We start from the raw sequence: 274,566 nt of genomic DNA on the forward strand, positions 1-274,566 counted from the left end.
CAACTGTGACTGATCTTCTTCTGGCTTAATGAAAAGCTGAGTGCCAAACTAACGGAGAGTTGAACATTAATCTGTATAATGTTTCCAGCTATTACTTTTATTACTCTCACAAAGAATCGCCAAAATATCCAAACTCAACATTTGTAAGGAACACCAAACACAACATCTAATCTCTTACGTGAGCAATACATTATCCAACTTGTGCTCCTATTCTGAGTTGTATTCTTTAGATATTTCATTTCAATCGATGTTGTTGTAGCTGTTGTTGTTCTTGTTATCGATGGTGTTTTATATATTTCAATCAAGAAATGTAATAACCATAATACCACATGAACACTGTGCCATACTGATCAAGCTTGAGTGCACATAAAACAAATCCTGACTACCTACCTTTGACAACATAGGGAAGTGTCTATTTACTACTGGCTGAATGTAAAGTGGCCACAAAATCACTATTTTAGGATCCTTACATTTTATATTTACAGCTCATCTTTTTTTCATACTCTTCTTTTTTTCCATTCTGTGCGACAAGCAAAGAAACTGGTCCCGTTTACATGGACACTCATTTCTGATTATATTATACAAGCTATTAACCTGGACGCTCTTGTGGCGTGCTACGTTCATTGTCAAAGCAAATTAGTTGTTATAAGCCTCCAAATTAAACATCAACTAATGCAATATTCTGAAAACTGGCATGTAAATAGCATTTTCCTGGCGGTTGCATTATGGTCGTACATAATAAGCAATACAAGTCTACCACATCTGCTTGTCCGTGGTTGTTTTTAAACGTTAGTCTGTACATTATTTAGTAACTCCAGAATGTTTGGTCAAAAAAGGTGCCTCAACATTGTAAAGATGGCTCAAACCACTCTCTGTGTTTGTGAAATGTTTGCCTTCACAGCGGTGAATCAGGATTTTGCTGTCCATGTAAACGTAGCCACCGGGTTTGGCCAAAGTCAGAAGTTCAGATATTCCAGTTGCATTTATTATCATAGGAAAATACGCCAGTGTGTGTATTTTATTAGTTTGCCAGGGTATAAAGACATGTTGGTGATGTCCTGCTGGTACAAGTGCACTTTTGAAGTATAGAAGGAGCAACTTATGTGCAATCTCTCCGTTTTACATTGTGTATGAAATGTCGAAGGAAAACCAGTCATGCAAGAAAACTTTGTTTGAGTTTTTTCTGTAATCAATGTCCAAATGTCCATTGATTATTCTCAATCCTAGGTCCACATAACTGTGTTTTCACTTGAAAACTGCATGTTTAAGGAAGACAAAACCTTATTAAGCAGATAACTAAGCATCCCCAGCACAAGCAAATCATAATTAGTCAGCAAACAGATAACATTTCTGATGAAAGTAAGTAGACATTAAGAATGATAGAAACCAAGCTAGTCGTATGTGCTCATTTTTCAATATCTGGCCGTCATTACAAATAGGTGGTAGCAATATTTAAAGTCACATCTACATACACGTGCTGTTCCTGAAATATGAAATGACTCACTCTGATTAAAAAGAGCAGCATATAGGGATAAGATCTTAATTTAAAAATACAGTCCAAGTAGTGGACTAAACAAAATGTGTATTGAATGAACATCTTGAACAGAAAATATGTTCAAATAAACACTTAAGTTCAGTAAAGATCATCTTGTATAGCTTAAAACGAAGTTTACACATTTCTGAAAACCGATATCTGGACTAGTTTAATATAGCAATGACTGATTCCGAATCTTAGTTACTATAACTATTATTATCGAGAATTTCCTGAAGTAAAATGTGTTTAAACAGAACATAATTGAACTTCATCATATTTGGAAAAAGAAAATACCAAAACAAAAGTCATTTGAATTGCTCTATTAAGTTCTTCAAACACATTCAGTAACTATTTAATCCCAAAACAGGTTCTAAGAATTAAAATAAAAATTTTGAAGTGCGCTAGCGGCGTAAAAGTAATGGGTTACAGTATATTGCATGTCATGTAAAGTGATTTGGTAGGCCGGACTTGGGCCCCAAGCCTTGACTTTGACACCTAGGTGGAACTTTAGGGAAATGTTTTCTATGTACAGCTAACTTTGAAAATCACAACACGGTGTGATGCATGATATTCTAAATAAAATGAAAACATAGTTTTGTGGACATTTTATCTCACTAGAAATAAATATGTTTGCGTGGCTGAATTTAATATGTAAAAGTCAGTCAGTTCTTTATTATTTGCCTCAAACTGCATCTGAGCCATAATTTACTTCAACAGAAAAAGTATAAAAAACTGTTTATCTGTGTTTATTTGAAGAAAAAAATATATATCTATATCTATATCTATGAAATGAGAGTAAATATATTTGTGGGGGTGGCTAGCTTTATAGCATATTGTTGTTGTTTTTTATTCCAACGCCTTTAAAGATGATTGAAAGATTGTGTTCTAATCGCATTTGTTAGACAACAGGATTTGTTTTGCTTCTAGTGCAGATGGAGGATTGAATTACAACCTGTTCATAAAACCAGACGACGCAGAAAGAAGCGTTTTTCTCTCTCCTGTAAGTTCTCATCTTCAAGTGACTTATTGTGGTGTCGAAAAGGGATTTGGTTTGGTTAACTTTTGACACGGTGTAACACGCACACTAATGTTAAAAGACGTTTTTGTGTGCAGAGAAAAAGTGGCAAAGACTCTTTTATCAGAAGTTTGGTTTGGTATTTTCGTTGAGATCCACCTCCTTGTTTTGTCTATCAATGATGCAAGGTTTTCCTCAGAGTTTCTGTTTCATCCCTTTAACCACCACCCCTGCTGTCAAAGTAGCCTCGCATCTGCCTCAACAACAATCGGATTACAAACATAAAGTCTTTTGTGGGTTGACTCGAGCCCAGAGATCCAAGAAAGTATACCTAGAAACTTTCATCGCGACACAACTTTAGTTTGCGCTTGATGCTTTTGTTTTAATTAGGGCGGTGGGTGAGATCATTCAACAAACATTATCATTCAAGTCTTTACTATCCTGCCTTTGAAGGATTGGTTCAAACAGAAAATGTGTTAAACTTCTTGCGTTCGGATCAAAAGCCTGCCTCAGCACTTACTGAAAGATGTAGCATAGGTCACATTCCTCAGCCCAGATTTCATCCTGTAGTTCCATGTATCAACAGAGGTGGCGCCATGTCATGGCACACAGAAGATTTGTTTTTGTTTCAATGAAGTTGTGTGGACATGTTTGTATTGACTGCCAACAGTAGCTGGCGTTATATTTGTATACCAGAGTATTTAGAAGGTAGAAAAGAATCTTCATATTCCAGACCCGACTAGAGAGCCAGCAGCTATCGCTGTGATCATCTCATCTCTTTCCGTTTCAATCTCAATTATCCGCAAACTGTGAAGTTTCAAAACGTCTGAGAGAATCTGAAAAAAACAATACATTGCCAACGGTTGGAGAGGTAAAAAAAAATAAAAAAAGTATTGCTTGAATGTTTATTTTTCCGCTGTTTTAGCTAGCATTTGCTGATTTGTCGTCTCATTGCAGGAGTCTGCGTTGTAAAACAAAACTGAGCCACTGGTCTTTTCTCTGTTTTTCCTTTTGTGCTTGTGAATGTCTGCACTTGTGAAGCTTCTCTTTCTTTAAAGAGTATCTGTGTTGAACTATTTATTTACATTTTAAACAAATTCTTACGTGAATATAAATATGAAAGTATATTTCAAGATGGTACGATCAATGTGTACGTTTGTCTGCTTATATCTCGATGAATCTTTTCTTTTGGTCGCATCTGTCTCTCGTCTCTACCCTGCGCCCGACACTCAACCTCGCGGTGAAAACAGAGACCCATACGTAACTGTGTTTTTGCTCTTACGATCCGCCACCATTAGCTAGCTACTTTAGCTAAAGGGTTTTATTCAAGTGTCAACGTGGAGGGTGCGCGAGTGTCTTACGACCGTGTCACTGTAGCAGTTTTGGCGTGTGTTTGTCACCTGAAGGGGCCTTTTTTTTTTTTTTTAGTTTGGGTCACAAATAATTTTATTGTTTTGCATTCACTTTAGTTTAGCCCAGTCTGAGTAAAAAGTCTATACATTTATATAAATATAAATTATTGCATAGGGATGCACCAAAATGAAGTTCATAGCAACAGAAAATGTTGTATGTAAGGCTGAAAAAAACCCTGTAAAACTGGACATAGATGGTGCTATATATAAAAAATTATGATTATTATTGTTGTTATTATAATTATTTTGCACTCTTTGTTCCTTTGCCTGCACTTTTTTATCTCTAACTACAGCAAGTTCTCTGCATCCAACCATTATTCACACATGTTATTATTGATCTTTGCAATGCAGATCATACAGTCGCGATAACGTGCATGCATCGGACAACATGCATCGGAGATGCTGATCTCATTAGTTAGCAGATCAAAGAAGACAAAAATAACTTTTGTTCTATCAAGACCCACTGTTACATGAGAATTGAATATCATGCGGAGCTTGTGATTCGTACTGTTTGCAGCCACAACTCGCCTAATGTCAGCGAGGCTAGTCAGCATGTAAGGTGCTGTTCTACTCAGGTCTGCATGACACATTTTCAGATTGTTGTTCATGGATGTTTTAGGTGTATAACCGCAGACATGTGGACCGTTTGCAGGCGAGCCCGTGCTGGCTGCGGGTTTTTTGCTAACGTCATCACAACATCTTGTTTGCCCACAGCGTTTGGGCCAGAAAACAATGAATTCACTTTCAGCCATATTCAGACGAAATTTTCTAGTGGCCAAATGGTGCATCCCTATTACATAAGTCAGAGTATAATTGCCCAGTTACGCTCAAATGTAAAACATATTTATTTTGGTCCGGAGAAATTCTATTAACAAATGTATTTTGCCTTTAAAAAAAAATGTTTTCTTAGTAATTTGCGGACAGTCTGCTTCATCTACTCGTTTCACCAACTGGAAGTGAACTTTCACAATAAACCTCCATTTATAGTAAGAAAAAATAATCAAATAAAAATAATGCGAATGACCAAACATGACTTCTGAAGACCTGCTTCTTGTAGTGTTAAGTTAAATTGTGAAGTTAAAAATATTTTCTGACAAGAGTGAGAGAACCGGACAAAAACACAGCATTAAAGCATCACAATTGTCAGATGATTGTGACGACAGTATTTTATTTGTCGACAGGGAACTTACTAAGTTGCTTGTTTAGAGATTGTTGCTTTTGTTTTCCCTAATAATATATCCTATTTTTCTAATCAGAATAAAAGATACAGTTCTCTATTTTACAGCTACTAATAGCAATGTTTTTTAATGTTTTCAATTAGTCAAAATCATGGTCAAAGTCTTGCATTGAGTGAAGCCTTAAAGATCCTTATTTTGAATGTGACTTTTATGTTGGTTTTTTTATCTAAATAAATAAAATGCTAGTGGTAACTTTGAATGTAGTCTTTCGTCTTACAGAAGTAAAGGGATGTTCATTGTGAAAGTTCAATTGATCAGAATTTTAACTGTGGAAATTAACTAAAATAGTTAATTTAGTAGCTTAAAAAATAGTTTAAAAAAAGTTAATTTATAAAAAAAAAATGTCTCCAAACAATTCACAATACTTTAGAAACAGTTGAAACCATCTTCCCGAACGATGACCTTCTTCTCAACTCAGTTTCGGGTCCACTTTATAGTTTCTATTCGAGCGACCTCTTCAGAATCTCATGTAGCGAGTCCTCTCTTTAAGTTGATCTTTTTTCTTTTCTGTAGCTGAATCATGAAACAACCTGCGACCCTCCATCACTTCATTTGGTTGATGACTTTGATTTGACCCAAACGTGTTGTTTATGTTGCTGGGCTACAATTTTGAAAAAAAAAGAAAAAAAGTGACACCTTCAACAAACGTAATGTCTTAATTTCACATACCTGGTCAAGCTAATACGACATACACGTCAGGACGAGGGCTATCTCTGCTCGCTAATGCTGTGGTTTCCACGAAGGCCAAAACAGCGACAGCAGGCTCTTGTTTGTTTGTTTTTTTCCTTCAATATTTAATCTCCCAGCGAGAAAACAAACTGCAGGTGTCACCGGCTTGCATTTCCAAAGTCTCACAGCACCACTGAGCGATAGCTAGCTGGGACGTGACCCACACCTTTGTGTGGTCACGACAGAATCAGTCTGTGAGTAATGGCCCAGATTTTATCGGCCCAGAGTCCTAAAAGTCCAAGTTTTAGCCTCCAGTGGAAACAATCTCACAGTTTTCTGCCTGTACACCTCTGAACAAAGCCTTGTTTTCATACTGCTGTATTTATCGACTGTATGGGATGATGGAGAGCTGTGCTCCGCTTTATTGTCAGAAAACCACACACTAACAGACACACTGATACTGACACAAGAAGGGACGATGACAATACTGTGATGTGCAAGCAGGGCAGTGATATAATCATGATTTTAATAAAGAACTTAAACAAGCTTTTTTTCACTGTGTGAATGATTGAACTCGTGTTCTTTGACCAGCAACTCAGAATCAGAATCAGAATCAGAATCCTTTATTTGTCCCCGCGAGGGGAAATTCGGTTTAAACAGCAGAGCAATATACAAAAAATAAAAACACCCAGAATAAAAGAATAATATGAAAAAAATCTAAATAGAATAGAATAAAATAGAAATCTGTAGAATAAAATAGAAATCTGAATAAAATAGAAATCTGATTTACAAAAATAACAAGAAGAGGTGCTGTTAAATATTATCTGGCTGAGTTCTTGTTGTGGAGTCTGATGGCAGCAGGGAGGAAGGACCTGCGGTACCTCTCCCTCACACACCTGGGATGGAGCATCCTATCACTGATGGAGCTCCTCAATGCCCTCAGTGTGTGCTGGAGAGGGTGAGATAAGTTCTTCCTCATGGAGGCCAGCTTGCTCTGTATCCTCCTCCCAGACACTTCCTCCACAGGATCCAGGGGGCGCCCTAGGACGTAACTGTGATCATGTTTGTCAATGGAGGATTTAGGCCCAATCTTTGTAACACCAAGCAACTTTAACATGTGGTTAAAATATCAAGAGCCAGAGCCACTTGTGGCTCCTTCACAACCTAAGTGCGGCTCCTGAAGTTTAGAGTGGATGGATTGAGGGAGGGAAAGAATTATGTGAATTTAAATTAAATTGGTTTTACTCCAATGACATTTAAATGTTAACTATGTTTTGTTTGTTTCTGGAGATTAAAGAGTAAAACCCAGCCCTAACCCTAACCCAACATATAAGTAAGTAAGTCATTTATATCTATAGAGCGGTTTTCCAGACCAGGACCATCAAATCAAAACAATACCCAATAAAATATATAATCTAAAGGTCAAGATAATACTGAGAACAACACAGGAGTCTCAGAAAATCAAGGAAAAACCTGCAAGAATAAAAAAGACCAGTATAATATAGGCTTTACACAAAAAAAATGTATAATATCATTTATGGGAACATTAACTGTTTTAGCTTCAGATTATTAGGGAAACTGATTTTCTGTCTCCTAAATGTCTTATTACACTTAAAAAGGTTGCCGACCCTTGATCTAGACAATATAGTGATGGTCCATCTTAGTAGCAAAAAAAAAATAATTGTAAAATCAGAATTGGAATCTTTTTTTTTTTTGCTAGTGTTAAACACAACACTGGAATTTTCAGTCTGACTGTTTATTCTTGAGATTTAACGATAATTAATCTGTTAAAATAAAAGGACTAGTCTTCAGGACATAAACTCACTTTGCTACTCTGAGCTTTCTGCTTCTTTTTAAAACCTACGAGTTCACCTGTTGAATACTCATCATTGCTTTTATTGTTTTGGAATGAAAATCAATAGTTAAAAGAAGAATTTAATTATTGTAAAAATGATGAATTATAAGGAGACAGGGAGACAGAACTTTACTCCATATAAAGACACCTAACAAATAGCATACAAAATGATGGTTAAAAATATATTTTAGTAAATACTGATGTTGTTTTCTGAGAACCAAGGTAGGAACAAGAATCCAGAGAGAGATTTGATCCCCCACTGGGATGACTGACCTTTTGTTTTTTTGTAGTAATCCAAGAGTACCATGTGGTGAACCTTAATCCCTCATGGGAATATTGAGGCAATATTGAGGTAAGATACCTTCTTTTGGTATTTTATGGAAGAATATGTGTTTAGTCTTTTATTATATATCCTAGAAGTTGAAGTATATACTTGATGTCGATCGGAGTTTGACCTCAAAGATGGAAGTAACAGTTTTCATTGAAGACCAACTAATCAAGAGAATCAATATGTTAGTTTTCTATTAATGAATGTTTGCTTCAAAGACAAAAAACAGAAGATTAAAGCCTTTTTTTATATTCACATCGCAATGTCCAATCTGTGCTGACAACATCCAAGATGTAGCGAACCTCAAATGTCATATTCCTTCTCCTTCTATTCCGCTCACAGCAGGAATTGCAAACTAATTCTCCGTCTGAGTTTGATGTTCTATAATTAGATCACAGGTTCAGGAGTTCAGACACGTTGGCTTTTAATGAGCTTTTAGACATTTTTGATTTGGATTTTTACCCTGACACTCTATATACACTTTATATACGGGACTCGTTTCCTCTCCTCACATCAAACATGCAGTTTAACAGACAGGAGGTGACCTGGTCATGAAGCGCTGCCTTCTCCCAGGAGAACTCAGTGTCGTAATGATTCGATTAGATTAGAAATAGCTTTATTGATCCGTTGGGAGCTCAGACAGTAAACGTTGACATGTCATATTGTTGATGAATTCAGTTGCATTACTGATACAGCAATATCATTAACAACTAATCTCATTGGAGATCTTCAACAAAAGTGCTAAAATGTGTTGTTTTTCTCCGCCTTCTTGACCTTGAAAGTCTCTGGACGTGGAGGAAATGATTAATGGTTCAGGTTTTGTCAATCAATTGTCTTTTACCGAACATACAGTATCTATATTAGATTATTCTCGGTTTTCCAGACTTTTGATTCATGTATTTATTTTATTTTTGTTTGGTTTTATTGCGTTTCAATTGACTTCTAATAGCAATTTTAATTTATGTAATTATTTATACACCATGTCCTTTGCAGCTCTGACATGAACAATGTGTGTCTTGTTGTTCTGGTAACTGATGCACAGAATGCTATAGACGACAGCCAACGCCAAAACACAGACAGACTGTTCTCATTTTGTGCTGTTCAACAACAACAACAACAACTCTCTCTCCTTCTCCTTTATCCCGGACTCCAAAACACACTTCCTCAAATTCAGCCAATCAGAACGTCGCCCACGTTTAATCCTGAAATAAGTGAATCTTTGGTTCAGTTTATAGACGCAGAGATGCAGAACGATCAGAGGAGCTCTAATATATTTTTTTACGAGGTGAGTAATCATTTGTTTTTTCATATTGTTGAAATGGTGCACGTTTTTCAGAGTGTAAACTGAGCGAGAATGTGGGAAATGTTAATCATGGTTTGGAAAAACTGTATGAAGAAGGATTATTAGGCGTCAACATGTATTTGAAAAGTGAAAGTATCATTATGTAGCTGATACTTATTATTGAGTGGGAGTTTTCAGAACCTAACCTGAGCATTAAAACGAAGGACCACTGTTTTAAATCTCTTTCTTGTCCTTAAATGTCTTTATCATGTACATGTGGTTTATATAGCATTGTACACTTTAAAAAATACTCAATGTACAATCCTTAACTATTATCTCATTTTTAGATAAGATTGACAAGAAGTCAACAGAAGGTCTCTCATTATTTACGCCCTGTAACCCTTGTGTTGTCTCTGGGTCAAGGTGACGACCTCCACCACCGCGTATGTATTTATGGAAGTCAGGGAGGTCATTTTCAGTCCCATGGGTCACCTTGACCCAGATATAACAAGGGTTTATGGTACAAGTTCAGTTTTGTCCAGATGAAAACCTGACTAGACTAACTTGAAATGATGCGTGGCTCGCTAGTTCAACCCAAAACTGTTTTTTTTTGATGACATTTGTTAAGTATAATTCATCCAACTGTCATTAACTGAAGGAAACTACATTTGTAAAAGCACATTTCTTCATCATGCAACAGCCTGTTTAAAATTGTTCGATTAGCTCAGCTACGTAATAATTGAATTAACATTCACAGCTTTGTAAATAGTTCAACGACGTAGATTCAAACACAATGAAAGCATGTAAGTCAGGCTGAAGTTGATGTTTAACAATAGCTTGAAGCCTCGTTTGTTTTGCGCTCCAGTGAACAAACCTGAGCTGCCAGCGGAGCCTTCGCCTGATCCACAAGTTTTACATTAACTAAAGTAATGACTGGACCTAACATCCAACCTGTCTGATGTCGCTGATGCTCTTGTGGATCAAATCCCTCGAGCCGAGCTTGTGAACGCTCCTGAAAAAACCAACGGAGTGGAGTCAATTACAAGCAAACACCTGTGTCGTGGATCACACCACTTGTGAGTCCAATACCGTGACCCGAGTCACACATCTAATCGGAAGTGTTTTTTTTTTTTTTGCAGACCTTTGAACCCTTCTTTCTCTCTGTCTCCCGTCAAGACAGCTGTGATTTCTCCGTCAAGCCCACGGAGCCACAGCAGCAATGGCTGGAGTGGAGTCGCTTAAAGTGAATGATGGTCAAGTTTAAAAGAAGCGCTTGGATGAACGGCTTGGCACGCACACCTCAGTGAAATCCCTCTCTGGTTGCCAGACAGCAGCAGGTGTCCACGTCTAATTTGTGGTCGGAGGCTCTGAGTCATCAAGATTCACTGCCGCAGCACCAGGAGTTCGAGCTGAGCTCGGATGACGAATACACGCTTGTGCAAAACATTTCTCAATACAGGTCGTATGATCCAGCAGCCACTGTTGCTTTCTTCTTGTATCCTCGCTTCCTATAGGTGGTAGAGAAGGGGTCTCAGGTTCAACTGGCTGGGGGGGCAGAGTTCAATTCTTGAGGACTCTGTGCTGCAGGCTGGGGGTCATTTGAGTAGGTTTTTTCTCAACGTCTTTGACAAATTTAATTTATATTTTCTTGCTTCATGTTTTATGGATTTTTTTTGTGAATTTGGGGCCATTTTTTTCTAATGTCATTTGTTGTTTTATATTAAAAATCGGATCCATCTTAACCTAATGATCAAAGTTATATAAATTATAATATTTGATTTGTTTCTTTATTCTTTAAGGATCAACGAATGTGAAAACTCAACACTCCTGACTCACTCGCATCAAATATTAAAATCGTCCTCTCCAAGATGCAGTAAGACCCTTGGGTGATGTTTTTTCTTAAAGAGGAAGAACGAGCCATGTAAAGTGAGACATGGGAAAGAGTCTCTGTGACTTCTGTTGATTGAATGTTGTGGGAAAAGCTCAGATTGGTTGGCTCGCTGTCAGAGTAGTGACTTGGCCTTCTTCCTATCTGGTTTGCTGCATGCTCTCTGCAATTGGTTGGCAATTTAGATGCAAAACAAGAGCTGTAATAGTAACTAACAAGTGGCTCCATGCCAAGCTGGTCTGGACCATCTCCCGTGGAAAACTGAGAGGCAGGATAACCACAATGAACAAAAATTTTACGATGTTAAATAGATTGATGGACTTTTTTTTTTAAAGATAATTATAAGAAAGAAAAAGGTGATTATATGACAAATTGTGTCAAAATAAAATGACCTTGTCTGTATAGATCAGTCATCATAACTGAATTGGTGAATAGAATCTAAAATCGTCAAAAATAAGTAAAAAAAAAAGCAACTTGCATCGTTGCTTTGGTGAAACACTGTATTATCTTTGTTTACCTTGGCAATAGTTGACATTTCCTTAAAAATGTACTTGGAAGAAGCTATAAATACTTTACTAAATATATATATTGATGAACGTGTTCAGAAAGATGTTCATATAATTAGGCCAAAAAAACAGATTTTAGCAATTTGACCCAAGAAAGCTTTAAAAAATGGTACAGCAAAAAAAAAACATAGTCCAGTTACTTGGGGCCTCATTTACTAAGGGGTGTTACACACAAAAAACGTGCTTAGCCCCTCTCACTTCTGGGGTCCCCCAAGGTTCCATTCTGGGTCCCATACTCTTTTTATTATATTTACTACCTCTGGGGTCCATTTTTAAGAAACATGATACAGCTTTTTACTGCTTTGCAGACGACTCTCAGATGTACCTCCCCCCTACTGATCTGGAGAGGGTTATCAATGCTTTTATCACCTCACAGCTGGATTATTGTAACTCTCTACTCTGAAATCGACAAAACACTCATGTCCCGTCTGCAACTCGTGCAGAATAGTGTGGCACGCCTCCTGACTGGATAGCGCAAGCGTGAACACATCACCCCAATATTAGCCACACTCCACTGGCTACCAGTCAGTTTTAGGATAGATTTTTAAATTATTTTAATTGTTTTTAAAGCATTTAATCGCCTGGCAACTGAGTATCTAGCTGAACTGCTACACATTCATACTCAGCCAGATCTCTTAGATCAGCCAACCAGCTATTGCTTGATGCTTCTATGGCAAAACGTAAGACCAGGGAAGACAGAGCTTTTGCAGTGGCAGCTCCTCTGCTCTGGAGTGCCCTGCCTTGGCCCAGACCATTGAGCTTTTTAAATCATCTCTTTAAACACACTTTTATTCTGCAGCTTTTAATACATGTTGAGTTGGACCCCCGTTGCTTCTGTTTGTGTTTGTCTTGATGTGCCCTACATTGTGTGTCTTTTGTGTCATTGTATCTTATTTTTTTGCATCTTATGTTTTTGAGAACCTGTACAGCACTTTAGTCAACCTTGGTTGTTTTTAAACGTTGTTTTATAAATAAAATCTGACTTGACTTGACTTGACACAGTAGTTGTAGTTACACGACAGGATATAAAATTATTACAAACATAATATACATATTAAGACAACATCAACGATAATTTTCTAATTAATATTTGAATCCGCTATTTCACGCTATTCAGGAATAAATTAAAGGAATTATGAGTTGTTGTTTTTATAATATAGCAAAGAAAATGTTTTGCGTCTGATGCTCCAAGTCAACAAAAATCATGAAGATTTTTGTGTAACAACATTTGATCAAAGTGAGGCTGCAGAATGAAAGCAGCTGAAGCGTGTGATCACGTGATCGGAGTGATCTCTTTGAAAAACACACCTATATAAATACACTGTCACATGATTTGTTTATTTGTCATTTGTACACAAAACGTTTCTATTTTATAACTGTAATAAGGACTTGTGTGTGTGTTGCAGTTGTGTCACACATTTATATGAAACTCAGACGACCAGAAGTTACTGATTTACAGTTTTATTCTTGTTCAACTCACACCTGGGCCTCATGTACTAAGAAGTTCGTAGATCTTCTACTAAATATGTCTGGAAACTGAAATCCAGAAGATGAAGCAGCACAAAAATATTTCGGAAATATGAATCTGTGCGCGGCACAAATTTAGGGACTTTTCCTTCATACATCCCAATCAATGTAGAATTAATCGCAGACTTGTTCGTCCCTTTCCACGCCCTCATTTACATATTTAACTCATATTGAAATGAACCAGAGTCTGTGATTTTATAAAATGAAAATGTTTTGTGTACAAATGACAAATAAACAAATCATGTGACAGTGTATTTATATAGGTGTGTGTTTCAAAGAGATCTCTCCGATCACGTGATCACACGCTTCAGCTGCTTTCATTCTGCAGCTTCACTTTGATCAAACGTTGTTTCACAAAAATCTTCATGACTTTTGTTGACTTGAAGCATCAGACACGAATCATTTTCTTTGTTATATTATAAAAACAAGCTCATAATTCCTTTAATTTTTTTTCTGAATAGCGTAAAATAGCGGATTCAAATATTCATTATAAAGTGATCGATGTTGTCTTAATAATACAGATCATCAATTCACTCTTTTTGGTATTGATACATATGGACTTTGGCGTAAAAGGTGGCTTAGCACGTTTTTTGTGCGTAAAACCCCTTAGTAAATGAGGCACCTTAAGTTGAGTTGATAAAAAGACCATATTTTCCACAGGGTTAACAGAAGACATGAGAAAATCAGAGATGATCTAGAGCAGGGGTGTCAAACTGGTTTTCACCAGGGGCCACATCATCATAATGGCTCCCCTCAAAGGGCCAGATGTAACTTATAAATGTAACTAAATGTAAGCTAATGTAAAATAAATGTAACTACTCCTTAATGTTAAATGACTTTGAATTTATTACTTGAGAGGGGGCATAACTACTGTAAAACCAACAATTGTGAGCTGCTAAAAACATGTGTGATGTAGTATTTTACAATTAAATAAAAATGGCTGCACACAGCCTTGCATGTGGTGCACTAAATAAGATATATAAGGTAAGGCAGGCGGGCCACATAAAATCACATGGCGGGCCACATTTGGCCCGCGGGCCTTGAGTTTGACACATATGATCTAGAGTGAAAAGAATCAAATCGTTCATCATTATTTTACAGCCAGAACTGCACCTATTTTGGGCCTGAAATGGTCATAGCTATTTCAAGTGGTCGGAGCGAGAGGTGTCAGCGGGGTCATTGGCAGCAGAGGCTCAGGGATGGCTTCAGTTAAATGAGTGTGAAAACTGGACTGGGATGAGAGTTATCTTGGGTCATTCATGTGAGCAAATCCAGGAGCCACGAGGGAAGAGAAGCTTATGAGTGTTGAACCAAGGACAAAAAGATCGTTTTTTTACCTATAAAACTCACGGCCACATTCATAGCTTGTCTGGGTAGAGATTTAAAAGTCCACTTTCACAACGATTTAACTTCAAAGGACGAGTCCAACATTGATTAAATAATCTGTCTTATTACTCAATATTTTCACACTTTGAGATAAAATACATTTTCTTGCTTTTGTATCAAGCCTTTAAATTTGTTCATTTTAGCAAACAAAACTCAGGCATCCTAGTTTCACAACAGGTTTCGACGTTGTGACAAAAACATGTTCCGATCAAAGCCCAGCGGTGTCTCCTTTGACGATGTTGCCGGTAACTCCCTTTTCTTCCATCTCTTCGCTCCCAGAAAAACCCAGCAGACTCTTAATCGGAGCAATCACCAGAACAACACACACGCTCGTGGTCTGCAGGAGGAAAACTGCAAGTGTTGTATAGTCCCGTCGCCATGACGCCAGCTGGTCCAAAACGGCTTGTTTTATTGTGCCTGTTTGTCTCCGGGATGTCTGGCCTGACGACCAAACTGCTTTGTTTTTCAATTCTCTGGGAATTACTTTTCACAAAAACAATTAAAAAAATAACTTTGAAATGAAAGGCTAAAAAAAGAAAAACACTTTAGACATAATTCATACATGCATAAACATACGGCTCTGAAATGAACAACGGAAGCATAAAGGGAGGTCAGTACACATAGACGTGAGCGGGATACATGACAATATATGTATGAATGGAAGTACATCCAGAATGAGCGTGTTCACAGAAGCCTTCATCAGGCTTAATACAATATGTTCAGTTTACATTCATCCGGTATAAAAACGAGTTCATGAACTCTCGTTCAGGCACAACACTGCTATTTCCTGTTGAATGTTAAGCAACTAGAATAAAAAAGATATGTCATTGTGGGATTTCGACTAGGGCTGGAACTTAGTGCAGATGCGAATAAGCAAAAAATAGACAAAAACAAAATTGTTTAATGCCAATAGTTCATAAAAAAATAAAGTTCTTAAGTGTCCATATCTCTGTCCAAAACAAAACTTAAACACGAAGACTGGAAAAACAAAGTGAGCAGTGATTAGAAAATAACACACACGATGGATAAGGCGACAAAAAGTAGGCTCAGGTACAAAGAGGACAACAACACAAAAATTAGAAGGAACAGTAATCCAAGAGGAGAGTGTAGAGACATACTGTACATACCAGAGAGTGACCATTATAATCTGGCGCCTGTTGCTGCAGGAGAGGTTGTATTAAGATCTGCAGCTTATTGTGTTAGTTGTTAGAGCAACAGGCAGAAAAAGGAACACACAAAACAAGTTTCAAAATAAAATCTTGAGACATGAAATATTATAAATCATTTAGCATTTATGTATATAGCAAAAGCTAAGGGTCTCTTCATGATATTAGATATTAGATTGACTTTATTCATCACTTCTTTGATGGTGCAGACATTGTGACACAAAAATGTACCTTGGAATGTCTTCTTTGTGTTGATATTATTCAAGCCATTTGTCCTTAAATCTTTAACTTTGCGTCGTGCTGTCTCATATAATAAACCAGAGCTTACTGGAATATGCTGCATTTGACGAAAACCCACGAAAAGTGCCGCAGATCAGTGAAAACGTTACATTGAATAGCCACCGTCTAAACCAACTTATACTCTTGAATTTTGAGGCAGTTCAACGTAAATCCTAGCTCGGCAAGCGGGAGTGTTTTCATTGGGACGATGTTATCACTATGTTGCAGGACCTTATCAGCATCAGCACTGAAGCTCGTCCAAAATAAATGCTTCCATAAGTCACTTTACGAGCCACCGATCAATGAAAGTTCTGTCAGCCGAACGACACTCACAGGGCGAGCGTCCATGACAGACAAACATGTGTTTTGCTATTTAGAAAGTCTGCTATTTTTTCGCCAATGAGATTAAAATATTATTCCCTTCGTTTTGTTCCGCCTCAGTCGGAAAGTGCATTAATAAAAGGCAGCTGGAATTAAAGTGATAATCACGGGGCCACCGGCAATAGCAGGATATTGATAAGTCTATTAACGTTCACATTTTTCACTTCGGGCTGTACACACTGCTGTGTTGCTGAGTGCAGGATTTATTCTCTTAATGGATTTTAGGATTATAGTTTGCTCTTATAGGAGAAAGTGTGATTACCGTCCTCATTGATGCTCTCAGAGCTTCATTAAAAAACATTAAGCTGCTGACTCTTTTGTCAGGGACTTTGGTTCTGAGTGCTTTGTCCAAATATGTTAAAGTGGCCAACTCGCTTTTTTTTAAACTTAATTCCAGTTGAATAGTGAGATTTGTAAATGGAAATTTTTCAGATGTGTTGTATTGCAAGATTCATAGGCAAGTTTGTGTTTATTAATTAAAAGAAAGCAATATTTATTCAATAATCTATCCAATAATTGTAATAATATTCTAATGGTAGAAAAATAGACTCCTGGGCTGTGTCCCAAATTGTGCACTTCTCCGAGTGCACTGTTTTTTTGGGTTCTGGTTTTGGTTCAAAGTAAATTAGAAGGTACAGTTTCTTGAAATCCTTGACTCCCTTTCAGTAAGGACACAATCCTGCATTTCCCTGTGGAATCTGAGGGTGAAAAATAAAAGGTGCTCCCAGATGTGACGACTGCTTGTAGCCATGTCTCGGGAAAGAGCCTGGACTCGTCCGGGTCTGATTGCTTGGCAACCTCACTGTTGCCAAGCAATCAGGTCTCTGCAGCAAACGAAGGCATGTTTCAAACACTGGAACGATCTTTTATTTGTATTTATTTTATGCATGCTTGTCCAGGCTCTAACCCCTGCCACGTCTAGCGCAGGTCTTGGCAGTCTTTAACGGTATTTGTGCGACCCTCATGACTATGAAACTGTTTATACAGAAATGTCACACTAACGTGACAATTTGAAGTTAGAGACATTTAAATATAACTAATAGTAGGATAGTTAGAGTTCTTATTTGTTTGATTTCTCCTTTTAGTGAATATTTCTCATCTCTAAAACTAAATATATTTTTGGTTATTTATATTTAAATAAAATATATATAAATATACAAAATATAAAACAAATTCAATAACATTTTTCTAAAATATAATTACACTTTTTATTAAAGAAATGGCTGCCATTTTTAAGAATAAAACACAATAAATCTTTATTAAAAGTTTATTTTTCTTCATTATTAAAAGCTTGTTTCTCTTGTAATGACTTTAATTGCTTACTAATGATGATTAAAAAGAGTGTGTATACTTTACACAAACAATTTTTAGATCTACAAAATCTCTAAATTTAGTAAAATTATGTCACAATCTGGACCTTATAATCCATGCATTTGTGTTTTCTCGTTTGGACTCTTAGTTTGTTTTTGTGTTTAAACAAGAAGGAGCTGTTTGCCGTTTGCAGTTAATACAAAATTCTGCAGCAAGAATTCTTACCCACTCTAGTAGAAGAACTCACATTTCCACGATTCTTAAAACTCTTCACTGGCTCCCAGTTTCAGGATCATTTTAAAATTCTGGTTCTTACTTTCAGATCTATTCATGGTCAGACTCCTCCTTACATCAGTGATCTGATCCAGCCTTACACCCCAGCTCGGGCTCTGAGGTCTGTGGATCAGAATCTACTGATGGTTCCTGAACACACTTCAGGACCAGAGGAGAGAAATCATTCCAGACTGTTGCTCCTAAGCTTTGGAACGATCTTCCTCTCCCTCTACGTTCGATGGAGTCTAAAGACTCCTTCACGAAACATCTTAAGACATTTTTTTCGTGCAGGCTTTTCCCAGATTTTCTGGGACTTTGTCTTATGTGACCTTTTAAAGTATATATTTTAGCTGTTTATTGCTTTTGTTTGTGAAGGCGCTTTGTTTCCCTGGTCTAGAGAGGCACTCTAGAGATAACCTTTACTTATATAAATAATAAAAATATAATATATAATAAAATAATGTTAATAGTTTGGATGAGCTCATATATTAAGGCTTTAATGACGACAGCCCTAATTCAAGTTTATCTTTACCTTTTTTATTTTACATAATCAGAATATTTTGGCAATTTACTTCATTTTATTTTGTATTTTCTTCCTTGTGACCCTAAATAAAGTTTGATATCTCACCAGTGTTCTAGCTCGACAAATCTGACAATAATGTTTGAGGATAAGTAAGTTATTATTTCCTTGTCAGCGCACAATAAATATCATCAGGAGTCCTTGAAGGAAAATTAATTCAGGCCTTGAATCTGCTATGATTTGTTGCCTCACGCCAGAGATCTACCTGCAAATGTAGTTTTTTAACTTGTGTGTGGAAAACACCGTATGATCAAGCTCATCTAACTTGACCTGTTGATGTGACCTTTAACCATGAAAATGTTTAAGATTATATAACAGACACAGAACAGTACGAACTGAAAGACAAATATATAAGTTAAAATAGATTAAGCCTCAGAAAAAAAAGAGAAGAAAATATCACAATCAGATTCATACTTCTTGTTGCAGACAGTTGTGTAGATATTTGTTTTTGGACCTTGTGTGATTGAGTTTGAAACGACTGATCTGCAGTACCAGGGTCACGGCTGGAACATCATAGGACCCCAAAGCAAAAACATTATGAAAAACAAAAAAAGAGTATCCAAACATCTCCTACAAGGGAGAAAACAAAAACGCAATCCAAAATCCAGAGCACAGTAGGCAGGGGCTGGAATAGATCTGAGACGGGCAAACTAGAAAGAGGAAAATAACTTACTTAAACAGAAAACACTGACAACGTCAGGAACTGTGTCACGAGTATCCAAAGTTCTAGGACAGAATAAGTGGAGCCCTGCTAACTGCCTCCTGCCAACACTTAGAAGAAGAAACAGAAAAGGAAGCAAACCAAGACAATGAGACGATATACAAGGATCATGAAAACCAGAGTTGGAAACATAGACCAGGGTCAGTGTCTGGATTGTATTGCCCATATGTCGGATTATTTCTATATAGTTGGACGACTCCTCCGGTGGTCCAGAGGCAGAGAATGAAGGTTTTAAAATGTATAAAGACTTTCTCTTTAAAATGCTCAGAGACAGCTAACCTATTTGTTCAGTTCTGTGTCAGGCTTGTTCCGGCTCTGTTCAGAACTATTAATGGACCCGTGTGTTCTGAAGGTGCAACAAACAGGAAAGGAAAACACTTGACATCCAAGTACTGCTCAGACGAGGGAGACGCAGGTTCATCATGTCCATGATTACCTGCAGGCGCTTTTAATTCACTGTGCGCCGCGAACAAACAAGACACTGGAATGCATTTTGAGGACACTATTGGTGGATCAACAGCAGAAGGCATGAGAGCTGTTGTGACAGGTTTTCATTTCTGAGCCGTCTCCGAAAGTACAGCTGTTGTTGCTCCCCCTCGACCAGGCTCGTGTTGTTCGTTGTCAACGAGAGCCCCTGGGACCGGCTCGCCTCAGATTGTCAGGTTTGGATCCTCAACCTAACACTTCCTGTTTTGGATGTGAGTTGCGCGCGTGTTTTCAGCTTCCTCTTGAACTCATGAATAATTTTCTTTGTTGTCAATTGTTGTCTATTAAGCCAACGTTTCTGGTCACCCATTTTGGTAGACTTTGAAGCAACCATTTTTAAAAAACTCAAGGTCATGCTGACACACATTAAAACTAGAGTTTCATTAAGTTTAACTTATTTTGGTGACTGTTTGCTATGTTTTATCATTGTGTTTGAGTGTTTTCATCCTGCTTTTCATCATTCTTAGCACAGGTTCATTTTATTTTAGTTAAATACATATTGAGTTATTTTTGAAAAAATGGTCCTAAATTCATTCCTCAACCTCAGGATAGTCGGAAAATTGGAGAAGACTTTGTTTTACTGGCATTCATTTAAAGTATGTGTTGTTCATCAGAACACTTTACATTTTATTGCGACACTTTATTCCATTGCTTTTACTTTCTTAAGGTAGAAGGAGTTTAACACAAAGGTCAATTATTAGAAAAGGAGGTGACGGAGGAGGAACTGAGGGCTGTTGAGTCGTCCACACTTGACTTCTGCTCTTCACCGTCAGCCTGATCCATCCTTTCCTGAAACTGCAGATAGTTTTTCTCTCCCTGTCGCGCCTCTTTGCCGTCACTCGGCTCGACGACCTGCTCTTCTCTGAGGTTGATCTCGACCATTTCTTCACGTTCCTCCTCGTCCTTCTGAACCATCGCCTCCTCGCCCTCTGCTGGTGACTTTCTGGACTCTTCCTCCTGAGGTTGACTTTCATTCATCTCGCTGCCCTCTGCGTTCTTCTGTCGCTCCTGATTCTTCCCCCTCAGTTTGTCGAAACCGGAGAAAATCTTTTTCATAGAAAGTTTGTCAAATTCCGCCTTGATCTTCCAAACTCTTCTTCCAGGACCTACTAGTTTCTCATCTGCCTCATTCTCAAGCTCTTTGTCTCCTGGTGCTTGTGTGACCTTCACCTCATCCTGTTTGACCTCTTTGCCCGCTTTCCTAAGCTTGGACAAGATGACACTTTTCAGTAAGGGCTGCTTGAGCTTCTTCTCCCCGTTTGCTGCAGGATGCTTCCTATGGTTCTTCTGGTGAGACATCACGGTCAGGCTGTTCAGCAGCCTGCAAAAATCCTGATTGTCCGACTTCAGGTTCTCGATCTCAACCTCTTTCAGTCGAAGCTCCTTCTTCAGCTTCTTCATCTTCCTGTTAAGCTGTTGTTGGATGTTTTGCAGCTCCTGGTTCTTCTCCTCTGCAGCGAGAACCTTCTTAATCTGTTCCTCCAGCTTTTCCTTCTCCTTCACCTCCTCCCTCTGGATCTCTTGCTGTTGTTCCACAGTTTCTACGTCTATTTTATTGATTCCCTCCATTATAAGTTATAGGTCCCAGTCTTTGGTCTTCAGGACGGCCCTGCTTGTCTTTACGAGCTCCTGCTGCAATGTTTCTTTCTCAGTACTAAATTTGTCAGGTTCTGAGCAGGATGATTTCCTGCCTTGCTTCGTCCAAAAGAGTCTGGATTTGGACCAACCTATTGAGACGGTCCTTCACGCAGGTGATCCAGATCTAGAGTCTCTATTCCGCACTGACATCAACTCTCTAAAGGCTCTTGAGTTCTGGACACAACATTTGTCTGGACATCAATGTGGCGTTTGGCTCTGCGGCTGCCTACTTTTATCACTCTCCAGCTCTTTGATTCCTTTCCGTCGGCTTTGAATCAATATCCAATACTGCACGACGATTAAGGATTCAGATGATGTCATCAGAGCAAGTGCATTCTGGGCCTTGTGAGGTCGCATCAATTAAACACGTCATGATATCATCAGTGGACCAGAATATGTTAGTGATGATTTAACTTTGCTTCTCTTGAGAACAGATTTGAGTAAATCATCAATAACTCGCTGCCTACATAGTTTCCTTTCAATATTAATCTAAACTGGGTTCAAGGGACAAAAGCTTTGTTCGCAACATTAAATACAAATGTAACTGAAAAGTATCTTTTTCTTTGGTCTTTTTGCATTGACTGTTAGATTTTTTATACAGCATGTGAGAGTCTTTCACTTTCACCTATCGTGATCATCACAGTCAGTATATCTCCTTTGTCCTGATATAAATAAAGCTTATCTATCCATCTACATCCAAAATACCTCTTTCAAAAATTATCTTAACTTTACACATAAATCCCTCAAATGTACACACAATATATATCATGAGTTTATGACATTTACAGTGTCTTGGATTCACCATAATACGTTTGTAATTGTTGTTCTTAGGTTGTTGAAAGACTTTTTCTATTATTCAGTATTACCCTCAAGTCAGAAGATGTATTTTTAATAAATCATTGAATTATTATTATTTTATTGTTGTATTATTTGTATTATTATTATCGTGGAAGCTGGATGGAAGAAGAGGATAATGGCGGTTTAAATAAATCAAAAAAATATTCAAACTTGCAGTTGCTTTCTAGTCTTTGAAGCCAGTTTCCAACTTTACAGCTTTGCAATAAAAACGGTTATGATGGTCGATTTAAAAAAAACATATTGTTTTGTTTTATTTTTTATGCTCATCTTTACGACTGTGGTAAATGATTAACTAGAAGAGACCATGCACTTCAGTAGCACCTACACTAGAGGGCAGCAGCTACAGTCTTTTAGTGGGGAGACGCGAGAAACGTTTTTTTTAATCATTCATTCAGATAAATGACTTGAAATTATCAATCGTGTGGGTTGATAATGAAAAAAAATCGTCCTCGTATTATGACAATTGTAATTATTATTATTGTTGTTATTTTTAAGAAAATACATGATACCTTTTAATTTTATCAGAATTAAACTGTTAAATAAATGCTGTATTTTTGTCGAAGAATAAAATTAAATTCCCTCCCCCTTTCTAAATGTCTTCATTGTGTAGCTCAGTCTCTGCAGACTTTCCTGCGATAACAAAACCCCTCCTGGATTCCTGATCATCTGGCGTCTTGGCATCACAGATGCTCGCCATGATAACAGTAAGACAGAAGTCTTATCAACAGTCTGGTCATGTTCATATCTGATGACTTCTGCTATCATGCTCACATATGATCTGCAGTTTAAAAAAAAAAAAAAAACATGCACAGGAGGTCCAGCCTCCAGCATGGGTCACAGATGTGAACAGAGCAAAAACCAAAGGCTAAAAAAAAAAAACTCCCGTCACAGATGTTGATGTCCTCCAGCAGAGCCGAGGGTTGTGAAGTTCAACCTGGAGAGGCCGACCGTGAGGTTACATGATCCTGCGTCTGTGAGGATCAAGAGTTCAATGTTTAAACTTTGCTTCACTTATTTGATTCACTTGTGGTTTAAACATGTCTCACCTGAAAAACAAATAAAGATTCCTCTTCAACCTTTAAGAGTTTAATTTCTCTGTGAAGGTATTCCTGCTTCATTCGGGAGCTCCTGATCTTTCTGTCCTGTCCTTGCACGGTGGTCGCCACACACACCCTCACCAGCTCGCATCTGAATAGCGCTTGAAAAGAAAAGCGAATTTGACGTAGATATTGCAAAGAATAACTGAATGAGTCTCCTTGCAATTAGGAGAAAGATTTTCCGCTTCAGCTAATCCGAGACGAGGAAGACTCCGGAGGACTCAGGGCGAGCTTCACGTCTTATGTAACAGGGACCACGTCAACGTGTCTCATGCAGCCTGCAGTCTGACTGCTGCCATATTTCTCTCCCAATTGTTGCCAGCGTTATGTCTGCAGGAGCTACAGGGCGCCCCTGCTTTACCCCGACATTCGCTCACACAAAACCGAGCTCGCTTACAGTTCGGCGTCAAGACTTCTGCATAGAAACGCTGGTGTGACGACATGAGGGTTTACTGTTTCACATCCCGGAAGCTTCTTTCATGGGCAATGAAGTACAACCTACAACACCCATCAATCCATTTTTATCTTGTTTCTCTAGGTAGTTGTTGACGTCTTAATCGCTCTGGAATTACCAAGTCTCAGTTTTCTATGGGAATATGTTTTCATCTCAGTAGGAATACATTTAGAAGTCACCCTTCAAACAACACCTACCACCTGCAAACATTTGTTTCTCCCAGAAGAGTCTAATTTAAGTCTTTCAAGGTGGAAATAAATAGAACCACCGTCTCCCACCAGCAGCAGTAAAGAAGTTTGAAGGTCAATTTCCCAGAACATGGGCTAGAAATAAGTAAGTAAGTAATTAAGTAAGTAATATTTATTTATATAGCGCTTTTCCAGACCAGGGTCACAAAGCGCTTAAACAAACAAAACAATACTCAAAAAAAGTGTATACACTTTAAAGATCAAGATAATACTGAGAGTTCCAGAAAATCAAGGAAAAGCCTGAACAAATAGAAACGTCTTAAGATGTTTCTTGAAGGAGTCAGTAGATCCATCAAGCGCAAAGAGAGAGGAAGATCTTTCCAAAGCTTAGGAGCAACAGCCTGGAAGGATTTCTCTCCTCTGGTCCTGAACCGTGTGCGTGGAACCATCAGTAGATTCTGATCCACAGACCTCAGAGCCCGAGTAAAATGTTCGATACTAGTACTGTGGCCGATACCTTGACTCTGATACTGGTTCCGGAACTACGCTATTTCTATACCATTCACTCCAAGCAGTTTTCTTGGAGAAAAAATAAACAACAAATAATTTCCGGGGCCAAAGAACATTTGTTAATAGGTAACAAATGTATCTGATGTTTGCTTTCTTCATCGGTTTTTCTTCAGAGAAATCCACCAGTTTGGATCAAGTTTGGGTATCAAGGCAGGCAGGAAAAGAGACTGTGTAGCTACCATCGAAGCATTTAGGGCGGTGCCACAGAATAACCGAAGTTCCGATATCCAGCCCTACAGGTTGTCCAAATAAAGTTACCCTTGAAAGCAAAAGCTAGAAACATCCTGTGCAAGACTAAAGCAAGAGATGCTTGCTTTAACCTATTTGGTTTACCGTAATTTTCGGACAAAGAGGTGCAGACGGAAGACGTTTCATCTCTTAGTAATACTACTGAGCTTTACGGAGTAATACTACGAAGCCTGGCAAAGTAAAACTACGGAGCCTGGCAAAGTAATACTACAGAGCCTCACGAAGTAATGCTCCGGAGACTCTCAAAGTAATACTACGGAGCCTCAAAGAGTAATACTACGGAGCCTTATGAAGTAATACTACGGAGCCTCAAGGAGTAATACTACGGTGCCTCACTGAGTAATGCTACAGAACTTTGCAAAGTAATACTATGAAGCCTCACAGAGTAATACTACGAAGCCTTGCAAATTAATACTACGGAGCCTCACGGAGTGATACTACAAACCCTCGCAAAGATATACTACGGAGCCTCGCGGAGTAATACTACAAACCCTCGCAAAGATATACTACGGAGCCTCGCAGAGTAATACTACAAAGCCTCACAAAGTAATACTACAGAGCCTCATGAAGTAATGCTACCAAGCCTCATTTTTGCTGTATGACAAATGTCAGCAGAAAATGTTGAGTATGGGTACAAAGGTACAAAGTTTAAAAGAAATCGGTTTCTCTGGGTACATTTATTTAGATAGGATTCTTTTCATTCATTTTCATGGGATTCTTCATCAGTTTTTCCCACCACCATCTGACTGTGATATCTAAAGATGCCTCTAAAGACTGGGCATTATCGGTTCAAGATGGTCACGGCAACTACTATTTTCTATTACGGTCATTCTTAAACCAACTCTGCCCATCTTGTCGCTTCATGTCTCCTCACTCGGCTCTTAATGTCACTGCTGAGTTCTTTTGACAGAATGCATGCAAATCTCATGCTCCTGTGGATAATCTCATCTTGCCAGCTGATTGACCAGCGATCCTCTCCGTACTGTTCGGACCGAGAACATATTTTAAAGATCTGGAGATCAAATGCAAGATTATCTTACTTTACATCACAATAGTTTAAGTTATCTTAGATGATCCACTGCGGGCAATAAACGCTTTTCCCAACATAAAGCAGAGATTTTATACACAATTCTATACATGTTTTATTATTATTAATGTTGTATTGAGTGACAGGACAAACTGGTAAAAGCAACAACTGGTTTTCATCTGACTGTTAATAGCTGTGGTCAAGGACACAACATGAGAGGTTGTTATTTGAAATAGCAAGATTTATAACTTTAAATTCTATTGTCTTCATTTATCGCAAGAGTTACATTTAATTATTTACATATTTTAACCAGAACATTTATTTTGAGACATTTTTTAAAAATGTATTAGACCTAACAACTCATATTAAATATGAGGTGCCCTTTCTCTCAACAACCCTCTCAGTAACTGAGCTATGCTCTCATTGTGCTTTGCCGCCCAGCCAACAAATCAAAGATCCCTTTCGACATAGCAACATGAGAGTATAAATAAACACATTTAAATAAAGCATTGTAAAGATAATTAACTGTCACTAAAGAAAGCAGTGTACTTTTCCACAATAAATGTATACAACTTTGCCGTACCTAAGATGAAGAATCTGTTGTAGGTAAGTAAATAAATGTTATTTATAAAGCACCATTCTAGACCAGGGTCACAAAGCGATTTAACAATCAAAAACAACACACAGTTAAAATATATACTTTAAAAGGCCAATAGACATAAGACAAAGACTGGAGTCCCAGAAAATCAGTTGAGCCACTGAGGTGAAGGAACAGTAAGTGTGGCTAAATACAGGTTTTAAATAAAATCCGCAGGCTGCTCTTCACTGCTCTAATAACCTCTATAAGTTGAAGACACACAAAGGATTATTGACCGCACAGAACCAACAATACAAACGCTGATTCTTGAACCTTGAGTGCGGGAGATAAGATTAGATGACAACAATGTAACTAGCAGTTTCACTCGGGGTATGACCGTACGACCTTCCGAAATGTCGCTCGTTTTCTAAGCTTTTTCTAAGTCAAAGCACTAAAACAAAAGACCTGCTTATGTGTGCAAGAAGTGGAACTCCTGCAAGGTCAATGAACTGAACTCAGTTCCCACAATCATTTTGTTTTCTAATACCAGCTTCATCTGTCAGATGCAGATAATAAACTGGTGTTTTGCTTCTCACTTCAACCAAACTCATCATCGCTTTCACCACCTTTTCATTTCCATTCCCGTGTCCTTCCTGCACCGCTCGGCAATTTATCTTCCAGGCGGCCGACTGTTCTCTCTTATCTAAGTCCTCTTCCTTCAGGAAATACTTTCATGTCCCTTTTTTTTAATCCTTTACTCTATTTCATCTTTAAATCTTTCTGTCTAAACTTCCTCACCTTCTCCTTTGTCCTCCTCTCTAATCTCATCCCTCACTCTCCACATCTCTTTCTCTTCCTTTCCTCCTCTAATCACCTCGCCCTCTGTCGGAGCTGCCGCTAAAGTTGGAATATCATTTTTTGTCTTCCAGACTTCTCATACTAGTTTAAGAGAAAATACTAGGAAATCAATCTTAAAGAAATAAAGCAGTCTCTTAGAGTCGACCACAACATGATGTAGCAGGGTCTAGTCTGTGGCACTCCTGGCTAACACAGTGTGTTGGGGTCATCCATATATGTCTTTATGTATTGCCTGGGATTATAGGAACGCCAACCTCCCACATTGACTGGTTCAATTCCGAAAGGGAACCAATTTCCATCACTTTATAGATGGTTAAATTAACACAACTAGTATAATTGCCTTCTTGGCAGTGGCAATAATGGTATTGCATTATAACTTTTTAGGAATATCAATTCATGACTTCTGTGCAAGGAGTTCCTGGAAAGTAAAGTCCGTCGTGCCATTAGCCCTTGCTGTCAACAGAGAAATCCACAAGTTTGGATCAAGTGTGGGTATCAAGAAAAGAGACTGTGTAGCTACTACCGAAGCATTTAGGGCGGTGCCACAGAATATACGAAGTTCCAATACCCAGCCCTACAGGTTGTCCAAATAAAGTTACCCTTGAAAGCAAAAGCTAGCAACATCCTGTGCAAGACAAAAGCAAGAGATGCTTGCATTAATTTATTTGGGTTACCGTAATTTTCGGACTAAGAGGTGCAGACGGAAGACGTTTCATCTCTTAGTAATACTACGGAGCCTTACGGAGTAATACTACGAAGCCTCGCAAAGTAATACTACGAAGGGTAGCAAAGTAATACTACGGAGCCTCAAGGAGTAATACTACAAAGCCTAGCAAAGTAATACTACAGAGCCTCACAAATGAATGCTACGGGGCCTCGCAAAGTAATCCTACGGAGCCTCATGGAGTAATACTATGAAGCCTTGCAAAGTAATACTACGGAGCCTCGCAAAGTTGACTGGTACAATTCCGAAAGGGAACCAATTTCCATCACTTTATAGATGGTAAAATTACCACAACTAGTATATTTGCCTTCTTGGCAGTGGCAATAATGGTATTGCATTATAACTTTTTCAATTCATGACTTCTGTGCAAGGAGTTCCTGGAAAGGAAAGTCTGTCGTGCCATAAGCCCTAGCTGTCAGTGTCTGCAAAACTGTCAACTGAGATGCTGGAACGCGTTCAACCGTCAACTTGACACAAGAAGTAGATTGTCCCGGAGAGTCGTACAGATGTGTGGCAACAGCAACGACCGGACAGTTGTGTGTCGACTCTCTGAACCGCCAAGTAAACAGTTGTGCGAAGGGAAAGGCTGGATGTGTGTCATTGAGTTTGAACTCTTGAAAGAGACTGTCAACACTTTGTGTCCCTCTGGTGTTGACGATCCCCGTGGGAGCGAGATTCTGTCACACAGGCAGAGCTGTTGGTTGAGAGATTCTTAACCTTCACAGCATCCACGAGCGGCTAAATCTGTCTTCGTCCTCTCAACCCTTGGGGAGGGTCAGTAGTGGCCTTCTTGTACCTTCGTTTCACCCTCTGCTGTCTTCGTACTTGATGTCCATTTGCCAATATTTAACTGGCTCTGAAGTCTATTTTAGCAGACGGGATGAATATCAATGTTCAAACAAAGGCTGGTTTTCAGAAGAACCAACGCGCTGGCTCATGAATTGTCTTTGATCGATATGATTATGGATTTGGCTGTAAACAGAAAACGAAAAAAAAAGCCTCATTCTTGGCAGTGCAATTTGATGTGTAGCACCGGCACTACACAAATGAGATGATGATTTATTCATTCACACATGCAGGTACAATGTTCTTTTATTAATGAGCTCAAAAAAAGATGAACCGGCTTCGGAATGTCCACATTCATTTACTGGTGGCCCGGGTGTGTCCCTGCTCCACGTTAGCTTAGATAGACAACAATGGCAACCCAGCCTCTCAGACCACGAGTCAACCACTCTACCGTCTGAGCTATGACGCCCCATGACAACAACGTCACATGCTCTGTTTAAAACCAGGATTTTTCTAAGAAGGCCACATTTGATGAATGTGGACAGTGAAGCCACACCAACAGTTCTCTCTCTCATTCAAAATTTAAAAGTTTTACTTGTCCATTGTCCCAGTGTTGGGAATCTATCACTTCACAGCTGAAAAACTAAACTAGTTCATGTTTTCTTTTTCTATAACAGCTACTATTTCTCACCATAATGGCCACAATAATGTATCTGTTTAAAGTGAAAATATGCATCGGATTTCGTTTTCAGATCAGAATCTGGAAACATTTGTCAGCTTTTGTTAAAACAACGCAGGAATTTGCTGTGGTGTTGAATGAAGTAAATGTAAATCAGTGTTTTTCCACAAAATATTTAAGACCTCTTTACAGTGTGTTTTAGTTTGTAGAAACCTATTGATCAAAAATAAACGTGGTGAGTGTGACGTTCACAGACGCCAGAATGAACATGTTTAGTGAAAAATTCATCAGGAAAATTACACTACGTTCAGTTGGCGTTGGTGCAAAATATTAAGGGGTTCGTAAACTATCATTTAATTCAATTACAATTGAACACTTGAGATGATTAGCATTTACACTTAGCAGCTTCACTTTGTGGTGTATGTATGACTTGTGGTCTCTAAAACTTTTGTGACATTTCAAAAGTTTTATTTTTTACCATTTCAAGAATGTTAACATTCTCTAGTTGGATAATGCAGTTAAAAGGACCCAGGGCCACATGCTTAGGGGCGCAAATGGCCGGACAATTATTTTTACCATAAAACTGATACTGCTGAACGTGCAGTCTGTCCGCTCTGATGACGTCATTGAAAGTTCTTCGGTCAACTTCTGATGCTCACTTTCAGTCACTTTGACTTCACATACAGTGAGTGACAGCTTAATTAGCCTAGAAACCTTCATTGCTTCTTCTATAAGAATGGGATTTGACACCAATCCAGGAAGAGTGAGATTGTTATCCCAGTTCAACAAGATCCCTCAGGTCTTTTCACACGACCAGCTCCGGACAGGAAGCACCAAAGTCCACTTCAAACCCTCGCTTGACTCTTGTCTCTGTCCCATTTCCTCAGTACTCACCCCAACCAACTGGTGGCAGTGTGACCAGAATTGATTGTGATGCACTTATACTACAACAAAGAAGAAACCGTCTTCCTTTCTTTTGCCTACAAATGCAACGGTACATAGCTTTTGTTTTAAAACATCAGAATGGTATTTATTGCCATTGTCGGTGACTAATGTTATTTAAATAATAACAAATATTTAACTTAGACTAATGTTATTTAACTATTTTATAAAAACTAAAAGTTTCAACAGTTACAATAATCAAGCTCTGATGGCCGATAGAGAAAAACTGTTGGGAGTTCCTGGTCCCCATTGACCGTGGTATCCTGCCATAGGGCAGAGGTTCAAACGGTCCGGGGTGAGAAGGATCAGCTGGAAAGATGGCAGCCTGGAGCCAATCACCTTCTAAGCAGCGTGAAAAATGTGCTGCAGTCTGTTCCGGTCCCTGCTGGTGAAACTGATATACCACCACTGGCCAGCGAAGAGGAACCAGCGCTCCAGCCCGATTGCATCTCTTGCGGCTCCTTCCTCAATCGGTCAGAACGTTGATTGACTTAGAAGCACATTAACAAACTTAGAATATATCCATTGGAGCAGTAGACCTTATGTGAGGTAAGTAAAGGGTGTGAAAACATGCCATTAAAGGCAAGAAAACAGACGAAACAAACCACAATGATAATAACCAGAGTGACCTATCGTGGCGCCATCTTAATAGTGCAAATTCATTAGAGGGATTACGAAAACTGAGCCACGATTATGATATCTTTTCTGACAGGGATCACTCAGGATTGAGCGCCACTATCAAGCGATATGGATGCAGGTGTTTGTCAATCACCTTAACACTTCTTTTGTTTCTTATTTTTCTCCCAAATTTGGGTTAGTCCCCTTTTGCTTCACAGTTGATTTTGTCTGCAGGTTATGTAATTCCCAGCCTAATTCGCCGAATTGCCTCAGACAAAATATTTCTCCCCTGCTGCTCGTCCGGATTCAAATACACATCCCAGTGTCGACTCAACTCCGGGGTCAATACCCAATTTGTTTGTGTTTACATCCCAGATTATAGTGATATATATATATATTAGTAGTAGCAGCAACACTGCACTGACTTAATGGCACTCATAACCCTGCCCCATAGAAAGGCATAAGCTATCCACATTGAGAAATCTGCTGCTTTTAAATCACAACTCAGACAAACAAAATACCAAAAATGTATATTGAATTGACTGGGGACGACGTTATGTCACCATCATATCGTCATCCTACATTATCGTCAGTTTGGCCAACAGTAGTCATTGGATAGTTTCAATCTTCATCGACTGTGTGACCAAAGATTTTCTTCGTGGTTAGTTCCAGACATGTCTTCCCCACTCAGCTGTCACAAGTATGATGGTCATGTAAGGTTGCAAATATAAACAAATATGGAGTAATTGAAGGCTAAAGGAGGTGAAGCACAGGCATGGATGGTGTTGCTTAATGAGATAAATCCAATCTTTCAAGTTCCAACTCTTAGATAATATACTTGCTGAAAGCCAAGACAACATCTCATATAAGAGGAATTAAACTGGCAACTTCCTGCCCTTCTGGGGAAAAAAAGGGAACGTCTAATCGTATTGTCGCTGCTAATGATTTCTTATCTTATGAATTATTGAGCATCTCTCCTCTGACTCCAGAAACATTCAAGTGTAAACCTGCAGCAGCGAAGAAGATGAGGAACAGAATCCTCCTCTTATTCCTCTGGGGTCTCTCTCGCCCCCTCTCTTTTCTTGCACAGCAGTCTATTTTTAGCTTCCTGGCAGGGAAATCCAACACACGAGCTGCTCTATTTATAGCTCGCTGCACATTGATCCACACATTTGAGCAGAAACAAGGGATTTCTGCTTGAATAGAGTGCGGACACTGCTGGGATGTTAATGAGAGTTTATCGCCTCGTCTGCAGTTCCTGATACAGCAGAGCAAGCAGAGTCTTTATTCTCATGGATACTTTTACTACTGAACAACATCAGGCAGTCGAATAATACAATTTTATTCTATGAAGAACTTTGATCACAGATACAGAATAATGCATCTTTACTGTTAAACCATCTCATTTTATGCAGAAAAAAACAACAATTTATCTTTTCTCATTTAGACAATCAGTATGTTTGAGCTGGTGAGGAAGTTTGTTGTGTAGAATACATCAAATATGTACTCTTTTCATTTCATGTATCCAGCCTCCTTCTTACTTCTGGAAGAAATCCACAAATATAATAACCAGGAACAAACCATTTAAAGATTACATAATCACATGTTTACATGTCCAGTAGATCTCTTTTAAAACCCCTTTAAGTGTCATCCAATTCTTTTTTTCCACTATCATAAGAAAGCATGTACTTTTTTAAACATATTTTAAAGTGTCATGTTTGGGAGAAGGGACAAAATTGGGTTTATAAAGTAACACAAACTGCAGAAGTCGCAGTTCTTCAAGTGTCCACTTGAGGCTGTCTACAAATTTATTTATTTTTTTCTCACACACTGAGAAGATGGGGATTTATTTCCATAGTTTTGCTTTTGATTTTTATATTCTATTCATCACTTTTACTGAATGTTCATAATAACAGTAACTAGTTAAGACATAGCATTAGACACCATTGCCACTTTTAAGTAGGCACGGTGTCATCAGCCAATCATAGTTCAGCCGTCCCCAACTCCAACTCTTCATAGAACCAACCTGGTAGTCGTGTTTGTTCTAATCATAACATATCGACAATGTATAGGTCAACCAAACATCTCTATCTCTCAACATCTACCATGGCAGAATTGACCAAAACGCTCTCTGACTCTGGACCAGTTGGCCTGACTCCAGAATAGCTGGTTAAATGGGTCGCGTTGTCCCTTGTCACAACTATGTTTGTGATTATGAGTCACATTTTTATCCTAGAAAAGGAAGGATGTTCTGTTGACCTTCTGCTTTTCTGGGCCAGATTATGCCTTTGAATACTAGTTGACGTGACTTCCTGGTCGAACTTTTAATATTAATATTAAATACTTTTCCATTGACAGCATATTTAGGTGAAATCCGCAACTTTAGAGTTGTTTGGCATATACTACTGTACTACTGTACTACAAATGTACTTTTATGGTAACGCAATTCCTCGGAACAAATCTGCACCAGAAGGTTAGCATTTTGTGTTCAATCTTTTACTGAGTAAATTGAACTGGATTGATGGTAAAATGTATTTTCTGAATTAATAAATATCAATCAAAAATCATATGACATACAAACACATCTTTATCTGGACCTTCGATAGGATTTGAAGTTTAGACTCTAATTAAAGAGATTTCCAGCTGGGGAGCTTCCTAGTCTTCAAACAAAGACGGACAGGGAGTGATCGTTCAGATGTGGACGACCCACATACGGTCCAAACTCTTTTTATGTTTCTGAAGATGGATCTTATAAAAAAAAGTGTGCATGTAGGTCAGCAGCTGTGACCGTACAGAGGAGGAGAAGCCTTGTAAGAAACATGTTATCACCCTTGACATTTACCATCTGCACTGGATATTAGTATTTCAACTGAAGAGAAGCCATTGTACGACGAAGATGTTACTACATGCATTTTCTACACTATATATGTTTGATTATTGGTGAGCTGCAGGACCATTATTACAATACCCTCCCAAGAAAAAAATATTTTTGTGTTTTTGAAATTAATCCTTATAGGGAAACTAATGTGAAAACCCAACTCTTCTGATGAAGTCCCACATCATGACCATGTTTTGAAGTAATAACTTTATAAAGTTCTCCCCCGTCTGAAATCTGGGCAAAGAGGTTACGAGAGCGGAGTCCGTTATGATATAATAATGGCTTTACTCCCCCTTCCAGCCAGCAATATTCACGCCCTGCTTTGTTTATACAACGAGTCACCTCAAATATATAAACTCCCGCGACAAACCCTTTCCCATAATCCACTGGGTGAATACCCAACCCTCGCTGCCAGCAACAACATATAGGCTACAGAAAACAAAAAGGAAAATAAAGTGCAATAACAGATCGAACAACACATTGTTTGTAATGTGCAGGGTTGTTGTTTTTTTCACTTCAACTCCATTGTCAGGTCAGCAGTGGTCAGGGGTCAAGTTAGTTTTGTGACTGAGATTACTTGATATGAACACCAACAGTAATTACCCAAAAAATGAATTGACACTTCATTCATTAGATTTTCTGCTTGAATGAGAGGCAGTGGAGAGATTTTAGAATGAATGTCTACAGTTTTAAAATGATGGAATCTTTTACCCCATCTTTTTCTGAAGGGGGGGGGGGTGTTACCAAATGGTCCTGATGAGTTCACACACATTCTGAAGAGTCTGAAATCAGTCGTGCATCCAGCTCTGTGTGTGCAGGTGGAACAAAATCTCATGTTGCCTGCACATTAAGGCTTGCTACACTAATACATACACACACACAATGCATGAGTCACAGGGCCTCACAGCCCACTGTGGCAGTCTGTGGGTAGCCGGGGGCGGAGAGGGGTCACTCAAGCATGAAAGAGCGCACGGAGGCATAATAAGCACACACACACACACACACACACACCTCGTCGTCATCTTAAACTAATGTGAGACATCATCTCACAGCCAAAAACATTTTTTTAATGTCGGAGTGAAACAGCATTTAAACAAAGAACGTTACAGTGACGGCCATTTGTTCGTCGTCCTCAAGGGAACTGGTTCATCCTGGTTCTGTCCATATGAACCGTCCTGAGCAGCAACAGCCTGCTAATGTGCTGAAGAAACGTCAGCATGAAGGGTGTTAAACTGTCATGGCACACCTCGACACACGTGAACCTTGCAGGTCTGCTCACAACACTCTACAACACTGTAGCCTTTTTTAACCACGGATGGAAAAATACATATTTCCAGGTGATCAGGAAAACATTTTTTTTAAATCAGTTTCTGTACATAATGATTATAATTTATATTGTTTAATGTACGGTAAATATTGTAAATGATTGGAGAAGAAATAGCAGATGTGTGCAAAGAATTGAGAACAAAAACTAATCTGACAAAATATAATATAATGGTCATTTAATAAGATTCTTTTTAGGCTTGAAATCAATGAAAATGACGGACACCCGTCCAGAAGTCCCGTAGCACAAAGTACTGAGATGTTTAGAACTCTTTCATCTGGTCACACTCAAAACAACCTCCTGCTCTCAGCTCTGCTTAGTCTCGCCGCCGCCTCTGTCACAAAGAAACACTGATTATTACAAATCATCATTTGATGTGTGACTGACCACCATTTTTGTTTTATTGGTCTTCTGTGATTTTCAAATATAGGGAAACAAAGTTGATTTTCTTAAAATCACAATCACAATAAAATCCCCTTCAATACTAAAACTTGTCTGCCCACTGTTAATATATTTGTGACCCACTTTTGTGTCCCGACCCACCATTTGAGGAACCACCGGTTAAGTATTAATTAGCAGATCATGGGTTTCAAAGCTGTGCTGCGAGTGTGTGTTCATATGTGCGGCTGGCTTTAAAAAGATGATGATGTGGTCAGTACTTTTGTGGTATCCTGCAACATACCTTCACTCTACGGAGACGGCCTTACTGAAAGTGTTCAGTGAGAACATGGTGTCGGCTGACTCTGGTAAATACACTGTTCTGGTTCTCTTGGATCTGACCTCAGCCTTCGACACAGTTGATCACCAGATCCTGCTGAGAAGACTGAGGGATGAAGTGGGACTATCTGGGTCTGTGTTACAGTTTTCTTCGCAGTTTCAGTGTATCTGCCAATCAAATAAGGTCTAACTAGACGGATGTGTTGTGTGGAGTCCCTCAAGGTTCTGTTCTGGGTCCTTTATTGTTTTTGTTGTACTTGATTTCCCTGGGTAAAATCATTCAGAGATTTCCTGATGTTTCTTATCACATTTTTGCTGATGACATCCAGCTCTACTGCTCTTTTGATCCAACTGAGCCACAGAGGTTGAACAGATTAGTCAATTGTTTGCTAGAAATCAAACAGTGGCTGAGTGAAAACACACAACGCAGCTAAATGTGGACAAAACTGAAACTTTGGTTATTGGTCCTGATGATAAGGTTCCAGGGTTGAGTCAGTACTTGGGTGACTCAGGACAGTCTGAGCCTGAGAAACCTGGGTGTTGTATTTGATAAAGACATGTCTATTGTTCAACACTGCAGAAAACTGACCAGAAACTGTTTCCTTCAGCTGAGTAAAATTTCTAAACCTAGGAAAATGGATAATAGGAAAAGGTACGTGTCTAAACAAGAAGAGCTGCTTCGCCTGCAGTTAATACAAAACTCTGCAGCGAGAATTCTGATCTGCTCTAGTAGAAGAACTCACATTTCCCCGATCCTTAGAACTCTGCATTGGCTGCCAGTTTATTTCAGGATCCATTTTAAAAATCTGGTTCTTACTTTCAGATCTATTCATAGTCAGGCTCCTCCTTACATCAGTGATCTGATCCAGCCTTACACCCCAGCTCGGGCTCTGAGGTCTGTGGATCAGAATCTACTGATGGTTCCTGAACACGCTTCAAGACCAGAGGAGAGAAATCCTTCCAGACTGTTGCTCCTAAGCTTTGGAAGGATCTTCCTCTCTCTCTGTGTTTGATGATCTAGTGACTCCTTTAAGAAACATCTTAAGACCTTTTTATTTGTGCAGACTTTTTTCTAATTCTCTGGGGATCCTTTTGTCTTGGCCTTTTAGAGTTTTAAAATTTTAAGGAATTTCTAAATGTGTATTGGTTTAGATCGTTCAAGTGCTTTGTGACCCTAGAAAGGCAAATACAAATAACTATTACTTACTTACTTACTATCCAAGTTGTTGGAGAAACGATAGAGTCGTTTGCTGGTGAAAGCGTGAAACAACTTTTCATAGGTGGCAGAAAAAAACGCTCTTATCCATTGCAAGGTTTGTGAACGCTGCAGGAAATTGCCTGTCCTAGTAAAGCTGGTCACTGTACTGCAGTGTGAAACATATTTGGGTTTCAGATCAAGACAATCATTCGGGTATTCTTACGTGATCAATAAGCCGGCAAGCATAATCAAACCCCTTGCTCAAGGGCCTCTCCCCCACGGGACAGTGTTCAGCATCGTTGGGGTTTCAATGTGACGACAGCTTTATGAATGAGAAGCCAAACGAAGAGATTCTCCGCAGTGCTGGAAGAGTAAAGTCAAGAATCAGGAGAAAGAAGAAAAGGAGGGGAGGAGGAGGAGAAGGAGGAGGAGGAGGAGTGGGGAAGACACGGGGACAGAGAGAGAGAGAGAGAGAGAGGAGAGAGAGAGAGACTTGACAGAGTGAGAGATAAGGAGAGTAAGAGTGGGGGGGGCAGAACTGCAAATTTTGGAGCGGAGACTCGTCAGTGCGCACACTTCTGCTGTCAGCCGAGCATCTCCGCGCTGCAAGGTGAGTGAACCTGACGACGATGATGATGATGATGATGATGGTGATGATGGTGATCTCTGTTTAATCTTCATCATCTTGACGCAACCATCCTCGTGCGTGTAGCGGAGGACCTGCACGGCAGTGCGTGTGCGCGTCACTTCTGCCGTCAGTTTTGGAATCCAGCTGCCGTGCTTGTGTGTTGCGCATCTGAGGGTGCTGGAGGATGAGGGGCTGGGGGGGTGGGGGTGTGGGTGGGATAGGGATCCCGTTCTCACGCTATGTGTCAGGACAAGAGAGAGCTCCGGGTGAACATTAGTGAAGATGTGCGCACATTTTTCTACACTTGTTGTGCGCATGCGTGCGTCAGAAAGAAAAAAAAAAGGGAACTCTTGGCTGGTCTCGGGGATCCCATGTGTTCCAGCAGACTGCAGCACCACTCGCTGGGTCTCTAGTGTGTGTGTGTGTGTGCGTGTGCGTGTGCGTGATGCTGCTCTGCTCCAGACCATCATTGTGAGGTCTGTGAGATCATAGTTGGCTGCTCGTATGTGTACACTTCTATTTTTGACTCCACGCTCATATGTGCGTTCTACAGTAGCGAGGTTGGGACCATTTGATGGACCGACCGGTAGGCGAGTCTTCCTGGTAGATCTGGATCTGGACCATCAGCTCCTCTGTAGATGGAAATCAACTTGATCGATTGGACTTGGTGACTGTTTTTCAGGGTTGATCCAAATATGTCCCGCACTTCCTTTACAGAGCCCAAAACAGATCAATCATCCAGTAATGGAAAGTCTTCTTAAGTACATGCAATACTAGATAATTTAGAGAGTACTTAGTCTTGTGTACCCACAAGAGAATTAAAATAAAGAGTAAAATCAAGATGCGGTCCGGGGGCCGTTCAGGGCCCTCTGATTCCATCTAGGCGGCCTGCAGGTCAAAATTATACTATAAAACCGACCATTTGCTGACATTTTTGTTACTAGTTTATCTCCAGATATAACTTGTTGAATATCTTTGTTTAAAGACCTTTATTATTGTGTCTTTCATTTGAGTTTTCCTCTTTATAGGTATTGCTTTACATATTTGGTGTTGCTTTTATATCATGTTTTTTTTAATGAAATGTATATCAATTATATTATATATTACATATTTTTAATGATATATTATAGTAAGCAGAGATAACACATTTCAATCGCAAGACGTAAAACATTATTAAGTTGAATTGATATCACATCTGTTTTGGGTTTTTTTGGAGGGGGGCAATTACTGGTTAGTCAAAAATATTTGTTTGTTTTGGCCAATGACCTAAATGGTGGATAACAATTTTGTTTTGACTCCGTTGATGTATAAACTGTCATTACCAATATCGAGGTGCTCATTTTTGGCTTCACTTTAAATTCATATTTAATTCAGTTCTAAATCAATATTTAAAAAAAAATATATATATATATATATATATATATATATATATATATATATATATATATATATATATATATATGTATTTATGTTGCGGACCACATGAATAACTTTTGAGATTTGGTCCCCAGGCCTCGAATTTTGAACATTGGCTGATAAACATTAAACATGGAGGGCTGGAGGTGAAAGGGGAAAAAGAACCTCTGAGAGCAGAAAACAAAGAGAATTTAAAAAAGTCTGATATGAAAGAATGAATTATTGATTCACTGAAAGAGCAACACAACATGAAAAGCAAAACGCAACAGACTCCGAGATGAGACTCGTGTTCCCACCATCTGCTGAAAACGTTCTCTCGACTTCTGTTACCTGGTGGAGCTGAGAGTCTGAATATACTTTTCTTAATCTGTGTTTTATTCCCCGTCTGGACGTGCGACTCCTCCTGCCGACTCTTATTCCCACCGTTAAATAACCATCGCTCATGTCGCCTGTTGGCTGCGTCGTCTGCTGCCAACAGGCGACATATTGCCTCCTCATCAGAAAGCAAACATCCTCCCTCGACGACTCGAGACTTGAACGTACCATCTGTGGAACAAGCCCCGCCCATCACCAAGAGACCCTTTTCACAGTCAGCTTGGCACTGAATCCACCCAGTCAACTGGACCAAACACATCTCCCGCTAGAGTCCCAAAAATCAATCTTTGTGGAAGCCTGAGGGAGAAGAAAGAAGTGGAGAAGAGATGAGTTTCTTTTTTTGTTGAATTTTCTGTCAGAAATTAAGAACGAAAACTGCTAACTCTTAGTCTTGTTCTGTTCCGTTGAGTTCTTCAACACTTGCTGCATTCTTAAAATCATTCTCCAGTGAGGGCGGTGTGTTCATGGATGAGGATCAGCACCTCCAAATCAGATATCATGAATTGGTTCTTGTTTCCTAGCAAGGGGAGTAAGGACAATACTACTGAGGACTTTTTATTTTTTCACGTCGTTTTTTGAAATATAATTTTAAACTTAATTGGTGTCCAATCGTAACAAAGTTACCTCAAGACACTTAACATTTGAAGTAAGACTATATGGGAGACAAGAAATTCAGATCCCAACGAATCAGTGTGGCTAGAAAAAAACTTCCTTTCAGACGGCAGAAACCTCGAGCAGAACCAGACTCAGTGTCGTCAAGCTAAAGGAAAAAGATCCAAGTATTATAAAACCAATAAAACTATATTATTTTACTTTATTTTACAAATACGACTTTGCCATTAATCGTTTTAAGATGAAATAAATACTTGCAAAAATAAAAAACTACTACAGTTTTATCAAGAGAATATTAATAAATAAATCCAAATCCAAATTGTTAGTATTAAACTTATAAAACAGTCAAAGTGCAGATCAATGAGGTCAAAGGTCGAGCATTGATTCATGTCTCAGAGTAAAGAAAGAAATAGAATCAAGGAATTATGAATCTTGCAATTTGAAAAAAAGTGTAATCGTCCAATATAACTAGAATAGTTTCAATCCATTTCTTCTCTTTACTCCCATCTTCTGGCTGACTTTTAAAGTACATGATTTGAACCAGACTGGAATACTTTAGACAAACAAACTTGTTGAGCTCCTAAAAACACCAGCGTCATTAAACCCAGCAGCTGCGACAAACAATCGACAGCGACGACAGAGAACAATCTCGCTCTGATTGATGCTGGTATCGACAGAAACAAGGTGTCGGGAACGACACGCTGACAAAACAATTAGACTGGAGTGGGTTTCATTACGTTTCTATTTCTAGAAAATGTATTCACGAAGCGAAGCTCCTGATTATGAGGCAGATTACGGCTCCTGCGCCGACGATCCGGCTTTAATTAAAATTCAGACTCATTACAAGCCATTGAAGATGTGGAGAGAAACAGTCATTCATGAAAGTCACGTTCAGCATTTTGGTTCGTTAAAAAGAATCAAGTGCACCAGAGAATAATGAATTAAATGTATCATATAATCTTTATACTTTTAGCGACAATGTCCTTCTTAATAAGGATTCATACCTCGTTATTAATTCATATTTTTTATAATTGTTATTTGTTATTGTTAAAATGTATTTGTGAAACGTTATACTTTTATGGTTGTATGACTGTCGCTCTGATACAAAGACAGGAAGTTAAGTTAGAGGAGGCAGATTTGATAAAGCTCAGGTTATCATGGAGAGTGAAAGAACGACAAGAATGTTTTTACTTACTTTATAAAGTTCTACCCCGTTAAAATCTTAGCGAACAAGAGGTTACGAGAGGGGAGTCCATTATGACTTAATAATTGCTTCACTTTTCCTCCAGCCAGCTGTAACCACGCCCGCTTTGTTTATACACTGAGTCTCTTGGAGGTGGAGACTTCCGGGTTTGATGACGTGCTGTGACAAACCTTGATGTTTGGCCAATCACGGCAGAGGGGGGGGGGTTATTATAAACATGATTTCCAGGGGGGAAAAGTGTTTTCAGACTCCAAGAATCTTTCTGTCATTGTCCCTTGTAAAGTAAACCTCTTTTTATTCAGCTGTTGACCTCTCGAACCCCTAAAATTGTCTTTCTTTCTCTTTTTTTTTTGAAAAGCTCCACAAAAAAACGAGGCTTGGTTTCAGATGATGACGAAGGCCTGATGTTGTGTCATATTTAATAATTGAATTGAATGTGACACCAGTGTAGCGTGCGGCACTCAAGTCTCAATCAGGCTGGCTTGTCCTGTTCCATCTGAACAATCCTTTTAGGCTCCAAATACTTTATTTATCATCAAACACGCTTGTCGTTCATGAGATTTAAGCTCCTCATCCAAACACAGCAAATGGAAATCATTAAAATATGAATTGGCATTTGAATGTGTGTGTGTTATTGAGTGTGTTTGTGTGTGTGTGTTGATGCACCTCTCGCTTCTCAATGGCGTATCGAAAAGGGAGTACTTCTGCCACCTTGTGACAATAATCTGTACTGCACTGTACCTGGAAAATAACGGATCGATTGCAGCAAATGTTTTTTCAAAAATGCTTTCTTACAGATTCTTGTAGTTATTGAGTTTCATTGTGATGATCAACAACAAAGATGATAATGACGTAACGACACAGAATAATGAATGAAAATATCAGTTGAAAGCAGTTTTATCGAGTGTTTTATCGATTGGTTCCTTTATTTTTCTCATAAACATGTTTACCACCAAGTCTGTGGAGCTAGTTTTAACTCTTATTGATCCGATATTCTTTCAGTTGAGTCTGCAGGAAGATTCTTCTTCTTCATGCTGGACTGAATCATCCAGCAGTGGATAAAACAATTCATCATCTATCTTCAAACATACATGATTATTAAGAGACATTTTTTTTCAGAAGCTATTTTTAGGTTTTGTTAAGGTTAAATATACAAAATGCATTTGTAAGTATTTCCTCAAATGATTTAAAACCATGTAAAACGGATGTAAAATTCAAGGTTTAAACAACAAGACTGACAATCATTTTTCATATAATAATTTGATTATAGATTGTTTCAGAGACTTTTCCCGCTTTTTTTGTGTGATTGACATGGAAGTTATAATGCCATCAAATATCATTCTTAGTGTATAAAAACGAATAAATAATAATAATAAATCATTTATTTGGAGTTTCGACATTTCAGGGTCACAAACAGAGTTTCAACATAGATACTGTGTTTAAATGGTAATTAAAAACATTGACGTTGATTCATTCGAATTATTTTTTTTTTTTTGTTATTTTAGGGGTTTTTAACTGTTTAGTTATGTTTTAATTTGCTTTTTTATTTGTATTTCTTTCTTTTTTACTTATAAATAACCACATATTTTATACACTTTCAAAAACAAAATTGAATTAAATATGCCTTCATATGCTGGGTTTTTATTAATTCTCTTTTGTTTTGCTCCTAGTTATGAGCAAAGCCAGACAAGTAAATAACTTCAAAAACCTTACTAAAATCCAGTGAAACACCTAAAGAAATATAGTCACTTTTAATTTATCATTAACCAACTCTCAACTTCAACTTTTGATGCTGTGTACAATCTTGCAAAAATGTTGTTTTTATCTCCTCATTGTATCAATTCTCTTTAGAGAGTTAAGATGGTTAATCACAGACAGTTTTCTCATCATTCTCCATTAATATTTAGCATCTAAGCTCAATAAAGACACATTAAAATCTCAGATATCTCCTCTTATAAAATTCATGAATTCATATTGAATCCTCCTCAGTGTGATTAAACAGCAGTTTAAACTGAGAATTGATAATCCAGCTCATTTATTGACCGAAACAAACTTCTTCTTCTCCTCCTCAGATGAGCTCCTTCAGTACCCGAGCTCTAACGTTGCTGTCGTCCATTTTCGGGGCGTGCGGTTTGTTGCTGGTGGGCGTGGCCGTGTCGACGGACTACTGGCTGCTGATGGAGGAGGGCATCATCCTCCAGCAGAACCAGAGCATGGAGGTGAAGATGAGCCTGCACTCTGGCCTCTGGAGGGTCTGTTTTGTGGCAGGTAGGATTTTCAGACAATTATTCTCAAAATCAAGTGGACATTTTAAATAAAACATGTTGGCCTTTAAACCCACCCCTGACCTTATGAACCTGTGAATGTTGTCAAGGACAATTTGATGAAAAATGTTGGTGTCTAAATATCACGTTAATTGAGACAGAAACATGAAAAAATTGTCACCTCTTTTTTTTTTTAAAACAGAGGTGTGACCTGCTGAGACAGCAGCCCATTATTGTCTGAGTCATCTCTGTGTTCTGGGTCATGATCATGGCGCTCTCTGGTGGCAGCCATGTTTGTGTTTCCCTGTTGTCTGGTGCCCAGAACAAAAGGTCATCGGAGGGAAAAAAAAAAACCGCTGAGAGCGATTCAGAACCAGAGTGTGTGGAATGTTTTTCTCACAGATTTGTGTGTTTGTGCGAGCTGTGTGTTTTCAGTTTGACTTTAATTACAATGTTTTCATGCTCGCTCCTCTTCTGCTCCCAGATGGACTTTGTTTCACTCCGAGCGACCTCAATCTATTTCCAAATTACTCTCCTTCCACGTCTTTATCACAAGCTCACCAGCCTCCTCTTCCCTCCCTCTCTCCCAGGACCGGAGAAGGGCAGATGCGTGGCGTCCGAGTATTTCACCGAGCCAGAGATCGAGATCACGACTGAGAACACGGCCAACATTCTCAGTGAGTCACAACCAGTCATTCACTCCAAACTAACGCTGGTAAAGTGTGACCGAAGGATTTGTGACAGGGTTTTTTTTCACGGACTGAGGCTGGGAGGTGACCCAGATTCTGAAGGTTTAGAATGAGAGCACACCTTTTCCCGGTGACACATGGAGGGAGGAGAAGATGGATGTGTTCACTTGAGCTTAAACTCCAAATTTAGTTGCTGGGAGATGAGGAATAGTCCAGAATAACGAGGTGAAGGTCTTGAACAGGTACGTCAGTGTTAGCTTCATTGTGTTCAAAGGACCGTTCGGATCGGTCTTCAATTTGGGTTGAGATTAAAGGGAGATTTGGGAGTCATAGACAAAAAAAAAACATCAGTTCTCACTTTTCTTCATCCAAATATTCAGTTAAAAACATCCAAGTACTGCTTGTCTTTAATTTTCCTCTTGTATTGAAGCATCGACATGAGGATTTGTTCAGAGAAATTGATTCTAAAAAGTTTCTCAAGGTTTCTCAGTTCAGGGCTCGGCCAGTGTCAAGATTTACCCTGAGGCACTGGGAGCTTCCTCTTCAAACAAGCTTAAAACCTAGACTTTAAAAAAAATGTTTTAACAATTCCTCATGTGAGGCTTCAATAAAAGATGGTAGAGCAGGATGGAGGTATTTGGACGTCTTTTTGGATGAAGAAAAGTGAACCACACTCACTTTTGCGAGGAACTCTAAAAATACACAGTTTACTCTGAAAATAATCCCGAACCATGAGTCGACATGAGGGTGAGTAGAGAATGAGTGAAGATTGAATCAACCCTGTAAGTGCTCATAGATGTAAGAACACTTTCCTTCTGATCTCATGGTAAGAAACAACTTGATTTTTACTTTAAAAGATCTAACAGATCTCAAGGTTAAATAAAAGTATAAGGGTGTGTGTGTTCTCAGAAGATGTTGTTAAAATGCTGTCCGTCTCTGACGCTCAAAACCCTTGTGTTTTCTCAGGGTCAAGGTGACCCGGAGGGCCCGAAAAACCAATGTGTTTGTTGTATCCCTTGTGTTGTCTCAGGGTCATGGTGACCCAGAGGCCCGAAAACAAAATGTGTTTGTTTTATTCCTTATGTTGTCTCTGGGTAAAGTTGAATGAGTCGACCCTGAGGGAACACAAGGAATAATAAAGCTCAGAACCCTATTCGAGTTATACAGTCTAAAACGGGAAAAAAAAATCATGAAGCTTTTTTTGTTCAATATCTGTTTTTTTAGGACTCAAGCAGGATAATACAATAATAAGAGCTGTCCTTGGTCCTGACCGTGTTGTGCTGTTAGCCTAGTGTGCCTTACTGCAAGTAAAATACACCAAATACACTGTTTTACTTTTCTTTTTTTCAATATAGAAAAAGGTAACACAAAAATTTAAGTGAAAGAAATACAAATATGATGACTTTGACATAATTTAAATAGCTTGTCCCGGCTACCTTAATGTACCTTAGTGGTTGTTTGGTTTATACTAGTTATTTAGAAGCCAATCAGGTTCATATTCAACTGAAGCTCAAAACAAAACATATGAAGCACAATTATGATTAAAATGTAACAATCAGGAACTAAAATGACACGTTTAAAATACTCTCTGTCCTTCAGAAATGGTTCGGACCGCCACGCCCTTCCCCATGGTTTCTCTGCTCTTCGTCTTCACCGCCTTCATCATCAGCAACATCGGACACATCCGGCCGCAGAGAACCATCCTCGCCTTCGTGTCCGGAATATTCTTCATTCTGTCAGGTGGGAACCTTCGACCGAAGCCATTAAATCCACTCAATCATAAGAATCCATCGGTCGTCCAGATAGAACTAATCTCAGAGACGGTCTCAGTGTTATCGATGACTTTTTTAACCTGGTTTATTAATTGGATTTTAAACTTTGACTCGGACAGCGATTTGTGGTGAGAGTCCAAAGAAAGCGGTGGTGACATCAGAGAGACGGAATACATGTGAGTGAAAGAGAGGAGGGCAGTGAAGACATCAGTCAAACGACATAATGGAGATACCGGAGGCGAAGAAGAGAGTGCAGGCATGGTGGAGCGATCAATGACTGGACGGAAGGAACTGTCATGATTTATGGTTTAGGGACTGAATGTAGCAAAGTGGACATAAAGAAAGAAGTAAAAGGTGGATGATGGGAAGTGCCGACAGACAAAGAAGAAGCAGACGCTATAACTGATGCATCATGGGACTTGTAGTGAAGACAGGGCCTCTAATTACAGACATTTATCACAGTCGTCTAAAACAGACTTCACGTCAGGATGATTCAGGAAAGAAGTCGATCACAGACCTGCAGACATTTTCTCCCGCGAGAGAGTCAGGGTTATGAGGCTCTATTTGCATTTTCAATCTTTTTTCCCTCCCCATCCCGCAGGTTGAATATTAGCGCACACTGACATCTCGCTCTCTCTGTTCCCACTGCGGGAGCTGATGTGGATTCACTCCTGCTGAGGGTCAGGCTGACGTAGAGATGAAGATGATGATGATGTCATCTTTTTGTACTCATAAGCTAGAGCGGCAGCTGAGTGGACATGAATATTCATTGAGCAGGAGAGGATGTGTGAGAGTCAAAACAAATGTAACACGTTTTATTCCTTCAGTGCTGATGCATTTAAAGTACCTCGTTCATCAAGAGTGCAAAACCAGAGAGAGCAGCAGAATCTTTCCTCGCTATGTCTCCTCATGTTTTCATTCGAGCCGCCTCCTCTAGTGTTTTCTCTCACCTTCGGGTGGTGTCCTGCAGTGGACGTGCATGTTTCTGCATGTGACTGCGCACAAAACCACCGGGAGCTTGATTCTGTCAGCAGCTGTCATTCAGAACACTGACATCTAGTGGTGAAGGTTGCGAACAGCATACTCTTTTTTTTTTCTCTCTCTCTTCTTCTTTTGCTCAGGGTTTATTTTTCTTTATCTGCATAGTTATACACCATTCAAGCACCAGTTCAAGACAAGACATTTGTCCTTTTTTTTTTACTTTTCGGTCTGACTCGAAGATCCTGAACCGGTTCCTGAACCAGAGTGTATTGTCACCACCTCCTCAAACTGCATCATCATCAGCAGCTTGTTATGACTTGTATTGATTTACTTTATTGTTTTTTAATCTGTGTTTATACGTCCCACTAACATTTGAGTGTGTTTGTGTATTTGTTCAGGACTTAGTCTGGTTGTGGGTCTGGTGCTCTACATCTCCAGCATCAACGACGAGGTCATGAATCGACCTCGAGAGCCGGAGCAGTTTTTCCACTATCACTACGGATGGTCGTTTGCACTGGCGGCCTCTTCCTTCCTGCTGAAAGAGGTGCACACACACAAGTGCACACACACACGTGCACACGTACACAAAGACAAACATGCACACAGAACAAGCATCACACACATGCACACGCAAACGCATACACAAACATGCACATATAGACGCATGCACAGACGCACAAAGATGCTCACGTGCGCAAAGGTCCACACACAAGAACACAATCACGTTGTAACACAGACACAAAAACTTAAACACATGCTCGCAAAGATTCTCACACGCACACACACACAAGCATGCACAGACACAAAAAGTGAACGCACACAAACAGGTACATACACACAAACATGCCTACAAGTGAACACGCACAAACATGCACACTAACTGAAATACGTGTACACACACACAAACATGCATACACCTGTGCACACTCACACACAGAATCAGACACATAAACACACCAACACGCACAAACATGCTCAAATTTACACACCCAGACATGCACATATACGCTCAAACACACAAACATGTATGTACACACACACATTTAACATATTCACACACACACATGCACACAAGAACCCACATGCACATATGCAAACATTTACGCAGACACATGCACACACAAGAGTTTAGCATAATGTGTCTCAAAATGCTACTTGCGATGCCAATAAGCCGAACACACAAACGCACACAACTGTGCACATCAATATTCATAAATGTTGACGTCTGGAATACTTCAGGGCAACATGTCCTCTCCTCCTTCTATTTTTCCCTTCATCTCTTCTCCTCCCTTCAACATCTCATTCAATCTGTTTTTGTGTCTTTTTTCTTCCTTCTGTTATCTCACACTTCATTTTCCGCACCCTCCAATCAGAAACCACCATCCCTCTATCTTCTCTCCTTCATCTCATCCAAGCTCCTTCATCTCCTCTTATCTCTCCCCCTGTCTTCACCTCCGTCCTCTAACTGTCACGAATGTTTGTGGGCCTCAGGGTGCAGGTGTGATGTCCGTCTACCTCTTCATGAAGCGTTACGCAGAAGAAGAAGTCTACAGGCCTCACCCGGCTCTCTACCGCCCCCGCATGTCCGACTGCAGCGACTTCAGCGGGCAGTTCCTCCACCCGGACTCCTGGCCTCCTCCCCAGCGGGGCCGCAGCCCCTCCGACGTCTCCTCGGACATCTCCATCCAGCTCACCCAGACCCCGCCGCCTCAGCCTCCGTCCAAAGGCGGCGCCGCCGGGCGACAGACCCCGTCCTCCTCCTCCGGACCCTCGTCTTCCACCAGCTATCAGCTGCAGGCCGTCTCCTCCTCGTCCACCTCCTCCTCTTATCCTCACCCTCTCTATCCCAGCTCCACCCTGCAGAGGGCGCCCCACACGCACTCTCAACCAGGCGGGAAGCCACCCCATTCCCTGCCCATGGGGGCGCCCCCTGCTGCCGTGCCGCCGCCGCACTATCACGCGCACATGAGGATGAGCGCGTCGCCGTGCTAAACCCAGCGGAGAACATAAACTAAACTCGAGTTTTTAACTGTATCTTTTGAGGCGCAGCTGTAGTAGATCAGCAGGAGGCGTGATACACAAATGTGACGCACACACACACACACAGGAAGAACTTTGAAGAATACAAAAGTAATTAGAAATAGTTTTCATGACCAATGTAAATGGTTACAAATGTTGGGAACGAGCGGACAAACAAGTGGTCTTTACCTTGTATTTATGTGTTTGAAATCAGATTTAGCTCCAGATGATGAGCATTAGCTGGGTTTACAGTACTTTTTATTGCAGTTTTTACAGTTTTTCATGTGTCCATTAAAATGAGTGTCGCGAGATTACAATGCATGAAGATGGAGGCTCAAAACCACAAAACCAAGTATCATTATAGTTATTATTATAATTATTACTATTATTATTAGTAGCAGTAGTATTAGTGTAATTATTGCTTTTATTATTAATAGTATTAGTAATGTAGTTATTACTATTAGTAGTATAATAATTATTACTTTTATTATTAGTAGTAGTATAATTATTTTAATAATTATTGTTATTATTATTGTTAATATAATAATATGTTCAATGCAGATCTCTTGGTCTATTTCTCTGTCCACACCTGTCATTTTTATTGAAATGTCACTAAAGTCTGACCGTGAAAAAGTGTTTTCGTCTTTGGTACATGCTTCCAAATTAGGTGGTAAATAAGAAGCTTCAAGGAAGGTGACACTGCTCAGTGTAGGGTAATGACCGAAGCTTTCAAGGTGACATTGAAAAATGCTGATCCATCAATTATTTTGGAGGCAACAAAAACAACCTGTTGTAAAAAGACAGATAGGCTGTGAAGGGGATACACGCCCAGTGTTTTTAAAACTTTGTAATACTATATTGCACCATGAACCATTAAGTAATTCCAAACCAAGAGCGCCACCTACCGAACTTTGAAACGTCTTCTAGAAGCTTCACAAAGACACAATCATAAAAGTGTAACAATAATGTAAATACACACCTGAAATACTTTTCTAAGATCATACTTTAAATACAATTTTAGATTAAAAATAAGGTTTTGAGCTTCCATCTTCCCATAATGCACAAGTTAAGAACCTCCTGTCCCAGTTGACATTTAATGGAACATGATGAAAAACCTGGTAGTTTGTATTAAAACAATTTAAATGTTATTTTATTTAGCAACAAATCACTCATGGAAACCCAGCTTATGTCAAATGACAGTCCAGCATCCAGAGAAACATCGGACAAACTCTTGGAACTGTCTCTCAATCAAACGAGTGAGCATGAAGCTTCAGTCGTGGACGAAGAGAAGCATCATGAGATGTTCTGGAAGTTTTGAAATCCAGACACAGAGACCCTCTATGATGGTTAGTCGAGACCCTTTCTGGCTCTCATGGACACACGTTGAAGAGTGAGGATCTGAACTCGGGGGAATCTGATGGAATGTCAATGAATGGATCGAAGTAACATTTGAAGTGTGTTTCAGTGGCTTTAGGACTCATTGGACAAGATCAAGGATGCAATGAGGTGAAAATGGACTTTTGTATTTTCTCACATCACTTTCAAATCCAACTACGATGAACTCTGACTGGAATAACAAGTCGCTCCAGTCAACAGTGACTCGGACGATGGGCTGTGTCGTCAAACAAGAGACTTGTAGTAGCAGCAAGTTACGATGACGGGTTGATGAAGCTTCGTGAAACACTCGATGGTAACCTTTGCTCTTTAGCTTTTGGGCCATATTTAAACAAAACCTCACGTCAATTTTAAAAAACGACTGAAGCTTCACCAGCCCCTCACTAACAAATAGAAAGTCTTCCTTAACTTTTGGGAAAATCTATGCTTTGAAGCTGAAGGAAGTGTGTAAATAATTAGAAAACATAAGTGAAACAATTATTTTCTCATAATAATGGCAGCGTCGGGTGTAGCATGGTAGCCTAAGGGTAGTTAACAGGGTCAACGGTCAGCAGGGTCAAATGAGGCTTCCGTGGTGACCTATAGCACGAGAGCCGCTGTTAAAAGAGAGCGAGAAAAGCCAGAAAAACTGTGACGTACAGATTGAGTAGCATCCACTGGTGTTTGTGGACACGTGTAGAGAAGCACTGAGATGTTGGAAAGCTGTAGCAAAGAATCTTTATTTTACCATTTATTCTGTAGAAGTAAAGGAAGTCACTGGCAGCTGAGACTTTTATTATTTATGTTTATTTATTGACGACCATTTCTAAGTGGTTTCGATGCTTACCTGTGATTATGTTGTAAATACAAATTCTCTATATCTACTATACTTGTTTACAGGATTGTTAAATCCAATATCAACTATTTATTCATGATGTAATCGTTTATTGGGTTTTTTAAACTATGATTATTATTATTATAATTATTATTGCTGCTGTGGTTTATGTTTGGACTAATAAAGCTTCCCAGGCTCTGGCCTCTTAAGATATTTTCTTTATTTCAGAAGTTTTCAGGGATGCAGTTTTAAACCTCAACCAGCAGGAGGCAGCGTAGACAACCTTTAAGATTCATCAGACGATAATAATGATGATCATAATATCTGTTACGTGTTTACAATCACTTATCATATATAATCATCAATATCTAAAGAGGGGGGACCCAGAATCCAAAAGTGGGTCATCACGGTCATAAAGTATTTCCTTTTGATTGAAACATTATAATGTGATTTAAAATGTTGTTATTTCAATGGAGATATATAGAATCATACACACAAACAAAGATTCAAAGTTTTGAGGCTGTAATATTCACCTCAAATGACACTATTTTCGATGAGCAAAGCTAGAAAGTATATTATTGAGTATAGAATTCACCTTACCTTAAAGTAATTTGGAGGAAAAATAGCAATATTTTTACACGGTTCACTGATCAAACAAGTGTGAAGTGTACAGTAACTTTCCTGCCTGAGAACTTGGCTCCTGCAAGGGTTTGAGTGATGCTGTTTGCATTTTTATTATTACACATATATTATAATAGTAATATTTATAGTAATATTTTATAATGCAATGTAATAGTTAGAAAATGTAAGTGTTACAGGGCGGTATATAAAATGATGTGACAGGTATAAATAAGATGTTATACATTTATCTGTACGTACCTATATCACAAACGAAAACATACTTTTTGGTTAATTTATGGGCGTTTGAGTTTTGTCGATCATGCATTTCCAGGAGCTGTGTGATGTCAGGTCAGGTGACTGTAGCGGCCACTCATGGTGACGTTTCAAAAACGTCATTGGGGATTTGTGACATGATCAATTATTCTGCTTGAAATAAGCCATCGTGAGGTTTTTCCAATATATTTTTTATTGAGTTCTTAAGTGTATAGCTAAATGTTGAACTAAATTTCATATAATTAGTTGTTTTTTAACCAATAGTTCCACATTCACACCAGAACCTTCAAAGACGCTACATTAGCTTTTGGACAAAGCAAAGGTTTGCACCAGGGGTTTGAAACCTGCGTCTCACAGGCCATTTAAGGCCCATGAAATGATATTCTGCGGCTCTGTGGTGTAAAAGTTTCCGGGACAAGCAAGGAACTCCATCTTTTTACAACGCCAGATGGTTTTGTTTGTTTACTTAGATATCCCTTGTGTTATCTCAGGGTCAAGTTGACCCAAAGGCCCATAAACAAAATGTGTGGTATCTCTTGTGTTGTCTCTGGGTCAAAGTGACTGCTTATGTATTCATGAAAGCCAGGGAGGTCGTTCACCTTGACCCAGAGACAACACAAGGGATACCACAAACACATTTGTTTACGGGCCTTTGGGTCACTTTGACCCTGAGATAACACAAGGGATACCACAAACACATTTGTTTACGGGCCTTTGTTTCACCTTGACCCTGAAATAACACAAGGGATACTACAAACACATTTGTTTACGGTATTTGGGTCAACTTGAACCTGAGATAACACAAGGGATATCTATGTAAACAAACAAACAAAAACATCTGGCGTTGTAGAAAGATAGAGATATCACAGGAGTTAAGATGGATCAGATTTCTAATCATATATAAATACATAAAATTAGACTTAAATGTATCAAATTCACAGTGAAACCACACACAGAAATATAAAAAAAAAACAGCTACATTAAAATCAAAGACATGAGAAAAAAGAAAAAACATGCATCACCTCAGAGTTTTGGTGAGGGGTGCATCATAGGTCAGCAGGTCGTGACAGGTCACATGCAGACAAACACAGCTTAGTCACAGAATGACCTTCTGTTTCTTTGCAAAGGGAGGAAACCATAGTACCCGAAGATAACTCAGAATTCCTAACACAGAGCTGCCTCTAAGCTGGATTCAAACCTGCTCTTGCTGTGAGGCTGCGTCCATCACAACAGTGATTCATGTCTAAGGATATGAATGATTATATAACATAATGATTCCCCTGCACAGAGTGAACTTTCAGCACCTTTTGACCTGCTGAGTCACTTTCCTGCTCCACAGCTTGGTTTCGTCTCTGAACAGGATGTGAGGAACGACTCTCTTCAGTCGCCGCAGTCTCGCTCTTTCAGACGTGTAAAAGTTGTGCTTCCTGTGCTCTCGTGAGGGGGTGTAAGTGTGGCTCTGCAGGGACGGCTTGTTCGCTGATTCATTCTTTCAGCTCAACCTAATCTGCTGAATATTGATGACTAACTGCTCCGATGAGTCTGGGTTGAAGGGAGCAACTTTCACGCCCATGTGTATGTTTTTCAAGATGGTTTAACTTGAGGCTGGTTGTGTGTGTTTTTTTTGTGCACGTGTTTGTGTGCATGCTTGTCTGTGTGTGTAGGTGTGTGCATGTGTGTGTCTGTAGGTGTGGGTTTGTGTGTGTTTATAGGTGTGTGTGTAGGTGTGCATTCTTGTTTGTATGTATGTGTCTGTGCACGTATGTGTGTTTATAAGTGTGCATTTTTGTGTGAAGGGGTGAATTATTGTTTGTATATGTGTGCATATGTGTGGGTGTCTGTGTGTTTGTGTGTGTGCAGGTGTGAATGCTTGTGTGTGTAGGTGGGGATGCTGGTGTGTGTAGGTGGGCATGCTTGTGTGTGTAGGTGGGGATGCTGGTGTGTGTAGGTGGGCATGTGTGTTTTGTAGGTGTTCATGCTTGTATGTGCAGGTGTGCATGCTGGTGTGTGTAGGTGCGGTTGCTTGTATGTGTAGGTGGACATGTGTGTATGTGTAGGTGGACATGTGTGGACTGTGTGTGTGTGTGTGTGTGTGTGTGTGTGTGTGTGTGTGTGTGTGTGTGTGTGTGTGTGTGTGTGTGTGTGTGTGTGTGTGTGTGTGTGTGTGTGTGTGTGTGTGTGTGTGTGTGTGTGTGTGTGTGTGTGTGTGTGTGTGTGTGTGTGTGTGTGTGTGTGTGTGTGTGTGCGAGCGCCTATATCTCTGTGATTGCAGTGTGCATGTATTGATTTCCGTGCACTTGTGTAGGTGTGTAAGCAGAGTGTGTGTGTGTGTGTGTTAAACTCTCCTAGTGTTCACATGTTTGCTGGTTCGTCATATTCATTTAAGACAACAATTAATGGATTCCTTTTTGCTAATCTGAGAAAGACTGAGCTGATGTTGCATCCTCTACTCCCACAAAACACACACACACACACACACACACACACTTGCCATCATAGACTTTAGAATCCTCTGTTACCATGGTGACGGAATAGAGCACGCTGTTCTCTTCTGTTGCTTCGTCTCTCTCTCGTTCTCTCTCTCTCTCTCTCTCCCTCCCTCTCTCTCTATCTGTCTCTCTCTAGAGGCAAAGCAGCAGCAGGAAGCATTGAATTCATCTTCAGGTTCATACATCATTTTTTTTTACCTTCATCATCATCATCTTCGTCAGCCTCATCACCATTCTGAAGTCCCCTCTCACCCACACGTCTGTCTCCTCCTCAGGACCACTGCTGAGACGATTCACAGAGACGTGAGGAATCATCCTCTCGCTGAAGGACCGAAGACGAGGAAGATAAGAGACAGAGGGAGGAAGGCGAGGGAAAGTGAAGGAGAAGTGGTGGATGGAGGAAAGTCAGACGCTGCAGAGTGACCCTCGCTGACCACCGACACCAGCAGAGGAGATGGAGGCGAAGACCAGGAGTATGCCCTCAGGTAACACTCACAAAAAATCTGTCTGTGGATTGATGCGACACAAACAAGCTTGTATCCACCCAGACAAAACTCTCTCACACACACACACACACACAGGCGGACCGATGTGTCCAGAGGTCAGCCGCTATGGCAACAACTGAGCCTCGTCCTTGTCATCGACCAGACCAGATCCAAACTATCTGACTGGAAAACCATGTTTTTTTTTCCTGACGATTAAATACATTTTTAAACGGCCGCTGACAACAAATCCATTGCTCAGGGGCGTCTATGATTAAATCTTTTAGTTTTATTTCTTTGAGTTATAAACACTTTGTGGCAATATTTACCAGAAACCTGAAATACCTAAAATCTTCCAAAATCAATCGTTAGTTTTCATTGATAAAACAATTATTGATCCAACATTGTTAGTCTGAGCGTCTTTTTAATTTTAAATATGTTTTATTCCTAAATAAGATTGTGATTTGATTTTCTTTCAATGTTTGCTTTTTTCTTTTCTAACATTTCAATTTTTTTCAAGTTATTTATTTATTATTTATGTATTTATGTATTTATTTTATTACACATTTTCCCCTGTCAAAATACAAAATCGTCATTCTAAACTCAGATCAAACCTCTTCAAAACATTATCACAGAAAACAGCTACCTTAAGCAACTCCTGTGTAAACAGCACCAGCATACTGACATTATGTTAAATGCTTTATTTGTGAATTTTTCCAATGTTTCGTTGTCATGCCGTCAGTTCCTGGTAAATAGGAGACAGAAAATTGAAATCGTCATGATGAAAGACAGACGTGTGTTTTTGCCACAGAGACAGGAGGTTTTGTGAAGTGACTTCTATCATCAGAGCTGGACCACAAAGTTTATTCTCACATGTTTTGCTCTGGTTTAACGCGGAGCCAAGATAGTGTCAGAATCCAGACGACGATTGAGAAAAATTGCTTCACGCAACGTTCGTCTAGAAAGCTTCGCCTCCTGTTATTGTGTCAATGTAATAACCAACCGAGCAGACCTGAGAATCGGGATGCGTTCACACCTCCCCAACCAGACTTCTGATGTTCTCGCCACACATGACAAGATTCAGGAATGGTTGGATATAAAAGAAGGAGGAGATGTCTGGGTTTATCAGGTGAAGCATACGTGGGAGGTGAAGGGGAAAACGACTCACTCTCTCACAAAATTCTCAAAATATCAAAACAGCTCTACATCTCTTAATGAGTTCAAGAAGTATGTTCCAGAAGGAATATTTTGTCATTCATTACAGCACCAGTCAAATTTGTGTATTCAATTCAAATATCACCAGGTCATGCAAGCATGTTCACAGTAAGGAGCTCTGACACCAATCTCTTGGGTTCAAATACTTCACAGGATTATTTGTTTCTTCAAATTAAATACATCAATGACACATCAACATGTCTAGCTACAGGATACTGTATGTCAATGATGCCTTATTTTAAATCATGGGAAAACGGAACCAGTCTTGAACATTTTTCTTAATGTTAAAAAAATGCTAAACACAAACACATGTTCTTAAATAAATAGCTGCCTAATTTGTCGCAGTAACTGGGAAGTTTTTTGTTGTGATCATCCTCAAAAAGATGTCAAGGATAGTAGTCCTCACTTCTAAATAAAGTTCAAGAAGACTTCCACCTAACATTTACACCTTAATTTGGATTTCCACAATATTATTACCCTAGATATACCTTCATAATGCTACTAATGTTTGAGTATAAATATGTTTATTTATTCATTTTCTGCCATCTGACAGAATTGTTACGTAACTTGCTAGCACAACACACTCACTTGTATCACGGAAAATAATAAAAACCTACAGAACAACAACAACTATTGGATTCTCCACTTTTGTATTAATTCTTGAGCAAACAGATGACCTCCTTGGCAGTGGTAATAACAATACAAGTAGGACATTTTACCTGAAAGATGATGTCTTGCTAAGGGATGGAAAAGTCCTGAGCTTTAACTATATTATTATATTCACCAACCACTTATATTATTATAACTGTTGGTGCTTAGTATGTATGGAGTACAGATAACATCGGTCAGGTACGACCTTTAAAGGAGTAAACGGTGAGCAATAAAAAGTAATTTAAGTTTGTGTTTGGTAGAAACCCTCAGAGGAAGATAATTGACGGCTTGTGAATAAGTGCAATAAAAAATATAACAGCGAACAGCTCTGTGCTTCAGGAATAACTCAAAAGATTTGTTTTCTTCTTTAGACTCAAAACACACAAACCAGATCTGATCACTTCTCTGTTTAAGTCCAATCAACAGCTCAGATTCCTGGCAGTAGGCAAATATTCTTCAGACTTCCGGGTTTTATTAGTGAAAAAAGACCGTCAGAATATGATCCATCTGCTTGTAGCATGGGATGTGTTGCAGTTCTCCTTTAAAAGTGCGAAGCAGGAGTTCACAGGAGACACATTTTCTCCTGAGATGATTCCTCCGTGAATCAATTTGTTTCAATCAACACGGTCAGTGTCTCAACATACACAGTGAGTCCTTCACATCTTATGTTTCGCCCCTTTTACTGCTGGTCACACTTGTGGTGTTCGTCTTAGAAAATCAGCGACACACAACAATAAACACAGCCGGATGAGTTGAATATAACTGCTTCGTAATCACGGCAGCACAGCAGCGTTTGCAGAGTTCTGTACTGCCATCAGTCGTCACACAGATCTGCGTCACTGGACTAGCGAACAAACGGGATCCAACTTATGCATATTCTAGCAGAAAGGTTCAGGGTCAGAGTGGTCTTTTTTTTGGGGGTGGGGGGGTATTCGTGTTGCCATGGAAACACAGCAGATGTCCAGAGAACAATACAGCTTCTAACTCACTGTCTAAGATCAATTGACTGTAAATGATCGATTGTTGAAATCGATCCTCGCAGACTTCAAGTTAATATTCGTGGTTTTAATTGGTCTCCTGGAGCTTTTTCATCTTCATATCTCATCACTGTCTGCATTCCTGTCAACATCTGAGCGACCGAATTCTATTTCCTCCTCTTCGTCTTGATCGCCATGATTATATATTTTTTTATTTATTGATCTCCTCCTCAACATGATACGCTGTTCAACACCTCTTGTAATGGCTCTACTTTCTCCTGGGCAGAGATTAGTTTCCTTCCTCGACCGGCTCTGGTCTGGTGTGAGCGCGGCATCCAGGTGCTGCTGACCACCATGGGGGCGTTCGCAGCCTTCGCCCTGATGACCGTTGCGATCGGCACCGACTACTGGCTGTACGCCCGGGCCTTTATCTGCAACAGCACCGCCAACTCCACGCAGGAGGACAACAACAACAACAAGGACAAGAAAGATCCCGGGGCCCTCACCCACTCTGGACTGTGGAGGATCTGCTGTCTGGAAGGTAGCGCTGGTGGCTAGTGTGTGTCGGTGTGTATGCCTGTGTGTGTGTGTTGTTCATCAGGGTAATAAGATCAGACATAAGTAGGTGATTGCAACAAGAACATACAACATGTGTACACGTATAACACACCACAGCACACATGCATAAATATGGACGACCTGTACTGTATCCAACAGGCCCTGAAAATATTATGGGATGTATTTTAGAAAAAATCTTCTGTTGTAAAGATGCAAAACAAAAATGATTCACAAAATAAAATTGGTAGCAAAGCATGACTTGATTTTCTCACACAAGAACGTGAAACTTCTACACACACAAAGACTCCTCCTGATTGCTTCCGACAACATTGACATGTCACCAGATTTGAAAGCAGTGACAGATTTTTTTGAAGAGGAAAAACTTGTATTTCTCTTCCTAATTTCTGTTTCTGTCGTGACTCCATCTTATTTCATCCTCACTTTCTTTCTCCCAGGTTTGAAGCAAGGTGTTTGTTCCCAGATCAATCATTTCCCTGACGACGCCGACTATGATCAAGATGCTGCAGAGTATCTGCTGCGTAAGTTACACACACACACACACACACACACACACACACACACACACACACACACACACACACACACACACACACACACACACACACACATATATACACACACACACAGTGGAGAAATGAAGGACAGCAAAAGTCTCCTTGATTTTACATGTGCTCAGTGTACAAACACATCCATCCAAACACATTTCTTGCGCACACACTGAGGACAGAAGGGGGGAAGTGGGCGGACGTCAATGCTTGGATGTCAGATTTAAAGTGTTCTTGGAGTGTGTGTTTGTGTGGAGGAAAAAAAAAAAAAAAAAGGTCCAGGTGCATGAGGTGGTGAGTCTGGGGGTGTGCAGAAAGCTTTATTTTCCACTGAAGGATTGAAAGAACAACCTTCACTAATGGATTATTTTCAGCTGCAGGTTACACATCCTGCCTCCACTGAGATCTTTCTACCCAGAACCTTCTCACACTAGTTCCATCCATATCTTATATAAAGATATACATTTCTGTGGGGGAGAACAAGAGTTGTCTTCTTGAACTTCCATGTCTACCACTATTCAACATGGACGACTAAGAGCTTTTGTTTGTGTTCTCCACAGACACAATGCTTTTCTTATGCAGGGAATGTTGGAAAAAAAAACTTTTTAAACACTGGGCTGGAGTCTAAGCCAGTTTCTATTGGCGAGAGGCTGGTGACACCCTGGACAGGATGCAGATTCATTGAGTGCTGAACGAAGATTATAGCAGGCAGAGGCATTCTCTGACTTGACTGAGTGTCTTGAGGGCTACTTCGGGAAACTTTATGGAAAAATCCAGACAACAAGCTCTTTGACAAGCTTTTAAATCTCTGGGAACAAATACATTTTCAGTGGATCAGGGTTAAGCTTCTGGTCCCCCAGCAGAGCCAGAAAAGGGCCACTTCAAGGGATACAGGTTTGAGAGAGCTACTAGAAATGTTGCCTTTCCCAAAACTTCAGGAAAATCTACTTGCCACAGGGATCACACTTTTACACTCTACTGGTTCTATATTTCCGAATGCTAATTTATTTGGCTAAATAGCTCAGCACCCCGAGACAATGATGTTAAGAAATTGAACCTCGAACTTGGGGACAGTCCAACCGCTTGGTAAAAAAAACCGGCTATTTTAGATTTGCTACAAACACAAACTTTATTTTAATCTTTAAAATATAGAAATGTTGATCACAAGAGCGAAGATAAGGAGTCTCTGGAGTACAACATCAAAGACAACCAACCAATATTTAGTAGCTGTAATATATTTTAGGGAAGATGAAATCTGTGTATCTGTGACATTATCAACAAACATAATATATTTTTCTCAAATGAAGCAGCTCTGACTCAGGAATGTTATTTCAGGTGTGGTTCGAGCTTCCAGCATCTTCCCAATCCTCAGTGCAATCCTGCTCTTGCTTGGTGGGATTTGTGTTGCTTCAAGCGGCTTCTATAAGAGCAAACGAAACATCATTCTTGGTGGAGGGATTCTCTTCGTTGCTGCAGGTATGCATTACACATTCTTCAGGATTATACATAAAAAAAAGATGGATGTTCACACAAAATAAGAGTTTCTCTAATCCTTACATTGTGCTTTGTCAGGCCTTAGCAACATCATCGGAGTGATCGTGTACATCTCTGCAGCTCTGAGCGATATCTCGCCCAAAAAAGACGAGGATAAAAAATGGCACTACTCCTACGGCTGGTCTTTTTACTTTGGAGGTTTGTCTTTCATCTTGGCTGAGATGGTCGGCGTTCTTGCAGTCAACATCTACATCGAGAAGAACAAAGAGTTGCGTTGCCGGTCCCGCACCGACCTTTTCAAGAGCACTACTCACGCCATGCTGCGGCTCCCCAGCTACAGATTCAGGAGGCGCTCTCGTTCCAGCTCGCATTCCACCGACCCGCCTCATTCCCAAGAGACCTCACCGATCGGCGCCTCTAAGACCTTCAGCCTTCCGCCGTCCGCACCGCCTTTCTCCGTGGCCACCCTGCCCAACCCTCACCACACGAGTAGCGGAGGGAGTGGAGGTGCTGGAGACATCTCCATGTACACGCTGTCTAGGGACTCAAAGCTGGGCAGCCTCGGTGGTGGGGCCCCTCCTCTCTACGGAACCGTCGACCGCGCGACACTGTATCAGCTCCACAACTACTTCCCGAAAGATTCCAGCGGCAGCTCTGGAGGAGGCGCAGCAGGGATCGGGAGTGGTACCCTTCCTTCACACTCCAAGTCCAACCTGGCGGCAGCGGCGGCCGCCCAGAATGCCGCACCGTTGAATACATCATCAGCGGCCACAGCTCCGACCCAGCAAGCCCCGATATCCACAGCAACTATGGAGAGGGAGCGAGGAAATGTAGGAACCCTGGACCGGCTGACGGCAAAACGGGACAGGGATAGCAACTCGGATACCCTTAACAGGAAGACCACGCCGGTTTAGAACCTTACATATGGTAAAGGTATTGGACAAGGGGTCATATCTGTGTTTGATAGGAGGGCTGACATTTGAGTGGGAGATACATCAGCAGTATTCCTGACCCTAAGTCTGTCGTGACTAACTGCCATTATCGGAATCAGTCATTCCAACCTTGGAATCTTCTGCCTTTAGGTGTTAAAAGAGAATTCAAGCACGCTTTCGGTATTTAAAATTTTAGAGGAACATCTTTAATTAAACTTGAAAGATGGTGACAAAAACAACACAAATGGTGGAATTAGCTATGACCCTCGGACCTGAGCTTTTACCATTAATATTTTAAGACCGGCAAACAGACTATTCTCACTAAAATAAAGAATACACAAGACTTATCAAACTCAAAGCTTAGGGGGGGAAAAGTTGATACTTGATATACTTTGTGTCATAGTGTAGGTTTCTGGTTCATCCAGGTCATGGCTATCTGTGGTTCTCAAGTGAGTCATCTGGACTTTGTAGGAGGTGATCTCTAGAAACTGATGAAGCGCCTCAGGTGACATGTGTAACGTCTTCCTAGAACTCTAGACAGTTCAGTGACTTGCTTTTAAAACCACGGATGTCCTAGGAGTGTTTTCTTAAACAATGATGCTTCTTTTTGTTCGATTATTAGTTAAAACTCCCATATAATACTCACTGTAGTGGCTCTGATATTAAAGTTAGATCTCACCTGCCTCATTGTGATTGGGCAAAGGTCAAATGTTTAAGTCAAGTAGAACACATAAAGAATTTCATGATTGTAAGCAAGATGCGAATTCTTTTAAATATACATTTAAGTGACATTTTTCATAATGTCACTCTATGTGTTCCCTGATAGATCCTATTGTAACTCAAGGAAATCTAACCAGATGAACTGACGTTCATTATGTTGACGTACACATGAACGGGTTTATTCAATTTTTTACATTAATACCTACATGGGCAGATAAGACCCAAAAGAACAACCTAAATACCTGTCAAAATCTCTCAAAATACGTGAACATGAATCCAACTTGTTCAGTCTATACATCATGCAGGTTGACAGGTTGGCATGACTGATTATGACTTTATTAAGGCGACTTCAGGGCGGCTGCTGCTGGGACCTTCCACAAAGGGCTGCAAATATTGACAGGGTGGGGGTCCGTTTAGGTTACACTCAGGGGTTGGAGATCAAGATACGACCTGATCAATATCTTACCACAGTGGGGAAAAAAAACATTAGCCATCGTATCACACTAACCTCCTTACTTAAAAAAGCACATTGTGGATAGTGATTATTTATCTTGATAGTGTTTATAACAATCCAGTCGAGCGTGTTGTAGTTTTTGTTTTTTCCAACTGAATACGTTCCTGTTACGAATCTTAATATTAGATGTGAAGAACTTTAAAAAAGTGCTTACGTGTATTAAATGCTGTCTGATGGTGGCAAGTGAAAGGCAGTAGAACGAACAACTGCCGCATGTTTTTGGTTTATTTTTCCTCATTCAGCTCAACCTAGACAATGTTTTACAGACACCAGAACAACCTTTTTATCCAGCCCTGACACTCTATTCTAGACTTTACACAGTCATACTCATTAAAGGCTCAACCTTTTATTTTTTAAAGTGGTGTTTCCTAGTGTCTAGAGTTGTGTTACTGATATCTCGTAAATTCTTCTTTTAGTGTTTTCATTTTCTGCATGTAATTTTTTTGTGTAAAATGGAGTTATGTTTTTTCTTCTGGTCACTTTAAAAAGTCTCTCAGTACTTCATGTAAAAATAGTCTCTTACTATGAAGCAGTTTGCTGGTCACATGACACAGACTCTTCAGGTGAGTCAACGGACAAAGTAGTGTAGTGCACAACTCATTGTTAAAATGAGCCATTATAGACATCTACTACATGAGTCATGGTTGTTCAAAATTAAACAAATCATTACATGAAATGTGAAAAAAAAATAACAACCATGTCAAAATGTTAACTATTGTCACTTTAACTAAACTAATGTGTTCATTCCTTCTAAATAAACTGTTTTTACCCAGTTATCAGTTCAACACACAACACACTGATGCTCAGAGAAGTGTGTCCTGATGGAACTGTTATTGGTTAGAATGCGTTCCCTCTGAAAGTTATCCAAGCCACTTTTCTACCAGACTTGGAACAAGAGCGGCACAAAGCAGGGCCTTCCCAGTTTGCAAAAACTTCCCAAGAATTTTAAAACTTTCAAGAGAGCCGCTTGTTCTTGAAGCAACAGAAAGAGAAAAGTTGATGCTAGAGAGTTATTTTTAGGGTCAACATATGCTAGTAGTTTGACCACAACGTAGCGCGGTGAAATATAGACTAGAGCAGGCATACTCTGACACTACTTTGTCCCATTAACATGTTTTTTTTCTTCTACAGCATAGATTTGTTCAAGTGGCTCAAACAGTCTCAGTTTATATCAGAGCCTTATTCTTCCTAAATATATTCTGTTAGGTTTGTCCAGGAGTGGAGCTTTGGGAGTCAAATGACTGTACAGCCGTGCGAGAACACGCCATATCTTCATCACAAACTCAAAATGTACTATTTCCCAAGATTGTATTTCTATGAGTGTTTTAATGTCGCTGGTGATTCTATAAACTGCAGGGTATACATACTTTCTATGTTTCTATGAGGATTGTTAATGTATCAGGATGAACTTATTGAAATGGTTTTCTCTATCATTCCTAATCCACTACGATTGGCTTGAGCAGTAAAACACACACTGGAGGTTCTCCAGTAAAATTGCTGTTGAAGGGGGTGAATGGTAGTTAAAGAATTATTCACTTTTCTTGGTTTTCTGGTCAATGGGACGAATATGTAGAAATATAGATAGAAATATTGATGGCTGGCAGGTTCAACTGTGAATTTATTACCTAAATACCAAAGAGGTAGAGAAAGTGTAAATGTTTGTTAACGGTAGAGTTAAAATTGTAAAATTAAATGAACCTTTTTTATCTTTAATAAAATTGGGATGATTTTTTGCTGAAAATTAGACTATATTCCTCTTAAAACACAACAGCCTGGATGGTGGATGAGATGGAAAGACTTTTAGAAATCAAGATCTGTGACCAGAGTCTTCCTCAGATAGGTTGAGAAGAGTCGACTCCCAGAGACTTGGAGTAGAGCCTCCACTTTCTCTCCTGCAATATCTTTTCTCCTTATTACAAAACACTTATGGGCCTTTATAGTTTTTGCTCTTGGAAACATCTCCACGACTGCTTTTGTGCCTCAAATCCAATCGTTTGTGTGATTATTTCTGTTTCTTCTGTACTTCAACACAGATGTATATTACAGTTAAAAACTGCCCTTCTCCCCTAAACATGACCAACGTAGCCTAATAACTAGTGTTTTTTAAAGTTCTTATTGGTGTTCGACTGTGAGCTATTTTTAGAGTTTATATTTATCTATTTATTTTCGGTGCTGTATGTATCAATAACGTGTTACTGTTTTAGAGTATCTTGGATCTGTGAAGGCTTCACATTTGGCAGAACATCTGGGAAAGTGAGCTGTTTGTTGTCTGTTTCGATGTTTCTATGTGGTGAATTATTCAGTCTAGGGTTTTCAGGAGGACAGTTAACAAACTGGCAGAAAATGTGATTTTTGTACGCGTGAATATAATCAGACTGACTTTTCTTTGATATCTCCATATTGTGGTTACTTACTGTGAAGTCAGAGATGGCAAAATTTTTATTTTATTTTGCTGAAAACGTCTGGCTTGTGCCAGAGATTGGTTTGAAGGAGTTGAGCAGGAAGATTTGGGTGATGTGGAAGCAATACAAAACATTTTCCTGATGCTAACTGACAGCATAAAATATATATATATACATACATACATACATACATACATATATAAATATATATATAAAGTTATATTCAATAAAGTTCTATTTGAAATGTGTTGTGGTTCTTTGTCTCCTACTAACATTTTTAATCAATTTCTATGGGTACTTGTTTTTCTCTCTCAGGCAGAAGTCCTTCATTTAGGTAATAGTCTTACCTGGCATCCTTAACAATGTTAAATGAACAACACTAAGTCTGGTTCTGCTCAAGGTTTCTGCCTTCTAAACAGAGGTTTTTCTTCACCACTGCCATGCTGTGATTCACTCATTGTTTATTTGCGAGAATCAGTTTTTGTTTTCTACAATAAAGTCTTACTTAAACTGTAAAGTGTTTAGATAAAATTGAATTTAATTGAAAGTAGATTCATTGTAAGAAATAAATTGCATGCTTTATATAGTCAAAAACCTGTTTATATTTCTGCTAGTCCATGTTAACACTACGACATTTGAAATCCTTCTTTTAACATTGTCAGGCTCACAATTTAATCATTAATATTAAACTTTTTCACGTATATTTTCAAGCTCACAGACCTGACTCTCAATGATAATCTAGCTCAAATTTACTGGCATAGAAGGGTTTCCTGCTTTGTCATGAATCACACACTCGCACAGTCAGTTAAGTCTGGCTGTCATTCACACTGATGGAATCACACAAACTAACAGCAGAAAATGTCTTCCGAATAATTAAACTGACAGTTCAGCTGGTGACAGGTTGTAATTAAGAGTCTGTTCTGGTGGAAGACTCTGTCAGCAAGTACAGCAATTCAATGTGAGCGTTCCTGTGGACGGATTCCTGAACATGCCCTTGTGTCACATTTGAATACACTTTTATTTCTTTGTGGCTACTTGGGTCTTTAAAAGTGTCAAATCTCTGATGGTCCTCATAGTCCACACAGAAGGGGAATGACAAGGATTTACATTTAGGAAAATATCTGATGATTGTTGTGTTGCCATGATGATCCGATCAGAGCCACTATATATATATATACGCGGCAGGTCTGAGCCAACAGCGTGGGAGAAGCTTCACAGAGACGTGAGCAGAGAAGGAGGTTGACACGGTGCAAGAAGGAAAACAGGAAGTCGACCTGGTGAATCGTTTGTAGAGAAGATCTAAAGTCAAGATCAACGCTAGTGAAGGACATAAGCAACAGTTCATATCTGCAAAAACACGGAGAAATGGCCGGGTATATAGACATTTTTTATTTTGGACATTTTTTGCAATGATAAGAAATACACAAAAACAGATGTTTTATGTTTTATCTTGTTTGTAGATTCAACTTTGGCTAGTTTGTTTTATTCCATTATCAATTTAATAAATAATTATTAGAGGTATATCATACAAAAAATAGTGTTGACTTCATAGAAAAATACCATCAACAATATTTTTTTTTCTTGTCTGTGTCCAACATGACAACCTGAAGTGCTGAATTTGGGGGATAAGTACCACCTCCTGGCCACTAGCTGGAGCTGCTGTCTCTTTGAGGGAGGCATCGTCGCCATGGACTGTAGGGCAGGGCCAGCAACAGGAAGAAGATCCCGCCCACGATGAGAATGGCACCGGCACAGCCCAGACAAGATACCGACCAGGAGAACTCATAGTGGAGAGGGACCGTGTGATCGCTGGCCAGGAAGGCGAGGACGGACTGGTGGAAGACCAACAGGGACAGGAGAACCAGCATACCTGAAGACACATGGCCCCAAAGGTTGGTCTACACAAGTCGTTTTAACTTCTCACAGGCAACACAACAATTACTGCTTATTGTTTAAGAGATCGTGCGACTTCCTGTTGTGACTTAAAGAATGGCTGGAAATGTATGTATCTTTGCATTGATGCCTGGAAAGATGTTTATACAAGTACGTCACACCAAAAGGCAATTAGCTAATTTAGGTTATTCTGAAGACCCCACAACATCCACTGAAAATAAGCTACCACTGACTACCAACAGACATACTGGAGATTGATTTGGACGTTGCAAAAATATTTATTTAGACTCCTCTCTTCGACTTTTTTGTAAGTAACAAACCGAAACAATAATCCATGGATAGGTTTCTTAATAATCTGATTTATACTCACTGTTTCAACACTGGAAACATGTATCTAATGATAGGGATTTTCTGTTGGTATATTAGGCTACTTTCTCTAAGTTAATGCATGGTAACATTATATTTAAGACAATGAAATGAAGAAAAGATAAATTATATTTGTTACAAAATTATGTATTAATTCATGACTTTCATAACTGCTGTGGTACAGGTGAATATTTCTGGCTTCCATTAAAAAAATAAAATGTCATTGCACGATGTCAATTCCAACTGTGATTGGAATCGGGATAATAAGGGGCGTGAGTCCCCTGACTTAAAAATGACTCTGATGTTATATGTATTTTAGGTATTTTACCTGATAAAATGAAGCAGACGGATGCTGGCTTGAGGAAGAAGAGAACTTCTTTACTGAGCGACATGGTGATGCAAATGGCTCCCATCATCATCAGGAACAGGCTGAACATGGCCAACATGGCCGCTGCCACATTCAAGTCTGTAGCAGAAAAAAAGAAACTGAATTATTGTATAACTTTGTTTTACATTTTGGTAAATATACTTTTACAGCTCCTGAACTGGATTGTTATTAGGTTTAAAGCGAGTTTATCACCCCAGTCTTATAGAGCGGGCTCAAAATAAAAGGTATTTATATTGTCTTGAATTTAAAACATTAGTCCAGACAAGCACGGATACCTTGTTCATTTTGTATCAAGTAATTTCTCATTTTTTCTAAATTACGCTCTTCTGAGGTATTGTCTAGTGATGATGTGACCGTTGTGTGTACTTTGACGGATAGAAATAAACCTTCCTGTGATAACAGGATAGTTTAACCACCTTTATCGGCCTTAATGTTCTTTCAACCACAAGTTAGCTAAGGAGACAATTTTGCCTCTTGGCTCAGCTCTTTCTTCATGCCAGCATAATTTAGTTTGTAGATTCCCAGACTAATAAATCGGTGAGATTGTATTTTAGTTACTATGAACTATATTGACTGCTTATAGATATAGGTATCACATGGTTTTATCTTTGCTAACAGTGTTTTGAATCGTGACATCTCTATAGCTGCTCGATACTTGAAGGCAACGTGGGAGGAACAGATTGTCAGTGAGCAGACAACAGTTGTGCTGAGAGGGAGAGAGAACATGAGAGGTGGCGGAGACAGTTGAATTTAAAAGGAGGAAAGATATTGTGAGAGAGAGGTTTGGAATTTAGATGCACGAAAAAATGTTTTATTTATCTTCATCCAGTGATGCTGGTTCTGATCTGCTGCCAATCTCATCCCACCTAAAATCTAGCTGCCACCTACTTTAAGACAGAAATGTGAGGAAAACTGTCATAATAATAACAACAGTACAACGATGTGATATGTTGTTTGTGTTAGCTTGTTTTATTCACAAATCTTTTGGCCGACTTTTAAACATTTGTACCATAGAAATAACATTCTCTTTATGTTTAGGGTTTTGTCTACGATCACAAAGATGGTTTAAGACAGCCGTAATTGAAATGGAACTACTAAATTAAAAAAGCAGATACTATAGAAAGTTGGCTTTATAGATTTTTTTAGAGTTGTTTATTAAAAAATAATACATAGTTTTGCTGATATTTTAGGTTGAAAAAGTGCTGAAGTAAAATATAAAATACAATTCAGACTAGGAACTTCTCTCTTTTTATGTTTATAGTTTTCATCGTAAGATTTCTGGTCGTCTACTGAGACTACAATTTAAAAAAGTATTTTGAAAGATAGTGTCTCTTTCCCATCCTTTGAATGCTCTGTCGTCCCACAAATGAGCTGCGTCAGGTTTTAAAGAAACAGGGAAGATAAGACCAGTCTTATCAGTGTCCAGTTCTCTGATTAATAGACTGAAACTCTCTGTTTTTGCCTTTAGGGGTTTCATTGGCGCCCACAAGGACAATGGTTAAATGACTGTGAGTGACAAAGAGACGACTCACTCTTCCTCGTGGTCTTCTGGAACATCACAGCATTTCCTCCGGTGGTAAAGAACTTGAAGAAGGTGCAGTTTGACTCTGCAGAGGAGAGACGCGTAACATATCAGGATAACCATCGGCTTCACATCTCCACTTTCTCAGAACAGATTTAATCTTAAATTAAGACGCCTCGTCTGGTGCAGCCTAACTAATCGACCGTGAACATCCGCCACCAGCTCAAGGTGACAAGCAAGTTTGCAGAACAATTATCCTTCGGTTGTGCTACTGTAATGAAAGAGCGGCCATTAAATAGACCGCGTCGAACATGGATTTAAACACAACTCATGCACACTTCACTCTTCATTAGCGTGATCAAAGCTAAGTCCTCGGTGGGTTCTAGTTCCCCAACCTCACACACACACATCCCATCTGTCAAATTATACCGTTCAACCATAGATGAAGCAGGATGGTGATGACAAAACTTACTTTGATCTATATATAAGCATGCTTCAATGATGGTGTTTCAGCTAAGATGTATGACCGACTCAACAGTCCTTGACACACAGGACCAACGTAAATGAGACTTTGTATTACGCGTCTCTTCATCCCATTAGATTCCGTTAGTACACTGAATTAATAAAATACAGCGTGGGGACTTTTTCCTGTGTGGTGAGCCGGCGAACATCTCCACAATCATCCTGTGCTCCGGCAGTCACAGGCAAAATAATACAAGAAAATCTTTTCGTCCCCATAGCGGGACAATATCACATAAATATATTTCCATTCAAGGTCCTAACCATCGTGTTTCTCCAAACATATCTGATACCAAATAAGAAGAATCTGATCGTCACGTTACAGATTTTAAATCTAGTAGATCACCTACACAAACTATTTTTGTCATGGCTCATTTGTTACTGATAATTCATGTCCCTAATTCCAATGTCCACAGTAGTAAGCAAATGAGTGGTGATCTCTGAAAGGTTCGAACCACATTCTTAATTTCTGTTATACTTTCGAGTGACCTCCATAGTAAGTAAGTTAGTAATATTTATTTGTAGGGCGCCTTTCTACATCAGGGACACAAACTGCTTCAACAATAAAAAGCGATACACTGTTAAAAATACATACAAATTAAAAAACTCTAAAAGACCGAACATAAGACAAACACAGTAGTCCCAGAAAATCAGGAAAAAGCCTGCACATATAAAAAGTCTTAAGATGTTTCTTGTAGGAGTCGGTAGACTCCAGCGAACGTAGAGGAAGAGGAAGATCGTTCCAAAGCTTAGGAGAAACAGCCTGGAAGGATTTCTCTCCTCTGGTCCGGAAGCGTGTTCAGGAACCACCAGTAGATTCTGATCCACAGACTTCAGAGCCCGAGCTGGGGTGTAAGGCTGGATCAGATCAGTGATGTAAGGGGAGCCTGACAATAAATGGCTCTGAAAGTAAGAACCAGAATTTTAATATTGATCCTGAAATAAACTGGCAGCCAACGCAGATTTATAAGCATCGGGAAAATGTGAGTTTTTCTACTAGAGCGGGTCAGAATTCTCGCTGCAGATTTTGTATTAACTGCAGGCGAGACAGCTCCTTCTTTTTTAGACACAAATATAAACTATTAAAATGTTCCAAACGAGAAGACACAGACGCATGGATTATAAACTCTAAATCGTGTTCTGACACAATTTCGATTTTTCATACTATATACTGTATGTTAATGTACTGCTTGTCTATAATGTTCATCTTGTATTGAAGCCCCCACATGAGCAACTGTTACCTTTACTTTTTTGTAGCTGAAGCTTAAAGCCTCGAACTCAGTCAGAAAAGTGAGTCTTAAAAGACCGGACTACTCTGAAACTTGATCCAAACCTTCGTCAACGCGAGGGTGAGGAGAAAATGAAAATAAAAATATCCCTTCCCAGTAAATCAACAGCTCAACATTACACAAACGGTCCAAAAAGCTGCGCATCAACCCCGTGCCAAGTACAAGCATTTTTTCACCTCCAGGCAGCTCAGCAGGTCCACAGCTCTCTCTCTCTGGGTCGATATCAGCCACCCAAAGAGTCTTTGTGCATCCCTTCCACAGGCCATAGTGAGCTGCCAGACATGTCTGCATGCACAAAGATCAATGGTCAGCTTTAAAACGGACGACTCGTGCATGATAAATCTATTTCACCTGGTTGTTGTAGAACGTTTTCATCGGTGCTAGTTCCACCCAGAACTCTGTGCCCACTCCAAGGACTGTCAGGACCACCCCCACAATGGCAACAAAGAAAGCCAATTTGATCTAGAGAGAAAAAATGAAGAATAAACTCACTCCGTGGATGAAGATATTGTTTGTGAGACAATAGACATTTGTTGCTTTCATAGAGTGAGAAGCATATTTACTTTGGTGGTTAAAAGAAACATGTAAATAATGACCTTTTTCAACATACTGGTTTATAAAGCTCTTAATGGTCATAGTCGATTACACATACTGTATCTTCATTTCTTTCATCAAGTCCACCCTTTCTAAGTAGTAAAACAAATGTGGACAAGCATATTTTAGTTATTATAGCCTGCACTAGTGGAACCATGTGAAGATCTGAGAGGTACAGAGAGTTATTACTTCTAACATGAACTGTTTTTATCTTGCTTTGTCATACATTAAGAAACAACTTCTCCAACAATTTCAATGGTACTCATCAGTATGTGTCAAAAAACTCAAGCATTGAGCTTCGTCACTGTGCGTCAACAAGCCAGGAAGTCTCCCCCTCCAATGATCTCATTGTATAATCAAAGCGGGGCTTGATTACAGCTGGCTGGAGGAGGAGTGAAGCCATTATTACGTATAATGGACTTCGCTCTTAACCTCTCATTCGTTGAGATTTCAGACGGGGGAGAACTTTATAAAGTAATAAGTTCAAAACATGGTCATGATGAGAGACTTACTGTATCTTGGAGAGAAAGACTTCAACATTTGAAACATGTGGGTCAGGAGAGTTGGGTTTTCACATTAGTTGCTCTTTAAGAAACTTTTTTTTATGAAAAAGTTTCTTAAAGTTTCTCAAATATATTTTATTAGAACTGGGAAATGTATATTTAATTTTTTCTTTTCTTTCAATGGGTTCAGCCCAGCCTAAACTCAAAGTCCATGATTGATTGAATGAGTTTCCTTAAATATGCACAATCCTTTTTTGTACTTTCATAAAAGTCAGTGTTTTCATCTTGTCATTCATTCAAGTCATGTTTGTAATTACAAATGTCACTATGTGGCAAAATAAATATAAAGAGCAGCAATGAGACAAAACTGTTTCTGATCCAGAGACAGAAGATACAACAGCAAAAGTTGCTTTAGTATCACTGCAAGCTACTAATTAAAGGACACTTAAGGGGGGGTCGCTGGATATTTGAGAACTCCGTCACATAGTATCTCTGGCATTTTAAATGCAAATGTGGCTGTAAAATACCGACGTATGGATTCAAGTTACTGCACTGGAACCAAGTGGGGTGCCGGAAGGAACCTGATACCAAATGTTAGCCCCGAGATGCATTAGGCACCAGAACTGGATACTCGAGTAGAAAATATAATAATGTTTTGAATCTTAATCATCTAAAGATTCAGCACATGCTTGGCCAAGCATTGGCATTAGTCAAGCCTAAGAGATGGAGGCTTAATATGGCCTGATTCACTAGTCTATGTGACCCAATAGAAAGTGTAGGAATACCATTTTTAAAGATGAACTCCCCAAACTTCCAAGAATATGTTAGTGTTTTAAGGACGATCAATGGAGTGTGTTATGTTTGCTCTACATGAGGGATTGATTTGAGTGTGTCCACGGGAAACATTGGATGAAACCATTTACCTTTCCTTCCTGGGCTTCACTCATGGCTTGTCCACTTGATGTTGTCCTGCGGCGCTTGTTCCCCCCGAAAGTGCTTCGTCCGGTCATGAGGCCGGCCAGGCCTCCGGCACCTTGAGCAGGTCCGCCCGCCGCCGCCCCTCCCACCGTTCCTGTGGCAGCCGGGGTTGCCATCCGGCCCTCCTCGTCGGTGACCAGAAAAGTTGACCACATGTTGTGACAAAATATCAAGCAACTAACACAGCAGGGCGGCGGCTAAAAACCACCTTAAGATATATGTTTATGTAGAAAAAGGTTACTATTTGTGCTCTAGCTAGCTTGTACCCAGGAATAATGTAGAAAAAAAGTAAGCAACTGAAGGAGTAACTTACAGGTTATTTGAAAAAAGAGGAGAAATGAAGAAGAGGTAGGTTTACAATGTTGTGATCAAAACATAACACGCTACTCTGAAAAGGACCGTTAAATCCTCAGTGAGAAGACGCAGGAATCAGCTGTGGGGGGATAAACTGCAGCTTTGTTGGCATAACAAGTCTAATGAATTATTCATTGTAACAAAATAAATATACAAAATCAGTTTCCTGTTAAGACTTTAAGAAGCTCAAGGTCAGTGACGACTGAAGTGTTGATTCCTAGAGGAAAACAAAAAAAAAGGAGAGTTCGGTCATTTTGTTTAACGTAATATTTTTAGGGCTTCAGATGAACACAGGTCTATTCTGAACCAGTCGTCAACCGTAATCCTGTGTCGAACTCTAAACAACTTCTCTAACAAAGTCTCTCCAAGAACAAATTAACATGAACTTTCTTTAAGAGTTCAGTTTCAAGCGTCACAGAAAAAGGAAGAGCCAGCCTTGAGCAAAAATCAAATCTTATTGTTGCCTTGTTTATTGGGTGAAAGTGTAAAATACCAATTACTAGATCAGAAATCACATCGGAAGTTAAAGAAAAACATTTTAAATTATTATCAGCTATAGCTGTAAAGTCGGTTTTGGAATAATGTGTTGAAAGAAAAATCCTGTAAACAGATAATAATTCTATTCATCGCCAACAATCGTTCTTCTAAGATAACCTGCATCTAATCCATCATGGAAGTTTCTCCAAACAAATTCTTATCTTTCATAAATGATGCTGTTTACAAACCAACAAATGATCGACCAACATCTAGATCCAGAAATGAAAAAACATTCTTGGATCTAGACTCATACGTCTTGATAAAGACAGTTTGGTAAATAAACCGTTCGTTCAACCTCTGACTGAGATAGTGAAAGTTAAGTTTATGACCCCTGGTGTGAGTTTGACTTTCTTTCTCTCACAAATCAACAACCTTATCTCGAATTAAAGTGACTCCATTATTGATAACAATAAACCACACCACCACTTGGTTTATACTTCTATTTATAAACTATTATTGGTTTTTAATTAAAGGAGAAAAATGAGGTTCAATTGTTGGAATAGTATCGGAATATATGTGTTGTTTAGTAGCAAGAGTGATATAAAGTAGATTCAATTGTGTTGGTTAGAGAAATGGTTTGTAATGTCATCGTTTGTCTTAGGGAAGGTCGAGGTTAGAGTTTGCGGTGGAGGGTTTAAAAAAATCCTTAACTTGTAATATAACGATCTTATTAATATTTGAATTTAACCTTGAACAGTGGTGGCGCTAGACATGAATGATGAGCAGAAAGATTTGATGAGCAGTTGTTTAAGAGACGCAATCTTAATAATTTTCATTCCAAGTTGTGCTCAAGCAAGTGTTTCTTATATCTGCAGCACACTAACCAAAACACCCTAGTACAACAAATACCTTCAACACAAAACCTGCAGGTTGTTTGCCAAACCTTAAGTCTATTCACAAATTTATTTTGAAAAGAAATGCTGAAGTGAAATAATTGCTCATTTTATTTGTAGGTGATAAAATACCTTGTCTTTATTTTATATATTTGACATAGACCAGATGCTCTGCCTGTAACAAATCTGGACAGAGAAGCAGAGTGGGGCGCTGAGAGAAGAGCTCAATTTCTGCTGTATGTAATCTAAGATTTATGGCATATTGTATTAACCAGCCTACTTAAACGATCCACTGGGATTCAATGTCATTTTAACAAGACCATTAAATGACCATGGACGGTCTTCTTCATGTTTAATGCAGCACAGCTGTACCCGGACCAATTCCTAGTTGGTGGAACTCTTCATTGACAATGGCAAAGAAAATAATTCTGATTCATTAGTAATATTATTTAATTTACAGTTTTAAAAAAATCCCCACGATGTCTATTTATCCTGAGTTCATTTGTAAGTTCAAATGAAATAGAGTTGGCACTTCTTGATTTAAAACCAACACTTTTCAAAAAGATTCCAAGACATCTAAAAAAAAGTCAATCCAAAGTTGGAAGGAATCGGTGTACAAACGACACACATAGCAAGTTATTCTTTTGGATACCAGATAGTGTGAAAGGCGCCATTAGACAGCCACCAGGTTGGCAACACTTGCAAACACACTTCAGATACCACAAACCAAGATTCCACAGCACTAGTTCTCCTAACTCGTGGTCAACGTTGCAACACAACAATCTGAGCTCTGGGCCCGGATCACGCTTCTTTGATTGACTCTAGTTTGAAACGATGCGTTTACTGTCGAGTGGGAATTCCACCTGCCACTCCTGTTGGTCTCCTTATAAGGAATCCGTTTCGGTGATGATGGAAATGTCACAATGAAACACGAGGAAGAAATTAATTACCGGAGCAACTCAAAACAAGTCCAATGTCTGAAAATACGCCTGGCCTCAAATCAGCGCTCACAAGCTTTTCAAACACCATTCACATGACTCCTTTTTGTCGGCTTCTTGTACGGCTTGAGGAGCAACAGTCGAGCAGATGTCGTTGTAGGACGCACACACATTTGTTTGAAAAGGTGCAACACTTACCGAGCCTGACCTGGAGTTTATGTGTACGGTCCTTTTCGGAGGGCGAGGCGAGGTGACAAGAGGAAACCAGGGAATGGGAGGTGGACGGGTGAGGGAGGGGAGTAGGGGGTGGAGGTCAGGGGGTGTTCATGTCATGTCTGAGATACGATAAGTGTGTGTGTGTGTGTGTGCGTGTACATTTGGGTGCAGAGCTAAAAAGCATAAGCAAAATGCCTGAGAGGAATATAGCCTCTTGCATTGGTGTGTGTGTACACGCGAGCATGTGTAATGCAGTAACCCTCAGCTCCTGTAAGCTTATCTGTTTACGCTAACGTGGACAGTTGTGCTGTAACAGTCTCTCAGCTTCAAGCTGCGCTTGTGTGAAAATGTGTCAGACAAACAACCCGCCTCCTTAGTAGCGTATGTGTGTTTGAGTGCGAGTGCATGCCCATGACTTCTCTATCCATCTATTTTTGCCCCCCACCTGTTAATGACATTAAAGCCGACACGGGGGAGAAGGCTCCGGCGGGGGCTTGTGTCGGCTCAACTTCGCCTGCCAGGCTCATGTCCGCGGCTGCAGCTTCCTTCCTTGATTGAACGAGGAATCGTAGATTCTGCACCTCGGAAGCGAGGGACACAGCTGAGAGACGTTCGGTCTTCGATTTGCCTGCTGTTTAACTTCTGAGAAATAAAATGTCAAACTGGAAAAAAAAATAAACGGCAGAAAGAATCACGATAATTCATAGGAGCAACGTTCAAATTTATACATATTTCTGTGAGGAACATTGTCTTCAGCCTTTATCATCCTTCAGCAGTTCATGAGTCAGAGCTGTCTCAGGAAAGTACTTCAAGAATCAAAGTAATTAAAGTGTAAAATAAATTAAGAATCTAACAAAAAACACGTTTCAAAACCCTGAACTAAATGTGCATGTCAACTGAGTTGCAAGAGTGTTTTCTCTTCTCTAGGGGGCGCTGCTCACCAAGTTCTTATGCCTTTGAACCTTGATCTGAAGGTTTAAATGTTTGAAGAGATTAAAAGAAAGCTGCAGGAGGAAATAAAGGTGACACTTGCTGACACAGGATATCACGTCCAGATTTTATAACAAGACCATCCACTGGAACCTGTCGCAGTTAAAAGAAAGATGATGTTTTTGTGGACAATTGCATTCTAAAATATAAAATAATCAGTTCATTATTTTAAATAAATGATAGCCCTTCATCTTCTTGTTGTTGGACCTCCAGAAAATGTTTGACTGCTGTATATCAGTAAGAATTTGGACTCAGTTGAGAAATGTTTTGCAACAAAAAAAATTGTCAATAACACAATAATGTGTTTGTCCTCATGTATAATTTATTAAAACAAGACATTATAGTTCAGTATGACAATATAGTTCAATATTAACAGGGCATTATAGACAAACATAATTGAGCTTATAGTTGAAATATGGCCTCTTAACAAGCTTCTAAAATTATAAATCCAGGATTTCATAATGTTTTAGAATGTTTATGCCAAACTGACAGCACACATTATAACTTATATAATTGAATCTAGTTACTCAAAGAACTACATACTATTACACATTCAATTAATTTTATTTATCAAAAAATGAAATTACGTTAAAGGATCCTTAAAGTAAAGTCACAACACTTTCATTTTATAATAACACATATTCCAAGGCTCTTCAACTATGTAACACCGAGGACCAGCTTTCAGGGGTTTTGTCGTGTACAGAGTCAGTGGTAATTGTTATGAGTTCAAAATCAAGTTTTTAATCAAAATTAAACTATTAACACAACTGTAATTACATGTAATTGGTTTTGTGCGGCCCTGTTACGGGCCAAATCCCAGTGGTTGGGAACCTCAATGTTTAAACATATTGCTATATGTGGAAAGTGTATCTTCACACAAAGCTAGTGTATTCAACTATATATAGCTGGCACCAGTGGGGGTTGGTGAATGCATGTCTGTCAGTTTGCCACAGTGACAAATGTTATCATCATTGAGATGCATTTTGTAATGTTGTTAAAGGTGATCAGGCATTTCGAAAATATCAGGATGATATACAAAACAATCCTGTTTAGTACCCTCTACATTTGTTTTTTTAACCAGATAAAATCCTATTCAGATCCCAAATCTCTTCACAAGGGTGGTACCTGGCCGAGGAAGGCAGCACCACTCAGTAAAATAGATCTAAAAAGCTTGCTATTTAGGTTCAGTTTGGAGAGTATTCCGAGAAGAAGGGGCAGAGAAACTCAAAGCTTTTTGTCCCATAATATTAAACAACTTTTTTCAGTTTTGGAAAATCACAATATTGGATCATTTTAAATTTCTCTCTCCAGCCATCGGCGATGTGAATGTTTGTGCTGTCCATGCAAACAAACGTCAATCACGCCAGAATTTGGTCTTAAAGATCGGATAGCTTGTCTGTGTCATTGTTCTGCTTCAACAACTGAACTAAAGCTTCTACAGAGCTCTATTGACACTTACGTGAGTTAATCTGATCTGTATGAAACTTTATTAGTTTACATTTCTTCTTGGAGCTTGATTATTATCAGGTTTCATCAACAATCATGTTGTTTTCTAGCATCATCAAACAAAAGCAAAAAACTCCTCTATCATCCCTCATCCCAAAAACCTCTCTGCTAAAAAGGTTCCCCATGAGATGTAAAAATGTCTTTGTTGGATCTTCTAACAACAGAAACATCAGCTTTGATCTCAGTAGGTGGATGAAAGTACAACAGTCGCTGAAAGAAAAGTGCTTCACAGGAACATTTTCCTTAAAACTAGTCCTACTGTCGCTCTTTTATTTACTTGATGAAATTCCAATTACATTTTGAGAGAGAGAGTGAAGACAACAGACACACAGCTGGCTTTAACAATGAAGGCGATACACTTTTTGTTTTAAAAGCCTTTTCATCAACACACACTCACTCCTGACACAACGTTCCATTTAGACTGTTTACTCTTCCATGCATTAGTTTCTCTCTCACGCCTACTTTAGAACGAGTTCAAATAGTTTACGGCGGTGTGTGAAGTGACAATACATTATTTTCATGGAACAGTCGATATATATGAATCAGCAAACTTTGAACCCGGTGTGTGACACTTGTGCATCTGTGTAGTTGTTAATAATGACCACAGTGAGGCAGCAGAAAGGCTAGATTGTGAGTCATGTGAAGATTATATCTATATATCTCTATATATGTGCATGTGCTGTACTCTTGCTCCCTCTTAATGCACGTATTAGTTGTGTATATGTGTGTATGCTCGTACTTACATGTGTGTGCATGTGTGTGTGTGTGTTTGTGCGCGTGAGTTAAAATTATCCCCCGCAAAGCCAATCCTCCTCAAGCTGATCAGTGTTCTGAACAAACTTGACCGCTCTGGACCTGAGGCAGGTGAGAACTTTTTATTCCTTTAAGATAATATCAGCATTCCAAGTGTCTGTAGCAAATACAAGTCGTAAAGAACTGCATACATTACATATTTGTTGTATGATTTCTTTATATTATTACCATTATTTTCTGATATTTCAATCTATGATATACCTAGAGTAGCTAGTCTAAGAATCTATCTTTCCTATCTCCTGCTTTATTATTTCTCTAATATATTGACTTGTGCTTACTTTTTTGTACTTTTCATTTATTAAAAACAATGTGTGGAGAAAAAAAACAATAGAAATTTTAATGGTGTCATAACGTTAACATTATGAGACTTTTTTTTTTTTTTTATCATATTTATCAATCATGTTAAATATTACTATAAATGTTTTCATCAACAGTGATGTATTACATATTATAAAATGTACTGAAATGCTAATTATAAAATGATACAGCTTCAATTTATTTGATTCTGCTTGTTCCTTAAATAAGCTAACGTTCCGCATCCCTCCCATCCTTCCTTGCTTATCTTATTATTTTACTTTTTCACTCTTATTAATGCACGTAACAAAAATAAATCACTTAGTATCTATGTGACTTCAGGCATGGAACATTTGTACCTATAGATAAGAAGTTCAATGTTCTCCTCATTCCCTTCAGCTTCTTGTTTAAATGGATAGTAAGGTGTAGTTTCCCCTCAAGCCTGTGGCAACAGCAGTGACTCGTACTTGACTGGTTAGTTGGTTTGTTAAAGAGAATTTAGTTCAGTAAAATATGGTTAAAATCAGGGTTTTGATTTCTGTCCATACTTACCATGTTTGCGAGGAACAAAATCAGTAGAAAATCCAACAAACAAAAAAAAGTAACACCAGCAAATAAATTGAAAATTAAATATATTCTGTTGATGTAACAATGTTTCAGTGTAGTCTCCTTGTTTAAGGCAATATTCTGGAATGCTTTCATTTTGTCCTACAACTCAGCTAAGTTAAAAAACTACCTTAAGCAACATGATTAACTTTTGCAACAGCATTTGTTTTGGTTAAAAAGGGGAAAAAAACGTTTTAAATCATGTATCAAGAACAATGTACATGTATTTTTCTACGGACTAACTTGGTTCTAGGATTCCTATCCCTGGCCTTAGTGTCGTCCTTGTTCTCCAATTACTAGTAATAATAATAATGATGAATTGTATTGTATGCCTTTCAATCAAGCTGTCTGTTTGCCGATCGTACATGTATTTTCATTTCCATTAAATCTCGGTACGTCACATGATGTTTTTGATTAAGGTAGCGTGCAGAATCACTTGCTACAACAAAGCTCATAATACTTACTGACAAATTAAAGCTAATGAAGTTAACAAGCTTTACAATCCTGAGATCACTTTGATGCAAACTTCAAAAGCAAGACGCTTGACACAAAAGGCTTGCCCCAGATTATTCTCCATTTCTTTGCTCTCTGGTTTCAATGTGGTTTCCACTAACCTCCTTATATAAACATGATTTAAGGTCTTATTTAAAAGCCAGTTGGTGGTTTGATTTTTTTACCAAGTGGAAATGTATAGGCTTCCTAAAGAATACCTTATGGCAAGATATTCTGCCACACAGGGGGAACAGTAGCAGGAGAAACAATGTTGTATTGTGAGAAAAGTGAACTAGAAGTGACATCTGAAGTTCAATGATGGAATGGTAATAGTTTGGCACAAAGTTAGTTGGAATAATAATTGATAGTACTATCTGTTTATTTGTCGGATAAAATAATAGATGAAGAAGTTTCTCTTGTTGATAACAGGGTAAACAACAGTGGTTTTATCTATTTTCATCTTTTTCCAAGAAGGTTTTTGAACTCAACTACTCATATGGCTTCTAACCACAGCAGGTAGCACACATTATACAATCAATTTACTGCCTCCAGAGAAAAAGTGTTTTGAAAAAAGTTGTTTATTATACGTTGTTTTGTGATTTCTATGTAAGATTGGAAGATTTTGGAGGTTGTAAAATACATTAGTTAACATCATATATGCTGTGTTGTAAACATTCAAATGAAATCTGATCCTTGACTGAAGCAAAGCAAAAAAGTAATTTTCTACACACCGTCTATGTTTTGAGAACTGATTGGTTTAGCTGTTTTTGTCAGATTTGCCTGGTGCAACTGTCACTGAGCCCACCTGATCCTTACAAGTTAAAGCTGTTAACCTCTAGTAGGGTCTCTGGTGGCATCAGGGTCATCAAAGAGCATTGACCCTAAACAAACCCACCCAGGAGAGCAACTTGAGCAACACATTGGTTAATATCTCTGTTAGAGATAGAATTCTGTCTCTGATATCTGCAGTAGTTCATCTTGCTCTTTAAAATGATCAATGTCTTGTTAGTCTGGTTAGTTTGTATTCTTAGCATATCCTTATGAATAAATGAGTGAGTTCCATCTGTGCTTTAACAGGTTTTTTAAACCTTTTTACTCATACAATTGTAGCACATTTGTTGGGAGCCCCTCCTACTTAATACACCCTTAAAATATCATCCTTAACTACTTTTCTGCTACTGTGATTGAGTCTGTTGAATTCCTACGAATCATGACTACTAGATTTTAACAACTTGGGCAAAAATCCAGATTTGAGGTTCCCAGGACACCATGTCAAAGGTCTGTCTTGAGCTGCCCAGCAGTGGAGTACTGCAATGGCCCTTGTAACACGAGGGAAAATATATCTGTACTGTACAAGGAAGGTTGGACAGCTATTCCTCTGGTGGAGTTCAAGATCCCACGGCCAATCCCTTGTTAAATGGCTTTAAATGCAGCCAATCCAATTAGTTTGTCAGCCTACAGCAGCAGAGGAGGTCAAAGTAATGGTGAGCCCGGAAGGACTCGGACAAAATGGCCATTTATTTCCCAACTTATTGCGTAGCCATTAGCTCAGAGGAGGTTCATCCCCCTAACATAGAATAGTAGCCAATGTGGGACCAATATGGCATCCAAATATTTGGGTCTCTACTGTTATGATGTATCTTGAATGTTGGTCCATGTTTTAAAGTCTCCGCATAAGTGTCTAAATCAGGGGTAGCAAACTTGGTCCTACGAATTCCTTCAGATGTATATGTTGTAGGTTGAACAATATTTTCCAAACTGATCGTAACAGAAAGAATAAATCTAATTTCAATATTATTTTTTATGATTGGAGGCTGGGAGCAACAAGAAGGTTGCTGGTTCAATCCCAGGCCAAGACAACCTTTCTGTGTGGACTTTGTTTGTTCTCCCCGTGTTGCGTGGGTTTACCTCCCACAGTTTTCCAAAAAACATACAGAGGTTGATTTAGAAGTTTGGGAAATTGTCCGTAGGTATGAGAGCGTGTGTGAATGGTTGTCTGTCTTTGTGTGCCCTGCGACAGACTAGTGTCCTGTCCAGGGTGTCCCCTGCCTCTCGCCCTATGATACTGGGATAGGCTCCAGTCTCCCCGCAACCCTGACCCCGGGATAAGGCGGTAGACAATGAATGAATGAATGATTGGAGGCTCAATATATCTGAACATTCACTGTGTTTGTCCTCCTCTATTAAACATTTACCAAGAAAATGACTGTCTTTGAACATGATTTTTATTCATTGATAATCTATGTTCCATCGAAACACTGGCACACATCATCTCTATGATTTGACGGCCCCATAGGACATGAGTTTGACATGAGACTGTGTGGTCTAAATGATCACGCCTATGACCAAACTATTGTTACTGAAAACTGTGAATTTAAAGCCTTCGGAACACAGTGCAAAAATAGGAATCCCAAGTCACTGGTAATATCCATTGTGGCCAGGCCTCCATCCTTTTGTTGGCATGGAAACACCTTCAGTACAATATGCTGATGAACTATGTTTTCTTCCTGTCGGGAATATATTTTTCACCATTTTTTCAGATTCAGCCTTTGTCCCTTAAATCATCTCTGAGTGCTTCTCCCGAGTATCTTAACATAGTTGATGTTTTGTTAGTTTTAACATGTTTTCCTTAGACTTGGTGTTTGGTCTCGTGTACGAAGCTCGTGCAAAAACAAAGTATCATGTCTCTTAAACCTTTGCTAATGTGGTCTTTAAGTATCAGACAGTCAAGCTCAGCAGCAGATTAGAGTGGTCATATGATAGCTGCAACTAATCACCCAAAGACCTTCAAGAAGAAAAGCAAACAATCCATCCAAGGAGCTTTTTTTATCTGCATTTAAGTCTGAATTTAAATTATTTTGACTTCTTCAAATTGCTTATATTAAGTCTCTATTTTATCAAGTCCAAAGGTTTCAAAAGCATATCGTGACATCCATCGTGTCTCATGTTGAGTTTGGTGAAGATCGTACTGTCAACATCTTGATATATCTCATATTCTTCTCTTCCATTTTTGTTCGATTAATGATGTGTTTTTCTTTCTTCTGTCCTTCAGGTGAAACCCACTCATGCCAGAAGGATCAAACGGGTGGTTAGAGGCCAAACTTAAATGGATTACTCTTGGCTGCCAAACACAGGAGGTTGTTGGAGCCAACACTGATCTTCTTGTTGGAAGACGGCCACCAGTTTTTTCTTAAGACACCGGAAGATACTTCACGTAGCTGGACGTTCTCCATGTAGATACTTCCGATGATGCCAAAAATACCTTTTGGGAAGAGATCCAGCAAAGATCCTGATATATTTTTTTAAATAAAATGTAGCTTTTAGGTTTTGCCTTGACTCTAAGTTCACACATAATTACCTCCTTCAATGGTCTTGGTGGGCCCAACAGATCTAAAAGGATTTTCACAGTTGTTAAGAAATAACTTTGATTGGCACCATGGCCAGAGATGTCCGACCTCTCGGCCTGGTGCACTCTCATGTTTTTCGGCAGTTGGCACTTATCCCTCCAAGGTTTTCCTTTACAGTACAGTCTCTGATTTTGTACTACTTCCTCTCTTGTGCTGAAGTAACAGGCAGTTTCCCTGGTGCTGACCATGACTACAGCATAAGTCCAAAATTTGTTTGCACTCCAATACCTCCAGAGGCCGATCCGAGTTGCTACTCTCCTCCCACTGTGCCACATGGGCCAAGCACAAATGGCCACTCCAGCGGTCTCAATGGCAGCAGCCGGCGAGCCGTTATATCAGATGAAGCCAAAGCTACCATTTTGCACCTTCGTGAGAGCCTCGTCCGGCAAAAGGAAACTATATTAGATCAAAGGGAAACCATTCGGGAGCTCACAGCCAAACTGACTTTGTGTGAGGGCTTTGGGGGCCACCACGTCAACGGCCACCATGACGACCACCATGACCCTCATCACGACAACCACCACAATCCACATCAAGACAACCACCATCCCCCCAATCATGACAACCATCATGACACGCATCACGACAACCACCACAACCCACATCACGAAACGCACCATGACACGCACACCGATACTCACCACGACACCCATCCAGAGAAGCACCACGATGACCACAGTGGACATCAGAGCAGCCATCATCCTTCAGCCTCACACCACGGGCCTTCATCCTATCACAGCAACGACAACCACCACTCTCAGGGCGGACACCGGTTCGACCCTCATCATCGGACCAGTTCCTCCTACGGCAAGCACAGCTCATTTTCTCCAGAGCAGACCGGAAAAACCCTGCAGACATTGAAGGAGCGACTGGAAAACCTTCAGGTAATAGTAATTGCAAATTTACTTTATAGTCTTGCATTGTGTTGAATTGAGTATTTTCAGATTTAACCTCTTTTCACATTAATGGAAAATAACTGAGCAAGTGTGTGTTATTACATGTGTTCCACCAGACGTATTAAAATGTTAATCATTGCTTGTGTTTTAAGTATTTAAGATGGATATTGAATGTGAGGGGGTGCCTCCAAATGACGCAAAACGTTACTCAGATAAGCTATCAGGAAGAACACTATGTTTTATATGCTTCATTTAAGACAAGCTGTAATTTACACCAGGCTGTATTTTTACAGTTCTCTTATCTCTTTTATAATCAATAACTCAAGATGGAGTATAAAGATGCAACCAAAAAATGTTCTGCTTCAGAGCGAAATTGGACAGACTATGAGTATGTTCCTTATTTTATCTCTCCTTGTACAAGTAAAATTATTGTGACTCTGAAGTTTCCTCACCTGTATGAAGTCAACCCAACTCATTTTTTCAAAATACTAATCCCTGGGCTGCCCTCAGACGCGTCAATGCCTTTATGATAGGGACAGGTGATCTCAGGTAAAACTGGGGGGGGCAAAGAGTTGCCACAAATCCCCTGTGATCTTCCTCTAGGTGTGAGATAAACGCTGAGCCAGGATTTGCTCTCCGGCTCGCCCTCCCACCTGCAGCAAGTCCACTGGCCACGAGCCGAGTGGCGCAGGACCGCATCAGCTTCAATTAGCCTCATCCCTATGATGAGGCTATTAATCGTGTCGTGCACTGGCAGGGAACAAAGCCGGATTTTCAGGAGGGGAAGGGACAGGGTGGAGGATGCAAAGGGGGAATTAAATCATTTCCTTAGTTACTAATACCTTTACACCTAATTTTTTAATTATTATTTGTTTGTTTGTTTCTTAGAGTAAATAGTGAATGGATTTTGGTATGAAACTATGTTAGTAATTTAATTTGCACAACAAGTTTTTAAATAAAGTGACACACAATAAAAATAAAAAAATACCAGGTTCTACCAGGTATCTTTTAACTTTCCATTTTGTTGTTGAAGCGCAAGGTATGAGTGACCAAGCAGTACTTTTAAGAGACTGTGTACTGTTTATGCTTTTAACCCATTCATTGAATGGTGTCTTTTACATCAGAGGATTGGATGATGAGAATGAAAAAAGCCTCTTTCCTAAGCTAGTCTTCACTGGACCTATATTCTTAACTCTTGATAAATGTGTTAATTTACTTTTTTTTTTCATTTAATGTCGGAAACTGAATAACAGTTGAGATGTAAAGTTTACCAAAATGGATCGTGGCGTCTCTGTGCTTGGAGTTGACCTTGACCTTAACCTTTTAGGCAAGAAACTCTACCAGCTCGTACTCCAGTTCACTGCGAGAACTCCTGCAGCGAAAGATCAAGGCACTCGAGGACCAGCTGCAAAGCTACTACCGGGAGCACCGTGACAATGGCCACCACGATGACCATCACGATGACCACCACGATGACCACCACGATGACCACCACGATGACCATCATGATGACCATCATGATGACCATCACGATGACCACCACGATGACCACCACGATGACCACCACGATGACCACCACGATGACCATCATGACAACCACCATGACATCGGCCACCATGGCCCAGTTCACCCTTATAACCACCACGGCAGCAACCACAATAGCAACCATTACTCCAACCGCCACCATAATCGCCACTACGATTACCACACCGACAGGCGCCACGGCCGACATAACGACCACCACGACGACCACCACGATGACCACCACGACGACCACCACGATGACCACCACGATGACCACCACGATGACCACCACGATGACCACCACGATGATCACCATGACACCCACCGCAGCCGAGATCACCATCCCCGCAGGCCACACTCTGGTAAAGAGACAAATGGACACGGCAAAATGGAGAGTGTTTTGAGCAAGTTACACCACAGCACTGATCACGGTAGGTCTGCATTCATTCCTTCATATTTACCACTCAATCCTGTATCTGAGCGCTTGAGTATCCTGAGTACAATTGGGAATGGTTTGGAAAAGATGAAGAATTCAAACACCATTTGTGAGACAGGAACTCATGGTGTCTTGTTTCTATGTAGAAATGTTATTTCAACTTAACTGCTTCAATGTTTGTAAATGTATTATATGTATCATAGAAGTTACTACTGAAATACTATCTTGAACAAAATTAATTACAGAATGTGATGCCTTTCATATATTATTTTGATATTAAGTTCTATTTCGTGTATCTTTTCGAAAAGGACACATAAAGCTGAAGAGTCCCAACGCATTCCTGCTGGACTTTCCCAAGAGGACCAACTACATGTATGCCAGGATGAAGCGCTCGGTCATCAACGAGATCTTCGCGTTAACCATTTGCGTGAATCTCAAGGCGGGATCTGGGCCTGGCCTGGGGACTCCTTTCTCCTACGCTGTCCCGGGACAAGCCAACGAGCTGGTGCTGATCGAATGGGGAAGTAACCCCATGGAGCTGCTCATCAATGACAAGGTAAATGCTGGTCTTAAACCAAAAAAAAGTAAGAAAAAGAAAACAAACTTAAAGTGTGTCATGTCAAGGGTGACATCTCGAGACCGGGTTGACGTGGCAGGTGGTTTCTTTTAATCTTCAACATGTCTACATCAATTTCACCTGAAGGCAGCTGCAGACTTCCTTAGACGTCAATCTACGAAACAACAAATAGATTGAGCTTATTACCTTAATTGAGTCCCTTATTGGTGGGAACAACACAACGTTTCCCAGAGTTTGCATGTTGAGTGAATCGAGTTCCTTCTCACAGACACGTCAAGGAATCCAACAATGATCACCTATGATAGAAACAAGAGCCAGTCGATGGAGAACACAGGGAAGAAATTGTTCTAATCTTGATCCTAACGCCAGTGGTTGCTAAAGCATTTTTCTTATTATATGAATGAAAATATAATCAAGCAATATATTGTCCTCGATTGGTAAAATAAAAATATAAGTCAAAGATTTGGATCCAAAAAATATTGTCATCAGTACTCAATGCCTTAGATATGGGCCATAATAGATAAAAGTTATTTTACCTATTTGCTCTGACACTGGAAACAAATAAAAGATGATTAAAAAGGTGAGGAATGGACATAAGTATGTTATAAAAACAGAGATTACTAAGACCAGTTTGAGGTTATCTCAAAAAATGATCATTGGAAGGAATGCGATTTTTCCAGTCCAAACTATTTGGATTTGTCTGTCTGTGACTGGCCGATCTTTAAATTAAAATTGAATCAAAACAGACATAAAGAGAGTCTTAAGATAAATATTTCTCTTAACCCTTGTGTTATCTCTGGGTCAAGGTGATCCGGAGGCTTGAAAACAAATGTGTTTGAGATATCTCTTGCGTTGTCTCTGGGTCAAAATGAACAACCTCTACCACTGCCTATGTATTTCTGGAAGCCAGGGAGGTCGTTCACCTTGACCCAGAGAGTAAACAAGTGTAAAAAAAAATCAACCGAAAGTGCTATCCTCCCTCCGAGGATACATAATTGATGTGTGAATGTTATGTTCTTGGGACAATTTATCTGCTAAATCAGTCTCTTGTCATCTCACTTTAATCGTCACTGCTGTTGCAGGCTGTTACGTTGCCCATCACCATGACTGATGGAAAGTGGCACCACGTGTGTGTTACGTGGTCAACACGTGATGGCGTTTGGGAGGCGTATCAAGACGGCGTGAAGAAAGGTTCAGGCCAGAACCTGGCATCCTGGCACGCCATTAAACCCGGCGGGATCTTCCTTTTGGGACAGGAGCAGGTAAAGTGATCGACTGAACTTTCAGCCAATCATGTGACGCGCAGACGATGAGGTGAAAACATTAAAGCATTGGTGTCAATTTAGCTATTTTCCAGACAGTCTGTGACGATTCAACCTTTGGATATTTGAATTATTGAATTCGATTTTTCAATAAAAACAAATCCAAATTTTCAATATTCAAGTTATTCAATTCAATTATTCAATAAAAACAAATTCAACCTTTTGATATTTGAATTATTGTATTCATTATCCAAAATGATAAATAATACAATGTTTAATTTAAAAAAACAAAATGTTAGATTCAACCGTTCAATATTCTGACGGCTCTGATCTTCTTCCATACAATCAGCTGATGTAGTCTCTAACATGCGTCTCCTGGTTTCCACAGGACACTTTGGGCGGTCGCTTCGATGTCAGTCAGTCCTTTACAGGGGAGATCTCTGACCTACAGTTCTGGTCCAGGGTTTTGTCGCCTGCCGAGATCAACCACCAGAGTACATGTTCCAGTCACCTGGTCGGCGATGTCATTTCTTGGATGCAGGAAGCAGTCGAGCTCCACGGTGGACTCTCAGAGCTCCCGTATGATCCTTGCCACTAACACACAGAACATTTTACAGCACAGACCGCTGGAACAATATAACCAAACTGGAAAGCCCGAGTTGGATTTCTTTTTTGTCTTCCATGTGTGTGTGTGTGTGTGGACTTCCTTCATCCCTGTGCGGATCACCAGAACTTTGAAGCTTCGGTGGAGGCAGGGCTTTGGATTAACTGGCTCATAAAAACATGCATAAGAGGATTTTCTTGAACCATTGCCCTTCCACCTAACCTCACCTTTGAAGGAGACTCTATCTGAGTCTTTATTTTGATGGACGGACGGGTTAGACAGACCCTCAGTGACTGTTGCACCTTATAATTGTAGGGGTTTTATTAGTATTTCATATTGAAAGTCTTAAAATGCGCTTTTTGTAGACATAAAGTAAACTTTCTGTTTGTATTTTTAACGTGTTTATATGACCGTTGGGATGGTCCAAGTTGTTTTAAATCCCACGGAAAAAGAATAATTCAGATTTTCATTTTGTTTATGTAATTTTCTGAAAATAACATAAATAGCTGATTTTCTAAATGCTCCCTTTAAGCAGATAACTTTACAAGTTAAAGGTCAAACAGTCGTGACGCAAGCGTGACCCCTTCAGACATGGCGACTGGCCACCTGACTATGTGGCTTACGTCGGGATTTGGTCGTTGGCAGATGATCCAGACTATTTCCGAGTTCACGCCTCCAGACGAGTCAGGGGCAAACGTGCACAATCCACCGACGACCAGAAGAGGGCGCTGCTGTCTTAAAAAAGAAAGGAAGCCTTCTGTGGAAATTCGTTTTGAATAATTTGTTACGCTATAATGCAGGCGTACTAATCTGGATGGTGTTTTAAATTGAACTAACTGCACTTTTCTGCTATTAGCACATTTTCAGTGCTAGTATAATCCAATATAAAACTTGTTTTTTGGTTGTTGGTTAGTTTGGCTCTTGCTTCTTCTATTTTGCAAGTGGGCCAAAACACTTGTTCATGTAATTACTCTTTTGAAACATATCTTTGTTTTAAAATATCCACATTTTAAGCTTGTTGGGTAGTTTAGTAACAATGCATTTGTTGAGTTTAAAATACTAAAATAGATGACGTAATATTGAAACATGCATTTGTAATTAGAAACAGTTCAACTGCATTGACTGCTTTTTGCTTTATCAGGAGGTCATGACACCTACTGGACAAAAAAAGGCACCAGTTTCATAGAACAGCCTAAATCTCTTTTGATTCAGTCACTGGTGATTGATTGACGTGTTATAAATAGTGTTCATGATAGATTTGCCTTCTCAGCAAGCATTGTTTTTTTTTATGGACAGGCTTGGGAGGCGGAGTCATGGTGATGGATTTTGGTGCAATAAGAGCTCCTTTAATCCTTGTGTTATCTCTGGGTCCAGTGGTTATTGGTGGATGAAAGGCATATGTTTTCATGGACGGTCGTTCACCGCGACCCAAAGACAACACAGGTGACACCTCAAACATATTTGTTTTTGTGTCTTTGGGTCACTGTGACCCAGATTAAAACAAGGGTTAAGATGAAGAAAAAAAAGCTCTGCAATCCTGTCGAGGTCTTTGAGTCAATCGGGAGGTCTCTGATGAAAACTCTGGAATACTTTGCACCTATGAGGAAATGTCAGGGCTCCCGGTGTTTTTGATTATTATTATTTAGCAAACATAATGTTTCGCTTCTGCTTGCCTTTGCTAAATGTATAGTGTATGGTGGGTTTTTTTTTTTAACTTATTTTTTTGGTCGTTCCCGTCAACGTTAAAGGTGGTGTGTTATATTAGCACCTCCTCTTCACCCCTCAGTTTACCTGATGTTGGAGCCAAAACTATAAACTGCAATGTTAAACTTGAAAATATAAATAAAATGCAGTGTAAACAAGCTGTACATGTTTTTAAGAAGAAGTTTCAATAAAATGTTGAATCTATTCTGACTCCTAAAACCCCTTTTTTTATGAGCTCAACTGAACGACTGAACTGGTGTTTTGGCGATTTTCTAGAAATGTAACTCTATTGTTTGCTCCGGCAGATTCATAGCCTTGCGAAGATGGACGGAGACTTCTGGGCTACTCTGGCTGGGGAACATCTGAGAGGTGAGCGATGGGAGGGCGTTTGAAAATCAGGTAGATTTAACTTGATCACCTTCAAAATGGTTACCCAAGGTCAGGTCATTGGGGTAAAACCGAGACTACCTTTTCTCCTCCTTTTAGAAGGAACACTGCCATGTTTCCAGTCCAAATTATTTGGATTTGTCTGTCTGTGACTGGACGATCTTTAAATTGAAAATGATCATGTAGGTGTGCCGAATATCTCCATTAAATTTATTTTGTCCAATTTGATAAAATGTAAACCAAATATATCAACTAAAACATTAGGGATATTTCTAGAATTGTGGCTCCTTTGTTGATAGTAAGGAGGCAAGAAAGAGATGCAGATGACCAACTTCAAATCATCAAATTACATTTATTTTCAATTTAAACCATATTTAATTAAATATTTAATGAGATACACGTTATTTCCTTAATTTCAGCTCTTTTCAGCAAATGTAAGGTCCATAATGTGCTTATAGTTAGATTGTTTGTTTTTCATACTTGTATATCTGGACCTACATAAATGCTTAATCAAAAAAATTCTATATTTCAATCTTACTTTGTAAAATGTATTATAGTCTCATCAGCCCTGATCATTTTAAATCCGTTTATTTAGTCAAATAACAAATGAAGAGAGAAAACAACTTACAGTGTGCCACATAGCATCATATTTTAAGAACGTATGTGACTATATTGTATTCTAGGTCATTTTCTTAAATTAAAAATTTGTCTCTAAAGCATCATTGCGACTTTGAATCAAACAAGTTCTAATTGAGAAATACCTCCAGTCTCAAGACGTCTCAGATGTTTTCAGTTTTACTAGTTAATTATTTATTAGACATTTAACACAAATAATTGCCATTTCAAGTTTCAGGGAAGAAAACAACGTCTTTTTTTCTTTTTGATAAAGAGCTGTTTGTTTGTAGTTAAACAATGAAACCGCAAAAAAAAAAACCTCCTCTCTCTGCGCATCATGTGACCTGCATCATGTGAGCCGCATCATCCGTTGCTTGGCAACGTTGCATCAGCATCTGCAGCATCAGCAGCGGCTGTCAAGGTCGCCTGTCGCGCGGTGCATGATGGGAATCTGAGCACGGACGGCTCGGGGAGGGGGGATTAGAAGTTATCTCGACCCTCCTGGATCCCAACACCCCCCCACCTTCGTGCGCATGCGCGATAGGACTACTAACCGAATAACGACCGCGGCCATCACAGGACAAGGACGTCGGCACGATTCCCGGGGATGCGGCGTTGACGTCGACGAAACTGGGCGGAGTAACGTCACGACATCTCTGCGTGTCCACAGTGTGACGTCGGAGGATGAGGCGAAGTAAATGAAGAGAGTCGGCGCGCGTGTACGTGCGGATCTCCACGCAGAGGACTCGCTGTACCCCCGGATCACGTCTCTCACGGTACGTGTGGAAACTTCTCGATACACGTCCTCGGGTTTGGAGGTGAAGTGACAGTGAGAGGAGGTGCTGGAGACACTCTCCATCTGACCCTGCGTCTGTGCTTGATGCTCCACTGGCTCGCGGTGTTTGGGGGTTACGTTTGTTTTTTAGGTGGATTTTAGGGAGTTTTGATGCTGTAGACGTCGTTCGGTGACGAGGTGCGCTTCTTTTTCACGACTAGGGAGCCAGACGGGCGGATCCTGCGGATATTACAACCCCACCTGAGGATCGCAGCATCTTCCACACTTCCCACTCTTCCCAGTTCCACCGAAGATGGAAGGAGAGGTGAGTCTATTGAAGGCTGTTATAAAGTATGTGTTATACTTTTATTGTTTATTTTTAACTAAATCCTAATCTACATTGTTTACATTTAGACAGAATATTTAGAAAAATAGTTTTTAAACCCTAATATTTGTCAGGTTAAACTAAAGAAAAAGATTACATTTTTTTTACAATGTTTTAGGTGAACCTTTTATAATCAAGAAATTGCTCTTTTTTTACTTCTATTCATTATAAATAGTACAGTTGAATGTAACGTCAAACCCGCACCTGTGGCCAAAAAAACAGGTTATGACTGTGGTAGCACTTTAGAGATAGGATTTGAATTCTTAAACATAAGGATATTAAGGATATCGCCTGCTTTTTTTTTCGCTAAGCAAGTTGTAGATTATTCGACCTCACTGGCCTCTGTTTTTTTCAGAGCATATTAGTTTTGTGTCCCCCAGAGACCAAGCAGTTATTACATTAAGAGAGTTCTGGACACACAGACAATGCGTGGAAGGTCCAGTTTGGCAAAAACCTAAGATTAAATTGAAAAAACTAATTTGATGTTGTTTGTTGGTGAGTGAAAGGTCGACCTGTCGACCTGTCGCCTCCACAAATAACGCGTGTGATCGTGCTCAGTATTGACAGTCTGATCAATACTTGGCTTCACGCCCTCGAGGACCCCGGCCTGTTGCCTTAATCCAGTTGGTCATGTGACTCTGCACAGCTCGATGTATTACGCCCTTGATGGTAATAAAGACTTTTTACAAGCAACAAGAAAAAAACATATTTTATCCTCACGCTCTTGTGGGTCCCTGCATGTTTTTAAGAGTCATATCATGTCTTTGGATGCTCATATTTCCTGTTTAAATTGAATTTCTATTTCTCAATTAGGTCAATTTTGTGACTTATATGTTTCTTTCTAATAATGTTATTCTCTCTTTCTTTATTAGCTGAATTAAATCACATTTTAACCTTTTAAAAATAATCAATATTTTACGTATTACATTAATTATAAATGAACCTTAAATTACTATGTGAGTTAATACTTAGTTCATCATTCATTTATTTCTTTACGTTTTGCTTTTGCTGTTTTGACCTTGTGTGACCCGGTCATATCTTCAGCTGCACATTTGTCGGCTTATCGTGTCAGTTGTGAAGTTATCATGCAGGACTGTAATTGTAGTTTGTTGTCTCCCGAGATAGAGAGTTAAGCAGCGCCGCTCACGTCTTTAAACACTCAGATGGATGATGCACAAATGTATATTTTCTTATAGTAAGATGCTAACTAACTAGCGTTTCCAATCCCGGTGCATTACCACACACTTCATATACATTCTTATGTGTAAAACATGTTTCCTTGTTTTCTCATAAATATGGAAACTGTGACCAGGAAAACATGTGGATAAAATCCTTGATGGACAACACTGGAATTTGTGGAGTGTCTTTTTGTTTAGCCTGTGTCAATAATAAAGTCACCTTCAGGCTGTTACCATGGGGACAACAATGGAAGCTAGTGTGCACAGGATCTTTTGCTGATGGAGAGGGAAAAAATGAGTGCAGCTTCTTCTCTTTGTAATAATCATGCAGTTACTTTTTTCGAAACTGTCATAAGCATATTATTTTGTAACTACTTTTCCTGCAAAGTTGAACCTGCAGTCTGGGTGCTGGTTGTCATGGTAACACTGCACTTTGCTTAACTCCTTACTTGACAGAATAAGATATTTTAGGACCATTGGATTATTTCCAGCTGTCGACTTAGCCTTTTAGTGATCAAAAACCTTCAACAGTAAAAGTCAACTTCAACAATGTAAATACAGGGAATTAAGTTCAGTTCAGTTCAGTTTATTTAAAAGGTGTTTTCAATCTTACAAAAAATATTAAGTATCCTTAACACATATTATATTTTATCAATATCAGCTACATTGTCTTGACATTTTATTTATTCCGCTAACAATATTTCCAAGAAGGGAATCATCTGATCCGTCAAATAATGTATTAAATTCATCAAAATCTATAATATCAATAAAATGTTTGATATAGACACAGAAGTTTCACAAAGTGATATTTCTTTAATTAATATTATTCATATATCATTATTATTAATGATGTTTTATAGCATCCTTTAAGTATTTGCTTGTTTAATTGTTTTGGATTATTGTATAATAATTATAATTATATAATGATTTCTGTTCTTTCTTCCATCAACTCTCACTCATCCCACATATATTAATTCTGAAATGATTGAACAAAACCTCACAGCAAATACTCCCACATCATTCTAAATAGAAGAGACTTTAACTTGCTGGTTCATCTGAATATTAAAGAGATAATAATAAAACAAATAACATGTTTTTTAATATACCCATTCTTATATGAATCTTTCATTCTCTCACTGCAATATATATCCCCCCTCGGGTGCTAATAATCCTGAAAACTGCTGTGCCGGCTAATATCATGCGATCTGTTTTGGTGGAAGGACGGGAACAAGGGCAGTGGCAGCTCACCTGATGTTTCTGTTTCGGTCTCATCTCGTATAACGTCAGCTGTTTCTGCTTCGTCAGCAGAATGACTCGGCTGAAAATCAAATATCAGCTCTAGCGAGACACAGTGACCCAATTTTTTCTTTTGACCCCGAATTCTTCTCCGAGTCTTCCAGCCCATAATGACACTTTGAAAAGTTGGAGCAGTGTTTACGTTCCCTATATTCTCAAGTCTTGTTGCTTATAATACTCATCATTGTCAAAGTGTTAGGAATGTCGACGACTTCCTCTGCAAGATGCAGTAATTCGCTCATCATGACCTTGTTACGAGATCGAAGTACTTTACTATGTAATAATGGCTTCACTCCTCCTCCAGCCAGCTTTCATCACGCTTTGTTTACACAACGAGTCCCTTGGAGATGGAGACTTCTGGAATTGATGACAAGCGGTGATGAACCTTGATATTTGACCAATAACAGCAGATTGGGCGTGGTTATAGTAAACAAGTTTTCAGTTTTCAACAGTGTTATCAAGTGTATATTGTTGTTCAAATTCATTCCAGTTTTAATGGCAAAGAAACAAATTAAATGTTAAAGCAAAATGTTTTTTTTTTCTAAGATTTATAAAGTTAAGAGTTTTTATTTGGCTTTTTGTCATCAAAATAACTGTAAAAAATGTTTACATATACAAGTATCAATTTTTAGTACTTATTTTCTACTTATTTTTTCTATTTACTCAATGTATGTTTGTTGGAGGAATAAATAAAGTGGTAAAAGATTTAAAAGACCAAAAGCAAAAAGTGTTATTCTGTTTTGAAGTGTTTGATGCTTTGAAAAAGTCTAGACTAGTTACCTTAGTGCACCACAGGTAACGCTCGTATTTCCTCCCTTCATTCTCAACGTGTCTCTATGACAACAGCTGAGACTGATCTCATTACCGAGATTAATCGATTCCATGATGGAAGCCGGCGCCACTGCAGCAGGTGGTTTTTAGTGACGTTTTCAATTGCATTAAAACGAGCGAGATGAGTCGATGACAGCAGTGTTTCCATCAATGTATCGTTATCTTGTCAGTGTACTGAATAATTGAACAATGACATACTTTACAATGGTTTTAAATCATTTAGAATCCTCTGATCAGTTGTGATTTAATGAGGATTTTTGAGTCAAATACCAGTATTTAATTTATCAAAATGTGTGTTTCAGCAGCCGAAACAGGTCACAGGTTACCTCCTGTTCTCTTTGGCCACCGCCGTCATCGGCTCCCTGCAGTTCGGCTATAACACCGGCGTGATCAATGCTCCCGAGCAGGTGAGTCAATGACTAGTCTGATCAAACGTGTCTTTTGACAACTCCGTTCAAAGTACATATCAGTGACCAATCAAACGTTCACCATGTTGTCCTGTGTGTCCTCGAAAGAAATTGCGAGCATTCTTCAATGCTACCTGGATGGAGCGCTATGGGGAGCCTATCAGTCCGGGCGTCTGCACCATCGTGTGGAGCGTCACGGTGGCCATCTTCAGTGTTGGAGGCATGGTGGGCTCATTCAGTGTCGGGGTCATGGCCAACCGCTTCGGCAGGTAAAAGATCACGAGATACTGTCGAGATGGAAGGATCTAAAAGCGGCAACTGTACAAGTGCTTTTACATTCATACTTTGTCAGTTATCTATCTTAATACTATATAAATCTTTGTCAAGGGCGGCCCTAATTTAGCATCAGCTCTTAACTCACATTTATTTGGCTACTTTAGCAGTATCAATGCCACAAACTCGCTTAGAAAAACTATTTGGCCTTCGCTAGCACGTTGAATGAGTTAACATATTTTATTTAAATCACACGTATTGGAATATACTGTAAGTGAGCACACCAGCACTGTGAAAGCAGTAGAACAATGAGTTGCAACTTCTTTTCATCATAAACACAATTGACCAACGTCACTAATGTCCAGCAGCTTTCTCCGGATGTTTTTCTACCTCCATAATGAATTTTTTATTTGCGCCCCTTTGCCACAACTGAAACGTCTCCAGTCGTTACCATTAATGGATTTGATGGAGCGTGACTTTGGTTCCCACAGTGGAGAGCTAATGTTCCCTAGGGTCTCTCCGACTCACTTCTCTCCTCCTTAATCTTGGTTCATAACATGCAGTATCAGCCGTTTGGATTAGAACCTTAATAAAAAACAATGGCTTTAAATATAAATTAAACTGAATTTCATTGAGATCTTTAATGGATGTTTTTAAACGACTTATAATTTAGAGTACAGCCAAGTAAAAAGGCCTCTCGTCATGTAAATATGGTTGAAATACGTGTGTCATCTATTTATATCTTGCCAAATAACATCCGCCTCAACTTTTCTGCAGCTGCTCATTATAGAAGATCATGTTGTGAATCTGGTCGTGCAGGCGTCGCTCCATGTTCCTGGTCAACTCTCTGGCGGTGATAGGCGGACTCCTGATGGGCTTCTCCACCATCTGCTCTTCCTACGAGATGGTGATTGCCGGACGTCTGGTCATTGGCCTCTTCTGTGGACTTTTCACCGGTCTGACCCCCATGTACGTGGGCGAGGTGTCACCGACCCCCCTCAGAGGAGCCCTCGGGACCCTCCACCAGCTAGGTGTCGTGGTGGGAATCCTGATTGCTCAGGTAACTTTAGACAAAACACAACATTGTCCACCTGACACTGACACCTGAACCTCTCTCTCTGTGGTGTTTAGATCTTTGGACTTGAGGGTCTGCTGGGCTCTGACAAGCTGTGGCCCCTGCTCCTGGCACTCACTGTGGTCCCTGCTGTCGTGCAATGCATTCTGCTTCCCTTCTGCCCGGAGAGTCCCCGCTTCCTGCTCATCAACCTGAAAAAGGAGGAGGAGGCACGAAAAGGTATGGAGTAAGAGTGGATAGAGACATTTCAAAAGATCCTGGCAGAGGAGTAGAGGAGGAGAGAAGTGTCTTGAGGAAGATGGATCAACAGACTATTCTTTGCAGTGTCATTTGGCCCGGTTATTGGTTTGTTATGGAGGAAAAAGAGCTGAGCCATAAGGGATAACAGAATCACATCGTGGCAACAAGCAGTTTCATTTATCTTTCTCTAGCAGAGAATACTTTTGGACCACTTTTCCAGGCTGCTTCAATAATCAGTGGAACATGGGGAAGATTTTTGGGGGACAAAAAATATTGTGGAGGTTCTCTTAAAAAGACATACCTAGTGATGCAACAACACCACATATTTTTATGAAAATAATATTTTATCCTTTCTTTAGGTGTGTTGTATTAGGATGTTGAATGGTTTCTTTGCTCATAGTAGTTTTAAAACTAGTTTGTTATTATGTTTTTTTCAAAGGCCAGAATTAATTACTTTATTTAAACTCAAAATAATTTCAACTTCAACTAATAATTTCAGTTTACAATTATTTATTATCAGTGTCAGGAGAAGCTAAGGGGTAAAAGACTCGTGTGAGGTTATCAGAGGAGAGGTTTTTTACTCCACGAGACAGAAGGTTTTGGCATCTGTGTGGAGTGGACTCTGAAGGACTGACCCAATTTACCTTCACCGCGTCAGTCTCCAACATACACAAATAAAATACCAGTGTGTGACATTAACCTTTATTTAACTTCACCATGAGTGAACAATTATTTAGTGAAGTAGAATAATTAACTTAAATAAGTGGTTCCATTAATAGTACATATGTTGTTAAAGCCCCTAAAACTCATGACCCAGGGGCCAAATTTGGCCCACAGTGTAATTGTATGTGGCCTGTTGGATGCTTGGCTCAAGTAGCTTTTTTTAGTTTTATTTGGTGACCTATAAAGATGCCAGTGATTAAGATTAGATAAGAAACATAGATTATGGATTTCAACATAACCAATAAGAGTAAAACGGTTGTTGGATAAAGAAAATAAATAAATGAAAGGATTCTTTGTTTGAGTGTTTGATGAAGGAGGACAAACACAAAGTATCCAGGAAAGAAAATGCAATCAGACTCATACAAGTAAAGTTTGGTAATAGAAATGTATTTGGCCCACAAACCAGACTGCATAAATATTGTGATAGAATTTGACATCCTTCTCCTAAAATAAATGGTGATGCACTCACACCAAAACAACCAGCATATATTCTTAATGATAAACAATTGTTGGCGATGGTCTGATTAAGCTTCATGAAGCAGTGTCATTATTTTTTACAGCCACTAGATGTCGGTCTCTGCACTATTTTCCTTTGTTATGAACAACTTTTCTTGTTAAAAAATAGATCGTTTTTAAACTGATACTGACCTCTAAACAACATGACACTGCTTCATGAAGCTGCATCATCACTAGTTGAAGTCCTTGCTATCCTATCTTTAATTACATTAAAGTGCACGACAACAGGAAGGAAATGGAAGACCAACCATTCATGAAGAAAACTTGAGACCTTCACTATGAATCCACTCTCAACTCTGCCCATAAATTCCAGCTCTGGTGCGACTGCGTGGCAGTGAAGACGTAAGCAAAGATCTCCAAGAAATGAAGGAAGAGAGCGCCAAGATGGCGATGGAGAAAAAGGTCACCATCCCAGAGCTGTTCCGCTCCGCGTCTTATCGGCAGCCGCTGCTCATCGCAGTCATGCTGCAGCTGTCGCAGCAGTTATCTGGAATCAACGCCGTGAGTCCCCGACACCGATGTCTCGACCACCAACATACTCTGAACTTTGTATCTTGTCCGAGTCCAGGTCTTTTACTACTCCACCGGCATCTTTGACTCGGCTGGCGTAAAGCAGCCCATCTACGCCACCATAGGGGCAGGAATCGTCAACACCATCTTCACTGTCGTGTCTGTGAGTGCGCACGCTGTTTCTACTCATTCCCTTTTTTCATCATTTTCGACTCCGTGACCTCGACCTCTGTCTTTACCATAGCTCTTCCTGGTGGAGAAAGCTGGACGCCGAACGCTTCACCTGCTGGGCTTGGGTGGTATGGCAGTCAGTGCGCTGCTTATGACCATATCCCTCCTGCTGGTGAGTTCAGGAATAGATTGAATAAATACTGGTATGTGGGGCGAGAGCTTCGTTCACTTTCTGACATCAACTTCTTTCTGAGCAGAAAGACATCGAGGCGATGAGCTACATAGCCATCTTAGCTGTCATGCTCTTCGTGGCGATGTTTGAGCTGGGACCAGGTCCGATACCGTGGTTCATCGTCGCTGAGCTCTTCTCTCAGGGCCCGCGACCCGCTGCCATGGCTGTGGCCGGCTGCTGTAACTGGACGGCCAACTTCCTGGTCGGAATTAGTTTCCCGAAATTGGTGGTAAGTAAATTGAATTGATGGATCTGATGGATGGGTATAGTAAAGGTTTTATCCAATACCGGTGCCAAAGTGGTACTTTTAAAAATGGTACCAGTTCTGTGGCCGAAAACATTGCATAAGGAATTCGAAAATTGGGAATATCATATCTTTGGGACTATAGGGCGCACTGGGCCTTTTGGGCTCCTTATATACACAACAAATATTATGTCAAAGCACAGTATCTATAAATAATAATTCTTGAGTAATACTACAAAGCCTTACAGTGCAAAAAGGTCTTGCAGTGTAATATTGTGTTGCTTACCAAAAGATTTTGATAGATGTTTTGAGCACTGTGTACCACATAAAACTGGCTTGAGGTCTCTAAGTACAACCATTATTAATAGGGTTTTATGTCCATTCTTCAAAAAAAATTAAAATTACTTTCAATATATTTCCATAGTTATACACCATCTATGAATTTTTCAGTTTTGTGTTTTATTTGGGGCTAATTGTTGGCTGACGTAACAGATAGAGTGACTTTGTGGTATAAGATTTTGGCACAAAATGTGTTCTTAACCAAAGATTAGCCGGGAAATCTTCAATTTTATTTTAAAAATGTTGAATTTTTTTTTTTTAAGGATTCAGCAGGAAATATTATACCAAAACCGCAAAAAGGAACCTGTAATAGTAACATTAGTTATGTGAAAACCAAAACTGATTTGTTGTTTTTGTTGTTTTTTGTGTTTTTTCTTGCTGAATAAGCTACAATAAATCAACATGATATTTACATAGTTTTTTTGTATTTTACTAATTTCTACTATCCAATTTTATTCTTCAGGAATTGTGTGGTCCGTGGGTCTTCCTTATCTTCACTGCCTTCCTCATCTTCTTCTTCATATTCACCTTCTTCAAAGTCCCGGAAACCAAAGGAAAAACCTTTGACGAGATATCTCGCTGTTTCGGGGGCTCCAACCCTCCAGCGTCATCGTCTGTGGAGGATCCTCCCGCCGGCACCAGCGCCACCACGACCGTCCTACCTGCCTCACCTGTGCAGGAGAAGCTCCCCCTGGTGGAGGCGACGACTGTCACCGCACCCGTCCCTACTGAGGTCACAGCTCTTGCAGAGAAACCAGCCTCTGCTCAGGAAAGTGTGTAGAGGTTTCAGGTTTTCAACTGTTGTACACAGATGTTCAGAGAAGAATCATAGCGGGTGTAAGAGGGAATGTGGAGAACGGAAATGTTAGCTTTTCTTTTGTTTGTCATTACAAGAACTTGTAACAAGAATATATATTTATTTTAGTTTTAGTTTTAGAAAATTACATTTTGCTAATATTAGGGCATTTTAAACCTTTCCTGGAATATGGTTAATTTAGTCTAAAGTTCTCAGTTTAGCAAAAAATAATTCCGGGGCGAATGAGCTACCAGGTTAATGAACATTCCGCAGCTTTTAGCCCTGTTTTATCTTGGGGTTTTTAGCTCTGCACACATTAAAATACACTTGTTCTTACCTCACTGATCATATTGATGAGATGGTAACTATCTTGTTATATATGCTGCCAATTAAACTAAACTCCTAATAGCTATTGATGAGTGTTGGCGCTAAATTAAAGGGAAACACAACTGGTTAGTTCAGTCTGAGATCAAAACATCACTTATTATTAGTAAAGTCAGTGTTGTTAGGCTGGTTGATTCCACTACTAATAGATCCCTTTCTTTACACTGTTTAAACATTTGTGCTTCTTGTGATGATCGTCATATGGTCAGCCACCAATACAATGGACATAATTCAAAGTTGTACTTGACTAATACCTGTTGACAAAGATTTGAGTTGTTTAGCCTGCAAAAGTACTCTGGGCTATTACAAAATGTACTTTTTTTTCGCACAGTAGTTTGAACCTAATAAGTACAGATATATTCATTATCTAGACTTGCTGAGTTGGGAAATATTTCAAGGTGGATGGACAAGTATGTACATTTTGAAGGCTTGACACCTGAACTGATGTACAAAATGAAATGTATTATTTTTATAGCAAAAAATGATTTAAATGTACAAATCAGAGACAGATCCCTAATATAACTTGAACACATTTAATGTACAGCTAGGAAAATATAGGCTGTAGATAGATCATGGATTAAGATATTCTAAATAGATAGTTTAAGGCTGTTAACCAAGACGCTGCTTATATGTAGCCTCGCTCAAACCTTGACACCATTAGACTTGATCAGGCTTTTTGCACATATAAGTACGTGTTGGATTACTCTGTAGATCAAATGCTTTAATGGTTGTGTCCAGCCAAACTGCAGGTAAACTTCCAAGATGATAATGCATCGTCCAACAATATACTTTAATACTATTTGCAATAGATGCATTGATGTGTCAACATTTGTTTGGGAAATCCTGTTAAACGTCACCTCCAGTCTAGATGTTTGAAATCTAATATTTTTAAGTTTTTATAGAGGCAAGTCAAAAGGAATACATATGAAAAAAACATGATTTGAAATCTTAACTCACAAAATTTGACCTTACTTCCAGAGATTTTGGAATTCAAGATTTTGACCTATGAGAGACAGGTCTTTCGAAGGGAACAAAGTCAGCTTTGTACTGTTAAAAGTCTTAATCCTGCAATAAGTGCTGGACTGACTGATAACATTGTCTTAATCATGTCTCAGATGTGTCACCTGAGTGGACGGGTGTTTGTAGGTTTTAAGGGAAAGTGCAAATATTATTCACATCGGACAGATGTTTCAACGATTGGTATGAAATCTCTTACTGTGTATAACATTGTATAAGATGTTTAACGGCAGCTTTTATTAAAGAGACTTAAGACATCAAGAAACAGACCAAAATCGAAATTGATTTAAAAACCTTGTGTGCAATTTGGCTCCCGTTTAATTAAAAGTTAGTCGTAGTAAACATAACTTTATACCACTCAGAATATACTTTTTGTCTTAACATATACATGTTTTCAATTTGTATTTTTACTTAAACTGCACTTTCAGAGCATTTAAATAGCTAAATATATATATATATTAATATTTTATTTTATGGCATCTTAGAAAAAAATATTTATTGTGAAAATTATTTAAATTTATCGAGAGTTTATTAAAGTGTATAAAAACGCTGATGACTAGTCGCTGGTGTAACAGTGAGAGAGGGAACTGACGGGTGGTCATGTGGATGATGTAGTGATGTACAATGTTACCAAAGGATGAGTCAAATATATCACTTTAAAGCAAATATCCTTTCTGTTCACTATATTCTATTGTATATAATTATCTAAGTTATTTATTTACTTATTTTATGTGTCCTTGAGTTATGCGTGCTCAGCTACTGAAGTAAACTGTTTCAAATATTCCTATACACTGAGGTTAAATTCCAAGAAGCTACCCACTTAGAATTAGAGGGTTATTTTGAGGAGTAACATACAATCCTATAGTTTAAACTACATTCTTCTACTGTAGTTATGCTTACTTGACAGAGGGTAGGTCTTGTGAGTAACATGTTTTCTTTTGTTCAGTCACAGAAGAATGTTTGACTGGACTTGAACCTATTCTGAGAAATTCAAAAACCTTTCATTGAGTATGAGTTTAATAGAGGTTTTTCAAATGAAACGCCAGATGTACATTTTTTTAATTTTTTAATGTGTATTGAAATGTGTGAAAGTGTTAAGAGGTTCATGTCCCTCCTATTTTTGGATGTCATTTTTTTTTCTCCTCACTTGAATCACAATTTTAATGTTTCACAACTTTTCCTGTGTCTTTGTTTAAATGAATTAATCATGTGACTACCTTATTTATATTTATTTTTTTAAAGAAAAATGGTTTGCTGTGTTTTAATTGGTAACTTTGCGTGCTGGAGAGATGGATTCACGTGAACACTGTGTCCTATGATGTATTGTTTGGAAGCCAAAATGTAGTTGTAGCCTCACCTTCACAAATCACACCACTTTGTGCTTTTTCTCTGTGTGCCTAATGGGTTGCACTGCTGATCAGGTTTGTTTTGTGTGTCGATGGTGTCGCCACAAACGGCATTAATTGACGTTCATTAGTGTTTTGATTACTTTGACTGTAAATTATTAATAAGACCAAAACGTTTCAAGTGAATTTTGAGAAATCATTGTATCCAGTTAAATCCTTTGTGGCTTAAACCAGAATCGTGTGTGGGGTCACAGTGATATTTGTCCTTTTCTTTACTGTTTTTCTATCTTAAAAGGTGTGTTTAGTGTGTAAATCAGTGCAGTGAATGTACTCGTGAGCACGCTGGTGTCTCGATGGCTATCATGCTTCCATGGCCAGATTACTCTTTGTAAGTCGATCTGTTTGTGTCTCTGGTACAGTGTGTATTTTTCAGCAGCTCTAGATGAAAAATGGTCAGTTTAGGTGTATAAATGATTCACCCTTTCACTTTTTATTTGATTTGTGTTTTCACTCAACCTGGTAAAAATGTTGTTCATTAAAAATAATAATTCTGTTACAAAGCCTCAAATTGTAAGCCTCCATTTTAATCATCTTGACACTATATCCGTAGATAAGGGGTGTCAAACTCAATCACACCAAGGGCCAAAATACTTTTAGAAGTCAAGGTCACATTCCCAACAAAATGTATATTTTCCAAACTGTTAAATGTGAGGCTACTGTTATTGGATACCTCTTTATAATCTATTCCGTAGCTTGGCTTAAACACAAAATATTGATTGGTCAGGACATCACTGCTCACATTAATATAGACAGTCACACTTTTAATATATAATATAAATCAAAATCATACATTAATCATTATATTCCTCCTAAACATTCTTGCTGAAAATGATTAGTTAATGAAGAAGAGGCAGAAAATTTGGACATAATTTAATGCGGTTTGACAAATATACGCATCTTACCTACATTTTTGACAGTTAAAACACAAGAATGTGCAGACAACTTAAATACAGTACTTGTATATTCTAAGTTCAATAAATAAAATTGTTCATACAACCACCTTAATCAGTTTGTGTTCACTCAACAATGACAAAATACATTTGAAAAAATAGAACCTTGAATAAACATTTTAGCGCCATATATACACATATATATTTATATATTAAAAAAATAAACTAAAACAATTAATATAAAAACAAAAAAAAGGCAGCCATGGTTTTCCCCCGACCAATCACATGAGAGCAAAATTGTAGGTTACGCCAATCCCCGCCTCTCTAAGGTATCTCTCTGTGTCTATTGGCTGAGACGACGCGATGACTGTCCTCTCATTGGCTGATCGCTCTCCCGCTCGAATCTTCTGAAGCAACGCGGACACGGAGGGTCGCTGTTGGGTCCTGAACTGACAGCACGCCTTGATGATGGAGTACCTGGTGGTGGTCAGGTAAGAATGACATTTAGAACATTGAAAACATCAATTTTAAAACCCTTATGTCTTGTAACTTTGGAAATTACTTGTGTATATCTATCCCTCAAACAACCCCCAGAGTGTAAGAAAAAAATGTAAATATTAGTAGCTAGTTCGTGTTTTAACACATTAAACACGTTTGCACTACTTTAAAAAAGGAGTTAAATAATAAAATGATTTTTGTTTTACTTACAGTGAGTTGGAGCAGTTTGCTGGCTTCTTGACGTGTTTACCTCGCTGGAGATGCTGCAGTATTTCCGCTGTTGTGACGTCACGAAACGGTGGGTCACCTGCGTTTGAAACATATTAAATATCATTGACTTGAACATTATCTCTTAAACGATGAGATATAAATGTAGGGCATGCTTTTGTTGTTGTTCTGTAGACGGTCAGAGTATAATTTATAATGATTTCATATTACGTTAAAACGTGTACCTGAACATAATAAGAATAATTTAAAAGCCACCTTGAAAAAAATAAATTATTGTTTATATAGAAACTATACAAACAAACAAATCAGAAACATCAAAAGGAAGCACACTTACCAAGTGAAATCATTTCATACAGTAGTATACCGAACGACCATCTGAAGAAGACAAATGTCACATTGGATACATTAGGTTAGTTATCATCAAATAGATCTAACTATATTTTTAAATATTTTTGACACATGCATGACATGGCCTTCACGCTTACACATCACTGCTCTGACTGACAGATTGTCTGGCCAGAACTTCAGGAGCCTGCCATTTCTTCATCTCCATCACCTCCACCCCGTCTGGAACCTGAGTCTGTGTTTTCCTGTGGTAAGCCGGGGTGAGACCCCACAACTTCGCCGACAGATCTCCACCGATCAAAACACTGCGAGCTCCCAGGTTCCCATGGATGCAGCTTTGGCTGTGAAGGTACTCCTACAGTACATGTATAAAAAAAAAGTACAATTAAATAAAGTAATTTAACTTCATATTCATATTAAAAACAACTTTATTTCGCAATTATCAAAAGAAAACAACCCTCATGTGTGCAGTCTTTAAAGTCGTCCAGAAGGTGTCACCTTTGTACTTAGGGATTCATAAAGGATTGAACTACATCCAAAGATGAACTTGCAATAGTTGTGTGGCTGTGTGTGTATGTGTGTGGTTGTATAAACTTTATTTTCATGAGTACATTAAGATTTAACTTTTGTTCTAATCGACCCATGTCTTCTTTTATTGTGTAGATTCTCTGACAAAGAAGCTAAACTTTAATTGTTGTGATGACAAACCAGAGCAGATGCTACTTGTCCAGCCATGATGAAAAGTCTTTTCTCTGTGTAGTTGTGGTTGGAGTTATTCTGAGAGGAGAGAGCAACTGTTACATCACTGTTGTTGAATGACTCTGGGCTGATAGTCGGCTTCACCGTACCTGTCGACAACCCCAAAGGAAGCCCAGCAGATCTCTGTACTGTAGCTCCTCCAGCACCAACATGGGGGGCGGCTGCACGGAAACGACACCCAGCACTGCCGGGATGAAGGGGTGTGGCCCGAGGCCCGACAGGAAGGAAGTAAAGCCCACAAAATACTGCTGCTGCTGGTTATTTGCAGAATCTGTGGGATATTGTTTATATTTAGTTAACCATTTGTAAGTCATTGTAGGGGGTTTTTATGCACTGTAATGAATCAAGCCTTTTTTCAAAGCTTTAATTTCATTCAATTTTATTTTTTTAATTTAGGCGGTTAAATAATGCAGATACTTTTTCTTTTTTTTTTACAATTTTCATTACTAAATATCTATATTGAATAATATCCCCAAGTTGCATGTCTTAAGAAAAGTACTAGTTGTAATGTATATAGAACTAAATGATCTCCAAAGCTGGAACTGTTGACGGGTCTGGTGTATCTAGTTGATGGTGGTTTACGTGCATCACAGGCAAATCACTTTTCTATTGATACTGCTATGGACACAATGAATGTTCAGTGACTTGATAAATGGGCAGAATAATCCAGTGTTCAATGTTGTAAAGCACTTCTCAACCATTATAGTTCCCTTTTAACACTACTTATTCCTCTGCGGCCCATTTTTGATTTGCCCTTAACTCTGGAAGACCACAACTTTGCAATTGATACAGTGGTATGAAGAGGGTTTTGATATGTAAACATCCAGCTCCTAAAGTAAATATGGTGTGTGGAGACGGATATAGAATATATATATTTAGACAGTCCACTTCATACATTAAATGTCAATTTCAAGAGCTAGGTAAAACTATTGTATATCCTATTTTCTCGCCTATAATCTCACAGTACTCTCAACAGTACTAGCCAAATGTACCTTTTAGCACCCTCAGGATGACATCCTTGCCGTCTATGCGAGCTCGATGGATAGTGAAAATGTCATCTGGTCTCATAGTAATGGTCAGAGGCAGGGCAGTGACTTGGCTGAAGCGTCCATGAAGTCTCTGTGTGGACGTCTCTGGTGCTCTCGTGAAGTTCGGATGAACCGACATTTGCATTTCCTCATGTTCCATTGGATTGATTCCAGGAGGTGCTTTAGGAACAAAAACATGTAAAAAGTTTAAAAAAATGTAAACAAAATTTAATTTGTGACTTTCAATAGAAGAAACCAAAAAAGGTTTGACTGAGGTACAGGGATGGAATCTTTTGCTCACCATCTATTCCATGAAGGTGGTTTCTGTCTCTGTCTCTATGTCTGTCTCTATGGTTTTCTCCATGTCCGTCTCTGTGTGTGTTTCTATGGTTTTGTCTGTGTGTGTCTCTGTGTGTGTGTCTATGATTTTCTCTGTGTGTGTCTCTATGGTTTTGTCTGTGTGTGTCTCCATTATTTTCTGTGTCTGTGTTGTGTCCTTCTTGATGTGCATGACTCTCTCTGTTATAAGTGTATGGATAAGGGACGCTGGTCCTCGTTCTGGTCCTCTGCCCGGGACAATACTTCAACAAGCCCATGGTCATAAAAGTGACCAGGGAGAGGAAGAGGAGAATAACAGGAACAATGATCACATCCAACTGATGCGTCCGCACAACTGTCGGAAAGAGAAAAGGTTTTGATTTAAGTTTAAAGACTCAAAAATAATCAGTGTTTGAACAGTAGGAGGATAGGAATGTTTGTTTAAACGCATTTCTTCTGTTGAGGAACATTCTAAAGTTCAATACTGGTCGACCTGCTTGGCTTTTGAGACAGGTTTGTCTTCTCCTGAGTTCAAAAAAACCAGTGGCTAACAACAATTACACACAGCTGTTAAAACAGTTAAAAGGTTAAAAAATAAATCGTACAAAGTTTGTGTTTCACTCATTTTTATTAGTTAACAGGTTTATTTTTTGGAGTAAACTTGAATTAAACTAGCGTGTTGACGTGTGAAGAGTCACAGACTAATGTTACTTTAGAGAAAATCCTTTTTTAAAACAAAACACAGTTTAGACAATAATAGTAATTATAAGAATAGAAATTATGTAAAAAAAATAAAACTATTTCTTTTATGACTGGGGACCATTGCCTTTCAAATACCTTTTAACACACATCTACACACACACATGTATATATATATATATATAAATAAATAAATAAGCACTTGAAAAATGTATAGATAATTTTTATCTTAAAGATAGTAGCCTAACTAAGTTTATAGTTCAAATAATGTTTTTATTTATTTAGTTAATACATATATTCTCTGCTAAGTTTTACAGGTACGCCTGGTTTGCATCTTTCAAATCAGGAAGATTTCTTATGAGTCATTCAGACAAAGATTTGGTCTATACAAATTTCTGAAAGGCTTTGCAGTCACCTCAGATAAAGGAGTGGCAGTGGCTGAAGTTTTCAAGTTGTGTGCTGCAGATTGTTTCTTTTTGTGTTTTATTTTTTCACAAGACTATAAAATTTATACAATCATAGAACTTTTTTAAAATTAATTTGAGCGTATGCTGTGTTTTCATAAAGTTAAAGTGAATTGAGGCCCTTGGGAGAGTTTTGCGCTGGCTCAGGGTTTTTCAGGGAGTTTCGGGGTGAAGCTCATGACAACACATTCTGTGAAGGTCAAACTTTTGTCAGTTGACCTTAAACAACTTCACTTGATATGTCCTCTCAACTTACTAAATTTAAGCTGCAACAGCAAAGAAACAAAAATGTTTGTCATCATATACACATGAGTAACAGTTTGTTACGGAGTGACAGGTAAAAGAATAAAGAGTTTTTTATTTCTTACTGCATAGTCTGTCGTCTGGTGCACATGTTTCTTGAACTGTGGAGTTGGACGTCATGCTGCAGGAGCAGATAAATAAGTGTCACTATCAGCTGATGCATCATGATTGTTCAACAGTCGACATTCTAGTTACACTTCACTCTCAATAAACAACAGATAACAGAGATGTAAACTCTGATTTCTATATATTAGCTTTGATTTAATCTTTTTGTTCATACAGAAACATATTTTTCCTAATGGAAATTCACTGACATTGATTCTAAAAAAAGACCAAGCAGGCGTGTGTACGATGCAACATTACAAAGTTACATGTTGATGTGCTAGATTTGAGACTGTGTGTTTGTTAATGTATCATATTTATGCTTCTGCAGCCAGTTTCCCATCACAATATTTCCAACAGCTGCTGTTTGTGTTCAAACCCCCAAGTTCAACTCAAGACACACACTTAGTTTTAAGTTACGCAGTATCTTTGCTAAGCTTCCAGAGCAACCACTTCACAAATAAGCCAACGGATCCCTTCTATACACATCCTTTGAACCATACTGCTCCATTGTAATTCAGTATTTTTAGTCTTCACTTTATAAAACTATACAGATCAAATATGTTTCAGCAATACTATCACAGTACTAAAGTTGTGTGTATGATAGCATATATATATATATATATATATATATAGCATATAATTGTCAATCTATTTTTGTGTTATTGAAAACTTATTTCAATATATCTTATCTTATATTGTTATTATTTCGTTGCCATGTTAATTTGATTCTATAGTGCGCAAGTTGAGGTTCAATATCACAAAGGTACCTCATCTAAGAAACTGCCTCTCTTATAGAGTTGTTGTTGTGACAAATATATGTTGTTCGGAATGCTTTTATAGATGTAATGCTTTTATGTGACTAAAGTTATGAATTATAATCTTTATTTTGAATGGCAGTGGTCGCTGAGTGATGTGTCAGAATGGTTTCTAAATATGTGTAAGAATAAATATACTTAATAAATTAATATTTAGGGGTGTTTTAAAATATCAATATGCCAACATAGCAATGTCACTTTTCACAATACTATATCAATATTCGATTGCACTGTATCGATTTTTGCTGTTGTAGTTTTTTCTTAAACAAGCAAATACATTTTTTACTTTTTTGGGGAGGTGGGCTATCCAATCTTTTTTTAAACCGTAGTTCTTTAACAGTTAATTTAAGTGTATTTCCTGCATTGTCCCGGAGATGACTGAGGACGAGAGGAGTGAGAGTGTGACTATCATGACTTTTGACCTGGTTACTGCTGCTTTTGTCAAAACTTGTGCCATTAAGGTACTGAGTATCTGTACCTTTTCTTATGCAAATGTTAGGCACTTATTGTTGGTTGTGGTCTCATTTGAAGGCCAATTTGTCTAAAGTAGGGGTTTAAAACTCAATTATACACCAGAAAAGAATCAAAAACCTTAACAGGTCTAGCTTTTAAACTTAAAATGTAGAATACTTGTTTATATGTATTATAAAGAAATTTAAATAGTCACTGACAAATTGCACATAATATTAAATTTGATAGATAATTTGTTTTAAAAGACTATTGGACATGGGTTGGGAGGTCAAGGGGCAGGCCCAGGGTAAATATATATATAATATAATATTTGACAATTAAAGTGCATCGAATAGCAAACTCATTATTTCCTCACTAATTCAAGAACATAAGTCGAAACCAATTTTCTTCTGCCACAAACTATTGGTAACCTTGTATGACCTCCAGATGCCGATGATTTTTCAGATTGGTATGTTTCATTATTCCAATGTCATTGTGATGTTTTCAAGTTGCAGCTACTGGCAACCTCTAGCACACTCACACCCTTCAGTAGTCACAATGGTATGCTGTAAGCATTTTTGAAGACATTGAAACACCATCCTGTCTTTCGATAGATGCCACTGAACCAGTTAGTCGGCATAGTTGTTGCATTAGTTTGACTCGCATGCTGTTAAGAACTCATCAGTGGGATCAGACTCTTGAGTAAGTTTTTAAAAGCAGCAGACAAACACATGTAAAACTATGAAAGCAAATGGTTTTCTGCATTTTTTTTTTCAGTAAAAAGTGCATCAAGTGCATCAAAACATTTACAACACAAAATATGTATTGGAGAATTTGGAAGTAATTTTAGGTTTCAACAGGACTATCCTAAATATTACTGTCCTAACCGGACCATGAGATTTTTATTTTAATCCATGTTTTATAATATAACTCAAGTATTTTATCTCGAATTTTCAAATAGAAAATGTGCAATTATATATTTAAGTAATATTCACAACCACTCGTAGATATTGCAATGCCTTTTCTAATTTAGATTGTAAAATGATTGCTTAAATGTTCTTCTGTCATCGATGATGTAAAGTAAAATAAACATTGATAAGATTAATAAAGAATGAGTCTCACGTGTGCTCCTGAAAAGACCGGGTCAAGCATCAAGCAGGTGTCGGCAAAAAGTACCTGTCCTTAAGAGTTTCATTATTCTACTGACGATGTGTGTGTCCGTATCACAAAGTGCCAGTGAAGCTCAAATAATACTGTACTCTTTTCTGAAGTCCCAGTCTGGTTCTCAGGCCTGTTTGTTGATGCCTTGCCTTTCCTCGTTTCTTGTATCAGATTGGCCCCGCCCACTTCTACTGCACCTTTTGTTATTCTACTCTTATCACCTTTAGTATCATTTGTGCCTGTATGATGGTGTCTCGGTATTTAAAGACCATGACATACATTTCTGTTTCTTATCAGGAGCAAAGTTAAGAGCAGTCAAGAAAAAATATTCATTAAAATGTTGCATTATTTTATTTAGTTTTATTTTTTTTTCAAATTAGACAAAATGCGATATAAAAAAACGTTAAAATTAAAAACTTAAAATTCTATATATCTGATGACCCGACAAGCAATAATTGTACTTTTTATTGTATTTTTAAATAAGTTATTCTTGTTTTTTTTTTTTTTTAAACAAAGGCAATCTCTCATTAAAAAAAATAGAATAATATTGATAAACTAAATCTAAATTATTGTAAAAGTAAAAATGTAACATTTTAATTCAAGTGAATTAAACATAAATGTATATTTATTTCAATGACATTAATAAATGTTGCCTTTAAACTAGTAGTTGAGAGATATGGGATCAATATTTTTTATAGTTAGTTCGTTTTTAAGTGTTATATAAATCCCGTAGGAAATGTTGACGTTGTAATTGTTTTCACTAATTTGTTACCCACGCATATTGAAACCAAGTCAAATGTATCTATTTATTTTTCATCTGGATGATAATGCAATATATTTTAGAGCAAGTCCTGACACTGAAGAATCATTCCGGTTTGTTCTGTTGTATTTGAGTTTCGTTCGCATCGTTGGTATTCGGCTCATTCAGTCGTCTTTCACATCATTTGTGAGACAAAGGTTGTGTGGGCACACCTGTGATGTAATGTCAGTCATGCATCGCTCTTGCGAGCATACAAGGATAAGATTTACTGAGAAAGCAGGATGATCCTTTCAAACAATTGATTGTTCCAAATGTGTGTCGCCCTCTGCATTACACGTGCTCACAAGATTAACAGACATGTTTCAATCAATGACTTGCACCAACAGACCAGGATTGTGGTGTAACCAGAACGAGTCCATCTCAAGAAACACTCATTTAAACAAACGATTGGAAGTTAGAAGCAATTTATTTTTCTGAGGTTTTGGGCGAAACCGTTTAGATATAGTTACCACGCTGGATCCAGCGGCTGGACTTAAAAAAAGAAAACGGGCAGCAAAAGGCTTAGGCCACTCACAAACAAATAATCATATCTGTTCTGCAAAATAGATTCTAAATCTCAATTTGGTGAACAATAAATTATTTACAATAGGGGCAACTAATGTGAAAACGGAGCTTAACTCACTCACATGTTTAAAATGTTGAAATTTTCCTCTCCAAGCTGCTGTAAGTCCCTCATCATGACCATGTTTTAAACGTATTACTTTACAAAATTCTCGCCCCTCTGAAATCCTGGCGAACGAGAGGTTATGAGAGCGGATTCCATTATGATGTAATAATATCTTCACTCCTCCTCCAGCCAGCCATAATCATGCCCTGCTTTGTTTATACAACAAGTCCCTTAGAGAGACTTCCTGGATTAATTACGCGTGGTGTCAAACCTCGGTGTTTGAACAATCACAGCAGAGTGGGTGTGGTTATGGTAAACAAGATTTTAGCTCCAGAAAAGTGTTTCCATTGGGCGGGGCTTAAGAACTTTTTCGAATGTAAAAATGTCAATGAAAATAGAGTTTTGTACAAACATACATACTGATGAGTACAATAGAGTCCAAGATCACTTTAAGAGACACTCAAATTAACACATTGGTTGACCTTTAAAATTCCTGAAAATGCTTGTTCAGAATATTGTTTTCTGTCTCTACATTTGTCAGAGCTTACTTAAAATGTTAAATTATTATGAAGAGTTTTGATGAAAAGCTACTTAATGATGGTGGTGAGTCATTCAAGCTAACATTTGCGATGGACTGTTTTGTAGAAAGCTCTTGGGAAATATAGAATTTGCAAGGTACTGTAAGTTTCGCACGTAATTTAAAAAACTTGTGCACTGAGATCAGTTGGTCATGTCCAATTGAGTAATATTCAATTATGTTTTTTCTATTTACTTTTTGCTCTCGGTGTCTGACACCTGGTGTGGGGTCACTGGATCTAGCTCACAGCACTGTCATTGCATGAGCGTGTCCTCAGCTCTGGCCCCGGTAAAAGTGAGACACCATAAGCAAGTGGTGAGGTTTATTTTTGGGTCAGTGACAGCGTGTCGATGGCTGCAGATGCGTCTGATCGAAAGGCTCTAAGATACAAGCAAACTCTGGTCAGTGTGTGTGTGAATCCTTAACTTTGTTGTTGCTTTCTTTTAATCGACTAGTTTCCGATGACGCTTTTGCATGTGTGTTGATGGTACAAGAACTGATTAAGTGTGCTCTTCTTCAACCTGCTCGTGGTATTTCACGCATACACACGAACACACACCGTTTCCTACTGCCACCTGTTGTCCTTCCTCTCCGCACCTTGTTTCCTAATGCGCATTTGGTCGCCACACATGTGGCCTGACTTCCGGAATTTGTAACATGTTGTTTACATGAGGAAACGACTGCGGGTAACAATTATCCAAGTGGAGGTTTTGATGTGCGTGATTGTTTTGGCACTTTAATGTTGGATTCTTGTCCGTGAGATTCAAAGAAACTGTTTTGGATTCTACAGTAGCATCTGCGTTGTGAGTAAAACATGAAGGTCTACTTGTAGGCTATAAATAGCTCGTAATATAGGGTTACACGCAAGGTCTTCTGGTGAAATATGCATAAAAAATATTTAAAATGATGAATTCCAATAATATCATGCATATTGTTACATTCATTAAAGGTTTTTGGAAATTTAAAATCAAACAGTTTTTCAGTTGATGATTTCTTAAAGGGGAATCCTATCAAGGTTGTGTGGTGATGACGGCTCGGTATGTTGGGGCCGGTGATCACACCGACGCTCAGAGTTAATGGTTATTGAAACCTGACGCCGTCGGTGTGTTTGAGCACCGTTTTATAACGGTGTGGACGCGTGTGTCCATGACATTCTGAGGACATAAACATGGTCCCTTTCACACATTGTGAACTATATTTATGGTGCCGTAAATCTCCATGTACTATAGTGAAGAGCTTTAAGGTTGAGGTCAGTTAAGTTGGTTAGTAGGGTTAAATACAGGTCGGGCACTGTCTACGTGTTTGTTGCATCAGCATTTCTCTAATTCACCCGAACTTGTTTTTGCTTTATCATTTTTACTTCTAATGTTATTTTCTCAATATATGCAAAAACCTCAATGGCTATTTTCCTCTTTTTCTTCTCCAGGTAGTGATGAGTTTTTCATTTTTTTTATGAAAATATATGAATAATTATTACTTTTACATTGAGTCTTTTATTCAAGGTTACTTGTACTGCAGTTATTATTATTGCACCTTCTTTTTTTTTAGAAAAACTCTTTAAATAATAAACATTTGACTTGGAACAATTCCCATCTGGATATGTTTGGCTTTAAAACCTTCTTGCTTTTCCCATGGTAATTAAAAATACTGAATAAATCTATATTTTAAAGGGCTTAAAGCAAAAAAACGTATTTTCCTTAAAAGCTTCATACATCTTTTTAAAACATATAACAATCTGAAAAAAATTAAATGGTCTTGCTGAAATATATCAAGCCAATTCAAATTATATATATTTAAAAAATATCCTAATAGAGTAGCAAATGCAATAGTCCTGTAAAAGAAAGTGTGAACTGGCCTTAAACTAGTTCTATAGACTCCTGCTTCGTCCATACACACACATTTGGATGTACACATGTTGATCCATGAAAAGAGCCAACACTGGCACCGACCACATGATGACACTCATTACGCTGTTGTCATCTTAGAATAAACAAATCTGTGAGCAGATCTATTTATATATTTGGTTTCTACAGTATGCAATTTTAACATCTAAATATGATGAATTAATTCAATAATTGGTTCTGGCATCTGGATGAAAGCTTTGGGTTTGTGTGCAAGGCAACGTTGACCTCATGTTGACCCGAGAAAACCCCTTTTACTGCAGACACACACATACAGAAAGAACTGGTTTTACAGCTTTCATGTAAAGATGGATGTTGTTGGTCGGTTGAACTTGATAAAACTAGACTTGTGTTCAAGTTTATATTGTCTGAATCAAAAACGGTGGTCACATAATACAGGAAGGGTTTTAGCGCTTTGCAGATTTCATATGCGGCTGTGTTTATTATCTAGCAGACAGCTGTTTTAGTCCATGAAATAAAGCTTCAACGCTACATTTTCATGCGACTTGTATCATGTTTCAACAATGAGGATATGATCTATTCAGTAGCACCTTAGCTTATATTTGCACCTACTTTACACCTAGTTTACCGACACCTTGTTTTCGACACACGTTTGCAGGGGGAAGAACAGATGAAAATTCACTTGCCGAGACAAAAAGTAAAGGAATGTATAATGGATGAAACATTAAAAAGTGCACTGATGTGCAGCGGGTGCAAGTAATGGGTATCAGTTGATCTCACCATTTCTAAATATAGCCACGAGTAAAGTTTCACTGGTGAAGAGGGAAAGAGATGATGGAGGGAGAAGGTCCAGGAGTGTAAAGCGATTAGTAAAGAGTTGAGTTTCACTCATCAGGAATGTCACGATAGCGGTTCTAGGAAGGTTTGGTGTGAGAAAGCTTCTTCACCCCACTGAGGCATTAGAGATGTTAAAGTGTAGCATCAATGTACCCCTTGGAGGTATCAGAGTACTCTTGTGGTTCTCACCAACCACAGGTGCAACATAAACCTAATGGGCAAACAAAACTTCAAGATTGAATCATTTATGAGCTACATCCATATGGAAGTACAAAGAATGACATTAAATATACTGTATATATTGTAGCATGAACAGGCTCCACATGGTGGTCAAAGCTAGCCACATACATTCACATCCAGTTTTAATCCGGCTAAGCAGCTGAGTTATTATTAGCTTCTATTGTATGAGTCCGTGCTTTGTTATTGCACTTTGTTTGTGCTTCATTTGTTGTAGTGGCAGATCTGCACAGGCAGTTTTGGTGCCAGCCTAGAAGCAAAGAAACAGAACAAGCCTTAATCGTGACGTCTTAAAGAATGTGGAGCAGTGGTCAACAACATTTTTGAAACTGATCTATTTTATGGGCGCTGAGTAGTATGAAGGGCTACCAGCACCACAACGTAGTATTAATTATATTTATGATAGTAATAACAATAGTCAGATGATTGACAACAATGGTGGCAAGTACAATACATTTGAGAAAAGCCAGAAAAGATAACTTGTTATATTTGTAGTGCAAATGATCCATTATAATATTTTCAAATGAACTAAGGAAAATATAAATTAGACAGAGTTTCTTTGTGACCATTACTATTTTTTTTTTAAATGTCCATGTGCCAACGGGCATAGTTTTTGTGGCCCCTATAGTGTGTACGAGGCCCTGCTACTATTCCGATTATTAACTAAATATTGGATAAATTATTTTGGAAACGTTAAGTAAAGTTATCTTTTATTATTTACTGACGCCTCAAAAATGTTGTGGCCATAAAAGTTTCTGTAGTGATTCTAAATCTAAATTGTCTGCAGGTGTGTGTACGACCAAGCATTCGAGGGATTTAATGGCTTTGCATTGTTAGTAAGACATTTTTCTTTCTGGGTGCAATCCCAGAAAAAAATCTCATAAGGCTCGGCTGTTATTAGTTTTTGTTTTATCTAGATATTCTACATTGCAGAGAGGAGGAATAGCTGCTTTCTATGACTAGTTGTGGTGCCATTTGTGATAAACTAACGGTGTAGGCATCATCTATGCTCATGGTCGACTGCAAATAAATCAATAAGGCACATGCTACCAAGGTAGAACCGATATCGTCAATTGGATTTTCCATTTAACAGGGTTTCCTCATCATCTACCATGTTTGAAAAGGGGAGGGTATTGGTTGCTTGTTAGTATTGGTGCAGTTCTAGGTTGAACAATATATTCATTGCTTGAAATGTTTTTCAAACAATCCGCGATTATTTTGTCATTTGTATTGGTTTTCTTATTTCTGCAAAGGCCTTCTTGTTTATTATTTATGTGTCGCAGAACTGAAGGCTGCAATATTTGAAACTAATGGAAATGTTAAGATTTTAAAAAGCCTTTTCAGAATGACTCAAAAGAATTGTTACTAAAACACCAACAAACATTTCTGGAGTAATATTGTTTAATTCTGGGGCTTTATGTTTATTCAAGTGACTATGCCACAAGATAACCAGATGAACTTTATAAAGATAAACAGGGAAGTGTATTTTTAAAGTTTCTAATAATGTAATACAACTCGCCAAAATAAAATCAGGTTGTATCCTGTTGAAGTATTCAGATGACTGTGCCGTGAAATAGAGGGGAAAGGGTAGGAGGTGAAAATGAATCGCTTCCCCAGATACCCTCAGCACTTTTATGGTATCTGTCCAGTATCTGTGGCTTCCTTTGAGGCTTTTTTTTCATCTCACTTTTCTATTTTTAAACATCAGCAAGAGCTGCTGTGTAACTCTCAATTACCTGAATGTTTATGTCCAGTGTTTACTTCACCTGACAGCTCTATGGGGAGTACCAAGAGCACCAGGGCGGCTCGGGCAGACGGGAGGCCACTCGCCTGCTGACCGAGAGGCAGATCAAGAAACACGGAGACCCCAAGCGCCGCCAAGGGTCGTCCTGCCGTGGCCGCGGGAGCCATCGTCACAGTCAAAATGGATTTCACAGTCGTTTTGGAAACCAGCACAGTTTCCGCAACAGCAGGAACCGCCGTCAGTCCGGCCTGCAGGTGGACGCTGGAGCCGGTCCAACAGCAGAGATGGACGTCACGCCCTCAAAGACGACACACTCTTTTTCCAAGTGTGGAGGTGAAATATTTAGATGTATTTATATAAGTGCAAGAATTGCCTCTGTCAGTGTCCCAAATGTTTTCACCTCAGATTGCATAGGTCGGGTGCAGAGATTCCTGGTTAATCGTTTGGGGGAAGATTGGATCTTTCTGGTTCTGCTGGGCATCACCATGGCTCTGGTCAGCTGGTCTATGGACTATGCAAGTGCTAAGAGCCTGCAAGGTTGGTTTCAGGTTTCAGGTGCGGAAGCCACTGATCTCAATTCATCCTCTTCTATTCTGACCTCCAGCCTATAAGTGGATCTACGGAGAGCTGAGAGGGAAGGTGCTACTGCAGTATCTGGCCTGGGTTGCCTATCCGCTCATCTTCATCCTCTTCTCCTCCCTCTTCTGTCACCTGGTCTCCCCTCAGGCAATTGGTTGGTTGATAACTCTCGATTAGAGATTCCACTTGCATGTTTTTAATCAGACATGAAGGTCAATCTCTTGTGTCCGCCTCCCCTCGTCATCCATTTATGAATGATGTGTGTTGTATTGCTCTCTTTCAGGGTCAGGCATCCCCGAGTTAAAGACCATTCTTAGGGGAGTGGTGCTAAAAGAATATTTGACCTTCAAGGCCTTTATTGCCAAGGTCATTGGTTTGACTGCAGCACTGGGCAGTGGCATGCCTGTGGGCAAAGAGGTCTGTAATGTATCAAAGTTGAGTGCTTAACCCTGACATTTATAGATTTTAATTTAAAAAATGAAAGTTATTGATTGATTAAAAAATATATACTGTATATTGATAAATTAATATATGTTCTCAACCCTGCATGTGACTTATTGTGTGTTTTATATTTTTCCATTTCTTTATATATTTATTTCAATTTACTGTTGAATACTGCATCATTTAAGATGTATGTAGCTCTTTTTTAATTTATTAATTTTGTGCTCTCACCGGGAATCTCTTGATGTGGAGGAGCAGTTGTTCTACTTTGAGTCCCACCTGGGTCACTTAAGTCCTTAACCCTATTTGACCCTCTTGGCCATAAGTAAGGGTAGTAATATAGCCTTTGCCTTTTGGCTCAGTTCTTTATTCTGCTGGTACAGAATCCTCATGAGAACCCCAAAGACTATTGTAGTCTCAGACATAGAGGAGCAGGTTTTCATCCTGGCATCTTCCAAATGTAGTGCAAATGGTTGGACTTGAGGTAGCTCTGAAATCTATGGATTGGATACCTTTTGGACTCCTGCTACTCTGGGCATGTCCCGATGAGAAGAAGCTCCAGGGCTGAGCCGACAGAACTTGTTTTGCCAACTGAACGTTTTGATGAGATTTTATACTTTATCACTTTAATGAATATACTTTTCATTGATTCAATCAACAATCACAGCTTTACATTTAATTAAACATATATTTGTGTATGTTTTATTGTTTATCTCAGGGTCCATTTGTGCACATTGCCAGCATCTGTGCTGCAGTTCTGAGCAGGTTCATGTCCTTCTTTTCTGGAGTTTATCAGGTAGGCTAATGGGATGATGATGGCCATTGATTCCCTTCGTTCAACATTTGTTTTTGCCTCGATCCATCTTCTCTCAGTAGAATCCATACTGTTATACTGACATCCTCACAGTCGGCTGTGCTGTTGGAGTTGGTTGCTGCTTTGGAACACCGCTAGGAGGTGAGCGTACCTTCCTGGTTAACTAGCTGATTTACAAGTATATTTGAATTATTTTTAGATTGAATGATATTATTACATTATTAAAAATTTTAAATAAAATGTTTGTAACTTTACTTCACATTCTGTTAATAAATATTTGATTAAACATAGAGGTTTGATGTTTCAGATTGATTCTTTAATCTTTTTCTGTCAATTATAATGTAATGATAATGTTTGTATTCTAAAAACTTGTTAGAAAAGGTAATATGCATGCATATGATGATAAATAATTTAAAATGTTAATTACTTCATTATAAAAAACATTTTCCTTTGTATTCTTTCCTCTCACCGCCAGGGGTGCTGTTTAGTATCGAGGTGACGTCAACTTATTTCGCAGTGAGGAACTATTGGAGAGGATACTTCGCTGCCACTTTCAGCGCCTTCATATTTCGAGTTTTGTCCGTCTTTAACAAAGATGCAGGTTTGACCGCAAAATCATTTTTGTATAAAAAATAATTTAATGTGTTGGACGCAATACAAATACATACACAGAGAGTGTAGTTACTCATGAGAGGCTTGAAATGCAATTGTTAAGTTGATTTTCATTTTTCAATTTGACATCTTCCGAGAATTTTTCTGCTTCGTATTAGATCAGATTCAACCCAAAAAACAAACGTGTTCCTTTTCTTTGCACCCACAACATCTCTCTAGGCAAAGCCACAGTGCCCTCTTCAGGTCCCACTCAGTCCTACATTCAAACGACAGAGAAAAGAGTGAAGATTATAAGACCATTCCTTTGCAAGCATGTATCAATAACCCAGACCAGAATAGTATTTCAAGGCTAGATGTAAGATTTGATTGAACCTTGTCCCTACAGTCAAACAAACGTGATGTTCACACTCTAATCATAGAATTTGAATTAGTTCCTGACAACAATAATGTCTCTTCTTTCAGTTACAATCACAGCTTTATTCAGGACAAACTTCCGCATGGACTTTCCCTTCGATCTGCAGGAGCTGCCAGCGTTTGCTATCATTGGGTGAGTGTTTGCTGCCCTTCTCTTTTCTATTTATATCAAACACTGACAAAATAAATTGACCCTTTCTTTTAAAATAATCAATGCTTGATTTAAGATGAACACTGACTTAGATTTGTTTATGGGTTTACACACATTAGGAGAGAAATGGAAATCATTTAAGATGATTAGTTTAATAAACTAAAGTTTCTCTCCCATTTCTCCAGGATCATCTGTGGTTTCCTGGGAGCCTTATTCGTCTATCTCAACAGGCAGGTGGTCGTGTTCATGCGGCGGCCCAACGCCATGACTCGTTTCCTGACCAGACAGTGAGTGTGTGTACCTAGCCACGGTGGAGATTTCACATTTCTGCTTTAAGTTCCTAATTCTTCTTTTGCTCGTGGCAGTCGACTGCTCTTTCCGGCCATGGTCACTCTGGTCATTGCTACCTTGACATTCCCACCAGGCTTTGGACAGTTCATGGCAGGAGAGGTGACTGGTAAAATATTTTAGTACTGTGTTGTCTGTGGTACAAATACTGTGTATAACTTGACTGGTAAACAAAGAACAGGGCTAAAAATGTATAGTTGGAAGCTTGGTCAAAACATTCAACTGTTATTGATCATTTTGGTTTAATCTTTTCCAATATGTATCTGTAATGCAACATGCAAAGCTTTAAGAAATTGAAATTTTGTGGAACTCATTTACACCACCAGATGGCAGGGACAGCCTTTTTAAGTCTAAAATGTGCTGCCATGGCGACAACAAAGTAGCTGGAGATCATCTAGCACCATTTATATTTGAGTTAACACTTTTAATTCAACAACTGACCTAGACTTTATTTAAAACTCCAATAAATGTGTTTTCCCACTATTGATATTAATTGAGTTCATTCAACCTAACTTATTTGTAGCAAGGTAAATTTAACATTATACATTTGTCAATGTTATCTATTCAATTTGGACCAGTTAGTTTTTACCAAATACAGCTCAAGTAATATATATATATATATATATAAATTGAACACTACCAACAATTTAGAGTTCCCAACCTCTGTATGTCTGTGGACTGAACACGGGAGAACACTCTCCTAAACATGTATAAACTGGAAGCAAACTTGCCAACGGTCGCGCTTACCACTGTCACACTCCGTGCCTAAATTAAATTAATTTGGAAAGTACCTCTAAAATCCAGTATCCAAATGCACTGGTTTAATTCTGAATTCAAGTCATCAAGGTTTAAGAACGTAAAACAAATTAATTTAAGTCTTTGATTGTTTAAATAGGATTCTGTTGATCTCTACATTCTCAGTGACAGATTCCTTAGTAAAAATAAATAACATTGATTGTTTTACAGTACGTTACTTAATATATATAAAATGCTGACCTTCTACCTTTTTGTTTTATTTTAGTCGGGTATTCTTAAACTGTGTTTTTAAATGGTTTATTTAGATTTGTTGAATGATGATAAAATGTGTCACCTCTACAAGGGGCTAGAATCTTATTTTAAGTGCAGCGAGGCATCGTTGTAGAGAAATTAAGAGAAACCTCACGTCATCTCAGCAGACAAAATCTTAGTAATGCGAGTTCTTAGAATAAAGCTGAGTGTGAAGCTGTTTTGTACCCTGAAGGCACATTTGGCACCTCCTTATATGTGTTAGAACGCACACTTTGTTAACACAAATGTCAGACCGAGTCTCAAAACTGACCGTGTTTGATCATAACAGAGAACTGCATTCATTTAATTAAATCCTTATTCAATTAATGGTCTAGCACTTGCTTAAATGTTTTATAAGAGATTCAAATAAAAGGGAACATTTACACTAGTCATATTAAGCAAGCTTAAAGAATACATCTCTAAAATGTACTACCCTGGTCTAGAAAGGCGCTTTACAAATAACCATTACTTACTTGGCTACTAAACTAGATATGATGGCATCTATTTTAATCCCAGAATGCAAATAAAAAAGGGCATTAATGGCAAACTATTCATAGTGACTGAGCAGTTCAATGGCAGATGACTCATCTAAAGTGTACTTGGACACTTTTGGTGTGTTTCCTTGCTTTCACTCTGCCTTCTTGCTCGTCTTCTTTGTCCTTCTTTTTCTCTCTGTGATTGATTCCTTCCTTCTCTTCTACACTTCCTCTTAATTTCCCACTCTTCCTTTATTGCATTTCCTCTCCTTTTCTTTTAGATTAATGAAATCAGGGAGGATTTATAAGGCCGATCTTAACTATGACTGGCATATACTGACAATTGTAAGTGAAATATTAAGATAGTTTTCAGATTTTCAGTCATTGGCTCATCATACACAGGTTATTAGGTATATTATTGTTTTGTTCAACTCAACATCTGCTGAAGAAGTACCAAAATACCTAAATAATAAATGTCAAAAACAGTATCTTCAATCCTCCTCTTCAGTTATTATCTTCTTTACATGCTTTAAATCTTAATTTCTTTTCTCTTTGACCAGCTATCTGTTTCGTCCGTCTCCTCTCTCACAGCTGATGCCTCGAGAATGTATTAGCTCCCTCTTTGACAACTTCACCTGGACGAAGATTTCCCCTGCGTCACCACCACCTGGTCTGGGCCGGTCTGCAGCCTGGCTTCACCCTGACGTCAGCATCTTCATCGTCCTGCTGCTTTTCTTGGTCATGAAGGTGCGTGGAATAAGTTCAGGATTTGGACAATTAAGAACCTTTCAGAACATTTAAGCAACGTTGCACAAAAATAAATGAGAAGCTTTCAGGGCAACTTTTAATCTCACCAGTTTGACAAGAAATTTGAGAGAAGTAAAACAAATCATGCATTTCACTGGTGGCAGATTTATATTTTCTGTTCAGAGCTTGGTTCATATGACGTTAACATCATAACCCTCTATAGTTCTGTCCGAGTGAAATTTTTCTCTGGCGAGTCTGTTCCTCCGAATAGTGAGAGCTCTGACCTGCTGTCAGTCTGCCGATGGTTGAAGCAGAACCAGGCTGTCCACCCCCCTTTGTTTATTTCTGTTCGAGCTCTGAACAAGCCTCAGACAAACAACCAAAGGTGAAATATGACCCGTCTGGAAAATCCATCCGAGGTTCGATTGAGTTCATTATGAGCAAAGAAACAGAGAAACAGCAAAACACAGAGCTGCTTGGATCGTCTTGTCAAGAACGTGTTTGTGCGAAAACCGAGAGTCTGTTGTGATGAAGTTTATGTTTGTTAAACAAAAATAATCATAAACCAATAAATAATCCCAGATAGTTAATGTTATACCAAATATCTCATCTCTGCATTTAATACTTTCGATAGGAAATACCTTATTCCTGTATATTGCTATCAAAAATGTTGTATTGAATAATAAACATCTTATTAACCTGTTATTATACAATTTTAAAAGCAATTGAACAACCAACATATGTAATTGATGGGGATATTGTTGCAAAAAAATAACAAGCGTAAATTAATGTCTTTTTTTTAGTTCTGGATGTCTGCTGTGGCGACCACCATGCCAATTCCGTCTGGAGCCTTCATGCCAGTTTTCATCCTGGGTGAGCAGAAACAGTGTGCGCATGGATTTAGAACTGACTGTTCCCTTCTTCTGCAGGAGCAGCATTTGGCAGACTGGTGGGCGAGATCATGGCCACACTTTTCCCACACGGGATCATGTTTGACGGCATTCTTTACCGAATAATCCCTGGAGGGTATGCAGTCATTGGTTAGTCTGTGATTTACTTATCTATTCCCATACATTTGACAATAGTTAGATACATGAAAGACCTTTTCAAAAGCAATCAAGTGAACCATTAACACTAACATTTGCCATATTTGGAAGTTTTACTAGAGAAGTAAATTATAGATTAGTTGAGTTAAAATAAAATCTAGTAGTGGTTATCCACAGTGAATAACTAAATCTATACAACATAAAAATTAAAGAAGAAAAATTGGGTTCCAACAAGAAAATACATTCAATTTCAATGCAGTCACAGTGATCAACAAAAATACTAACTTTAATATCTAACATGCACCTGTAATTCTTCTCCTACTGTGTGAGCTCTCTTCCTCCTCACACCCTCCTCCTCCTTCTCACCTTCACCTGGACCACATGTACTTCTTTCTGACCTCTATCTATCTTCACCATCTCTCCAGTCCTCCCCTCATCCTCCCATCTCCCTGACAGGCGCGGCGGCGCTGACCGGTGCAGTGACACACACCGTGTCCACGGCGGTCATCTGCTTCGAGCTGACGGGTCAGATCTCACACATCCTTCCCATGATGGTGGCAGTGATTCTGGCCAACATGGTGGCTCAGGGTCTGCAGCCGTCACTGTACGACTCCATCATCCAGGTGAAGAAGCTGCCGTACCTGCCGGAGCTCGGCTTCGGTCACATGAGGTTTGTACGGACGACAGGATCACAATTAATTATCGTAATATTGATAATACATTTTATTGAAAATGCATCTTTTTGGACACTCAAGGTCACCAAACAGGGCACATTAAAAAAACAACTAAAACATAATTAAAAACAGCAAAAAAAGGTAGAGACAATGACATCAGGTGCAACTGGCCGTTTGGAATGGATGAGTTTTGAGACGTCAATTGAAAATGAGTCAATGTTTCTGTGTGTGGGTTGTAATGAGATCCAGAGACCAGAAGCAGAGCGGCTGAGTTATCAGGGAGGAAAAGAACTGACCAAAGATTCTGACCATATAGCTTATCAAAGGAACATATTTAATTAATTTCCAATTTGTTTTGTGACGGTGTTGAATATTAAAATGAATAGATTATGACTGGTGGTTAATGTGAGTTTTTTTGTGGATTTTTTCATTAAAAACATTATTTTTATAAAATATTAATAATATTCATAAATAAAAAAATAAAAAATTTTAAAACAATGATGGTCAAGATTCAGTGATAAAGAAAAAAACAATGAACAAATTAATAAATTAAACGTATTTTTTTAAATTATATAATGATGATAAATTAAAACCCAGGAAATAAAAATAGATATTTAATATGTTAAAGATGTTATAAAATAATTTGAAGAATTAAAAAATATCCTTGGAACCTTAAAAAAAAAGGTACAGTACATTTAATTTATTTTTTAAATACTGCAGTAGTTTATTTTTGATCATAATAGAAATAAAACAATCATTGTCATTGCTGACATTTTTCTTTATAATACATTTGTTATATTTAGAAATAGAAACTAATTAAATTAATAGGTAAAAACAAAATTAATACATTTACATGAGTGGAAGTTAAAAAACCCTAAGAATTAAAATCCATAAAATTTAAAGAATAAAATTAGCCATGCAACCCAAAAATGTATAGTCAATTTGCATTTGTTAATACTACAGTTGTATATTTTATCATATTAACAAGTGGAAATCATTATTATTTCTTTATTTTTTAAAGCAATTAGTTTGTGCTATAAAAGCATAGATTAACTGTGTGAGTGTAAGAACCATTGTTTGCAGATCACACAACCTCGATGATCGTAAATACATCATGTTTCTGTCTTTCAGTCAGTACAACATCTTTGTGGAGGACATCATGGTGCAGAAGGTCAAGTTTGTTTCCTCTCAGTCGACTTACAAAGAAGTCAAACAGCTGCTGGACTCATCCTCGCTCAAAACCATCCCTCTTGTCGACACCAAAGGTTCAAAGTTCCCCCCTTTTTCATTCATACATTTTCAATCACCACTGTGCAGTATTATTGTCACAACACTAAAGAAAATCCTTGAAGCAGCTCAAAAGGAAACTATTGGAGGTCAGTCGAGTGGGCTGTGTACTTTGATCCGTGACGAAAAAAACTAAAGCTACAAAAGACTCAAATTCTAAAGTTACATGAATTTATGCCAGAGCAGGAGATTTTTGAAAAACGTTACAGATTTGCTTTTTTTTACCTTGTCCCATTCATTCCTTATGGGAAATTTATCGCAGTTTTTCACGACTTGGGATGCGAAAAATGTATATTCTGGTGCTTTTTGATGCAGTGCGGGCGGCACAGCCCACTGATTACAATGACTGTGTAAACTGAAGAGTGTATGATGGTGTCAGATGGTCATGTGGATTTCTCTTGTTTTAGACTCTATGATTCTTCTGGGCAGCATTGATAGGCTGGAGCTGTTGGCGCTCTGTGATTGGTGGTTGTCACCGGAGAGGCGGCTCCTGATTCAGGTTTAAAATACTTTGCTTTCTTCAGATGTTGGAAACTAAATCTTGTCCATAATTCTGCATATGAACTGAAATAAACTCTTTTAAAGCACTACTAATACTAGCTAGATAAACAAATTAACTACAAAAGGAAAATTTAAAGACAGATTGTGTCGTTTGATTCATGACAAAAAGACACCTAACGTGTCCTCAGGGCTTCCTTCAGGAGGACAGACCCAGTTGGGAATCGTTGGCCTATGTTGATGAGGAAGAGGAGGATGAGGAAGAAAAGGTGAGGATGCGCTCTTAAGATGTGCCGTCACTTAAAATACGATTATATTTATCGAGAACATGTAAAGTTTTGTCTTTTCGTGAATCTCTTCACAAATGAATGATTAATTTTTGGATCATTTTTAAAGCGTAATAAATCTGATGTTGCACAGGGGTCATCAGTGCAGGAGGAGAGGAATGGACCGATCCCTCCCCAGATGTCTCCTGAGCCCCTGAACCACTCTGAACCCGTCTCAGGTGCGAAAATCTGCTGTGACAAATATGTCCTTATAAAAATGTGTCCTTCCACCCTGAGGGTAGATTTGATGGTCTATCTTGAGATGAAATGACAAGTGTACACTGTGCAATGATGATGTAATATCTAGACCTTCCACGGTGCCATTGAAGCAAATCTGGGGAAAAGATTTAAATAAAGAGATTAGGAGATGTGATTCATTCAAAATGATCTCTTGATATTCTCTTCTACTCTGCAAATAACAAAAGGTGACAATAGTTTATGTTTAATAAATAGTCAGAGGCAGCCAGCTGTAATGATGCTGCGTTGCCATGGCAGCAGTGAACTTGGCCATTAAAAACAATTCTGGGCACCGGTAAAATTCCTCTGTCCAAAGCAACAAGAACAGATGTGTTTCTATTGATTTATTTATTCCTGGCAACTATTTAGTCTCGTTTTTTTAATGCTTTGATAAATTTTAACTAATGTTCTTTGGTCAAACTATATTTTTACCTTTTGGGCACTTTTTAACTCCTGCATTATTTTATATCCAGAGTGTATTTGTAGGAGTTTGTTTTATTTCTTTGCCGATAACAAATTGAACATTGTGATGTTAATGAGTCTCACTGGTCTTTTTTTTTTTATTACTCTTTATTGAACATTTATGCAGTATTGACACAGACAGAAAGAACCAAAACTAATACAAAATCACAGAAAAACAGAAAACATTAAAAAAAAAATAACAATAACAACACAGAAATAAAGTAAGGCGCACTGGTCTTTAAGAAGTTAAATCTTTTTCCAGCACGAGCTATACCTAAACAGACAGCTGATATTATCTTTACTATCTCTCCATTATGACACATTAGAGACGATGAGTTTGCAGACTCTGTCAAGGTTTCGCTGCTCCTTCCTCTGACCAGCTGTTGTTTCCACTTCACCGTCTCCAGGCAACAACAGATATTCATCCCTCTCCTTCATCTTCACAAAGGACTGAACAATGTTAAAGGTTTTTTACCTCTAATCTGTCTTTTTCTCATAGAAAATGGTCCTCTGCAGAGTTTTAGCCAAACATGGAGGAACCTCTTCAGCAGCAGGAAAAGATCCTCAGAAGCAGCCGTGCAGGTTTGTGTCTGTTAAGAAACGACAGTGTAATTATATCTCTTCAAAGTCCATTACTTCTGATTGCACAGCACTGTGCAGGAAGGTCACTGGTTCATGTGCGGCTGGAGGGTGATCTGGGTTCAGAGTGAACCTGACTACCTTCTGTGTGTGTGTGTCTACCAGCTCACAGGTTTTCTCCCTTAACTTGAAAACAACTAATGGGTAAACCAACAGTTTAAATGAAATCATTTGAAGTAAATAGATTTAATTTAATTAACTTTAATTGTTGTAGTTCATAAATGTTTTGAACCTATAGTGACAAAACTTATCATTTAATTTTTTTTTTAAACATTAAATAATCACAAACAATTAATACAATTGGAGTGTAATGTGAAAAATGTGAAATTAAATAAAATGCCATTTTTATTTTATGTTATCAGAACCAAAAGAGACTAAATGAAATAATTAAAAAGGTGTGTCAGTAAATAGTTAAAGATATAAATGCAATGTTAAAATTGTTGTTAATCACTTTTTTATTATTTATGTAAACAATATTTTCCTGTACACTTTTGAGCAAGTGGGCGGGGCAAACAAAAATGCATATCTCAGTTTCTTTGATTCATTTTATTATTTGAAAAGTTAAATATCACTTGAATATAACATTTACTTTATTTGATTTGATTTATTTCCTTTTTTTATTTTAATACTTACAGTTTAATGATTTAATAATAATAATTGTGATATATCAAACTTTAAAAATGTAAACGTTGTATTTAATCCATTTATTTCAATTGGTCCTTTTGTTCTTAGGATCAGGAAATAAATATGTGTTGCTCACAGTTTAATAACCTAATAAGACTTTTGAGGTCTTCTATATTTCACCCTCAATTTTCTTCCTTTAATTAATCTTTTTATTTCAATTGGTCGCTTTTGTTCTTAGGAACATGAAAATAATGTGAAACTATCCATCAGAATAAATGAAAAGATTGATAATGATATATTTTAACAGCACATTTAACAATATTATCCTCGCAATGTGGTCATAAATGTTCACTTTCCAGTTTGAATTGTGAAGTTGTTTTGCACCCGAGTACATGTTGACAGTGGATTTGAATGATATAAGCTCATGAATACGCGACCGCCTGCTTGTCAACATGCAAGACTGCCAACAATGAGAATCTGTCCGCTCGTGTGAAATAAGGAAGTCAAATTCCCGGCTTATTATGTGGGAAGGTTGTTGCACGGGGCTCAGGGAAGTAATACAGTCTGTTTATATGAATACCAATTTTTGGATATTATATTGCTGTGGTGCTGCGGTGATGTTTTCTACGCTCCTATGGGATGCAGTTTAGATTTATTTTTTTCATTTACATGTGGCAGTAGTTCACCCAAGTCTCACTTCTCACGTAGACTCCGGATCAGATAAAGGATCCCTTCTTTATCAATCGAACATATTATGAGCTTCATCATTATTAGTTTAATCTTTGGACTGCATTGCAGCTGAAGAACTTTCACAAGAAACTAAGTTGTTGGTAACTAAACTAACTTCAGAGGTGACACCTGCACATGCTTTGGGAAGAATTAACAAACTCCTTTTGTCCCTTCTTCTGTCTCCAGGAGCCGTCTCCTCCGCCTCTGTCGGACACCATGACACCTGACGAGGTTGGTACTGATGAGACGGGATTCAGCAGGTTCTGGACTCACAAGATTGATCTGATGAAGCCTAGCATACGAGATCAGCCTGTGTTTTGTTTGCTAATCATTGGATCTACTTGAAATTGTTTATGATTATTCCTTCAATATTTGGTAGAAAAAAGCATTTATTGACAATAATAAATTATGACGTTAAAAAAATTAACTAAAGAACACCCAAAAAACATTTACAACCATGTTGTGTTTGTGCGTGTCTGTCTATCTGTGTGTGTGCGATACAATTGTCCAATGCTTTTTCTACCTTTTTTAGCATTTGAAATATATTTTCTATGATTAATACTCAAATTAAAATGAACTCAGTTTGCCAGCAGGTGGTAATAGCCTTCTGGAACTTGCTCACACAACACACACAATATGCCAGGAAGATGGTTGTGGATCATCCCTAAATGGCAATAATAAATCCTTCTATAGATTCATAAATCCAGATTTTAGTGTTTTTTGTTGATGAAGCTTCATGGAGCAGTGTAAGTTGTTTAGAGGTCAGTAGGTGGCGCCATCAGTTTGAAAATGATGTGATGTTTCTTTAGAACCATTGTTCAAAACAAAGGAAAATAGTGCAGAGACCGTCATCTAGTGGACTCTGAAAATAATGACACTGCTTCATGAAGCTTCATCAGACTATCAGATTGTATCCTGAAACTGAATCATCTGTTTCTTGAACCATTTCCAGGCAATTTCATTAATCTGATTTAATGATTATTTGTTATCTTGCCAAATGAACAGAGTTAAATAAAAGGCAAATACTCAACATTCTTCAACATCTATGTTCATTATATGACTTAATAATAAACTCATAGGTGTTGAGGGATTATATTTTTTTATTGCAATCTAATAGAGGTACTTTAGTTGTTCTTAAATATTTATCAAATAGCAGCAAATGTCACTAACTCTTTCTGTTGACTTCCCTTCACCCTCCTTCCACTACATTCACAGACACACTCATTGAACTCTCATTAAAGTCAATCTCCGACTAAACACAGTCTCTTGAGGTGACAGCGGTTCTGGACTGATTCCAGCTCGCCGCCCTCTCTCCGACCTTGACTCTCGTTTGCCGCCGCAGATCAGAGCGTGGGAAGAAGCGGAGATGGACAAGCCGATGGAGATCGATGAGATCAGAGTGGACCCCTCACCTTTCCAGCTGGTGGAGAGAACGTCGTTGCATAAGGTCTGTGGGAGTCACTCACACACATTAAGTCCTTGCTGAAGACAAAGTACCAGGCTATAGGACAGGATTGACATTAACGTTTAAAATGCAGAGCATCATTTAAAAGTATTTAAAGGCATTCATTAGAATCAGAAACTATTATTATTTCCAGCGTAAACACAACACAAGATTGTTTCTTTGGTGGTATAACAGAATGAAGAATGAAAAAATATAAATAGATTAAAAAAATAATAATAATAATACATTAAAAAAAAATAGACATTATTGTCAAATGTCATATCAATTATTAATAATTAATTTAAAAAAAAATCAATTGATAAATGAATGGACCTAAAAGTCATTGGCATTAAAATGTCTTAAATCGAACTTTCATAAGTCGTAAAAATGTAAACTCATGATATGTACAATCTCAAAATATCTGGTAACATTTATTTATTACAATAATATATATATTCATGTCCATGGATGGATGGATTATTGAAACTCCGAAGGAGAAATTTCTGTTCTCCAGCAGCAATAACACATCCATCCATACTAAAAAAAACATAAATATATGTAAAACCATCATAAATACAATAAATGCATATAAAATACATTATTCAAAATTGCCAACAAAGTACAAAACTAAAAGTATATGTTAAGAAATCAGGAGACACTGTGTGTACAAGTCACTGTGTTTTGTATTATAAATCTTCAAATTTTGAATCAATAATTGATTGATTGAATAATTGATTCCTGTTTGATTATCAAGATGGTCTTAAATTTAATTAAAAATGGTATTAAGTCTTGAATTTGACGAAGGTTAAGATGTAGGGACCCTGACAAATCTGAGAGCCACAAAATGTATGTCAATAAACATATTGAAGTATTGAGGTTAACACATAATCTGATTTTCTTCAGCCTCTGCAGATCTAATGTTGTTTAAGTGTTCTGATGTATCAGTGGTTCTGATCCACATATCCATTCATACTAAATCTCTACTGTTTCTCAGTATTTTAGCAGTTCACTCTGGTTTCTAATGAGACTCCACAGCAGGTTTTTGCAGGAACTTATTCTGCCTTCCTTGTCCTCCTCAGACTCACACCCTGTTCTCCCTGCTGGGTCTGAGTCATGCTTATGTGACTAGTATTGGCAAACTGGTGGGAGTGGTGGCATTGAAGGAGGTACGTTTATTTTCGGATCTTAAAGGGTTCACCGAAAATATCTAATTTTCTGCTCACCCTCATGTCGACTAGAATTGGGATTATTTTCAGAGTAATCTGTTCCTTTTTAGAGTTAAAGACAAAAACATATGTTCATTTAATTAGCGACTGGAGCTCAGTTGTCTTCATCTTCGTCAAAAAATACATTTAAAAACATATAAATGCCACTGTACTGAACTGTTTTAATTTAACGTTTCAGATGTTGTAACGTTGAATTTGATAAATAATTGAATTTGTATATTGTATATTAAAAGTTTGAGTGTATTTTTATTCAATAATTAAATTTAATAATTTGTATCTCGAAATGTTGAATTCATTCTCATCTAATATTTGAATTAGTTTTTTGCTTTTGTATAACTACATTTAAAAAATTGAATATTTTTTCTTTATTAGTTCATTTTTTCACACATCTTATATTGCATCTAAAGCACTGATCCGAACATGTTAAACTTCTGCTAAAAACAATCTTGAAATATTTGTTTAGGTTTTTTCTGAACCATTTCTTATGTTGAGGCTTCATGAGCAGTATGGAGGTATTTTGATGTTTTTAGGTGTATTTTTGGAGGAAATAAAGACAACTGAGAATCAGTCACCACATTATAATGGACATACATCAAGAACTTATTTATAGACGTGAGTAGGAAATGGGTTAATTTTGGGTGAACTAGCCCTTTAAGGTGTGGTTTTCACTCCATTTTGTTTCGCCAATCCTTTCTTCTGCTAATAATAACTTGTTTCCCTGCTGCTTCCACTTTCTGCCTTCTTTTCCCTCTGTTCCTCCGCTCTGCTCCTGGACTCCCTCAGCTCCAGAAAGCCATCGAAGGCTCCACGCGCTCTGGCGTTTGGCTGAGGCCTCCACTCGCAAGTTTTCGTGACATCAGCAACCACAAATCTGTTTCTAAACCTCCCACTTCTCCTCATTCCTCTGCTCCCTCGTCTCCGACCTCCCTCTCGTCTCCTTCACACCTCTCCTCGGCCCTCCCTCACTCCTCCCTCTCACATCCTCAACACAATAAGACGGAGGTGAGTATAGAGGGAGGGATGACGGAGGATGAAGAAAGAGACCCCCTTCCCACCCTGTCTACTCCCCCTGCCATCCCTCGCGGCTCCTTGTCAGACCCTCATGGACTCTTGGACAATGATGAAGACAGTGACAGTGAACCCATGGTTTAACCTCAAACCCATTTTTTTTTTTAAATATATGAATTATTAATCATCAAGCTTTTTTCCTTTCTATCACAGATATAATAAAAAACTGCTTTGAAATCTGATTAAAGTGTGTTTAGCACTCTGATATGAAGCTATGCCACAATTTATGAGTGAAAGTATTTTGTGTTCGCACATACAATTAATATTTGTGTTGTACGCTGCCTTGGCATACGTTTATTTACGTGCAGTGAAGTCATTTTTTGGTTCAACAATATTTTAGAAAGTGATTCCCAACAACTTTCATGCATCTCAAATGTCATTAAAATATCGTGTGGTGTTTATATCATTGTTTCTAGTGGAGTCTGGACCTGAGCGAGGCCCTTTACTGTATGTTCCACTTCTTTTCTGTGCCTTTTTGACATTTTTAAATCATTTGTATACGTGAATATTTTATAAGCGAGTCTACATTAAACAGATGTGGGCAGTGGGAAGTCATGAAAGTCCGCTGAACTCTATCTCCTGTATTCTTGGTTTTCGGGACATCTAAACACTGTTTCTCGTGTATGTATGGTGGAACAGGCCGCAGTAACAAAACTACGAGGCATTTTGTCAAAATCCTTGGTTTTCTCAGGAATAATATCCGAAACGTGCCAGAATGAAAAGTGGTGTTGACACTGTATCTGCATCCGTTGACATCGATGGATCGAGATGATGGATACATCATGATTGATCCCTCGAGAAAATTCCTTTGGGATGGTTCCAGTCACAACACAGACAGAAGAACCAAACGAAAACGGATCAATACTATCATAAATGAGGAATTATTCAAATTAAATATGCAAGATTACAAAAATATAATCAAGAATATAAGTGCAGCTCACACTACTGTCTGAATTATTAACTGGATACACATATAATCCAAGACACAGTCGGTCATCTTCTCCATCGCACACACTCCCTTCCCCAGCTCCCAAAAGCAGAGTTGTACAGCTTGATGGGACGAGGGATGAAGGGAGGTGACCCCAAGCCAGAGAGGCTTTTGTTTATTATTACAGAAGACGAGAAAAAATATATATATATACCGCCTCGCTAGAAACAACTTCAACTGTCCTTAAATCTTCCTTAACGTCATACTGCAACTTCCTCTCTGTTTATTCAACACATTCTGTTCTTAAATGGCTGCAGCTGATCATAGCATAGTGAGCATAATGCACTTTATTTACCATTCTTTCTGTGAAGAAGTGATGTGTTAACTTGTTTGCGGCTGGAGCACATAGAGTTTGACAGAACCTCAACATGTCTACCTTTAACCTTTAACAAACCATTGATGGAGTTTTGCTCAAACATATGATCTACCACTTGATTCACTTATTATTCCCCCTAAGTATAATTTATCTTAATATTAACATGGCATTAAGCATTATCAAGTGACTCTGGATATTGATAATCATCAAGGTGTCATTACGTTTGTTAGTGTTTTGAGGTGAACTCCATGAAGGACTCGGAAAAGTTACCTCACAGAGCGTCATGTCCTTGTTTGTTCCAGACTAGAGGACGAGCAGGAGTCGTGATTAGCGTGCGGTTCAGGGTCAGTTGTTGATCACAGTAATGGTGAAAATAAGCTGGATTCAAGTTTTTTTTTCATGCTTTCTATCATCGCCTTACAGAGAAAAGCAGTCGTTAACCGGGAAACGAAACAGTTGTTCTTGTCCTTATTGCTTTTTCTACATCCCTACGAGTATGATGTCATTATGGCCAAGGTTGTCCTTCTTTCAAGAGGCAATTCTGCCTTGATTGAACCTTCAGCTTCTGCTGTCCAATTCACTCTAACCAGATGAGTGAAAGGAAGTTCTCTGAAAAACAATGTTAGGTTGACATAAAATAGGCTTTGCTACCTGCAGAGACAGCTGGGCGAATTATTTTTGTGGCAAATCATCATAAAATAGTGAATTTGTGGTCACCCTACTTTCTTAAAACCGCTCTGAATCTCGGGCAGGCATCTCACGGTCTGATGTTTTGCCCATTGAACCTGTTGACATATGAGCTTTTGCCTGGTGTACAAAAATATTCTTTATTTTACAATAATGTACCTGGTTTCTTTCTTAACTGTCAACCATTTTTGTGAGCTGCTATAGAACTCTTTTGCTCCGTCTCATTTTCATTGAATATTGTGAAAAATGGTGGCATATGACCCTATGATGTAAACATAAAAAAGACATAAGAGGTATGAGATAATTACCTCGTACAGTCTCGGGAGTTTAACCTGTACACACCCCCTGATTGAGGTAAACCTTCACCTGTTGAGGTGTTCCAGCAGCGATATCGTGACAACCATGACCACCTGGTGCTAGCCTCTGCTGCTGTGATGATAATTGTTGTTAAACAAAGAATGACTCTCAATCTGGAACGTATCAAAGTCATCTCTGTATAAATGAACATGTTTTTTTATTATCAAATTTCACCTTCAATTCTCAATTTAAGAATGATCTATGATTCCATCGAGTCACCCTTGACCCATCAGACACACCACTTCCTTCCTCTTGATCCGGCAGACCCATCTTAATCGCATTTCAAACTGCTGCTAACTGAAGTCTTATCCCATTTTCTTTGCCATTCTTCGGAGAAACGTTTACAATATATGCAGCAAAATTGTGTTTCAGTGTCAGTTGTGTTGTTATGAGAGATGAAATGAAAGAAAAGCAGAGAAGAATTCATGTTCACATGTTTTTTTTTCTTTTTACACACAAGGCTACATTCTTTCATACATACAAATGACATACATACAGTCTTACATTCATACAAATACATGATCATATTTATGCGTTGTTTTACTGTTAATGTTTTAAAAAAGTAGATATTATTACTTGTATACCGTGTTATACTGTGAGGGCTCGGTCATTGGGCGAAGCATGCATTGTCCACTGGTCCTGATTGAAAATTGATTGGAACTTGAGGGTGTAAAATATAAAGACCCCCCGACATAGAGAGAATTTATTTTGCCTGCATGAAACCTCAGGACTGTGTTAAGGTACAGTGTTCATCTTATAACCATATTGTCCTATTTCCAGTGCATATCGTTTTAATCCCCCATCACACTGTCAAGGCTGTAATCCAGGATACTGTGGAACTGATGTGTGATCTAATTGACTGCACTTAGAGCAACACACTTTGATTTATACCTTTTCTCTCTTGAGATTGTTGGTGGCGTGGTTAATTACGAGACTTGAGTTTGTGCTTGTCCAGTTGTTTAAGACGACCTACTTTGTCCCTTTGGATGTAGGCCAATGACCAGGTTGACATTCGGGTATAGTTCAGGTTAAATCTTTTCGGGTCAAATCAGAAACAACCTTCAAAACTAAAAGTGCCTTCCAGTGAACACACACTGAAGCACTTTCATTATCATCCATGTTTCTGTTTGGATTAGGATAGAACATTTCAAAGGGCAACATTTACAAATGAGTAATTATCTTGGCTCAGTGTTAACATACCCAAGATTGAATCCGAGACACAGCTTTGTTATATTGCTTAGATAAGGGTGGTACCAGCTGTATTTAATGGACAACCTCGGCCTCACCGTCAAAGTTACTGATTCTTCTCCTTGTTTGTGAACCAGGGCCTTATGAAGGAGCCAGTCCTATAACAGTGGCATTTTCCTCTTGTCGTGAAAACCTGCCACTAACTGTGGTGGAATCAGAAGATACTTTCTCCGGCCATCCACGACATAGGGTAGGTTTAAGAAGTAATCATCATATTGTCTCCAATAGTGGTGGGGAAGTTCGAGTAGCAAATCCAGACAACTTTAAGCGGTGTTCAGAATTCAGCTCTGTTTCTTCCTCAGTGACCTAACTATCTGCAACTTATACTTGTACAACATTTCATTTATCTATCAGTCACACCTCTGTCTTTTCACACTGTTCAACATGAAATTGTGAAACCTCCATTTAACGAACATCTTTTTGTACCAAGGTTTGTGGTCCGCTTTTCCCAAAACGTTTCACTTGGGGCTTCTTGGCATTCCTTTTTTTTTGAGTCCTGCTTTTCTGACGGAAGGGAAGAAATAGTAGGCGTACTTGTTATATTGCATCTATTATCATAGATGTAATATAATATATTATTAGTTTCCTGTCTCTTGTCAGTCAGTTCACTGAGTGTGTGACTCATTTAGTTGCTGCAACAAGAATGGAAACATCCTCGTCATCTTTCTGTTCCACCGATCTGAGAACGCAGGGAGTCACGTCAAAGGGTTTCCTCTCTAATCCTGAATCTGTGAACTGGGTAGGCAGTCCTGGACTTGAACCCCTGGTTAGAGGAACGTCTTCTCTTAGCGGGGAGGGGGTCAAGGAGCATGGCTCAGGCTCCAGTGTTAGCGTCACCTCTTCAACCTGATAAAAAGATTAAAAAATTAAAAAAAGATCAAAGAATTAATAGTTCAAAATGCATATGAAAATTCAATATGAAAATAAAAAGGTTCTTGCAGTGGTTAGGATTCAGTAACGAAGCAACTTTCTTAGCCTCCAAAACTTCCAAAAAACTTTTTTTTTTGCCACTATGACCGATTAAATCAAAGACAGTGCAAACAGTTTAATGCTAAGAAATGTTAGAAGAAATAAAGAACCATACATTAACTTGAAAGACAGGGTAAATTAATATTAAGTTTTATATAACAAATGGCCAAAATATTTAACTTCAGTCACCTTTGTTACGTCTTCTTCCTCTTCTTGCTGTGCAGCATAGTCTTCAAGTTCCTGGTTTTTGCCAACCATTTCTACCATCCCGCCAACAAGCTCCATCATCTGACCACCCAGCTGCCCGAGGATCTCCACCTGAAACCCATAAAATCACTTTTTTATCAGCAGATTGTTCTTTGTTTGAGTTTTAGGAGTGAGTAGGCCTGTGACAGAAACGAAAACCCAGATGTAGAGAAAGAAGAAATAACAGTTGATACATATATCCGTCGACCTGTTGGCGTCAGGACTCGCACTCAAGTATGAAAACATGGATAAAGATGCTGATTCCAATTGACCTCAGTCGTGAACATGCTCCCCTGAAGACCAGGCAGCAAAACCATGTCATGTCCATTTCAGGCTGCCATGCAGACTTTAGGAAACTCCATGCAGACTTCCGATCTGTCTCCTACCTTACTGTCTCATCTGGACGATTCCTCCATCACTCACTGCCCTACAGATGTGAGCTAAGTATCCCTGCTGATGAAAACCAGATCAAAAGCAAAAATCAACGTAAAAGTATGTAAAGCACAGAGCTGATATTGGTGACTCTCGTTTTAGGTCGTTCTTCTCCTTCAAAAAAGGTTTAACTTGTTTAGCTTTAATTGGATTTGGGTGAATGTTTTTTAATAAATGCTACCCAACATATGGCGTTTAACTTGAATTCCACTTTTGTGTGGTAACAAATTAGAAACTAATCTAATGATATTGTTCTTACAATGGTGTTCATTACTATTAAATCATATGATTTCTTGTGAAATCACAAGTTTATAGAGCTAAGACTTCATAATAAGCTCAGTGTACCAGCTTTAAAAGACATCATTATTAGAATCAACCTGTATGTGCTCGTCAGTGTCTCTTCAATTCAATTTTATTAAATGTGACATTATAACACGGTTATCTAAAGACACAAATAACATTATGAAAGAGAAAAACGGGTCCCAGCGAATCACAATGAGCGACATTGGTGAGGAAAAACTTCATTTTAACATGCAGAAACCACAAGTAGAACTCTGTGTTTCACTCATAATATGTATCCCATAATGTCCTGCAAAATGAAAATGGTTCATGTTAAAAAATAATTTGACACAAGGTATCACTGATTTAATTGATCAGATGCCTGGAATTTCAAAGTAAAACATCTGAATGACAATCTGGAGTTGACTTTTGCAACAGCTTAGATTTTGGGTTTCTACTTCACTGATGCCAACTTTGCTTCTCCAATTAATTTTCTTATATTTCTGTGCTTTTCCAAAAGCCTGAAACTGCATCTACTTAAGGAATGGGAACAGCACGAGGAGATAAACATAATCATCTTTTTACTGATTTCAACTTTTTTCATCAAACAGTGATGCAATTACCTGGTGTGCCTCCACCTGCGCTGCTCCCCAAAGATCCGCTAGCCGTGGGTGTGTGGGTGGACCAAGGCTGTGGATGGTGCTGTTGGGAGTCACCTGGAGAGACTGTGAGGCACTGTGTAGCCGGGGTTCCAAAGTCTGCTGACAAACATGGGTAAAGTAATCTTTTTTCAACATTGTTTCAGGATTTGAGAAACATTGGAGGAATCGGAGCACGATTACTACATCTATGAACCTATATTGTTGTGTTACTCTTCTCAAGATACTAATTATAATCGGGTAACATTAAAAGAAACCAAGTGAGAAAAACTATAGAGATTACAAGTCAAAAAGTAAAAAATGTGCACAATATGAGATGATAAATTGTTTTAAAAGTACTTTTAAGGTTAACAGACAGAGACTGTGACAGCCTTTTCTTTTCGCCTTCCCGGCTATTATATTTCCTCCTAATTAATCTCACAGACATGAGTCACAGTCAAGCTGCAGGGAACAGCCGGGAAATGTCAGTCTTGTACATTTTCTCTTGGTCACAAAATTGACTGGGTCTTGCCTGAAATAGAATATATTCCAGTTTATTGCCCCGAAGAAATCTTGTTATACAGATGGGACCGCTGACAAGCTTATTTCTACTGTGGCCTCAGTCAGTTATACATGTCGACTGTGTTAGATTTCCACTCAGAAAAGGTGTCATTTTTCACCAGGATTTGATTAGTTCCTTTTAAAATGTTCCCAAACCTTTACTGTATCTGACAGAAATTATTGTCACGATCCCTTTTTACTCCTCAGCTGGGTGCACAGTATTCTGGGGAGATGTGTGGCTTAATTTGCTGTCAGCGAATCTCAACAAATGTTGGTAGGCGAGGAAGAATAGTACCGTCATTTCCGAACTTTAAAGTGCATCTGAATATAGGCCACACCAACGACATTTAAAAAAGAAAGAAATGTACTTGTAAGTTTCTGTTAGCTACAGTTTTCTAAGTCGTGAAATGAGTAACAGTAACTATAAAGCCATTTTCTTTTATTACTTCTGTCAGCTTTTGTTGTTTTTTTTCCATTCAGTTCTTTTACGCTGTCGTAGATGCATCAATGCCAAGATAATGTACAGTAGTCTGTAATGGCACATTTACCTTTCCCTTTTTTTGTTTCGCTCTTGCATTTATAAGCCGCAGAGGTACAAAGGATGCAAAAAAGAGCAGGTTATCCAGAAATTTACGGTACATTATTTCTTATTCTAGGGTTGTTAAATCATCGTAACAGAGGTGTGCATGGATTGGAAATCTATTCAAAAACACCAGAAACATTTGGTTTTGGTTGTAGCTATTAAATGATCGACAACCTACTACCTGCTGTAGTTTACTTCATAGGATTGATGGCAGTTTTTGGTGCATACAATGAAAGGTTAGTTTGGACCTGTTGGTACTGCAGAAGCTGCTGCTGCTGGTAGTGATGTAGATTCTGAAGCTGTTGTATGTGGTTTTGCTGCTGAAGCGTGAGTTGGGCCTGGTGTTGTTGAAGGTAACTGCTTACAGTCCCCTCATAACCCTCAGCAGGAGTCCCGCCTGCTCCAGAACCAGTGCCTATTGGGATAAAATAAAAATGTTCATATACAATCAGGTCACTTTCATCCTCAACTCATAACTAATCCTTGACCATTGGGGAAACCAACCTGCCGGCATGATATAGGAGCCTCCAGCAGGCGACGCCAAGCCAGACGGCTGACTAGTGATGGGATCCCAGGCATCTGAAGATGATAGGCAGTACATGCCCTGGGATACATATGTGTGTGGCCAGACGTCAGCAGAAGAGTGGTGGAGTACCTGGTCTGTGATGAACAAAGATTGAATTGTCATATACCGTCAATATAACTCTTCTCACTATTAAATGCTCTTCTATGGGAATTTTTTTTTCAATACTACACCTCATTTAATAACTATAAGACTACAACCAGTACCTGCTTGTTACCTTACAATTACTTAATGCTCATGTATAATATACTTGCCTCTCTTTGCTATTCCTGTGTCCTGGTATCTTGAAACGCTCCATGCTTTAATACAGCTATCTCTAAAAGGACCCTCAACACTAAACTAAATTCTTAACCTGAGGTCTATTTATGAAGGTGAATTATGGTGAAAAAATGTCAATCAATCAAGCCAACACTTCCCACTTATTGTCTTCTTCCTGACACAATGATATATCATCCCTGTGTTGTGTTATCAATCTATGACAGTGTCGCCAAGAGAAGTTGCCTGAAGTCCCGTTTCCCATTTCTCTTACTCTTGTCCTGTGGACATTGGCTCTTTGTTTTGTGGTTCAGATACTCCAACCATACTTAATTCTACATTTTTAACTGCGTAGCTGATGGCCATTAAGGGCAGGCATTTGGCGCAGCTGTGTCCTTACCCTCTGAAAGTTCAGATGTGTGATCTGATACTCATGGTCTCCGGCAGCGCTTTCATTCTCACCCTAAGTGCCTGAATATGCCGACACACACGAGTGTTTACTGTTTACACTGGTCCTTGAGGGAAGTCTTATGTGGCCTTTTCTTTGCCTATTTTCGTCCCTTTTCATCAACCTTTAATAATCCAAGAGCACTGAGGCTACTTTTCACTGCATTCAGTTGCTTTATTCACCCTTCTCCATTTATGTTTCATTGATCAGCTCTTGATAGACATTTATGATGCGAAAGCGTGACTCGCCACGGCGTGAGCCCACCACTCTCGTGCCAATCAAATCACAGTCCAACTGGGCTCTTTGGTGAAAGCACTCGTCAGAACTGCACCATAACAAATAATGAATGACTCTTTAAAATGTGAATAGAAATGATGTTGTGATGAGACTCTCCTAATGGTTTAATTAAGCGGCTCTTTTAAACCGACGCTTTCAATACAGGAAGTTTGATTGCATGTGTATTTGTGGATCTCTTGTTGATTACAATGACAGACAGCCACCATTATAATCAGCTGTCTTATTAGAAATATATTGACACGGAATCCTTAAAAGCAACCTTGACGAAGTATAGTAATTGTGAGAGTAATTTGATAGTTATCATGATTACTCATTATAAAAGTCTAAAAATAAAGAAAAATTGATAATGGTTAGTGTCTGCCTTACACATTCGACTTTATTGTATTTGAGGTTTAAGGTTAACACCCTCACTCTATCAACATCTGTATGAAAAATATTCCTTAAAAACCAACGTCAGTTACGTTCCTTGACTTGACTCTAAGGCTAAAGTAATGGTGTCGGTACCTCTGCTCGTAATGCTCTCCTGGTTCACCTCACTGAGGTGTGCCATGCTGCCCTGGTTGGATCCAGCTTCTATACTCTCGCCATCCATGGAGTTCCAACCAAATAGAGTGGCTTCTGAGATCGCGAACTGCTGCATGATTCCTGGTTGATCAGGATTACAGACATTAGATAGCATGGGCCCATAACATTCTCTGGGATCCTTTCTAAGCATGGTTACAAACACATTAGTTACTTTGGCATTTCTTTCTTAAAGGGTAAGTTCACCCAAAATTTGTTGATGTATTTTCTACTTACCCTCATGTAGACTAAGGGTTGGGATTATTTTCAGCACAGATTGTATCTTTTTGGAGTCACCAGAAATGTATGTCCATATGACAGTCGCGAACAGTGCTAACTTTTCTTTGTCCTCCTCCAAAAAGACACTTAAAAACATCCAAATACCTCCATACTATAATACTAAATACGATGAGAAATTGTTTCGAAAGAAATTACGTAACTCTACACTCAGAAAATTCTTCTACCCCGTTATCGACATGAGGGTGAGTAAAAAATGAATTCTGGGTGAACTTTCACTTGACTATAAGAAAAATGAAGGAGAAACCTGACCTGCAGCGAAGCGAGCCTCCTTCTCTCCATCACTCAGGTCGCTGTAAGCATCGTTCTCCATCCTCCTCTCTTTTTCCCTCTGTAGGTTGCTTCGGCCGGCGCCACCTGCTGGCCCTGCTGAGGGCTTCCCCCAACTCTGCCACTCGATCATGTGAGCGACACGGCCCTGGGCCATGGCGGTGGGCTTAGTAACCTTGTCCTTCATTGAGCGAGTCACACCTGTGAGTTCACACACATTTGATTGTCAATACTTGTTCTGGCCAGTGAGACTCTAGGGTCATGAAAGATGTGGATTTGCAATGAGTGTTGATGTCATTTGATATGGATTCTATGATTGAATTTGAAAAATGGTAACATCACCAGAGAAGAAGGAAGCTTTGCACCCTCACCATCCCTACGTTTATCCTTTCACAGCTTCTAATGTCCCTTCTTCAGGACCCTTGTCCTTAAAAGATGTAGCTCTCACATATTCCAAATCCATCCCATGTTGCTATAACTAAGAAAATCTAGCTATTAATGTCATTCTCCCTGTTGTCTTTGGACGTCTCCGGAATCTTTCTGTCACGTCATCATACAAATCCTATCGACAAGCTTATTTTTCATAGGCTACTGGGTAATTATGACGGGCTGGTGTGACAGCAGTTGATGGCATCCTCGTGGACAGAGGTGCGGCTAAGCTTGCTGAGGTGAAGAGGACAAGGATGATGGCTGAACTGCTAACAAAGCCAAATTAATAATGAACGATAATACTGGGCTCCTTGTAAACAGAATAAATTAATTTCATTAGCCTTTGCGTGATTAAATATGTGTCAGCGAGCCAGTGGCAGGATGAAGTGTGGGGGGGGGTAATCCCATGGTGTAAACAGAACAACGAGAGGAGTCCGTCAACAAACTCCTGTTCAATTTAGATGCAAATACCGGATTCAACCGAGCAACATAAGTCGAGACTTGCAGTGAAGAATATAATTGAAAAGAGTTGAAACATTAGAAATGGCCCCTTCTGGTCCAGAGACGGGTGACGATATTAATAGAAACAGATTAGACAAAGGAAAATCGAAAATTAAACCCTGTTGAGATGAGGCTGTGAGTGCAGAAATGGAGGGATGGGGGGTCGAGCATGATGTCGGTGTATGGCGCCATGGACGCTCAACAATAATGGAACTGATACAAAAAAAGGGACCAGTTTTCAAGGTGCTTAAATTCATCGAGCTGCTACTCTCATAATAACCTATAGTTGGCGCTTGTATGTAAAAGTAGAGAAGAATTTAAATCAAGACACAGAGCTATGCCTTCTTGCCTGCACTGCAAATACCACGTCAAACTAGATACCGATCAATATTAATGTTTCCTATTATCTTAGACAATGTCATTAAGCTCAGAGGTCCCCAACCTTTCTTGTAAGCAACCAGTTAAATGTCAGGATTATATTCAAAGACCGACGTTCAGATAGTGAAAATGGCATGACCTGAAATATAACTGGAACGACAATGGTGTTCTGTATGTGTGTGTCTCCTAGCTTTTAGAGACTTTGTGCCAATGTGTGAGCATGTTTTCTTTTTCTAAATCACACACATTTTAGACAGTAATAATAAATAGAACATGTTTTTTTCTTGTCTCAGGGATGGGGCCACTGATTTAGCTGACTGGTTAAATCTGAGTTGCATATATCAGCTCTACTTTAAGCACCGAGATACTTGAGTGCCACAAAAAAAAAGAAAAAGATGAAACACTTCACAAACGGACCACAGTAACAGCACACCGACACTGAGGTTCCCAACACGCCTGTGGAGATGCGGCAGAAGTAAGTATCTTCACTTACTTTACTGTCTTTTAAAATCAGAGATCTGATTAGATTTCCGTCAATGGCTTTGGCGAATTTGGCCATTGACTGTGGATATTAATGTAGGGGGAGGAGAGGATAAGTAAAGAGAAAGATAGGGGCACCCACAGGGGTGACCATGCTGGTTCCAAGCTCCACCTCTACATTCTCCAAGATGTAGATGCCATTTGAGCGTCTAAGATTGTTCTAGTTTGCTACATTATTACGACTGTCACCTAGGTTACTGATCAACCGTGATCTGATCTTAAGAAACATAATCTTATTTCCCTTTCTGAGGGAAGAATATAGTTTTATCTTAACTTGAAAACACATTCTTAGGTTTGTGGGCTAACTAATTTTTGTGAATTTGATTTAACTTTAATAATAGACTATGATAGAATGGCTGCACTTTTGTTATCTCTTAAAAGGGTCAGAATCCATTTCTTTTGTCTGTCAGTGTCTTAAAGTATATACATATAGTTGTGGATTCCAACAATAATCGATCAGGGATTGGCACAGAAAAGCCTTGTCCACCCCAACCCATCTCCTCTAGTGACAACTATTCTTTCCATGTTTCCCTGTGAAAGGGAGGGAAAAATAAATCTTAAATTTAGCTGTTTCAATAGTTTCACATGTCATCGACATGTCGGCGACAAAACACAGATGGATGAATATAATTTCATCCAACCATAATGAAATAATCGCTGTGTCATCACACATCAACTAAAAATAACATTGCCACTATGCAAAAAAAGAAAATGGCATCTGCTAGAGAAAGAAGAAATAATTTGAATAATTTAATTAAAATAATTGACTGTGATTATTGCGGCTTTGAAAATGCTGAGACAGTTTGAACTGGTTTCTCTGGTGCTACTTATTAAATTGCACCGTCTGTAGGTTTAAATAGATCAAGCACATATTTGGGGAGTATTGAGCATTGATACATACTCTATCATTACACCTTTCTGCTTATTTTCTTTAAAAATACTGGTATACGTTGTTGTTTTTTGTTCGACATCTACATCTTGGAGGTCCCACTGTGGAGCATGTGGAAGCAACATGGGGGCCGGTTTACCATCCAGCAGCACAGACACACACCTGACACACCTGTCAGAGACGACTTAGCCAAGGCTCCGATCCCATAACTATTGTTGGGCTTCCTCTTGAGACGAGGCAGTATGGACGTCGTGTCCTCCATGGACAACTGGAAGGAGGAGGATGTGAAGCAGAGGCAAAGGGAAGGGACGGTGGAAGGGAGAGGATGTAAAAAAACAACAAGCGATTTAAGAGTGAGAGTTGTGAATCATTGTCTTTAAAGAGTACCAGGCTGATAGAGAGATTTGATTATCTGAATACTTGATACACAGCATATACTCTAAGTTAATATTCTACTTTATACTTGTGTTGTCTCTGGTGACCCGACAGCCCGAAAACAAATGTGTTTGTGGTATCCCTTGTGTTCTCCCTGGGTCAGGGGTCTCCCTTGACCTACAGACAACACAAGGGTTAAGGCAATGCATGCCTATTTAGAATGAAAATCAAGTGCTTTAAATTATCAGCCAACATTGCAACATTAGACCCGCAGTGATTGACTATAATTTACATGCTCTAGGAACCGTCAACAAGCGATTATTCATAATCAATGATCGACTTTTAAGCAGACAATGAAAGAGGATTCTGTGGCTTAAAGAAAATTCAGGCGTCAAGGGAGTGATGGTTATTTACTTGAAACCTTGAGATCACAGCAGACAACAAAGATTACAAACATTGGACATCATTTGTAAAACATAACAACTTTTGAATATCCTTTCTTCTACCTATCCCTTCATTTGTTGGCAAGAGAATCCACTCCCTTTTCGTACCAGCATGAAGACATGCCAAATGCTCAGTGGATTTAGAGGGGGTTCTGTAGTTATTCATTTATGGTGGAGATAGAAGATAAAACTGTAAAATGCAAATCCACATTGGAGATTTTATGAAGATGTCTCAGGGAAAGATATTTCTTGGACAACTCTGACACATTCTCTTGTGTTGTCTGGCTCACATTCAATTTGAATTTACAAGGAAATGACACTAGTAAAATACCCAAGAATCCAGAGGTGAGTCAAGGAAAACAGGTGTTAAAAAGCACTGATAAAAACCGTATAAAAGGACTTATCTCACAGCCACTCACTGCATACATAACATTAGTTTACTCCTTGAGAGAACATGATAAATGCTGATCGAGGCAAAATAGGAAGTCAGACAATGACATCTTGAGATAAAGCTTCTGATAGTTACCACTGAATAGTGCAGAAGTTTGCAAAAGCTCTCCACACTTAATGCGATTTATTTTTCTAGTCTGTTGAGCAAGAAAAAATTCAGACAGCACAAGTAGATTCTGCCAACAGAGCAGAAAGACGGTGAAGGACGTCACGCTGTTTGAGAGTGGACTGCAGAAGCGATAAGCTCATTACAGCCTGTTATCTGTGAATGTAAGTATAAATATACTGAGCTGCACTGGGTTATTTGAGCAGGGAACTGATAGTTGACTGGGAGCAAAATGTAAGCAAAATGTGGGAGAAAAGGCTGCACAGATAGATACGAGAGACAGGAGGAGGTGGGAGGATGAATAAGTGGGATGTAAGCTGAGTCCTTGCAAACGTCCAGAAATTAAGAGAAATGGTGGCGAGTTAAAAATGGAGACTTACATTGATTTCTTCCCAAGAAAACTCGCCATGCTGGGAGACAGGTGAGGGGGCAAAGAGTGAAAAAGGGAGGGAAGAGAGGAAAGACATTTATAACACGAGGAAAAGATTTGGGACACTAACAAGAGCTGGTGGATTGCAGATTAACAAAAACATGCAGTAGAATAATAGTTAGCAAAAGAAAGAATGTAAGCAATTACTGACAGTTAGTGTCACTATTACATTTCGTGTTCATCTAGAATGGGATCATTTAAGTGGTTCTGTCTGTTGCCTTGATGACTGTAAGAAAGTTCTGAACCTAATTCTATCTATAAGGGACTCTTTGTATAAACAAAGTGGGGTAAGATGACAGCTGGCTGGAGGAAATGTCAAGACTATTATTACATCATAATGGACTCGTAACCTCTTGTTCGCCCAAGATTTCAGACGAGGGAGAAAATTAAAAAGTAATAAGTTCAAAACATGGTCATGATGAGGGACTTACTGCATCTTGGAGAGGAAGAATTCAACTTCGACTCTCCTGACTCACTTGCATGTTTGAAATGTTAAAAATGAGTTGCCCTTTAAACCATGTCACATATTTATTGACTCAAAATGTTTGAGATTGTGGTCAAGAGGTAGCCTAGCATGCTGTTCGTTTAAAAACTCCAGACATACAATCTAAATACAGAGTAAATACAACGTAATGTTACGATGTTACGACTAGTTAATGGTGCCACAAATGTAGTTGACACATTTTGTTTTTCAATTGGCCATCAGTAACAAAAGTAGGACCTTGAAAATTAAATTCAGAACTCTATTGCAGGATGTGAGTCACTACCAGAGAGAGAGAAAAACTCCTACAGTCAGAAAAAAAAAAAGATTCTCCCTGTTCTATATTTGTTTTTGACCGTCTGTCTCCCTTCTGTCCGTCCACCAAAATGTTTATGTAGCGGATGGTTACCAGTCAAATGTTATCCTGTTTCCCTGGCAACAAAAATGAGCATGATGGCCAATCCAATGGAAAGATGAATCTCAGTGTCACATTGGGCAATTAACATTCTCTTTCATACACACACTTGACCAGGATTGATGCGGAATAACAAAAGCTGTGTCTTCATTTGATCCACCAGCACAACAGAAGCTAATTTGCAATCACTGGTTGAATAATAGACGCCAATGACGTTGATGAGTTTTCTGTCCATCTCAATCAGACAGTTCCTATATTTGAAGAAAGTAACAGTGATTCTTGAGATGCCGTCACACAGAAATATCCAGTATTTGTTCTTTCATTTTCAGGAATGATTTAACATCTAATAAGGGACCTACTGGAACTAGAAGAGGATTAGGTTGCACCCAAGTAATACAGGATCAGATGCTGGCTGATTCAACGTGACACAGGTTTGAGGTAAGAAAATGAACTATAGACTTAACCTTCTTTTGTCACGTAAAACCAAACATCGTGGTAGCTCTGACTACTGTCTTGTGAAGCTTCCCTTTCACTGTAGCAGCATCTGTTCCATCCTTCCTTCACTCTTTTCCTCACCTTCTTTGATTTCTGTCTATTATTGTGAACCGTTTTCTCACCATCTTTACACTTTCATCCAAACTCTTCCTGCCTCCGATTCACCCACATGTATTCTGACTTGCCTCGACTTTCAGTCCTACACCTCTCCTGTATCTCCCCACCCTATGAATTACTATATCATAAGCAAACATCATTGTCCATTCACACTTATTGTCTGTCCATCTGTCCATCATCATACGCAACAGTTGGAAATAATAGCTCCGGACATTAACAAGTGTATAACTGCCTAATGCCTCCATATCTAAACAAATGAGAAGTAGAATGGAAGGACATTATCAGGGAAATCTTCAGAGCAGCAAGTGTAACTGTCTCATTAACATCAAGCTGAGGTACTTCAAATGTTTCTTCAGTCAATTCAGTAACCAGCATGAGAGCTTTCTTACTGGTGCCGAGGGATCACGATATATCATGCATAAATGCAGTAGACAGCGGATGTTCTTTATGTTCAGACAATCTTTCATAAAGGCCTGTTTTTAATTTTTTAAATAAATCTTTTTACTTGAATCACTAGTGCTGGGCACTAAACTGAAAAAGTGAAAACTAAAATAAATGTTTGGGCCATTTTGCTTCTCTTCAGAGTCCGAAGGGGTGATACATTGTTCAGCCGCTACGGCTGCGAAATCAGTCGATGATATCGACAGATATTTCTCAAACCCACAGAAACACAGTCGGGGGACAGAGAGAGAATCCTAGTTTCGACTGATGGGAGCACTTACAATTTATGATGTTTCTTCGTGACAAAATGTATATTTTCATTTGTTGAATCACAACATTAACTCTTCAGACAAGTCAATACCAGTCGGCAAGACTTTTTTTTTTTCAAGTTATCTGCCCTATTCAGTACCACAACCACGTAAATTTCACATTAGCGTTATGGTATACTAGAGAAAGCAACTCGAGAAAATGAGAATATTTGGTCACTTCCCAAAACTGGTGTCCACATACGATAGTACGACTGTAGATATATTTTTTCTTGCTCGTTCTTCACCACAACATACAGTACTAGGGAAAAAAAACCTCTTATGACTGAAGATACTGATCTGTCTGTCAATTCAATCATCACTCAACATAGGCGCAGAGAGTTAACAATAATTATATAATTGGACTTCTTTAGTTTTGTGCAGCCATGCTTTATTTAAATATATTACAAAGCTACTTGGATGTGAAAATAATATATAGATAACCAAATAAGTTTGTACTAGATTCTCAAGTAATTCTTTGGACATAACATGATTTATGGCTTGTCAACAGGTCATTTAATTCTGAGTTCATTTCTCACTGAAAACAAATGTACAAGATGAAAAGAATACACAACATTGTTCTTTATCAGTTTGTGGCTGCGAACAGAATGGAAAGTTAAAGAAAAACAAAAAACATTTCCTACCTGATCCCCATCTTTTCGCACCGGCACTGCATCAGCTGCTGCAGAGAGAAGCAGATGAATGTGAGATGATCTGTAATCTCAGATGTTTCAGCCGCTCAACATTAATCTCACAGAAACACAAACACTGGTAACGTCAACTGTGTGCCGGTCCCACAGGATGACGCCGGAGAATGAACAGGGACAGTTGCAGCCCCGGACAATACACAGCAACACACACACAAATGCCTAACTTGGATTAATATCTTTTTCGTTTAGTTTTCGTTCACTGAGGGACACGAGACGAGTTTGTCACGAAAGGCACCAGGGATGTTTAAGTAAGGAACACAAAACTGTTCGCCACACATTTCTACTGTGTATAGAATATTCAAGGTCAACTTATATGAACTTCCAACTCTCCTGATTCACTCGCATGTTTGAAATGTTGAAGTCTTCCTCTCCAAGATGCAGTAAATCCCTCATCATGACCATGTTTTATTACTTTACCTTAAGTTTCCCCCCGTCTGAAATCTCGGCGAACAAGAGGTTACGAAAGCATCCATTATGACGTAATAATTGTCTTCACTCCTCCTCCTGCCAGCTGTTATCACACCCCGCTTAGTCTATACAACGAGTCCCTTGGTGGTGGAGACTTGCATGATTGATGACACTTCGTGTTTGATGCTTGACCAATCACAGCGGAGGGGGCGTGGCTATGGTGAACGAGCATTACGTCAAGAAACCTCATGTAGGATCCTTATTAGGTTAAGAGGTTATGTGATTGTTGGCATTTATTTCTCAGCTAAATACTAACAATACAATACAATTCCAAATGTATATAAATAAGATCTTTAAGATCCTGGTGGGTTTTCCATCCGAGTTTTAAAATAAAAAGAAGGAATCTCCCTTGTGCTTAGAACTCATGAGAACAGGAAAATAGCATTTATTTATTCAATTTTTGTTTAATTTTGTTAAAACGTATCCTTGGCAGAGCTATGTGCTGTCTCAGCGCGTCACTAGTTTTGTGATATAAGAACAAGAACAGACTCCTCTCATGTCTGAAAAAAAGAAGCTCTGGATTATCCCTCCGTGATGTTTCTGCTGTTTAAAACGACAATACACAAAAGAACGCTCGCCTTCACAGCTGGACACGACAACAGGATAAAAGACACTCTGGACAGATTCCTCGGAGGAGGAATCACCTGCTCATTTCAGGAATCTGCGTGAACAGCTGTAGAATCCAGAAACGGAGCCAATGGATGAAACCGGGTGAATCATCGGTGCCGTGTTTGCGACACAAACACGATGAGTGGGACCCACTGACGGACGGGAAAAGTACTGGATCTCTGGATTTAACGCCTCATTGTCTCCATCACATATTTGAAGCAACGATGAAACAATGAGTCGAATAGATAAACTTCACTTGATGACATCAACTAGCCTCAGATATAGTGTATTTCGACGTTCACACCATGAGGTCTATATAGACCCCACCCCCACCCTGGAGTGGCCACGCTGTCAATCGACTCGATCTAAAAATAGCGCAGCCTTGTCCACTCTTCTATGAAGACCTGGTCCTTCAATTTAAAATGAGGGTCGGAAAAAAAAAACCCTTCAGACAGACACGGGTGGGGTTTGACGTGAGATGCAACCGGCCAGATTCAACAGTCGGTCGACCTTCAGCTCTCATTGGATTTGTTAACACGTGGTGGTGGAACAGCATGGACCCAGATCACGCCCCGATCTCTATAATTACACAATTGTCTGCTGTCGTAACTATTCAATTGAAGAACTTGAATCAATTCTGTTCATATATTAATATCTATTATATTATCCAGGGTTTCTTTTGTAAACGTTCCGTGGTATGAGAACATGAAATGTCAACCTGACGTTTCTCTGAATGTCAAAAGAACAAAAGGCATTTAGCAATAATTTATTTTTAAACCAAACTACGCAAAAACACTTCACCGGCTGAATCCGCTCGCATCACAATCTATTGAAATATGTGAATGAAAATAATACAGTTATTATAAGTATAGAGCAAGTTGATGTCACTCCTGCAAGAGATCATAGGATCAATGATGTTATAAATAGCAAACACAAATAACAAGGGATTGTGAGATTGTTCACCGGAGCAGTTTGAACATTCAGCTGCTACGCAACCTGCGCTTATTCTCTAACATGAAGCTGAACCGTTGTTTACAGTTAAAATGGATGAATAATCTGATAAATCTACTGTACGATGAAACTTAAGCAACCTTAGAATGTTGCTTAATTCAACATGGAATTACATTTTTTAATCAACTAAACAATAGTGTTTTACTTTAATTTAGTATCCAATTCAACAGAGCACATTTTGTTGTTGATATAGAGAACTTTCAAACGTAATTAACATAACTTAATGCATAGTTCCAAAACCGTGACAGGCAACCTTTAACTAAAATCTATAGCGTTGTCACGATACCAACGTTTATTTCAGTATTTGATACCTTTTGATACCATGCTTAAAAAAAGAAGCCTTTACAACTATATTAAATAAAGAAATATGTTTACATTCAAAGAGTGATGATGTAACCTTTTTCCATATACTGCAGGTTAAGAAATAAAGACAACCAACAACTATTAAACATTCAAAGAGCGTTGAGCAGGTCTGGGCTCTACCCATGAGCTACAGATTTATCTGGACTTGGCACAGACTTATATCCTCATTGTGTTTCTTCAAATTTTATAGACTGTTTGAAATGCTTTCCTGGCATGAACCACTACGACGACGATGGGACATTTACTCCAAGTTTAGTCAAACAGCAAGCACACAAACTTCCAGGTTGCCAATGTTGGCAATAGATCCAAGCACAGCAGGTGAGAAACACGAGACCAAACACAATCAAGGAAAGCGACTGTGACTCCTCTGAAGTGTATTTAACACCGTCACATGGCGTCACATGGGCTCGGCGAGGTTTCAACGATTGATATTGAGAATCGTTTCCTTCCAATCCACCAGAAGATTTTCTCAACTCCATCGGTTGTTAATGAAAGACTGGAGGCTTCAGTCATGACTCCATCGCTGTGAGTACATCTGTGTCGCTACCCAGGGGAAGCAAGAGGCCACTTACCGCGCACAAGCAGGCATGGCCACTTGAGCTGATGGAGCTTTTAGGCTCAGCCACAAGGGACGAGGAAAGTGAGGAACTTGGGGAAACTAAAAGATCTCAAAGGTCCAACAGGGGAAACGTTAAGGGAAGTTAAACAACGAAGAGAAAAGAAGAAAATCAAAGAGAAAGGAAAAAAACGGGTGGAGAGTCAACAACCTCAACCCTGACTTAAATGTCACAGGAACGTTATGATAGTCCTCAACTCCTTCAGTTTATGACTTGAATTACACTTTCGTGGACTTTTCGCGTCCTCGACCAGGCCAGGCAATCTGCAAGCTTTCCTACTCATGAGTAATCGATGAGTCTAGCTTTGGATGTTCTCGCGCTGTCCTGCAGAAAACTCTTTTTCCGGTTTATTAATTTGTATCGACCTCTGTAAAATATTTATGTCTCATGAGTCTGTGTGTTGTCTTGTTGAAACATGTGTTTGTGTTCTATAATGTTCCTCTATATTGTGTCTGTCCATTATGTGTGCGTTCATGTCCATGTGTGTACATGTGTACATTTGTCTAAGCTGCTGGTATTTCTACATTTTCGAGAGGTTTTCTTATGTGTGTTTGTTTTCCCTGTGTGTTTAAATATGTTGATTTGTGTTTGTCTATGTGTGTTTTTAGCTTGTTTGCTAATGTGTAGGTTAGCATTGATTGTGTTTTTGTTTTATTAGCTTTTTATAGTAATTATATTCTCACAAAGGTTTACGGTAGTGTTTATTAGTGAGTATGATGTGTATTGGCAAGAATCTGGCGAATCAATTTTATATATCGCGATTTGTAGTATTGTTCAAGTACTTTACTCTGGTGTTGCAGAATTCGCAGACCACATGACTCTTGATGAAGTCATAACTGCTTTCATTTTTTTTTTTTTAAAACATCAGCTTTAAGGGCGGACGGAGCTGTATCCTCTCGTCCTCAGTTATCGCTGGGATCTTGCTGGATTTTCTTTAGCTTTAGCTAAAGAAAAGACAATGATAAGTCTAATTGCAACTAAAAGTCTGCACGATACTTGTAAATAAAAATAAAAATACTTTAATGCCCCCAAATATGCATTATCCTATAATTATACATGTTTGATCATCCATACAGTGCTTTTGAATATTGACACAATATAGTTTTTAAAAATCACTTTATTTAAGTGCATCGACTTTTTCCCACACCCCTGGTGGATTTGAGGATTCAGCAGCAGCAAGGTTTGTGTGAAACCAATGACCTTTCAGAAAAAGGTCGGTGTTGTTTGTCCGGCTGAATCTCCACGGTGAAGTCAAACAAAAACAAAAGGCCATCAGATATGAAAGAGAAGGTCGTCTTTTCATCACCTGAGCTTCTGTGAAGCTCAAGAGGAGACACCTCAAGATGGAAGGAACCAACACAAACATCTTGATAACTCAACGAAGGATGGAAAGATGGACGGAGAGAAGGGACGTAAATATGACCCCAGTCGGGTCCAAAATATGGCTTCACATGCTGCACACAGAATTACACACTAACGCACCTGCTGTTGTACACACGATCACACATAGACACACACTGGTGAGTGTGCTAAGGAGTGTGGTGCTGTGAGCCCGGCAACAATAGTTCCTGACAGCTCTTTCGCCCGTCTGCTGCCACTGCCCGAGGCTGCGAGTGTGTGTTAGTGTGTGTGTGTGCGCGCGCACGTGTGTGTGACAGGACACTGTGACAGTGATATGAAGCGAAGTCTGGAGACTGACTCACCTCCGTTCCAGCAACCTAAGCTCTGAGCCAACACACAGGGAGTCCTGCTCATGGGCAGCAGACCGGGTAACCTCCATCCAACCACGTGTCTGAGCAAACCCCGTCCACACAACGATCTGGGTTGAATGACTGTTTCTTTAATTGTGTTTATTGTTACAACATGTTATGGACAAGATGTTAAAATCATAGACTCACACACGTACTGTATGTAACCAAGTTATCTAATCTGATCTAATATGTTACTACGCAACCTAGTTTAATGTCCACATCAGCACTTTCCATACGCATAACTGTCAATTTTAATCTCTAGATGTGATTGAATGCCGACATTTGTATAGAAATTCTACTGTTTGTGTTTCATTTTATGAGATTTAATTATCTAACTAGCCTTAAACTACTGTACAGAAACATTTTGCCAAAGTTTGTGAAAAAAAATCCGAAATTTGGGGGAATTCAAAAGTAAATTTAATAAATGATGTGATGTTTGTTATTTCAAGATGGTGATGGAGATCTTCAACACAACAAATGCCATTTTCGCTCCAATCAAAATAGTCTATTAATTAACTCGGGGACCTTTAAAAAGACTACCGTCCAGTAGGAGGTATGCCAAAATGAAGTCAAGAGTTTTGGCGAGAGATTGGCCTCTGAAGTCCTGATATGGAAAATCCATTATTGAGAGAGAACACTTGAAGAAGAAACTTGCTACAACCAAAGTATCAAGGCTGGATTTAGAAACTTTTTTTAAAAAATCCTCCAAAAGAATTTGTATCACTGCTTTTGAGACTGAGAGAGAAGTTTTTGTAGGAGTTGAGTACGTCCCAGATGGGATGAATCACCATCCAACAGAAGAACAGGAAGATCTACACAATTGTGTAGCGGTTGGAGAAGAAACACGACCAAAGAGATGAAGGAAATACGGACCATGATCCGACCTGGATACGTCGGAAGAAGAACAGCCAACATTGACATACAATGGAGCAAAATCTGGGTCATGGAAAAGCTCTTGTCCAGAGAACGGAAGTAACTTGAGGTACAATCTGCAAATGGACCGGCAGATCGGGCTCAAGGACACAAGAGGAGAGAAACATTTAAAGTAAAGAATCAGAAGAGAATATTGAGGAGTCGACATGGCTCCACCAATGGAAGACACTAAAAAAAAAGGCGGCAGCTCTGCTACAGAAAAGGTTGAGGTCATAACACGTTTTATGAAAGTCTTGTTCGTAATGAAGCGTTTTATAAAGCATCATGAGCGGTGTAAGTTAAGAGCTTTAAGTAATATAGGAACAGTGTCAAAAAATGACATTGTAATTACAAATAACACTGTTCCGTTGAACATTAAAATGTGTGTATATTATTTTTTCTTAGAGCTATTAACGACCAATACTTATATTACTTCATTAATTCTTCTATAAAACCTTATAAAAGTACAACCAGCTCCTAAGACATAGTAACACGATATAGATTGAAAGTAAGTGTTTTTGTTCGTAAGTGATGGGACTAAAGATCTGAAGAAGCTTTAGCTTTTATTCTATCATTAACCTTTGTCTTTTTTTCCTTGACAGGTTCCTGATTGTCATGATTACGACCTACAGTGATCTCTATCACCTCTGTCTCTTCTCTTTATGCTTCATCGGGGATCTAACCCAGCAGACGTCAGAGAGAGAAAGTGGACTGTTTGGAGCTTACATGAGCTCCTGGTCAGAGTGTGGTGAGGGGGGTGAGTGTGCCGGAAGAAACTCTGACCTCTTGCTGACTTTGGAGGGCGAGTGGCTGAAGAAATTCATGTATTCATTTATGCGGCTCCACACGAGTGGCATTTAGAAATGATATAATTATACCAGTAGTGATGTCGCCGACTGCTCGACCAATTTAACTCCGCCGCCGCTGAGAAATGAGAGAGAAGGTTGAACACGTTTATGAACAGTCGACTTGTGAGACGTATGAAGTCTATCCTTTCTATATTCTGGACTGGATTCTTCTGGTCGTTTATATTCAATTTAAATTTTATTTCAAGTGTCAATCATAACACAGTTATCTAAAGACACTTGAAGGTCAACTAATGTGTCTATTTAAGTGTGTCTTAAATAGATGTTGGACTCTATTGTACTCATCAGTATGTTTCTTTTTGTACAAAACTCTCTTTTCATTGAAATATTTACATTAGAAAATCCCCCCATGAAATGATTGCCATAACCACGCCCACTCTGCTGTGATTGGTCAAGCATCAACGTTCGTCATTGCGAGTCATCAGTCCCGGAAATCTCCATCTTCAAGGCATTCGTCATATGAACAAAGCGGGGTGTGATTACAGCTGACTAGAGGAGGAGTGAAGCCATTATTACGTCATAATGGACTCTGCTCTCGTAACCTCTCGTTCGCTGAGATTTCCTGAGATGTTATGATGAGGGACTTACTGCCTCTTGGAGAGGAAGACTTCAACATTTGAAATGTGAGTGAGTCAGGAGAGTTGGAGTTAGACATTGGTTGCCCTTTAACAGTTTAAATAACACTATATAAGAGAAGAAAAACAAGTTCCAGCTCATCACAAAAAGCATCAGCAGCGGGAAACAACTTCCATTTAACAGGCAGAAACCTTGAGCAGAACAAGACTCGGTGTGAACAGAGTTTCAGGCTTTCACCTTCAACCAATCCACATTGTGATTGATTAGCCAGTGAAGATAATTCATGATGTAAAACAAAAAGAGATTCATTTTCCTGTCATTGTGCCAACAATACTAATAATAGTTACTTCTTAAGTGGAACAGCCACCTAACAAAATGGCCAAATGGACATGTCGCCATGTAAAACCAAACCAGACAAAGTAGCTTTCAAATACTTGGGAAATATATGAAGACTTTCTCGACTCCAGTCCAGAGCAAACTGATCAAATAACGCCACCCCTCGTTTAAAAGACATAAGGTTCCGGAGCAGCCCTCGACTCCTCCATCTGGTGACGTAGTCTGAGCCGTCAGCCGAGAGTCTGGAAGCGAACCCATCATCTCGCAGCTGCACTGTCACCGCAGGATAATCCCGGCTCCCATGTTTGGTTAGGAGGCACTTAGAGAGGAGAACGTGATACCAGCGAGCCGATCGAAGAAAAGAAAAAAAAAAAAACAGGAATGAAACGGCAGAAATGTTATTTCCGTCTCGGCTCCGTGACGACATTCCTGTGACGACTCGTCTTCTCACATCTGATTCTCCTCCAGCTAATGAAGGTTGAGAGTGATGTTGACCCATATTTACTGTAACGTCTCCGCCTCCCTCACTCCGGTTCTCATTGACCTCCCGCTTTCTTTTACCCCGCGTCTATTTTTAGCAAACGTTCTCGTTCAGGCCTAATATTAGAGAAGACGTTTCTGCTGGAGACGCAGCCAAAATATTCTCTTGTCCGTCATATTGATTCATGTTCCGTCTTCTTGAAGCCGCGACGATCCACACGACGGCGTTCACTGTCTTTGCATTAAAACCATCCGAGTGCGAATCCCGGATGCACAAGTTAACTCATCGGGTTTCATTTAATGTGACGTTTCCTCTCGGACTGAAAACACTTCTATCTATGAAGTAGTTAAGAATGTCAATATGTGTACTCGTCACTTATACTACTGTGTATAGAGTTAAATGGTCAAATCAAATTCAACGACTATTGATCCGGTTTGGCCTTCAACCTAGACCCTCTGTGATTGATTTCTCCATCTCTTATTAAGCTATGTATCCTTATTGGAGACATCTAATAAGTGTTCTTGAGTTGAGACAAATACTCTGTGGTTCATTACTTGAGGAACCCAGACTACTCCCATTAGTTTTAGGTGATTATCTAGACAGTGGCACTGAGGAAAAGGCAGGAAGCAGAGCTGGAGGTAGAAGAGATGAAGATGTTGAGGTTCTCTTTGGGAGTGACGAAGATGGATCAGGAATGAGTCAATCGGAGAAACATGTTAGATGTTTTGGAGATAAGGTCAGAGAGGCCAGAATGAGATGGTTTAGTCATGTACAGTGGAGGGATAGTGAGTATGTTGGTAGAAGGATGCTGGGGTTGGAACTGCCAGGCAGGAGGTCTAGAGGAAGACCAAACAGAAGGTTTATGGATGTAGTGAAAGAGGACATGACGTTGGTTGGTGGGAGAGAGGGGGATACAGAGAACAAGGTAAGATGGAGGAGGTTGATTTGCTGTGGCGAACCCAGAAGGGAGCAGCCGAAGGAAAGAGAAGAATATCTTCATTTTATCTTTTTCCTCAACAGGATCCTTGAACCTCATTGGCTGTCCTCCCCTTGTTAGGTCTTTATCTCCTGCATTCTTGTGCAAATTCGTTTTTTCACCATCCAAACCCTCGTGACCTCCGTTGACTCTTCTGGTTTTGCCACTTTTGACGGGATCACTTCCACTTCCATAACCTTGAATATTATTTTGCCCTCAAAGTCAGGATCCACCACTTTCCCCGATGACATGATCCGTCGCCCCCATGTTGTCACGAGGCTTCTCGTTCTTCGGCTCGGACGCCTTCTTGACGTTGATGTGTGTCGAGCATCTCTCTGGTGCTTGTCATGTCTCGTTCTGGTGATTCTTTCCTGGACTACACATCTACAAACATCATGTTCTCACTGTCGGACCTTTTGGAGAATATGGGATGCAAATGTCACGAGAGGGTCGTCTGAACAAATATCGCTTTTCCACCGACTCCTCTTAACTCAACTCTACCTGTTTTCTGTTGCATTTCCACAGTACGGTACATCGAAAGCAACTCCAATTTCAGTATCTCCCCCCCGCTCTGGTTCCAAACCAGCCACGACGGCACTAAAAAGAGGTGATGTCGGCAAATTGCCGGCTAATTGTCCAGAAAGGGATTCACTAAAGAGGTCCGACTCCCGACAAGAACGAGTGGTCCTCGGAGGAGGTCGCGACCTTTCTATGGATAATAGCTTAACCATTTTTTGGTGTTTGGTTATCACGGCTCCGCCCACCATAGATAGTTGGAAAGCCCGTGGAAACACGACACAACAGTGTGGAGCGAAGGAACTGTATTATAGAAAAGCGTCCAAAAAAGCTTGAGCTAACACTGCTTAATGCTTCAAATACAAGACTTACCACAAACAAAACATCTTTACTTTCTTCTGAATAAGTCGTGAAGTGTATGGATTGATTCACTCAAAGAACATTGAGTCGGGGTCACAAGTAGGATGGGGAGCAAGAACATTGAAGGCGTAGACAGGATGTTGACTGGAGGGTAAGGGGAAGTAGGAAGTTCTGTATTGTGGTCTCGTGAAGGATGTGGAGACTGAGAACCACGACAGGTGCCATCACATGTTCCTTAGGACGAGCACCTCGAGGTGACTGGAGTTAAGAACCTCTTTTTTTTTTAACTCTTTCTAGGCAAGACTTACTTTACACTCTGAGCAACTACATCCTTGAATTTTTACCCCGATGAGTCAGAATTTTAGATGCACTTTGGCAAACATTTGAACAAGAAGTCAGGCTCTGATCATGTGACCTCAGGTGTGTTTTTTTTTAGATACGTTAACAGACATTTGTTTCTAGACATGCAAGCTGTGTGTGTCTGTGTGTGTGTCGATGTGTGTGTGCGTGTGTGTGTGTGTGTGTGTGTGTGTGTGTGTGTGCCCTCCATCACTTGACTTTGCAGAGAACGCCTACATATTCAGGCTTCACCTGAGTTCTGACTCATCCTGGAGACTCTTACAGGATAAGTCAGATGCACTTTGTGTGAGTGTGTATGTGTGTGTGTGCGCGTGTGCGTGTGTGTTTCTCTGACGCCGACTGCGTCTTTTTGTTTGTTACGTCGCTCCATGACGCACATTTGAGACAAGAGGAGGTGAGGATGGAGGGGGGGGGGGGTCTGAGACGCCCAGTATGCAATGACCTTAGTTTCTCTCTCAAGGCGGAGGTCTCACGCACGCGCACGAACACCTCCACTCCTGTCATCCGCGCACAGAAGTGTCATCCGAGCCGGCGCGTGTCTGTCTCTAGGATGCACATTTTTTTTGTTTGGTCTCGCACCTGGTCTCGTGAAATGGCGCAAAAAAAAAAACCGCGAGGTGTGTTCGCTACTAATGTTTGCGGTCAAAGTTCGCGCGGACACGTGACCCACGCGAGAGGGAAGAAAAAAGAGACTCTTACTGATGGTTCTGGATCCGATGCAGCCCATCTTCTCTCACAGCGGTTCGGGGGAGTCCAGCAGAATCACGTCCATCTCGCTGCTCTCCTCCTGCTCCACACTGTCCTCCGCCGCTCCAGCAGCAGGAGCGGATGTGCGGGTGCGTGTGCGCGGGTCCTCCCCCTCCGCTGCCGTCACACGCGCCCTCGTTCACATTCTTTCGCCGTCATCTCAGACGTCCCTGGAACCACTTAGTCGGTGCGTGAGGTTCCTTGACCAGAGTGATCAGAAGCTGCCAGGTGTGACAGTGTGTGTGGATGTGAAGAGATTTAAATGGGAGTGTGTTGGGGCCACACGCGCCCATTGGTAGAATCAGATCTTTAGATCAGGGGTCTCTTTTTTGGACTGATCTCATCTCATCATCTCACCATAAGTCTGAGTCCACAGGGGCCCCAAGATGGAGAGTTTTACGGATTTTCACTTCTTTCTTGTTTTTTCTATGAACTTGAAATAGCCTCAAAATGTCAAGAGACACATTCAAAAATGACTTTTTATATGAAAAAAAAAATCTGTACTACAGGAATTGTCAACACAGAATAAACAAAAAATATTATTTTATTTTTATTTGGAGTCCTGGCACAAATGCCAGTGGCCGTGGTATAAAAAAAATAAAATACCTCCACCTCTAAAACTACAAGTCCCATAATGCCGTGCAACATCAGAGATTTTATTTTAGAAACCAAGGCCAAAACATTTTATGTGGATGAAAATCAAAGTAGATTAATGTTCGTGTTGATATGATTATGACGGTGTTTAAGGTTAGATAAGGAACATAGGTTATGGATGTTTACAATTAAACAGAGATTTCCAATGATAGTAAAAGTGAGGTGGAAAGAAAGGGATTTGAGTGTCTGGGGAACGAGGAGAAACGGAGACGATTGAGTCCATTGAAAAGATAATATCACCATCGTATTTCTGGTAACCGTTTGGTCCACGACCTTGTTTGCTTAAAGATTTTAACCCCTTGTTTGATTGAGCTTCACACACTTGCTTGAGAAATTTGTGTTTCCAATAAACATTTAGAGACGATTAAAAAGACAGAAGGATAAACTAGCTTTTAGCGTTAGCATGTGTTGTGGTATAGCTACGGTTTCTTATCAATGTTTTAAATCCCATCAGATCCAGGACCAGATCCAGACTCGGAATGCGACGCGCGTGATGTCATGCGTCACAACTTGAAAGAGCTTAAACCGCGACATCAAAGTTTCTGCGGCGACATCAAAGCCCGACGATTAAAAGCCACCAACTCGACAGGTAAAGACAGATCGGCGGACATTGACGTCTGAGCGTCCAAAGGTTTTAAGTAGACGGAACATGAAGTGAGTCGGCGATTCCACCTCGGACTTCTGCCTGCTCGTCAGTAGGTGGCAGCAGAGACACTGACAGGGTTCTCACGTTAGGTGGTTCATTCCAGGGAGGTCTTCGGTGCAAAGTGTATCTCTGTGTAATCTGGAGTTTCACATTTCTGGATCTTCTCAGCCATGTCAGGTGGAGATAATTTAGATAACAACTTCTTGAACCTGTCCTTGTCCCTGGGTACGCCTTCCCAGCCACATGTCGGACGAGGGGATGGAGTGCCGCATTTTGTGATCAGGTTCTACCAGCAGGTGGCGATGCCTAGAAGGCACCGTGCTCCCGGAGAACACTTGGCCGCTTTACAAAATGGTCCCCCAGGAAACCCTGCTCGGAACGTAGTCCCCCCATTTAATCAAGGGTTCGGTCCTCATCAAATCCATGCGGCTCAGGGGAACGATATCCCCGAAGATATCCCTGATCTGTTGCAAGATATGCCGCCGCCGTTAAACCCGATGGTGTTTGTCAACATTGATCTGCTGACTCATCAAGGGCCCTCCATGAACCCGTCGCGTGGAGAAAGACGCGCCGTGTCACAAAGTGCCATCCCCCTAGGAAACCCAAGAGAGGTCTCGGTCCTCCTACGACACCGGGTCGTTGAGCAAAGTCCTGGTCTTTTGGACCTCGGGCATCAACCCATGAGCCTAGAACCTGCAGAAAACTACAATATTATACTTGACCAAGAACCCCCTGGAAACCGACAGCCTTCGCAAAACCTGGTCCTTCCTGGGAGTCCACTTCCTCAAGAAGAACCTCTCCTTTTATACGAGGATTCTCTGGAGCCTGAAGCAGAAATGGAGGGACGATCAAGTCCAAACCAGAATGTCCTGCTCTTGATGCCGGAAGACGATGAGTTAGGAGATGAAAACCCGGTGTTTCCTCAAGTTCTTTTCATAGACTACATCCACGTCGAAGACATGCTGCCAAGAGAAGACCCTTACTTAGAAATAATAATAGGGCCTGAGCTGGATCCAGAATACGAGAGGAATCCAGTTCTTGAACAAGAGGCAGAATACGGGCCGGTACTTCAGCAAAACCGGGTTCCTCAAGAAAACCTACTTGCGGAAATCGAAGGGGTTCCCGAGGCGCCCCTGATACCCGGACAAAGTCCACCGCCAGAATTAGAGCAGGAGCAAGACCAGGTTGTTCCTCCTGAACAAGAATCTGCAGGAGAGCGACAGACTTTACCAGTTTAGCAACTTAAATAGCATTTACACATATTCATCACTGGAGGCAGCAGAGGTAGTCGGCAATATCAAGGAAATCGCTTTTATTTCGCCAAACTTATCCGGACACACAACAAACTTTCCTGTAGTCTGTTGTCTATCTTTAGCGTCATCCTTTTCTCCCCACTAGGGGGCAGTATTTCTCGAGATTAGTTTTTGTCGAAGCACTGTTTGTTGTAATGTTATCTTGTCAACAAATATTGAAACAGAGTAATGTATGTAATGTAATGTAATTGTAAGTGAGTAATGTTCACCCTGGGGGCCACATGTGGCTCTGAAGTGGTTCATGCTTCCCTCACAAGGTTTCAAAAACGTTTCTTACATATTTAGGATAAACTGAAAGTTGTCGAGGGTTAAAATGTTTTCACTTGAGAAACAGATTTTGATGCTGTTAGAAATATTTTTAGATCTCGGGAAACAATAAAAAAAAATGCATGATCTTTGCAACTTGCTCTTGACCTTTTTATCTCATTACAAGATTTTTTTTTAATACTGTATATATTTGATTATTTTTTCATTATTGCGTCCAAACAGTATATAAAGTATTCACATATACAATATTTATTATTTGCATTTTTGGATTTCTTTTATTTTCTTTTTTTTTCATTTTTGAATTAACTTTCTTTGTTTATTTTAATTCATGTTTTTATACATTTTTGTACTCAAGTATAAGAGACGGGATGACCTTTGTATCTGATTAACTAAATTACTTTTATATTTGGGTACTTTTGGTGCTTGAGTTTTATTTTTCCTCAAATACTTTTGTTTCCAAGTACTTTTTTACTTGAATATTTTTACTGTATTACTTTTGTTTTCATATATTTTCAACACCCTTTTGTTGCCTCTGGGTCAAGGTGAACGACCTCCACCACCTCATGTGGATTTATGGAAGACAGGGAGGTCGTTAACCTTGACCCAGAGAAAACACAAGGGATACCACAAACATATTTGTTTCCAGGCCTTTGGGTCACCTTGACCCTGAGATAACAGGGTAAAGTGTAATTTCATTTGTAAAATGAATTTATATTTAGCTGTATTCATTTATTTTTTGTATTCATTTATTTTAACTTGTTGTATTTCAATATTATTACTCAATTAATAGCTGTGTGCTTTCTAAAATCTAGTATCTTAATGCATATTATTTTAATCAAAATTGTATTTTTTTTAAACATTATTGTATTATTTGTGTTTTATTAATTATTTATATTTTATGTTAATTTAATTGTTTTATTTGTAATTACTTTTATTTTCTTAATTCTTCTTTTACTTTATATTAGTTTATTACTATATTCATTGGTTTATTAGTTTGTTTTTTATACTGAAGTTTTTTACTTTTAATTGAGGTACTTTTTGCACTAAAATATTTTTATCCAATAACCTTCCTAGCTGAGTACTTTTTAAACTCAATTATCTTCATTTGATTTACTTTTACTTTGATACTTCTGTATCCAGGTACTATTTTTACTTCATTGGAGTTTTGATCAATAACCTTTTGTACTTTAGTATTACTTTACTTTTTACTTGTTTACTTTCGTAGCTGAGTGTGGGGTTCTAGGATATATATATATTTAAATATTTATATGTATAAAATATGTATAAAATAGAATAAAGAACAAGAATAAAATGTGCATTTTATTGTTTTTCAAAAAGATTAAAGGAAAGAGGATTATTTTTGGGTTGAAGTTAAGGTTAAGATAAGTGTTGGATCATTACAGATCTGCTGGAACATATTCAATAAAAAATACTCAAATATGAAAGCAAACCAAATGATAAACTATAAAAATAAATAAATATACTGGTTGCCCGCTAGAGGTCAGTCTTCTACTCACTATGACCAAGTCAAGCGAGTGTAACCTTCATCACTGGCTTCAGTTTCCCGCCCTCATCCCTCCACTCTCATCCTCTTCTCTTCATCCCTCGCTCATCATTTTAGCTCCTCCCCCTCTCGTCCCTCCTTCATCTCCATATCTGTCAGATTATCTCCATCATCCCGCCGCTCAGATGTGAGTACTTTTATTTCAACCTTTTCTCCTTCTTTCCTCCCCTGTGGTTGTTTTTACCTTTGACCTTAAACATGTTTATGATAAATATTACACTTTTGAATCCACGACGAACAAGAAGGAAGTTTTTCGTGACTCTCTGCACTTGTGAGGAGAAACAAACTTAAACATCTCAGAAGCTGTGATGAGTCACAGTCGAGGTCTGAGTCACAGAGCCGCTCGATCGATGACTCATGAAGATTCAAGTCTAATGTATCGCAGTGACGTGTGTTGGGGGAGGGGAGGGGAACTGTCACTAATCCTCTGTCAATAAAGTTGGCAGTGGTGACGTGTTCTTAAGGCCACGCCCACTTCTCCTCCAGACAGACAGGTGATGCTTCTGAGGTGGAGCTGCAGGAGGAAACTTCTACTCCATGACTTCCTAACTGTCTTAATGATCACGTCAAGAGCGCCCCCTACTGAGCTCTGACGGTGACCGTTATCATTCGGCTGCATCCTGTAGTATCAACAAGAACAGAAGTATCTTTGCTAGATTCAATTATATTTGTTTACCTGATTACTATGGAATCAAAACACTGATGTATTCAAGAGTTTTTTTTAATCATCTATATTTACTTGATTATATTTATATCCAAGTACTATTGTATTCAAGTTTTTTTTAATCATCTATATTTACTTGATTATATTTCTATCCAAGTACTATTGTATTCAAGTTTTTTGGAATCATCTATATTTACTTGATTATATTTGTATCCAAGTGTTTTTGTAACCGTGTATTTTTACTTGATTACCTTTTTGTCTGATTACTTTATCTTACTTAAGTAGTTTTACCTGATTTATTTTGTGTTTTTGTACTCATGTATTTTTACTTGATTACCTTTGTATCCAAGTGTATTTTTGTATCCAAGTATAAATATTGGGTTAGCTATATATATATATATATAAAGTACTTTTTGATTAAATTTCTATCCAAATATTTAGTGTATCTGGTTATATTGCCTAATTACTTCAGTATCCAATTACTTTTGTACTCTTGTATTTTTACTTAATACATTTTGTATCATAGTAGTTCTTGTATCTAAATAGTTTACTACCCATATACACTTTCTTGATTACTTCGTATACAAGTATTAAAACTGGATTACCTTTGTACCAGAATACATTTTGTACTTCAGTATTTTACCCTACATATTTTTTACCTGATTACTATTGTATCCAAGTAGCATTTTTATCAAACTATATTAGTACTTTTGTATTTTACTCGATTGCTTTTGTATCAAAGTACTTTTTGATTTCAATTTTTTTTTTTTCCCTTGATTTCATTTTGTGTCCAAATATTTTATACCTGTGTATTTTTACTCGATTACTTTTGAATCCAGATATTTGGTTCACTCCCAATCAATTTTCCCCCAAAACTAAAGTATTGGAGTATTTTTTACACCTTTTTATTTTTACTGTATTACCTTTCTATCTGAGTACTTTTTGTACTTGAGTATTTTGACTTATCTACTTATGTATCCAAGAACCTTTTGTATCTGTGAATTTGTACACGGTTGCATTTGTATCCAAGTACTTTTTGGACCCTTTACTTTTTACTCAATTCTGTTTGAATCCAATACTAATACTATTTGGCAGCATCTTAAACAGGGCTTCACTGATAGAATAATAATAATAAATTAAACTAATACTTGTGTGTCAGGTCGACTACAGACGGTGCAGGAGGTTCTGGTCCTGAGGGGGGCGCTCCAGCTGCAGCCCCAAACCTCACCAGCAACAGGCGCCTGCAGCAGACCCAGGCCCAGGTGGACGAGGTGAGACACACACAGGAGGTCTGAACTGGTTCTGGATCAGTGAGGATCTACGGGGTCTTCCTTCAGGTGGTAGACATCATGCGAGTGAATGTGGACAAAGTTCTGGAGAGGGACCAGAAGCTGTCCGAGCTGGACGACCGGGCGGACGCCCTGCAGGCCGGAGCCTCACAGTTCGAGAGCAGTGCAGCCAAACTGAAGAACAAGTACTGGTGGAAGAACTGCAAGGTGAGGATTGACTCTCATCACTGGCTCCTGCTTTCAATCTACACATTCATCCTCTCATCACTCACTTGACATCCTTTCATATTCTCCGTTCATCCTCTCATCATTCACTTGACATCCTTTCATATGTGCCGTTCATCCTCTCATCACTTACACATCCTTTCATATGTGCCGTTCATCCTCTCATTACTCACTTGACATCCTTTCATATGAACCGTTGATCCTCTCATCACTTACAGAACCTTTCATATGTGCCGTTCATCCTCTCATCACTTACACAACCTTTAATATGTATGTGCCGTTCACCCTTTCATGACTTAGACATCCTTTCATATGTACTGTTCATCCTCTCATCACTTACAAAACCTTTCATATGCTCTGTTCATCCTCTCATGACTTACACAAACTTTCATATGTATGTGCCGTTCATCCTTTCATCACTTAGATATCCTTTTATATGTACTGTTCATCCTCTCATCACTTACACAACCTTTCATATGTACCGTTCATCCTCTCATCACTTACACATCCTTTCATATGTGCCGCTCATCCTCTCATCAATTACACATCCTTTCATATGTTATGTACCGTTCATCCTCTCATCACTTACACATCCTTTCATACGTTATGTGTCGTTCATCCTCTCATCACTTACACATCCTTTCATCACTTACACATCCTTTCATATGTTATGTACCGTTCATCCTTTCATCACTTACACATCCTTTCATATGAACCGTTCATCCTCTCATCACTTACACAACCTTTCATATGTACCGTTCATCCTCTCATCACTTACAGAACCTTTCATATGTGCCGTTCATCCCCTCATCACTCACTTACCTTCTTCATTCATTCATTCATCAACCATTCTCCTATAGTTTCTTTCATCCACCAGCTCATCCCCCATTTCTCAGAATGTTTCATACATGCATACTCCCACTACTTCAGGCTCCGCCCACATTCATAACCCCATCCAATCAGAAACAGATGTTCAGGTTACGTCAGAAGAGTTATTTTTGATTGACACAGCGACCACAAAGGAAATCCTCATTTCAATCTGGATTAGAGAAGCGGGTTCCAGCTTAAGCAACCAGCTGTGGCACACACACACACACACACACACACACAAAGACGTTATGGTTAATCTCTGGTTGTCAGTCAAAAACCACTTCCTGTTCCTGTGTAAAGTGGAAGATTTTGCTGAATTTGTGTTTGTTCTCAGATGATGATCATCATGGCAGTGGTCGGTGTCATCTGTCTGGGTGCTGTCTTTGGTAAGGACCTCAGACCCTGAGCCCATTAAGGTTTTTAAAATGACCATTTCTGAAAATGAAGTTTACACTTGTTTTGTTTATCTCTACAGCGTATTTCTTCTACTGACTCAACTGGACAATAACTCGTTTTGTGATGGCCCCCCTGTTTGGTCGCCCCCTTGTTGTGAACACCGGTACTGTTGCATATTTCCACCTACATTTCAATCAAACCTGTTAAAGTCCTGTAATGAAAATTAAACATTTTGTTCCTGGTGAGAAGATGATTTGTGACTGAAATACTTTAAATACTGTTGTAATAAATATGTTTTAGTGAACAAATATTTATCGAATTCTAAAAAAGATTTGAAAGTTATTTTGGCTACTGTGTTTTGTCGTTTCAAATGAGCCGCATCATGATGAACCCGTCACTCAAACATAATGCAAACACAGTATTTCTGTACTTACATGTGGATAAAGAAAACTTGTAAAACATTGAACTCAGAATATAGTGTACAAATGTCCTAAGGTCGAAGTCTCAGTTAGCAATGAACTGATGTAGCTTGAGTGTTCTCTCACTGATGGCCACTAGATGGCGTGCTCTGCCTTTTGAGCTACATTATAAAGAAACGCCGTTATTTTTTAAACATGGCGCCACCGATGAAGAGATGGGAATGTAAAAAGCACCGTTTGAAAATATTTACTTGTAAAGTAAAAAATGAAATGATTTAAAGCCATGCAGTTAGAATCCTGGCTCTCTGGCTGCTGATGCTTTGGTTCTGACAAACCAATAAAACTTTTTTTAATTGGATTTTTTTATTTAGGTCCCAAAAAAAAAAAAAAAAAAAAACCAATAACATTATATCAATAATATTAATACAGAAATGCAAAAAAAAAGAAAAGTTGCGGGCAAAAGAAACATTTCTGTCCACAGCCTTAAAATCAGAACAGTAATAAAAAGGTCGAGCGGAGAGATTTGATCCTCCAAAGTTTTTAGTTCGTGTGAGGAGGGCGGGGCCAGAATTTGACAGCTGTCCGTCGTTCTTTTGTGCACAAAGCAGGAATGTCCATGTGAGTCCTGATGAGGGGGGGAGGCGAGTCCCCGGTCACTGTTGCAACATCTGGAGAAGAAAAGCAAACAGACATCAGAGTGTTGTATTTATTTGAACATAAACACTGAAGCTAACCATGGCTCTACAAATGTGTGCCGTGTCCTTTACAGGGAGGTGACTGTAGAGGACACGGCACCATAATGAGCAGAAAGAACAAAACGTATTGTAAAACAGAGAAGCCATTTTCATTATTCAGAGCAGATCCAGAATCAAATGAATGGACCGTAAGAATCTAATGGACTCAGGAGACTGGACCTGATACCCTGAGATGTGAACCAAAGCCATGATCCCAGCAGCAGCAGCTCACCTGTGCAGCCTGTGATTGCGTCTGTGTCTCAGGCCCTCGGCTAGCCAGCCTGCTCAAGATGTTCCTCTCGGACATCTGGAGTCGTACGGCCACGGGAGGTATCCGGGCGATGGTGGCGGGTAGACGGGTGACGTCGGCCTTCATGTCGCTCAGAAGCTCCTCCAGCTGCTTCAGCACTGAAGACACCAAAGTCGAGTCAGTCACGAGGATCACAGTGGGTCGGGGCCGGTGAGGGGGGGGGGGGGGGCAGTACCTTTGTGCAGGACGGCGTTGGCCGGCTTGTTGCCGGACATGGACTCCTTGCTGAGGTGCTGATGCGACTCTGCCAGACACTCCACCTCGCTGAAGCGCGTGTTGAGGGCCATGGAGGGGTGAGACGGGTCCTCGGACATGTTGAGGTAGGCGGCGCGTCGCAGCTGCTCCTCGATGACGAGAGCCTGCTCCAGCAGCTGCGCAGAGATAAACGTTTCATTAATGTCAGGAGCATGTTTGAAGAAGAAAATTAACCACAAAAAGGGTCACAAAGCCATCAACGAATCAGCAATCTTTTCGCACCTTGAATCTTCGAGCCAGAAACTTGTTCTTGATCTCCAGGAAGTTTCCTCGGTTCATTTCTCCTTTGAAGGGCTCGTTGAGGATGGCGAACTTGGCGTCGTTCTGGATGTCCTGCCAGCGGGCGTAGCCGTGTCTGGGGCGAGCTGGTCAAGGGCGATCACATGACGTGTACATATTCTCTTTGGGGGGAACTTTGACTCTTTTTTGGAGCAGGAACTCCAACAATAAATACATGGAAGCTCTCACAGGCAGGAAAAGGATACTGTATGATTCCGGCCAGCAGCCAGTAGTCATGACGACGGTGCCAGATCTCGTTGGTTTTCTTGGTCACAGTGGCAGCACGTTCTTCATTCTGCCACAACGAGTGAAGCTCTGACGACCAAACAAAGTGTGAGTTTAACAATCGTTTGAACAAGTTAGTGCAAAAGAAATGGATGCGTTTGACGTTTTTAAGACAATTTGAAGCAAGAAAAAATGTGTGAAAAACGACGTGAGATGAACGTATTTATCGGAGCCTCACCTGTAAACCCTCCATCTGCGATGTTGAACATGAAGCGGGTCTTGACCTTCTTCTTCTCCTCGCTGATTACGACCACGGAGGCTCCGCCCTCTTTGCTTCCATCCCCATTCTGAAGTTTGGCCGCCGCCTCCTCGGTCTTAGGCGCCTCCTTCAGGTCTGTGGGAGAGTGACGGTCAGTGACAAACATTCAGAGCAGGAGCACTTAAGAGGAGCAGGACCGAACCTTTCTTCTCCTCCGCTGGAGTCGTGTCCATCTTCTCCTCAGTCTTCTCCTCCTTTGCTGCTGGAGACGAACGTGAAAGTCAAAACACGGTTCGGACCAGTCATGACGGTTCCATCAAAGCTCTCTTTACGCCTAATGTTCATATAAAAACGTTTTACCTTTGACCTCCGAGTCTTCAGCTTTGACCTCTGACCCCTCCGACTTGACCTCTGAAGATTTTGTGTCCTCCGCCACTTCCGGACTCTTCTTCTCCGCATCTTCGTCCGCCTCCTTATCCTTCTCCTTTTCTTTCTCCTTTTCCTTTTCCTTTTCTTTCTCCTTCTCCTTCTCCTTCCCGTTGACCTCGCCATTAACCGGCTTGTCCGTCTCCATCGGCTCCTCGCTGTTCTTCGTCTTCTCCTCCTCTGCCGGCGTCTTCACCTCGTCGTCGTCAGGGATGGCGATGACCTGTACGAGAGATCCAATGAAGTCTAGTCTCATGCGGCATGAAAGTGTGACAGACTGAGATGGTACTAATAAAGATACTTCAAGCAGTATTACTTCAGTTTGTACCTCGTCAGACTTGGAAGCGTCTTTGCCATTTTTCTCCGCATCAGCATCTTTCTTCACCTCCTTCTCTCCATCCTTTGGAGCCGAATCATCGCTCTTTGACTCGTCAACTGAAAACGAAAACATGGTCACTTTGGCAGCAAACCTTTTAAATCACCTTATCCATATTTTCTTACTCCAGTATTCACAATATTTGTACTACTCTTTCAAGCATGGCTCTCAAACTTGGGATGGAGGCCATTTTCATGCAGTGACATTATTATTTTTTTGTGAGTGCAGGCAGAGCAAGGGGCATTTGTCAGATGTTAAGGAATAAAAATCATAAAATCAAATAATTGATATGGCTTTGATGGAACACGTATAGTTAGACGAACAAGTGAAACTACAAAATAACAAAATAATGAAATCAATAATAATCAATTTTGTCAAACCCCTCCCTGCCTGCGGCCCAGTCTAAACAAGGATTGACGTCTGGCTGGACGAGTTTCAAACCCCCATCATAGAAAGACTTGAAGAGTCGATCAGATGCGTTACCTGGCGCTGGGGTGTTGGGTTGTGTGTCGGCAGGAGTTCCTGTAGACGGAGTTTTCCCAGGAGAATCAGGCTGAGCCGCTCGTTTGTTTTCCTCCAGCTCTGCCATCCAGGGCATGGACCACTGACCGTTCACATGCTCGAACTCTTGGACCTTAGAATAGAGGTAAAGACGAGTTAAGTGAAATTCATTCCTACAACCATGTAGCAACAAAAAGAATCGGGTCTTACCTTCTTGCGTATTAGCGACATCACACCGATGCGAGTGAGGACGTGCTGCCGGGACAACCCTTCTCTTGGGACGCCGTCGGCAAAGGTCTCGGCGCCGTCGGCACCGGGTTCACAGAGGTGACGCATGAAGAGTGAGACGTAGGCTCTGAGGGGGAGACGAGGTGGGACGGTCAAGTCACAAAACTTTCTCTTTTTGATGAGTAGATGCAACACAGCAGCTGAAGGATTTGCAAGATTTGCTATGGACCTCGAGCGTTTAACATACAGCCGCTAGTCTCAGACATTCAAAACATTATTTGAAACTTGTCTTTTCTACATCTCTCTTTGTATTATTTTACGTTTCACGATTAATCCACACTTATTTTCACTTTATCAAATGTGGCACTCTTTGAAAAAGGTTTCGACACTTCCGATTCACTGCATTACACTTTTTTATTTTACTTACTTGAATTCTTTTTCAGACTTCCCGCGCAAGTCTCGGACCAGCCACTGAGTAGAAAAGGCGTCCTGGGGTGGCATCCCATAACGCATGACGGCATTGAGGAAGGCTTTCCTTTGCCGAGAGTTGAAGCCCAGAACCTGACGGGGGTTAAAGGTCAGACGTGTAGCTAAAATCTTCACATACAACTCATCTCGATTCAGACGATAACTCACCTCTATGTTCCCGCTCACCCTGGCCAGCAGGGGGGGCAGTGGTTTGTCTTTGTCGTTCCTCAGGCCTTTCCTGTTCGGCCGGCGAGAGTTTGCTGCACAGAGGGTTTTTATCTTTCAGTATTGCAATTCCACTTGTGAGAGTTATTTTCATAATGAAAAGTTCTGCAACCATTCTTTAGTAACATGCATTTATCAATTTATTTTCAACCAAAAAGATAGTAGTTAGAATGAACACTGTGAATATTTAATAGTGACATTACACAACAAATACAATGTTTTCAAAGTGTGATATGAATAAATCAATATGACATATTTCTTAAGATTGAACAGGAGACATTGAATTTGACACCTAAATAACAGAGTCAAATGTCGAAAAGGTATTGATAACAATTTGAAAATAGTCTTTAAAAGATCAGACTAAATAAAATAATTCGTTATCTAGTAATTAACAAACAATATATACATTTTCAAAGAAGTAATATAAGTGTTTTCCTCACATTTCTCACCTTCGGTCCGTTCATCAAAGTCCTCGTCACCCTCCTCAGAAGCCACGGAGTAGTCGGACTGACCGTCAGACTGGTCGTCCTGCCAATCGGCTGCAAGACAATGTTGAACACCAGCATCAACACATGCTCTACATCGGTTCCGTTCTCAGGCAACAGTCACGTCCTACACTCACCTCGGTCTTCCTGAGAACCATCATTGTAGTTCACTTGTTTGCGGATGCGTTTGCCTTTGCCAAGGTTGCGGGCCAGATCCTCCTGCTGCTGCTCGTAGTGGTGTCGCAGCAGCTTCTCCCAGTAGTCGGGATCCACACTCTCCTCCTGCTTGATGATCTCTCGCTGCACCTCCTCCTCCTGACAAGACAAACAGTCAAGATTAGTAAGAGAAGTCTGGTCAGCAACAGTATAAACATTAAATCTCAACAACAGCTTGTTGTAAAAATGTGTTCTCGCACCTCTTCGTCCTCATCTTTGACAACATACTGGGCCACCTTGAAGGAGCTCAGGTACTCGTTCATGCTCTGTATCTCCGTGTCATCTGTGGCGCTCTGGTCTCTGTCCAGCAGACGGTCAATGGCTTTGTCATCGTAGTGAATGACGCTGCTGTCGTCCTCTTTGTTCTCTCCTGGACAAACATTAGACCCTGGTTTGTACCCGGCACCTCAGATCTGCAACCTCTGTCAACTCACCATCCAGCTCGTCCTTAAAGAGTTCCTCAGTTCCGAACTTGAGAATGTCGTCCAGCTCCTGTTTGGACATGGAACCGGTCTTGGAGCCAAGCCCGGGTCGCACCACCAGATGGGTCAACATCATCTTCTTCTTGGCAACCTGAGAGATGAATCATGAACAGAACTGTGAATAAAGATGACATCATCTACATCCATGTGTTAGCATCTCCATAGCATCGTCCTTTATCCATTTTCTGTCACACAACTGCGATTTAAGTTAATCAAATACCGCCGATCAATAATATTAAGATAAAAAACATCTTGTCTTGGTCAATTATTTTCTGAAGCACATTATCTTGCTTCATCACTTTATTAATCAACAATTTGCTTTATGTGTAATTGGGTTGTCATCACATAACCAGTAACAATGAATCATCTTCTCCTTAAAAGGATAAATATTTGTATTCATGGTACATTGTCTGGATTTTAGTTGATGAAAACAATTTGGCCCACTCTTCCTGACAGTTGATATGGATATGAATTTCAACACAAAGCTACAAAAAACAAATGAAGACCTACCTGTGTGATTCTTTCCTCAACAGAGGCTTTTGTGACGAAGCGATAGATCATCACCTTCCTGTTCTGACCAATACGATGAGCTCTGCTGAAAGCCTGCGGATGAGAAGACCGAGCTCAAATATCTGACTCACAGTGCCCCCTCTATTCTTGACATACCTGGATGTCGTTGTGAGGGTTCCAATCCGAGTCGTAGATGACGACTGTATCGGCCGTCGCCAGATTGATTCCCAGGCCTCCAGCTCTCGTTGACAGCAGGAAGGCAAACTGCTGAGCACCAGGAGCTGAGAACATCAAAAGTCACATGGTCAACTCGTGGTCAAAATCTATATGGGACTCAACTTACCATTGAACCTGTCGATGGCCTCCTGTCTCATCCCTCCTGTGATACTTCCATCAATTCTCTCATATTTGTACCCTTCATTCTCGAGGAAGTCCTCCAGGAGGTCCAACATCTTGGTCATCTGCAAGAACACAGAACGAAACCTTGTAAACATTTCATAAAAAGCAGTATGCAAACTGACTGTAGGATGCAGACAATGCTCCGCTCTGATACCTGAGAGAAGATGAGGACTCTGTGTCCGCCATCCTTCAACTTTCTCATCATTTTATTCAGCAGAAGAAGTTTCCCTGAAGTTTTGGTCAGAGCGTTTCCTTCATACATCCCATTGGGCAACTTAGGAGCTTCCTGTTGAGAAAGCACAGAGGAGGTTTTTATAAACATAATACAATGGCAAGAAAGGATTCTACATCATTAGCATCACTTTGTCATGAGCGATAAATGAAAAGAGGAAACTCCTACCATAGCAGCTCCAGGGAAGAGGTAGGGGTGGTTACAGCACTTCTTCAGATCCATGACCACATTCAGCAGTGAGACTTGGTTACCACCTCCTTTCGTGTTCAGCGCCTCAAAGTTCCTCGTAAGAATAAATTTGTAGTATTTCCTACGATGAGAGAAAAAGTTTACATTTCATTTTTAGGTTTTAGTTTTTAATTTAAATTGTCATTTTTTTGCCTTCAATAGTTCTATAATTATGGAATAGCTTGACTTGTGTACTCACTTCTGCATGGGACTGAGCTCTACACGGACGATCAGCTCAGTTTTGGAGGGCATGTGCTTGAAGACATCAGCCTTCAGTCTCCTGAGCATGTGAGGACCAAGCATGTCATGAAGTTTCTTGATCTGGTCTTCTTTCGCAATGTCTGCAAACTCCTCTAGGAAACCCTCCAGATTACTGCAGAGAAACGGAGACAGAATAGCGTTACTTGCCAATCATATTTTTTAATGATACTAGGATGAGATTTTTAAAACAGGTTTCAAATTTTACAGGAAAAAAAAAAAAGATCATAAAAAGGCTCAGAAATGCCTATCTAAAGAGGTGTTAAATGCTAGCCTACCTGAACCTCTCCGGTGTGAGGAAGTTCAGCAGGTGGAAAAGTTCCTCCAGGTTGTTTTGGAGTGGCGTTCCTGTTAGCAGCAGTTTGTGTTGCAGAGGATAATTGTTCAACACCCGGAAAAACTGAAATACAACAAGTACAGCATTTCAGTCAGTTTTTCCATTTCTGCAAGCACGGGTTAAAATGCTTTAGATCTGACGTTTTGAGTTTCCTGACCTTTGACTGATTGTTTTTCAACCTGTGAGCCTCATCAACAACTAAACAAGCCCAGTCAATGGAGCCCAAGATGGCCATGTCAATGGTGATCAGCTCGTAAGAGGTCAGGAGCACATGGAACTTGATCGACGAGTCTTTCTGTTGGACATATCAACAGTGGACTGTTACACTTCTGACATCCAGCTCACAGCACAGACCTTCATACCCTCATCTTGGAGGCCTTCTTCCCTCCTCGGATGGCGTTGTCTTCAAAGGAGAATTCGTTCTCTCTGATGACGGCTCGACTGTCTTTGTCTCCAACATAAGTCACAACATACATGTCTGGCGCCCACATCTCAAACTCTCGCTCCCAGTTAATGATGGTGGACAGTGGTGCGCTGACTAGGAAAGGACCTTTGGAGTGACCCTGGAGGAGAGCAGGAACCAATACATTTTTAAAAACGATTTTTTTTTTTGGATTGCAGCAAAACATCAAGAAACATTTTGATATTCAGTAAACAGGCAGCTGTAAGTCAAGTTGGAATTCATCCATGTCCTAAACCTGTGTTTAAATCTTAAATGTTAAGCTCACGACACACACCTCTTTATACAGGGAGTAGAGGAAGACGGCCGTCTGAACAGTCTTCCCCAGTCCCATCTCATCAGCCAGGATGGTGTCTGTGCCTTGGGCCCAGGAAAAGCGGAGCCAATTCAGTCCTTCAAGCTGGTAGGGGTGCAACGTCCCGCCCGTGCTGTCCAGGTACTCAGGCTGACGCTCAAACTTGATGGTTGGCTGAGGGGGGAAAAACACAACAAATGTTTATTCAGTTTAAAGAGCAGAATGAATTAGTAAAAGAAACTAGCTTAAAAAATAAACATGAAAAAAAGAACTTTCGTATTTAATTCTTGCACGTCATTTTTTTTTTTTACAATAAACATACACAGGTAATTAGAAGCAATTGAAAGTAAACTCACGTCAACCACTGGGTTCTCTGGGGGCCTGTCCACTTTTTTCACCCGACCTTTGACCTTGATTTTCTTCCCTGGTTTACCTTCGTCCCCCATCATGAGCTCTCTGATAGAAAAGCATGGAGGTGTAAGGAAAGAAATAACTAGGACAGATGTGTGAAGTAAGAAATACAACTCACCTGTGGTTCCAGTAATGGACTTTGTACACGTCAAACTCAGGTACGTCCATGTCGTCTGCCTCCCACGTTGCCTGGTCGTAAGCACACTCTCTCCACTTGATAAGGTAGTGGACGTTGTTCTTTCTGTCCACGCTGTAGACAGAAGGTTGATGAGCTTTTGTCCATTTAGAAGATCTGCGTTTGTGTGTGTGATTTTTCTCTTCATAAATTTGTGGAATTGGTCACTTTGACCAATAATGTGTAAATTCAACAGGATACTAATGAAATAGAGCTCCAATATTAGTCATGGTTGAGTGTACCTGTGATTAAGAATGCGGTGGATATTCAGCCACTCCAGCTTGATGCCAAAGCGCAGGTATTTCTCCTCTAGCTTGGCATACATGGGATCTTTGTTTTTCCTCTTCACACTCTTTTCTTCTTCTCCATCACCAAAGTCAATGGGCGGTGGTTCATCCATGTCATTCTTCCTCTGGTAGTTTCGGAACATCACTTGACAGTGGAGTTCCAGCTACAGATCGAACAGCGTATTCGTTAGCACTGTTAGTCTGGCTTTTTTTTTTAACTAATAACCAAAGTCTCGACCGACCTGAAGCTCTGTGACCCAGGAGCAGTGCCAGTACGACATGTTGGACCATTTTGCAAAGAACTCCCTCTCCGGTCGTCCTGCTAGTGGCTGTGGGTCTGGAGAGTCTGCAGGGAGGTCTGGAGGTCGGGGCACAGGTGTGGACGGTGGCGGCTGACCCCACTGCCATGTCAGGATCTTCTGGACTTTTCCTTTCATGGGTGGACACTGAAGAATGTGGAAAATAATTACTTAACATGCATGGATTTTTAAAAAAGCTTCAAAAGCTGAAAATAAATAAACTGAGAAGTAGCCCAATATAAAATCCACTGTGTACTGACCAGGCAGCGTGGGCAGATCCATTCTCCGTTGGGAATCTCAGGTAGTGGTGGGTTAAGACAGTGAATGTGGTAGGATGAAGGACACGAATCACAGCAGAGTAGCTCCCCTCCATCCTTACAAACGCGACAAAACTCCATGTGATGGTCATCCTCCTCCATTTCCCCAGTATCTACAGCTTCCTCTTCTCCCTCCGATTGCTCTTCCCTGGCCTCCCACTGGATTCCTTCTTTCTCCTGCGCAGTACAAAGGTTGGTTTTTCAGTGAAACAGGTTCATATACGTAGGGCCTGTTCTAGTCCGTCACAAAAACAGTAAGACGTGGTAAAAAAAAACATACACAGTGTGGGCAGCTCCAAGTTCCCTCTGGTGCTTTCTCCATGTCTGGATCCAGACAAACCATGTGATACGCTCTCGGGCATGTGTCACATAGGATGATCTCTCCTCCCTGCTGACACACCTCACAGTAGTCCTGGTGGTCTGTCTCATAGCCGTCCCCATCCTCAGCTTCTTTTTAAAACACAGAATAGCGTGACAATCTGCAAAATGGGATGAGGCTCTGGAAGCTTATTACAGAAGAAACTTTGAAATCGTTAGCGATGTATTACTAGAATGAAAAATTCCTTTTAAGAAAAAAAGTCTAAAAAAAACAGACCTTTCTTTTTCTTGGGTTTGCTCTTGGCTGCCTTCTTCTTGTTACGGCTGCCGCGACTGTTGGATCCTTCAGACACAGACATGCTGTTCAGGCTTCCATCTTCAAAGTCGCTGTCCACTTCAGGCTCATCCTCCTCGCTCTAAAGACAAGTTCAGGAGATGAATATCGATTAGTCAGAAAAAACATCTCTAATTTGAGGCCAGTGAGACGGATGGTACCGATGATCGCTTCCTCTTGCTGTTGAACCCGCCGAGCTTGATCTTAAGAGGAGCCACTTTCTTAGTCTTGGCGCTGCCCTTTTTGTCTTGAGGTTTAGCCGCAGGTTTGGACCTTTTCCGGGCGTTCGGACCTACAGAAGAGATCCGTGGATGTTAGACACCGTTATGGATCTTCTTTAACTATCAGCTCTTCAGATTCTTTTCGCACCTTTTCCTTCCTTGGTCTTGGCCTTTCGGACTGGAGGAGCAGGAGGTGGCTGAGGTTCCACTGGAGCCGGCGCTGGTGGAGGTGGTGGTGGTGGAGGTGGTGGTGGACTGACATCTGCTACCATATTTTCCACAGCAGCAGGTACGTTGGCAGTGGCGAGGGCAGCATTAGCAGCAGCAGCTCCCTTGAGTGGATTGTTGGTACTGAATTCTCGCCATTTCGCTCCAAGAACCATCATCATCTTCGACACAGCAATTTTGGGATTTTTGCCAGCGATGAGTGGCCTGCAGGAGGCAGCATTTCATTAGATCTGACAAAATGAGTCAACTTGTCTTCTGTTTTTGAAGTGTAGGAGCTGCACAACCAATGGCTTAACATCTTAACAGTATTGACAGAACAAGCACCCAATTTAAACTGTTAAGACTTGCATTAGTTCCAATATTCAATGGGAAAAAAATTATATATGATTTCTAAACTTTACTAGAAACCAACAGTCAACGTGATACGTTTATAATCTGAGGTTCGACAAGTACCTGACAAATTGACTGAAGGCTTTGTAGTTAGTCAGAGAGCGATAATCCTCCTCAGTGAAGACATGGTCAATGTCCTCCATCCCCCAGTTCTCCAGCAGTTGAGATGAGGACTTTGGCTCCTGTTACAACAAAATAGATAAGAAAAATCTTAGACAATATTATAAAATATTGGTAATAAATGGATTGTTTTGGTGCAACAATGTTCATTATGGCCATGCACTAGACACTAGGCTCCACACATGCGAAATAAGGGTAAATGTCTGACAATAAAAGGGAACTTATGAATGTATCAAGTTTGGGGGGGGGGGTAGTCATTTAAGTTACCATAATAGGAGAGCAAGTATGAAGACAAAACTTGTTAAATATTATTAAGATACTGTAAAAAAAACAAACAATATAAATGTTGTCATTATCCCTGGTTGAAAATGTTATGAAAGAATCAAGCATCTATGAGATTAATGAAACCAACTAAAGAGATGCTTTTGATACAGTAATGACCAGAGTCACAGTCCTTATTCAAGGTACTACTGCACATGTATTTTATGCTCCATTCCAAATGGGATTTATTCAGAGGAGTGCAAAACTGATAGAAGGCTCTTTTTTGTGCCCTTGAAATTTGAGTCAGGGTAAAATAAAAGGAGTGTTAAAGAGCATACAAGACCACCTTTCTAACCTTTAAAACTGACTGAATCTAGGAGAACAGCACAGGCCGGAGTATTTCGCAGATCACGTCTCTGCAGGAAACACTAGCCTTTAATGAAAGAAAAAATCTCTGTCTGTGCTCAACTATGATCTTTTTTTGTTATGACCTCATCTCAAGATATCAACCAATCACTGCACAAAAGGCCATTTAAAAAAAAAAGCAGACACATCTATTTCAGCTTATGCATTATTTGAAGAGAAACAAAAACATTTCAGTGAAGACAAAGTACCCACTACAAGGCAACAGTTGCTTGAGTCTTAAAGTAATAAAACACCTTTTTGCTGGATTGCACACATTTGTACCTTCAGAATAAAGGTTAGAGGGCCAAACAAATTAAACTTAATGAAAACTCCAAATGTATAAATATTTTTAAATCGATCTTAAGCTCATGGAATTCCTTGGACAGTTAAGAGTAAATGTTTGTTTACTTCTCTATCACCCTTCCATGCTGTTGTAATTTGACGACACCCATTTCCACATTCTTCCTTCCATAAACCGCAGCAGCAGATACAGATGTGTTATTAATGAAAATGTGTTTATCAAACCAAACAGGAAAAGGGTCAAGAGCGCAGTGCAGTAGACAGTTACTATGGTAACAGCACATATCTATGGCTTACACACCCTTACCACACTTATACATATTCACCTACGCAACCCCCCCTCCCCTCGCATAAGTGTCATTAAGTATAAGGCCCCCTATTGGCCGCTGAGCCCTGAATCCAGGACTCTTTGTTTAACCAACACACACTCCGTCTCTCTCTCTCCGTCTCCCTCTCTCGTCACGTCTGTTTGACAAACCATGACTGACTCCATTACAGGTTCGACACACGCATAACGGAACAAAGAAACTTAAATCCTAAAATGGGTGAACCACAGGGAGCAAACACATTTCATCCAAAAAAAGACAAGAATGAACCTGGCGCTTCTTCACACCAACAAAGCTGAACAATTGGATACTAGTGTCCCAAAAACCAAACAGGGTGGTACAGATGGTTGCAGAGATTTGCACAGAGATCAGCAACGGTTATTATCTTGGAAATAACTCCAGAATTACATTTAGGAAAAAATATACTTTTATCAAGATAAAGCTTGAAAACTGACGATATTAATTTACAGCACTATTCAAAACAATGTGTTAGTTGGCTAGCATACATAGTGTTTTTTGTTTTATTTCTAAGGAACACTATTAATAAACAAAAATGTACACCCTGTTGTAAATCCACAAATATTTTCTAATGGACATTATAATGATTTTGTGTCGAGTGTGGTACATATGCAGTGTTATTTTCGAAATTAAGAATTTGATTGACGAGTAAATTAAAAAAACAAGAACGCGTGAAGAAACGCTTGACACAAAAACCAAACAAATGACAGCCGATTCCTCAGAACCCAGTTGTAAATAAAATACAATTCTGTAAGTAAGGAAAGAATCAGTTGAGCTTATGTTTTTTTTCTCCTAAATAAACGTTTCAGGACCAACTTACTTGAGTTAAAGTTTTAGTCAGAGTGATCACCTATGGTAAGATGATGGCGGGAATTTATACGGTAGATCGGATGTACAAGTATTTGAATCCAAAAAATGATTTGTGGAAGATCACAACATCTAATTTAACAAAAATAATTCAAGTAAACAAAATTAACCAAGAGTAATGAGGTAAAAACAAAGTATATTTTCGCCTAGAGTCAACCTCAAGTCCTTGTACCCTAATGCCGCATCAACAGCAAAAAACTAGATGTCAAGCATACATTTTAATGTGCTTCAGATTAAGTGAACTTTCAGACACCAATTAGGTCATCCTTACCCAGCCGTCGTCATCATCATCATCATCTTCATCCTCCTCTGGTTCAGGCTCCTTTTTTCTGGAGCTCCTCTCGGAACCAGTGCTCCTCTTCTTCTCCTTGCTGCTGCTGGTCCTCTTCTTCTTCTTCCGCCCTGGTGTGTAATCACTGCCCTCGCTGTCTGAGCGCTGTACAGCTTCTTCTCCAGCTTCATCAGTGTTAGGTACATCCATATGCTCTGGAGAACTGAGTTCCTGGAGTGAAGCAAAGTTTCAAGTCAGACTTCTATGAAACAAAAAGTACTTTATAAAACTGTAATTTCTGAAAAACTTATAAATAATCAGAACATATTGATATATGCAAGTAGTGAACAGCTCACCTCTCTGCGGGACCGCCTTTTAGCCCCTTTACTCTCTTTGTTTTTCTTTGCCTTCTTCTTCTTCTTCACCTTCTGTGTCTCTGGCTCAGAGAGCTCCTCTTCATCATCATCTGCAAACAGAGCCATTGTCACGAACCATGTATGTAATCGTGTTTATCTACAACATTCACTTCTATATTCAAATTTTCTATTCTAATTCTAAATGTTCAGCGTACTTAGTACCAAAAAATAAAATGTCCTATGCACGGAAGCAAGAAATTGAATAACCAATTTAAAAGTTCACCCAGCAGTAGATCCACCATAAGATGTCACTATGAAGAACTAACTAAACAGCAAACTGGTGTAAAACAATACCATCTCTTTTATTTTGGAATGCATGTTGATGCACCTAGGAACCGTGAATTTATATAAGGTTTCAAACACAATGTCATCATTTATATAAATAGACTCAATGACCATCTTTCTACAAAACAGTATTTGTTTTGACTATTTCAGTCAAATTTCTTTTTAACATTTTAAATGTATCAAATAAAATGCAGTTTGAAGTTGTAACATTTTCTGTGACTCCTGTGTTAGTCTTATTTCTTGGACTTTGGAACTTTTAAAATTTGTAGGCTTTTTTAAATGTGTATCGTTTTTGATTGTAAAGGACTTTGTCACCCTGGTCTAGAAAGACGCTCTACAAATAACTATTACTTAGTTACTGACAATTAGATTAGGACAAAAACAAGATGTGAACTTGAGATGAACTTGTAAACTATGAAGTGAAGCCAAAACTACAGGACACAGACTGATAACATTTGGGTAACATGGCCTGTTTCTCAACCCTTGAGAGTTTTGAGTTAGGTAGTTAAACAAAATGTCTGTGAAACATGCCACATATATAGGGGTTTTAAAGTCATCATTTTTGTCTTTCCAATACCAGATGATTACAACAGACCCGTGGTTCTTACAAAAACCATTTCCTGTATAAACAGAAATAGTGGACACATGATAATTATAACATTCAAGTGTATATCAGCTTATAATCATGATACGCACTGAATGGGGACTTTACCAAGAACGCCTGACACATAACTCATGCAGTGTGATGCAATGTTTATTCACTATTTACAAGAAAACTTGGTCAAGGCCTTTCAAATTCCACCCATCTTCACACAAGTCATTGTTAGTTAGTGAATGCATATACAAGCAAACCACTCAATGATTTAATGAAAGTAGCAATAGAGTTTGGTCTTTTTTCACCCTGTTCATATAATTTCACTTCACAACCGTGTGGTAGTAATTTCCAGTGTCAACTATGGGAATTATCAAGTAATAATAAAAACTGCCTATGGCCTCCTCCCAAAAAAAGATAGTCATGCCTGTACCTTTTCAAGCACATGCATGTCACAGTCACACCAATGTATTATATAGTAGATATACAGCACATATAACTGATGTTTGACCCAGAACACAGTCTGATAACCACAACTTGAACTACAGGATATTCGTTATTTCATAATCGTTTTATCCAGGAAGTTCTATGAAAAATTGAAATTGTGTTGTTTGGAACATTTTGGTGGAACGACTTGTGTGACCCAAAAAGCTATAAAAAAAAAAAAGTTAATTAAATCTATTAAAAAATAAAAAAGTCAGTGATGTTTGTTTAAACTGAAGAGTTTACAGCATTTATATTCACCATAAGCAGATTAGTTAAGCCTTTATAGTCGTGCTCATCCATCTTGAATAGAGAAAGCTTCACATAGATTACCTTGAACACTCATATTTACTAAGAAAAGAAAGGTTGTTTTTTAATGAAATATCTAATCTAAAGATATTTTATACTTGAGCACTTTAAGCTAACTTGAAGCACTGTTGGTTCTCAATGACTCTTTGTGTAGATGATGCAGTCCTATCAAAACACAAAAAGACTTACAAATATTTATATAAACAAATACCATAAGAAATAGAATGAGGTACAAGATGAAATGGAAAAACATCGTTTAATTACTTTTTCACTATAGCAGTTTTAATCGAGAGCGCCGGCCATGAGGAGGGAAATGCTACCGAACGTCATCCTCCAGCTTCCAAGCTAACTGGCTGCCTCCATCTTGTCATCGACACGTAAAAAAAAAAATACCGGTAGCAGGCTCACAGTAGGCCGCGGGAACATGCCGGTCAGTTGGCGTGACTACACGGAAACGCTTTCGGGGAATACGCATCGCACTTCGGCTAGAAGTCCAAGAAGCACCTTAAGTAACGCGTTTTACCGACTTATTTGCGAATTCCGTGTCGCTAACGCCAGTTATTCAACCGTCACCGGCAGTAGCATTGCTAGCCTGATGCTAACAGAACATGATTGATATGAATGCCAGCAAACATCTGCTGTTAGCATACGACCTCCGCGATTTTTAGCGAAGTAAACGAGTCTCACCGTGAGGTAACCGCTCCTCTGGGGCTCCATAGTCGTCCCTCTCGTCCTCACTCCCAGACATCTTGCAGGGTAGAAAACTTTCTATTTAGTTAGCTAGCACTTTAGCTAACTAAATGAAGTTAGTTCGCAGGTATAATCCAGAGTTTTTTTCTTCAGTCTTTGAGTTGGAACCGAACCCGGAGCGGTGGCGGTGGAAGACAGGGATCCAACAAGGAAGACAAGAACAACAGAGTGGACACGTTAGTTGCTTTTAAACGCACGATAACAACAATAAAAACACACGGACATCTTTAGCTAATACGTTATTATACCAACTTTATGCTCACAATCCCGCGTTCTCCATCCTTGTGTGTCTAAAATCGCTACTTTATGTCTTATTAGCATTCGTGCTAACTGAGCCGGACCGGCGTCCAGAACCAACGTTTGACACTCAAAAATAAACAGGAAATCAACAAAAAAAAAAAATCAACATTTTTAACCACACAACACGTCCCGCCATTAAAGAATCCGGCACTTAAAAGAAGAAACGTGAGAACATGAATATACTCACAACTCCACAAACATGAACTCAGCTCTGACTTTGACACTCAGTCACAATAATTATTGGCTGCTCTTGTCTTGTTGCGATTGTAATTTTCCTTAATTTCCGTGTTTTTCAGCGGCGGCGTGTGCGCACGACGCGTCTCTTTCTCTTGCACACCACACACACCCCGCGCGCGCACACACACAAAGAGATCAGGGGGCAGACATCCCATAATATCTCCCCTACACACCCCTCCCCCACTCTGCATAGTTACCTTGCAACGTACAGACCATAATAGTCAACTCACCCCCCCCTCACCCCTCCCTCCCCTACAGTCTCTTCCCCATTCCAGCATGCACCCCCCCCACCATAGCAACGATGGTTACCATGGAGACGCCCCCTCCCGCCTTCCACCATCAAACATCCCATAATAATAATGAGCAGAGTCACTAACATCCCACAATAAGCATAACTCCAAAAAAAGATAGGAAGAAGGAGGGGCGGGAGGAGAAGCCGTCACATGGCAACTGTGTGTGCCACATGACTGTTCAAGTTGAGCGTGTGCGTGTGCGCATGTGTGCGCGCCACTGTAGATGAGTGATGCACGCACACACACAAGTTATGATGCAGGAGCACCGGGCGGACCCCCGACGCATGTTCTGAGGTGGAGGTCAAAGTTGACCCCGGTGACCCCCACAATAAGAGCGTCTTGACCGGTGCAACATGCTTAAAGCAGCAGCAGGAAGTGGAGAAACAGAAAGTGTCAGTACAGTAGGGTGTAAGTGTGTGTTCACAGGGGTTCACTACTGTGGGCCCTCGAAACACACACACCGAAGTCAATGGTGGGAAAAAATACCTGTCTAGGGCCCAGTCAGCAGATCGGACCTCCGACTGTACCGGGGAGGTTTTGATGGTGTTTTGGACGATGAAGGTGTAGCTGGGAATCTTGAATGAAGGAATTCTATTATGAATTAGTGAGTCTTCGTGACTTACGTTGAAGTGCAACAAATGTGTAAGAAACCCAGCATGTGTAAGAACATCGCGAAAGTGGTAAAAAAAAAAAAGCATAGACGTGTGTAAATAAAATAATATAAACTTTTATTAACAATTAACCTGCACATATTCACAGTGTTTTTATTTTTGTGTTGCAATTAAACCTCCGGCCACAAGCTGGCAGCAGTCAATACGTCCGCCGCAGCCAGAGGAACAAAATTCCTGTGAGATCCCGGCGATAATTGAGGATGAGAGGATACAGTCGACTCCAGCAGCTTTTAAAGATGATGTTTGGATATATTTAGGTTTTTCTAAACAAATGCAAACAGTACTGAATGCAGGAGTCATACAGGCTGTTCATTCTTAAGTGCCAGAGTCAAGTACTTGGACAATACTACAAATGCTCGTACTATACATCGTGATATGTATCGTATTGCCAGGTTCTAGCCAGTACACACTCCTTGCTGATATACATGCTTATCAGTCCATGACAGTGCATCGCTCCTTTGAACTCACCCTTGTATTAAAATAAATGCATCATTAATAAAACCTTTATTGGTTCATTCAAACATGTCAGTTACTAGACAGGTCGGAACAAGGTCGTCTCCTTTGAATCATTTATATCGGAATATTTCGACAACTTCATCCAAAACTATATAGACGTTCCTTTGTTTTTGATTCTTAACTGACCCACAAACTGTAAACGACTTTATTGCGTCATCATGGCCGCCGTACGTACTGTAAGTACCTTCTAAAGGCATGATGGGAGAACTTCTCTTTGGTGCCCCAACAACAAAAGTGGACGCTCTCAAAATGACACTTTTGTGCTGACGGGATTCGAACCAGTGACCTTCTGTTCGTGAGCCTCATGTTCAGCCGCCATGTGCTTCTTGCTGACTAATTATTCATGTCATGGCGTTGTTGTTGTTGCTCTCGGGCTCCTGACGTCCAACCTTCCGGAGCCATTCCTGTGAACCCGGGCCCTCGTCTGGTTCTGGTTCTGACTCAGCTCCTTCTGGTCTCTCCCGCTCTCCGACTTCCTCGCCCAACTTGTCCGTCTTTCTTCTTCCCCTCCTTCAGGTTTCCACCCCTCCCCCACTCCACTTCCTCCACCGTGGACATAGTGTTCATGTCTGCATTTGGGGAGGGGGGGCCAGCGGGGTGTAACATCCCATAATCACCAATCAGAAGAACACTGGGGCAGTTGTCATAGAAACCTCCCGCATTGCCCCTCCCATCAGCACACGCGCACGATACATAATGATAATATCATTTCTGAGACCCAAAGAGAGAAATGAAAAAAAAAAGGTGGAGTGAGGAGGTGTGTGTGTGGGGGGGGCAGCAGACCATAATAGTTCGACTGCTGCAGGTTACCATGGAGACGCGCTTATTTGCGTGCTGTTGACAGTAGTGGTGTTGGGGGTCAGATTACCATATAAGTCTAAATGAAAAAAAAGATAATACATCTTTGCTGCCCCCCGTCAACCCTCAGGCCGCCTAAAGGGGGGCGGGGGGTCCACCACATAATCAAAATGGATGTGATCGGACCGACACGTCTGCAACGCCAGATAAGACGTGATTGGCCGACGGACAATAAAAATATTTTAGCTAGACTGATGAGGTCGTCTGGCTGAGATGTGACGTTGACCCTTGACCCCACAGCCCTCCTCGTCTGGTTTGTCTTTGTATCAGCTGTAGGAAATCGGTCGGACACCTTTTTTTAAAGGGCGACGCTGACCTTCAACACGACCTTCAAGATCCACTCTTGACGATTTCCATAATAAAATATTAATTAAAATATTCCTAAAATAATACTAATATATGAATAATCTTTGTTTTTCCCACGGTGGGGAACATGGATATTAAATAATTAAATTAATATTAAAAAACAACAATAAATGATGGAAGGCCTGAAGATCTGGATCATCTTTAAGGGCGGAACACTGATGACCTCCTCATGTCCAAACACCAGGAAGCAGGAGTCGTAGACCCACTACCCGGTGGATGATCCATCTCCCCAAGTTTACCCTGGATTTTGAACATTTGCGGATTATTTTTAATCATCATCGTCGTCACCCTGTCAGATCAGATGGTAGCAGCGAGCGAGGTGCAGCGTTCCTGACTTCTTGATTGAATCGTCTGTCATGAAAACGACATGAATTTACTTGAACTGATTAAAATACTTGGTTACACTTATCAACACATCAATGAATAATAAGAATAAGAACTTAGATGTGACCGACTCGCTGATCGACTGTACAGAAGATGTTTTGTTCCATCATAATTCCATCTCCTTTTGTTGTGATTCCTCATCTTCCGACTCCTCACACTTGTGACACGTGAGTCTCTGCACCTACACACACACACACGCACACTCACACACACACACACACACACACACACACACACACACACACGCACACACACATACACACGCACACACACACAAAGCGTGACGGGCTAGTGAAAGAAGGGATTGCCCCCCCCCTCCCTTCACACACAAAAACAGACCATAATACTCACCCCTTCCTTATTCCGCCCCTCCCCCTCGCAACTGCAGACATCCCATAATCCCCCCCTCGCCCCCCCACCCCCTCCTTAGTTGGCCGCCACTTTGTAATGATCACATGTCTAATTCACTTTCTATACCAGCAGCCCTCGCCTCCACTTCCTGTGTTCAGGTTCTTCTCGAGCGCAGTACTTCGTCATCCAGAAGTACACGGTGTGACATGATGATGGGACTCATGGTTCCAGGTGTTTCTTCCATCCTTGGCGGAGGAACGTCTTCCAACCGAGTCCAACTTCTCTCTCGCACTTTGTCCGACGTTTACACTTGTACACGCGTGTCAACATCGCATCTCACGTGCGAACTATGTTGCTCATGTATGATTTTTTTTACTTTTGTCAGGTGGTGCGCGTCCGTGTGTTATTTTCGTACTTCATTTTGATTGAGTGTTTGTTTACCTGTGGTAATGTGTCGCTTTGGAAGCAGCACTTTGTGGTGTCACTGTGATTTAGGTCATTCTTACAAAATGTCAACAAGCCCTTTCTTTCATTATGTAAGACACGTTTTAGCTACAAAAAAAACATCTTCCCATCTGAGGCACGGATCCCTAATAATACTATTATATATAATTAAATATTCCCTTTATGTCAAGTAAATATCTTTTTATATCAATGTACACGTCAACCTCGGAATAACTGCAGCTAGCGTTGATAGCGACAAGCTAAGCTAACTAGCATGCCTTACACTGCCGTACACATAAATCTACTGTTTCAAACCTTCAAAGTCAATTTAAGACATTTTTTGTTTCTAAATGCTCACTAAATTAAGCCATTTTCGTAGTATGTTATAATCTGTAACTGTCACATAATCTGTTATATATTTGAGACGCATAGACCTGAAACATATATCAGACGTGTGATATAATCTGGAACTGTCACATAATCTGTTACATATTTGAACGTAATAGACTGGAAACATACGTCAGAGGTGTCATATAATCTGGAACTGTCGCATGCTATATAAATAGAGATTATTATTATTATTATTATTATTATTATATTTGAGAGCAATAGATCTGAGAGATATAACAGACTTTTGATATAATCTGTAACCGTGACATAATCTGTTACATATTATAAAGTAAACTTGAACTGTCACATAGTTTATTTATAATTGAGAGTAAACTTGAACTGTCACATAATTTTTTACATATTTGAGAGTAAACTTGAACTGTCACATAAACTATTTCATATTTGAGAGTAAACTTGAACTGTCGTGACATGCTAAGCTAACTAGCATGCCGTACACTGACATTAAGATGAGCGTTAAGTAACTAAAAACAGGTAAATCTAATGTTTCAAACCTTTGAAGTAAATTTAAGACATTTGATGTTTCTAAATGCTCACTAAATTAAGCCATTTTCGTAGAATGGCTGTGTTATGTTTGTGTGTAAGTTTATTGACCGTTAATTTTACCGATAAAATGTCATCATTCAAGTTAAGATCTATCCAGACATACGGCAGGAGACGGACCAGAACATCTTTCTACCCATCAATTTATGTATTTTATTATGTATAAATGATTATGTATTTATTTATATGATATGTTAAGGTGATCGCTCTTTATTTTTGATGAATTGTGTTTTATTTTTATGAATGTCTTCATTTCATTCGTAGTATTTCATTGTTATATTATGTAGCGCCACCACAACAAATTCCCGTTAAATAAAAGTTTTTTGGATCTGACATTTTCGTTCCTTCGCTCACTCGTGCACGTTGAGATTCAGGTAACTTCTGAAATTTCTTTAGAAGATAGTAAAAAAAAAAAAAGACTGCAAAAGAGTGTGAATTTGACGGGTTCGTATCCTCATGGGGCAGGTGTTGAACTTTTTAACTTTTAAGATCTTTTTTTTTTTCTTACTCTGCAACATCTAAATGATGCAGAGGGCCTCACGTACACGAGGTCGGCCATTTTGTTCTCCGTCTTATTACTTACTCTGCACACAAACACTCGAGCACGCGCACGAGTGCACGCACGCACACACACACACACACATGCACTCTAGTACACAAGCAACCCCCACCCATCTCCGGCACACACACACCAGCGAAGCACACATACCTCCTTCTCGCACGCATATGCAACCCTCCGTGCACGCGCTCGTGCACGCTCACGCTCACGGCTCCCCTCCCCCCCTCCGATTCCATACCAGGGCACGTCGTGACAAAACAAAGAACACCCCATAATAGTCAAATGCACAGTACACATGGCAACCAGTTATGTCAGAGATGAAGGCACTGACTGTACACACACCGACACGTGCTGCTACATTAAGACCCAGCACACACTAACCTCCCACGCACACACACACAAAAACACAGACAACAAATTATAGGCTAGCATGTTCTCAAAGTCAAACACAAACGCAAACACAGACATGGACACACACATTCGGGGAGAAAGATGACACAAAGAACTTTTAAGTGTCGACACGAGGAACAAGCGCACACACGGGAGTTGCCTTAAAGAATGCACTTCATCAATACACAAAAATCAACACAATGTTTTGAACGTGTTCAGGATCACAAGGAACAGAATAGGTCAGGTTTCTGTCCCATGATGAAGCACCACCCCCCACCCCACCTCCACCCCCACCCTTCCGGGTGTGTTGCCCCTGACAACACACTTATAATGAGGTCAACTGGACATCCAATAATAATCAGGAACAGCAGAAGCTGAGTCAGCAAGGCGACAACATGCCGCCAAATGAAGATGAATCATCATGTGGGACATGAAGAGACACAGCTTCAGTAGGAGTCAGGTGATCGAGTCGTTCACACGTCAAAGAAGAACTTCCAGAGTCAACAGACAAGATAGAAGCCGCTCGCGCCAGCGCCACCTAGTGAAGCACTAGCTTTGAAATCAATAGCCTTGAGTATCTTAACATGTGTCGGTGTTGTCAGGTAATCTGTCACCGGTAAACAAGACCTGTGGAAAAGATCTACTTTTTAATGGAGGAGTCTCTAATCTGAAGGTTTTAAATATACTCGAAGTGTCGCTTAATCTGACGCTAAAACTTCGAGCTGTGACTTAATCTAGGGCTGACATTCAGTTAATCTGCAGTTGTCTGGCTGGAGTTGTTACTCATATAAAATCCACTGACCAAAAAACATACTGTATATCCGATATGTCATGTAATCTTGTGTCCTTTTAAATAAACTGAAACTGAAACTGAGATATAGATTTGACACATGTCAGATGTTATAATCTGTAACTGTCACATAATCTGTTATATATTTGAGAGCCATAGACCTGAAACATATATCAGACGTGTGATATAATCTGGAACTGTCACATAATCTGTTACATATTTGAGCGTAATAGACTGGAAACATACGTCAGATGTGTCATATAATCTGGAACTGTCGCATATTTGAGAGCAATAGATCTGAGAGATATAACAGATTTTTCATATAATCTGTAACCGTGACATAATCTGTTACATATTTGATGGTAAACCTGAACTGTCACATCATTTTTTACATATTTGAGAGTAAACTTGAACTGTCACATAATTTGTTTATATCTGAGAGTAAACTTGAACTGTCACATAATTTGTTACATATTTGAGAGTAAACTTGAACTGTCACATAATTTGTTACATATTTGAGAGTAAACTTGAACTGTCACATAATTTGTTTATATTTGAGAGTAAACTTGAACTGTCACATAATTTGTTACATATTTGAGAGTAAACTTGAACTGTCACATAATTTGTTTATATTTGAGAGTAAACTTGAACTGTCACATAATTTGTTACATATTTGAGAGTAAACTTGAACTGTCACATAATTTGTTTATATTTGAGAGTAAACTTGAATTGTCTCATAATCTGTTACATATTTCAGAGTAAACTTGAATTGACACATAATCTGTTACATATTTCAGAGTAAATTTAAACTATCACATAATTTGTTACATATTTGAGAGTAAACTTGAACTGTCACATAATCTGTTACATAATTGGGAGTAAATTTGAACTAACACATAATATGTTACATATTTGAGAGTAAATTTAAACTCTCAAATAATCCGTTACATATTTAAGAGTAAACTTGAACTGTCACATAATCTGTTACACATTGTAGAATAAACATGAACTCTCAAATAATTTGTTAAATATTTGAGAGTAAATTTAAACTCTCAAATAATCCGTTACATATTTAAGAGTAAACATGAACTGTCACATAATGTGTTACATATCTGAGAGTAAACTTGAACTGTCAAATAATCTGTTACATATTTGAGAGTAAACTTGAACTCTCAAATAATCTGCTTCATATTTAAGAGTAAACTTGAACGCTCAAATAATCTGTTACACATTTGAGAGTAAACTTGAAATGTCACATAATTTGTTACATATTTGAGAGTAAACTTGAAATGTCACATAATGTGTTACATATCTGAGAGTAAACTTGAACTGTCACATAATCTGTTACATATTTGAGAGTAAACTTGAACTCTCAAATAATCTGCTTCATATTTGAGAGTAAACTTGAACTGTCACATAATCTGCTACATATTTGAGAGTAAACTTGAACTGTCACATAATCTGTTACATATTTGAGAGTAAACTTGAACTCTCAAATAATCTGCTACATATTTGAGAGTAAACTTGAACTGTCACATACTCTGTTACATATCTGAGAGTAAACTTGAACTGTCACATCATTTGTTACATATTTGAGAGTAAACTTGAACTGTCACATAATCCGTTACATATTTAAGAGTAAACTTAAACTGTCACATAATCCGTCACATATTTGAGAGTAAATGTGAACTGTTACATAATCTGTTACATATTTGAGAGTAACTTGAATTTTCAAATAATCTGCTACATATTTGAGAGTAAACTTGAACTGTCACATAATCTGATACATATTTGAGAGTAAACTTGAAATATCACGTAATCTGTTACATATTTGAGAGTAAACTTGAATTCTCACATAATCTGTTACATATTTGAGAGTAAACTTGAATTCTCACATAATCTGTTACATATTTGAGAGTAAACTTGAAATATCATGTAATCTGTTACATATTTGAGAGTAAACTTGAATTCTCACATAATCTGTTACATATTTGAGAGTAAATTTGAATTCTCACATAATCTGTTACATATTTGAGAGTAAACTTGAACTGTCACATAATCCGTCACATATTTAAGAGTAAACTTGAACTGTCACATAATTTGTTTATATTTGAGAGTAAACTTGAACTGTCACATAATTTGTTACATATTTGAGAGTAAACTTGAACTGTCACATAATTTGTTTATATTTGAGAGTAAACTTGAATTGTCTCATAATCTGTTACATATTTCAGAGTAAACTTGAATTGACACATAATCTGTTACATATTTCAGAGTAAATTTAAACTATCACATAATTTGTTACATATTTGAGAGTAAACTTGAACTGTCACATAATCTGTTACATAATTGGGAGTAAATTTGAACTAACACATAATATGTTACATATTTGAGAGTAAATTTAAACTCTCAAATAATCCGTTACATATTTAAGAGTAAACTTGAACTGTCACATAATCTGTTACACATTGTAGAATAAACATGAACTCTCAAATAATTTGTTAAATATTTGAGAGTAAATTTAAACTCTCAAATAATCCGTTACATATTTAAGAGTAAACATGAACTGTCACATAATGTGTTACATATCTGAGAGTAAACTTGAACTGTCAAATAATCTGTTACATATTTGAGAGTAAACTTGAACTCTCAAATAATCTGCTTCATATTTAAGAGTAAACTTGAACGCTCAAATAATCTGTTACACATTTGAGAGTAAACTTGAAATGTCACATAATTTGTTACATATTTGAGAGTAAACTTGAAATGTCACATAATGTGTTACATATCTGAGAGTAAACTTGAACTGTCACATAATCTGTTACATATTTGAGAGTAAACTTGAACTCTCAAATAATCTGCTTCATATTTGAGAGTAAACTTGAACTGTCACATAATCTGCTACATATTTGAGAGTAAACTTGAACTGTCACATAATCTGTTACATATTTGAGAGTAAACTTGAACTCTCAAATAATCTGCTACATATTTGAGAGTAAACTTGAACTGTCACATACTCTGTTACATATCTGAGAGTAAACTTGAACTGTCACATCATTTGTTACATATTTGAGAGTAAACTTGAACTGTCACATAATCCGTTACATATTTAAGAGTAAACTTAAACTGTCACATAATCCGTCACATATTTGAGAGTAAATGTGAACTGTTACATAATCTGTTACATATTTGAGAGTAACTTGAATTTTCAAATAATCTGCTACATATTTGAGAGTAAACTTGAACTGTCACATAATCTGATACATATTTGAGAGTAAACTTGAAATATCACGTAATCTGTTACATATTTGAGAGTAAACTTGAATTCTCACATAATCTGTTACATATTTGAGAGTAAACTTGAATTCTCACATAATCTGTTACATATTTGAGAGTAAACTTGAAATATCATGTAATCTGTTACATATTTGAGAGTAAACTTGAATTCTCACATAATCTGTTACATATTTGAGAGTAAATTTGAATTCTCACATAATCTGTTACATATTTGAGAGTAAACTTGAACTGTCACATAATCCGTCACATATTTAAGAGTAAACTTGAACTGTCACATAATCTGTCACATATTTGAGAGTAAATTTGAACTGTTACATAATCTGTTACATATTTGAGAGTAAACTTGAATTCTCACATAATCTGTTACATATTTGAGAGTAAACTTGAAATATCACATAATCTGTTACATATTTGAGAATAAACTTGAATTATCACATAATCTGTTAAATATTTGAGAGTAAACTTGAAATATCACATAATTTGTTACATATTTGAGAGTAAACTTGAATTCTCACATAATCTGTTACATATTTGAGAGTAAACTTGAAATATCACGTAATCTGTTACATATTTGAGAGTAAACTTGAAATATCACGTAATCTGTTACATATTTGAGAGTAAACTTGAATTCTCACATAATCTGTCACATATTTGAGAGTAAACTTGAATTCTCACATAATCTGTTACATATTTGAGAGTAAACTTGAATTCTCACATAATCTGTTACATATTTGAGAGTAAATTTGAATTCTCACATAATCTGTTACATATTTGAGAGTAAACTTGAAATATCACATAATCTGTTACATATTTGAGAGTAAACTTGAATTCTCACATAATCTGTTACATATTTGAGAGTAAACTTGAATTCTCACATAATCTGTTAAATATTTGAGAGTAAACTTGAATTCTCACATAATCTGTTACATATTTGAGAGTAAACTTGAATTCTCACATAATCTGTTACATATTTGAGAGTAAACTTGAATTCTCACATAATCTGTTACATATTTGAGAGTAAAGTTGAATTCTCACATAATCTGTTACATATTTGAGAGTAAACTTGAACTGTCACATAATCCGTCACATATTTGAGAGTAAATGTGAACTGTTACATAATCTGTTACATATTTGAGAGTAACTTGAATTTTCAAATAATCTGCTACATATTTGAGAGTAAACTTGAACTGTCACATAATCTGATACATATTTGAGAGTAAACTTGAAATATCACATAATCTGTTACATATTTGAGAGTAAACTTGAATTCTCACATAATCTGTTACATATTTGAGAGTAAACTTGAATTCTCACATAATCTGTTACATATTTGAGAGTAAACTTGAAATATCATGTAATCTGTTACATATTTGAGAGTAAACTTGAATTCTCACATAATCTGTTACATATTTGAGAGTAAATTTGAATTCTCACATAATCTGTTACATATTTGAGAGTAAACTTGAACTGTCACATAATCCGTTACATATTTGAGAGTAAACTTGAACTGTCACATAATCCGTCACATATTTAAGAGTAAACTTGAACTGTCACATAATCTGTCACATATTTGAGAGTAAATTTGAACTGTTACATAATCTGTTACATATTTGAGAGTAAACTTGAATTCTCACATAATCTGTTACATATTTGAGAGTAAACTTGAAATATCACATAATCTGTTACATATTTGAGAATAAACTTGAATTATCACATAATCTGTTAAATATTTGAGAGTAAACTTGAAATATCACATAATTTGTTACATATTTGAGAGTAAACTTGAATTCTCACATAATCTGTTACATATTTGAGAGTAAACTTGAAATATCACGTAATCTGTTACATATTTGAGAGTAAACTTGAAATATCACGTAATCTGTTACATATTTGAGAGTAAACTTGAATTCTCACGTAATCTGTTACATATTTGAGAGTAAACTTGAATTCTCACATAATCTGTCACATATTTGACAGTAAACTTGAATTCTCACATAATCTGTTACATATTTGAGAGTAAACTTGAATTCTCACATAATCTGTTACATATTTGAGAGTAAATTTGAATTCTCACATAATATGTTACATATTTGAGAGTAAACTTGAAATATCACGTAATCTGTTACATATTTGAGAGTAAACTTGAATTCTCACATAATCTGTTACATATTTGAGAGTAAACTTGAATTCTCACATAATCTGTTACATATTTGAGAGTAAACTTGAATACTCACATAATATGATACATATTTGAGAGTAAAGTTGAATTCTCACATAATATGTTACATATTTGAGAGTAAACTTGAAATATCACGTAATCTGTTACATATTTGAGAGTAAAGTTGAATTCTCACATAATATGTTACATATTTGAGAGTAAACTTGAACTGTCACATAATCCGTTACATATTTGAGAGTAAACTTGAACTGTCACATAATCCGTCACATATTTAAGAGTAAACTTGAACTGTCACATAATCTGTCACATATTTGAGAGTAAATTTGAACTGTTACATAATCTGTTACATATTTGAGAGTAAACTTGAATTCTCACATAATCTGTTACATATTTGAGAGTAAACTTGAAATATCACGTAATCTGTTACATATTTGAGAGTAAACTTGAATTATCACATAATCTGTTAAATATTTGAGAGTAAACTTGAAATATCACATAATTTGTTACATATTTGAGAGTAAACTTGAATTCTCACATAATCTGTTACATATTTGAGAGTAAACTTGAAATATCACGTAATCTGTTACATATTTGAGAGTAAACTTGAATTCTCACATAATCTGTCACATATTTGAGAGTAAACTTGAATTCTCACATAATCTGTTACATATTTGAGAGTAAACTTGAATTCTCACATAATCTGTTACATATTTGAGAGTAAACTTGAATTCTCACATAATCTGTTACATATTTGAGAGTAAACTTGAATTCTCTCATAATCTGTTACATATTTGAGAGTAAACTTGAATTCTCACATAATCTGCTACATATTTGAGAGTAAACTTGAAATATCACGTAATCTGTTACATATTTGATAGTAAACCTGAACTGTCACATCATTTTTTACATATTTGAGAGTAAACTTGAACTGTCACATAATTTGTTACATATTTGAGAGTAAACTTGAACTGTCACATAATTTGTTTATATTTGAGAGTAAACTTGAATTGTCTCATAATCTGTTACATATTTCAGAGTAAACTTGAATTGACACACAATCTGTTACATATTTCAGAGTAAATTTAAACTATCACATAATTTGTTACATATTTGAGAGTAAACTTGAACTGTCACATAATATGTTACATAATTGGGAGTAAACTTGAACTAACACATAATATGTTACATATTTGAGAGTAAATTTAAACTCTCAAATAATCCGTTACATATTTAAGAGTAAATTTGAACTGTCACATAATCTGTTACATATCTGAGAGTAAACTTGAAATATCACGTAATCTGTTACATATTTGAGAGTAAACTTGAAATATCACGTAATCTGTTACATATTTGAGAGTAAACTTGAATTCTCACATAATCTGTTACATATTTGAGAGTAAACTTGAATTCTCACATAATCTGTTACATATTTGAGAGTAAACTTGAATTCTCACATAATCTGTTACATATTTGAGAGTAAACTTGAAATATCACGTAATCTGTTACATATTTGAGAGTAAACTTGAATTGTCACATAATCTGTTACATATTTGAGAGTAAACTTGAAATATCACGTAATCTGTTACATATTTGAGAGTAAACTTGAAATATCACATAATCTGTTACATATCTGAGAGTAAACTTGAATTGTCACATAATCTGTTACATATTTGAGAGTAAACCTGAACTGTCACATAATTTGTTACATATTTAGGAGTAAACTTGAACTGTCACATCATTTGTTACATATTTAAGAGCCATAGAGCAAAAACAGACATCAGATGTGTGAAATAATCCTGAAATGTGACATAATCTGTCAAATATACGAGAGCCATACTGTTAAATCATCTGTTATTCCACATACTGGATACTTAAAACAGGAAAATATCAAATGTACATGAGATGTCACATAACCTGTAGCTAACTTTTCTAGCAGTGTCATGTGATCTGACGCTGTTATGTTAATCTGAGACATTATATTGTCTGGTGCTGGCATGTCAATATTTATTCTGGAGACAGCTTTTGTACAATTTAGAAAATAGTCATATTTATCATACGTGTAATCTGGGTTGTCTGTTATTCCAAAGTTTTAAATACTCAATTAAAAAGTCATAAATAAGCTTTAAAAATGTTCGTCTGTTTAGAATAGTAGCCGTCCAAGCATTCACACGCACAACGTGGTAGTAGCCGCAAGGCATGTCGGGATTTCCCACCCCAGCCTAACAAAGAGCCGTTGCAATTCTGTCAATCAAAACTTTCAATTTGCATACCGATAGTGTCAAACCAGGGGAAACAGCTCCCTTTAGCGGACACTGTGCGATACTACAACTATTGATCCCAACCATAGAACGTTTTCATTGTCGGTTCTTATGTATAAAAATAGAAACGTTGAAAAAATGATACCTAAAAAATATAACACATAGAAAAGATTGAACAGTAGCGTTTGTTTTAAACACAGACACTAACACATTTTAGGTGCAAGGACCTACACCCGCATACACACACATACATATAAACATCATTTCCTATAAATATCTTTGTATCTTTGGTGTTGCTCGGGCTAGCAAATGCAATTTAATGTTACATTTATGAAGAAAACCTGAGAGGATGTTTTTACACGTTTAATCCAATTTTCTCTTTGTGAGTCAGTTTAACAAACTCATTTCCTATGTTATGGTAAATTAAACAAAAGCGAAAATAATCATCTTAAAAAACAAGTTTTAGTCATCATGCAGTAAAAAAAACAATTATTGTAATTGTAATTTCATGCATCACCACCAGGTTCACTTTGTCCACAGCTCGACCTCTACAACATGAAACATCGACTCATGGATTTGGCATCCTGAGGCTCCAGTGCAGCCAGAATTGCCTCATCAAAGACGTTCTTCAGTCCTCGCTGATAAAAGTAAAGAACAGAGCAATCAATGACTTTCATTTATCATCATATTTTATTAACAATAACATTTAAGGATCAGCCATGATTACCTCTGTCAAGGAGGTTATGTTTTTTACAGCATTACAAACTTAAAATGTCCAGAAGATATTTTCATATTTAATGGTTCAGCCCAAATTGTCTTTTTTGGTTTGATAGTTGATGTCAGATTGTTTTGAAACAGGAAATCCAGATCATGTCAGTTCAATTCCCTGTCAAGACACTACTTTTTAAGGCAATCATAGAAGGTTTGAAGTAGTCATTGGAAATGTGCTCCTCAGCAGATGTATGTGCTCACGATGATTCGGTAGTTTTCTCTTTTAATTTTTGTTAAAGAGCAACAAATGTCAAACTCCTTACTTACGTGAGGAAGTAAATTAATTGAAATATATACTTCAGACGGGGGAGAGCTTTATAAAGTAATAACTTCAAAACATGGTCATAATGAGGGACTTACTGCATGGAAGTACATCAATGCCATCAGAATATTGAATGGTTGAATTTACTTTTTCAAATATCGAAAGGTTTAAATAATTGAAATTTCAATATTTGTTATATTTTATTTTCAATTGTTCAATATTTTTTATATTTGAATTTCAATTATTAAATATTTGGTTTAATTTGTAGCCTTTTAAATAAAAAAAATAAAAAATCTGAAGCATTTTATATTCAGTCATTAAAAAAAACACCAGCCAAAACCAAACGAGTACCGAGTTACTGGATCATACTTGCATGCATAAACGATCAGGTGACATCATCACTGCTGCATCAGTAGATATTTTCATGACAAAGTATCAACTTTGTTTTAACGTCTAGAGTTTAAACATCTTAAACTACATCTTACGATCAATCAGTAGATTCTGATGTCAAAGGAATTTAAACAGGAATGATGTTTTAATTTCATGGTCACATCCTTTTCCACAACGTCTGTTTATCTGAGTCAAGCGATGTCATGTTTTAGAATTAACTCATATCTGGTGAGACTGACTCTCTTTATAACGTTTGTTCTGTTAAAAGGTACTTTCTTTAAAAGTGGCAGGTTCGAACCCCGAAGCCTCATGTTCTATGAGAGCGTGCATACATGTCAACGTCCATATGTATCAAGAATGAACATATCATAAAAATGTGTGAACTTTTCCACAGGTTTGAAGGTGATTTGCAGTTTTATTTTTGTTAAACTTCCTCTCAAGAGGTTTCAAACAAGATCGTCTCTGTTAAAAAAGTATTTGTGTTAATGTATCATGTAAAAAAGATATTTAAACTCCAGACGTTAAAACAAAGTTGATACTTTATCATTAAAATATCTAAACTGATGCAGCAGTGATGACCTGATCGTTTATGCATGCAAGTATGATCCAGTAACTCGGTACTTGTTTGGTTTTGTCTGGTGGCACTGTTATGCTGAATTTAAAACGCTTGGTATTTTTAATATTGCATAAAATGCAAAAAAAATTGTAAAGAATTTAAAACCCATCGAATTAAAAAATATTCAATAATTGTAATTAAAATATAACAAATATTGAATAATCTAAATTAAAATATAACAAATATTGAATAATTAAAATGTAAATATTGAATAATTTTAATAAATTCAACCTTTCAATATGTGAAAAAATAAATTCAACCATTCAATATTCTGATGGCACTGATATACTTCCATATTACTGCAGCTTGGAGAGGAAAAATTGAACATTTGAAAAATGTGAGTGAGTCAGGAGAGTTGGGTTTTCACTTTAGTTGCCCTTAAATAAGAACTAAAAATAGCATTCAAGATTTCTATTTAGTAAATCAAAGCTATAACTTTAGATAGAAGAACATAGATATTAACCAACGTCTACATAAAGCCAGTAAAAGGAAACCAAAATCTAAGATGCGGTCGTCTGCCTCACCTGGGTCAGAGCTGAACACTCCGCATACTTGACTGCCTTCAGATCACGAGCGAGTTTGTCGCCACTTTCCCACGTTAAAGGTCGTTGTTTGTTCTTGGCGAGCCTCTCCAAAACGCTGCCGTCATCTCTCAGGTCGATCTGTGTGCCCACGAGCAGATACGGTGTCCTCGGACAATGGTGGCAGATCTCCGGCACCCACTGTGAGAGGAACAGGGGGACGAATTATGAACGTCTATCTTAAAGGAACTACAGAAGAGAACTTTGACGGTGATCAGGGTTTGTTTATCTTGAATTTAACGTGGAATTTATGGCTGTTATTATGTTAAAATAGGTCCATACCAAAGTATGAATCCTGTCTTTGCTAAAAATAAAACAAGTAAACCAGCTCATAGTTAAACCTTCTCTTTGACGTTCTCGAAGGAAGACGGCGACACGACAGAGAAGCAGATGAGAAAGACATCCGTCTGAGGGTAGCTGAGAGGTCTCAGTCTGTCGTAGTCTTCCTGGCCTACAGGGAGGAAACGTGATTGTTAAACCAAGAAAAAAATGAATTATTTACTTATTTGTCACCTGCAGTGTCGAAGAGTCCTAAAGTGTAGGGTTCTCCTCCGATCATCACTGTCACCGCGTAGTTATCAAACACCTGAGGGGTGTGAGAAGAGATAAGAAAGGGCTGCTTACATTTTATGATCTCAACTCTCGTCACTCTGGACCTTGTTTTATTTTTGTTAAAATTAATCTTGTTTAATATGAATTCTAAACCGTCAATGTTTAACGGAGGTTAAAAAATGTTGCTTCTGGCGACCCCGTGTGCCAGAAAAGTGTTACTGCAAAATATAAAATGACTGGTGCGCCATTACCAAATCGACAAGTACATTTGTAAACAAAATGAAACTTTTGTTTTCTCTTCCTATTGACTACCTCATATTAAAACACTGTCTCTGACCCACTGCTGTAAAGATGTTTGGTAGTCACATGACACTCCAAGACTCTCCGGGATGGTCGCCAAGACAGTTACGTATGAAGGGTGTGTTGATATAATAGATAGTGTTTGAAATAAAGCAATCATTACAGAGTATATGAATAAAAATGTTACATATTGTTTGCTTCAAATGAGAAAATAAACAAGAAAACTGTCTTTTTGGGATTGAAGCTGAACTAAACACCTCTCATTAACTGTCAACTCTAACAAGTGTAAAAATAATGTCATTAATGACGTTTCCTGAACCTGAACTCACCGTGGGGACGTATTCCGAAGGGAATTTGTTGGTGGTGTAAGAGATGAGCAGACAGGTCTTTCCCACCGCCCCGTCGCCCACGACGACACACTTAATGGTCTGCATCTGAGAAGTGTTTGCAAGATGAGAGATGAACAGTGGGAAGGGTTGGGTGGATAAAAGAATAAAGAGATGCGGGCGGAGGAGTGGAGGAAGACATTAAAATGCTGTAGAAGAAAACAGGAAATAGAGAAAAACAGTTGTTACGACATACAAACATTTTCAACGTAACAAACCTGAATTCCGTTTTTTACGAACACCAGAATGAAGAAAAGTTCAGGATCCAAAGCGATAAATCTCAACTGTCCAAAACCTGCAGGATAAAAACATGAATTTAATTAAAACAATTTAAGATAGATAGTATATGTCACCTCAGCCTCTCCTCCTTCTAAAAGTCAAACTATTCCTCCCACAGTTCCTCTGCCAGCTGATAGTCCAGGTACGACCCAGCGGCGGACACAGTGGCAGCTCTGTATCACAGTGTTTACTCCACAGTGAAAGGGCATCTTGTGACCTCACAGATGCTGAGCTGGTCACAAATTCTGGACCGTGGTTACGAATCACCGGCTTCTTCTTCACTGGATCATTGTTTGGAGGAATTCACATCACCTGATGATCAGTTTGTGAACAGTCTGACATTTGAAAAATGTCTTCTGACACACCCCGATTGTAAACATGAACCTTCCAAATCCAAATGCAGATAAATCCAGAACTAACAGCCATCGCAGAACTAATAAAAATAAGTTGTTTAATCCTTTAAAAATATAATTAAATATTGTTTTATGGAATAGACCATAATATCCATAACACATCATCAGTATTTAAAAAAAAAAGTGGAACAGAACTAGGATTAAATATGTAACAATCGAATGTTCATTATTTATTAAACAGTTAGCTTATTAAATATTAAAGTAAATCACCAAAAGCTAATGTTAGCTTGATTCAAATTCAACATTATTTCTATTAAAGAAACGGTCTACATAATAAAACTAGGACAACAGAGTCAGTTTAAAGTGCGTGTGTCATTATATTTTAACATAAAATAAATATATAAAATGTTTTATGGCCTTTGTATTTAAGTTAGCATTAGCAACGTAGCTCACCTCTTGCTGCTTCTTAAGTTGGCTGCACTGTGGTGCGTTCACGGACTGACATGACGCTGACAATAAACCGTAACCGGAACTTTGATTCTGGATGACTTCTTAACCTTTTCATATGAGTTGCTACAAAGAATTTTAAGTAAAACAGAAAATAATGTATATTTTTGGTTAATTTAAAATAATTTGTCAATTCATTATCTTTCCCAAGTGATCAAGCTCTTACGAGTAGTGATAAAAGTTGACCACTAGATGGAGGTAGAGGTCAGTGATCTTTCAGCAGCATTTTGGTCTTCAATCATATTCAGGCTTTAATATATCTCCTGCTTCTGTTCTGACCTCAACGCCAAAGGTCTTCAGCTCACTTGGTGAGAGATGTCGCCGAAATAAGTTCTTCAGAGATTCAGAAGAAGGACTTTATTGACATGAAGAGAGGCGAAATGAAGCAAAGGACGTTGTTGTCAAATAACAAGGCTTGAAGTAGCAGGTACTTGTATAGAAAAGTGTATTTAGACTTAAAGACAAAAAGCAACTAGACTCTTCAGAAAAATATATATTTGAAAAAAAAACTTGTGTATAAAAGACATAATAATCATAAAGTCGGAAAAAAAGAGGATTTTTTTTTTTCTGTTACCGAGATGTTTTTTGAAACTTTCCTCCACATAATTATCCTTTTTTATTGACTCAAAAGCAGTATCAATGTGTGTGTGCACGTGTGGTGTAAGTGTGTGTCAGGATCAGTCGCTCACCCGTGGCTAACAGGGTGGATGGATGTCAAGGACGATGTGCTGCTTGTCTCCCAAAGATAATCCTATTAAAGTAAGGAATTAAATTATAGATGAACTGACACACTCTCACCAGCACATACCCACACTCGCCGACGCACACAATAAATGCTTGACAGAGATATACCCAGCAGAAACACACACACACACACACTATCGGCCTTCCTGTCAATGAACATCAGGCTCAGCCTCCGGATGAGGGACAAATTTACTTCTCGGTTCTTATTAGCCAAGACATCTGGGAGGAGGTAGATGGTCAGAAAGCTGGAGGAATTAAAGCTTATTTTAAGATTGTTAGCAAGTTTAAATGCCTTCAGCGTCAACCTATTATTTTTGTGAACAAAGCAAAAAAAGTTTTTAACGAAGAAGGAATTCATAATGATAGCTTTTTTATTAAAACCTAATTTTTAAACTCACGGTTAAATATATATCCTTGTTTTAGCCCGAAGTTACAATGTCAGATTTATAGATATTCAAAAGAAATAATAATGTAGATATAAAGGTCCTGAAATTAGTAAATCATTTATATTTCTAAAGCACCTTTGTCAGACCAGGGTCACAAAGCGCTTAAACTATCAAAACAATGCACAGTTAAAATACATACTTTAAAAAACCAAGACAACAAGACAGCTTCAAAAATGAAGAAAAAGCCTGCACGAATAAAAATGTCTTAAGATGTTTCTTGAAGGAGTCAGTAGACTCCAACTAGCCTAAAGAGAGAGGAAGATCGTTCCGAAGCTTAGGAGAAACCGTCTGGAAGGATTTCTCTCCTCTCCCCTCAGCAGATTCTGATCCACAGACCTAAGAGCCCGAGCTGGGGTGTAAGGCTGGATCAGATCACTGATGTAAGGAGGAGCCTGACCATGAATAGATCTGAAAGTAAGAACCAGAATTTTAAAGTTGATCCTGAAAGAGTTTTAAGGATCAGGTAATGTGAGTTCTTCTACTAGAGCGGGTTAGAATTCTCGCTGCAGAGTTATGTATCAACTGCAGACGAGACAGCTCCTTCTTGTTTAGACATGAAAACAAACTGTTACAATAGTCCAGGCGAGAAGACACAAACGCATGGATTACAAGCTCCAGATCATGTTGTGACACAATTTTCCTAAATTTAAAATTTTTTCTCAGTTGAAGGAAACAGTTTCTGGTCAGTTTTCTGCAGTGTTGAACTAGAGACATGTCTTTGTCAAATGCAACACCCAGGTGTCTCAGGCTCAGTTTGACAGACTGGCCTAAGTCACCCAAGTACTGACTCAACCCTGGAATTTTATCATCAGGCGCTGCAGAGTGTTTTCACTTAGTCATTGTTTAATCTCTAGCAAGCAATTGACTAAGCAGTTCACACTCTTTCCAAAAGTCTCAAAGCCCCTTGTGTAATGGGGTGAGAGGGTTCGTCCATGACTCATGTCTCTGCTTGACTGACATCCTCCTCTCACGGAACACTTCGATGTATTTCAGGGTACAGTCTGGATCCAAGCCAGTCTTAGCAGACCACAGCATAAAAAATGGCTGACAACACCAGTGACGCTCCTGCTCTCACCAAAGTACTTCAGTCTCCTCAGCAGGTTCTCTGACTCTGACATATTAATCATTGATAATGTGATGGCTATGTTATAATCAGGTCATGAGACAAAACTGATGAGAATATATAGAAAATAAAAGACAAGAACAAGAGAAATTACCCATGAAATAAAATAATTCATTTATTTGGACGCTTCATGATTTATGATATTTTTGTGTAATTTTTTTTTCTTCTGCGGTACAAACTCTATTTAACGCTCAACCTGGTCCACCATGATAATCCTCAGGTGCTTGTAATGGAGGATAAAAACGCGGGTACGCTGTCACAGCCAATCTTGGGAGCTGAAGGGAGTTCTGGGTCTCACAGCATCATCATCTTATGTAACAACCATCTCACACGGGTCCACTGTGTTCCACTGCAGCACCAGAACCTTCTTCTTCTCCCTCTATTTTTAACCTCCATCACTGAGACCTGCAGGATTTTTTTGGAGGCTGCCCTGCTCGCCCGTAATCAATCTTTATTATTAACCCTCTTTTTCTCCTCCCCTGCTCCTCTTCCTCTTGCTATCTCCTCTGAGTCATTGCCCTTCCCCCTCCCTCACAGAGCACCCCCTCCTCTTTTCCTCGCCATCGTTCTGCCTCCAGTGTTTTCACAGCAGACAGAAGACGAGCGGCAGGTAAACCTTTTCTTTATCCTCCTCTAGGTACCGTTTGTGTATCATTGTGTGTCTCTCTGATGATGATAAAGCTGTGCGTCGTGATGTGTGGACCGTGCATGTGTGTGTGTGTGTGTGTGATTTGATGTAATTTGACAGAGAACAGAGTGGGATTTTGACAACAACCCAGTCTTCTATATGTGAGTGATGTGTTGTTTTAGTGTGTGTCTGCTGTTATTGAAGATCAGCTGAGTAGGATGTGGAGGGAATGGCTGTTGGTGTGTGTTTGTGTGAGAGTGTGTGTAGCTGCGGCTTCATTCAAATAAGACACGTCCACTTCCCCTGTGTTTCCATCCAAATCATTTCTCCCCCTCGGTTTTTTAGTCCTTCTTTCCTCTCTTCCTCGTCATCCTTACACTTACTTCTCTTCTTCAAATCACTCTTTCTTTCTCCTCCTTCTCTCTCCTTCCTCTCTCTTCTGCAGCAAAAATGCTGATTTAATAATTCATCTCTCTGCTCAATCCTGTCTTCCTTCACTTCCTCTATGCTGCATCATCATCATCATCATCATCATCATCACCATCATCAACTCTTCTCACCTGACGTGTTTAAACCTGTTCTTACATCTCTCGCTTCATTGGACTCTGATCCTGTTTTTGCACCAAGCAACGCGCTATGACCACGTCTCGATGACATCATCACACTGGGTCCAATAGCTGCCTTGTGTTTATGCACCTTTAAAGGGGTGACTAAGATATTGATCTCCTTGTGACGGTTGAGCAATAAGTGTGGGTCGCGTGAGGAAGGCTGGAGGTTTGACCTCACTCTGCACTTGAGAGGAATATCAACCGTTTCCTCTCGTGAGACGAGGCTCTACCTGCCTCCGTGACATCATGTCTCCCTATGGGTCTGCGCTCCCCCCTGGTGGTGAGATCTTTGCTGAGTGAGCACTGCAGTATGAAGGTTTGGTGATGCATTCAAGGTCTGCTGCTGGGAGAATTATGCAATAGAGGAGGAACGAGACATGAGGGAGGGAGGGATGGAAGGGAGCCAGACTTCGGGGAGAGAGGAGGAAAAAAAAGAGGGGAGAGAGATGTGCGTTAAAAGGAAGTCATTTTAATGATATTCTTCACCTTGTCTTTATTAAGCGGTAGGTATGCGGCAACCATCACTAACTCTGTGTGGCAAACAAACCTTTAACACAGGTCTAATCATCCATTTAACCTTCTTCTGCTATTACTATGAACAATAATGCTTACTTTGCAGAAACAATTATCAATTTACAACAAGTTTGTCTTCTCGATTTGTTATTTCCTAATCAGAGATGGATAGAGAGACTATATCTTTGCCAGTTCTGGAAGGAAATTCTTAAATTTTTAGGATGCTATGAATGGCGTTTTTTAGTGACAAATACTGAAAACCTAAAAGTACATCATCAGCCCCCCCCCCTCCAACACTTTCCACTTTATTCCTGATGGTGTTTGTTTATTTAAAAATGTATTCATTGAAAAAACCACAAGCGCAATAATTACAGGAATATATATTTTTGTTTAAAAATAAATTATCGCAATACACACTTTCAATACTTTACTTTCTAGTCCAAATGCTATAATGATCCAATCAGAGACTATCTAGGCAGGTCTGTCTTCCAGCTGGCCTGTGATCACCTTGGGGGTCCCCCAGTGGGAGATGGATGATGTAGCTGGAGAGAGGAAAGTCTAGAGATCCCTGTTGAAGCTGCTGCCCCCATGACTCAATTTAGGATGATTTCGAAGAAGCTGAATATAAAGATGAAGTGTTAATCACTGTGATGAACTGGTTTCTTTCATGTTCCTCAGGATGTCGATTGTCAGCATTGTTGCCAGGGAGATCCTGGATTCCCGGGGAAACCCAACAGTTGAAGTGGACCTTTGCACGGAGAAAGGTGAGAGCATCATGTTACATCCTGACCCAACATTGTTAGTAGAAGCCCAGGGATACTGTCAGTGGAATTTTGTCCATAATCAATTAGCAAATATTCCATTCGATTTTGATTGACGGAAAAAAATGTCATGGAAATCTGCTATCCGAATCCAAATATTAAGAACATGACCATTAAAAAAGTACTTTCAAATAGCGATGCAGGATTTTGCATATGTTAAGTTAGCAAGTATTTTATTTAGTAATTTCTCTCCAGGTCTATTTCGGGCTGCTGTTCCTAGCGGTGCTTCCACAGGGATCTACGAGGCTCTGGAACTTAGGGATGGAGACAAAAGTCGCTACAAAGGCAAAGGTGTGTTTTTTTTTTGTCTGTTGAAACCTCCGATCATCCATAGCTTCACCCAATGTTGTCTTCTACAGGTGTTTTGAAAGCTGTAGGACATATCAATGACACCCTGGGTCCAGCACTCATCGCTTCTGTGAGTCAAGGAACTATTAGTTTCGTCAAAATGAATGTTGAACGTTGTCCTGTGTTTGGCTTTCTGTCGTCCACATCAGGACGACCTAGTCCTTTCATGTGGGTTGGCTCAAAATCAAAGTAGTTTCAAGTCCATGTCGATCCATAGAGAGGAATTTGATAGGATTGTTTGTTGAAGGAGGACAAACAAAGAGATAATCGAGATGAACTGAGCCTAAAAGAATAACAAGGCAATATTGTTTGCATCCACTAACAAAGTACAGTGAACACATTTTTGCAAGTGAGATGACATAGTATCAGAAGTAGGATTGGCAGTGTTTGGTAGTCAAGATCATATATTTTTTGTGAAATATACTTATAACTCATGTGTTAAAAAACCTTGGTCCTCTATTGTACTTAAAACGTGTAAATATGGCTTATGTGTGTTTATTGTGAGGTCAGTGTTTTGATGTAAGTGGTTTATAAATGATTGTCAGCTGGTAAGTGTGTGGTTTGTGTGTATGCAGGGCATCAGCGTGGCCGAGCAGGAGCAGTTAGACAACACCATGATTGAAATGGACGGCACAGAAAACAAATGTGAGTAAAGACTGTAAAGGAACCAATGGAAAACACGTGTTGTCAATATGAATTCAGTTTTTGAACTTAAGTTACAAAGTTGAAGTTAAATAAGTTATTCAAATTCATTTGAGACTTTCAATTTGGTGCATTTTCCTCCGTAACAGCTCAGTTCGGTGCTAATGCAATTCTGGGTGTGTCGCTCGCCATTTGCAAGGCGGGCGCGGCAGAGAAAGAGGTTCCTCTGTATCGCCACATAGCCGACCTCGCAGGAAACACAGAGCTGGTTCTTCCGGTTCCCGTAAGATGTGTTTTACACTTTAAGATGCGAACTTAAACCGACCAATGAGAGGATTCATTCACCGCTATCTTTCTAAATTAGGCCTTTAACGTGATAAATGGGGGTTCTCATGCTGGAAACAAGCTGGCGATGCAGGAGTTCATGGTTCTTCCTGTTGGTGCTGAGTCATTCAAGTAAGAATGAATCAACTCAGTTATATAAAATGAGTGTAATTTGCTTTACCATGAGTGAACTTCTAATGGCTGACTCCTTTTAGGGAGGCCCTGAGAATAGGATCAGAGCTCTACCACACACTGAAGGGTGTGATACAGGAGAAGTACGGTCAGGACGCCATCAACGTGGGCGACGAGGGAGGGTTTGCCCCAAACATTCTGGAGAATAGTGAAGGTGAGCGCGAGTCAGCAAAAAGTTAGCTTCCATATAATTCCTGCTCGTGGTCGACTGCAGCGCTGGAACTGCTGCAAACGGCCATCGAGAAGGCTGGGTTCACCGAAAAGGTCGTGGTTGGAATGGATGTGGCTGCATCCGAGTTCTACCGTGAGGGAAAGTACGACCTGGACTTCAAGTCTCCGCCTGATCCAGAACGACACATTAGTGGCGAAGAGCTGGCCGACATCTACCAGGACTTTGTCAACAACTACCCAGGTGAAGAGGCTTCGCTAACACTGGTAAAACACAGCAGACAGACGTATAGACATATCGATAGTCCCTTTTGCATTACAGTTTTCAACATAAACTCCCAATGGCCATGTTTAAATCATGCAAAAATATTTCTTATTTAATATTTGTGATGTTAAAAGAGGTAGTTAAGACAATTACACATGTCTTAGACAAGCAAAACAACATTGTTTGGGTGTTTATGTATTATGCATTTATATGGATATCTGCCTATAATTATTTTGTACTATTTTGCAACAAACTTAAGTTAAAAAAAAAGTCTAAAGTTAAAGTCCAAGTTAGTTTAATTAAAATAATTTTGTGGTTCCCACTTTTTTCTTTTTACATTTTATATGTACAAATAGTTACATATTTTATAATTGAAAAAATAAAATCAATTCTTTCCATCATAAATTTGCAAAAGATGTGTGTGTTTAAGCGGGTAAAATAATTTTTATCAGCTATAATTTGACGAACGCAAGCATTAAACAAACTTATTTTTAGTTCAAGAAAAACAAACCTATGTCTCCATCGTCAGTGGTTTCTATCGAGGATCCGTTCGACCAGGACGACTGGGAGGCGTGGACCCGTCTGACGGCCCAGGTCGGGATCCAGGTTGTCGGCGACGACCTGACCGTGACGAACCCTAAGAGAATAGAGAAGGCGGCGGAGGAGCGAGCGTGTAACTGTCTGCTGCTCAAAGTCAACCAGATCGGATCAGTGACGGAGGCCATCCAGGCGTAAGTACCATTACAGAGTTATCAACTTTTTGACTCAATGAATGGTGATCATCCTAAAGATAGTGGGCATGACATCATACTATTCTACTTAATAAGAGACCATTTAAAAGCAGATTAATAACTGGGAAATGAGACATTCTAGATGGATGCTTTAAAGGTCAAGGTACTGGAGTGGTCATGAACTTTAATCAGGACTAAGAGGAGTAAAAAGGGTCTTTTTGTGGTTAATTCCTGGATTTTTTTAATGTCTGCTCTCCCATCTACACCCCTCAGATGTAAGCTAGCACAGGCTAATGGATGGGGTGTGATGGTGAGTCACCGCTCGGGTGAGACGGAGGACACCTTCATCGCCGACCTGGTGGTTGGACTCTGCACTGGACAGGTAAAAACTTTTCTTTTTCAAATACATTAATCAACCACATTTCCCTTTGTCTGAATCTTGTCTGTTTCTCAGATTAAGACCGGCGCCCCCTGCAGATCTGAGAGGCTCGCCAAGTACAACCAGCTCATGAGGTCAGTGACTCATCTGTTCTGAGATAGATTTGTGACATTTCTTCATCAGAAACTCAGCCAAAAAGTGGTCAATGAGAGTGGGATGGCGAGCGAATGGAGAGAAGTCAGGGCAGCAGACTCAATGGGATTCAGTAAGAAAGTAAAAGGAGGAGCACGAGAGGGAGCAGGAGGAGGAGGGATCAGCTCAAGGTCTTAATCCCATCAGACTATTGTGGAAAGGCAGGAGGCAGCAGAAAGATTTACAAGAGAATTAGAGAGTGATAAACACTAATCAGCGCACACATGCACGAGTACCTACATGTACACAAAGACACACTATCATATTGACCCTGATTGTTTTTGGACTGTGGATTATGCTGTACTGCAGCCAACCAACAGGGGGAGCAAATGTTTCTGGTGTTTCCTGTATAGGGGGGTTATGGGAATTTAGACAAGATCACAAAATCTTAGGTTAGTGTGTATCCACTGTAGTTTTGTATTGTAAACTTAAAAAGGCTGATATTGCTAAGAACCTTCTTTTCTTGTGAAGTACTTGTGTATATATGGGAGTGCTTAGAGTAAAACATTGACTTATATTTAACAGAATGACCTACATTTATCTACCCAGAGTTTATCCAAAACTATTATTAGATCATAGGTCTTGAACTTGTGGCCTGCGGGCCATTTAGAGCCTTTGAGAATAATATTTTGCAGTCATTTATTTAATGTTTCCTTCTTTTTTTTAATGCAGGCCAAGCAAGAAATTCCATCTTTGTACGTTGAATGAAGATGATCTCATCAAATGTTATTATTTATAGTGGTTTGATTGTAAACTAAAGATAGAACAGGTCAATATTGGACTAAAATGGGCCAAATTAACAGTGAAACAACACAAAAATCCACAAAAAACTGTATCAAAATCAGATTTTGATCAAAGATGTGCAAAAACGAGCTGAAAGACTCTCGAGGCGGCGACCAAATCTTGATAAGATTTTATCTTTGTTGTTTCTCTGCCCAGTTTAGTTTGAGACGTCTTATCTGGATAGTTGTTAAATAATAATATGGATGATGACATTCTAACTGCAGAGACATGAATTACTTACCCAATGAACATTGCAATCTTTTTGAAGACTGACTCTTCAAGATAGCATGTGTAGAAAAATTGAGGCCAACATAAAATATTTTACATCATGACCATGTTTTGAACTTAATACTTTATAAAGTTCTCCCCCGTCTGAAATCAGAGGAAACGGGAGGCTACGAGAGCGAAGTCCATTATGACGTCATAATGAGTTCACTCCTCCTCCAGCCAGCTTTAATCACATTGAAAAAAAAGTTTTGTACAAACAGACACATACTGAGTACAATAGAGTCCAACATCTATTTAAGACACACTTAAATCAACACTTAAGGGGCCATTTCAAGTATTGTAGGGTTAAAGGCATATTTTACCCGTTCGAGGAGGCTATGAAAGTTCTTCTATTACATCTACTGTATATATTTGAAATATCTCAAAAATGTACAAAACAGATTTGAAAAATTTTTTAAGGAACTATTTGTCATCGGAACAGAGCGTTACATTATAGTGGTGTTTCGAATTGCTGTCTCGATCACATGTAAGAAAGCAAGTATTTTTTGTTTGTAAAGCGTTTAACCATGTGTCCAATCAAGGCCTGTGGCCCAAACCTAGCTTGCCAGGGTATTTTCTGTGGCCTGCAGACTGGTCGACTCAAAAGACTTGAAATTGTCATCAACAATTCTAAAGAGATTTTCAATAAGGAGTGCTTGTTGAATGAGAAAAAACAACGAGATAACCAGAATAGATCGCCAAGACTAAAAAGACTTTATCGCAATCAGGGTCATACTTCCTTTAACAAATATATTATTAAGTATCAAATAAGACAGATATGTAAGGTGATTATATACAGATTATAAGGCAAGGAAACAATAACCCGACATTGAAACTAGGTCTTTGTGCGAACAAACGACTGGCCTCTTATTACCGGTTCATTAAGTTTTCTTCTCTCTGTGCAGGATCGAGGAGGAGCTGGGCGACTCGGCTCGCTTTGCGGGTCACAACTTCAGGAACCCGAGCGCCCTGTGAACCTGAATGACACACACACACTCACTCACGCACACACACTTGAACGCAGAGCGAGCCATGTACAAAAACACACTTAAGAGCCACGCAAAGTTAATATGCACTAAAGTACTAATAGCTGTAGGGAAAATGCTGTACAGACACATAAATACTCACAGGAACATGCAGGGAAAACTGTAATAATATGAAACTAAGCCAGACTTGCACTGTTACTGTATTTTTGAGCAGAATTGCAGCAGAAAAAGGTGAAATCATCTACATGAAGAGAAACCTTGTGGTGTCAGGGACCCAAACTCCTGCAGCTCATTTCTGTCACTTATGTTTCTCGTCTGCACTTTTGTCTCAGTTTTCTTCTCACCCTCGCCCTGATGAATGATATTAAATAATCCACAAATACTTAATGTTCCTGATGATGGAGGAAAGATAAGAAAACAAAAAAAATACAAAGCTTGGCTGTGACAATAATGTGAAATAAAATATTCATCATTTTAAACACACTTCAGTGTCAATTTCTTTGCTTTCTCTGAAAAATATGAAACGTTTGTTTGTCAAAATCCTTTACTGAATGATCCAGAAAAATACTTAATAATAGCAATAGTCTTTTAAATGTCTCGCTCCTACATGACCATCGATGTGTCCATTCCTTCATGACTGCCGTGACGACATCTTCCAGGTCACTGGATTTTTCAAAGTGACTCTACACCGTGAAGAATTGAGGCAGTTGCTGGTCACGGCCCAGTGCTGGTGTAGCTAATAAAGTAGAAAGTGGGTCCATATTGTTCATGATTAAATACACTGATATGTAGTTTTTGGATTCTACTCAACATTATGTATTATAATGTTAAAACATTGTGTTCCGGGAAGAGAAATTGCAGATGAATATACAGTACTTTTCCTAGTTCATTATTAGGTGAGTCCCGAGGGTTACAGTAGTGAGATCATTTGGGCGACAAGATTGCAGTTTTCTCTTTGGAATATTCTATTATTATAAGATTAAGCAAATACTTAATTCTCACCTTGATAAAACATAGCTTTACATTAGGACAAAGGTGTCAAACTCCATCAAGCAAAAAATCTAAAACTCAAAACAAGTTGGTGGTCAAGGATTTAAGCAGAATTGTTTTCAGTCATACTTTAAGTATTAATGGCTAATTAATGACTAATTTTAAAATAAAAACGCTCAGTCCAAATATCAAAATCTTGACGCCCGAGGTTGAAATATGAGAAGTAGGTAACAAAAGTGAATCTTTCACCACCGACTTAAGACAAACCAGCCTCATAAACAGCATGGTATCACTGGTCCTTAAATGAACATAGAACATTGGTGATCAAGTTTCTACTTTACAGCAAAACTAGAATTCAATAGATGTGGAACGCTCTTGTCCAACTGTGCAGCTAATCGCTTGCATTTTGTGTCAGTGGCAAATATTACAGCAATATTGGAGGATTCTGTTTCTCAATCTTATGTGATTATAATGACTAGTCTCTTTAATTCTTGGACTTTTCAGAAAATGAAAAAACAGATTGAAAGATGTATGCTGATGGACTGTGAAAGAAAAGCAATGTGACCAGAAGACTTGATGCTTCGATGGATTTCAACCCTTTAGGAAAGAATGTGATTGTCAGTATGAATTTAAAAATGCCAACAGTTTGATGCAGAATTCTATGTTTATTAGAAACAGTTTCAACAAACATTTGATCTTTTTACACAGGAACTGTCGTAAACTACAAAATGCTGCTGGTCATCCAAGTGAAATACAGGCCTGACCACCGGTTTGACCGAGCGACAGAAAACAGAAACCGTAAGCCATCTTGCATTGATCAAAGATGGCGATTTACTCTAGCTCTCTGCAGCGGTAGAAGGTCAGCGCCGCTCATCAGTACAAGAAAAGAAAAGAGAAACTGTACATAAACTCTGCGTCTACACAATCTTGACTACAGTCAGTGCTTCTAAACAAGTGCAGGGTCAAGTCGATGCTTTCAACCATCAGAAAAATAAATCCAACTTTTTCTCTTATTTGCAGCAGTCACTATGTGCTGGACATTGTCGTTCTTTTTCTTCCTCTTTTACACAGTGTGCTATTTTATTTCTTAATTTTATACACATTTTCTGTTAACTTATTTGTCAATAACAGTAAAACTCTCTTTAGTTACAGTCGGACACATCAAGTTAACTGATGCTGTATTCCCTCCACCACTTATGTATGCATAGATGACCGAAGAGGACAAGGAGACGAAGGAAGAGAGAGAGAGTTAAACCCAAACTTCCTCTGACCTGATTCACCTGCATTTCATCCCTTTCTCCTCCACCACCTCCTTCTCCTCCTCTACTCCCTCTCTGAAGCTTTGGCCCAGAAACTTAGTTCCACAGTTTGAGGAAACTGTCCCAAGATCCTGTGCAGACGCCCAGTCCGTCCTCGGGAACGCCGGTGCAGCTCACCCTGTTGTCGTGACCGGAGAGAACACCTGCGGAGGAGAGGATGAGGAGAAAGGAAGGAGAGGTTTTTAAAAATGATCAGTTAGAATGAATGGAGGCAAAGAAAATAGAGAGAAGATACTCTTACGAGGACGGAAAGAAAGTAGCCACTGGTTCACAGTCTTGCTACACAGTTCACATCCGATCTTACCCTCGAACTGTTCACTCACCAACTTTCTCGCCCTTCAGTGCATCCCAGATGTGACAGTTGAAGTCGTCGTATCCGGCAAAGATCAGACGTCCAGAGTTGGAGAGAGCCACGGAGGTGACGCCAGCGTTCAGGCTGGAGTCCTTGTACTCGTTCACCTCCTGGTCGGAGCGCAGGTCGTACATCTTACAGCTGCAGTCGTCAGAGCCGGTGACGATGGCGTGGCCGTTCTGGACGAACTGTGGAAGACGTGCGTGATCAGTCGGAGTTCAAGGCCGGTATTTTCCTACCTGCTGAAGTTCTCACCGCAATGGCATTGATGTCGCTGGTGTGTCCGCTGAAGGTTTGTTTGCATGTTCCTTCCCTTATGTCCCACAGTTTCGCCAGAGAGTCGCAGGCTCCGGAGATGAAGAGGTTCATGTCCGGGGAGAGAGCCAGAGACATACAGTCGCCAATGTGGTTGGTGAAGATGGTCTTCTGCTTTCCTGTCTCCAAGTCCCACAGACAACTGAGAGGGAGACGTTCAACTTACTATCGCTTCAATCATTTACGGCCCGTGACATGATACCACATAGGTTCTATAAGTTTTCATTTTGTTTAGCATCACTCATAATGAATAATCATCAAATGATATCATTTATATAGGTTTGGGAATAAAGTTAAGATGGAACAGATTTCTAAAATGAAATGAGACTGAAAATGTAACAAATGTTTTCCTAATTCACAGTGAAACTTCAGAAAATCCCATTTGGCAAAGACGTTCATAAATATCTGTTTAAAGACGCTCCAGTATTCATACCACATTAGAACCTAAACTGAGACTCAATGTGACGTTTAATCAGAAGTGGTCAAATGTTTTAAAATGTGGATCAAGATCAAGACATATAAGAAAAATATCATAAACATTTCTTGCCCCTTCCTTCCTTTTTTTAAAATAAGTCTAGAAATAAAACCCCAATCGCTGGTGTTTGTATAAATCATAGAAAAGTTACCATCAGAATTATATAAAATAAAGTTCACATTGAACTCTTAATATTATCGAGACATATCTAGATGGCACTCTTCTTTATTTTCTGTGACTTTGAACAAAAATTCACATTTATTTACAGATATTTTAGAAATTATTCTATGGATCCCTGGAAAATAACAATGCTGTTTCTTGAAGCTTCATCAGTTCAAACATGTTGCTCAAGTCTTCATGTTCTCACTAGTATGCTCATTATTCTGGAATATTGACTTTCCAATCTCTTGTTAAAAGCTTCTTGAGGTTTCTGTCTTCTACAAGCAACCAGTTCAATTCAAAACATAAGAAATGCTTTAAACCTCAGAACAAAAAACAGTGCTCTCACCAGGTGGTGTCGCCAGAGGCCGTGAGGATCTCATTGTCACTGAGGAATCGGCAGCAGGAAAGGTAACCTAGTCGACAAAATAAACGAGTTATGCTTCGATTTGAGGAGACGAATCTCTTTGCGTCACGTGATCTCACCTGTGTGAGCATCCAGCTCGCGCAAGGTCTTCGGACTGGCAGCCTTGATGTTGTAGACCGTGCACAGGTTGTCCAGACCACCGCTTGCCACCAGGTTTCCAGAGGGGGCGAAGGCTACGCTCATCACCCAGGCGGACTTTAGGGGTACGGCCACCAGCTGGAGAGGAGTCACAATGTTTCAGGTGTTATAGCTTTTTTTCAAGAAGAGAAAATGTTCTTGAATGTAGTTATGAAAGCAGGGGAATGACCATGTAAGAATATGTAGGGTTAAACTGACATTTTAAATATTAAATTTCTTTGTATTTTGATGTAGTTGCAGTGATCCACCACCAGATTGAATGGTTCCGAAGAATTTAGACACAACCGTAATGACAGAACTAGTTTTTTTTAACCCTGTATTGTTGTTCCTATTAAAGAATATCTCCTTGCGTTGTATTTTAAATACAACTTAGTATTTAAAGCAGAAAATACATGGAGTAGATGTGATTCAGTACATATTTCTTACCTTGTTCCCAGTGTGTGTGTCCCAAACCAGCAGTTTTCCGTCTTGTGATGCGCTAACCATTTGTCTGAGGACATAAGAGGCCAGTTAAAGCTATGGATCATTTTACGTTTTAATGGTTTGAAATAAAAATAGTTTTGTTATTACTCTTGAGATATTTCAAAATCTTAGTTATCTATTGTTGTTGTAACGTAACCTTCAAACTCGTACCTAGAGTCGGCTCCCCAATGCATGGCGTAGATTTTGGCCAGATGACCTTTGAGTGTCTTCCTCTGCTTCAGCTGGACACGACCCACAGATTCTACGCCTCCTGCCGCCGATGACATGCTGCCATCATTCACGGCCTTACGACCCGCCTAGTGGTGCACAGAGAATTGTTTAACAAAGTAAAAAGAGAACACTTTCCATTCTAAAAAACAATCCAAGCTCTCTTCATCTCACCTCTATCTGTGTCCGGAGGCTGTCGCACTCCTTTTTCAGTTTGTCAATCTCAGCTTTCTCAGCTGCCATGGTGACAGTGTCAAGGATGTCAGGAATATGTTGTCTGTGGAGAGAGAATGGATAGACTAGTCATTCTCACCTCAGGCCGCGAGGAAAGATTAGACATATAACTGAGCTTTAATCTTGATGCTCACGCAGAGCTGTAATACTGTTAACTAAACTACTTTTTGAGCCCCGGTCTAGAGACAGGAAGTGGGTCAACCTGCGACATGACTTGTGTTTGTTCATAAAAACATTTTATTTCACTTATACAATCAGACTCAAAAATAAAAACTGATCATTATTAGCTTTTGAAATAATTTTCTTCACAATTGAGATGAAGAAAAATGTTTTGTAATAGAGTTTTAAGTAAGATAATGAAATCGCATTAGTATCTTAAAGTAAGGGGGGGACTAGTATTATAATTCAAACCCCACATTGTGACCATAATAGGCCGTATTTCTAACACTTATAAAGCATGGTTTTGTTGTTTAAAATTCTATTATTATTAGCAACTAGCCTGTGATACACTCGACTCACACACCAGTAGCAGTTTTCGCCTTCTTTAGGCCAAACTTATAGAAGAACCGTTTGAACTTCTGCTGATTCCACTCCAGTAATTGGAGATCACGACAGGAAACTATAGGAGAGTCAGAGTAAAGAGCAAAGGTGAAGGTGGATGATGCTAATGGAGATGCTGGGGGCAAGTTCCTAAATCCCACAGGAGATCATGAGGGACGCAAAGCTCCACTCATCCGATTACTACCGTCTCTTTACGGTGGGATCAGAGAAGAGCAAGAGTAGTTGGTCAAAGTCAGAAATCAAAATTCTGCTTTCAAACGCAGACTTGTTTAAGATCAAAGGAAAAATAGCCTCTAGAAAAAATATTGAATTTCAGAAATCTATTTAAGCGAAATTTGTTCATAGACAACCAAGTACAACCAAGTAGTCCAGGAAGACTGGTGAGGCTTAGGGTTGTCACACCTGAAGCCTCAATCCTCTTTGGCAGCTCCAGAAGTTCACCTTCAGGGGGTTAAGCCACTAGCCACTTGCGATGTGACAGAAGAATAAGTCCTGTTGTTGCAAAGTTGGGTTTCTGTGTCTAACTTCCTAAATGCTTCAAGGTTTACAATAACCATGGTAAACCAGGACAGCCTTACACTGATGTTCCACAGAAAAGAGTGGCTGAGATCAGATTTTGTCTGTCATTTGAAGCCATCAGTGTGTATTCCAAAATCTTGGTAATGCTTGCTACACAATAGTAAGACCTATTATATATATTAAAGCACATTCCATCAGTTCTTCGTCCACCTTTCATCACTTATTATCAGATATCAAATACACTGCCAAGTAGACCTACTGTATCAGTCCCTTTCTGATGCAAAATATTGTTGGAGAGTTTTGCTGTACATCATTCGTAAAGTAGATTTGGAGTTATCGGCTGAATTAACGTTTAATCTCAGGTATTTTTGCAGTAAAACCTTAATTCCCTTTGTCTCTAGTTATTAGAGTGCAGTGTCATCAAAGTCACCTTAAGCATCTAAAAACAAACACAGTGAAGAAAGTGTATGTCACGTAAGAAAATGTTAAGACTTTCCAGCACTTATACGTTACATTTCACACACAAAATAAAAGATGTAATTCTCTGCAAAGATAATAATTAACCTGAATGAATGAATCGTTTAACGTTCTACTTTTTTTACTCTACAAATATGAGATATGAAAATCCTGTTTTTATGTTTCAAAGGAAGTAAAATACACAGATCACAGCTAGTGTTCCCCACTTCAATGTTTTAGCAAAAATTGTCAATTTGCTTCAATCCAAAAGTCTGTAAATACAGACATGATGCTATCTTCAGAAGAACAAAACAACAATTCTGAAAAGAAGTCTCTTTGTATGGTTTTCTATCAATAGCATCTCCTAGCTAGCTATCAAATCATCTTCAGTCCAGACTTCCTCTCGATCTGCTCAAACACGGATCCTACCGTGTAAGAGTGAAAAACCTTCTGACACATCACCAGCAAAAGAGGAAACATTCAAGAGAAACCAAAAGAAGATCCGCACCTGAGCAAGGATTCCTCTCCTGCACCTGTGCAGCTTCGGTCTCAGAACCTTACGATCCGGTAGATCCAACAATCCCAGGACGCTCCGACTGCTAGCAGGTGACTAGTGGAAAACTGCCTCCTCTCGCTGAAGAACAGATGAGGATTGGAGAGGATGAAGAAGATCAGGGATGAAGGGATAAAGCTCAAAGATGGAAATAGAGAGCGAGCAAGGGAGGCCGAACGCAAAGAGCAAGAAGGTAAACCGATTGGAGGAGAGAAAATCAGGTTATGGGGTCGAAAGATAAGAGCAGGTGAGGAGCGGTAGACAGGAAATTTTGGAAGATCATGGAAAAAAAGGAACAATCAAATAAACAACAGCATAAGAGACGCAACAAATGAAAGCATCACCTGATGGACGAGTGAATGTGCTCCAGAATGACAAGATACAACACTGGGTTAGTGGATTGGAAGATAGCAACTTTTTGCTCACAGCTTGGTTTGTTTATTGAAAAGGTGTGAATGAAAAGAAAATTGTTGCTGGGGATCTACTAAGCATTTAACTTTACATATACTGGGTATTGGGTTAAGTACTGGGTTAAGAAAGTACCAAAACTATTATTCTACAGTTGAAGTGTTAGATAACTGCATCCGAAAGATTGATGCGTGTCAAAAAAAAGAACAAAAGTTTGACTCAGATAGAGATGGACGGATGGGTGGATGGATGGATGGATGGATGGATGGATGGATGGATGGATGGATGGATGGATGGATGGATGGATGGATGGATGGGTGGATGGATGGATGGATGGATGGATGGATGGATGGATGGATGGATGGATGGATGGATGGATGGATGGATGGATGGATGGATGGATGGATGGATGGATGGATGGATGGATGGATGGATGGATGGATGGATGGATGGATGGATGGATGGATGGATGGATGGATGGATGGATGGATGGATGGATGGATGGATGGATGGATGGATGGATGGATGGATGGAGTAAAGAGTTAAGATTCTTGAAGGATTTGGGATTATGTGAGAGATGCAATGATAGGGGGAGTATAATAAAGTGGTATGAAAGCCAAGTTGGACCGGTTGGTCTTTGTTGGAGTTTCTGGAGGGTAACTTGGTTTGTCAGAGCTAATGAGTTGATCCTGGGTAATCGGGGTCTAATGGGATATCCGGGGACACATAATCCCGTTAGAGATTTAGAACAGGTCTGGATAAACGTGCGTCACACCTGACAACCAGAGCAGAAAGTGGATCAAGAGTCAAACTCAGAGTTTCACAATTTACGCTTGAGATGTCGAAGATGGAAGTTTGAAGTACGAGTCAGCTGATTGGTTTGTCCCTGTTGCTCCGCCCTCAGGACCTCCTCTAATAGGTTTCCACTGGATATGAGTTGGGCAGGGGAGAGTCCACATTGCACCTGGAAGAAAAGTCTTTTGAAATTGGGACCAAATCTTTTCTTGGAAAGATGGAAGAGAAATCTGAATAGAACAAAAGTGACATAGTGTTTTTAATTGTAAGTTATTTTTATATTACTGTGACACTGCAGTGATGGCCTACTGCAATATAGACTCAAATATATGTAAGTTAAAAGAAACAAAAGAAGGTTTTCATTTTGATTCTTGAAACACGCAAACATTTGTCTATAACTGGTGTTGTTTGGCAGCTACATGATCTTCGAACACCTCACCCCATAATCTAAACCAATGAGCCAGACGTTGGTGAGTCGACCTCCTGTGCTAACAAGCTCAAGACAAATCTAAACACAACGATCCCTGTCCCTTCCTTCCAAGACAGGAAGTCCATTAGGTCAGAGGAGACGTGATACTAAGCAGGTTCCGACGGTGTTTTGGATCAGGTACACTGTTGATACTTCCTGTTTACTGAAATTGTCTTAGTTTTCACTCGAGCCAGGTTTCCTCCCTAAGTTAAAATAAAACAAACGGAGGTGAATTAATGAAAATAAACTCTTATGTGGCCTGTGAATAACTGATGACTTGAAGGTGTATGGGTAACATAAAGTCTGCAACACTGCCACCCACAGGACAGGTTCAAGTCACTAAATTAGCATTTAATAAAAGAGCACTTAAAGCCTCGCCACTTTTTAAATGAATATGTATGTGCTTGACATTACATATATTTTAATTGAAAAAAAAACAACACTCTAAAAACGTTTTAAACAAATGATCAAATTATGAAATAAAAACTATTATTTGGGTTTCCCCACAAACACATATCTATCATGCGAAATAGTGAACTGTCTAATTTCACAAAATATTTATCTAAATAAGAACCCCGGTAAACATTTTACTTTAACTTTTACAGATGCACTTTTCCGCCAGTAGATGCCACTAGTTAGTCGAGCATCTCTTTTATACAGTCTACGAGCGTTTCTCACAAAAGTTACATCTTGTTTAATATAAAAAGGCGTTATTTTGTTATTTAAATTGAACATTTACAACCATATTTACTGTATTTTACAGTATATAGGTAATATGTATTCATTTTCAATGAAAGATCTTAGATTTTGGGATCTTGGAGATGGTGGATCGATATAACAATTTATAGAATACTCATTCATCTTCATAACATCAGCAGTTGCAGCACGACCAAAGAAAATTCCAATTATTTAAGAGACATATTTCAATGTAAAATACGCGTTAATAAAGACCCTGAATTATAATTATGTAATCTCCACATTATTTTCGCATGCGTGCCTAAAAGTATCCTTTAAAGACATGTTTTGTTTAAAACTGTTGTTTAACAAATTCAAAATAGATATGTATTATATTATGTTCATGAAAGTGTAGGTGAAAAATTTGTAGCACAATAACGTGGCTGAGAAAAGACTTGTCAACTTTGCTTGCAAACGACTTTATTATTTAAGAATTTCCAAACATTAAAAAACACTTCTTATTTGTTACAACTGTCCGACTGAAACTGAGACTTCTAGAATCATATGCCGCCAAACTGAAATAATTAGATCAACATAGAACTTTTTCATTACAAGGTTTAACATAAACACAAAAAAACTATACTTGACTATATCTACACATGTAGAGCTTCTAGTTTACCTTTCCCTGTTGCTACTACATATTCCGTTTTCTGTATAGCTTCTTTCATGTTTCATTTATCACAGCTAATCAGATTCATCCGTATTTAACTTCTAATGGAGAAAAAAATAAATAAAATTTGAGCGGCTTGAGCAGAAGTCTGAGTCACAAACTGACGATTCAACGCCTAAAAAAATGAGCCACATTCACTGTCGATCCTTGTCGACCAGGTTTTTGAGTCGCGAGGCCAGCGAACTCTGCTCCCCCCAAGTCTTGACTGAGCGGCGGCTGGCTGGGGGGCCACTCCAACGGAAGTGCTTCATCTTGTACGACCCGTCCTTCTTCTCCAGCCCTGGTCCGGTCAGCCGGTCCTTCTCAGCATCTCTGGTCTCCTCTCGCACCTCCCATACGCTGTCCTCGGACGGCTCCATCGTCACCTGGCGTTTGCGGCCGACTGGCTTCCCCCAGCGGAAATGCTCCATGGAGTAGGAGCGTTTCTCCTGAGCAGAGGACGGGGCGGGCGAGAGGTCAGAATCTTCCTGGAGAGGTTGAAGGTGAGATTCTCCAGGGACCATCGGTTGCTCTTCACTGAGCTCGGGGCGACACAGCTGGGTACAGTCCTAACAGACAGAGGAAGAACATGGAGGTGAAGGTTATCTTCTGATATTTAGGAGGGCACAACAAAAAGTATTATTTATTATAACAGTTACGGGTGTAATTTGATTTAAAATTGGTATTACCATCATTTCGCCTTCAGATATGACCTGACATTTCGGATGATCCCAGCATTGACTGGCAGCTCCTTCAGCTCCACACAGCACCACCACAGCAACCAACAACCACGCAGGAATCATTCTCCTGTTGATCAAGACACAAGCACACAAACCTCAGAAAAAAAACATGATGCGACCTACGAAACAAAAAAGTTCTTATCAATGAAATCCTTATAAAGTCAAATATAAATGTCTTCATCTTTCGTCAGGGAGTGGGTAACATAAAGTCAATACAACACTGCCACCCACAGGATCAAAAGTTAGGTTCAGGTCTCAAAACTCTTAATTCATGTTTAATAAATAAACTTGAAGTCTTTTTGTGATCGTTGCCACGTCATAAATTATGGTACTTATTTGTTTAATATCACAGGTATTTTAAATTGAAATAAATATATAAAGAACGTATCAAAATGAAAATTCAAACTTTTAGTAGTTTCTCCCGCAAAGAATATCTAATCTAAAAATGTTCGACTCTCTAACTCATCTATTTTCCTTTCTCCAAATAATTTTAAGTAAACATTTTTGCAAGGTTGCACTTTTAGCCAATAGATGCCACCAGTTAGTCTTTGTTTTAATTTCAGAATAAGACTCAGGAACTTGTATTGCCAATGTTGTAAAACAGAACATAGGATGTGTTGTGGCGTCAGTACAGAATAAAAGTCATACAAAATGACACACAAAATAAGTAATAAAAACACAACCAAGCACCAAGGCACCGATTCTTTTACAATATATAAGACATGTTGCATCTTGTTTAATAGAAGAGCTTTATTTTGTTTTTTAAATGTAATATTTTCAACTAAATATTAAGTATTATATAGTATCAAGTGTATTCATCTTTGTTGTTCATCTTTCTTCAGAGTCAACAAGTTTTTGTCTGTCCTGCTTGTGTGGCAGATGATCCGACTTGTATGGCTTTTGTTCAAACTTTTTCAGGAAAAAAGTCACGATTGACATCTTGTAAACGTTTAACCCTTACCTTTATTATTAGAAAATGAAAAGTTTACAAAGTAAAAGATATCATCTCTTCTTTAACCTTTTGATACCATGTAAGTAGATGGCAAACTTTCAGAAAGTTTCAGAAAATGCACAATTTCCAACAACACACACTGTTGTGACGATGGTACTCACCAAATTCTGTTGTTGTCTTGTTTGCTGTTCATCTGATGTTCTTCTCACTGGCTTTCAGGTCTCCGTAGACTTTATAGCCGAGTCAAGGACACACACACACACAAACACACACAGACACACACACACACACAGTCGGTGACATCATCCGTGGAACTTTTTCCAATTTTAATTGAGACGAAAAGACCCTGAATTTTCCACTGCTCCACAACACCTGCCCCCACACACACTTCAAAAAACATCATGACCATCATCCTCATCAACGCCTCCACCACCACCATCATCATCCTCATCATCATCACGCTAATATATCCTCATCACCTCAACACTTTCTTCAATACTACAATCATTTTCATCAACCCTACTTATAATCCATTTTTTAACCATCAGTTCTTCATCATTATCATATTCGCTTGATCTTCACCATCTTCTTAACTTTCATTGTGACCACCTTTCATCTCCTTCACGACGATCATCATCGTCACTTTTGATTGGACCAGAATCTCCTCAAATATGTAATATATATTCTATGTTTTTTTAATAAATAGTCTTCATCCCTGTGAGCTGCCACGTCGTCACGTCACGCAGGAGCCTCAAAGTGTACAACAGCAACAAAAAGAGGGATTAGTTGGAATGAAACTCTGGAATTTAATTTGTCATCTGAGCATGTTGCAGATGCTGGGCGTGAAATTAAGCATCGGGGGGGATGAAACGGTTTCCACACCCTGGCGGTCTGTAACGAATCCTGACCTTTATCACTTCTCTCTCGAAGTAAACATCATTAATTCTGCTCAAGCTGGAGGAAATTTTGATTGGATTTTAAAATTAGATCTTACGTTTTTGGACCTGGAATATCAAAGAAGAAGTTACACTAAACTTTAACTAATGGAAAAAAGAATCTTTATAGAATGTTATATAAGTTTTATTATAATTCATGCACAGGTGTCTTCTGATATAAGCTTTGCTTGAAAAAGCAGTTGACAGCGACATGCATTTCCATCTCTCTTCATTTATGTGTATTTTGAGCTCCTGTCGATGCAGAAGTGTTCCATAGTTTTGAGAATGCATATCAACTGTCTCAGTGCTGGAAGCTGCTGCTCAGTACACACCATTATAAATATATTAATTTCTCCTTCCACTCGATTTTTGATACATTTTTTTTAAAACTAAGATGATCTTAATGATCTTATGTAAGTCGGTGTATCTCACGCCGGTCAAATCCGATGAAATGCAATCTATTACTTTCCAGAACGCTGGCGTCCAATCCAGTCAGAGGATTATAAGGATAAGATGTCACACCAGCTGCTGAGGAAACACAAACACACAATCCACCGTCTCCTGACGACATTTCCCCACACATGTAGAAACACAGGACACGAGGGCGGCAGGTAGGAGACAGCCGTGCGCACACGTATGTGTGTGTGTGTGTATGTATGTGTGTGTGTGTGTGTGTGTGTGTAAATGTGTACGTGGTGTGTGTCGAGAGAGACTTCTGTTCAAATGTGTGCTAAACAACTTAGTGTTATTTCGGAGGTGCTGAGGGCTTTGAGGGACAGAAAACTAATTTATGTTGACTAGTTGAAAGTTGAAGTCCTACTATAACAAGGGGGATTAATTGTATATTAAACGAGAGACTGCCAAGAGGTGGCGATGGTGAGCTTTCTAAATGTGACGCGCACACGTTAAGAATGCACTAAACATGTTTATAAGTTGATAACAGTTTTACAGGTGAGTAGAGTCAGTCACATGGAACTTTATAATTCAACACTTGTGTATTGTAAGGTTGGATTATAATTAGCTTTCATTAGCTTGAAAGTTGTGGTCAAGTTCCTACAGAAATATCTAGTGTTGTTGTTTTCAAACTCTGACTCACATGTCTCACATGTTTCAAATGTTATAAACAAGATTTCCTCAACAGAAAAACAGTGTTTTCAGTGGGCGGGGCTTAAGCACATTTTCCATGTCCAACATCTATTTAAATAACGTTTAAATCAACACATTAGTTGACTTTTAAGTATTTTATTTTTCACAACAAATTTGTTGGATTTTTCTTTTGGACCAGGTGTGTGACAGCATCTCAAACTTCTGTTGAACAGGTTTCTTGCTCCTGCTCTCTGAGTCACTCAGAGCTCATGACCACAGGATGTGATGTCATGTCAGTCCAAATCCAAAACGATGGCCACTACAACCAAGGCTGAGGTGACTTTGTCAGCCTTGCATCAGACCCGCTTGACTTCCATATGTCAGCCAGACATGGTTTGACATTAGGAGGTTTCGTTCGCGACCATGTGACCTGCATCCTCACACTGTCATGATGAAGATGCCATTCTTACTGTCGCTTGTCCTTCGGACCAGTTTGTGTTTGAGTCGTGGTGCATTGAGGGACCAACAGCGAGATGTAAGACAAAGCAACAATTCACAATTATATAGGCTCAGAGAAGACAACTTAAAGGATTCGGACTCAAACATCAGGTTGGACACTCAGGTTGAAAATATGGCTTTGGATGAGGAGTATCGGGAAACAGACCCTCCAGATCTGAACAAGGATAACTACGAGGATGCTGACTGGCATCGTCCAAAATACCTTCAGGAGTCCCACTCTGAGTTTGACCCTGATGCCCAAATGGTCGGCCGCAGGAGAAGTTCCGAAAATAGTCTTAATAAAATCCACAATCCGACTCCTGGAAGCCCACCGGCCACATGTGGAGAGCACAGCAGCCAGTTGTTGCCCAATGGCCAATGCAAGCTAACTGCAACACTGCCCCCTGTGGGGAAGTCCCAGAAACACTGCCCGGACATGTTTCGCTGCACTGATGATATTTCGAACTGGGTTCACGAAAATCGGAACCGGAAGGAGCAGCTGAATGAGCTGAAGGAGAGTTTATCGGAGCAACAGGAGGAGCTACGAAACCACGGATACAGAGTCACCGCCATTGAGAAACAGGTAGGGGAGACACTGTCGGTCCAGATCTTGATGGTTGCTAGAATATGGTAGAAATTGTGAGCCTAGACCCAAATGGAGTAGGATCATGGGAACCTGGAGAACAGGTAGTCAGATTCCTGAAGTTTTGCCTAGTAAAGACCTTGGTAGAGTAAGTAGTCCTGACCCTGAAGGAGCATCGTTGTAGCATCAGCTGATACAGATTCTTTAGGCGAATAATTCTTATCTAGACATGTTACAAGCAGCTTCTATACAACTGTAACCTTGTCTTTTCTCCCTCCTCATCAACTAGTAAACTGACTCCACTAATACCTCATTAACCCGAGGACAAGAAGATAAGCTGTATCCTTCAGCTGACACAGAGACCAGATCCATGACCTGTTAAGACATGAGCCTGCAGGAGTGTGTCTGTGTGCGACAGAAAATAAAACATCTGCCTCAAAAGTCAAAAAATCCATCAGAAATTAAATGTAATCTGCTGGAAACTTTAGCTCAGTGGTCCGGGTCTGTGAGGCATGTGTGACCGAGCCACGCATAACAAAAAAAATAACTCACACAATTATTTGTGTTCTTTTAATCATTATTGTCAGAAAGTTTTCAAAAAAGACCTGATTTTCTGGGAAGTAAAATTAGCATGTGATTCCTGAAACTTCAGGAGGCTTGTTTCAGTCCCGTTTACTCAAAACATGAGCCAGTAGAATGGTGAAAATTTGAAAAATGTCAAACTCTCTATGGGACCAGCTCATGCTAATGTTCATGAACCAGTCATAATATTTTTTTTCAATTTCTCCCCAAATCTTTGTCCGTGAATTGGCAAGAATCTGGCGATACAATATGTATTGTATGTATTATGTATGGGACAACAATACGATATATTTTGATACTGTAAGATGAAGGATATATTTGTAGTATAGTCCGAGTACTTGACTCTGGCGTTATGGGCTTTAGAGACCACAGGACTCTTGATGAAGTCGTAACTGCATTTGTTTTGAAACCAAAATAAAACCAAACATCACCTTTAAGTTGTAGTAAGCAAGTAAGCAAGTTTTAATTGTACAGTGTCTGTTCCTTTAGCTTCAGCAAACTAATGACTGCTGCCATCTATTGGTCAATAGTTTAATTGTGACACAAAAATTAACAAATGGTGTGAAAATGTTCATGTTTATCAAAAAAACGAGATAATAAAAAAAAAAGATATTATTATAAAATTGATTTTAAATACATTTTTCTCAACTGTAAACCGTTAAATATCTATTATATTAAAAAATATATATATAAAAGTTCAAAGCCCAAAAAAAAGAAAAAAGAAAGTAGTACGACTCCACTGTGTGGAACAAAATTGACAGATCAGGTCAGTCAGTAAATGATACATTAATTAAAATGAAGTCCGACAAATATAGTAAATGAAGTTAAGTACCTTTTTGAAGAGAGTCTTCAAAAATAAAGAAATTGTGTCTAATAACTACTGGAAGGGGTTTGCTATAAAGGAATTAGGGGTCGTGAATGGAGACCGAACCCTCAACCTTTGACTACGTGTGGAGAAAAAAATGTAAACATTGACACCCCTTGATGAAATTGTGATTTTCTGTTTCTTATGTTAGAGTGAGAGGAGCAATGGTTCCGACTCAACCCTCCACCAGCGCCTCCGCTATCTCGAGCAACGTCACAGCGAGACCAGAACCTTGCTGCATGTGCACTCCATGCTGCTGCAGGAGCTCCAGGCGCAGCTCCAAAACCTCAGCAGCACCGTGCAGCGCCTGAGCCGAGGTTGCTCGAAGACCAATGTGATCGATAAGACGACACCTCTGGACCAGAGGGACTCGCTGAGTGCAGGTCACTGAGAAGATGCCTGAAAATCTTGTGGGGTCAAAATGTTCCTGTTGTATCTGATCTGTCTCTGCCCCCCCTGCAGGTGGACAGTACATGTCTCTCTGCCCATCTGACTGTGCGGCTCTCTTTCACAACGGGGTTCATCGCTCAGGTGTTTACACCATAGTCCTGTCACCTGGCGTCACCTCGTCTGTCTACTGCGACATGGAGACTGAAGGTGAGTCCCACTCGGGGTTGACACCAGGTGTACTGTATACGTTTATGACAGCCTCGATGTGTCGGATGACTCAGGTGGTGGTTGGACGGTCGTCCAGCGGCGACTCAACGGCTCCGTCAGCTTTAACCGCGGATGGTCGGAGTACAGGGACGGCTTTGGAGAGCCACGTGGAGAACACTGGCTTGGAAACCAACAGCTCCACCAGCTGACCAGCAGGGGTCAGTACAGCCTTCGGATTGACATGCAGGACTGGAGCAACGCAAACAAACACGCCCTCTACAGGAAATTCAGGTAAGTAAGTGACTTTGTGGAAATCGTGTTTGCATGTTGTATCACTTACGTGAATAACTAAAAAGACGGATTGATTAACATTTTACATTTTTTATATTATTATTTTTTTGTTCAAGTTTCCAGTTGGTGCTGTTAACACACTTCAGGGTCAAGGTGACCCAAAGGCTTGAAAACAAATGGAATTTGCGGATTTTTTTTTTATCCCTTTTGGATCAATATAAACATAGTCCACCACTGCATATGTATTTCTGGAAGCTAGGAAGGTCGTTGACCTTGACCCGAAAGCAACACATAGGATAAAACAATTATCAGGTAATTATCAGATTATTGTTTTCAGGTCTTCGGGTCACCTTGACATAGGGTCTTTTCATTAAAAGAAAAATAAATTAAATGTACTTACTGTATACCTTATCCCAGTTTTTGCTATATTCATTGCAGTAATGTATGGATGCTTTACAATTTGCAATTTAGTTTCTTTAAATGTTCTTTAAATGTCATTACTTTTACTTTATTTGGCAACTAGTTTTGAAAATTTAACTTTACAGAACATTCATTACTTTGGGTTAACCGCTAGTATTCCTTAAATAAGGAAAGCCGTGGAGTACATAACATTCCATAAAACAATACTACATATGGTCAAACACACAAGGAAAGCCAAGTTACTCTTAGCTAAATACTTGTTTTGCAAATGTTTCGCCTCTGCCAGCAACAAAGTCACGTATTACACTGTATTCATACTGACAAGGACATGCATACGGTCGAATTATTTTGCAGATTTGAATGATTCAGGTTCTAACTCGCTTGCACTTGACTCATCTGCATCCATCACATTAAGTTCTGTACTTAACTGCCTAATAAATACACTGTGTTTAAATGTAGCATGAATCGTAAATAGTCAAATCCAAGTGAAAACACAACCTTCCTATAATGAAATAATGTGATACTAACTTACTGTTATAGTCTTTTTACCCATAATGCATAGCAATATAAAGTAACACTCACTGTGAAATACTAGAACAAGAAGTTACTGAAATATGTACAGAAATTTAAGCAAGTGTACTCTGAATAACTTTAAAAATTGTTTTATTTTTGGTAAAAAACATTTTTCGACAGTTGAGATGATTTATGTCTGCAGCATCGAAGATGAGGAGAACCGGTTCCGTCTGCATGTGTCAGGATTCAGCGGGACTGTGGAGGATTCTTTCAGCTGGTACCATGACCAGAGGAGCTTCAGTACTCCAGACACTGGAGACCTCTGTGCTGAGATCAGTCACGCAGGTTGGTGGTTCCACCAGTGCTTCTATGCAAACCTCAACGGAGTCTACCACAAGGTGGGTCTTGAACAATATATATAAAGAATATTTTCAAGATTTAACAGTGTTTCTAAATACATGTTTAACTTCTCACACTCACCAGGGGGGGCACTACACCCTGAAGGCCCAGAACGCCTTGGGACCTGACGGGATTGTTTGGTTTTCCTGGAAAGATTCTGACTTTTATTCCTTAAGAACCGTTGCCATGATGATAAGACCACACAAATTCAGGACCCGACCATCACCATGATTGCCAAAGCGCTTGGTAATCAAGCAGTGACACGTTTGGCCTCAAGAGGTCGCCACCGATCCAAGAAAGAAATTAAAAAGTTAATTGCATTTGTTAATTTTTCTGTTTGTTTTACCTCTGCTTACTTCAATGTGCTTTATTTTTTTTAATCTATATGCCAGTACTGGTAATACATGAGTTTTTCAACATCCCTTTCGTTAGATCATTTCTGCTTTGATAGATTGTTTTCTTAAATTGATCAATAAAGGCAGTGATGTACAGGTGTGTTGCATACTCGGAAATGTTACTGGATTTATTTTTAGTGTATAATTACACCAAGTGAGTCAGATACAAACTTTCATGATGGCCAGTCTTGAGAACTTTCTTTCACAATAATACATTTTCACACACACCAAGGAGAAACTTTAAATGCAAAGTTTTTCCACCTCATTTAAAAGATTAAGCTCTTCCCATGCATCCATCACTGTTGGATGAAGTACAGCAGCATTCTTCAAACATGTATCAATGCAACAGTCTCACCAAAGTCAGTTTAAGTTGTCAAACCTAATTATGCAGTCTTGAATCATTTGGGAAATTAATACAACTTTGATGGAATAGTAAAAGAACATTAGAATAAAATATTTTCTGAAGGCAACTGGACTGTTCTAAACCTTTCCAACGTGGACTGAGAAAAACCTAAACAAACACCATGAGAACGACTACAGTTGGAAAAGAAAGACAAAAACCGTAATAGTCACATTTATTTATTGTGTACAAGGGTGAACACCTTGAGACAAACAGAGTTCTATATTGGGCTGGTTCAGTCTCAGGTGCTGATAATAGAAGAAGGATTTAGGGTCGCGCTCTTGGGCGGGTCACAATGTTCCACCACAGAGGGGGCAGATCACCCTCCTTTCTGGCAGGAGGAAGAGCTTCGGTACTGGGTCCTTCAGGTGCAGTCTCGGCCTCCAGCTGAGCAACCTGGAAACAGATTGAATCAGTTACCTGACACAATGATTTAGATCCAAATACTAACGCTTATTCAATATTTTTACACGTTTAAATCACGAATGACCTTTAATAAAAGGTATATACAACAACAGCACCAAACTTAACAAAGTACTAATAGAGCATGGTATTAATCCTTCAGCTTGTCTTCATTACTTTTGCATTTAATTATTCGTTTTACCTCCAGATAATACAATTAAGAAAGTGCTACAAAAGATTTAAGGCTGTTACTGTCCATTTTAAATTAATGCTAATTTTAATTATTGAGTATAATAACAGACTAATACTAACATTTGTATTACCTTGATTCCTAAAATGTTAAATGCTAAACCCCTCAGCGCTTTGTTTACATGGCATGCAGAAACTCACCTCCTTCTCCCAGCTCTGCTTCCTTAGATTCTTCCACTGCTCTCTTTTAGTAAAGTAGTCTGGGTACATGGCTTTCTCAGATGGGTGCCAGTATTCCAGGGCCCAGTCTGGAACCTTTGGGGTCAAAACACAAGGGTCAGCAGCAGCAATACCAACCCGAGTGAGGAGTGAAAAGTAAAAGGGATCAAGGTCGTGTACCTGGTAACACACATATCTCTCATAGGACGTCCCTCCAGGAGAGTCAGGGAAGATGTAGGGCTGAGGATGCTGATTCTTCCAGAACTCTTCCTCTCCAGCCTTCAGCATCAATGTAGACTTCACCAGGTCCTTCTCATGTCTGTTCTCCTCGAACCGGGCCCGCATCAAAACAGCATGGAACCGGTATTTGTCTCTGTAGAGAAGCGAAGAATAAGCCACATGAACACCCGTTTTAAGCAAAAGTCAAATATAATTTACAGGTTTTTTTTAACGAAGAAATATGGATATTCAAAAACAAAGGTGACGATATCAGAGATGAAAACAGTTAGAATCATGCTTCAAAAACACAATACTATTAATATGGATAATATGCCGCCCTTACAACAAAAGATTTGTCAATTTGTGTAAGAAAATAAAATTAAAATTACACACATAGATAAAAATGTTTACATAAATAAAACATTTGAAAAATAACCATGAATATATTAGAATAAAATAATAAGTGAACATTATGGTATAAGAACTATAAATTTGTAAACATGTAAAGACAATGGTGTCTCTTATAAACAACAATAACATTGATGGTCTAAGTGAATGACAGCTGATACCTGAAGACATGAATGAGATTTATTAAGGCTTTTCAAATATACAATATTAGTGCTTTAATTGAATATTGGCGAGTTCATGTTTTAGCTGTAAAACTAAAAAAGGTTTGACTTCAGATTGCAGGTGACCCAGTATTAGCTTTAGCTTAGCAGCAGCGAATACAGACATGAAAACAGACATCAAACTCGAAAGTCATCTCGTGTTTAGAAGAAAACAAAGATTCCTCTGACCTAAAGACGCAATAGGACTCCAAGTGTCTCAGGGATTTCTTGTAAAGTCGCAGAACTTTCTGCTGGTGAGTCAAAAACGCCGACGCCATTTTCACCTCTCCGACCGCCGCGCGGTGAATTCTGGGACCTAGTGGAGTTTGACAGCACGACCGTAACTGTACTCACTAAGCGCAATTTGTTTTTATGCCATTTGATTACAAACGTGAAATGTCGTATTACAGCCACATTTATGTTCTTATTATGAATATAATTTTGCTCTACAATTGAATAGTTTGCAATTACGCCGCTTTTCCCGACAAATGACGTTGAAATTCGCGACGTTTAGAGTAATTACGGTATTGACGTCATGGTTTTGGTGAGAGCTGCATGTCTTCTCGTAGTCAGAAGTCTCTCTATCTACAACATGGCCAAACACCACAAATATATCGGTATGTATTCATGTGTTTAACTTGACAAATCACTACTTTTCGGCGTGATCAGTACAGCTAACACGCGTTTGTATTTATCATGGCTATAGAGATGCATATGCTGCTATATATATAAATGTGCGTTGAACGGTTGAAGTTACATCCATGATTTTCAATCATCCAAACAAAATATTGGCAAAACACACACAATACAGTACTACAATTGTAGTCGCAACTACACTGCACAATTGAACTTGTTCACACCAACTTTATAGCCAATTACAACCTACTAATCTTTTGCATCTCGATTTTGTAAACTTGATGAATGAATTAACTGCAGAAAGATTTTAATCCATTACAAAAGTTAAGTTAAGGAAAAAACTCTATATAATATAATATATACGAGATATGCCTTGTCAAAAAATAAAACAAATTATTTAATGGGTAAAAGAAAACAGCTGAAAATGAGTGATTGAATTTGTAAAATTAATGCAATGTTTTGGTTTTACAGAAAAATCTTGATCTACGTAAACTAACAAAAAGTTTTAATATTTGAGCATCAATATAACACTATACTTTGTAATTTTAATAGATAATAGCTGCATTTAGTACATTTTAAGAAAACTACCTTTACAATAAACATGTAAGATTTGAAACAGATCTCCAAACCTCCTTCTTAGATATCGGCGTCAACCTGACTGATCCCATGTTCAGAGGACTGTACAGAGGGAAACGGAAGCATGACGGTGAGCAACAGCTTCTTTGACCTGGGATTCCTGTGTCTGACTGTCTGTTTTTAAATGCAGATGATTTCGACCAGGTCATCGACAGAGCTGTCACTGTGGGTGTGGAGAAGGTGAGACAAGAACATACCCTTGATAATACATCTCATGAACTTTCTCTGTTTAACAAAAGTCCTTTGTGGGATTCAATGAAAACCCAAATTTGTATGACCGTATTGATTTCAATTTAACTATTGAACTTCCACATCAACTATCATTATTAAACATGATCTGTTCTTATCATATACGTCCGTATTTTAATTTTAATTGTGTTTTGTGAGTAAACGAAATAAATCAAATGTATTCGTCAGTTCATGATTACAGGTGGGAGTCTAGAGGACAGTAAAGAAGCGATCAGACTTGCTGACACCAGAGGTAAGATCAGCATTTAAAAAAAACTTCAACGTCAACTGGAACCCAATTATAAGACCTTGACTATAACATTAAGAAAACTATATACAAATAGAATCCATATACTTTTCTATAAGAAGACACTTAATGTGTGACATAAATTCCCAAATTTGACACATTTCTATGATCTCACCAACAGATGAGTTCTACTGCACGGTCGGCTGCCACCCCACCCGATGCTCTGAGTTTGAACAAATCGGACCATCTCAGTACATGAAGGACCTTGGAGAGCTGGTCTCAGCGAACAGAGGGAAGGTTGTTGCCATCGGAGAGTGTGGATTAGGTAATTGATGCCAGACCATTGCTGACGTTCTCTTTATTATGAAAGTTGATTTAAACATCGCTACTTTTGCGTTTCTCGTAGATTATGATCGACTGGAGTTTTGCCCAAAAGAAACTCAACTTAAGTGAGCAATTTTCATTCATCTATATGTCAATTTTCCTTATTTGTGACCAACCTGGAAAAACATTTCCTGGAAGAATGTAAATTAGTTCTGTACCAAATGATTGTTTTTTGTTAAACTGTTAATCTTTGACAGATAGTCCAGTGATGTGACTTGATGATCGTCTTGTTGGTTCCGGTGCAGATTTTTCGAGAAGCAGTTTGACCTGGCTGAGGAGTCTAAGCTGCCCTTGTTCCTGCACTGCAGGAACTCTCACCAGGACTTCATAGGTTAGTCCTTCATGGCCTCAGACACAACACGACAAACTCAAAGATAACATCATTTTGAAGCCTCTCTGTGTTCCCTGATAGACATAATGAAGAGGAATCGTGAACGTTGTGTTGGTGGGGTGGTGAGTTATTTTTCACATCGTCATTCCGTAGCTGATAATTAAAGATCTCTGGATGATTGTGTAAATCATCTTGTTCTGTTCTTTAGGTCCACTCGTTCGATGGCAGTCCAGAGGAGGCAGCATCTCTCATCGATTTAGACTTGTACATTGGAATCAACGGCTGGTTAGCAATTGTTTATACTTTTTTTAAACCCAAAGAGAAGACTCCATTAGGAACGTATTAGAACAAAACAATGTACTGCTAAATCATTTATAACTTGAAGCTCTTCTGCCTGGAGTCTGTCTTGTAGCAATGATATTTTTTACCTTCAATTATTGAGGTTTGACTAAGAAAATGCTTTGCTTCTCAGCTCTCTAAAAACTCAATCCAACATTGAGGCCATGAAATCTGTTCCAGCGGAGCGACTAATGATAGAGACAGGTGAATAAATGACAGAAGGTTTTAGAAGAGAGAAAAAAAGAAAAATACTGGGATTTAATTCCATCTTGCTTCTTCCAGATGCGCCGTGGTGCGGAGTGAAAAACGCTCACGCTGGAAGCAAATGCGTGAAAACCACGTTTCCCACCAAAAAGAAGTGGGAGTCGGGTCACTGCCTGAAAGACCGCAACGAGCCGTGTCACATTGTGTGAGTGTGTAGATTAAATGATGTCTTCTATGGGCTGGTTTGTTAGCGAGATGGTTTGTGCCTCGCAGCCAAGTTCTGGAGGTGATGGCGGCCGCACGAGGGGAGGAGCCTGCAGAGCTCGCCGAAGTCATCTACAACAACACCTGCAGGCTTTTCTTCAGCTGATGAAGTCATCTGTGTTCCTCCTCTATCTCGTGACCGGCTCCTAAAGCGATGAATCTTATGGACTCCTCAGCCGTTGGGTTCATCATTTAAGGCATCATTAATTCCTCTTTTTCTGGTTTTAATGTGATGATGTTGGGCATTTTCCATCCTCAGTCTCACTCAATTCCTTGGAAAATTTCAGGCTTCAACTCACATCTCATTCAACAGTCCTGACATTATACATATAACACAGAATGATTTACAGATTCTGTACTTGTAAACAGAAAAATAAACGATATAGTGTTTTTATTACCACTTTCTTCCACCAGGTGGGCTTTCTTTTTGTTTTTCACCATGAAAGTAGTTTTGAGATCATAATATTTAAAAAAGTCTACACGTATTTAAACATGTTTCGTGTACAAAGGCAATATGATCATTTTATCCTAACAAGTCGAGTTCCAAATACATTTTCTTTTCTAAACGAGAAGGGCGATGGTGAAATAGAAGACACCCGGAAATGAGACGTTCAAGGGAGTTGGATTTATGGACTTTTTAGTTTTACATTTTTATTAATTCACAAAAACTGACTTGTCAATGTAAATTCCATATTATGTGCAAAAAGTGTTACAAGCAGCTCTTAGAATGAAAAAAAAACATTTATTTGGGCTTTTTATATTCAAGCGTTGAACAATTCAATTTTACATACAATTTGAAACGTGTTGTGTATTGTTTACGGTTCATAAATTAACAAAAAAAATAAAGCTTAATAAAAATCGTAAAAACTACCTTTAACCGTTGACCCGAAAGTGTTCGTGACGTCACGACCACAACCCTCGCTACGTCATGAGCCGGTCCAGAGCAGCAGGAGAGTCAACAGGAGGTTCAGCTGGGCCAAGATGGTGGACGGCGGAAGATTCATAGCAACCAAATAAAAACAGCGGCCAGCAGGCGCAGAGGAGGCTCGTCGTGGAGGTGTTTGGAGCGGGACTTCATGGGTCGATCTTCGAGGCGCACCGTTGCGAGCTGAAGCTGCATGGCCTCCTCTCAAACCCGGATAGGCCAGCAGGCCGTGGCAGTCCTGGACGTGGCTCTCAGGGTCCCCTGTATTTTCATCATCGACGTGATTTTTAACTCCTACTATGACCCGGGATCGGGATGGGCCGGAACCACGGGCAAGGTTCTGGTCCGAGTCATGGGTGAGTGTGGGCTCAGCACCCTGTGCTAACATGCTAACGGTGGCTAATCAACAGAGAAGCTGTTTGATAAGTTGTCAACTGACGCTGACGACGAACTGACACTTCTTGGAACGCGTTTAAAATATTCCTACTTTCTACTTTGTTTTATTTCCTATTCAGAGTATTCGTACAACAGGTTTTAGTTTATGTTTTTTTTCTGTTCATGTCATCATTTTTTAAATGGTCAACCTTTCATTGGGATTTCATAGATAGTTGTTTAGTACTATCTCTCTTTGTTTGTACTTATTATTTAGAATTTATTAAAGCATTTTTTATCACAGTCACTTGTACAGTCGAAAAGTTTAAGAAATCAGAAACTTTTTATTGCCAGTGTTGTAAAGACAACATGGGATTTTTTTTGTGGCGTCAGTACAGAATAAAATTATGAAATAAGATAAGCAATAGAAAACGGAACCAAACACCATATTTAACTTTTTACACTTTCTTAAAGGCATTTATGAATATCTATTAGCAACTTATTTTCCCGGTATTTTTATTATCAATTGTAATACATTCATCTATTGTATTGGTAAAACTTGCCATCTTACTTTAATAATCCGATAATTTAAGAAATTGAATCCACTTCCTCACTCTCTCTTATTGCTGAATTATAATTTTGAATGCCTGGAAACATGAATGTTGAATGAGTATAACTAGTATAACTTGCTTCTCTAGCATTTTGGAGACATTTATAAATACATAAATAAACTTTAATTCCATCACTAAGTACTCAAATAGAAGTTTAGTTGTTTTCTTCAAATGTTTCAAACCATAGATGCATCATTCTGTTGAAGAATAGTCTTTATATAAAACCTATTTATTTATAATATTTGTTTTTATTTAACAGGGGAGAGGGTTGTGCTACACGGTCTATAAGCCACTTACACAATTCCTTGTTTGTTTTGTATTGCCCTCTGACCAGCTTATTCTTGGAAATGTTTCAAATGTCCTTCAGTTGTTGAAATGTAACATCAAGGAGATAAAGAAATGTATAGTCATCTTACTTGCACCCCAAACTAATCATAACTATATATATATATACATGTATATATATATATATATATATATATATACACATTATAAAAAAGTCTTGCGTTTAAAAAACAAAAAACAATTGTCTTTTTGTATGCAATCATGTAAAAGATGGTGGTTATCTGTCACTGGTAACTAGGTCAAGGTGAACCTTCCTCTGGGAATTTTCTTAACTTAAATCTTTGAAGTTAGAACCCTCAGTCTCAGTATGTGGAATCCTAATCTTTGACATTTTATCTTGCGTCTATCTTAAAGAAGATAAATGTCTGTCCTTGGTATACAAACATTTTGGAGTTTAAAGAGAAATGTGTATCAATAATTACTTCTGTTAAACATAAACCAAAAACTGGGCTGTTAAGTAACTTTTGTGATCTACACTATTGTGGTATTTGAAGTGAGCACAAACACACTTATGATCAAAATCAACATTATAATGTGTGCATTAGAATTACTTCTCAAAGTGAAAGTATGTTTTCATGCATGCTGAGCCGGTCAAGGATCACTTTCTAACCTATGGTTGTCATTCATTAGCCTGAGCTGGGGTTTTTTTTGCTGGTAAATTCTGTATGTGTTCTGTTCCACCAGGTGTCCTCATTTCCACCGTGGTACTGCTGCTGTCACAGAAAGCCTTGTTCAAGTTCTACATGTTGTTCCTGGCCGTCATCCTCGGCATGGCAGCCGTGCTCGTCAACTATTACGCCGCCTCCCACGTGGACTTCTACGGCGCCTACTACAAGGCGGCTATTGGGTTCCGTCTTTTGCCCCGGAGTGGACCCACGCTCTGGCTGGGCATGGCGGTGGTCCAGCTGATGTTTGGCGTGGGCTACGTCTTCCTGCTCAACCTGCAGTCGGTGTTCGCGGCGTTGGTGGTTCTAAACATCATGGTCCCCCTTTGGGGGCTGATGATCGAGCTGCCGCATGATGTCCGGCAGCTGGTGGCCATATTCTCTGGACTGGCGCTGATGCTCAACACGGGCGTTTGCCTCGTCCTCAGGCTCAGGTGGTTCTACTACTCCTGTCGGTATGTGTACCTGCTGGTCCGCCACATGTACCGCATATACGGACTCCAGCTTCTCCTGGAGGACACTTGGAAAAGAATACGCTTCCCTGACGTCATGCGTGTGTTCTGGCTAACACGGGTCACGGTTCAAGCCCTCATCCTCGTCTACGTGGTGCGGGCGGTCCGGAGAGAGAGCAGCCAAGCTACTGGGGGAGTGCCTGATGGGAGTTCAGACTCGCAGGTACAATTTTTGTGTTTTACCTTCAGTTCTTCATGACTGAACTTGACCATCTCTGTTGAATGAATACAGGATCATCTCCTCAACTGGGATGTTTTTTCGGATCTGACCAGCAACCTCATCATATCTGGCTGTGACTCCACCCTGACTGTGTTGGGGATGAGCGCCGTGATCTCCTCCGTGGCTCACTACCTGGGCCTCAGCATTTTAGCCTTCATCGGTACCTTTCCGCCATTTGTTCTGAGCCAACGGAAGTCAAGACCCCGTTGCTAAACACTGTTGTCATTCTCCTGCAGGGTCGACGGAGGAGGAGGATAAGCGTTTGGGGTTCGTGGCTCCGGTTTTATTCTTCATCTTGGCACTGCAAACAGGACTCAGCAGCCTGGAGCCAGAGGAGCGGCTGGTACGTCGAACGGTGTCGTGTTGCCTAGAAGACAAGTAAAATGTTCTGATTCTGGCTCATACCCGGTGTGTGCTTCCAGGTCCGCCTCAGCAGGAACATGTGCCTACTGCTGACTGCTATCCTGCACTTTATCCACGGGATGACCGACCCTGTCCTCATGTCCCTGAGCGCATCCCACGTCTCCTCATTCCGCCGCCACTTCCCGGTTCTGCTGGTGTCCGGCGCTCTCTTCTTCCTCCCCATGATGCTCAGCTACTCCTTATGGCGTCACTACGCTCTCAACACCTGGCTGTTCGCTGTCACCGCCTTCTGCGTGGAGCTGTGCCTCAAGGTAAGAAGGGCTAGAGCAGTAGAAGCATCAGACTTGGTAAGGAGAGAGTGTATCTTGTCTCTGGGAGAAGTTTTGTTTAGGGCGGCATTGTATGCAAGATGTTAGACGGGTAACAATAATTATAACGACAACATACATTTTATATCATTAACTTAAATTGTTGAAATTAAAAACAAGTTACATGGCACATCAACTCACATGAGCTAGGCTAATGTTAGCATCGCACACATCATTAGCTCAGGTGAACATCTTAATCGTCTGACATTAAGCACTTTTGTGAGTTTAAAAAACCTGTATCAGCAACATTTGCATTAGGAAAAGATTGATTAAAACGTGCTGAACCGATGCGTTCAAGAGGGTAGGAAACGCATAATGATCTGCAGCACTCATAGCTTTCCAAAAAAGAAACTATGACAATCTAATAAGAATATTCTGTATGTTGTAGAGTTGCCGGTGTTTGTAAGCGAACACTGCATTGCAGGGATGTGCGGCTCATAGCTGGTGAGGCACATTCTACCCTGGAATCAGACTTAGAATTGTAAGAATTAAAAAGAGTGTCTAATTATATTAAAACCCTTTTGTGTCAATGGATCTGGAAGGGCTGCACTGTAAAAACAAGACATTTTCCCCAAGAAATAATACCAGGATATTGGTTAGAACAATAAACATCTAATTTCAATATCAATTTTAATACAATAAAAGTCGCAAGGGTATAACTAAAAGCTTTGTTTTTCACATTTCTTGTTTTCATGGTGTTTGTGTAATATCTACTTATACTACAACAAATGTAGTGTAATTAATCTCAAATATACAGAACTGTGCAAAATTTTTAAGCAGGTGTTAAAAGATTCTGTAAACTAAGAATGCTTTCAAAAATATAAATAATAATTGTTTCTTTTTTATCAATTTACAAAATGCGAGGTGAGCAAACAAAAGAGAAATGTAAGTCAAATCAATATTTGTCGTTACTGCCCTTTGCCTTCGAACCAGCATCAATTCTTATGGGTACATTTGCACAAAGTCAGGGGTTTTGTAGGATTCTCGTGATGTGTATGATCAACCAATTATACCAAACGGGTTCTAATGATCTTCAAGTTCAAAGTAGGTTGAAACACAGTCATTAAGTGAAAAATATACAGCTGCGTAGGAGCTTGAAACAGGGTGAAGAACAAACTCTGCTACCAAGACAAAGATTTCAAAGCAGACTGGGGTTTCAAGATGTGCTGTTCAAGCTCTTTTGAAAAAGCAATGTTGAGGATCGTGGACGCAGTGGTCGGCCAAGGAAACTTGTTGCAGCAGATTAAAGACACATCAAGCTTTTTTCCCTTCCGAATCGGAAGATGTCCAGCCAATGTCATTAAGAAATATCTTCAGCGTAAAGAAAAAGAAGTCCTGGAAATGATTGTAGGGCCCCCACTGAGTCCTGATCTCAACATCATGTAGTCTGTCTGGGATTACATGAAGAGACAAGGATTTGAGAAACATCTACAGAAGACCTGTGGTTAGTTCTCCAAGATGTTCGGAACAACCTACCAGCCGAGTTCCTTTAAAAAGTGTACCTAGAAGAATTGATGCTGTTTTGAAGGCAAAGGGTGGTCACAACAAATATTGATTTGATTGACATTTCTCTTCTGTTCATTCACTGCATTTTGTTAATTGATGAAAATAAACCATTTACACTTCCATTTTTGAAAGCATTCTTAGTTTATAGCATCGGAGTGGCAGAGTTTATCCAGCTTCATCCATGCAAAAGTAAATCCAGCTATTCCATATACTCCACGCATGTAAACACAGTCACTGTTCTCTCGAAGCCAAAGCCTTCTTTTTGTCTTGCCAGGTCCTGGTCTCGCTCACAGTCTACGGTCTCTTCATGGCGGACGGGTTCTCCAACGTTCTGTGGGAGAAGCTGGACGACTACGTCTACTACGTCCGCTCTACAGGAAACATCATGGAGTTCCTGTTTGGCGTGCTGATGTTCGGGAACGGTGCTTACACCATGATGTTCGAGTCCGGCAGCAAGATCAGGGCGTGCATGATGTGCCTGCATGCCTACTTCAACATATACCTGCAGGCCAAGAACGGCTGGAAGACTTTCATCAACCGCCGCACCGCCGTCAAGAAGATCAACTCGTTGCCGGAGTTGCGCGGCGAGCAGCTGCGTCACATCGAGGACGTGTGCGCCATCTGCTACCAGGAGTTCTCCAGCTCGGCCAGGATCACTCCATGTCACCACTACTTTCACGCCCTGTGTCTCAGGAAGTGGCTCTACATCCAGGACTCGTGCCCCATGTGCCACCAGAGGGTCTACGTTGAAGATGACTCCCAAGGCCACGCAGCGTTCTCCAACAACAACGCTGGCTATGTGGCGCCAGAGGACGCGGCCGAAGGTGCCGCAGCGCAGCCGGACGATCAGGGACAGCAGGCCGCCGAGGTCCTGGTGGTCAGGCCGGACGAAGTGGAGCCCCCTGGTGGCGGGCCACAGCATGAGCTGCTGGAGGACAACGACAGTATAGAGTACGACGAGGAGGAGTGGGGGACTCGGAACGTTGGCACTCTAGTAGAAGAAGACTATCTCCATGACGACACAGACTCGTCTGATGACTGACAAAGAAATAAATCTTTATTTTATTTAAGTTAAGAGATATTTAAAAGACCTTATTAACATCAGGGTGATGACAAGGGCTCTGAGTGTTATGTGAGTGCATGTGTGCGTGCATGTGAACGTAGCACATTGAATTGGACTGGAGTGTCCATCATTCCTGAAAGTATTTTTACACATGAAAAAAGACTTAAACTATTTAGAGTCTCAAAGGCTAAACAATAACATAACCAAATGTTTTCCAGATAATTTCAGGTTCATTTTGGTAATGGAGAAGAAAGAAATATATTTTTCTAATATCAGGAGTGGCTGAGACCCTGTGATCACTTTGACATTTTACGATGCATTTAAATGAAGATAAAAAGTATATATATAAACTTGTAAAGCTCAAATCAGTCTAGCTATAACACGTTACATAGGTGTACTTTTTTTTTTCTGTCGAATAAAAATGTATTTTGAAAACAACTGCTCCAGTATTGGACATGACGAAAACTAATTGTGTTAATCTGGTCAAACAGATTTAAGCCACATTGATAAGAGTATAATAATCTTCAACAAACGATATAAATCCCGGCACAAATATAGCTTGGTGCGTGTGAGTGTTTGCCGACTTAGAATGTTCTCCGTCTTAAATGAAGGTCCTCTTGAGTCGAGGAGTCTGACCTGTGTGTCTCTGAACAATGAACGCTCCCGTGTTAGTCCAATACTGAACCTTCTCTCCAGGCTGCTGCGTCACCTGCTGGTGGAGAGCTGCTCGGTCATTAATGGTCTCTTGTGTGACCGTCCCCACATTTGTGTACATTGTTGTACACGCTGCTGTGTGACTGTGTGGTGCCACTTTTTACACGTTTCTTCATCTACACGTGCGTCCGCGTTTGGATAAGTGTTTGGTTCCAATCCCAGGCATGTGAGTGAAAGCTTATGCCCAAATATGCACAAATGTGTGATTGAACATTTGTGGAACTTTCTCTGTTAATTAAAAAAGATCTGTTTAAAAAAAACAACTAACTGTGTCACGTCTATCATTTGACATGTTCTTTTTTTTAACTTGTCGAACCTAGAAGACTAAAACTGAACAGGATGAACGTATTTATTTAATTATACAAGGGTTTGGTAAACGCCTTGCCAAGTCTACATATTCCATGTGTTCCGTTGTGTTTGTCTCGTATTTTCTGAGAAAGTCAGTGGTTTAAAACCCCTCGACGAGAATTGATTCTTAAAGATAATGTTGGGATTCTCATGATTACTGTACATAATAAAGTATTTTTACCTCACATGAATACCAACTAAAACTATTTAGAAAGTTTCAAATGCAAACTCAAAGTTTTCCAGATGATTATATAAAGATGAAGATGTTTATAAGTAAACATTATTGACTTGTTTAGAACAAATGCAAGATTCTGCAATGATAATGAAATGGAAGGTTGTGTGTTCACTTCCAATGTGAGTCATGTTGGGAGTCTGTATGTTAACACGGTTTATGAATCATCGGTTACTCAGGGTACTCTGGTTTCCTCCCACAGCAGCCAGATGATGACCTGTTTGTGGTGTCTCCTGCCGCTCATCTGAAGAAGCTGGGATCGGCTCCAGCAACCGCTTTAACGTGCACCCAAAACCAAAATCTGGTTTAAACATCAATGTTTTAGTTTCAAAACAGTGCAGCCTCTTGTAGATTTCCATGTGACCAATTTTCCAACTCCTAATTGAGGATCACTGGTTAAACTATTAATGTTCGAGTAAGGTGTCATGGGTTGGCCCCATTTTTACATTTTGCTTATAAACCTCCCGGAACAAGACCTGATCCGCAAAATAACATTAATTTTCGACTTTAGGAAAGTAAACGCTTCGAAAATTGTAAATAAAATAAATAAAATGTTAATTTCTTGTCTAAATAATATGAACCTGTATTGTAAGCAAGTCATTTTTATTTGTATAGCGCTTTTCCAGACCAGGGTCACAAAGCGCTTAAACAATCAAAACAATACTCAATAAAGTATATACTTTAAAGGTCAAGATAAAACTGATAACACAACAGGAGTTCCAGAAAATCAAGGAAAAGCCTGAACAAATAAAAACGTCTTAAGAAGTTCCCTAAAGGAATCAGTAGATCCATCAAGAGCAAAGAGAGAAGAAGATCGATCCAAAGCTAAGGAGCAACAGCCTGGAAGGATTTCTCTCCTCTGGTCCTGAAGTAAGAACCAGAATTTTAAAGTTGATCCTGAAAGAAACTGGAAGCCAGTGAAGAGTTTTAAGGATCGGAGAAATGTGAGTTCTTCTACTAGAGCTGGTCAGAATTCTCGCTGCAGAGTTGTGTTTTAACTGCAGGCGAGACAGCTCCTTCTTGTTAAGACATGAAAACAAACTGTTACAATAGTCCAGACGAGAAGAAACAAACGCATGGATTACAAGCTCCAGATCATGCTGTGACAACATTTTCCTAAGTTTAGAGATGTTTCCCAGTTGAAGGAAACTGAGTTTCTGGTCCGTTTTCTGTAGTGTTGAACAAGAGACATGTCTTTATCAAATACAACACCCAGGTTTCTCAGGCTCAGTTTGACAGACTGACCTAAGTCACCCAAGTACTGACTCAACTCTGGAACCTTATCATCAGGAGCAATCACCAGACTTTCAGTGAACCTGTATTGTCTAAGACTAGTTATGAGCTGAAACAAATTATTGATGATTTAAAATAAATGCAATAGTATTTACACAAATTGTGGGTTTGGCGTTAAAGAAAATCTTCAAATGGCTCATGGCTTTTTCATTCGTCGTCGTTTTACTTTGAAAGAGCGCTCGACCGGAAACCTGGTGGATTGTTTTGAAGGTCAAACCGGAACATGTGCTAGTGTTTTCCATCATGACTTCTCCCTACAGAAGTTCCTGAGTCGAACTCTTGAGAGTCAGTGGAAACAATGAGTGGCTTCGGTGTGGACTGGGCTGAGAGGAAACGGTCCGGTGATCGACGGTGAATTCACAAACTTGTACGAAGGAATCTCGTCGGGGTGAGTTCGGAAGCACCGGGCGGAGGAACCGCTCGAGTCTCGGAGGAAGTTGTTTTTTTTTTTCACTCGGCAAACATGCTGGGTTTCTGCGCCCGGAGAGTTCTGCTGAACGGACTCCGTCCGCCGGCGCGACTGATGGGGACTCACGGCAGGAACGAGCCCAGAGAAGCGCTCAACTCCCCGAAGCGAGCGAAGGAGTTCATCTACCGGCTGCACTCCGCCGAGAGGACGTGTCTGCTGGAGCAGCTGCAGAGCTTCGAGTCCATGGCCGCGGCACAAGGTGAGTCTCGGGGTCAGAGGTCAGCCGCTCATCCGTCATCTGTTGTAATCTTTTTTTTTCCTTTTTTTGCCGCCATTACTGTTGTCAAACTACACCTCTGTGAAGTCTTTATGTCACTTCCTGCTCGCGTGGCTCTTCACGTCACGTGTGTGAGGTGACACACCTTCACTGACGCTTCATGACTCTGTGATGAAACCTCCAGAGGTTTTTCAACAAAACTCACCATATTATATGTAGGGGTGGGCGATATGGACCATCTTACGTCTCTATAACTATATAACACGTTATTGTTTTTATAGAATATCTGGAGAAGTACTTTCCAACAAACTGCTTAAACTGCTTTTTGTTTTTCTCTATTTACTTTTTGTGTAAATTCGCTTGAATTGATAAGGATATAGAAACGATTGAAGACAAATAACACTATATACAATTTCTATCTTTACGATCTATATTGTCATATCAGGCACATAAGTGTTATTGTTTATTACTAAGATGTACTGTATGTGACAAGGAAACATGACAGATGAGTTGTGTTTGTTGTTGTTGTTGTTGTTGTTGTTGAAGCATTTGACTTGTGCCGCAATTTAATTAGATCTTAACTTGATTAAGTAATAATTCGACTGTAGACTCTAGCTCAGGGGTGTGGAGTATGGGCCGCGGGCTGGGGGGGAATTGAGCAAATGTTGTCTAATTTAACATGTTTTTAATGGTAGAACTCTATTAATTTTAAACTATATAATCAAATGTTTAAATTTGATACAATGTGACAAATTCCTTAACCATGCAACGATTACATAAAAGGTCTTCATTGTCAATGTTTCACTTGGATCCTGCCAGTGTTGACGCAAGCATTGACGCCTTCATCGTGTCGATTAAACAAATGAACATAAAAGGATAAATGTGTAACCTTTTTGTGTAGTTGCACAACACAAACACTTAATAGACAAAGCAGAGTCACTTAAGATGATGATTTAAAGGTTGTAGGTAATAAAGATAAACTTCTGTTCCCAAGGTTGTCTACAGTGCTTTGTGTTGTTGACATTATTTTGACAGCCATTAAATTGACTTTTGCAGCAATTATCCAGTGAAGGAAAAACGGATCTGTGCGTCAGAACTCTTGACTTGGTCTTCGCTTGAGTTCATGAGAAGCTCCGTCAGCTGTACCATAGTTTTCCACACTCCACTAGTTTGTTGACGTCTGTTGTTTTTTTTGTTTTTTTTTGTCTACTGGAAGTGGCATCAAAATAGGACGGGAAGTTTTAATGAACACGAGGATCCGCTGCTGTCACATCTGCTCCGTCAGATGCTGGTACCAGGCCCGGCTTCCTCACTGGGACTGCAGACAAATTACCTCATTAGCGGGAAGAGTTAGCGGCGCCGTCTTAGCTCTGACATGTTATTAGTCGGCTATCTTTTTCCTGGGACTGCAAAGTCTAGACTGCAGATGATGGGAATGACAGGGCGGAGCTTCTCCTCTAATCGAAATATATTTTGAGCGAAGTTTGAGTGAAGCCTAATGTTGATGCACTGTGTCTGAATATATTAATTCAACATGTTATATTTTGATAATAGCGAGTATAAATTGGCTGTAAACAAAAGTGGTTTAAAAAAAGATCCCTTCTATATTGAAATGCTGGTCCAAAAACAAACGTTCTGAGAGACACCAGAAGATGTAACCAGGCAACACAGACTTTCTCTCCTCTACACACTCGCGAGCAGCTGGTCACTTGTCAAACTCAAATCTCAGGATGGTTACAATTCAAGATGGAGTAAAAATAATCGCGGTGTCACATTTAGGAGAGCTCAGATTTCATCCCACAGTCAGTTTCCTGTTCCCTCTCCTAGCCGGACTGAAGGGGTTGTTTTGTTTCTTACTCTGCTCTCTGACCAAATGTAAAGACACAAGATGTCTAAAACAAATGATAAGTATTTTCTTAATACAAATATAGCAATCGTAGAATTAAAAAAATCTTGCCTTTGAGACGTATTTGTTGTTCTTTATTTTACTTAAATCACTCATTCCATATTAATCCAGTTAATCAGCTAATTTGCTGAATCTGTTTTTGTGTTTATCGAAATCTTGGCTCAATGTTTGGCTCACCGTCGCCTCCCTGTGCTCACACCTGCTGGTGCTGGCCGGTTCTTCACGGGTTCTGGTTCATATCTCCATCCAGGCAGAACTATTTTTGGACAGTAGCTTTGTTGTGGTCGGTAACGGCCTTGAGATCTGGGTCACCCCCAGACCGGGAATTCTCAGAAACTCATTAGATGGCCAAGTTGTAGTGATTATAGGAATGTTGGAACGATGAAGTTCTTTTTGGATGCTGATGCAGGAAATAATAACCTGCCGTGGTGTTAAAATGTTTGGGGATTCATCTGAGAATAAGTTTTGGATCGAATGACAAAAAGCCAAAATTCTCAACTTTGCCCCTGGTATTGACTAAACTTGATGATTGAATGAATCATCGTTCTGTTTCAGAAACTGTGGAACCAATAGCGCCATCTGCTGCTCAGATCAGATATGGTGAGATACATCAAATGCATGTAGAAACTCTCATAAATTCACTGACATTTATTCCGTTGTTGTGGAGCCTTGAGCTCTTCTCCTTCGTTGACTTGGTTTGTCTCTGCAGTGTTGTTCCACAACGCTCTTCCCTTCGTAGGCTTCGGTTTCCTGGACAACGCCATCATGATCGCGGCGGTGAGTCATCGACTTGTGACTTCTGTAAGGGCTGAAGTGTTGACGTGCCTCTGATTCTCAGGGAACGCAGATTGAACTTTCCATCGGCGTCACACTCGGCATCTCCACCATGGCAGGTGAGACCAGAAGGAGTTCGCTCGCTTGTTGCTTGTGATTCACAGACTGGACTTGAGTCATGTTTATGGGAGAAAGTTTTTGCTAGAAATGTGAATTCCTGTGATGCATGATATGAAGAGAAGTCACCACAGATTTAATGATAAAATCCATTTTTCAATTCCCAGAAAACAACGTTTAGTTTATTCTTGTTTAGAAACTGACAGCAGTTTCTCTTTGACTAGAAATCAAAACTTGATTAAATCCACATTTTTAGACTCTCCTGCTTCTGTGGAGAAACTAACTCGCATAAACGTTCACCAACATGTGAGGAATTCATCCATGACAGAACAGATGGTGCGCAGCTCTTCAAATGTTTGGAATTCTTCAAGTGTAAAGACATTTTTTTTATGATTTCCATATGCTTTATTCAACGTTTCTGTCACTTTAAAAAAAAATGTTTTATGTGCCTGGAGAGAATGTGCTTTAATTATAGTGTCAGCCTTATATATATACTGTGTATATATATACACACACATCATATCTTCTCCAGGTTTAAAGTCTTGAAGATTTTAATCTTGCTTGGGCTTCTCTTTGTCTGCAGCTGCTGCTCTGGGGAACCTTGTCTCGGACCTGGCAGGCCTCGGGTGAGTCCAGCTGACAGGTTCTATTCCATCTTTGTTCCCCATTATAAACATTGTGTGTGTGTGTGCTCTCAGTCTGGCAGGTTATGTGGAAGCTCTGGCCTCCAGATTAGGAATGGCGGTTCCAGACTTGAGTCCCAAACAGGCGGATATGTGGCAGACAAAGTTCTCATGTCACATGGTGAGTCTTCCTCGTCTTACCTTTGGTACTTATCACCAGGGATGCACCTGCACAATTTGGCAACTGAAAAAAACGACAGAAGCAAAAGCCCTGAGGCTCACACATACAGAATACACCAGGGAAAGATAGGTTGACATACACTTTTTGCGTTTGCTGAGTACGGAGTAGAGCAGAACCTGTTATTGAGTTTTAATAGGAAATATTACCCCTTTTTTTTGTCCCTCTTGAGTATCTAACTAAAAAGATCAGCAACTTCATGCACCATTATTGCTTTCATTGTGGGGCTGAACTGTCTTCTGAGAAATAAGCTGAAGCAGTTATAATAACAATATTAATACACTGTAAACAAGATATATATATTTATATATACCGGTCAGGTGCACGGGTCGGGTTAAGGCTGCACTATTAATTGTAAAAAAAAAAGCACACTCTCGATTCCTCCTCATAGACGATCTTGTTTCCAAGTGACGACAATTTAAGAAAAATTGATACCGCATTTTGATCCGGGACGTCACCTGCACCCAACCTCAACAAGTGATCGCGAAAACGAGAGCAGTTGAAAGTGTGAACAGTTGTGGAAGGAGTTGAGACTGAGAGAAAAGAAGAAAATAAACCGTGAGGATGATAAACTCACGTGTAAATAGTTATTTTTGTTTATTTGTTGTACATAGTTTTTTATATCTGGAGAGGGAGAATCATATAAATAGTTGTTTTTTTGTATTTGTACATAGATATTGTAATTTTCCTTTTTCTTTTTGTATATAGTTATTTATAGTTTTACTTTTTCAGAGTGGGTTCAGTTTCAGTATACCATTACAGTTTGCACTTTTCAAGTAAAAAAAATGGGTTGTGGGGGTGGGATTATTGTTAAATTGTTATTATTATTTACATTATAATTATGATAAATCTTTGTTTTAAATTAATGGACAATTTTTCTCTTTAACTCATAAATATTATTTTGTGCAATTGCAATACCTTTCCTTTAGTAGCAGTAACGAGCCTAGTTTACCTTTTATCTTCAGTTTTCTTTAAATAGTTCTCACACAAAACTGTGCTGATTGTGTCTTAACATCCTCATCCTCTCGCCTGCTGCAGGGAAAAGCCATTGGAGTGACAATTGGATGTATCTTGGGAATGTTTCCTCTTTTTTTCCTGAGTGACGAAGACAAGAAAGATGCTAAAGCGCCACACGCTGACGATTCTTAACCGGCGTGACACAACAACAAACACAGGCTTGATTCTTAATCCTCGTCAATGTTTACTGATCATCAGAGAATTTTTCATTACTTGTGCACATTAATGATGTTTTTAAAATGAAGTTAAACCAAATTTCATGTGTGCGGTTGAATCATCGTTTGTGCATGCATTTCTTAATTATGGGTTTGCTGATGCACCAACAGTAGGGGGCAGTGTCGTGTCTGTTGAACTAAAAAAAAGGTCTTTTGTTGACACCTCAACAATCTAGAGGTTGTATTGTAAAATATTGTCACTGCCAATAGAGGATGCACTTTCAGCAGTTGTATAGATGCTGAATCTACCGTCATTACTCCAATGTATTTAAATCCAAACACAAGCTGAAACACTGTTACTGTAAAATGTACTTTCATTTTTGTGTGAAAAGCTCTTCAGCTGTGTCTCAAACCTCAGGAGCAGACAAACAGGAGGTTTTCGCTCCTTAATCCCACTGAAGGCGCTTTTATTGTGTTGCACTAATGGTGGGAGAAGTGCTGACTGGGATCTGGATCAATCTTGAACTCCTTGATCTTTGTCAATGTGGACATGGATCCCGCCAGTGTTGACGTAAGCATGACATCATAATCGTGTAGATGAAAATCCCTTTAACTCGGTTCACTCCATTTTAGCAATTCAACTGTAACACTTCAGGAATGTTCTGCAGCTTCTTCACCTCTAGTCGTGCTCACACTCACTAATGCAGAAGTCGAAACAAAACTTGTTGTACATTTATATTGAAGTGCAAACACGCTTTCAAGCATCTTATTGTATTTTTACCAGAGTGATTTTCATAGTTCCACAACAACACTAGAATCAGTATTTTTTTGTTTTTTACTGCAAAGTTGAACATCTCACGTGACGAAAATACTTTTGTTTTATTAATTTGTTCTGCCGGCATGTTGAACTGGAACTGCTTTGGAATGGATGATGTTTGTACTTGGATGACTAAACAATCAATGACTAAATAAACTGTATAAATAACAAATATTGATGTTGATTTACTGTCATTCATGATTACTTGAGGCTGGAACATATTCTAGCTAACTTGGGCCGAGAGGTTGGGGACACGCAGGACACCCAGGATCACTTCAAAACCAGAACTGGCATGAGGTGGAATGGAACCTACGACCATATTGCAATATACGGTAGACTGTGATAAGTTGTTACTGCTGATTATGCAACAGATAAGATTTATTTATGTTATCCAGTATTTTTTTTTTTTTTTTACCTACGACCATATTGCAATATACATCAGACCGTAAGAAATTGTAACCGTTTATACAACTAATCAGAACAGACATCCACATGTTTGTCACATATACAGTGCCTTGCGAAAGTATTCGGCCCCCTTGAACCTTTCAACATTTCGCCACATTTCAGGCTTCAAACAAAGATATACAATTTTAATTTTTTGTCAAGAACCAACAACAAGTGGGACACAATCGTGAAGTGGAACGAAATTTATTGGATAATTTAAACTTTAACAAATAAAAAACTGAAAAGTGGGGCGTGCAATATTATTCGGCCCCCTTGCGCTAATACTTTGTAGTGCCACCTTTTGCTGCAATTACAGCTGCAAGTCGCTTGGGGTATGTCTCTATCAGTTTTGCACATCGAGAGACTGGAATTCTTGCCCATTCTTCCTTGCAAAACAGCTCGAGCTCAGTGAGGTTGGATGGAGAGCGTTTGTGAACAGCAGTCTTCAGCTCTTTCCACAGATTCTCGATTGGATTCAGGTCTGGACTTTGACTTGGCCATTCTAACACCTGGATACGTCTATTTGTGAACCATTCCATTGTAGATTTGGCTTTATGTTTTGGATCATTGTCCTGTTGGAAGATAAATCTCCGTCCCAGTCTCAGGTCTTTTGCAGACTCCAACAGGTTTTCTTCCAGAATGGTCCTGTATTTGGCTCCATCCATCTTCCCTGTCCCTGCTGAAGAAAAGCAGGCCCAAACCATGATGCTGCCACCACCATATTTGACAGTGGGGATGGTGTGTTCAAGGTGATGAGCTGTGTTGCTTTTACGCCAAACATATCGTTTTGCATTGTGGCCAAAAAGTTCGATTTTGGTTTCATCTGACCAGAGCACCTTCTTCCACATGTTTGGTGTGTCTCCCAGGTGGCTTGTGGCAAACTTTAAACGAGACTTTTTATGGATATCTTTGAGAAATTACTTTCTTCTTGCCACTCTTCCATAAAGGCCAGATTTGTGCAGTGCACGACTGATTGTTGTCCTATGGTCAGACTCTCCCACCTCAGCTGTAGTTATCTGCAGTTCATCCAGAGTGATCATGGGCCTCTTGGCTGCATCTCTGATCAGTCTTCTCCTTGTTTGAGATGAAAGTTTGGAGGGACGGCCGGGTCTTGGTAGATTTGCAGTGGTCTGATACTCCTTCCATTTCAATAAAATTGCTTGCACAGTGCTCCTTGAGATGTTTAAAGCTTGGGAAATCTTTTTGTATCCAAATCCGGCTTTAAACTTCTCCACAACAGTATCTCGGACCTGCCTGGTGTGTTCCTTTGTCTTCATGGTTCTCTCTGCGCTTTAAACAGAAGCCTGAGACTATCAAAGAGCAGGTGCATTTATACAGACTTGATTACACACAGGTGCATTCTATTTATCATCATCAGTCATTTAGGACAACATTGGATCATTCAAAGATCCTCACTGAACTTCTGGAGTGAGTTTGCTGCACTGAAAGTAAAGGCCGAATAATATTGCACGCCCCACTTTTCAGTTTTTTATTTGTTAAAAAAGTTTAAATTATCCAATAAATTTCGTTCCACTTCACGATTGTGTCCCACTTGTTGTTGATTCATGACAAAAAAATTAAATTTTATATCTTTATGTTTGAAGCCTGAAATGTGGCGAAATGTTGAAAGGTTCAAGGGGGCCGAATACTTTCGCAAGGCACTGTATATATACTGTATATATAAAAGAAGTTTAATGTAAAACCTTTAATATTTTTTCCGACCTTTTGAAAAAAAAAATTCTGGTGCATGTGTTTTCTTCATGACCTATTTTCAGCATTGAAATAATAGAGGACCATCAGTTGACACACACATTCTTATGCAGGTTTATTATTCGGCTGACACATTTACATCTTTTGAAATCTGAAACTTACATCTTGGATACGCATTTTCTTTGGCCCTAAAAATATTTTCCAACCGTCACCGAGGAAACTCTAAACCCGCTACACCTATACTGTAGAAAATAGAAGATTACACGTGTGTCAGTGTTTGGTGAGTAACAAAATGGACAAACATAGAACTGTATTTATATTATTTAAAATATTTCAAATCATGCCTCTTTTATAAAAGTTTTAAATTCAGTTCTGTTGTTGAAGAATCAACATGAAATGTTAAGTGGACTCGTTGAGCAGTTGTTAACTGGATCAGAACCTGACAACTGAACATAGTTGAAGGGGGTTCGCTGTCAAGGTATCGTCGACAACAAAGGGTTGAAATCATGAGTCAGCAGAGAAAGGTTGACGTCGTCAAAGCTTCAATGTTCCTCGTCGTCTTCATCGGAAATGTAGTTCGACTCCACGTGGCCAGTAAGATTCACAAGATCTTCAGCTGGACCGATGTCAGATGGAGATGAAACTAAAATGTGGAAATTATCAAAATGAAAAAGTGGGAATTTGAACATGGCAAGGTGTTTTGAAATTGTGCTTGTTAGAAGCTCTGACCACTAGCTGGAAGCGACTTTGCTCTTTCCCGTTCGTCGTCCATTTCAGATGAACGTCTGCTGGGGATTTTCAGAGATGACGACCGACCACCACAATCCTCGTGCTGAAAGATCTCCGTCTCAGTCGACTCATCTGTGAAGAAGAGACCATGAAAACTCAAAATATAAATATGTGATATTACTCAAAACATGATTAAATATGTGTCTCAAATGCAATAAAGGCCAGTAAATAATAGATTTAAATTATCATAATACACTAGATCCTCCTCCAAACTCCAAACACCTTTGTCGTAAAGGTTTAACAATTGGTGTTCTGATGATTTATGTTCTAAAAATTCATTTTAGGTAGAAAACTAGACATATAAATACGTCTGCATGTGTCGTTAAGCTTCAAGTTCCATGTTTCGATTGTGTTATTTGAGTAATTGTGGTGACCAACCATCCAGCGGTGAAACGACGTCCGAGCTAATGCTAGCGCTTTCTCTCTCCTGCTCCGACGGCGACCTCTTCAGGCGAGGAGCAGGAAGTGGCGGCGTAATAGCGGTGACATCCGTCAGGGACTCGGATGAGACGTCTGTGGCGAGAGGAGTCACGGGTGAAGGTTGGTGCTTTTTCTTGGTATTATAAGCTTTGTTAGCATGAGTTAGCGTGAGTTAGCATATGTTAGCTTCAGTAAAGCGTTGCTAAATTGTAATTAATACGTTTTTTTTAAGTTATAAAACATTTATAAAACTTGAAACTGAATCACAAGGTGTACACACATTTATCATTTTATCATGAAGCAAATGGTATGAATTTAAGTTTTTGTGTCAGATTTAGTTGGCAGCAAAGGTTTGTCTGGATTAAGTCAATTTTAAAAGTCATTATGCTTTGTACCACTAGGGCAGCAGCTGCCGATTCCTACTGGATCCGTCTGAAGTAGAGGAGGTTCAGACGTCGTTGGGGACACCGGTGATTTAGATACCGACAGTGGTCTAGGACTGACGGAGGGAGCTTTGGTCCTTGGGGCTGGTTCTGGACGGTTCTCCCCAGTGTCTGGTGTAAAACAATAACCAAGAGAAAATTAGGCCAACCAGTATGAAGTTTTCAGTAGCTTTCAGGCAGATGGCGGTTCCAAACTAGACAATAAGATGAGTAGCAAATATGAGTTAGACTCCCAAGGATGCCATTAACAAGAGACAGTAAATGGTGGAAAGGGAACTGGGCAAACAAGTCGGAGAGACCCAGAAGGCCCAACAAACAAAAACAGGTTCTCGCCAAAAAGAGATGAACATCACATAATATCAAACATCAAACTAAGACCTTTCCCTTACCTGTTGATCCATCCGAAGTTTGTGGAGCTTCACTCTGAAACAGAAATGTGATACATTATCAAGACTAGAGAGTTAAGAGAAAGTAAAGAGGGCTCTTTTACTATTTTTCTTTTTAACATTAGGAACTCTTGTATCCAAAGGAGGCAAGCTCACCTTCTGCGCTGCCATCTTCTCTTGCCTGGCCTTCATCTCTGCCAGCAGATCCATACCCAGGACAGGAACCCCCATATGATGGGGCACAGGAGGATTGTCTTCCTCACTCTTCTCCTCAGTCCTCTCTGAGTACTCCTCCTCAGGCTCACCTGCCTCTACCGTTTCCACGTCAGAGTCCAAAGGAGATCTGGGCGCCTCCGACCGCAGTTCTAATGTGGCATCAGCAGGAGGCGATGTCGGTCTCACCTCCTTGGTTGCACTCCTGACCGGGGAAATGGGGGAGACTGGTCGGGCCACATTCGTCGCTCCTTGGCTCTTCTCTGAACGTGAAGCTCGAGACTTGAGAAGGTTAAAGAATCCGCTTTTCCTGGACTCCCGTTTCTTCTCTGAAGTTTCTTGTGTGTTTGAAGACGAGGTTCTGGTGACAGAGCGCCTGGAAGCAAAAGTAGTGACAACTGTTGAGGTCACTTCCTGTTTAGATTTCACTGAAACCAAATGTTTTTCACACCACACTGTAGAAAGCATTACCATCTTGGACAGGGACTTACTTGAAACTAAGTTTGATGACTTTCCTACCAAAGAAGTCCTCCAGACCTTCATCCAGTCTTCCCATGAGGCTCTGTTGATCTCCCTCCTGTGGTGTGGAGCTGCTGGGTGCCCCCCTCTGGACAGTAAACAACAATTAAATACCAAGACATTCCATTGTCCATCCTCTTGTGCAGGTCCAGAACCTACACGTGGTCGGCTGGGTTGAGTCCTCTTCTTTGGCTTGGGCCGAAACTTAGTGTGATTCTCCAGAACTCTGTGCTCCAGCACAGGCAGCTCTGGCAAAGGTGGACTTGGTTCTGAAACTGAAGTTGGAGGGGTCGGGGGAGGAGGAAGCGGGTCGCTGAAATGGGTTGACAGGCGGTCCCAGAACTGTGAGGTCCGGGGAGGAGGAGGAGGATCCTCTACATGTATCGGAACTTCTTCTAGAGCTTTGTCTAGGTCAAACTCCACCTCTGGTCAACCAAAAAAAAATGAAGAGAGATAATTAGCGAAGGACTGTCTAAGGTAGGCCTGTGTGTGTGTGCGTGTGTGTGTGTGTGTGTGTGTTTCTATCACTGACCAAAAGCCACGGAAACAGGACGCAGCATCCGAACCAAAATGCTCTTTCTCTTAGACTTTGTCATCTTGAAAAGAAAAAATATTTTAACAGCTACAAATTCACAACCTCCCATTAATCACCAGCACAGTACACCTAAAATCTATAAGTTAATCAGACTTGTAACATCACTGACCATGTTGGAGGCCATGTTGTTCACCTCCTCAGGCTCTAACAAAGTCTCGTCCAGAACTTCTGTCTCCTTTGGGGTATCCTGGTGCAGCAGAGGTTGGCTCTTCCTGATAACATGTTCCGCCTGGTTAAGGAATGAAAGAAGGAGGTCAGTAAAAGGAAAAGGAGGTGAAGATGCAAGGAAAAAAGGAAAGGGGAAGAGAGGGTAGCGATAGAGAGAAGGAAAATAAGAAAGTATGCATGAGGTGAGGGGAGTAAACAAGAAAATAAGAAGGAGAAGAGATGAGGAGGGATCTCTCAACAGAAGAAGGTGAGATGTCAGCATAGGGAGGAGCAGCAGGAGTCTCACCAGCGTGTTTTGGGATCGGGACAAAGATTCCAGAATCTCGTCGACGATTCGATCGGACAAAAAGGAGGCGACACTGAGTTTCACCTCACTGTTGAAAGAAAGATAACGTCGTGTGATTCTAGTTGGAACACTCAACCGAAGTTATACTGAATCATCAAACATTTAAGTTTTGTAAAGTTGAAAATTTGACCTGATCTTGTTGATGATGTCGACAGCTGACTGCTCCAGCAGAGTGGACTTGATAAAGCTTTGCGGAACATTCAGTCTACCGGATGACGCCTTCAATAGGTCCGGCCGCAGGTCCTTCCTCGTCATCACATGAGGACACAGACCCTCAGCCGAGTCCAGCATGGACACCAGCATGGACTGGAGGAAGAAGACACAGAAAAACCCTGTTTTTAAAACCAGAATCCTGAGCTGCGGATGCAGACTCTTGTGGTCTGGTGGTGAAGTAAACCTGCAGTTGCTGGTCCAGGACTGCAGACACTTCACCCGCCATTGACTCCAGTTTGTCCTGGATTGCCCCGACACAGGTTTCCCCCGATGACCCAGATTTTAGGTGGTACAGGTGCGGGAGCAGCTGAAGAGCAAACAAGACTGGTCAGAACACCAACTTTATTATAACCTGTCCATCTGTTTTCTTCTTCCTGTCCATGCTCACCGTTTTGGAGTTCCGGGCATCCTTCATGAAGTTCTCAGCAATCTTCACGTCCTCCTGAATCGAGCTAGTCTTATTGAACCTCAGAGAGTTCAGGTGGTCCTGGACCTTCACACACATAGTGTCTACCATCTGGAGGGAGCACAAAGAGGTCGGAGATCAGGTCACTGACATAGGTTTGTGGAAGAGAGCTCAGTAGAAGCTCCTGCCTGCTGTGTTGTGCTGGTGACGATTCCCTGCTGCAGTCGATACGCCTGCTCTTGCAGATACTTTCGGGTTTCATGATTCCGGAGCATGAACTGACCCATCTGTAACACAATTAAATGCATACATTTGCCAGTCATTGGGTCTGCAGCAGCGTTTCTAGCATCTATGGTCTAGTAATGAAAAAAGATGTAGACCTTCAGCAGCGCATCCTCCGTCTTCTCTGGGTTTGTCTTTAGAGCCTGGGCAGCGTCAACTATCGGAACAGGCATGAACCTGATGGTAAAATTCCTAATGGATCAATGAAGAGAATGTTTAGAATCTGAATTATTTGGAAATCATTTTCGAGGTGATACTGACTTCTCTAGAGCAGCAGCCACGTCCTGCAGACCCTGAGGACTCACGTTGTTTCTGTCCCATAATACCGTCCTGCAGGCAACAGAGTTCAAGCAAAGTTCTGTCCAAGTGTCGCAGATAATTCTCACCTGAGTTTGGTGTTTATCTGCAGAGCTTTGGCCAGCATCTTGGCTCCCATGTCCCCCATGGAGTTCCCACTGATGTCCAGTTTGGTCAAGGATGTGTTGCTTCCCAGAGCATTGAGGATAATGGAAAGGTCAGACTTCAGTTTGGAGTCAGCAAGAGACAGAGAAGTCAATGGCTGTAGGACCATAAAGAGCAAGGGTAAGTCTTTGGATTTGATTGCAGCAAAATAATTAAAACATCAGCTGGTTCCCCTTTTCTGTTTTTGTCTTAAAGTTATACTTTAAAAAAAAGACGACTCACAGATTCTTCTTCTTGAATCATGTGGACCAGGTTGTCCAGAACAGGAGCAACGTTTCTGCCAACAATTTTGGGGGAAATATGTTGTGTTATGTCATATAAACTGATCCTCGTGAAAAAAAATGTTTTGACTCACTTGGACTTGATGTTGTGAAAGTTTTTCCCGAGGGACAGGTGTCTGATGGAGCGGTTCTTAGCCAGCCAGACCAGAAGGGTGGTGAGATCCAGGTCCAACCCTGGAGGAAATATCATCATCAGTTGAGCTTCTAAAACCACACGCGTTTGATTGCTTCTCTAAATTCCTGTGGCATTTGAACGAACCATTGTCAGAAATGTCCAGACTAGAGATGTTTGGGTTCTCAGCGATGCATCCCTCCAGAACCTGGGACCCAGCTGATCGAAGCTGCAGGTGATGGCCAGTTTAGTTTACTTTGTTGTTTATTTTAAGTGTTTTAGGAATAAATATGGAATGTGATGAAATATTTATCAGTTTATCAAACTGGTTCTACCTCACAGCTGCTAAGGTCCAGAGAAACGTCGCTGAGGTTTGGGTTACAGCCCAGTCCCAACAGAAGAGCTCTGCAGACACAAGAAGGGTTGTCACTCTTTTATTTACTGAACTCTTACATGTAGACATCAAAGAAGTCTTTGTGTGTTTACTTCAGAGCCTCGAGGGGTAGCTTTGTTCCGGACAGCACAACAGAACTCAAAGACTGAGCAGCACTAAAGAATTGCTTGAAGGAAGGATGTATCTCTTTAGATTTCCTGAAAGAGAGATTCTGACATGAGTTTAAACTGAAACTAAAAGTTTTAAAATTTCTCCAGAGATTACTGAAGTTCAAGTGGAGCATGTCATTCACATTTTTTAAGTTACAAGTTTACATATGCACAGGCTGGAGGTGAATTAATAATAGGATTGATCTGGGTCTCCTGACCTGTGGGAGTAGTGAGTCTTGGACATGTTGAGGACACAAAGATGTTTCAAAGATCCTTTCAGCAGAGATGCAGTCACCTGCAACACAAACCTACCATCAGTTATGACATCATTAAACTGAAATCGCAAGTTTAACAACAATATATGGCATTTGTGAGGAGTGCTAATGGAGTTTAAAATTGATTCAGAAAGTGATTTTAAATTCATTTAAAAGATTAGTTAGGATGTGCTGTTGATACAGAATGGTAAAGGCTGCTTATTCCTAACACACCAGCGAAAAAAAGAACATGGTGAATTTCTAAATTATAAAATCTAGATGCTTTTGTCTGTTTTCATATGAACACATGTACACATTAGAAAACTAAGTACTGATGATATCAGTTCATGCCAATGTGACTTGTTTTGAAACAAAAGGTTAAAAAAAGGTTAAATAAAAATATATCCATGATACATTTTGTAGAAATTCTACAGCAATACCAATCTGTGTGTAATTGTTGGAGTTCAAGGGTTATCGTATTGTACATTGAATTCATTCAAGATTTTTTTTATGAAAGAAGGTATGACTGTAGAACCTGAGACTTTAAGAATGTTGATTTTATTGTATGTGTGCATCACCTGCTCAAAAGAACAGTCAGTGTGGGACAGATTCAGAATCTCCAGACAGTTAGAGTGACTGAGGAAGTTGTGAAGATGCTGTAAAGAAAAAACACATGTGTAAAAAAAATACAAACGTATTCTCAACTAAACCAGTAGTTATAGTTTTAGGACATGTCTGAGTACCAGCAGGTCGTCTCCTCTTAGCGAGTTTCCCGAGAGGTCCAGGTGAGTGAGCGAGGTTGCAAGGGCCGGGTTAGAAGCCATTGAGTTACACAGACTGTTGACACCTGAAAGACATGAGGGGGGGAACCATAAGTCCAACCGCAGAATCCACTGGTCAAGTAAGGGCTCACAGACGCCACCTTTAGGAGCCATGAGGGTTCGCGACAAGTTGAGTTGCTTCAAGCCCATCGGGAGTTTGGAGAGCTGAGAGCTCAGCGCGCAAACACCTGCGGACACTCACTTGATGAATATTTCAGAATTATACTCATATTTGTGTGAATGTGTAAGCATGTGTGACCTTTGTCCTCCAGTGAGTTGTTGCTCAGATTGAGTGTGTGCAGCGAGGAGGCAGGATTGTGAGACAGGGCCACAGCCAATTTTTGAGCAAAGTCACTGCAGATAACAAAAAAAAAAGTACTAAAATAAGGTCTTATGATACAACTGTCAGTGATGAAATTGGATTCTGACCTTTTGAGTCCCGTGTTGTCCAGCACCAACTCCTCCAGGCGACTAGATCGAGCCACAACTCGCAAGATTTGGTCGCACACATCTGTCGACTAGAATCGATGTTTCAATGAGTATGTGAGAGTAACTACAGGCAAGTGGATCAGGTTATTGAACTGGAAGTTACCAGCTTGTAGTCCTTGCTGAATATTTTGGTGAACCACTGGTTAAACTCCAGCGCCGCAACAATCGGAACCAGGTCTCTGTGAAGACACGAGACAAACTGGACTCTTAGGGATTAAATTAGACATTCTTAGATTAGAAAAGGAGCATTAAAAACTTCAAAGACTTAACTAAACAGATCACAAATATGAATGTTGCCTTGATTTATTTTCATTTTTTTTATTCACCTGGTATCCAGGTGGACAAAATCCTGCAGGTTCAGTTCTCGCGTGTCCTGGGTCAAATAGATGGTGTCCACATCCTGGTATGTGAAAAGAAACTTTGAGTCCGATGCGTAGAAAACAGCATTCAATACGGAGTACTGACCCATTGGACCTCCTCTCTGTAGGGCAGGTTCATGTGGTCACAGACACACCAGTACTGATGCGAGAAACCACCTGCAGGTTCAAACAGTACATTACTGACAGCCAAGGATGGCAGAATTCTTTGGCGTTCTGGTTTTACCACAAGGGCCCAGCTCCACAGAGTTCTGGTCCCACTGGTTCTGGAGGACTGTGGTTCTCTCTGGAGGTTTCAAACTTAACTTCCTCATCATCTTCCTTCAACAAGAGAGAAACAGGTTACGACTGGAGTGACATGAGAGGAGGACATGAAGTTAGTCGTTTGGTCTGGACTTGAACCCGTGACTCTGACAAACCTACACGGGTGACGAGGTGGGATAGATCCGCTGCAAACAGAACCCGATCTGGCCGATGACCTCGTCTACCTCTTCCACGGAGCCCAGCCGGAGAGTCCATGGACCTCGATCGCACTCAAGAACCAACTGAGGGAGTGTGACGACAAAGAGATGATCAGTGAAATGATTTGAGTCTGTGTGTGAGAGTGCAAATGTGTGTACCAGTGTGTTCTTGCAACTGCTCACTCCCTGCAGGTCCAGGTAGTTTACAGAATGTTCTACCTAAAGAGAAGTGAAACGGAATTCGATTTCAACTCCAGAAAGACACAAGAGTAAGTTAGAGCACCCCCCCCCCCCAATCAGTTTTTTGTGTTTTTGCTTTTTTTGTACAGGGACTTGGCTTCACTCCTCGGTTTGAACTCAAGTTCTCACATTACAGATATGTTTAGGTTCACACAGGCTCCAGAGGAAATTGAATATGATGCCGTATCCAGGAAGTCCGTTGAGTGTCTGCCGATTTGTGTTTCAAGATTGTCCTGAAATTCTGCTGAATTAATGAATTTTGAAGGAGTTCTTGATACAAAACATTTGAAGGCGATAAAATCAATGGAACGTGTTCCACCCTGCAGGTCTGTATAAGAAACCTCTGAGTACCGACTACACGTCAAGACAAGAACACGGACTTGTCAGCTGGTGGACACGACTGAAACTGCTTTGTTTCATGTATATTATATATTATACCAAAGTTGAGTCAACCAGTATCTAGGCCACGACACCTAGATGTGTAAAGTCAGTAATGTCATTACTTAAATATTCAACTACAGTAGTGACATTGTTACTTCAAGTGTTACAAGAGTGATATCTTAGCCAACACAAGGGTGTTGACATGATTTAAAGGTGTAGCAAGATCTTAGTCAATATATGATGGCGTAACATCAAGTTACAATCACTTCAAATCTGTGCACCTAGATTTAACTTTCTTTTTGAATTATCCATACATCCATCTGTTATTTTATCAAGCTTATCACAGCTCCCAATGAACTCCTTCAGCTATTCTGCGAGGGAAATACCAAGTTTTTCTTGGCTCATCATGGGACATGGTCTTGCGGATGCTACTTTGGTCTATCTATGGACACGCCTAGAATACCCCTCATTAAAGTCTGTCGCTGTCAGGAATGGACACCAATCAAAGGTTAGGGTATCTAATCATATAAAAAATAGGTAAACAAGGTTAAAACAATGTTCTGATACAACGCTTAACCAGATCTATTAGGTGTTCCAGCCAGATATTTCCCTGGCTGTTAAACTTAAGTCTATTTTATAAATTAATCAGATGCACTTTATTTGAATCATTGAATTCCTGCCTTAATGGTCCACGTCATAATACGTATTGTATATGAATAATAAAGTTCCTATTTTAGTCACATGTAGCTCATGGAAAATTCGGCCTTTGCTTTTTTTGTGCGAGTCGTCTGAAGGATTTTCATTACTTCTATTTTCCATGAGACAAAAATAACCACTTCTGGTGCGGGTCTGCAGTCAGCTGTACATGCGTAATATAATACCAGCAGGCGAGATCTAGGAGTCATTAGGTATTAATCTTGTGAGCGTAATATAATAACAATACAAGCCATAATTGCCTCACAGCTCAAAGTTTTACCCCCTATGTTTAAGAAGGTGAATCATACAGCTTACACCCCATCATTGTCACATGCTTAAAAACAGACATACACACCACAGAAACCAATACACACTCACCTTAGAGGGAATTCGTGCAGTCAGCAGAAAAACTCTGTGTGATGTCAGAGCCTAAAGACAGTCAAAGTCAAAAAGCAAGTTAAGATCCAAGTAATGAAGTAAAATGTTCAGCATTTCATGATCTAAAATCATCAATACCTTAACCTTTGACCCGTCAAAGAAACTTTCATGTATCTATCATTTGTTGTGTTCATATTTTAATTAGTGGGTTATAAAAGATAAATCTCAAAAAACAAATTTCAGGAAAACACTTCCCTCCAAACTAAAACCATCTAGTTTTCAAGGTGATGCAGGATTATTTACCATTTCACACAGATCACATGATCTGCTCCCTCTATGCTGGTAAAATGAGGAATTTTGTTTTTTTAGTCGTTATCTCACTCTCTCCAGATCCTCCACTTCCTGAAGTTCTGACCCAACAATGTTTGGAGTGAGTGTGTTTGTCTGCCTGTGTGTGTACGTTCGTGTGTGTGTGTTTGTGTTCAGTCAAGTCCTAACAGGGCTGGTATGTCAGTTTAATGTGCAGCATGACTCTTCCTGGACAGCAGGGGGCAGCATGGCCAGTGACGGTCGACGACAGGAGGGAACATGATAACCCTTAAAATTCTTAGCATGTCCAAACAATACCTGGGTCAGAACCTTCTTAGCTATTTTCCAAAAATTATCATAATCACCTCCAAAAGAGTATACTTAAGAGGAACTATTTCCAGGAAGCATACGTTTTCTTCATTTTACTTCTGTCTGAAGGTACTTCAGAGATTACCAAGTATCACCTAATCCTGGATCTACCTGAGGGTCCTCCCTAGATGGCCCCCCATCTAAACAATGAACATCACCCTTCACCTGGTTCTGGGCGTCTCCCCAGCTCTCTGTGAACAGGTAAAGGAAGAGGACAATGCGACACTCTGATACTTAACTGTCTACCTTAATAAGCCAAAGCTCTACACCAAGTCACTTTTGGTTGACTGAGCTCATCAACCCTTTCAGGAGAAACTGTCACCTTCTTTTTGTGGAAACTTATTCCAACCACCCATGAGTTTGTCTTTTTTAGTGGAGCACCTCAAACTCCAATGTATCAGCTCTGAGAGACATGGTGCATTCTCTTTACTTACCAGAACTCTGTTCTCCAGCTTGTCAGCTTTGACCTCTAGCTGGACTTTCCGCCTCAAGATGAGCTTCAGGTTAAAGCCCACTGCCTCCCGAACACTTTCTAAAAATAAAGGACACATGCAAGCGTAGAGTAAAAGTCAGTGGAGGGCAGGATATGGAATAGAACTTTGCTTGGTAATTTGTAATGGTCCACTAACCCATGATGACAGGTGGAAATAAATTTAGGGCCAAGGGGTCAAAACATCTATGGTTAATATTAAGTTGTCTGATAGTTTGAAAATCAAATAAGAAGAATTGATTGTGCACCAAAAGAGTTTGGATCCTAACCAACTGACGTCTGAACCACCAGAAGAAGATAAAACGTCATTACATCAAACATCTACTGGTACTGACCACGAGGAAGACCGCCTTGAAGGTCCTTTCCCATGATCCCAGATCACAACGGGCCTTCATGCGCAACCTCCTACACAAGACAATTCCTTAAGTTTCACACTGACTGGTCTTCCCTCCAGGCTTTCCCAATATGATAAGCATAACACAATATGGAAAATAAGGACACTGTGGGTGGAATGTTCTGAATCACAGAAAGTTTGAATTGTCAGCAACACTGTGACACTGAAGCACTGCAATATTTATAATGCCTATAAATGTGGAAACAAATCTGATCACAAACCAACTTCCTGCTTCCCATCTAGACTCCAGATCAAACTTCACACTCCTAAGGAATTTCACAAGACACGCCCCCCCCCCCCCCTTCTCCCCGATTCCAGACCAGGAAGAGTTGGGAAGCCTGAGGGCAGAGAAACTGCACCAAAACTACAAACCAATATTCATGTGCGATTCACAAATCTGTAGAATCAATTAATAAACCAAAGCTTTGTGAGAATCTCAACTAGAAACAAAAGTTGTTCACATGGCTACAAAGTACTCCAACAAACGTCAAAATGGTTTCCTGTTATCTGCACTGTTATTCCCGCAGACACTCTCAGCTTTTCATCTGTCTATCAGCTCCGAGGGGAGTTTAAGAAAAGTTATTTTTCTCTTTTCTTATCTCTGCCGGACTTGTCGGATCTTACCGTGCAGCTCTGGGTCAAACTTTTCCTCCGACATTTCTCCGGGAAAAAGGAGGAAAAACCAGAGGAGAAACCCCGCCGCTGCTGAAGCTCCTGCCGCAGGAAACACGGTAAAAAAAAAAAAAAGAAAAAAAAAAGGTGTATGTCGTTGGCTACCTGTCGACACCTACAGGTACCGGGACCGCCCGAACTTTCATTGACCCTGGAGAGCGGAGTAGTCACACTTCAGGAGTAAAAAAAAGGAAAAATCTCAGCGAACACAGAAACGTTTCTTCTCGTCAGTCAGAAAAAAAAGTAGAGAATCTCCCTCTGTTGAAAAAATAGGAAAACACAAACTTGAGAGCGAAACATTTGTCAGACGCTGACCCCTAGTGGCCTCTTAAGGAACTTGTTCACAAAACGGTTTCACCTCTATGTTTTAGTTTTTAACAAGTTTTGAAATCTAACAAATGACAAATAACAATAACAAATATTTGTTCCGTGTTTTGTTGTTTGTTTATATTCTGTCCAT

General features: G+C 39.3%; 20 protein-coding genes across 29 annotated transcripts; 11 read left to right on the forward strand and 9 right to left on the reverse strand.

Annotated features, from left to right (window-relative positions):
* Positions 1 to 37,824: 37,824 nt before the first annotated feature.
* cacng7a (calcium channel, voltage-dependent, gamma subunit 7a) lies at positions 37,825 to 49,574 on the forward strand. The gene is made up of 6 exons (XM_087787198.1): positions 37,825 to 37,889; positions 43,587 to 43,782; positions 44,369 to 44,455; positions 46,067 to 46,207; positions 47,619 to 47,764; positions 48,712 to 49,574. Exons 2-6 carry the CDS (start codon positions 43,587 to 43,589, stop codon positions 49,210 to 49,212), a joined length of 1,071 nt encoding a protein of 356 aa, XP_087643324.1. The 5' UTR covers positions 37,825 to 37,889; the 3' UTR covers positions 49,213 to 49,574.
* A 5,341-nt stretch (positions 49,575 to 54,915) lies between these two features.
* On the forward strand, positions 54,916 to 65,586 carry LOC148083939 (voltage-dependent calcium channel gamma-4 subunit-like). The gene is made up of 6 exons (XM_087787192.1): positions 54,916 to 55,006; positions 55,107 to 55,316; positions 58,443 to 58,697; positions 59,170 to 59,253; positions 60,616 to 60,756; positions 60,853 to 65,586. The coding sequence occupies exons 2-6, from the start codon at positions 55,286 to 55,288 to the stop codon at positions 61,686 to 61,688; spliced, it is 1,347 nt and encodes a 448-aa protein (XP_087643318.1). The 5' UTR covers positions 54,916 to 55,006; positions 55,107 to 55,285; the 3' UTR covers positions 61,689 to 65,586.
* Positions 65,587 to 66,738: 1,152 nt separating this feature from the next.
* Positions 66,739 to 76,421, reverse strand: LOC148083940 (voltage-dependent calcium channel gamma-6 subunit-like). Its single transcript, XM_087787199.1, has 7 exons — positions 76,255 to 76,421; positions 73,340 to 73,965; positions 71,671 to 71,781; positions 71,496 to 71,604; positions 69,522 to 69,596; positions 67,930 to 68,067; positions 66,739 to 67,212 (listed from the first exon to the last, which is right to left on the reverse strand). Exons 2-7 carry the CDS (start codon positions 73,547 to 73,549, stop codon positions 66,989 to 66,991), a joined length of 867 nt encoding a protein of 288 aa, XP_087643325.1. The 5' UTR covers positions 73,550 to 73,965; positions 76,255 to 76,421; the 3' UTR covers positions 66,739 to 66,988.
* A 7,988-nt stretch (positions 76,422 to 84,409) lies between these two features.
* Positions 84,410 to 89,673, forward strand: LOC148083941 (uncharacterized). Its single transcript, XM_087787187.1, has 5 exons — positions 84,410 to 85,264; positions 86,604 to 87,231; positions 87,545 to 87,792; positions 88,896 to 89,075; positions 89,464 to 89,673. Exons 1-5 carry the CDS (start codon positions 84,410 to 84,412, stop codon positions 89,671 to 89,673), a joined length of 2,121 nt encoding a protein of 706 aa, XP_087643313.1.
* A 3,285-nt stretch (positions 89,674 to 92,958) lies between these two features.
* slc2a3a (solute carrier family 2 member 3a) lies at positions 92,959 to 102,865 on the forward strand. 2 transcript variants are annotated; one of them, XM_087787188.1, is made up of 11 exons: positions 92,959 to 93,161; positions 93,382 to 93,485; positions 97,153 to 97,257; positions 97,366 to 97,526; positions 98,350 to 98,590; positions 98,662 to 98,824; positions 100,398 to 100,585; positions 100,653 to 100,757; positions 100,839 to 100,937; positions 101,023 to 101,226; positions 102,044 to 102,865. In XM_087787188.1, the coding sequence occupies exons 2-11, from the start codon at positions 93,474 to 93,476 to the stop codon at positions 102,359 to 102,361; spliced, it is 1,596 nt and encodes a 531-aa protein (XP_087643314.1). In that variant the 5' UTR covers positions 92,959 to 93,161; positions 93,382 to 93,473; the 3' UTR covers positions 102,362 to 102,865. The 2 variants fall into 2 exon arrangements, with proteins under 2 accessions (XP_087643314.1, XP_087643315.1); XM_087787189.1 differs by lacking the exon at positions 92,959 to 93,161 and having other exon boundaries at positions 93,227 to 93,485.
* Positions 102,866 to 105,971: 3,106 nt separating this feature from the next.
* LOC148083943 (tyrosine-protein kinase STYK1-like) lies at positions 105,972 to 113,361 on the reverse strand. Of its 2 annotated transcripts, none has more exons than XM_087787190.1 (10): positions 113,208 to 113,361; positions 110,781 to 110,836; positions 109,233 to 109,604; positions 108,896 to 109,111; positions 107,993 to 108,174; positions 107,853 to 107,921; positions 107,285 to 107,499; positions 107,134 to 107,174; positions 106,782 to 106,878; positions 105,972 to 106,550 (listed from the first exon to the last, which is right to left on the reverse strand). In XM_087787190.1, the coding sequence occupies exons 2-10, from the start codon at positions 110,833 to 110,835 to the stop codon at positions 106,355 to 106,357; spliced, it is 1,443 nt and encodes a 480-aa protein (XP_087643316.1). In that variant the 5' UTR covers position 110,836; positions 113,208 to 113,361; the 3' UTR covers positions 105,972 to 106,354. The 2 variants fall into 2 exon arrangements, with proteins under 2 accessions (XP_087643316.1, XP_087643317.1); XM_087787191.1 differs by having other exon boundaries at positions 113,262 to 113,354.
* Positions 113,362 to 115,575: 2,214 nt separating this feature from the next.
* LOC148083944 (chloride channel protein-like) lies at positions 115,576 to 136,049 on the forward strand. The gene is made up of 23 exons (XM_087787186.1): positions 115,576 to 115,651; positions 119,960 to 120,467; positions 120,535 to 120,663; positions 120,793 to 120,926; positions 121,669 to 121,746; positions 121,827 to 121,905; positions 122,240 to 122,365; positions 122,839 to 122,923; positions 123,127 to 123,228; positions 123,307 to 123,391; positions 125,404 to 125,559; positions 126,363 to 126,432; positions 126,489 to 126,599; positions 127,062 to 127,275; positions 128,411 to 128,544; positions 128,974 to 129,065; positions 129,256 to 129,333; positions 129,485 to 129,569; positions 130,589 to 130,671; positions 132,268 to 132,312; positions 133,424 to 133,528; positions 134,605 to 134,691; positions 135,535 to 136,049. The coding sequence occupies exons 1-23, from the start codon at positions 115,601 to 115,603 to the stop codon at positions 135,901 to 135,903; spliced, it is 3,006 nt and encodes a 1,001-aa protein (XP_087643312.1). The 5' UTR covers positions 115,576 to 115,600; the 3' UTR covers positions 135,904 to 136,049.
* Positions 136,050 to 138,589: 2,540 nt separating this feature from the next.
* On the reverse strand, positions 138,590 to 164,421 carry LOC148083945 (uncharacterized). Of its 3 annotated transcripts, none has more exons than XM_087787193.1 (10): positions 164,241 to 164,421; positions 153,274 to 153,311; positions 148,734 to 148,839; positions 145,817 to 146,035; positions 145,211 to 145,351; positions 143,628 to 143,783; positions 143,372 to 143,538; positions 141,965 to 142,099; positions 140,574 to 140,702; positions 138,590 to 140,261 (listed from the first exon to the last, which is right to left on the reverse strand). In XM_087787193.1, exons 1-10 carry the CDS (start codon positions 164,266 to 164,268, stop codon positions 140,037 to 140,039), a joined length of 1,344 nt encoding a protein of 447 aa, XP_087643319.1. In that variant the 5' UTR covers positions 164,269 to 164,421; the 3' UTR covers positions 138,590 to 140,036. The 3 variants fall into 3 exon arrangements, with proteins under 3 accessions (XP_087643319.1, XP_087643322.1, XP_087643323.1); XM_087787196.1 differs by having other exon boundaries at positions 148,743 to 148,839; positions 164,241 to 164,420; XM_087787197.1 differs by lacking the exon at positions 148,734 to 148,839 and having other exon boundaries at positions 164,241 to 164,418.
* Positions 164,422 to 168,729: 4,308 nt separating this feature from the next.
* LOC148083946 (vesicle-associated membrane protein 1-like) lies at positions 168,730 to 172,518 on the forward strand. Its single transcript, XM_087787200.1, has 5 exons — positions 168,730 to 168,859; positions 170,556 to 170,667; positions 170,734 to 170,892; positions 172,115 to 172,166; positions 172,256 to 172,518. Coding segments are annotated over exons 1-5 (342 nt in total). The 5' UTR covers positions 168,730 to 168,857; the 3' UTR covers positions 172,273 to 172,518.
* Positions 172,519 to 172,955: 437 nt separating this feature from the next.
* chd4a (chromodomain helicase DNA binding protein 4a) lies at positions 172,956 to 189,867 on the reverse strand. Of its 4 annotated transcripts, none has more exons than XM_087787183.1 (41): positions 189,654 to 189,867; positions 189,104 to 189,260; positions 186,688 to 186,797; positions 186,332 to 186,562; positions 183,827 to 183,945; positions 183,294 to 183,577; positions 183,086 to 183,216; positions 182,868 to 183,006; positions 182,553 to 182,719; positions 182,216 to 182,449; positions 181,899 to 182,102; positions 181,612 to 181,820; positions 181,313 to 181,444; positions 181,140 to 181,239; positions 180,766 to 180,957; positions 180,391 to 180,591; positions 180,186 to 180,323; positions 179,970 to 180,091; positions 179,633 to 179,806; positions 179,374 to 179,515; positions 179,128 to 179,259; positions 178,918 to 179,035; positions 178,731 to 178,855; positions 178,575 to 178,667; positions 178,017 to 178,155; positions 177,783 to 177,952; positions 177,504 to 177,681; positions 177,322 to 177,420; positions 176,825 to 176,916; positions 176,616 to 176,749; positions 176,171 to 176,315; positions 175,943 to 176,093; positions 175,412 to 175,518; positions 175,018 to 175,306; positions 174,860 to 174,919; positions 174,637 to 174,792; positions 174,380 to 174,488; positions 174,117 to 174,249; positions 173,815 to 174,010; positions 173,562 to 173,737; positions 172,956 to 173,263 (listed from the first exon to the last, which is right to left on the reverse strand). In XM_087787183.1, exons 2-41 carry the CDS (start codon positions 189,162 to 189,164, stop codon positions 173,249 to 173,251), a joined length of 5,907 nt encoding a protein of 1,968 aa, XP_087643309.1. In that variant the 5' UTR covers positions 189,165 to 189,260; positions 189,654 to 189,867; the 3' UTR covers positions 172,956 to 173,248. The 4 variants fall into 4 exon arrangements, with proteins under 4 accessions (XP_087643309.1, XP_087643311.1, XP_087643310.1 ...); XM_087787185.1 differs by having other exon boundaries at positions 177,331 to 177,420; positions 189,654 to 189,866; XM_087787184.1 differs by having other exon boundaries at positions 177,331 to 177,420; positions 182,553 to 182,722; positions 189,654 to 189,866.
* A 14,493-nt stretch (positions 189,868 to 204,360) lies between these two features.
* Positions 204,361 to 209,037, reverse strand: LOC148083948 (cell division control protein 42 homolog). The gene is made up of 7 exons (XM_087787202.1): positions 208,954 to 209,037; positions 208,087 to 208,163; positions 207,812 to 207,916; positions 207,144 to 207,216; positions 206,972 to 207,081; positions 206,574 to 206,771; positions 204,361 to 204,648 (listed from the first exon to the last, which is right to left on the reverse strand). Exons 3-7 carry the CDS (start codon positions 207,914 to 207,916, stop codon positions 204,559 to 204,561), a joined length of 576 nt encoding a protein of 191 aa, XP_087643328.1. The 5' UTR covers positions 208,087 to 208,163; positions 208,954 to 209,037; the 3' UTR covers positions 204,361 to 204,558.
* Positions 209,038 to 211,704: 2,667 nt separating this feature from the next.
* On the forward strand, positions 211,705 to 219,650 carry LOC148083949 (gamma-enolase). Its single transcript, XM_087787204.1, has 13 exons — positions 211,705 to 211,930; positions 213,748 to 213,833; positions 214,086 to 214,181; positions 214,250 to 214,308; positions 214,814 to 214,883; positions 215,030 to 215,163; positions 215,245 to 215,336; positions 215,420 to 215,550; positions 215,611 to 215,808; positions 216,359 to 216,560; positions 216,834 to 216,942; positions 217,015 to 217,073; positions 219,087 to 219,650. The coding sequence occupies exons 2-13, from the start codon at positions 213,749 to 213,751 to the stop codon at positions 219,154 to 219,156; spliced, it is 1,305 nt and encodes a 434-aa protein (XP_087643330.1). The 5' UTR covers positions 211,705 to 211,930; position 213,748; the 3' UTR covers positions 219,157 to 219,650.
* Positions 219,651 to 221,442: 1,792 nt separating this feature from the next.
* Positions 221,443 to 224,285, reverse strand: gnb3b (guanine nucleotide binding protein (G protein), beta polypeptide 3b). Its single transcript, XM_087787203.1, has 8 exons — positions 224,207 to 224,285; positions 223,976 to 224,121; positions 223,769 to 223,832; positions 223,264 to 223,420; positions 223,127 to 223,193; positions 222,084 to 222,285; positions 221,800 to 222,016; positions 221,443 to 221,619 (listed from the first exon to the last, which is right to left on the reverse strand). Exons 1-8 carry the CDS (start codon positions 224,273 to 224,275, stop codon positions 221,513 to 221,515), a joined length of 1,029 nt encoding a protein of 342 aa, XP_087643329.1. The 5' UTR covers positions 224,276 to 224,285; the 3' UTR covers positions 221,443 to 221,512.
* A 4,926-nt stretch (positions 224,286 to 229,211) lies between these two features.
* LOC148083951 (pro-opiomelanocortin-like) lies at positions 229,212 to 231,296 on the reverse strand. Its single transcript, XM_087785844.1, has 3 exons — positions 231,265 to 231,296; positions 230,101 to 230,218; positions 229,212 to 229,980 (listed from the first exon to the last, which is right to left on the reverse strand). The coding sequence occupies exons 1-3, from the start codon at positions 231,294 to 231,296 to the stop codon at positions 229,567 to 229,569; spliced, it is 564 nt and encodes a 187-aa protein (XP_087641970.1). The 3' UTR covers positions 229,212 to 229,566.
* Positions 231,297 to 233,575: 2,279 nt separating this feature from the next.
* Positions 233,576 to 238,217, forward strand: LOC148083952 (angiopoietin-2-like). The gene is made up of 6 exons (XM_087785845.1): positions 233,576 to 234,238; positions 235,804 to 236,035; positions 236,115 to 236,249; positions 236,324 to 236,540; positions 237,676 to 237,871; positions 237,957 to 238,217. Exons 1-6 carry the CDS (start codon positions 233,576 to 233,578, stop codon positions 238,101 to 238,103), a joined length of 1,590 nt encoding a protein of 529 aa, XP_087641971.1. The 3' UTR covers positions 238,104 to 238,217.
* A 613-nt stretch (positions 238,218 to 238,830) lies between these two features.
* On the reverse strand, positions 238,831 to 240,612 carry ndufb9 (NADH:ubiquinone oxidoreductase subunit B9). Its single transcript, XM_087785846.1, has 4 exons — positions 240,494 to 240,612; positions 239,658 to 239,850; positions 239,460 to 239,573; positions 238,831 to 239,063 (listed from the first exon to the last, which is right to left on the reverse strand). Exons 1-4 carry the CDS (start codon positions 240,580 to 240,582, stop codon positions 238,935 to 238,937), a joined length of 525 nt encoding a protein of 174 aa, XP_087641972.1. The 5' UTR covers positions 240,583 to 240,612; the 3' UTR covers positions 238,831 to 238,934.
* Positions 240,613 to 240,839: 227 nt separating this feature from the next.
* Positions 240,840 to 243,970, forward strand: tatdn1 (TatD DNase domain containing 1). Its single transcript, XM_087787205.1, has 12 exons — positions 240,840 to 240,921; positions 241,581 to 241,646; positions 241,707 to 241,756; positions 241,994 to 242,057; positions 242,233 to 242,376; positions 242,458 to 242,500; positions 242,681 to 242,766; positions 242,848 to 242,888; positions 242,975 to 243,051; positions 243,239 to 243,309; positions 243,388 to 243,514; positions 243,583 to 243,970. Exons 1-12 carry the CDS (start codon positions 240,840 to 240,842, stop codon positions 243,677 to 243,679), a joined length of 948 nt encoding a protein of 315 aa, XP_087643331.1. The 3' UTR covers positions 243,680 to 243,970.
* Positions 243,971 to 244,519: 549 nt separating this feature from the next.
* rnf139 (ring finger protein 139) lies at positions 244,520 to 251,492 on the forward strand. Its single transcript, XM_087787207.1, has 6 exons — positions 244,520 to 244,854; positions 246,511 to 247,166; positions 247,236 to 247,383; positions 247,460 to 247,566; positions 247,646 to 247,897; positions 249,735 to 251,492. The coding sequence occupies exons 1-6, from the start codon at positions 244,692 to 244,694 to the stop codon at positions 250,500 to 250,502; spliced, it is 2,094 nt and encodes a 697-aa protein (XP_087643333.1). The 5' UTR covers positions 244,520 to 244,691; the 3' UTR covers positions 250,503 to 251,492.
* Positions 251,493 to 253,033: 1,541 nt separating this feature from the next.
* tmem65 (transmembrane protein 65) lies at positions 253,034 to 259,615 on the forward strand. Its single transcript, XM_087787208.1, has 7 exons — positions 253,034 to 253,778; positions 256,258 to 256,302; positions 256,412 to 256,479; positions 256,541 to 256,595; positions 257,177 to 257,219; positions 257,292 to 257,397; positions 258,493 to 259,615. The coding sequence occupies exons 1-7, from the start codon at positions 253,574 to 253,576 to the stop codon at positions 258,601 to 258,603; spliced, it is 633 nt and encodes a 210-aa protein (XP_087643334.1). The 5' UTR covers positions 253,034 to 253,573; the 3' UTR covers positions 258,604 to 259,615.
* A 2,084-nt stretch (positions 259,616 to 261,699) lies between these two features.
* Positions 261,700 to 274,351, reverse strand: carmil1 (capping protein regulator and myosin 1 linker 1). Of its 3 annotated transcripts, XM_087787210.1 has the most exons (39): positions 274,212 to 274,350; positions 274,059 to 274,148; positions 272,985 to 273,082; positions 271,873 to 271,923; positions 270,337 to 270,396; positions 270,140 to 270,261; positions 269,943 to 270,037; positions 269,805 to 269,875; positions 269,666 to 269,739; positions 269,443 to 269,518; positions 269,280 to 269,368; positions 269,110 to 269,204; positions 268,952 to 269,038; positions 268,773 to 268,876; positions 268,608 to 268,685; positions 267,994 to 268,070; positions 267,719 to 267,823; positions 267,568 to 267,637; positions 267,380 to 267,461; positions 267,195 to 267,294; positions 267,062 to 267,116; positions 266,764 to 266,936; positions 266,639 to 266,707; positions 266,476 to 266,569; positions 266,284 to 266,382; positions 266,078 to 266,206; positions 265,874 to 265,996; positions 265,607 to 265,782; positions 265,417 to 265,504; positions 265,072 to 265,191; positions 264,900 to 264,963; positions 264,527 to 264,792; positions 264,340 to 264,455; positions 263,792 to 264,224; positions 263,639 to 263,672; positions 263,202 to 263,360; positions 262,765 to 262,899; positions 262,327 to 262,458; positions 261,700 to 262,240 (listed from the first exon to the last, which is right to left on the reverse strand). In XM_087787210.1, exons 2-39 carry the CDS (start codon positions 274,090 to 274,092, stop codon positions 262,140 to 262,142), a joined length of 4,134 nt encoding a protein of 1,377 aa, XP_087643336.1. In that variant the 5' UTR covers positions 274,093 to 274,148; positions 274,212 to 274,350; the 3' UTR covers positions 261,700 to 262,139. The 3 variants fall into 3 exon arrangements, with proteins under 3 accessions (XP_087643336.1, XP_087643335.1, XP_087643337.1); XM_087787209.1 differs by having other exon boundaries at positions 274,059 to 274,351; XM_087787211.1 differs by lacking the exons at positions 270,337 to 270,396; positions 271,873 to 271,923; positions 272,985 to 273,082; positions 274,059 to 274,148; positions 274,212 to 274,350 and having other exon boundaries at positions 270,136 to 270,264.
* Between the last annotated feature and the right edge of the window lie 215 nt (positions 274,352 to 274,566).

The sequence above is a fragment of the Callionymus lyra genome, chromosome 3 (genome assembly GCF_982586985.1).
Source record: "Callionymus lyra chromosome 3, fCalLyr1.hap1.1, whole genome shotgun sequence".
Lineage (NCBI taxonomy): Eukaryota > Metazoa > Chordata > Actinopteri > Syngnathiformes > Callionymidae > Callionymus > Callionymus lyra.

Excerpts from the sequence above, each read along its gene's own strand:
- cacng7a (XM_087787198.1), top strand. The coding sequence starts at position 43,587 with ATGAGCTCCTTCAGTACCCGAGCTCTAACGTTGCTGTCGTCCATTTTC. Across the intron at positions 44,456-46,066 it reads GAACACGGCCAACATTCTCA|AAATGGTTCGGACCGCCACG; the intron begins GTGAGTCACAAC and ends TCTGTCCTTCAG. Across the intron at positions 46,208-47,618 it reads AATATTCTTCATTCTGTCAG|GACTTAGTCTGGTTGTGGGT; the intron begins GTGGGAACCTTC and ends GTATTTGTTCAG.
- LOC148083939 (XM_087787192.1), top strand. The coding sequence starts at position 55,286 with ATGGAGGCGAAGACCAGGAGTATGCCCTCAG. Across the intron at positions 55,317-58,442 it reads GACCAGGAGTATGCCCTCAG|AGATTAGTTTCCTTCCTCGA; the intron begins GTAACACTCACA and ends TCTCCTGGGCAG. Across the intron at positions 59,254-60,615 it reads TGCTGCAGAGTATCTGCTGC|GTGTGGTTCGAGCTTCCAGC; the intron begins GTAAGTTACACA and ends ATGTTATTTCAG.
- LOC148083940 (XM_087787199.1), bottom strand. The coding sequence starts at position 73,549 with ATGTGGTCAACTTTTCTGGTCACCGACGAGGAGGGCCGGATGGCAACC. Across the intron at positions 71,782-73,339 it reads GTGAAGCCCAGGAAGGAAAG|ATCAAATTGGCTTTCTTTGT; the intron begins GTAAATGGTTTC and ends TTTTCTCTCTAG. Across the intron at positions 68,068-69,521 it reads CCAGAAGACCACGAGGAAGA|ACTTGAATGTGGCAGCGGCC; the intron begins GTGAGTCGTCTC and ends TTTCTGCTACAG.
- LOC148083941 (XM_087787187.1), top strand. The coding sequence starts at position 84,410 with ATGGCCAGAGATGTCCGACCTCTCGGCCTGGTGCACTCTCATGTTTTT. Across the intron at positions 85,265-86,603 it reads AGCGACTGGAAAACCTTCAG|GCAAGAAACTCTACCAGCTC; the intron begins GTAATAGTAATT and ends TTAACCTTTTAG. Across the intron at positions 89,076-89,463 it reads TCCTTTTGGGACAGGAGCAG|GACACTTTGGGCGGTCGCTT; the intron begins GTAAAGTGATCG and ends TGGTTTCCACAG.
- slc2a3a (XM_087787188.1), top strand. Across the intron at positions 97,258-97,365 it reads TGATCAATGCTCCCGAGCAG|AAATTGCGAGCATTCTTCAA; the intron begins GTGAGTCAATGA and ends TGTCCTCGAAAG. Across the intron at positions 100,586-100,652 it reads AGTTATCTGGAATCAACGCC|GTCTTTTACTACTCCACCGG; the intron begins GTGAGTCCCCGA and ends GTCCGAGTCCAG.
- LOC148083943 (XM_087787190.1), bottom strand. The coding sequence starts at position 110,835 with ATGACGTCCAACTCCACAGTTCAAGAAACATGTGCACCAGACGACAGA. Across the intron at positions 107,175-107,284 it reads GTCAGTCAGAGCAGTGATGT|ATGGTCGTTCGGTATACTAC; the intron begins GTAAGCGTGAAG and ends TGTCTTCTTCAG. Across the intron at positions 106,879-107,133 it reads GTATGAAATGATTTCACTTG|GTGACCCACCGTTTCGTGAC; the intron begins GTAAGTGTGCTT and ends TTTCAAACGCAG.
- LOC148083944 (XM_087787186.1), top strand. The coding sequence starts at position 115,601 with ATGGCTGCAGATGCGTCTGATCGAAAGGCTCTAAGATACAAGCAAACT. Across the intron at positions 125,560-126,362 it reads TGCTTTTCTTGGTCATGAAG|TTCTGGATGTCTGCTGTGGC; the intron begins GTGCGTGGAATA and ends TCTTTTTTTTAG. Across the intron at positions 126,600-127,061 it reads TGGAGGGTATGCAGTCATTG|GCGCGGCGGCGCTGACCGGT; the intron begins GTTAGTCTGTGA and ends TCTCCCTGACAG.
- LOC148083945 (XM_087787193.1), bottom strand. The coding sequence starts at position 164,268 with ATGGGCTGCATCGGATCCAGAACCATCA. Across the intron at positions 148,840-153,273 it reads TGCGAAAAGATGGGGATCAG|TTGTCCATGGAGGACACGAC; the intron begins GTAGGAAATGTT and ends TCCTCCTTCCAG. Across the intron at positions 142,100-143,371 it reads AGCTTCTGCAGTACCAACAG|ACTTTGGAACCCCGGCTACA; the intron begins GTCCAAACTAAC and ends GTTTGTCAGCAG.
- LOC148083946 (XM_087787200.1), top strand. Across the intron at positions 170,668-170,733 it reads CCCAGGCCCAGGTGGACGAG|GTGGTAGACATCATGCGAGT; the intron begins GTGAGACACACA and ends GTCTTCCTTCAG. Across the intron at positions 170,893-172,114 it reads ACTGGTGGAAGAACTGCAAG|ATGATGATCATCATGGCAGT; the intron begins GTGAGGATTGAC and ends GTTTGTTCTCAG.
- chd4a (XM_087787182.1), bottom strand. The coding sequence starts at position 189,164 with ATGTCTGGGAGTGAGGACGAGAGGGACGACTATGGAGCCCCAGAGGAG. Across the intron at positions 183,578-183,826 it reads GCCTTCAGTCAATTTGTCAG|GCCACTCATCGCTGGCAAAA; the intron begins GTACTTGTCGAA and ends TGCCTCCTGCAG. Across the intron at positions 178,156-178,574 it reads TTGAGGAAAGAATCACACAG|GTTGCCAAGAAGAAGATGAT; the intron begins GTAGGTCTTCAT and ends TTCATCTCTCAG.
- LOC148083948 (XM_087787202.1), bottom strand. The coding sequence starts at position 207,916 with ATGCAGACCATTAAGTGTGTCGTCGTGGGCGACGGGGCGGTGGGAAAG. Across the intron at positions 207,217-207,811 it reads CTTCGGAATACGTCCCCACG|GTGTTTGATAACTACGCGGT; the intron begins GTGAGTTCAGGT and ends CACACCCCTCAG. Across the intron at positions 204,649-206,573 it reads AGTGTTCAGCTCTGACCCAG|CGAGGACTGAAGAACGTCTT; the intron begins GTGAGGCAGACG and ends TACTTTTATCAG.
- LOC148083949 (XM_087787204.1), top strand. The coding sequence starts at position 213,749 with ATGTCGATTGTCAGCATTGTTGCCAGGGAGATCCTGGATTCCCGGGGA. Across the intron at positions 215,337-215,419 it reads GTTGGTGCTGAGTCATTCAA|GGAGGCCCTGAGAATAGGAT; the intron begins GTAAGAATGAAT and ends GACTCCTTTTAG. Across the intron at positions 216,561-216,833 it reads GTGACGGAGGCCATCCAGGC|ATGTAAGCTAGCACAGGCTA; the intron begins GTAAGTACCATT and ends TACACCCCTCAG.
- gnb3b (XM_087787203.1), bottom strand. The coding sequence starts at position 224,275 with ATGGCAGCTGAGAAAGCTGAGATTGACAAACTGAAAAAGGAGTGCGAC. Across the intron at positions 222,286-223,126 it reads GCCTCTGGCGACACCACCTG|TTGTCTGTGGGACTTGGAGA; the intron begins GTGAGAGCACTG and ends TCTCCCTCTCAG. Across the intron at positions 221,620-221,799 it reads ACTGAAGGGCGAGAAAGTTG|GTGTTCTCTCCGGTCACGAC; the intron begins GTGAGTGAACAG and ends TCTCCTCCGCAG.
- LOC148083951 (XM_087785844.1), bottom strand. The coding sequence starts at position 231,296 with ATGAACAGCAAACAAGACAACAACAGAATTTG. Across the intron at positions 230,219-231,264 it reads CAAGACAACAACAGAATTTG|GAGAATGATTCCTGCGTGGT; the intron begins GTGAGTACCATC and ends CTTGATCAACAG. Across the intron at positions 229,981-230,100 it reads TATCTGAAGGCGAAATGATG|GACTGTACCCAGCTGTGTCG; the intron begins GTAATACCAATT and ends TCTGTCTGTTAG.
- LOC148083952 (XM_087785845.1), top strand. The coding sequence starts at position 233,576 with ATGAAGATGCCATTCTTACTGTCGCTTGTCCTTCGGACCAGTTTGTGT. Across the intron at positions 236,250-236,323 it reads CTGCGACATGGAGACTGAAG|GTGGTGGTTGGACGGTCGTC; the intron begins GTGAGTCCCACT and ends CGGATGACTCAG. Across the intron at positions 237,872-237,956 it reads TCAACGGAGTCTACCACAAG|GGGGGGCACTACACCCTGAA; the intron begins GTGGGTCTTGAA and ends CACACTCACCAG.
- ndufb9 (XM_087785846.1), bottom strand. The coding sequence starts at position 240,582 with ATGGCGTCGGCGTTTTTGACTCACCAGCAGAAAGTTCTGCGACTTTAC. Across the intron at positions 239,851-240,493 it reads GAGTCCTATTGCGTCTTTAG|AGACAAATACCGGTTCCATG; the intron begins GTCAGAGGAATC and ends GCTTCTCTACAG. Across the intron at positions 239,574-239,657 it reads AGAGATATGTGTGTTACCAG|GTTCCAGACTGGGCCCTGGA; the intron begins GTACACGACCTT and ends TTGACCCCAAAG.
- tatdn1 (XM_087787205.1), top strand. The coding sequence starts at position 240,840 with ATGGTTTTGGTGAGAGCTGCATGTCTTCTCGTAGTCAGAAGTCTCTCT. Across the intron at positions 240,922-241,580 it reads CAAACACCACAAATATATCG|ATATCGGCGTCAACCTGACT; the intron begins GTATGTATTCAT and ends CCTCCTTCTTAG. Across the intron at positions 243,052-243,238 it reads TACATTGGAATCAACGGCTG|CTCTCTAAAAACTCAATCCA; the intron begins GTTAGCAATTGT and ends TTTGCTTCTCAG.
- rnf139 (XM_087787207.1), top strand. The coding sequence starts at position 244,692 with ATGGCCTCCTCTCAAACCCGGATAGGCCAGCAGGCCGTGGCAGTCCTG. Across the intron at positions 244,855-246,510 it reads GGTTCTGGTCCGAGTCATGG|GTGTCCTCATTTCCACCGTG; the intron begins GTGAGTGTGGGC and ends CTGTTCCACCAG. Across the intron at positions 247,384-247,459 it reads CAGCATTTTAGCCTTCATCG|GGTCGACGGAGGAGGAGGAT; the intron begins GTACCTTTCCGC and ends ATTCTCCTGCAG.
- tmem65 (XM_087787208.1), top strand. The coding sequence starts at position 253,574 with ATGCTGGGTTTCTGCGCCCGGAGAGTTCTGCTGAACGGACTCCGTCCG. Across the intron at positions 256,480-256,540 it reads ACGCCATCATGATCGCGGCG|GGAACGCAGATTGAACTTTC; the intron begins GTGAGTCATCGA and ends TCTGATTCTCAG. Across the intron at positions 256,596-257,176 it reads CGGCATCTCCACCATGGCAG|CTGCTGCTCTGGGGAACCTT; the intron begins GTGAGACCAGAA and ends CTTTGTCTGCAG.
- carmil1 (XM_087787209.1), bottom strand. The coding sequence starts at position 274,092 with ATGTCGGAGGAAAAGTTTGACCCAGAGCTGCACG. Across the intron at positions 267,117-267,194 it reads TTTCACAACATCAAGTCCAA|AAACGTTGCTCCTGTTCTGG; the intron begins GTGAGTCAAAAC and ends AATTGTTGGCAG. Across the intron at positions 265,997-266,077 it reads ATGCCCGGAACTCCAAAACG|CTGCTCCCGCACCTGTACCA; the intron begins GTGAGCATGGAC and ends TTTGCTCTTCAG.